At 37.5% G+C, this 288,358-nt stretch overlaps 2 protein-coding genes and 1 pseudogene across 5 annotated transcripts; 2 read left to right on the top strand and 1 right to left on the bottom strand.

Annotated features, from left to right (window-relative positions):
* The first annotated feature begins 11,075 nt into the window (after positions 1–11,075).
* On the top strand, positions 11,076–12,356 carry LOC122736876 (annotated as a pseudogene).
* An 82,142-nt stretch (positions 12,357–94,498) lies between these two features.
* FBXO15 (F-box protein 15) lies at positions 94,499–239,420 on the bottom strand. 4 transcript variants are annotated; one of them, XR_006353515.1, is made up of 11 exons: positions 182,094–182,743; positions 173,924–174,028; positions 164,044–164,148; positions 152,095–152,337; positions 143,036–143,245; positions 136,509–136,635; positions 133,079–133,161; positions 132,091–132,236; positions 119,668–119,753; positions 99,238–99,362; positions 95,456–95,593 (listed from the first exon to the last, which is right to left on the bottom strand). XR_006353515.1 is itself a non-coding variant. In XM_043969657.1 (10 exons), the coding sequence occupies exons 1-10, from the start codon at positions 239,394–239,396 to the stop codon at positions 95,324–95,326; spliced, it is 1,485 nt and encodes a 494-aa protein (XP_043825592.1). In that variant the 5' UTR covers positions 239,397–239,420; the 3' UTR covers positions 94,499–95,323. The 4 variants fall into 4 exon arrangements, 3 of the variants coding, with proteins under 3 accessions (XP_043825592.1, XP_043825578.1, XP_043825586.1); XM_043969657.1 differs by lacking the exons at positions 119,668–119,753; positions 182,094–182,743 and adding an exon at positions 239,326–239,420 and having other exon boundaries at positions 94,499–95,593; XM_043969643.1 differs by lacking the exon at positions 119,668–119,753 and having other exon boundaries at positions 94,499–95,593; positions 182,094–182,733.
* On the top strand, positions 184,328–191,152 carry TIMM21 (translocase of inner mitochondrial membrane 21). Its single transcript, XM_043969673.1, is given in 7 exon segments — positions 184,328–184,858; positions 187,874–187,893; positions 187,896–187,929; positions 188,040–188,137; positions 190,166–190,239; positions 190,323–190,428; positions 190,526–191,152. Coding segments are annotated over 7 exon segments (738 nt in total). The 5' UTR covers positions 184,328–184,548; the 3' UTR covers positions 190,622–191,152.
* Positions 239,421–288,358: the final 48,938 nt, after the last annotated feature.

The following is a 288,358-nucleotide window of genomic DNA, read 5'->3' as shown; positions in this document are numbered from 1 at the left end:
GAGACTCTGGGTCCCATTAAAGAGTAAGCTCCTTTAGGACTGGGACTGTGTTTTGTCTTTCTTTGGTTGCCCAGTGCTTAGTTAGCATAGTACCCACTCCATAGAAGGCACTCTTTAAATGATCGTTGACTGATTAACCACCTAATTTGGCTGTCTCTTGAAGCTTTGGTTTTACTATATAATCAATTCTTGATTATCTGTGCCCTTGGGAGAAATTAAAGATATAGGGTGTATAAAATAATGGATAATCTAAAACCATTTCTCCTTGGCTTGGAAATAAATTCTGTATGTGCATGCATGTGTACACACACACATATGTGTGTGTATGTTTAAAGTTGTCAGACCTGTCAGATCTAAATTTCACTTTGCTTAGGCTGATGTTAAAATTTGTTTGAATTCCCCAAACAACACATTAATTGGACATGGAAGAGCCCTAGAGAATGACTGGTGTCAGGAGAAAGCCAAACTGAGATTTTAAATCTCCCTAAAATAATCCACAAAGTGAATAATCCATACTTGTTATTGAGAGGTAAATGTATTTAAAAACTCATAAAATATTAAGCCAGTTTCCATTAACACAGTCATGTGTGCGAATGTGTACATATGTGTACCTACATATGTATGTATGAGTGTGCATTTATATATATATATATATATGTGTATGTGTTAAGCGCTGACTCTATCAAAGCACTCTGGAATAGGTAGTTGGATTACCCAAATAGTGCTCATTTATTTCTGCTAAAACAACTTGAAATTATGCAAAGTAGACTTACAAACATTTGTTATGAACCACATATTCATTTAAGGAATTATCCACATCTATGTGTGTATGTGTATAGTTGCTTTTCATGCTCCATTTTTTATTTTATTTTTTTTGGTGAGGCAATTGGGGTTAACTGACTTGCCCAAGGTCACACAACGATTAAGTGTTAAGTGTCTGAGGCCAGATTTGAACTCAAGTACTCCTGAATCCAGGGCCAGTGCTCTATCCACTGTGCCATCTAGCTGCCCCTTCATGCTCCATTTTTGAAGAGGACCAATGACATCACGAGGGTGATATCTTGACTTGTGAGTCAATTGGATTTAAGTGAGGCAGAGTTGCACAAAGTCATCAGCTTCACTCTCTTTTTCAGAGTCACTGAAGTCCAGTAACAAGACAAAAGTCAAGATGACACATGATAGTTCAAGATGCAGTGGATCACCTTGGCATCTTTAATGTCCGACCAACCTCTAAACTCTTCACAGTGCCTGTTTCATCTCCCTTCATGGTCATTGGAACAAACTGTTCTCATTTATCCATTCTGCCAGGGGAAGTCTTCACATGTTTGGGGTAGAAATCCCCCTACCTCACCAAGTAGTCTGAGGCCCATCAGTTACCCTAAACCTAGTTTAGCCCACCTGCTGGGACATTTTTAACCAGAGTGTGGCTGCTGAGCATTTCATAGCTTCTTGGAGCCACAGATGAGAGTATTTTCTATATATACATACATATGCACATATATACTTGGACTGAGTATATATGACATGGTTTAAGGAGAGCAGGGGGGATTTCATTCACATGGATAACTCGTTCTGCACAAACTCCTTCCAACAATTCAGATGAACAACTCCTCTGTGAGTTATAATCTCCCAAAGAATTGCCTGAGGGGTCTAAAAGTAAAATGATTTGCTCGTGGTTATTTCAAGGTTAGCCCTCTACCTACTACATACCACCTACATAATAGAGTAAAATATCATATATGTTCACATGTATGTATATGTGTTTTACATAATAATAATAGCAGCTAATATTCATATAATGCTTTATTGTTTAAAAATAATTTCCCATTCATCAACAAGTTAATCTCCATAACAGTCCCATGAGATAGTGAGGTCAGATGTTATTTCTGATTTTACGGACAAAAAAAGAAGTTAAATGACTTACTCAGGATCACATAGCTAGGAGATAGTGGAGCTAGGACCAGAACCCAGCTCTCCTAAGACAAAATGTACTCATTATATGACACAAACTGCCTCTCTGTAATATCGTGTATCAAATACATTCAAAGCTATTCGTCAATGTATTTTTAGCATCACAAACACACAAGCATAGTAATATGATTTTTTAATATGCCTACTGGCATATTAAATATGTGTCTTTCTAATTTCTAATATGTCTTTCTGTTTGTGGAAAATAATAATTCATGTGGTTTATGATCTAAATATCAACATTTCCACCCAGCTGAGTAATCATTTTTATACAACATTAGCTAGCTATCTTAGTCCAAAACCTCTTCCTTCAGAATAGAATTTTTTTTCTTTTTTACTGCTAGTTCTATATGTTCCCACCTGGCTCAAAAAAAAAGAGGAAAAAAAATAAAGGCTGCATGTGTTCATTTGTTCTAGGAAGTTCTGTGGAGGAGGCTAGTGGATCTGCAATCAGTATGTGGAATGATTTCAGAGGGGGTGTGTGAGGAGGAAGCTGAGAAAATAGATTAAAGTTTATGAAGGTATTTCTCCTTTTGCAGAGAAGGAGCACAGAGGCTTTTGAAAGCAGAGTAAGTGATGAATGAAGGAAAGGCAGGAAAATGAGAAGACCAACAGGAAAAAAGTGGAATTGCTCAGGCTTTCATCTATGGCACAGTCTGCAAATAGAAGAAGAAATGAATAGAAAGATGACTTTTTCCTATAATGGAATGCGTATAGCTCTATAAGCATATATAGGTACACACAGAGAGTGTTCCAAAAGTCTTAGTGCATTTTCAACTAATAAAACTTAAAACTCCACTAAGACTTTGGAGAGATTCTATAGAGGGAAAGATACATGCATATACATATTCTTCAATACTTCAAAAGGCTCTTGGTTTCAGGACTCCTTCCACCAACCTTGATCACAACCTCTCCATATTTATTTTTTCACCTTTCAGACCTGGGATTTCATCAGCACAGGGAACTTCTTGGTGTGAGAATTCCAATCACCAATTCCTTATGTACTTAGCTGCCTTGGGCACTGAGAAGTTATGAGTCTTGGCCGTGGTCACAGAGTATATGTCAGAGGCTGGACTTCAAACCAGCCTTTCTTCACTCCGAGGCCAATCATTCACCTGCCATGCCATACATACTGTCTCTCCTCCTTATTTTAAAAGACCATTTTCATGCGTTACTTGGCCCAAAAATATTCTATCACCTTATGAAAACCCTTCTAGTACTAAGCCTCTCTAAACTTTCCAAGTTCACCAGTATTCTATGTGGTTATTTTCCCCTTGACTGCCCATTTTCAGTCCTAAGCATTAGCAACCTTTCAAAATCAGGATGCCAGATTTTGAAATCCTATTCTGTTATGTAGGAAAATGGCAGCTCTTAAGAAAGGACCAGATAATGTGCCAGTATACCAGCTGGGGGGCAGGTACCTGGCACAGGTATGAATATGTAGGATCTGGAAAAGGAATGTGGCACCAGGTGGGGTGATGGTGGAGAGTGACACAAGAAAATCTTTGGAGGTATTTAGGTGGTTGTGGGAGTTATATTGCAGCAGTCCCACATGCCTTCTTTGGCCAATATGTTGTAGGTGGTCAACCCCTTCCGAGTTCTATCCCTTTTAGAAATACTAGGGTTTGTCACTGACTCCTGTGCTGCCTCTGATATTCCTGGGTCAGCATGAAAACCACACTAGTCTCCTTTGTTCTTACAGAGTATCTGGAATAACTTTCAATAAACTCAGCAGCAAAGTTTCACTTCCTAGGAAACCAAATCCTTGGTCTTTCTGCCAGATGAGTTGCTATAACCACACCCTTCCATCTTTAATTTTCAGTTTCAAGACTATGAAACCTCATTTTCTTTTCTTAACCACAAGTTTGTGTGTGTGTGTGTGTGTGTGTGTGTGTTGTTTAAAGATAGAGTTACCAGCATACTTATTCTATTTAGCTCTGAAATAATATGAAAGGTGAGGAGGAACCTGCTCTTTGGGTTCAAATAGGATTTGGTTCTAGTTTTTTATAGTATTGAGGGGCTTCATACAGTTGAATGTTTACCTACTGCTTTCTATGAAGATATCTACTTGCCCTTCCCTCTTATAGCAACATAAGACCAACTTCTACACAGGTTGACATTAGGGGCACCAGAATGGTATAAAAAAGACCATAGCAAACCTGACTCCACAGCTCATTAATCTTCAATGCTGTTCTCAACTCCTAGCAAAGTGACCTCCTTTGAAAATGGCATTGTTGTCCCTATAGTTAGAGTTGTGTCATTAATAAATAAATGCAGCTTGGAGGGCCATGGAGCATGGGTTTGCCTGAGGTACAGGCAGTCAGACAGGAAAAAAAATGAGGTTCCTTCTCCAAGGATTAATGGTCAAGGTTGGCCCAATGCATTGATTTTCAAAAGAATTTTCACTAGTGTGGTCAAGATGACCCTTGGATTCTATTTTCTTCTAGTCAAACATGTCTTCAGGGGCTGGCTGCTATGAAAGTGGGGGATGCTGAGGATTGTCCTTTAGTCCAGACAGAGACTATGTACCTCAGGACAAATTTAAATGGAACATAATATCTAAGATGAAATTAAGTGCTTCTTTCCCCCAGAGCAATAAAAAGAAGAGATATTTTCCTTTGATTATATAATTGTTTATCTAACTGCATGGGGCATAAATATGAGTTGTTGTTCTATGGCTGGGGAGAGAAATCCAATTTGATTTCTTTTTCTGCAGCATGTTCATTTTCACAGGAAGATTCAATTACTGCCTCACTTACAAGGCTATAAATGAGTTTGCTCGGCCAGTTACCGACACAAACTCACTCATCATTATTCAGATTAGTTTTCACTTTTCTAAACTGGTCTTCTGCCTACTGCTTTTGGAGCCTAGCCAGCCTTCAGGAACAGGATTAAATAATCCTTCTCTCACACAACTGCCTACATTTTGTTCTATTTTATTCCCTTCCAAATGTCACCCCGTCATCACATACACGTTTCCCTTGTGTGAGTGTTTGAAGTGCAAGCTGTAGTTATCTTGTGTCTGGGTCAAGGGAATGGAAGGATGAGAGGGTCCAGTAATGATGGGCGGACCTAGAACCTGGGAGCCAGCAGCCTTCCCCAGGCCAGCTTCATCTGTGCTTCAAGCTGTCGCCTAACACTCTTCATTTTCAGGAAATCAGGCCCCACTTTACTTACACACAGATGAATCAGTCACACACTGGTGGAAGCAGAGGCTGAGACAATCAATGGGGATAAAAACTGAAGACAGGAAGACAAAGGGGGGAAATTTGGAAGAGACAGTAGGCAATTAACACAGCTCAAAGAATTTGTGATGTCTGGGCCAGTTTTTTGGGTTCTTTTATTTTGTGTGGGTTTTTTAAAGGTAAAGCCCATTTGTACAAGTGGATGGCTTGGCTAAATTCTCCCCTCATGGAACTTGTCACAGAAAAACCAGTGGCAGTTTTAAATGTCTTGATAGGACTAGGTTAGAAGTGTTTGGAGCAGCTACATGCCTAGTGTTTCTATGACTAATCCTCTGAGGATTTCCAGGTGCTGTGTCTTCCAAACAATACAGACTCATTCATATGTAATGGTTCCAAGGTGAGACAGTGAGAGAATGGACTAGACGACCACTCACAGGCTTTTTTTAGCTATAGAATTCTGGTCCTCTCTCATCTCATTTTTTTTGTTGTTGTCCAGTAATATCCAATTCTTTGTGACCTCATTTGGGGTTTTCTTGGCAGTAGAGTGGTTTGCCATTTTCTTCTCCAGCTCATTTCATAGATGAGGAAACAGAAGCAAAAAGAGTTAAGTAACTTGTCCAAGGTCATACAGCTAGTAAGTGTCCAAGGGTGAATTTGAACTCAGGTCTTCCCGACTCAAGGCCCAGCACTCTATGCACTGCATCACCTAGCTGCCCTATCTTTATCTCATTATTCCCTTCTTGGCCTAGTTTTAAAGGCAGTGTGACATAATGTAATGAACACTGGTCTTGAAATCAGAGGATTCTGATGGATGGAAGGGATATCTTAGTCCTTTGCCAGTATTATGATGTCAGTCATGGCTTCATTTGCCATTTTACCTCCTAAAATGGCTAATGCCTAGAGGGTGCTGACACAGATGGAGCAAGCTAATTTCAGATGCAAGACTGAGCATGGAGTTTGGGAGGCGAAGGACATGGAGATGAAGAAAAATGGTGTTTAGGGAAACTGAGGAAGCCAGAATTACCTCCAGTAGTTTCCCCTCCCTCATCAGTGTATAAGAGCTCAAGGGGTTTGCCTCTTGCCTCAGAAGGCACCCAGAGTGAGACCAGGGACAATTCAAGCTAGAGCAGTCAAGAAATTGCTTAGCTCTTGGCTTGCCAAACCTTAGTGATGACAGATTCAGGGAACCTGGAGGTGGTGGCCTTGGTCTTCTAACATCCATGGAAATAACAATGACCTAGCAAAGGAGAAGGTCCAAGGGTAGCATTTGCACAAGGCCAGGCCAACTATGGCTCTGCTTCATGACTGAAGGAGAGGAATAGTACTTTTCATAGGATATTGAAAATTTAGATTTCTTATATTCCTTTCCTGAAGACAAAAGTAGGAGAAATTGGACTCTAACCTTAGAGGATTTGTGTATGTGTGTGTGTGCATGTGTGTGTGTGTGTGTGTGTGTGTGTGTGTGTGTGTGTGTGTGTGTTGGAAGATGAGAATAGAAAAATGAGCGGGATATTGTGCTTTGAATTATATGTGCTTATTTATTGTAAATTTTAATATGTTTTTATTTAATCTAATTCAAGTACTTGTTCAACTATGTTCCTGAATGGGTTTGAGGGTCAGAAATATTATTCTAGGCCTAGAAAAGAAGCAGAGTGGCCAGCAGGTAAGAGGAGAGAGGTATTAGTAATTCCTCATGATTAACATATACTCCTGGATAAAGAACCCAGATGTAGCTGCAAGTATTAGATGAGTGAAAGTCACTTGCCCAGGGTGACAGGATCCAGGTGATAACAGTTACAGGTAAAATAGGAATAATAATACTTATGTTACCTAGAGAAGGTACTTTGTGCATGGTGGACAAGAACTTCCTAATAACTCATATTTGTATAGTACTCTACAGTTTACAAAGCATTTTCCTCACAATCACCCTATTAAGTAGGTAAGAGATAGGGACTGGACCTAGGATTTCGTTATTATAAGGAAATCCTGGTTAAGGAAAACTTCCTGTAACAACATAGGTTGGCACCATCTTTGTAACTTAGACTGTTAAACTCTCTAAAATTGTAGTTCTTAACCTGGGATCTTTATCGTTGTGCTTTGTAAGTATCTTGACAACTAATTTCAATATTCCTGGTTTCCTTTGTAATTTTATGTATTTTATTTTAGACATTTTAAAACATTATTCTGAAAAGGATTCAGAGGCTCCACCAGACTGAGTCTGTGACTTAGAAAAGGTTAAGGACCACTGTCCTCTAGGGCACACAAAGGTTAAGTGATTTGCCCAGCATCACACAGCATGTGTCAGAGATAAGACTCAAAATCGGTTGTCTTCATTCTCTATTGCCTATATATACTGTCTTTCTCGGTTAGATAAGGAGGGAGGAGAAAGGGGAAAACAGACATGGAAATAAACTCCAAACAGGTATGGTTCATCCCTGACATTCTGCACAAAAGTGCAATGTCAAATGACTTTTTCTGTTTTCCTGCTTAACCTTTATTCTTCCTATCTGGTAAACACCCTCAAGTACTAAGGTGCTGCCCACTTGGAACACCTTATTTCGCAAATATGTGCTTGCCTCCAAACTAACAGTTTCTTTTATCCTAGACATCTACCTACTGCTTTCATAAGAAAACTAAAAAATATAAATATAAATAACTAGACCTCCCCCCACAACTGCTCAGCTCTCTTTTTCTTCACCACAACTTGCATTCCAATTGAGCTCAGTCTCCTGCAATATTTTTCTCATTCTATGTACCTGTTCACCTTAATAGAAGATTGTATTCCTATAGATCAGGAGTTCTTCATTTTTCTATGACTTGAACCCCTTTTTCAAGACTGGTGAAGTTTATGGACCCCTTCCCAGAAGAATGTTTTTAAATGCATAAGATAAAATAGGAGCACAAGGAAAACCAATTGTATTGAATTACAGTGATCAAGCTATTTTTTTAAAATCATGGACTCCTTGAAATCTATCTAGGGATCCGTTGTGGGTTCCATGGACTCTAGGTTAAGAACCCCTGCTATAAAAGGATATATTACCCTTTCCGCTCTCCAGTGAACATTTTTCTTTCTCCCCCTCCTCACAATTCAGAGGAAGGATTTGTTGACCTGTTCCTCACTCCTTGGTGCCACTTTCAGACTGATGATCTGGGTTCTCTTCATTTGAAATTATGAATGCTTGTACCTCTCCTTTCCAAATTCTCCCCATGTTTATCCAGGGCTTTCCAGAATCAGTTCTACCCTTCTCAGTGACATCAGCACTTGGCTTACATTCCTCTGCTCCACCTCACCCTCTGCTCTTATCCTTGGCAACTTCTGCATCCACATGGATGATGCATTTGACACATCAAAAAAATGCAAAGGAGGTGTTGCATAAGGCAGCAGGATAAGAGGTCTTCACCAAAAGGTTCTACTCTTGAAGGGGATGTTTTGCTATCCTCCTGCCTTGGCTTCCCAAGGGGCATGTAGCAAATCTGTCACTGCTTTGAAATAGAAACAGGATGAGCATTTCAATACTTGCCATTCACTGGTTTCAAACTGAACACTGCTTTTCATGTGGCTTAGAATAGTAGAATGAAAGTCAGAAGGGGACTTAGAGGTCATATGATCTAACTTGCTTATTTTTACAGTTGAGGAAACTGAGACCCATGGCTATTAAGCAGGGTCATCACAAATTACTCAGCACAACCCTTTCCCAGGTTAAATAGTACCTGTCCACTCTGAACAACAGCATCGTTAAAAGCTAGGTACCTATTATTCCCCCTTTACCCACGGGAAGACAAATTCCAGGTAAATGAGCTTGCCTGCCTCATTGAGTCATTTGAAAAAAAAATGGAAGTAGAAACAAAAAGTCTGATTCCAACTCCCAGTCAACAATCAATCTTCTAGCTGATCCATTCTATATACTTTTTATGTAATCTAAATATTTAAGGTGTTTTAAAGAAATATACTTTACCAACCAAGATAATTACCTTGCAGGAATAAGCAGTACATATGTGGAGCCTAAGCATTTAGAGTCCAAATGATTCAACGTCCATCTGTTTCACCCGCCATTTGCCTGATTTATTATAGAAGGATCAGTGAGTGTGGGTATAAGATCATGGACTTACACAGTGCAATTAGGTGTACATCTGTCTTGGGTGTGTGCCCAGAGGCTTTGTGATGGGCGATTTAAAAATCAATAATAACAGTAATAGACAAAATGCAAGGGAGCTTAATAATAATCCCTAGCAAAACATGTCCTAACTTTGTAGTCATACTACTAGTAGTGTGCCGGGTACTTTCCATTGTTTAAGGCCCAGTTTAAATACAGTCTCTTCCATATACCCTTCCCTTATGCCCTAGATAGGAATGAGCTTCCCTTCTTGGATCTCAAATAGCATTTTGTTCATTTGTCCAGAGACACTTTCTAATCTAACCTTTATGTTTTTTCCCAGCTTTTAGCATAATGTTTTGCATATTTGTGTATATGTGTGTGTGAGAGAGAGAAAGTAGTCAAGACCTGTGATTTCATCTGTATAATGAGTTCTCTCTGTGTAAGTTCTATCCATTGATAAAGAGTAGCAACTGGTCTATAACTTAGAACCATAGGGTTGTAGATTTACAGCTGGAAGAGACCTTGGATATCAACTTGTCCAACCCCCTCATTTTACTGATTAAGAAACCGAGGCCCAAACTGGTTAAGGGATGTGTCCCAGGTCACATCAACTTGGATATCCTGATAGGCTAAGTACCTCACCAATGGTGATGCTACTAGTGTATCTAAGAGGCAGGACATGAATGCACACTTTCCTAACTTCAAGGCTGGCACTCTGTTCACCACCCAATGCTGACTCTCAAATTACACATAAAAAATCTTTAATAAGCATATGTTGAATGAAATATCTTAAGCATTCAATATCAACTATTAGGTGGGTGAGAAGTAGTGCTAAAAATATATTGAATTGCTGATGAATATCTTTATTATTGTTCATGCTGATATTGTATCATAATGGCAAACCACCTGTTAACTCTTCCAATTCTTTCTTGAGATTTCCTTTCAACCTATATACCCTTTCCAGCTTTATTCCAGCTTTCCCTTAATGGGGTTGCTGCTAGAGTACTCACCCTTCACCCCAAGATTCTCATTTTAATTTCCATCAGCCTCAAACCTAACTGCTAAAAATATTTTGACTACTTGTAGTGGCCATTCTCAGTCCTTATGCACCTATAAACAGATGTATAATTTAAGTGCAACACTGGTACCCATGAAATGTAAAAAGACTCTAGAGGAAGACCTCTGGCATATTGAGTAAATCCTCTCCAGAGGCTCTATGGTCCAGTGTGGACAAAACTTGTACAACACAAAAGGACATCATTGTTTGCCATGATGGAGAGAATACCCACATAGATGAGATCATGGATGCTTTCAAAGACTAAAGAATAGATTTCACATAAATATCAATTTTTCATGTATCTGTTAGGATTTCCACTGTATAGTATGAAATACACTGAAAGTAACTATGTAGTTAACTCAACTAGAAGAGTTCAGAACAAAAAAGACACTATTTTCTTGGATTAGCCAATTTGACTATTTACCTTGAATTTAAGTAGTTGATTAGTTGATCTCCCTTTAACTTTTCAGTGTATATACACACATATATACACACATGCATACATATACATACATATGTGCATACAGTTGCAGAAATAAGCCCATTACGGCCTTCTTTCTTTTCAGGCTTGATCTAATATTTCATAATTTCAACAAAGAATTGTCTAATATGGGTCTTCCAGTGAGTTACCAGTCTGACTGTCCTAAGCCTGACTCCAAGTTCAGAGTCCTGAACCCAAGTGCCACTATGGCTACCTACAAGCTCATGCTGATCTGGCATGAATGTCTGGAACTGAAGGAACCACTTCAGTAGCTAGTATGTCTGAACATGAGCTCCTCTGGGCAGGAGGAGGCCAAGCATACAACCAAGTGCTGTGAGATGCTGGCTATGAATTTGATCACTGCTTCACCTCAGTCCAAAAGAGAGCAATTCATACTCTTTGGACAATTCTATATGCCACTGACCAGAGGTAGCTGCTTGTGGTGAGGGTTTGATACTTCAGTGAGAAGCACTATGGGGTTCTGACAAGCTCCAAGAAAGCTGAGATGACTGCTAAGCAAGATGAGGACTAGGTAAAGAGGCATCAGTGCTCCTACAATATCCCACCACCTCCAATGGAGTCCAACCATCCCTTCTATGGTGACATCAGTAAAGATCATTACTTCAGATTTTCCTAAGGACCAGATGCTCTCCTGTGAGAGCCTGAAAGACACCAATGCTCAGGTTCTACCCTTCTGGAATGAGTAAATAATTTCTCAGATCAAGGAAGGAAAATGTGTTGTGATTTCAGCCCATTACAATAACTTTAGTAATCCCAAAGACATCCAAACAAAGAGAAAAGTAACAGTTTGTACAAAAATATTTATAACAGCTTTTTATGGTGACTAAGAATTGGAAATCAAAGGGATGCCCACCAATTGGGAAATGGGTAAACAAACTGTGGTATATGATTGTAATGGAATATTATTTTGTTATAAAAAATTGCAAGTAGGATGATTTCAGAAAAGCCTGTGATTATATGAACTGATGCATAGTGAAGTGAGCAGAACCAGCAGAAGGTTGTACACAGTAACAGAAACGTTGTTTGATGAAGAACTGTGAATGACTTAACTATTCACAGAAACACAATGATCCAAGATAATCTCAAAGAACTAATGATGAAGCATGTTATTCTCCTCCAAAGAAAGAGCTAATATTGATTGAACACAGATTGAAGCATGCTGTTTTTCACTTTCCTTCTTTCTTTTTCTTTCGTTTGAGTCTTCTTATACAAAATGACTAATATGGAAATGTTTTCTATAATTACACATATATAACCTACATCTGATTGCTTATAACCTCAGGGAGGAGTATATGAGAGGGATGCAGGGAGGGATAGAATTTGGAACTCAAAACTTAAATAAAAATGTTTATCAAAATATCTTCAGGGCCCAACTGAAGAAATCAGCAAGGAGCTAAATCTGCCCACTGGTATTCCCATGTGTATGAATGGATATGTATATGGATATGAATATGAAACCCCTCAAGCCCATGTGATTTCTAGAGGATGACAAGACTGTGGGTAAAACCATGGAGACCATGGGAGCCTAAGGCAACGCAGAGAAGTGAAAGAAGGCTACTGGCACATACACGCAGAAACCAATTCCTACACTTTTCCCTGTCCCTATCCCATCTCTCCCCTGCTTGCTCCACACAACATGTAACTGTAGATGAGGGACTGATGATTCTTCTTCTTAACTCTTTCTTATTTCAGATCAATTCATTTCTCTCCTGTAGCACCCCCCCCACCCTTAAACTTCATAAGTCAAAGCATCCCCTGGGTGGTTTAGCTAGGAGTTGGGATAGGGATATGGCAGAAAGAGACCAACAGGGAAAGGTTAAAGAAGAAATTTCTACAGTTAGCCCTATGAGCCAGTCCTGCCAGTAAGACAGGTCTCCCATGGGGGCTATGGTCATTCCCAGTGGCAAAAGAAGCTGACTATAACTTCAGTGGTAATTTAAGCAATCATAAAAGTCTATTTTGATCATATTCCAACCCAAAGAAATGGATTCTGGGAGATTGGGATTATGCTCAAAAGTTTACTCATTGCATGTACATTTACAAAAGAACCTTCTCCTAGACTGGTTAATACTTATGACATTTGAAATTAAATTTGCCTCTATGATAGTCGTCAGAGTTCTCAAGTCACACCAGAAATATTTTCTCAATTTCTAAGGGGTTGAGAAATCTTGTATTTTTTGAGCCCCTGCTCTGTTTTGTGGCAGTGAAATGATTCTAAATCATGTCAAATGGGTCTTCTTGTATCCTATTTCCTTTCTATATCATGCCTCAGCTACCTGAACCTGCCACCTGGATTTGTTAGCAATTGTAGCATAATCATACTAACCGTTTTGTTGTGGTTTTGTTCACTATAATAAAGGAGTGATGTGCATTGTCTTCTGGCTTCAAATTCCTTGTTCTTCCACCTTTGAATTCCTTGTTCCTCCTTGCCCTGCTATTTCTGCCCTCCTGATCCCCAGTTCTGGCTTATTCCCTATCTTGTCTGCACCAATGCTATCTATGATTCAATGAGCACAACTGGAAGAAGTTACAAAGCTTGGCCTACTAGGTCCGCTGCAAATTCTTTCTCTAAATCCTTAAATGGGCCTTCATGGCTGTGACAATTCCTTTAGTTATCTCTGAATAACTTTTAATCATGTTCTCCATATCAACTATTCCAAATTTCATGCCCAACCTCCTGTCTCTCAGGTAGGAGATCTCACCTCCTTTCTCATTACCTTTCCTTCACATCTCAGCCTTTCTTTATGACTTTGTCTACCCTTCCCTTTTTCCTCCAGTCTCAGAGTAGGAAATGGCTGTTCTCTTTACCAAGACATACTCCCTCTACTCATACCTTTCATCTCATTCCCTCCTGTCTCCTCTGGGAGCCCCCTCCTTCAGTCATTCTGTATTTCTCATCCTCAAGTTCTTCTTCTTGCCTGGGTTTTTACATGTTGCATAGGCAGCATGCTCACCAACCACTCTCTTGTCCTAAAAAGGAAAAAAAAATTTCCATTGACCCCACCGTTAAGTCAATCTATTGTCTTTTTCTTCCCTTTCATTGCTAAATTTATAGAAAATGTGCCTTCAGGTGTCATCATCCATTCCTCATCCTTGAAATCTGATTTACAAAACCCCAAACAATATTGTAACTATTCTCTCCTACGTCACAGTAACATATTAATTACTTAATGGATTGCCCTTTTCTTAGTCCTTCATCTTTCTCCAGTCTGCTACTACTAGCCACCTTCTCCTTCTGGGAAGTATGCTTCTTCCTTGATTCTCTTATGATTCTTCTACTATTCCTTCTTGGTCTCCTTTGCTGGTTCATTGCCCTCCTCCTACTCCTTAAGTTTGCATGTCTTTCAAGGCCTTCTTATCTTCTCTCTCTAGTGTCTTTCTTGGTGATTTGATTTAATCACATGGCTTCAATTTTTATTATTCTGTAGAGAACAAATCTATATATCCATTTACAATTTCTTCCCTGGGTACCAGTCCTGTGTCTCTTGTTGTTCACTGGACATAAATACAAGGCCCACTCATATGTCAAACTCAATAAGTCCAAAACTGAACTCATCATCTTCCCCATAAACCATTCCTTTACTATATATTCTTTATTTCTATTGATTAGTACCATCATCCTTCTAGTCATTCATATTCAAAACCTTGGAATTCAATTCAATCCAATAAGTTTCTTTTTCTTCTCTTTCATCCATCACATTCCATCAATAGTCAATTTTAATGATCCTACATCCACAAAAGGTTTTTTTAAATTAGTAGCCAAGGTGTTGTACTGTACTTCTATTAGAATTTGTTTGTAGGGGGCAGCTAGGTGGCGCACCGGCCCTGGAGTCAGGAGTACCTGAGTTCAAATCCAGCCTCAGACACTTAACACACACTTACTAGCTGTGTGACCCTGGGCAAGTCACTTAACCCCAATTGCCTCACTAAAAAAAAAAAAAAAAAAGAATTTGTTTGTGATTTGAGGTTTACATAGCTCTTTACTTATACCACCTCATTTTAGCTTCATGACAACTTTGTACTATTTTTAATCCTCATTATATAAATGAGGAAACTGAGGCAGACAGAAGTTAAATAACTTGACCAGAGTCAGAAAACATACAAATGTATGGAGCTGGATTTGAAGTCAGGTTTTCCTGACTCTAAATTCAGCTCTCTCTCTCTCTCTCTCTCTCTCTCTCTCTCTCTCTCTCTCTCTCTATATATATATATATATATATATATATATATATATATATATATATATATATATATATATACACTACACACATATGTAGGTATATGTATACACATACGTGTGTGTACACATAGATATACATATGTACTCCTCTGCATGTATACCTATATATACAGATAGATAGATAGATAGATAGATAGATAGATAGATAGATAGATAGATAGATAGATAGATAGATAGAGATATATACTATGCCTCCTATCCACCTCTCCTATCTAGCCTCTGTGCTTTTACAGAGGTGTCCCTTGTCTGGAATGTACCTTCTTGTCCTCAGTCTGCAGATGTCCCTCTTTGAAATGGGATGATAATATTCACAATACATAAGTTATATGGATGTTGTAAGGAAATTACTTTGTAAACATCAAATCATTGTATAAATGTGATTTTTTAAAATATCTTTTATATCTTACTCCCATTAGAATATAAGGGCAGAGATTATGTCATTTTTTCATTTTAGTGTCTTTACCCAAGTAGTCACTTAATAGGTATTTAATAATACTTGCTAGTTAAATTTCAGTTTGTGGAATGGAAAGGTTCTTTTTGTAAAAAGCAGGGGGACTCATTTCTTATAGCAAATAGAGCACAAAGAGTAAGAGATATCAATACATTTATATCTATAGTAATCCCTCTCTTTGGACAGAGTTCTCATCTCAATCCTGACTCATTTTCATTGTCTAGCTTTGGTAGTAACATTATTAATTTAGGAGGATGAGGAGGGACTCTCTGACATGAGATAAATAGTTAGGCCTCTTAGGACTGGATTAAAAACCCATCTCCTAGTTCAACCAATTTTTGCAAGCTTTGCATTGTTCAACTTTCTCTTTTTTTCAATACCCCCCCCATTTAATCCTAATTTTGCCCCTGCTGTCTGATACTGTTGCCACTTTGTACTAAATGTTCAGGGTCTAGAAGTAAATTTGAAAGTACCTGAGAATGGCATTGTGAGACTTCATTGCAGGGGTTAAAGTTGTCATGTTTCTTAGTAGCATTGCTTTTACTTGTCTGATTTATATGTTCCAAGTGACATTTTGCTACTTTTATTGGTTTCCATTCTGGTTTATAGCCATGATAGACTCAAGCAATTCATCCAGAGGTGTGCTGGAGTCAGCCTGAACTAGCTCAAGAGCCAATTGTTAAATTTTCAGTTGTCATCATTTACTCCCTGGAAATCATCAGCAAATGCTATAAATCAGAGCTTGGTTTGTTTTATTGTTGATTTATAGACCTAAGAAAGTGATAAAGAAAATATTAACAATGAATATCAAACTTGAAAGATTGTAATAAGTATATTTTTACCCTTGGAAAGCCAGTTAAACATTTACCAGCATACCTCTGAATTCATCCCATCTCAATTCTGTTCATGTTGGGTCTACGTGGAACCTCTGAGAATTAGCCTTTCTCTTTGGTGTTTTCAGGGAAGTTACATCTTTAAAGATGATCCTCTAGTATCCTACTTTGATGTAAGAATGGAGGCTGATTTTTCTTAAATTAGCCATTGGATGCAACTCAGAGGTAATTCTGGGAAGTTTTAATCGTCATTCACCTTTCTTATCAGCAGTTGTCAAAGCAATGTGGATGACAGGATGCATTTGTTTCCTTTGCTTTGGGAAAATGGTTATACCTGATTAGGATTCAGTTCCATTTCAGCTGACCTTTTGGTTCATTATTTGGATTGAACTAATTTTTTGTGTTAGCTTTTGTGTTTGAAATGCTTGGAATCCCACCAACCAAGATACAAATTAAAGGCCTATTTCATATAGATTGATTCATGACCATATTCATCAGTTTCGGACCAGGGTAGCCAGAAAAATGAAAGCTGGTCCCCAGGTGGGCAATAAACAACACAATAAAATATCCTCTGAAGGAATGGTATCTTTTGCCATAAAAATTCATTTGAATTTACAGCAGCTGACATTATTCTTCCCAGCTGGTTCTACTAACTCACATTCTGCTTCTAACCAGGCAGTAAAAGAACTTGAGTCAGGTGGATAGTTCATTATATTATGTAAGTGTGAAGGCACTTTTCATGGATATAAAGAAGCTATAAAAAGGCATTAAAATTCAAAAGGCTTAGATAGTTTCTGTAGTTATTCAAATGCAATATGAGACAGATTGAAGTATATTACTTTTGAATCAAATATTTCTTCTTTTATTAATACTCTTTCTGGGTATCTCATTATTTAATACTTTATTTTTCATTTAGCAAAACACAGAAATGGTACAATGTTTAAGAAAACAAAGTAAAAAAGAACTCAAACTTTGACATTATATGCCTCTATTTGGGGCCTTTGTGTTGGTACCTAAAGAGTTTTCCCCATCCCCCTTCACATCTAGTTACTCTTCTGCATGGATGGATGCGTATATTGGCAGAAAATTGTTCCTTGCAGACAGTGTTAGAAGTATATAACCATGGAGGACTTAAATTGAGAAGTTGGGGGACAATGCTTCTAACATTGTTCCTTTCTAATGGTGGGTCTGGGAAGAAATAGTGAGGAAATATTCACTCAGCTGGAATAGAGATTGAGGAGTACATTACCTTTGATGTTAGTTCAACCAGCTGTTCTTCCTGTCCCTTTTTCTCTCCCTCTGTCTCTATCTGTCTGTCTGTCTGTCTGTCTGTCTCTCTCTGTCTCTATCTCTCTTTCTCTGTCTCTGTCCCTCTGGCTCTCTCCCCTCTGCCTTCCCCCACTAACCCACCCCATACCCTCTTTTTTTCTGTCCTGAATTTTCTTGGTATTAGGTTTCACAAAATTGTCAGCTCCTCCATGCCAGTGAACAAGGTTTCATGTGGAATCCAGGTCAGAAGACAAAATCCATTATCTTGACTGAAATGATTCCACTTTGGGGAAACAGAAGAGGCTTCACCTGAGATATTCTGGTATTGGCTATGAAACAAGTGGAGGTCCAGGGAGAATTTTATCAAGCAGAAATTGGCTGGATATTTAGGTCTTAGGTCTTTAGAATGAAAAGAAGTGGGAGTAGTCATGGTTGGTAATCAGGTCATCTGATTCTAGAACTGACTGGGCCAAAGGCAGTAACAAGGTTCAAATAAAGGACAGACCTCAAAACTAGGACCACAACCACATAAAAGAAGTGTGGAGTAGAAATGACATGTGGGGTTTAGGAATCTGGGGTTCAGTGCTTGGCAACCAATTGCATAGAAATCTAGACAAGAAGAATTCAAGTTTTTCACATCTGTCCCCTAGGGGTACATATTAGTTTTCATCTTGACCACATGTGGCTGGCTCCATTGAGTCCTGCTTTCTAGCTTCCCTTAAATTACCTTGAGCTGGAAAGCTCATCCTGCTGCTTTCTTATCATACTAGTTATCTCCCATGGCCAACCATGGATTCTTCCCTAGAGTAGACAGGTAAGGAGCAGCAATTTCTTTGGTAATACCCATAGACCCTCATTCAGTGCTGGGTTCATAGTTGGTAATCAATAATTAATCATAGAATTTCATAGACCTTAGAGAAGCAATCTAGTGATGATTCCCTTCATTTCATACATATGGAATCTGATGCTAAAGAAGCCAAGTAACTTGCCCAAGGTATCACAGTTTTGCAGCAGGAACAAAACTAACATTGAAGTCTCAACTTCTGGACTGGAGAACTTTGTTTTTAATAAAACAAAGTTTTATTATATCAAGCAATTTGGGGGGGAAAAGGATGGGCAAAGAACACTGGATTTGGAGTCAGAGGAGCTGCCCAGCTCCACCACTTACAACTTGGATAAACTTAACCAAAGCTTTTAATTTCTCTCGGTTTATGTTTCCCCATTTGAAAAATGAGGGAAGTTGGGACTGGATAATCTCAAAGGTCTTATTGATTGGAAGAATATATGAATTTCAAAATTTTTCAGTTTCATGTTTTATATTTGTATCCTTACTACAATGTCTGGCACATTGTAGGCATTTAAATGCTTGTTGAATAAATGAAAATATTGTAGGAATTTCCCTTCTTGTTTCATACAAAATACAATTCCCAAGTGGATTAAATCTGGCCATGTTTTCTTTTGTTTTGTTTTTCCCATAGTGTGATGAAACAGATAGAGTTCTGGGCTTGAATTTAAGAATACCTGATTTTAAATTCTGGCTTTGAGATTTACCACCTGTATGACCATGAATAAGTCACTTAATCTATCTGATACTCAGTTTCTTCACTTGTAAAATGTGGATAACAATACCTGAAGAACCTCTCTCAGAGTGCTATGTAAGGATAACATGAAACAATATATGTAAAGTCCTTAGTAATCCTTCAACATAAAATGAGATAATGTTTGTAAAGCACTTTGTAAACCTTAAATGCTAGGTATTTTCATTATATAAATATCAACAATATTGACATTAGGTAGAAGGAAGTTGCTATACAAAACATTTAGCAATCACATAAAGATGTGTGATGTTCTTGGCAATCCTTAAAACACTATATTGTTAACTGTTGTTATTAATAATAATAAAGATCACAAGCATGAGGAAAAATGCAATTTAATATTTAGAGCATTAAAATAGGACCTCACTTCATTTTTCCTTTCTAACAGGAGAGCCCAGGTTTTTTATACCTGTTCTAGTCCGTCTTTTTCAGTCATGTCCATCTTACACTTGACCCAAAAACAGTATTCCCATATTGGGAAAAGTTGTTTTTTTCAACTGAGCTCAGAGCTTTGGGAGCACACAGGACAATGAAGCAGAAAGGGAGCACCTGCTTAGCAAATCAGATTAGCCAAATTGACCTTAGATATAATAGGGGGACAGATGTTGCAGTCAGATTGTCCTTATATCCAACAAAACAGAGGTTTTCCAAGCCCATAAGTCCCTGCATCATGACCTTCTGCATGTTTTAATCCTCTCTGATGTTCATTGGCACTAAAGAATCTCTTTTCATTCATACTTTTCTACTTAGTATGTATAGAAGCTAACTCTGAGGATTTCAATGTGTTCAACACTTGTTATTGACTGATTATTCAATTAATTCTGATAGTGCAGGAAATGAGTGGAGATTGTTTTTCCTATTTTTCAAAATGCACAAACACATGTAGATGGGAGGTTATTGACTTAAGGGCAACACAAGGAACTTCTGGTGGAGCAGAGCCTAGCTTTGTTTCTTAAAACTGTATGCTGTTCATTTTATTATACAACCTTCATGGAGATTTTACAGGGATAAAGGAAATATTTTGTACATGATCCATCTTCATTGTGAAACCACTCTTTTTGTATTCTGCTATATGTATAGAAATGTTCTTTATTCAATGTTTTTTAATAATAAAAACTAAACAAGGGGTAGTTAGGTGGTGCAGTGGATAGAGCACCAGCCCTAGATTCAGGAGGACCTGAGTTCAAATCCGGCCTCAAACACTTGACACTTACTAGCTGTGTGACCCTGGGCAAGTCACTTAACCCCAATTGCCTCGCCAAAAAAACAAACAAGCTAACTAACTAAACAAACAAACAAAAAAATGTATGAGCTATGTCCCAAGACTGCTCCCTCTCCTCCATGACTCTAGGCTCAATAAGAATAGGTTCAACCCTGTGGGCTAATTCCAAGAGGGATTTTCTCTCTTTGTACCATTCCTTCTACCTGGAGTTACTCCAGAAAAAAAAAAAAAACACATGATATTCCCATGCTATAGTTAATATCTAGGGTTCCCCAAATGTGGGTACTGATGACCCAAGTTCCCATTCAGTATTCAAACTACCAAATACACATTGGGTACAGCCTTTATTTCACCCTATTGAAAATACATAAGATAAGGATTCCTATTCTAGATACAGAAGCACCAAAAGCACTCAAAGATCCTATCAGTTACACTATGAAGAGAAAGGAACTTGAGGTTGCCAATGCAGCAACACCCTGACATTCCAGAAAAATTCCTCTCACCTACAGCATCAAATACAGTCAATCTAAAATTCATACTCCTGCTCTGTTGTATGGACTCCTCCCATACTTTGTGAACCTCTGAAGGAGAAATCCAATTTCCATTGGACCTGCTCTATCTACTCATTAAGAATAGATCATTCCCAGTAAGACTACATCACTTTCTTCTGCCATGAAGCATCAGGAAATTCCCTTCTCTTTCTAGAAAGTCTAAACCCGAATTCTCAAATTTGGAATTATCTGTGAGAAAAGTCCCAAAACTAGTGCTTCCATGGAAATCTCCTGCTAGAAATCTCTTGCTAGAAAGACAAAGTCCTAGGATTATGCTGCCCAGGAAAGTCAAAATCTCACTTTCTCCATACAGGAATCGGGATTCAGCAACTATTTCCATTTATCTACCATGACCATGTACTTCTGCTATAATTTGCAATCAACTGCACCTGGGAATAAAGAGAGAGAGATTCACAAACCTGGTTTGGTATATCCCAAAAGAAGACTCAAGGGAAAAGGTGGAGCATCCTAAAAATTAAGAGAGTGAAAAAGGACCAAAATAGTTTATACCTCGTGTATGTGTGTGTGTGTGTGTGTGTGTGTGTGTGTGTGTATGTATTACAGAGGGAGGCATCAACTCCTGAGATCACCATAGTCGTCCTGTTGAGTATCAGCAAAATACCAGTGGATATGTCCATATTTCATGGGGAGATGCTCCTTAAATCTATACAAAGGCCCATCCCCTATAATCTTGTTAAGATCATCAGGAAGTTCATCAGTTCTCTTACAAATGCAAAACAAAATCCTCAAACAAAACTCCAAATGGACATTGGGAGCTTTTTCTAGCAGGGGAGGGTAGCTACTCTTATACTCTTGACCAAAAATGGTACTGCCTCTATCAGGGAAGGTCGTCCTCTTGGACTGAGAGCGCAGCTTTGGGAGGGATGCACATGGAGCAGTGAGGGAGGAAGGGGACACCTGCCTAGCCAGCCAGATCAGCCGAATCAACCCTGGTGATCAATGGGGTGACAGATGTCACAACCAGATCACCCTCACATCCTCAAACAAAACTCTAAATGAAAGTGGATTATATTCCAACTTATGAAGTAATTTAAAAGATCTAAGTCTTAATTAATTAATTAATAAGCATGATTTATTTTGTTGTTAATAGTTTCTCATACAGGAAAAGAGGTCAGTATGATCCCTCTTGCATTTTCAAGGTGCTTCCATAAAAAGTACAGAGGGATGACAGCAAACTACCAGTTTCAAATAAAAAATATTTTATTGCTCTCATTATCCTCCTATAATTTCCTTTAAGAGAAGGACAGACATTTTCTTTGTGCACATTACTTAATAAGTTAGATTAATCAGTGCCTTAGATCATCAAAAACCAGAGTATTTAGCTGGGAGAAACTAGTTTTATATGAGCTGACATTCAAAACATAATACACTACCACTCATCTGTAATAAATGGCTCTCTCAGGAAAAAGCTATATTTTCCAATGTTTTAAAATGTCTTGCTCTTGACTTTTGAAAGAAATAATTGTGACAAACAGTAGATAGCTAGAGGTTTTTAGCTTCTATTGCTATCTTTCTATATAATCACAGACATATTACATTTCCAGTATGCTTGAATTCAATTAAACAAGTCTTTTGAGTATCTCCCAAAGTCTCATGAATGTGATCCTGTGCTTAGTACAATAGAAGCCAGTAAGGATACAAAGATTAGAACCCTGAAAGTTTGGGGCAACAATATAAAACGCCAATCTTCTTTCCCTCAATGCAGTTGGGTTCCTGGTGAGGGACAAGAGGGGGAGAAATCTCCTTTTCCTTACCACCCATTGCATTCTGGGAGAATGGGAACAAGGTGAAAAGTGGCCCCATAAAGCAAGTCATTCGGTTTACTTACAGGCTCCCAGAAAGGGCAATTTATTCCAATAGAGTCCAGCCTCCTGAGGGAAGGCCCTGTCCCTTAAACTTAATCCCCTCTCTGGTACCTAGATGTGTCTCCAAATTAATTTTGGGATGATCCCAATCACTGACACCTAACCAACAACTATCTTTTGTGCTCTTAATAGTGTTCCCCACTGTGAATAGAAAGTAAAAAAAGACAAAAATTAAAAACATTTTTTAAAAATTATTTTGTTCATATTCTTTCACTTTACAGAGGAGGTAAAGAGAGGCCTATAGAGGCTAAGCAACTTTCTCCTGGTCCACAGTAGTAAGTATTAGAGTAGGATTCAAATCCTGGCCCTCTAATTACAAATTCAGTGTTCTTTCTCACTGGAACCAGTATGTTCTTTGGAAAAGAGTGTGGATGAGATTGGTTGGACTATAGGGTTGGAGTTACAGGTAGTGGTAGTTCAAGGACACTGGAAGAATAGGTTGGGATCAGGTTTGCAAAGAGACTCGAGTGTGAAGCTGAGGAATTCTAGACTTAATTTGATAGACAACAGGAATCCTGCAGAAGACATAACAGAAAATTACATGAACTTGTCCTGGACCATGCATTCTAGAGGTAGAAGAGACCTTAGGACATCACCTAGTTAAAACCTCTTATTTTACAGATAAGGAAACTGAAGCCGAATAAAGTTAAGCTTCATTATTTTCTTTTATTCTCATAGGATCTATAGGTCCCGTTTTGTTCATGGCTAACCAGAAAATGTGGTTTTATGAGGTTTTTACAAGACTAACAAAATTAGATAAACCATTTTGATAGACTGATCATTTTTTTTTAAGAGAAAAGGAAAATCAAATTACCAAATAAAAAAAAAAAGAGGCAAATTCACAATGAATGGAAAGGAAGTAAAAAAGAATTATTAGAAGCTACTATGCACAATTGTAAACCAGAAGAATTAGAATTCAAATGAAGTGGCTATCTGCAAAAAAGCATAAAAAGAGCCAAATTAACAAAAACAAGGAATAGATACATTAAAACAACCCAATCTCTATGGCAAGAACTGAAGCCCTAATTCTGACCAGTCATCCAGCAAATGCCTCAAGGGGAAATGAGTCACTTTAATAGTACAAATTTCTCATATTATTGGAAATGCAACTTTCGAAACTGTTATTGCACTGCTGTTGAGTCATTAAAAAGATCAGCAATCAACAAATATTCATGAGCACCAGCTATGTTCAAGGTACTATGATGGGTGCAACAAAGATAGTACCATTTTCTTTGTATGAAAAGGAAGTAATATTGTTACAGAATCACAGAAGCCAAGACCTGGAAGGAACCACATAGGCCACCTAACCCAATCTTGACCTGAACCCAAATTCTCTCAAATGAATCCCCATCAAGTGGTCATTCAGGTTCTGCTTGAAAAATTTAGTAAGAGGGAACTCACCACCTCCTTAGGTGACACATTCCATTTTTGGATATCTCTGGCTTTTAATGCTTTTTTTTATCTCTACATCAAATTTAAATCTTCTTTTCTGCAACTGTCATCCATTTATTTCTGTCCTTCCTCCAAAGCAAAGTCTAATCCTTCTTTCATGTGGCAATCCTTCAAATATTTGAAGACAACTATTAAATCTCATCCAAGACTAAGATTCTCTAGGCTAACCATCCTCAGTTTTCTTATCTAATCTCCACATTGCATAATCCTGAAGCCTTGTACTATCCATGTCATTCAAGGAATGTCTCAATTACTTTAAAGGAAAAATTAGCCTAATTTGTATGTGAGATAATAATTTCTTAGGAGGACCCAGAGATCAATTTCTCAGTGCTTTCTCTTCCCCCTCCCCCCCCCCCCCAAAAAATCCAGTTCTCCTTGAGAAACTTTTATCAAATATCATCTGGACAAACCCATGGGAACAAAAGAAATTGGAGATAGATTCTTTTGTTTAGATAAGTGAAGGATTGCTGGGATTAAACCACACCTAGATAATGGACTTTGCCTAAGAAATTTCAGTGAGGGTTTGTTTTTCATTCTTTTCCCTGATGGCATCTCTAAAATCTTACCGTTAAATGTAGACTACCTTCAAATCATGTCAACCAATGGAATTGAATGATGCTAACCAATTAGCTTTGATCAATGTATAATGACCTGCTTCTATCAAAAGAGAATAAAAACCATTGGAATAGGCCTCAAAGCTCTCTCTCTTCGTATAGCATGGGTCTTCCCAGGGGCTGATAGGTCTTCTGGGTCTTCTGAGTTCTCTTGTGTCTCCTTGAGAAGAGCACATGCTGTCTCTCTCTCTCTTTTAGGACAGCATGGATCTGGTGGAGGTCTTGGGGGTCTTGTATGTCTTTTAGATCTTTTGAACTCTCCTGGGTCTCCTTCAGACCATGTGCTGTCCCTCTAGGAGACAGCATGGGTCTTTGGGGGCTTTTCTCCTGCTCTAGCTAACTGGCATGCTGAAGTTCTCTTCCCTGCTTTCTCTACCACATGTCATGCGACCATGAGAAGTTAGGGAGACATGTGGTCAATCCTTTACTCATATAATATTAATAAATTAATAACAAATGCTTACCCAAAACTGGTATCAATAGCAATACCAATAGAAAATAGAAATTAATATTTTAAAAAAAAACACATGTATGATAATTAGGATATTGCCCCTACCACAGGGTATTTATATTAATTTGTTTTACATTTTATATAAAATTTGGTGCATCAGGGTTGTAATCTCATAGTCTTGGTTGTAAAGAATTAATTGTTATTTGAGGTTTTTATGTCTCCACGTGCACTGGCCTGGGCTCTGCAAACCGCAGTGGTGCTCCACCCCACTGGTTGTATGCTGTTGCCATGGCGCTGGCACCTCACAAACATCACCACTCACCAAGGCTACAATGAGCCTGGCAAAATTATAATGATTGGAAACCTAGTGAGGGCAGTCATGTGACTGTCAGAGCGGCCATCCAATTGCTGGGGCGGAGGTGTGGGGTTTTTCTGGGATTGGAGAGGAGAATTGGGCAATATCAGCTGGATGCTGGAACGACAAGAGGTCTGCTGCATATTCTCAGCTGATTCCTGGGTGGGTGGTATCTTTTGAGGTTGTATAATTTCCCTTCCCCATTTTATTTCCTTTCCCTTGATCCTACTGATCTTGTTTGTGTGTTGTTTGGTTGTTTTTAAGTTCATTCTGGTTAAAATAAATCCTGTTTCTGTTTTGAGGAGGCTGCCGGTCTCCTTCCTTGCCCCAATATTGCAGCAAGCCTCTTAGCTAACAGCCCCAATTAAAAATTGTCCCACACATGGTCTTGAAGTAGACTTTTGCTGATGTGACTGCAGGCTGAGTTGGCTGAGAAGGGAAGTCAATGCAATTGAGCTTGATGATCTAGGATACTTAGGAGTTTGAAGTGTCCATCAACAAAAAAATAACAAAACCATCAGGAAAAATGGAAGGGTGATAGAGCAGAAAGGAAGCCTTTAAACTAGGTCCTGAAGTAATAGAGGAAGGTAGAAAGTATCCTAGAGATTAATAGATGACCACAACACTGATTAGGATAAACCTTCGTATATAGTCAGAAAATATCTAGGGTACTTTATTGAAGAGGATTTAATTATGGTGGCAGAGCAATCATCCTGAAAATGGTAAGGAAAGCAAGGATTATGTTAGGATCTTCCTCTAGGGCCTTGGAGCTAAGGGCATTAGAGAAGGAGAATCCAGCATTGCAATAGTGGTTAAGAGATGTGGCAACTATTGGAAGTAAATCTAGATTTCAGTTGGTGTAAGAAGTGAAAGATTTTTAGAAAAAGGGGTTTGTTAAAGACAGGATACGATGGATATGGCAAGACAGAAGAAAAAAAAGGATTGATCTTGACATCATTTCAGGTCCATGATCTACTATATGGCAGTAGTAACACTTACATTTATCACACTTTTAAATTTGCAATATATTTTCCTCCAATCAACCTCTGGAGGTAGATAGTGTATTATTATTCCTATCTCATAGGCCAAGAGAAGCTAGCTTGCATCTAAGCAGAGATTTAAACTATGTCATAGAAACAAAGGCTTTTGAGCTGAATCTTAGGGACTATCTACTATAAGCCTTTTATTTTATAAATGAGCATCCTGAAACTTAGCTAGGTTAAATGATTTGCCCATAGTCAGACAGCTAGTGAGTGTGTTCAAGCACTGATTCAAACTCTGGTTTCCTGACTTGTGCCCCTTGTGAAAAGAGAAGTGGAATAAGAGCAACAGGGTCTGAATCCTAACTCTGTTGCTTACTATACATGGGGCACAACTCTGGGTTATAGTTTCTTTATTTTTTTTTAATAGATTAAATTTAATTTTATTCAACAAACATTCTTTAAGAACTGGCTATGTCTATGGAGCTGTCCTAAGTCCTGAAGGTAATTTTATTCAACAAACATTCTTTAAGTACTGGCTATGTCTAAGGATCTGTCCTAGGTTCTGAAGATACAAAGACAGAAATGAGCGGCAGTCCCTTAAAGGAGCTTACATTCTACTAGACATAGAGAGATGATGAAGAAGAAAATCTACTGGAGAATATGGGATGGAAATGGATCACATATAGATAGAGTTTGACCTTGGCAAGAGGAAGGGGCTGCCTAGCACTATTGAAGGTTCTCATAAAATGAAAATTTAGTATAACATAGGATCCCTCAGTGTGAAAAGCTATACTAGGATTCTTTGGTCCAAAGAATGCTCATCTGTTTACTTTTACCAGACTGAGGCAGACATGAGTTAACTTAAAGCAAAAAGGCACTTAACTAAACCAAAGGGAAAAATAAATAGCAAAGAAAACATTATCTGCCTCTCTCTCTCCCCCTTCCCATTTTCATTTCAAGATTGCCAGCAGTAAAAACATCTTCTGAGACAATGCAAACACCTGGAATGCATTTCTTCCTCTGAATCTGCTGCTTTTTTCATTCAATGCTGAGCTGCTACTACAATCTACTGCTGGACTACTTACTCTATCTGTGGAGTTGAGTTCCTAACATTTGCTTCTTCTTCCACAAATGTATGTTCCTAGGATTCTTTCCTACTGAGTTCCTGAGTTGCATGCTTCTCTAAAAAATTGTTTCGTTTTCCCCCAAAAGGACAGGTTTATTGTCCTTCTGGGAAACAGACCATGCCTTCTACTATTTTTTAGCTATTTTTTTATTAGCTCCACAAAGGTGACCAAATTCTTCTCATCTCTCATCATGCTACTTTCCTCATGTTATTAAAGTAAGAGGGAGTATTATATGTGACAAATATTCTGTGTGTATCCTTGAGATTAACTTAAATGAATTTAGAGAAGAATTTAGTATGCCTTCTGAAAAGAATTTAGTATGCCTGTTTGACCTATAGCTATGGTCCCTAACTAAGAAATCTGGTATCCTGGTATAAACACTAGAAACACAAAATTAAACTTGTCCAATGTCGTTTGAGTAAAACTATAAACATTGAATGACTAGGTATAAATGTAGCAAATTTAAATCATTCATTCATCCATAAGCATTTGTTAAATACCTACTATGTGCTAAGATATGGAGGATACAAAGACAAAAAAATCAAACATTCCTTGACCCCACAAACATCTTACTTTTTCTTAGGGGGCAGTAAGATCATGTATATAGATTAATACATAAAATATCTAGGAAACCAACATAAAGAAATAAAAAAGTGTGGTACATTAACAAAACAGAGACCTGAGGAAAGGTTTTATGTGGGAGGTAGTGCTTCATCTAGTCCTTGGATAGAAGCAGGGATTCCAAGAAATGGACATGAGGACAGAGGATATTTCAGGCATGGGTGTAGCCTGTTGAAAGACCTGGAAATAGGAGATGACATTTTAGGTATGGACAATAGCAAATAGACCAGTTTGGCTACAAGTTGGACTGTATGGGATCTATGGGAGGATGTGAAATCAGTCTAGTAAAATACTATGGAGAAAGATTATAAAGGGCTCTAAATGCCAAATGAGGGGGGAAATCTGTATTTTATCCTAACAGTAATAGACAGGCATTGGAGATTCATGAAGCAGAGTGACACTGCTATTAGAAATAAAAATTGGGCAGCTGTGCAGAATATGGATTAGAGAAGGTAGAGACTGAAATGAATTAATGAAAAAGCATTTATTAAGAATTTACTATGTATGATCTTGGGCATCTAGGTGGTACAGTAGAAAAAGTGTTGGTGTTAGAGTAAGGCTGCCCTTCCTGAGTTCAAATCTGGCATTAGATATTTTCTAGCTTTGTGACCCTGGGCAAGTCACTTAACCTTGTTTGCCTGTTTCCTGATCTGTAAAATGAGCTGAAGAAGAAAATGGAAAACTATTCTAGTATCTTTTGCCAAGAAAACTCCAAATGGAGTCACAAAGAGTTGAACGTGACTGAAACAACTGAACAACAAATGTACCTTAAGTGCCTGGGATGCAAATATAAAATCAAAGACCACTTCTCTACCTAGTTTCCTTTAAAGGGAGAGATAGGAGAAATATGGCAAGAATTAGCAACTGACTAGATATACAAGGTGAAAAAAAGAAATGGTATGGCTCTAGCCTGACCTGGCCTGAAATAGGGAGGTAATGGGGAGTTAGCATAAACTCCAGGGAGTTTCCATAAAGAAAAAGTGAAAGGCTGAGTTGACCATACAGTTTCAAAAATGTAGAGTGCCAGAAAGTCTCTTTGTAGCCTGTCAGGCTGTCTTTCTTGTTGAGGGCTAGCTACACCTCCTTCCAGAGCCCATCGTCTGTTCTTTGGCTGACCAAAGAAAGCATTCAAGAGTGAAATGAATTCCTCCTTATCTCCCTACAGGGACTGAGCTCTGTGCTGTGAAAGGGAGGACAATAATTGATCTTTCACACGTTTAAATGAATAAATTAGACCCTGGGTGCTCGTCAACAATTTAATGACATAATTGACAATAAATAGCTACTTTTGAGAAGACTTCTCCCACACAGACTTCACCAGCAAGACTAGACATCTTAGAGGGTGTATTATGCTCCCTGACCCTGTGAGGGCCACCAAAGTAGACCAAGGTCCCAGAGGTAAAGAGGTCATCATTCTTTGATCACAGTAAAGAGAAACCATGTTTTAGCAATTTCCATATCAGCCTCCAATGACCTCAGAGACTACAATGTGGCATTATGAAATCCCTGGTGCCTCCTCAGAGCTTTACAAAAAATCAATTGTACACAGAGAATTTTTGCTGTTGAATGAACTTTAAAACATAAAAGTCAAATAGTGCCAAGACAAATGAAATCATACTTTATCAATGTTGCTATTTCATGCTAATAAAATGTCCATAACTTTAAAAAAACAGTATCCCTTCACCTAGCCCCTTACTCTTTAAGTTCTCTTCTCCATTTAGGAGACTCAAGATCAATTCCCATTTAGATAATTTCTTTTAGGGGCAGCTAGGTGGCACAGTGGATATAGCATCGGCCCTGGATTCAAGAGCACCTGAGTTCAAATCGGGCATCAGACACTTGATACTTACTAGCTATGTGACCCTGGGCAAGTCACTTAATCCTCACTGCCATGAAAAAAAAGAATTATTCTTTGATGTATGAAGATGTAGAAATATCTTCTAAAATTAATATAAAAAAGATTCTTCTTGCAAAGATGATATGAATTAGGTTGGACTCATTAGTGCATATGCAGTTAAATGTGCCTTTCTTTATATCGTCAGGGTTTAGCACAGTGCTTGGCACTAGTAAGTACTTAATAAATGCTTGTTGACTTGCCCAACTAAATGAAAATCTTTTATGTAATGTTGGGTTGATTTGCTTCCTTCTGCAGGTTTTCACTACTTTGATTAAAATACCTTAAGCTTTTTTTTCCTGTCTCAAGAATAATTACCTCTTCCTGGTAACTGTCTAAAGGGCTTAAATCATAATTTATCAAATGGCTCTAGTCTCCATTTCCAATATGATCTAATCTCTTTCTAACTTAAGCACAACTCCCAAAAGACTATTGAAACACATATAGATTAAAGTACAAATTCTCAAGAGGAATTACAAAGTGAAAGGTACAGGGTTCATACCTGCCATGAGTTAAGTCCCATCTGCTTGTGTTAGTCTGAACTTTTCAATTCCCTATCACACTAACACTGCACTTTCTAGAGCACCAGACCTATACACACTGTGCCTTGCACTATTCTGATTAGTAAGTATATGAATCTATGGACCAATATATCTAGTTAACCCCAGCCATGCTTTGAATTGCAATCCAAATGTCCCCATGCTGCTATATATATATATCCTGCCCCTGTTTCCCAATTCTCTTTTTTTACCTCTTCTTTTGGTAACCATAATTAAATCAATGTTGCCATTGCTACTAGAAAGGGTGTGTCAACCAATCAAGCAAGCAAACATTTGTAAAATACCTGTTATGTGCTGAGTCCCTTTCTTTTTTGTTTGTTGGTTTGGTTGGTGGGGTTTTTGCCAGGGCAATGAGGGGTTATGTTACTTGCCCAGGGTCACTCAGCTAGTAAGTGTCAAGTGTCTGAGGCCAGATTTGAACTTAGGTCCTCCTGAATCCAGGGCTGGGTGCTTTAATCCACTGCACCACCTAGCTTCCCCCTGAAGTCCCTATTCTTTTTTTTTTTTTTTTAGTGAGGCAATTGGGGTTAAGTGACTTGCCCAGGGTCACACAGCTAGTAAGTGTTAAGTGGCTGAGGCCAGATTTGAACTCAGGTACTCCTGACTCCAAAGCCAGTGCTCTATCCACTGCACCACCTAGCTGCCCCATGAGTCCCTATTCTTAAGGAGCTTCATGCTATGAGGAAAAACAGCATGTACAGAAATAAATAAAAATCCATGTAATGGAGCTAAATCTATGGTAATTAGTGATGGAACTAATAGTTGAGGGAGATCAGGAAAAGTATTATGTAGAAGTTAGTACTTGAGCTGTGTGTTGAAGGAAGTTAAGGATTCTGTAATGTGAAGGTATATTCTAGTCATGGAGGATAGACAATTCAAAGGCACAAAAATGGGAGATAGAGGGCAGTAAGAAGAAGCTCTTCAGGGCAGCTAGGTTTTGTTTTTGTTTTTCCTAAGATCAAACTTAAATCTGCTTCTTTCTCTCTGAAACTGTCATCCCCTACTCTGAGTTCTTCCCTCTGGGAGAAGCAGAACAAGTCTATGCCTAAGAAAAAAGCAAAGTACATTTTTAAAAATAAGTAAATTGAAACACTTAAAATGGTTAGGATAATTATTGCAAGTAGACTTAGTGCACCTTTGTGTTTGAGAACAAAACAAAATTCATTTCAAAAAATGAAAGTCAGAGTCCTTTAATCTGTTCTCACCGCTAGGGAGTCTGGGAGATATCTGAAAGCCTCTTTGCAGTTTAGGCAGTAAAGGAAGTCACGTTGATCGGTTTTACACTGTTAAATACTCTAGCCCAAAGAGATTATTTTGAAAGAGAAGGAAAACATTGTTTCTTAGAAATCGCTCCATTACCTTATATTCTCAGACGATGGAAGCTTAAAGGTAAAGTAATATTGATTGCATATAATCCAATCTGTGTCCAATTTATATTATGGTGCTTTATGATTATAGAATATATTTCCAATATATTAGAAGAAGAAAAAGAAGCAAAAATAGGTCTCGTAAAACAAGCAGAGGATTTGAATAACATTATGGACTTCCCTTTGTTGTTGTTATGCATGTGTTTTGCTGGAGATTTGTGTACAAGCTTCAATAAATCTGAATTTGAAGTTCAGGCTCTTATCCAGGAAACATATTACAAAGGCTCTGGAGAAAACCAAGTTGATAATTTAATGAAAAATCTTGGGAAGATTCAATGAAAAGGGCTGCCAGAGTTTTGCCTCAAATCTTGTGAGCTCATTTTAGCTTCAGGTATTTAAAAGTTGACATTGCTTTGACTCAAAGGTTTCCTAGCATTTGGGAGGGGTAGTCCAGTTAATCGCAATGTAACTGCAAGTTGAAATGTTTCATTTAAATTTTCTTTGGGGGGAAGGAAAAAAAACCCTGCAATAGTGAGCAGGAATTGGCAGGCATTCTATTCATGTTATCTGCCTTTGATGTTCAAATTAGTCATTAAAAGTATTTCCAGATCAAAGGCAAAGAGTGACAATTGATCTACCTGGAAATATGGAAGAGATGCTTATTAAACTACTCTTACTCCTCTAAAAAATCAAAATATGTGAATATCTTTCTGTTTATCATAACCAAACATCACGTACATACATATAAAATACTACACATAAACATGAACATTGTATATATAATAATAGATAACATTTATATAGTGCTTACTATGTGCCTGGCTCGATGCTAAGTGCTTTACAATTATCATTTCACTTAATCTTCACAATAGCCCTGCAAAGTAAATGCTATTATTATCCCCATTTTACAGATAAGGAAACCAAGGCAAGCACACAGCTAGTGAGTGTGCAAGTCTGGATTTGAGCTCATATGTTCTTGACTCCAGGCCCAGGACTCTATGTACTGCCCCACCTAACTGTCCCAATTAGGTATACCTAGTTGACTTCTGCTGTTAAAGGCTGACTGATGCTTTATTTTATGATAATGGGTGACTCTGGGTTCTTGTAGGCTATATGTGGGTTAAAGGAGTCTTTGTCTCAGGATACTAACACAAAGGGGAAGCATACTTCTTCCCGCATCTCACCTTGAATTCTAGCCTACAACTACCGCAAGGCACAATTGCCTATGGTCTACAGTCCTTAATGTCTCCTACAATGCCCAGGGTCAACTTTCCCTTCCACACTCTAATATACAGGGTAGTATAAGTGTCAGACTCTCTGGGGAAGGGCCACCTCTCTCTCAGAATGACTACACCTATAGTCAGACTTTTCCCTTGTCTTTCCTTGTCTTTTCCCTCCCAAGAATTCTTAGTAACAATAGATCCTACCAGTCTGAGAAGGATTCAAGTATGGGCTCTGTGCCAGACTGTCATCCAGAGGCTAGCCCACATCTATAACTAGTTGTAAGGGGGAAGATCTGTTCTGCCATAATTATGCCAATTGAGGGGTAGCATACCAAGGGGAAATCTTCACATGCTTGGGGTAGACAATCCCCTAACTCAGCAATGAGTTTGTGGACTGTCAGTTTCCCTCAATCTGGTTTAGTCCATCTGCCAAGGTGTTTTACTGGGATGTGGTTCCTGCAGGTACTATGGTTTCTTGGGGCCTCACATGAGAGTTGGGTGAAGGTAGACACCAAAGGTAAGATAAGCAGCCCTGAAAGAGCCTTGACAACCCTCACACCAGAGGTATGATTCTCTTATTAAAGAAGTCATTTATGTGGCATTTAGGACATGCTTTATTATATGTGTATGATAAATGACAGTGTACATATGTGATACATACACAGTTTGTATAATTTATAATATAATGTTCTAACTCATTGGATTGTCTAATCCAATGCCAAGTGTTTCAAACCTTTGCCAAGGTTTACACCAAATATATTTGATATGAAATATGAAAAGGAAAATTGTCTACAAATCCATTTCAGGTTTTCTATCCAACCTGATTAGAACTTTGTGTTAATTCTCTTGACAACAAAAATACATCATTATATCAAGTATGAAAGAATAAAGAAGCAGGATGTTATTTGTTGTTGACTAATAGGATAACTGTTCCTTTTACTCAGGAAATAATATTGAAAACAACAATATGAGAAATCTAACATGTGCATTGAATTTATTTTAACCTTAATATAGGACTTGAATTGAATGGACAATTCAATGAATAAACCAATACCAAATATTTATTAAGTGTCTATTAAGTGTCAGGCACTGTTACTGTGTTGGGTATTGGAGATAAAAGTATGAAGATTTAATCAATCCCAATTCACAGTCAGCCTACTTGTTCTAATGAAGGAGCCAAGTACAGATAAAATATGGAAGACTTAAATACGAAATTAACAAGCACAATTATATACAAAGAAGTTAAATACAGGGTAATTTTGGAGGGAGTGACTAGCAGTTGGTGGTAACATCAGAAAAGTTTTCATGCAGAAGATGGTACATAAGCTGCATCTTAAAGGAAGAGAGTGATTTTGTGAGAAATAGGTAAAAAGGGAGTACATCGGGGCAGCTAGGTGGCTCAGTGGATGAATCACCAGCCCTGGATTCAGGAGGACTTGAGTTCAAATCCTACCTCAGACACTTGACAATTACTAGCTGTGTGACCTTGGGCAAGTCACTTAACCCTCATTGACCTGCCAAAAAAAGAAGGAATACATCCCAGGTAGGTGGAATGGTCAGTTCAAAGGCATGGATACTGGACATTGAGTATGCTGTGAAAGAAGAAGAGAGAAGACCAGCTTGGCTAAATAGCAGATTGCAGGAGGGGGAGTAATATTCAATCAGAATGGAAATATAGGTTAGAACAGATTACACAAATTTTTAGAAATTAAACAAATATTGCTCTATGGTAAAAGACAGTTCTAAATCACTTATATTTACTTATTTGTTTTTTTCTTAGTTCTCTCCCACATTTATTATTTTGTTTTTGGCCAGTGAGTGTGGTAAGCAGGATAATGAAAGAGACCAGGTCCAGATACACAAAGTAAATAAAAAATTGAAGCAATTATGCCCAAAGATTAACATGATAATAATTTAAATTTACTTAGTCAAATAGCCTTGATTAAGCACCTACTTTATGCCAGACATTGTGCTAGGCAATGATGATGCCAAGAAAAGTGAAAAGACAGTCTCTGTTCTCCAGGAGCTCAGTCTAAGTTATAGTTTATAAAGCATCTTGCTCCCAACCACACAGAGTTGTGAGTGGCATGTTTATTAGTCTCATTGTACAGATGAGGACATTGAGGCTTGCCCAAGACCACATAGCTAATAAGTGCTTTCCTCTCTGCCACAAAGATTTCTTGTATATCATAATTCTTCCTTTTGTCTCACTTGTCTAGATATTTCAGGGCAGAAGTGTTGGATGGGTCTGAGTTATTTGGATAGTAACCTCAATTTACTACCTTACTTTACTAGAATAGCTCTAGTCAGAAAGGCAACAAGATTTAAGGCTCCAGGCAATAAGCTCGGGAACAGGATGTCAATTCCAATCTCACTATCTTGGTGGGAAGCCTTGAGATCCTTAACCTTTAGTTCATGCCTTTCACCTGTAAAATAAAGTCACTGCTAGAAAGATGTCAACTTTTGGCCAAAAATGAAGAGATGTGTAAATTTTATATTCATAATGATGGGGACTATTAGATATAGACACTACTGTCAGTAACCACAATCTTTAAATCTGAGTTCTTTTCCAGAATTGTGTCTGCTTATTAGTGCCAAATGTTCACTTCTGTAGAGGTGAAAAATGAAATGGGACCAAATGACACAATGATTTTGTAGTGTGAAATAATGAGAGATGAAAGTGGGATACAACAGCAATCTGCTCTGGTAAACTTGGTGGCATATAAATCCATGAGACACTACTTTGTGGTAACAACCACAGGCAAAAAACAAGTTTGATTTAGTCATTAAATGTATTCTTTACCCTATCTCACTCTCTGAAATATATTTGCTAAATATGATATCTAGGTTTATAATGGATTTTTAATAAAACCAACTTAGTGGGTACTAGGCTTTTCTGAAAAGTAGCATGGTACCGTGAAAAAAAAAGTCACTGAATCTAAAGTCAGAGGATTTACATTCAAACCCTGCCTCTGAAAGTATCTGTGTAATGTTGGGAAAGTCATGTAACATCCCTGAGCCTCAGCTTCCTTATCTGTAAAATGAAAGGATTAGACTGAGTGGTCTCTGAAGTTCTTTCCAGCTCCAGATTTTTGATCCTAAGATTCTTGTTTATGCGCCTGTCTTGTACATACCTACATGTCCACATGTCATATCCCCCTTTTAGAGTATATGCTCTGTGAGGTCAAGGGCTGCTTTGTTTTATTCTTTGTATCTAAGCATTTAGCACAAAGTTTGGCACATAGTGAGCACTTAATATTGTAAATGCTTATTGATTAATTGATTGTGTTCTGGAGTTTTACTTTTACTGGGTGTTTCTAGTTTATGGAATATGCTTAGTACATGGATAGCAAGAATTCAGCAATATAACACTTGCAGCATGTCTGGGCTGTGGCCTTTGATAGGGCCATCCCTAGAATATAACATGAAAAATCCCTTACATGGGGTACGTTGATACCTACTCACTCTCTGGCTTGCTTACTCCAACTTGCCCTTACTGGGGAAGATATAGATTCCCACAAATATATCTTGGGATACCGAGGTAACCTATTCATCACTCTGAGGCAGCTAGATGGCATAATGGTTAGAGCAATGGGCTGTAAATGAGAATGACTTATTTTACTGAGTTCAAATCTAGCCTCAAACACTAACTGTGTGACCTTTGTCGAGCCACTTAACCCTGTTGGCTTCAGTTCCCTCATCTGTAACATGAACTGAAGAAGGAAATGTCAAACCACACCAGTATCTTTGTCAAGAAAACCCCAAATGGGGTCACAAAGAGTCTGAAATGATTGTAAATGACTGAACAACAAACTCTTCATGGGGGCAGTGTTAACTTAGAGAACCGTAAAGTTCAACAGACTGGCTTTCTCCACACAGTCCAGCCCTACCAATTATTCACTTACCTGGGCTCTAGATCTCCCTATCAGAACAACACTCAGTGACACAGATCTGATTTCCTCTTTAAACCCTGCAAAACATACCCAGCAGATCACCAGGATATAACAAATCAGCTGTAAAACCCACACTGCTTTACCTTCTAAAACCTAAAGTGGCAGCAAAGAGTAATAGGCTCCTATGAGAAGCTTCACCTTGCCAACTGTCAAGTGGGTTGAAGAAGAAAATAATTGATGATGATGATTTAATGATGGTGGTGGTGGTGGCAGTGGTGGCATCGGTGGTGGCTAGCATTTACGTAATGTCTACTATGTTCCAAGTGTGGGGACCAATTTTTAATTGGGGAGTGCTAGCTAAGCGGCTCGCCACAATATTGGGGCAAGGAAGGAGACCAGCAGCCTCCCTCAAAACAGAACGAGATTTATTTTAACAAGAACGAACTTTAAAAAAAAAAACACAAACAGGATCAGTAGGATCAAGGGAAAGGAAATAAAATGGGGAAAGAGAAATTATAATACCTAAAAAAAATACCACCGCCCAGGAATCAGCTGAAAATATGCAGCAGAACACCTGTCGCTTTCCAGCTTCCACCTAGAATGCCCCAATTCTCCTCCCCCAAACCTAGAAACACCCCACACAGCCCCAGCCAATGGGATGGCCACTCTGACAGTCACATGACTGCCCTCAATAGGCTTCCAATCATTATAATTTTGCAAGGCCCATGTAGGCTTCAGCGAGGCGCCAGAGCCCTGGCAAAGGCTACAACCATTGGGTGGAGTACCATGCGGTTTGCGGAGCCCCAGGCTAGTGCGTGCCGAGGCATTAAAAACCTCAAATAACAATTAATTCTTTACACAGGCACTATTCTAAGCACTTTACAAATATTATCTTAATTGATCCTCAAAACAACTCTTTGAGGTAGGTGCTATTATTATCCCCATCTTACAGTTGAGGAACTTGAGTCAGAGGTTAAGTCACTTGCACAGAGTCACACAGCTGGTAAGATTCTAAGACAAGATCGAATTCAGGTCTTCCTGTTTCCAGGCCAAGTGTACCACCTAACTGCCATAAATAATATGTGCTTATTGAAGAGCAATAGCTGTTCATGTCCAATGTAATAAACTTTCTCTTCTATCAATCAGAAATCACTGATTTTAAGCTTTCTGTCAAGTGACTGCTTCTACTTGCTGCAGATTTCACCAAGCACCTTTTCAGACCTCTGCCATGTATTACTCTATTAAGTCCTTATGCTAGGTTTCTCTCTCTTATGTTCCTTTCTCCTCAATGGCTTTCATGATATGTTCCAGACTCTTTGTGATTCACTTTTCATTTAAAAGGTAATTTCCAAATTTCCCCTGTGAAATGGGTAATCCTTTCTTAATCATACTCAGTCTCTAAATTTTATATGATGTCTTCTACTTTTAGTTTTACCCATTTTAGTTATAAAACAGTTATAAACAAATAAATAGATGGACCATATTGCCCTTCAGGATCTAAGTCCTCAACATCGTCCAATCTCATTCCTGTTTTTCTCTGAATTCATGTTTCCATTTTTTAATAAATTAAAGTTCTTTCTCTGCCTCTATAAAAAAATCCAGATGTTCAGATACATTATTCTATACTTTTCACAAGGTAATTTTAACCTTTATGTTTTTGCCACAGTTATTTTGTGGTCAACTGTCATGCTATAAATTGCAACATGCTTATATTCATTGAGATTCCCCAATGTGACATTTCCTATGCCAATGAAATCTCAGGTCTAGGTTCCCCTCTCCCCATCTAAATTCTCTTGAAACATATTTTATATTAACATACACTTGGTACTTGACACAGAGTAGCTGAAACAAGTAATTATAGGTATCAAGAGATGTACATTATAAGTCTGGCACTTGAGTAAACATTAAAAGAGATTCTTGCTCAGTATTTACTGAAAGAGCTGAATATCCCAAATGTAATAGACAGCCTCAGGGGTTGGGGGGGGGTGGGTGTTGCTCTTCCCTGGGAGTCATCTGGATACCACTGTTTAGGGTACACAGCAAAGGAGAATTGTTTTCACTTGCTTTCAGGGAGTGTATTCAATTGAAAGTTTATGTAGCTTCAGAAAGGCATATAATAAACCATACAGTGCTTCCTAGGAACGCTGAAGAATTAATGGACTATTTCAACTGTCAAAGTCAATAGACTAATTATTTAGTCTGGTCTAAAACTCTCTGAAAAGCTAGAAAATCGAAAAAACTGTACTATAAAATAAATATCTGCCAAGAACTGTAATTGTGTCTTGGACCAGTAATTCCTCTGCAGGTTTTTAAATAATTTGAGGCTTCTAAATGCCAGAAAAAAACTTTAAGTAAATGTTATTGATTTAGTTAGTTGTCAGTCATAATGATTGGCTCACCAATTTGTCTGATTCATTGTTGCTAAAAATTATATGTAGTCTACTTTAACATTTAACATTATTTCACAATGTAAGATACTTTCCACTGATGTCTAATTCATGTTTATAATTATGGATTCCTTTTAAGCAATGTGAATATTTTGTACTATTTTAGCTCTGCTTTATAGTCATATTTTTCTAAAGCAATACCATGAAAAAACTGAGCATACATTTATATCTGTGCTACTCATTTTTCTGAGAAATGTTATTGAATTTTTTGTATTTATTTGTAATATTTTTGTTATAGGTGGGAAGATATTTTGGAATAATAAATGAGAATGTTTCTGAAGAAAATTCTATTTAAGAGGGCTTGAGCTATAATACTTAATTATTAGGTGAACAAAATGTTGATTCTTCTCTACTGTCTGTTTCACTTTTCCTAATGTCTCTACCTGTCATCAAGTGCTTTCATGTTATCTTTATGTTTACTGGCTACTACTGACTGACTTTTTCAGACTCCTTTCCCACCTCACCCCAGATTAATGATTACTCTATCTGGGGGATAAGAAGTTCAACTTATAAACTCTATCCATTATTTAGTTAAATTACAATTTATCTAAATGCTTTTTACGTACTAGGTGCTGTGCTGGACACAGAGATACCAAAGATGATTATAATATGGTCTTAATAAGCTTATTAATCTACTGAGGAAATGAAAGAATACTACTACTACTACTACTACAACTACTACTACTACTACTACTACTACTCACCACCACCACCACCACTACTGCTGGTTGTTGGATTAGTTGTGTCCTTCATTCTCCAAGAGGCCCAAAATGACATCACTACGTTAATATCAAGTTATAGTGCGTCCAACTGTGACAAATCAAACCAAAATGAGCTCAAAATGCTCTACCATGGGTCAGGCACAAATAATCCTTGTAAACATTTAGGTTGGATTCTCTAAATCTGTGCATATCATGTTTCTTTGAGCTACTTTCAATTCTTCTTTACTCATAGAGCACAGAACCTTCTCTGATGAGAGCACATCATGCTGGTGGTCCTTTGCCAGTATCTCCCATCTCACACAATTCCAAAGTTTCTTAATAGAAACCTTGAGAGTGGGCCCAGTGTATCACTTCTCACAACCAAGTGAGCACTTGACTTGTGTGAGTTCTCCACAAAACAGTATTTCAGGTAAACCTATGTTTGGCATTCAAACAACATGGCCAGCCCATTGGAGTTGTACTGTCTGCAGTAGAGTTTGAATGCTTCGAAGTTTAGTTTGGGAGAGGACCTCAGTGTCTGGTACCTTATCCTGCCATGTGATCTTCAGAATCTTCCTAAGACAATTCAAATGCAAGTAATTCCATTTCCTGGCATGTCACTGGTAGACTGCCCAGGTTTCACAGGCATACAACAATAAAGTCAACACAACAGTTCTGTAGATTTTCAGTTTGCTAATCAGTCTTTAATACACTTTCCTTTGGAGCCTCCTAAATACAGAGCTAGTTCTGGTAATGTGTGAGTCAACCTCATTGTCAATGTGTGCATCCTTAGAAAGTACACTGCCAAGGTAAATTAATTTATCCACAGTATTCAAAACTTCTCCATCTGCTATAATTGATGTTTCCATGTATGGATGGTGTGGTGCTGGCTGATGGAGCACCTGTGTTTTCTTGGTGCTAATTGGTTAGGACATAATTAGCACAAGTAGCAGAGAATCAATCCATACTTTGTTGCATCTCAACTTCATAGGCTGCATTGAGTGCACAATCATCTGATATTTGTGTGTGAGATATGTATATACATATATATGTGAGATATTCACCAACACTCCCTCCACTTTAGTCTTGGCTTGTAACCTTTCCAAGTTGAAGATTTTACAGTCAGTGCAGCAGCTGACCTTGATGCCATGTTCATTATTGAAGGCGTTTGACAACATGACTGAAACATCATACTAAAAAACAAGCACATGGTCTTTTTTTACTCCACTGGTGACTGAAAAAACATGAGAGCATTGTCCATTATCCAGAACCATTATGGCAAGCATGCCATCATGAAATTGACATACAATACTGATGAACTTCTTTGGACAACCAAATTTTGACATACCATAAGCCTTCATGACTGACAGTATTAAAGGCCTTGGTCAGGTCTACAAACATTGTGTACAGAATCTCTTTTCTGCTCCTGGGATTTCTCCTGGAGTTATCAGGCAGCAAACACCATATTGACCATTACTCAGCCCTTTCTGAAGCCACACTGACCACTGACTCTCAGGTAGATGACCATCTTCCAAGTGAAAAATCTGCCTATTGAGGAGGACTCTAGTAAAAAAAAAAAAAACAAACCCTTACCAAGCAATGACTAAGAGAGGAACACCCCCCCCAACCATGATTGTCATAGGACAATCTATTTCCTTTACCTTTATAGAGATGGGCAATAGAGGTGTTCTTGAACTTAATCTTGCTATATAGCCCAGAAAATTTCAATCAGCTTTTGTTTGAGCAATGGACCGCCCACCTTGTAAATCTGAGCTGGAATAGAATCAGCAGCAGGTGCTTTGCCTCAGGAGAGGAGCCTAATGGCATTCAAAACCTCTCTGTCTGTTGGAAATTTGTCTAGAGAGGTATTGACTTCAACCTGAGGTAAACAGTCAATGGCTTTAGCATTGATTGAGGATAGTCTGTTGAGAACACTATGGAAGATGTAGACTAAATCATTATTAATGCTCATGTAATTAATCAGTATTATCAAATTTAAAATAAAGACACAACCATTTAAATAAAATATAGAAGACTAATGGAGCTCACAGCTAAGGTCACCTCACAATGTGGAAGAAATGAGCTGCTGACTAATATCATGGGGTAATGTCTTGACTCATTTGTGAATTGTATTTAAGTGAAGTAGAGCTGCACAAAATCATCGGCTTCACAGTCTCTTCCAGAGTCCCACAAGTCCAATGGCAATACAAAAGTCAAGAAGACTGGTGATGTCCCAGGATATATTGGATGACCTCAGAGTCATTGATGTCTGATAAAAGTCTGAATGTTCCACAGCATCTGCTTCAGCCACCTTCATCCAGTTGTAACAAATAATTCTCATCCACCCATTCCACTAAAAGAAGTTCTCACATGCTTGGAATAGATGTCCCCTTAATTCAATGAAAGGTTTGTAGTAGTTGAGTAGTTATTCTTACCTTTTGTTGTTTATTATCATAATTTCATTTACCTTGAGCAATAATCCTATCCATTCTTTGAGCATCACTCTCCTCAAGTTTTTATCATCCTTTGTTGATTCTAAGATTATTGTTATAGGATTATATCTTGCCTCTATCTTCTCTGCCTATCTTTCAAAGATTCTAATTTGGTTGGCAAGTTTCAATTTCCTGTGCCTTCACAATAGTATCTTCTGACAGTTGTATTTTTCCTCCCAATACAAAAAAAAATGTTGCTGTACTTTTATGTTTTTTCTTAGTTTTTGGTTAATAATTTTTTATATTTTTAGTTCCAAATTCTCTCCATTCCCTACCCATTGAGAAGGCAAGAAATACAATATTGATTGTACAAATGAAGTCATGGAAAACATTTCCACTTTAGCCATGTTACCCAAAAAAGAAGAAAAAAAACAAGAGAAATAAAGAATTTTTTTAAAAATGCTCCAGTCTGCACTTAGAATTCATCAATTCTGTCTTTGGAGGTGAATAACTTTTGTTATCAAGAGTCGATTGGAATTGTCATGGATCACTGTATTGATCAGAGTACCAAATTATCTTTGATTATCATTATAATATTGGTATTAATGTGTACAGTACTCTCTTAATTCTGCTCACTTTACTTTGTATCACCTCATATAAGTCATTCCAGATTTTTCTGAAGCCATCTTCTTGTAGCACAATAGTTTTCCATTACAATCATATGTCACAACTTGTTCAGTCATTCCTCAATTAATTGGTATCACTTCCATTTCCAATTCTTTGCCACCACAAAAAGGAGCTGCTATAAATATTTTTGTAATATGGCCTCATAGTAAAAATAGTTTTTCTTTGCATCTTCATATTTTCACTCATGAGAACTTCTTATCCTTGGGCTAATTTTCCTTGTGTAGCTTGTCAATGAAATCTTACTTATACCTTTTATGAACCCTTTGAAGTCTGTTCTACAAAATCTCTGGTGCCTGTCAAATTCCCCCAGATTTGTTTTTCTTCTTCTCTACACCAAGTTTGGTGATGGAGTAGTCACCGTTACCATCTTGATCTTCTTCTCTGGATAATAAAATAATTTTTTTCCTCCTATTATTTGGTATATTTTCCTCTTTGAAATATTTTGCAAAATGACTTCTCCATTTTCTAAAGAACATGATGTCTTCATTGTATACTCTGTACTTTGCTTTAGGCCAACTTCACTTCCAACTTCATTTTTCTTATCCCCCCATTTCAACTCCCGCCTAGATAGCACACCATGTACTAGTTGTACCTCTGTTATATGATGTGTGAGGGCCAAAATTTGATATACAGAGCGTTACTTGGGTGACTTGCCTTAATATTGTGGTCCTGGAAATATGAGGGACCTTTTAGGTTTAACCCTCCCCTCTGAACTGCCCTTTTTAGATATTTCTCCCAGGTCAATAAGAAAGGAGCCTCTAAGCTTTAGTTCACAAAAGGATCAGATTTTTATTACTTGGGAATTAATTAAACAACAAAGGTGAAACTAATAAAAATCAAAGATAAGGAAATAGGAAAATAGAAATACAGAGAAATGCTCTTAACTCTAAACTTAGCCTATTAGGGTTTTCTGTAATTAAACTCACCAAACACCTGAACAGCCCGCCAGTCTAAGGTTGCTCATCTAAGGTTGCTCCTGCACCACCCAGACCACAGTCGCCACACTGTAACAGAGCATGAACATGCACCGCCAGCTCAAGGGCCCAGAAGGAAAAGGCCGAATTCCAGAAAATGCCTAGAGTTCCGGAAATAGCCTGCCTCCCTTCAGTGAACATTCAATCTCTCCTCCCCCAAAAGGGGAGGTCCTACAAAAGCTGCCTTTCTGAACTCAGTAGCATATATAACCTCAGGGTGGGCCAGGTGTGGCCCCTCCCAAATGAGTTAGCTAAAAATGGGAATATTAATCTTTACCACAAATAATTTTTACCACAGATGCAAGACAGTAATTTGCACCATCCTCCATATCTGACAAATATGTTTGTGCTCTAAAATGTTGTTATTCTTAGCTCTCCTTACCATGCTGCAGAGTTTGGCAAGAAAATGAAAAGTTTTCTGACAAAGATACTTTCTGGGCTCTTTTGGCTTCCTTGTTGTAGTGACTGTTTTACATTGGGTAAACTTTTGTAGAAAAAGGTGATATTGTCACTGTCTTTATTCCATTTCCTTTTTTTTTTTTTTTTTGTCATTGATGGTTCATTTAAACTAATCAGCTCAAGTCTGGTTCTTTTGTCTTCCCTCTATTTTATCTTTTAATTTGATGTCCATCTTTGAACTTGGATCCAAGAAAGTCAGTATTCTGTACACAAAGATAGCTTATTTTGATACAGTTCCCACATCAGCAACAAGTCATTCATTGCCTGTTAAGATATATTCAATTTCATTTGGATGGGGCGGGGGCAATATTCTTCAGTGCTAACCATGGGAATCTGCTCTCAGAGGAAGTATCTATCATATATTAGTATGAAATTGTTGTAGTGCATAACCTTACAAGCCTTTAGCCTCTTCCATATCTCAATTCTAATCAGTCTTTTCAAACATACTTTTCTCTATCTTTAACTGAGTCTACCTTAAGGTGAACCTTCAATATTCTCATCACTGAATGAGTTTCGAAGTAAATAATGACTTGATTTGAAGGTTCTTACCAATTTTTTCTGTAGAGTTTTCCATTTTTCATTCTCTGTGGTTGATGTTGGTGCACATTTAACTTTATTTAAATATTTTTGCTTATGTTCATTTGGAATATACCACAGAACAAGATTACCTAGTGTCCCATGAAGTGATGTTTCTTATTGTCCTTTTTTGGCCATTCCATCTCCTTTGTTTGATTCTTCAAGGAGAGCCTGTAAGTAAGTCATCCAACCATTTATCCACAGATTCCTCTTTTATCCTGCCTTCTGTTATCATTTTAATATCAGTATTGATGTGATACATTTCTTCCAACAATATGTCAATTCAATTGCTGTCAGAGGACCAACCAACTTAAATGTGAAGTCCATCACTAGTAGAATGGACACTGAGTGGTGACTTCTTTAGTTGTGGTAAGCCAGCAAACAAAAACAAATTAAAACTTTGGTCTTGTTGGGGCCCCCATCTTTTGAAAGATGTTGAGGGATTGGTTCTCAAGATAGCCAAAAAGAGAGGGGAGAAGAAAATGCTACATGACGGGAAAAAAATGAACATTACTATTAAAAAGGCAATTGTACATAAGGGGTGATACCACAAGCAAACAGGGAGAGCATAGAATAGTTTGCTTGTCAGATCTATGATTAAGGGAAGAATTTATGACTAAACAAGAAATGGAGTGCATTACAAGATATAAAACAGATTATTTTGATTATGTAAAATTAAAAATATGTTGCATAAACAGAACCAATGCAACCAAAATTAGAAGAAAAGCAGAAAATAAGGGGGGGGGAGTAATTTACAACAAGTATCTCTGATAATGGCTTCATTTCTCAAATATATAGAGAACTGAGTAAAATTTATAAAAATGCAAGTCATTCCCCAATTGACAAATGGTCAAAGAATATGAAAAGGCAGTTTTCAGATGAAGAAACCAAAGCTACCTCTAGTGATATGGGAAAAAATGCTCTATTGATTAGAGAAGTTAAAATTAAAAGAATGACCTCACGCTCATCAGGTTGGCTAACATGACCAAAAAAAAGGATATATTTAATGATAAATGTTGGAGAGAATGTGGAAAAACTGGCACACTAATGTATTGTTGAAGGAGTTGTGAACTGATCCAACCATTATGGAAAGCAATTTGGAACTATGTCCAAAGGGTTATAAAACTGTGCATACCCTTTTATCCAACTATACCACTGCTAGGTCTGTATTCCAAAGATATTCTTAATAAACATTTTTATTTAAAGTTTTGAGCTCCAAGTTCTATCCCTACTTCTCTCCCCTACTCCCACCCTGAGGTGGTAAGTAATCAGATATAGGATATACAAGTGCAAGTATATAAAACAGTACCATATTAGTCATTTTTATAAGACTCAAATAAAAGGAAAAAATGAAAGAAAGTGAAAAATGGCATGCTCAGTCTGTGTAAAATCAATATGAGTTCTTTCTTTGGAAGTGGATGGTATGCTTCATCATTAGCCCTTTGGGATTGTCTTGGATCATTGTATTGCTGAGAATAGTTAAGTTATTCACAGATCTTCATGAAACAATATTGCTGTCACTGTGCACAACGTTCTCCTGGTTTTGCTCACTTCAATATACATTAGTTCATACAAGTCTTTCCAGGACTTTCTAAAATCATCCTGCTTGCCAATTCTTATGGCACAATAATAGCCCATCACAACCATATACCAAAGCTTGTTTAGCCATTCCCCAATTGATGGGCATTCCTTTGATTTCCAATTCTTAGACACCACAGAAAAAAAAAGCTGCTCTAAATATTTTCATACAAATAGGCCTTTTTCTTTTTGGGGGGATGTCTTTGGGCTAGCAGTATGCAGTTTTATAGCCCTTTAGGCATAGTTCCAAACTGCTCTCCAGAATGATTGGATCGGTTCAAAACTCCACCAACAATGGTTTGGCATCCCAATTTTCCCACACCCCCTCCAACTTCAAACATTTTTCTTTTTTTTGTTGGTGGGGTTTTGGGGGGGCCGGGGTTTGCCAGTCTGATAGGTGTGAGATGGTTCCTCAGAGTTGTTTTAATTTGCATTTTCTCTAATAAATGGTGATTTAGAACATTTTTTCAGATGACTAAAGACAGCTTTTATTGTCTGAAAACTGCTGGTTTATATCCTTTGATCATTTATTAGTTGAGGAATGAATTGCATTCTTATAAATTTGACTCAGTTATCTATATATTTGAGAAATGAGACCTTTATCAGAGATACTTGTTGCAAAAATTCTTTCCCAGTTTGCTGTTTTCCTTATAATTTTGACTGTATTGGGTTTATTTGTGGAAAAGCTTTTAAATTTTATATAATCAAAATTATATATTTTATATTTTATAATGTATCTTCTTTGGTCCTAAATTGCTCCCCTATCCATAAATCTGAGAAATAAATTATTCTATGCTCTCTTAATTTTGCTTTTGGTATCACCCTTTATGTGTAAATCATATTCCCATTTTGACCTTATTTTAGTATACAGTGTGACATGATAGTCTATACCTAGTTTTGGCCATACTGTTTTCCAGTTTTCCCAGATAAAAATAATGAGTTTTTGTTCCAAAAATTTGGATCTTTGGGTTTATCATATAGTCATTTGTTACAGTATAATTCATATGTATTCTATTCCACTGATCCACCACTCTGTTTCTTAGCCAGTACTAGATTGTTTTGATAATTACCACTTTATAACACAGTTTGAGATCTCCTACTGCTAGGCTACCTTCTTTCACATTTTTTCCATTGATTCCCTTGATATCCTTGAGCTTTTGTTCTTCTGGATGAATTTTGTTATTATTTTTTCTAACTCTATAAAATATTTTTAGTGAGGTAATTGGGGTTAAGTAACTTGCCCAGGGTCACACAGCTAGTTAAGTGTTAAGTGTCTGAGACCAGATTTGAACTCAGGTACTCCTGACTCCAGGGCCGGTGCTCTATCCACTGTACCACCTAGCTGCCCCTTCTATAAGATATTTTTAATAGTTTGATTGGTATGGCACTACATAAATAGATTAATTTAGGTAGTATTATAATTTTTATTATATTGGCTTGGCCTACCCATGAGCAATTAATATTTTTCCATTTGTTTAGATCTGACTTTATTTATATGAAAAGTGTTTTGTAGTTGTGCCCATATAGTTCCTGGGTTTGTTCTGGCAGGTAGACTCCCAAGTATTTTATATTGTCTACAGTTATTTTAAATGGGATTTCTCTTGTATCTGTTGCTGCTGGACTTTGTTGGCAATATATAGAAATGCTGATGATTTTTTTTTTTTTAGTGAGGCAGTTGGGGTTAAGTGACTTGCCCAAGGTCATACAGCTAGTAAGTGTTAAGTGTTTGAGGCCGGATTTGAACTCAGGTACTCCTGACTCCAGGGCCAGTGCTCTATCCACTGCGCCATCTAGCTGCCCCCAATGCTGATGATTTACATGAGTTTATTTTGTATCTTGCAATTTTGCTAAAATTGTTGATAATTTCAAGTAGATTTTTAGATGATTTTCTATTTTCGAAGTATAACATCATCTGCAAAAAAGTGATAGTTTTGTTTCCTCATTACCTATTCTAATTCCTTTAATTTCTTTTTCTTTTATTATTGCTATAGATAACATTTATAGTACAATATTAAATAATAGAGGTGATAATGGACATCCTTGCTTCACCCCTGATTTTATTGGGAAGGGTTATAGTTTATTTCCATTACAGATAATGATTTCTGATGGTTTTAGACAAATATTACTTATCATTTTAAAGTAAGCTCCACTTATTCCTATACTCTCTAGTGTTTGTTTGTTTTTTGCAGGGCAGTGGGGGATAAGTGACTTGCCCAGGGTCACACAGCTAGTGTCAAGTGTCTGAGGCTGGATTTGAACTCAGGTACTCCTGAATCTAGGGCCAGTGCTTTATCCACCGCGCCACCTAGCTGCCCCTCTAGTGCTTTTAATAGGAATGGGTTCTGTGTTTTGTCAAAGAGAGATTTTTTTAAGGGAAAAGAACCTATTTGTACAAAAATATTTATAGCAGATCTTTTTGGGGTAGCTAAGAATCAGGAATTGAGGGGGTGTCCATCAATTGCAGAATAGCTAAATATGATTGTAATGGAATATTATTGCACTATAAGCAATGACAAGCAGGATGATTTTAGAAAAATCTGGAAAGACTTATATAAATTGTCACAAAGTGAAGTAAGCAGACAGTAAACCATTGTACACAGTAACAGCAATATTGTAAGATGAAGAACTGTGAATGACTTAGCTATCCTCAGGAATACAATGATCCAAGAAAATGCAATCTACCTCCAGAGAAAGAATCAATGTTGTCTGAGTACAAACTGAAGTATTCTATTTTTCACTTTCTTTTTTTTTGTTGTTATTGTTTGAGGGTTTTTGCACAAAATGGCTAATATGGAAATGTTTTACATGATTGCACATGTATAATCCATATCAGATTGCTTACCATCTCAGGGAGGGGGGAGGGCAGGAAAAGAAAGGTAGAATTTGGAACTCAAAACATTTTTAAATGAATGTTACAAATTGTTTTTACATGTAATTGGGGGAAAATGAAATATTTTAAAATAAAGATAAATTTAATAAGAAAAAAGAAAAGGCAATAGTGAAGACAGTGGCTGCCAGACTATATACCTATTTTCTCTTCTCCACCAAGTTCTTGAAAGTAATTTTCAAATGTAGCAAGAGCTTCCTCGATGGAGACATGAGATGAAAAAGGCTCAGTAAGGTTCACACACCTTAGAAGGGTCAGAAGTGGGATTTAAATCCAAACCTTCTTGACTATAATTCCATTATTCTATTCACAATACTTTGACCAGAAAAGCAGGTGGACAGATCATGTAGTGAGAAGGATAACAGATGAACAGTCGGTGTGTTTGCATTGATAACCATGTAACATCAAGAGATCTTTAAAAAAGTGTCAAGGATGTTGGTTGGGCCCTCTTTGAAAGATTTATGAGAGGACCTGAACAAGAGTCATATTGGTTAAGAAGGTATAAATGTTACTTGCTGTCTTGGGGAGGGGGGGAGGGAGGAGAGGGAGGGAGAAAAATTTGAAACAAGAAATCTTATAAAAACAAATATTGAAATCTATCTCTACATGTAACTGAAAAATAATACAATATTTATATGGAAAAAAGAAGGTATGAATGGTTGTGATCTGTACCAATGGAGGAAGTAATCTTATTGATAAGACCATAGACCCACAGAAGAACAAAAGTTACATATGTTTTTTACCTTTAATTGCACATCCTAGGGCTTAGCCCAATGCAATATACATACTAGGAACTTAGTAAATGTTTGGGGTTTTTTTAATGTCATTGCTAACATTTCCAGTTTTTGTTTTCTAGATGTAAATGAATAAATTTTTATGTGGTTAATACATTATTTCTCTTTGTCCACATCATTATTACCTTTCCTCAGACTCTGTTTTGCTTAAATATTCAATGCTACATTTTCATCTGTAAAGAGAGCTACAAGGCCTTTAAGAGATAGGCAGGCTAAAAACATTAAATATATAAATATGTATAATCAACTTAAATTGTAGGATTCAAAGGATTGAGAACCATCAGCTTGGATCTCTCACTCTGAGGGAGGTTTTAAAAATACTATTTTGGGGGGCAGCTAGATGGTACAGTGAATAAAGCAGCGGCCCTGGATTCAGGAAGATCTGAGTTCAAATCCAACCTCAGACACTTGACATTCAGTAGCTGTGTGACCCTGAGCAAGTCATTTAACCCCCATTGCCCTGCCAAAAAAAAAATGATAATAATAATTTAAAATACTATTTTAAAAAGTAATTCTCAAGGGGCAGCTAGGTGGCACAGTGAATAGAGCACCGGCCCTGGAGTCAGGAGTACCTGAGTTCAAATCGGCCTCAGACACTTAACACTTACTAGCTGTGTGACCCTGGGCAAGTCACTTAACCCCAATTGCCTCACTAAAAAAAAAAAAAAAAGTAATTCTCAAAATTAGATAATATATAAATGGGCTCTATTGATGATTTGTATAAAAGTGTATAATTTGGGAATGAATTTGCCAATCATCAAACCGCTTAATCCATCAAAATTTTGGAAACCTGAACCTAAACTTTGTTTCTAAAAGTAAACACATCAGAAGCCTAGGGTGACTGTGCCCTTAATTTTTTTCCTACTCATTAAAGGCATTAACAACAAAAACAAGCATTTATTTAGCTCCTAACATGTGCCACACACTGTGCTAAGCACTTTACAAATATTATTTCATTTGGTCCTCACAACAACCCTGGGAAGGAGGTGCTATTATTATCCCTATTTTAGGGTTGAGGGAAACTGAAGCAAACAGAGGTTAAGTGACTTACCAGAGATGACACAGCTAGTAAATATCCGAGGTTAAATTTGAACTCAGGTCTTTCTGACTCAGTATTCTATCTACTGAACCACCTAGCTTCCTAGGAAAGAAAAAATTAATTTGAAAAAACCTTAAACTTCAGAACTGGTTGCCTTAAATTACTTCAAAATACTGTCATGTATAGTTTCTCCCTATATCTAATATTTGCCCATTTAGAGATAAGGAGAAATAACCTGAATCTCATTCATTGAAGGATTCTTCAGCTTTAACTATATAGTTTAGAAAGTTCCTAAGTTCCTAATAACCCCTGGTTAAAAATAAGGGCTATGATAATAGGAGAGAAAAACACATGCTTAGGAAAAATAGTTACAGGAGCCATAAGCCAATATTTTAAAATGCAATTTCCTAGACCTAGCTGAATAACAGATAACCCACATTAGTTTAACTTGGGCAAACATGACTACATTTGTTTTTGTTTTCAGTTACTTGATTGTGATAGTGTCTGTAGGCATCCCTCATGTTATTTAGGTTACAGTGATCATGCATCACCCTTGAAAATCAGGTACCAAATTACTGCATGGGGGCTGACAAAATTAGGCAACTTAAAACACTCACATTCTTTACCTAAACACCTATTTAGATACCAGATACCCTGTTGGCCTCAGAAGAACAGATTAGTGTAGTTTTCTATAAATAAGAGCTCATTTATAGGCAGCAGGAATTAATGCTACTGAGACTTTTCAAAGGAAATTGGAGCAAAGGGGATATTGAACTTGTCCTATTATGCATATAGTTGGAAAGGAAACAATAAAAATGTTTTTCCTACTTATGCTAGCCGTGTTATATGAGTACCATTTAAAGTCCATTATTCGCTCCATGTTACCTCATTTTAAATTTGAGTTTACAACTAGGTTAATTTGAAACTAACCCCATAAAGGCTTTCAGTTGTCTACATTATAGTCATTTAATAAAAAGTGTCTCTTCTTTCATGTCTCCTTTTGCTCATTTCCATTTGTGGCCACTCTAGATCTTCCCCATAGAAATGGAAAGAATTGTATATGTTATTGTTGAGTCATTTCAGTTGTTTCCAGCTCCCTGTGACCCCATTTGGGGTTTTCTTGGCAAAGGTAGTGAAGTGATTTGCCATTTCCTTCTCTAGCTCATTTTTACAGATGAGGAAACTGAGGCAAACAGGGTTAAGTGACTTGCCCAGAGTCACACAGCTAGTGTCTAAGCCAGATTTGAACTCAGGAAAATGAGTCTTCTTGACTCTAGGCCCAGAGTTCTATGCACGATGGTGCCACCTAGCTGCCTAGAATAAATCTAGACCCTCGTATTCATGATAGCCTTTCAAATATTTGAAGATACTTATTCTTAAGTGTTGTCTTCTCCAGGCTGGACATCCCCAGTGACTATTTAATGACTTTGTCTTGAGACTCCCCTCACCATTCTGGTAATGCTCCTCTGAGCACATGTTAGCTTGTCAATGCCCTTCCTAATATGGAGTGAAAACACAGACTTGAACAGAGACTTAAACACTATATTTCAGATGTGGTCTGTTGAGGGCAGAGAAAGAAGGCATTGGCACTTTCCTCATTCCAGATACCATGGTGTTGTGTGTGTTTTTTTAATGCAGGCTAGAAAAGCATTATCTTTTTTGATACTGTAAGTTGGAGATTTGAAATTGAAGTAAAAAAAAAAATTCACAACGTTAAGAATTATCCCAAAATGGAATGAGCTTCTTGGGCGATGGCGATAAGATAGCAATTTTCCCCTCATTCTAGGTCTTTAAGAAGAAACAGATGATTGCTTGATGGGTAGAGGAATTCTTGGTTAGATATGGATTGGATTATATGGCTTCTCAGCTTCCTTCCAATGCTAAGATTCCATGATTCTCTGACATATAATTAGAATGTAGTTTACTAATAACCCAAGATACTTTTTCTGAGGAGTTGTTGTTTAGCAATAACTCCCATCTCCTGGACTTGGGAAACTGAATTTTTGAACCCAAGAATAGAATTTATATTTGATTTTATTAAATTTCATATCAGATTCAGTTCAAATCTCCCTGAATCCTGACTGGGTTATTAAATGTAATTTTTTAAAAATTGACGATTGTGGAAAGCCTCCCTTCTCTGTGTCCTTCCAAGTTTTAATAAAAGTGTTGAACAGCACAGGGTCAGGGCCAGGGCCAGAGAGACAGCCTGGTATGGTATTTCAATGTCATGTCAGATAGGATGTATGATTAGAGAAAAGACCCAACCCCTTGGAATATCAGATTCCTCATCTATAAATTGGAGATGGTAATTGTGTCTTGATTCCCTCCTTTGCATGGTCATTGTCATGAAAGATTTTTTCTTAAGATGTTGAAAAATACAAATAAATTATACTAAGGGCATTTAGGCACCTGGTCTTTTACACTTAGTTCCAAATTCCTATTAATCATTTCCATCCTATTCTTTCTAGTCCAAGAATCATTATCTTTGGCATGGTTTTTAAGCCCCTTCTGTCATGGGGCGCAGAGCACCCCAGAATTTCTCTGGGGCACACCGAGGAATCTTCTCCTTGAGAAACTAAACCAGAGGACAGATAACGCCTAGAGGAACCAAATCGGACTGAGCTAGCTTGGGATTCCTACCCTTCCTTCCGGTCTCTCTTACCCTGGGAAGATAAATTTGGGTGTGGCTGCGTCCTTTGTGTCCTGAAGAGGGATCCGTAGCCACCCCTCACCCAATTCCTCTAGTCACTACCAGTGGGGGATGGTCCACCTTCATTAAAGGAACTTTCCACAGGCAGATGGTCCACCCCCATCAGGCCTCTATAAAAGTACCTTCCAGTCTCCTGTTCGAGGAGATTTGGTACCTCTGAGTCATGTGCTTTATGCCAAATCTCCCCATGAAAAGTCTAAGGATTTCTTTCATGGTTTCCCTCCCCCCACCCTTCCCTTCCCTTGCTCCTAAATAAACTATCACCTTATTCTAAGTTTTGTGTGTAAGAGGGTGTAATTCTTTAAAGAGGAATTCCCAAGAACCCCAACTCCCACCAACCCGTACCCATTTCCCCACTATATCACTTCTATCTCACTTGCTGTTTGAAATGTATCTTGTTCTGCTACCCCTAACCACCATCACCCTTCTTAGCTGGTATAGTAAGGTTACAAGTTGCTAGTAAAAGGTAACAATAGTAGGAAGTAAGATGGCAAAGGGGAACCTAGAAGTCACTTACAGACTGTCCCATAAATTAAGGGAGCATAGCAGTTACTTACAAGCTATCTCATAAATTAGAGGAATATAGGGGCCGCTAGAAACTGTTTCAAATTAACTAAGGCCACATCCCAAGACTATGTGCTAAATCAGGGGAAGAACCCCTGGGTCCTTTTAGCTGCTTGGTACATAAGCCTGAGATAAGCTGCAGATATGTACAGTAAGACCAGCAGAACATCAGGAAGCATTATGCTAATGAACTAACCCTAAGGTAAAGCTGATAACTTTGCTGTGTTAATGAACTAATCCTAAAGTGGCATGAATAAGAGGTACTCTGTCCCCCACACCAACACCTTGTAAAATGAGACCCCAATGTCCTGCTCCCTTAGCATTGATTATTTGCTATGGGCCCATGCGGCCTGAGTGCTCCCAACTCTGATCCAAGGTCATGTAAGTGACTCTTTATGCTCTTTCCCCCTACCATTCTCTTCCCACACTGCCTGCCTTTCTCTACCACCTCATCTCCTATCCCCAAACCCTCTGCCTCTATAGTACCCATGCTGCCTGCCCTCTCTACCCCCGTGCCAGTTCCTTTTGTACTCTGTGCCTTATTAAAGTGTTAATGAAACATTACTCCCTGATTGCTATCATCAGGGTCATTCCCAGTGAGTGTCAAAAAAAACAGGTGTGCCTGCCCCCCCCCCCCACTCAACCCAGAGGAACCTCCCTCCACCCCTTGTGGTCTCATTCCCTTACTCATAAACCAGGAATGAGACTATGAGCTATTCACAGCCACCTTCATCCCTGAACAAGCTGGGCACAATGAATTCAAGGGTGGAAAGCTATTGTGAATAGCTGAGATTTTTTTCCCCCTTTATCCAGGTCACAATAAATCAATTAATAATTCCATAAATTAATCGGCAATTCAATTGGCCTCCTTAGGCTTTGTTCTAACTTACCAATGTCCTTCCTGAAATATAATTCTTAGCATTGACCAAAATACTCCAAATTCAGTCTAGACTAGGCAGACTATGGTGACCCCATTCTCTCTCTCTCTCTCTCTCTCTCTCTCTCTCTCTCTCTCTCTCTCTCTCTCTCTCTCTCTCTCCACTGTTAATTCACCCTAAGAAAATGTTAACTTTTTTGGCTGCCATATCAAACTGGTAATATCTTGAGCTTGCAGTGCACTAAAAAACTCTAATCTTCTTTATGCAAACCATTTCTGGGCATATCAATTTGATATTATACAATTTGGGGGGGGAGCCTAAGATAAAAAGGAAAGTTCGTCCATTGGCGATTGGGGACACTCAACAGCAAAATTATGTTAATGATATATAGAATATTTTAATGAGGGGGAAAAAACATCTAAAGAGACTGGTAACTGCTTTTTTTTTTAAAAAAAAAGGAGCCTTGGAAAGTAACTTTGTGCTCTTTCACTTGCGGTTTAAATCCCATGGATACCATTCTTATAGGTCTGTGCCACTCTTTGGTATTCATTCTAAAGTTACATAGCCATATACTTTTCCTTTGCTTTTTTTTTTTCTGTATGTCCATTTTAAATCTAAGCAACTTAACAGGATGGCTCATTTAAAAAAAAAAAAAAAGCAGTTATCAGTCAGGCCTTTCGATACCATGATCCCAATACCATTGTCTCCCTTCCCCCTCTTTTCATCTTTCTTTCAGGCTTTGTCTTTTCCTTTCAGAATTTAAGTTCCTTGTGGGCAAGAATTTATTTTCCTACTTGTATTTGTTTTCCCAGTAGTTAGCATCATATTTGGCACATATTATGCATTTAATAACTATTTGTTGACTAATTGAATAGTGGCTACCCACTACCTCTCAGTACTCCTTGACATGGCAGCCAAATTCAGAAAGGGTACATATTAATATTATGACCAGAAATATATAGCTGGCTTACATAAAATAATAGTTTCCTTATAGAACCAAAGTGTATGTTCCTAGTAAATGGACAAGAAAATAGCATAGGGAGCCATCAAATAGTTATCAGTATTCCACATGTTAATGTGGAATAATAATAATGATTCAGATGTGATTTCATTGGTAAAGGAAATTCTCTCTACAAATAAAAGTGGCCACCTTCTCTATAACTTAGAGTCTTTGCTGCCTGGGTCACACAGTTAGTTAGACAACAAGTATTTATTAATCAGCTATATGTCTAGCACTGTGTTAAGTGCTAGGGATACAAAAAACAAAACCAGTCCCTGCCCTCAAGGAACTCATAGTCTAATAAGACACAAAACCAGTATGTGTCAAAGATGAGACATGAATCCAATTCTTTCTGGCTCTGAGGCTGCCTCTCAATCCCCATTGCTATCCAGCCTCACATCATTTTCATCAACAATAAGAATAGCTAATATTTATATAGTACTTCAAAGTTAGCAAAGTACTTTATGGGCACTGTTTCAAGTGGGAAGGTCACTGGATTTGGAGTTGGAAAACCTGAGTTTAAATCCTAAATCTGCCACTTGCTAACTGTGTGATACTGAGCAAATCACTTAACCTCTTTAGGTCTCAGTTTCCTTATCTATAAAATGAGGACGTTGAATTAGATATCCTCTGAGGTGCCTTTCAGTGTAAAACTGATGATTCCAATAAAGTAACATTCATCCAGATGACTGAAACTTTTCAGTCTTTTACATTGTTTAAATTTCTTTTCTTTTTTTTTAATTAATCCCCATATAATCATTCTTTCCTATCCAAGATAAAAAGTAAGAGTGTTAGACAGTGCTGGGTAGGTATTGACTACTTTTGCTATTAAAAGCAAGCTTTATACTCTTCTAGCTCATAAAAAAACACTCTGAAATAATGGATGGAATAAATGGGTGAGATGAGGTCTCTGAACACAAGGGTAAACACTCTTAAAGTAATACCAATTCTCTGCATTCCTCCGCAGAGATGATTTTGAAGGCTTGAATTAGTGACTATTACGCAAACTCTCTTCACCCTTAAACTTTCAGGAAATTAGGTGACTGGTGATTTTCAGAAAGAAAAATAACATGAAATATAAATAGGATGAGAAGAAATGTACTTCATTTTTTCAAGCAGGTCAGAAGCAAAAGTGTCTGTCACATTTAGAGATTATAAATGGCTCTTTTGGGGCATAAGCAAATGGAAGTGTCAATATTGAAAAAGGGGCATGTCAATTTGCTTAATGTAGGAGACAGATTGTCTCTAGCAAAATTATGAGGAGGCAAAGTTTGTCTTTGTCCTCATATTCCTCATTCTATGCCCCCAATGCCATGCTATATAGCTTACACTGGAAACTGCCTTAACCTTCTTATTTTCGAATGGTCAGTGATCCACTCTGCTTCCCCCTGCTGTTAAATACCTAGTTTCAGGAAAAACTTGTGAGTGTATCTGTCATTTATATATCACCATGGGAATTTAATTCAATGTGTTACCTCTCATGGAAGTATTATAGATTGAAAAGTCTTTTGTTCACCCTAAAAGGAGTTTCAGTCATCAGTCAGCAGGTCAGGAGGATGTTTGGGAAGCTGAGAACCATTCCTAGTGCCCTTGAAATAATGCTACATTGGCAAGGGCCTACTCTCCCCACAGATTAGGCCTACCTTGGTTAAAAAAAAAGTGGCTTGTCACTTCTGAAAGTGCTACAGCATTCTGTTCTCCTTTAAACCTTCGATCAATCTGGCAAACACTGGCCTTTAGGGAGGTGGCATAATGAAGCTGGTGATATCCTATTTCTTATGATTTTGACAATCACATTTTATCTTTTATTCTTGTTCCATTGATGGCAGCAACATGTACTCCCCAATCAATGTTCTTGGATTTCCTAGGGGCTTCTGTCTTGCTAACACATGCATCAAAGGACAAAGAGACAAATAGCAGCAATAGTGCCTTGGGGACTCTGTCATTTCTTTGGACACTGAAAGGCGACAGCTGCCCTCCAGAAAACCAATACCACCTTGGGAAGACAATGCAACAGTAGAACTTGAAGGCTCACCCTGGCTTAGTTTAGAATAGGGCAGTAATTCTTTAAGACTACATAGTGACTTTTGGATAGACTTGGATAGATTTAAATCCATTGGGTCATTTGTCCAGATTTAGTTGATTTCAAGTATTTCATATCCCAGCCAATATATTTGGTGTCACACTTACACATGACCTTACATATACATAGAAATACATATACATATACAAACATATATACACGTACACGTACAGATACACATGCATGTTTGGTGTTCTAATATATGTATATAAATACATAATGTAAATATATGTATATATACCCACACATATAGATATCTACATATATAGCAATAGTGTGTTTATGGTTAGCAGGCAGGGCTATCAATCATCCTTATTTACCCCCTATGTTTTTATGGATGAAGCTATTCCACCACCACCCCACCTTGGGTATGCTTTCTTTCCAGGCACTTCCTATGTCTCTCCTCTCTAGAAGTGGCTTTCCTTTGAAATCTAGGAAAATTGGTAGATCCTTCTCTGTACACTTCCCCCCTACCCCACATCAGTGCCAGCCCAACCCAGCCTGTTAGCTACTACTGATGACTTTTTTTTCTCAGAGAAATTCTGGTAGAAGTAATTTCTCTCTCCTGAGAAGTCTTTTTAATGAATTTAGAACTCTTTTCTATAGCTCCAAGTCCCCAACCAGAGATTCAGCTCTAGCAAAATAATCACGGTTTAAAATCTTTCTCCTCTATAGGGTATTCTATAATTGTCCCTTTCTGCTGCATTTTAGCAGTAACAATGCACTCATTGAATGTCTGAGTGTTCATGCTGTTCTTCCTTCCTTTTTTGAAGAGGACCAGTGATTCATAAGTGAATTCTATTTAAGTGAGGCAGAGTTGCACAAAGTTGTCAGCCTCACTCTCTCTTCCCTAGTCATCCAAGTCCAATGGCAAGACAAAACTCAAGAGAACTGAAGATGGCTCAGGATGCAGAAGATGACCTTGGCATCTTTAATGTCTGACCAAGCTTTAAGTGTTCCACAGTAGCTGTTCCAGATACCTTCGTGGCCATTGGAGCATTCACTTGCTTGGGGTAGACACCCCCCTAACTTTCCAACTGGTTTGAGGCCCATCAGTTAGTCTCAACCTTGTCAAGCCAATCTTCCTAACTAGTTTTACCAGATTGTGGCTACTGTACATGTTGCTGTTGTTGTTGTTGTTGTTGTTGTTGTTTGTCTTTCGTTCTCAAAGAGAATTGTTGCATAGGGAGGTGATGTCATGAATTTCAGTGAATTGGATTTAAGTGAGGCAGGGCTATACAAAGTCACCAGTCTCAATAAAACAGTGCATACCCTTTTGACCCAGCAATAACACTACTAGGTTTATATGCCAAAGAGATCATAAAGAATGGAAAAGGACCCACATGTACAAAAATATTTATAGCTGTTCTTTTCGTAGTAGCAAAAAAAATGGAAATTTAGGGGATGCCCAATTGGGGAATGGCTGAAAAAGCTGTGGTATATGAATGTAATGGAATACTATTGTACTATAAGAAATGATAAGCAGATGGATTTCAGAAAAACCTGGAAAGATTAACATGAATTGATGCTGAGTGAAATGAGCAGAACCAAGAAACCATTGTACACAGTATCAACCACAACATTGTGTGATGATCAGCTGTGATAGACTTAACTCTTCTCAGCAATACAATGATCCAAGATAATGCCAAAAGACTTATGGTGGAAAATGTTCTCCACATTCAGAAAAATAACTATAGAGTCTGAATGCAGATTGAAGCATACTATTTTCACTTTTGTTGCTTCTTTTTTGTTATTGTTCTTGTTTACTCTTTCTTGTGATTTTTTCCTTTTGTTTTGATTTTTCTTTTATAACATGACTAACGTGGAAATATGTCTAACATGATTATAATGCATAACCTATATCAAATTGCTTGCTGGCTTCAGGAGGGGGAAGGGAAGGGAGGATGGGAGTAAAATTTGGAACTCAAAAAAAATATCTTTACATGTAATTGAGAAAAAAACTAAAAATGAAAAAAAATTTTTTTTAAAAGTCACCAACCTCACTCTTTCCTCCAGTGAGTGAGGAGTCCAGTGACAAGATATAAATCTAGACAACTGGAAATGGCCCCAGATGTTTGAGGCAATCAGGATAAAGTGACTTGCACAGTTAATAAGTGTCAAGTGTCTGAGGCTGGATTTGAACTCACATTGTCAACTCCAAGGCCAGTGCTCTATTCACTGCACCACCTAGCTGCCCCACTGCACATGCTATAGCTTCTTGGAGCCACAGGTGAGAAGTGCTAGGTGGACACCAAAGGTGAATTACCAGCCCTGAAAAGGGCTCAGCAAAACATCACACTAGAGGTGCTAGTCCTACTTGAACACCCTATAAAACCTGTGAATGTTAATAGTGGTTTTTTCCAATGACCATCTTGAGAGTCAAAGTAAATGTTTAAATAAAATGTCAACTTTTAAGTCACAGGGTAAGCTTTCTGTGCCTAGGAAAGCATTAGGTACCTCCCCACTCTGAAGAGGGGGAGGGGGGAATTGGGCAAAGAAAATGAGGGATCCCTGGCTATAGTATCATAAGCACTGTGTTCCAGAAATTTAACCTCTGCTCCATGTCTCTTGCATAACTCAGTAACATGATTTCTGTCCTGTAGTCCGGTGCTAACACAACCTTTCTTTCTTCTCTTCTCCATAATCCCTTAGGATTTGAGGGACTAATCAAAGTCAAGCCCTGCCAGTCCCAATGTCAGAGCAAAAATCTCTAAACATCAAAAAGGAGAGGGAAACTAGAGAATCTGTCTTACTAGTAAGCATTTATCTCCAGTGTCTTGATCTCCTTGGCAATGCTTAGCAAGTCATAGCCAATACAGTGGTACATATGTATATATGTGTGTACTCATAGATATAAATATACGTATGTAAACAATATACCTGCAGATAGATATATAGCAGGTGTTATCAACCCATGATACAGTTACTCATCTGAAAGCATTGTGGTGTTTAAAAAGTTCAAGAGACATAATTTTGGGGTTATTTAATCATTTTATTAACAAGGCCAGCATACTTATTAATAAAAGGATGGTAATTTGCCCATCTCTCTTAGAACAAAGACACTTCATGGTGGTGGGCTCACAGTTTATATGCCCTTGGAAGAGCAGGTGTTCCCGAGGGTGGCAATCAACTCTGATTGGTTAATGATCAGTGAGAAAATAAATATTACAATGAGAGAGTAGGCTATATTACAATGACATGAGTCACCCAAATCTTGGTCAAAGAGACATTAATTTCCACATCACCTGTCTGACAGAAGAGAGAACCAACATTTTCTTTTTTTTCTTTTTGTTTCATTTCCTTTTTCAGTAATTTATTTTCCCCAATTAGATGTAAAATAATTTTAACATAAATTTTTTTTTCTTGGTGAGGCAATTGGGATTAAGTGACTTGCCCAGGGTCACACAGCTAGTAATTGTTAAGTGTCTGAGACCAGATTTGAACTCAGGTCCTCCTGAATCCAGGGCTGGTGTTCTATCCACTACACCACCTAGCTGCCCCAACATACATTTTTAAATTTTTTAATTCCAAATTATGTCCCTTCCTCCCTCCCCCCAACTTTGATAAGGCAAACAATTTTATATAGGCTATATATGTGTAATTGTGCAAAATATTTCCATATTAGTTATATGAAAAATAGACAAAAAACTCAAGAAAAATAAATAAAGTTAAAAAAATATGCTTCAATCTGTACCCAGACACCATCAGTTCCTTCTCTGGGGAGGGATAGCATTTTTATAATGTCCTTCAGAGCTGTGTTGGATTATGTATTGCTGAGAATATCTAAGCCATTCACAGCTGATCATCTTATAATATTGCTGTTATTTTATACACATTACATTTCTATCAGCTCACGTAAGTCTTTCCAGGTTTTTCTGAGAGCATTCTCCTCATCATTTCTTATAGCACCATAGTATTCCATCAGCTATTCCCCAATTGATGGGCATCCCCTCAATTTCCAATTGTTCCCACCAGAAAAGAGCTGCTATAAATATTTTTGTACATATAAGTCTTTTTCCTTTTTGTTTTTTATCTCTTTTTGGATACAGACAGTAGTGGTATTGGTGGATCAAAAGATATGCATGGTTTAAAGCCCTTTGGGCATAGTTCCAAAGTAATGTATAGAATGTTCAAATTGGTTCACGACTACACCAACAATGCATTAATGTCTCATTTTTCCTCATGCCTTCCAATATTTGTCATTTTCCTCTTCTCTTCTATTAGCCAATCTAATAGGTATGAGGTAGTACCCTAGAATTGTTTTGATTTGCATTTCTCCAGTTAATAGTGAGTTAGAGCATTGTTTTCATATGGCTATAGATAGCGTTGTTTATGTTATTTGAAAACTATTCTGTTAAGGGCTAAAATTCTAGCTAGTCTATCTAAAATATCTAACTAGTGGTCGCCAATAAATTATAAGGAGAATAAGAATTTGGTAAAGAGAGAAGGAAAGTCCTAGATTCCTATCTATTAAAGGGAGAGCACATTTCTAGCTCCGCTCTCCACCAGAGTCCAAAGGAAAGCGAGTGAGACTGAGCGCCAGTCTCTTCCTTCCTCCTCCCACTAGCCCGCGTCACTTCCTGACGCCAAAGAAAAGACTCCTGGTCTTGCCCTCAAAGACCTTCGCTTCATGGGCGGAACTCTTCTACAGTAAGTCTCCAGCAGGTGGCGTCATTCCAATCGTTACAGTTCATATCATTTGATCATTTATCTATTGGGGAATGGGTATTATTTTTATAAAATTGACTTGGTTCCCTCTATGTTTGAGCAATGAGGCTTTTATCAGAGAAACTCACTTCAAAATTTTTTTCACAGTTACTATTGATACATGTATTTCCTTCCATTCTATTCCCTCCCCACCCTCCACCACTGTTTAGAGAATCAACATTTTCCAACACCTGCCTGAGCAAACACAATGAGCAGGAATGTACCTGTTAGCCCCAAACCTAGAATTTATTTTACTGTCTTTGATTAGATTTTGGACATCCTTGCTGGGTGAGTCTTTTAGAAAGCTTTCCCACACTGGTTGACTTCTGAATGAGGAAGAAGAAAAGGACAAAACCTTTGGTCTCAATACAATTATTAGTTATTAATACAAGAGAGAAATAATCATTTCTCATAGCATATACTATTTTCCATATCTGTAGTCCTCAACTACTGAGAAGAACAAGGTGTATTTCTTTATCAATGTTCCAGCACTGAGGTTTTGTTTTTTACCTTTTTTTTTTCTTTGCTGCCTTTTTGGACTACTTCCATATTGAGGGTGCGGTCCATTAAAAATCCTTCATCTTGTAATTGTGGAGTTAATTTTCAAGCCCAAATGTAAACCCTTAAGGATTGCAAAACAGCAATAAATTCAGACTGTTGGGATTCATTCAACAAGCCTTTATTGTGCACATAACTTTATTGAGTTATGTGCAAAGCAATCTGTTACACAGAAAATGGGTGTTTCTCTGTTGGGGCTCAGATGGGGATGTCCCAGAGCCAACTTAGACTGCTCTTGAGACTCAGTGTGGGCATTTATACATTGGAAATCAGCAAACAGTACAAATCAGGGCTTGTATGATTTGGTTGATGTCCAGACTTCAGAAAGTGATGGGGAAGACATTAAAAAGGCAGATAAAAGTTAGAAATGCGTCATGAAAACATTTTTTTATTGTTAAACATTTATGAACACATCCCTAGGCTCAGGCCCTCAGTTTTAAACCCTTTAGCAAAAGATAATTGTAATTCATTTTTGAAGAAAAAGGAGATAAATATTTGAGAAAACTGGAAAAATTAAAAAGCTCTTTCTAAATTAATGGTAGCAGAATTATTATTTCTATCACAATGTCAACTCGGCCATTGGCCTTAAAGTCCTTTATAGAAATCTGTATGTTTCATTATTCCCTCATCATTTTCCTAGCTTTGTTCCCTTAGTAATAATTGAGACACACACAACAAAAGTAGGGAAATGTGTAATATAAACTCAATCACAATGGAACTCAAAGACTTATGTAAAGAGAAATACTATGTCATTATGATACATTATTGTGAATTTTCAGGACTATGCTTCATGTTCATCATTCAATTTGATTCAACAATCATTTCATAGGAAGGATTTTAGAGGCCATGGAGTCTTACCTCTTCATTTTACAGATAAGGACACTGAGGCACAGAGTGACTAAGTTACTTACCCAGAATCACACAGCATGTGCCAGACAGGCTTTGAACATAAATCTTTCTGACTCTAAATCCAGTGTCTTATCTAATACACTATTATGTCTCTCATTTAATAAGCACCTTGTTAAAAAGCATCTTCTATTCTTATGCATTTCTTTTGTTATACAGCTAAGCTCCTTGAGGGCAGGAACTTTCATTTTTGTCTTTTTAACCCTAGTATCTAGCACACTGACTAGGATATAGATGGTGCTTAATAATTGCTTGTTGAATTGTATTGAGTTTTAAACATAAGACAAAGTTTATTTTATGTAAAGTAGAAATAACATGTGCACAGATAAGAAAATACTACATACACACATACATATATGCATGTATATGTGTGTATATATATGTGTGTGCGTGTGTGTGTGTGTGTGTGTGTGTGTGTGTGTATGTGTGTGTGTGTGTCTATAACAGTGACTACCCTGCAGTAACTACCCTGGACCCACTCAGTTCACAGTGCCTGTGTTCTTCACCCTCTGGATGCAGTTGAGAGAGACAGAGAGAGACAGAGAGAGACAAAGATAGGGAGAGACATAAACACAGAGAGAGACAGAGACAGACAGACAGACAGAGAATACAGGCAAGATGGCATAGGAAAATGAAAAACTGCCCCTGTCACCCAGTTTTCAAGAAGCAGTCTGTCCTCATTATGTAAGCCAATCAAAGAAGGTTACTCCCGCCCATGTGGCAGAAAAACCCAGTATGTGTGTTAGGAAATTTGGGAATATATGCTAGTCAAGCCTCCTGGCATATACAAAGCAAATACAAAGTAATTAGGAAGGGGCGGGATGGGGTGGTGAGGTAGAGCTGAAGAATAGTAACAACTTGGGGAATGAGGAAAAGCCACAAGTGAAAAGTAGCACTTGAACTGAGTCTAGAAGGGAGCTTGAGCTTCTAAGAGGTGGAAATGGGGAGAGAGAACATTCCAGATGTGAGAGAAAGCCTATGCAAAGGCAGAGAAGTGAGAGATGTTCTGTACAGGGAACAGAAAGTGGGCCATTACAGAAAAAGGGAAGAAAATGGAGTCCTGCTTTTGAGAGCAGTTTTATCCATCATCTCTTTGTGATTCACTGGCATTGGCTCTTTATGGTTCTTACTAAAGTAAATGGATTGTAGGGAGTTTCCTTTTATCCCAAGAATTGAATAAATAGCAAGAAAACAACTAGATGTGTGCCTCATCTTTATTGACATGGTATTCTTTTCAGTCTGTAAAATATAATCATTGCAACTCTGAGTTACCACCTAACACCTATCAGATCGGCTAATGTGACCAAAAAAAAAAAGGAAAATGATAAATGTTGGAGAAGCTGTGAGAAAATTGGAACATTAATGCATCATTGGTGGAATGCTGAATTGATTCAACCATTCTGGAGAGCAATTTGGAACTATGCACAAAGGGCTATAAAACTGTGCATACCTTTGACCCAGCAATACCACTACTAGGTCTGTATCCCAAAGAGATCATGGTAAAGGGAAAAGGACACATGTACAAAAATATTAGGGCAGCTAGGTGGCACAGTGGATAATCCGACCTCAGATACTTGACACTTACTTAGCTGTGTGACCCTGGGGGCAAGTCACTTAACCCTACTGTGGGAAGGCTCTGCCATGAAGAGAAGGCACCTGAGGGCAAGCCATGCAGCTTTTCTTTGACTTCAGGAAGTGACGTTTGCTTGTGGGAGGAAGAAGCATCGAGACTGGCTCTCTCGCTCTCTCTCTCTTTCATCAGGACTCTAGTGGAGAGTGGAGCTAGAAATGCCCTCTCCCTTTAATAGATAGATGAATTTAGGCCTCTCTCTCTCTCTTTATCAAATTCTTATTCTCCTTAATAAATGCTTAAAAGTCTAAACTCTTGCTGAAGCTTATAATTTATTGGTGACCACTCATTAGATATTTTAGACAGACTAGCTAGAATTTTAGCCCCTTACAATATATATCAGCTCTTTTTGTGGTGGCAAAGAATTGGATATTAAGGGGATGCCCATCAATTGTGGAATAACTTAATAAGTTGTGGTTTGAATGTAATGGAATACTATTGTACTCTAAGAAATGAGGAGCCAGCAGATTTCAGAAAAACCTGGAAAGACTTACATGAATTGATGCTGAGTGGAATGAGCAGAACCAAGAGAACATTGTACGCAGTATCAACAACATTGTGTGATGATGAACTGTGATAGACTTAAGTCTTCTCAGCAATAATACAATGATCCAATACAATGCCAAAAAAACTTATGGTAGAAAATGCTCTCCACAATCAGAAGAAGAAGAAAAAAAAAAACTATGGAGTCTAAATGCAGACCAAAGCACAGTATTTTTGCTTTATTTGTTGGTGGGGGGGGTTGTTTTTTATTTCTTGTAAATTTCCCCTTTTGTTCTTATTCTTCTTTCACAAAATGACTAATGTGGAAATACATTTAATATGATTGTAATATATTATGTATATCAAATTGCTTGCTGTCTTAAGGAGAAGGAAGGAAAGGAAGGGAGGGAAAAAATTTGGAACTCAAAATCTTACAAAAATAAATGTGGAAAACTAAAAAAATACTATTGCTTACAAAAAATTTAAAAAAAATCATTGTTGCTTTGGCTGACACAAATAATAACACCATTTTAGATAAATGCCCTTGAAAAGCTTAAGAAAAGTGACCCATTCTTAGGAAAAGGAGAGAGAGATAGAGAAACAGACAGAGAGAGAGAGAAAAAAAAAACTCTGAGAACCATTCAGATATCAGTAAGCCATTTATCCACCTGATCTCTTTGGAGATCAGTCCTTTAAACCCAGAAAAAGCTGTATTTTTCCCTTCCTAGTCACTGGAGAAGGGACCAGTGTTTAAGCTAAGGGTCTTAGAGACATGTTTCCACAAAATACAAAAATAACTAAGTCTCAACAGTACTCAAAAACTCAAAAGAATCTGTGATCTCAGTGATTCAGAGTTTTCATCAATGTAGAGTAAAATCTACCCATGTTTTTCCAACTTGTGGAACTCTCATCTATATCCTTCCAAAAATTCCCCACAGAGGATCTATCAAACATGTTAGAGACCTTACTGCCCTTTCCCAACAGCATGAAGTTACCAGTGACGCCTCTTGGCCATGTTCTTGTCATCCTTTGTGTTCAACATGTTCTCAACAAGTTCATCTTTTTCTTTCATACTATTCTTGGTTGACTTCCTTTAATCCTGTTCTTCAAAGATCTTCATTGTTTATATTTTGTAGTTTGCTTGTACTTACCACACCTTCTTTCTGATGCTCATCTTTAAGTCTTTGGAGTTTCACCCCTCATTGCCATACGACACCAATAAAAATATTTATAGTCAAAAGATGGGTCTTTGCCCTTATTGGAAGCTTGGAGTCACTATAAGTTCTTTGGATTTTCCAAAAAAGTGATGCATTCCACTCTCCTCCTCCTTTAGAATTCTGGGCCTTACATTATTCTGTTGTTACATCTTCAAAGGAATCTTGACTGATTTTGATATGTATAGGATATAAAATATAAGATATTTTGGTATAAAATATAGGAGACTATATTTTCTACCAACTTGAATACTTTTTTCATAAGCAAAGACAATAAGCATTATAGGATCTGATGTTCTTTCCTTCTCTATCAATTATGAGATGATAAAGAACTATTCCCTTACTGAATGTCATTTGCAAAAACCAGCATGATCCTTAAAATATATACTCAACAAGGATGCCAACAATTTATATATAGATAACCCCCAAAGATTTTTGTATAAGTGGGAGAGTAGCATATAGGTCATTAATTATTGATATTTTCTCAGTCATTTTTGTAGGGATGCGAGGAGAGAGAAGGGAGAAGAATCTGTAAGACTTCAGATTTTCTTCCACTCTTTAGACACCCTGTAAATCAGTCCCTCAATCCCCTCACAATTCTATAATCTCTGGGACATCCATATATTACATCCAATTTGTTTGATTTTCCTGTCTTTGTTCCTAGTGCCATTTCTATGTCCTTTGTAGACATCTCAGGCACTGAGATGGACTTTATGTGATGGTTCTATTTATCCATGATGGAAAAAATAGTTTGTTGTTATAAGTTTTTCAAATATTTTCCATTTTTCTTCTGTTTGTGATCCTTGTTCTGTTTTCGTCCTTGAAGGCCCTTGGAATGACTTTGCCTAACTAGATATCTTGCCAAACTTTCTTTAAACTGGTTTTATTTTCTACCATTTTGCTTTGATTTATGAGACAACACTGCTCATAATCATTCATCATCCTTCTTCCTAAGCTTTTATAGATAAATTAATAATCTAACCCAGTATTGCCTTTGCCAATCATCTCTCCCCATTTGGCAAGTAAGTCAAATATTTGTAGACTAATTCATTTTCTGGGTTCTTTTGCTCTCCTAGTTGTAGTGATTAATTTAATTGACTTAACTTCTGGATGAAATTATTTATAGTTGGTGTTGATGTCATTTCTATTTATTTTCAATTTTTTATCTTCAATAACATTAAAATAATTCAGGATAAGTTTTATTTTTCATGTTTGTCTTTTTCTCATTATTATTCTTTCTTCTTGTTTATTACAAATTATTATCTGGGCTCTAATTATCCTGACTTTTATGATCAGCTGACTTAGAAACAGTTCCAAGTACATAATAAGTCTTTTACTGGGTGATAAAAATTTAGTTATTTTAATTCTTTGTGATATTATTTGGTGCTTTCCATGTCCAGTGCCTACTAATTCTTTTTTTTTCTTTTTTTAAAAAGTGAGTCAATGGGGCAGCTAGGTGGCACAGTGGGTAAAGCACCAGCCCTGGATTCAGGAGGACCTGAGTTCAAATCTGGCCTCAGATACTTGACACTTACTAGCTGTGTGACCCTGGGCAAGTCACTTAACCCCCATTGCCCTGCAAAAAAAACAACAACAACAAAAAAGTGAGTCAAAACATAGAGACATGAGACTTCCCAATAATTATGTTTTTAGTATCTCTCATTTATTTTTCCAGAATTGTGCTTTCCCATATTTTTCTACCTTCTTTCTTCCCACTTTTTTTGAAAGTCAGCAAGTATAAAATATGATAATACAGACAACTTTTTGGATTTTAAAATCTAAGATAGCATGAAATTGACATTTTGATGGGCATGTTGATATACAACATGGGATGGTCATTTGGGATGTGATATGGCTAGCTTGAATACATCTTGTGGAGCTATAGTTTGTGGATTCCAAGTTATGTCTTAATGGTAAAGGATTTCCAGATGCTGTTTCTACCTTAAAGAATTCATCAGATTCTTGTTTTCCTCTTTAAAGAAACATATTTTTTGTTTTAAGAGGTAAATTATTCTTAGACTCTCAGTTTTCCATCATACTTAGGTTATGTCTAAGATTATGTTATTGCTCTTTGTTCTGGTAAAGATTTTCCTTTGTTCTCACTTGCCACATCTCTCTAGACTGGGATGAGAAAGAAAAGAGAAAAACCAAGAAGTAACTAAGAATGGAGACAATAAAGTTTTAATTAATGGCATTGTCTTGAAAGGAAAATCAGCTGATAGACTAAAGGAGGAGCAGCCTGCAAATTTTTCGCCTACTTTTACAAAAATGTTGACACGTTCCTCACAACTCTATCCTTTACCTGGATTTAGGACCCAGGAAAATTGTGGTGGAGACTAATGTTTTTTTTTTTGCCAGTTTATAAATAGAATAGTTGACGTTGTTTAAATGAGTTCAGCAAAGGGAAGATGGCAGAAGGAAATGAAAACTTGTCATTTGTGACTGAGATGAACTGCCCATGCCAAGACTGGTTTTAAAGTATTAACAAAATCTGAAGTTAAAGGAATGAATTGCTAACTGCGGAATTATAGCCATCAGCCAGGAGGTGGCAAGTGGGTGGGAAGGGTTGGAATGACTGGCATACTTTGAGGGCAGCAGGGACTTCTCAGCATCACTAAAATCATACCATTTAGGAGTTAACTACTCTGTGTTCTGCTGAGGCCACTTAATGGTATCCAAATGATATTTGGATGAATGATTAAGTGTGTTTATCCTCTTGGAAATCCAACAGTGGTAGTCAGACCAGTAGGCTGTAAGTAGGAGACAGGTAAATTAGACCACAGAAGGTCTGGTGAGGTCTGGAGGAAAAGGTAGTCCTCAAGAGTCAGGTCAGCAGCAATTAAGCCAGTTTGGGCCATAGTACATAAAAACAGTAAGACCAGAACATGTTATGGTGCACAGATGAGGAACAAATGAAGTAGGATCCCAGGATCAGTGGAATCTAGAAGCAAACAGAGGAATGAGGAGCTTTCAGGGAATTGAAATGGGATGAAAAGAATAATTGACTGGCCAGTGGGATATAGAAGACCAGGCAAATGTATCAGGTAAGAAGGAGTCAGAAATTCATATAAGGCAACTAGGCAAGGCATCTGGGAAATAAATAGATGGCCCCCTTAGCAAGAAAGGAGCTCATTACTGAGCCAATCATTTGCCTCATTCCAACAAATTTTGTACACAGATTAAGGCAGCAATGAATTCCTAAATTTAGCTAGCCTGAGATTCATAGGTAGAGACAAAGGAGAACACTTGGTTACAGTGGTGAGCATAAGAATGAAGAACTAGGCAGTCCCTGACTGGTAGCATGATTGAAAAAAAAAAACCAAATCATTAAGATATATTGGTTCTTCTTGGAGGACAAACACATAGATTGTATCTGAATGGGAGCGGCATTTTGTTTTAAATGAGTTCATTTGGATTTGTTTCTTAATACTGACAGTGGATGGCCTTGGCTAAGCAATTTGACCAAAAGTGATGTAGCAATGGTGGCAGCGACAGAAACCCAAGTAGATTGCAGCTACTGACAGCAGCAGCAACAGTATGATGAAAAAGCAGTAGGTAATGGTTACACAGGTGGACTAAGGTAGCAAAAGGCAAAATTGTTTGTTGATTTCTAATGTGATGTTTAAAATCTAAATCGTGGTCGCCTTAAATTAGAAGCTTTAGCACCAGTCCTTGGTCATTAAACATTTATTAAAGCATACAGATATTCCCATGGAGTTCAGAGAGTTAAGAAAAAAGAAGTCCTACCTAGAGTTCCAGCCTGGTCTGGTTCTTCCTCAAGTCATCTGTCACAAGCCTGCTTCAATCACGAACTCTCTCCAGCAAACTGATTGTGGAAGCTTTTTATAGGTCTGGAACAGAGGTGGTCCTTACACCCTGCTTCAAGCTGATTGGTTGGTGTCATCCAAATCCATTGGTTCTGAAGTTGTTCTCAAGGTGTGATTACAATCCAGTTAACTTGAAGTAGGCTAATCAGCAGTTAATCACTCTCACTTGATTCAATCAGTCTAGATTAATCTCCAGATGGGTCTTTTAGTATCTGCTAAATCTCATTATTTCATCACACTAATAAAGACCAGATTTGCCTGTTTTCCCTTATTGGAAGGAGGTTAGGAATAGATGGGTCATAGAGAAAGTGTTATCAGTCAGAATTAATGGATGACAAGTGTGAAAATAAAGCCTTATGTTTTTCAAGTAGACAATGCTATTGACAGAAGGTGGGTCAGTGATGTGCCTTAGCAAACTAGTAAATGTTTGAGCAAACAGATAAATTGTTGTTCAGTCATTTCAGTCATGTCTGACCCAATCTGGATCAATCTCCTTGGCAAGGATCCTGGAGTGATTTGCCATTTCCTTCTCCAGCTCATTTTACAGATGAAGAAAGTAAGGCAAACAGAGTTAAGTGACTTTCCAGGATGTTACAGCTAGTGTCTGTGGTCACATTTGAATTCAGGTTTTCCTGTTTCCAGACAGGGCTCCCCATCCACTGCAATCACCTAGCTGCCAAACAGATAAGGGCTTCCCTCTATTCCTCAACTGTGGGATTCAGTTTCCTCATTAATAAAATGGGAAGGTTGGGTCAAATAATGTCTAAGGTCCCTCCCAGCCCTAAAGCTTGATATGTTATGGTTTATATTGAGCACACATTGTTTGAATACAAACCTTGCTTCTTCAGGCTTCAGCTCAAGTGGAAGAATATTTCCTTTGCTTATAATATTAATTTCTTCAACAAGCTCTCCCAGAGCCAAATAAAATCCCATCATAAGGATTCTATGTGACACACATTTCCACACCTCTGGATTTAGCCCATAGTAACAGTGCTGGTTATTGAGCTGGTTAATGATCTTGTCAACAAATGTTTTCTTTTACCCATGACCTACAGAGGTACAGATCATGACAGAACCATGGGAAAGAATAGCAAAGAGTCATCAAAAATCTCGAATGAATCCTACAGGCAATCTAGGCTAATATCCTTATCTTATAGTTGAATAAGTGAGGCCCATATAGATTAAGTAATGTGCCTAAGGTCACACTAAATAGCAGAGCCAGGATCTGAACTCAGGTCCTCTGACTCAAAATCCTGTGCTCTTTCTCCTGCAGCATGCATTGCCTCCTAGCTAAACTTGGAAGCAGAAAACATGGGTACCTCTAATCCCTCTAAGTAGTGAAGAAATATTTTGACTGACTGGAGGACTAATCTTGCGACTTTTGACTATTCAGCTATTTGACTGCTATTAACTTAGTATAGGCCGTTTAAAAATTCCACCACACTGCTCCATTCCCAAAATTGATAAGCAAAAGATTAAGAAACCTCTTAACTAAATAATCAAATCAGAGTTTATTTATGAGATACTATTTAAAATTATGAATACAGGAAAATAAAATGTACAACCTGACTGCATTGCGGCGCGTCTCTTTCCACTGAGTCTCTTTCCCACCTGCTGCGCCTGGAACTTCTAACCTTGTCCGCCCAGTCTCTCTATCTTGTCCTTCCCCCCTCTGAGTCTTGTCCACCGGCCTCCTCCTCTTGTCGGTCCTAGTCCTTTAGGCTTCTCCTGCATCCTTGTAGCCCCCCCCAATCTAACTCTCAGGTCTATATATATCTTTTCTTCTCCCCACTCAAATCTCAGGGCTTCCTGTACCCACACACCAAGCTAATCCACCAGTCAGGGCTGTGGCTGTGGCTGAGGCTGGGGGGATGCTCAAGCATCCCGTGCCTCAGCACAGTCTACACCAGAGCCCCGGCCTGAACGAGCCTGGGATCTCTCGGATAGCTCTGCTCAGGTTGGAGGGAGCTGGGCGCTTTTTTTCCCCCAGCTGTCTGACCTGGCATCTTGTACAGCCCACGGGGCTTTTTGGCAAAGCTGAAGCAGAGGGGGAGGGGCACCAGCACCTCACTACACAGAAGAGACCCTGAGGGCCTAAGGCTTTCTAATCTCAGCCTAAAGGTAGGGTCTCCAAATCAAAATCAATTTCCACAGTAGGATGGAAGCCTTTGAATGGCAGGGCTGTTTTCTTGTTTTTATATGAAAACAGTACGGTATCTGAAACAAAATAGGTGCTTAATAAATGCTTCGTGAATTGAATTAAGTCCTGGCTCTGTCTCTTAATAGTTATACATCTGAGGCAGCTAGGTGGCACAGTGGATAGAGCACTGACCCTGGAATCAGGAGTACCTGAGTTCAAATCTGGCCTCAGACACTTAACACTTACTAGCTGTGTGACCCTGGGCAAGTCACTTAACCCCAATTGCCTCACTAAAAAAAAAAAATAGTTATGCATCTGTGGTAAGGTGGCTGTGTCTCTCTATGATGAGTTTTCTCCTTGGTAAAATGAGTGAGTTCACTATATAGAATACCAGGTCAGGAGCTAGAAGGGATCTCAAAAGTCAGCAAGTCTGACACCATTATTTTATATGTGAGGAAACCATGTCCCAGGAATATTAAATAATTTGTCTAAGGTCATACACACACACACACACACACACACACACACACCGTAAGCATCTGAGACAGGATTATGAACCTGGATCCTTTTATTCCAGAACCATTTCTCTTTCTATTGAACCACAGTACTGACCATGGACAAACACCTACTAAGTATCAGAAGAGGGATATGGAGGCAGCTAGGTGGCGCAGTGGATAGAGCACCTGCCCTGGATTCAGGAGGACCTGAGTTCAAATTCAGCTTTAGACACTTAACACTTACTAGCTGTGTGACCCTGGGCAAATCACTTAACCCCAATTGCCTCACCAGAAAAAAAAAAAAAAGAAGAAGAAGAAGAAGAGGGATATGAACTCCAATATTCTTGGCTATGCCACGCTGTCTTTCCAATGCCACCTAGAGAGCTATTTAGACTCATGTCCTGACTAAGTGAGTTCTATGGTCTCTTCCATCTATATCTATGATTCTATAGACCCAAATATAAAGCCTAGCTCTGCCACTTTGCACTTGTGTTACTTGTTGTGAGGAGGTTAAGCTAGATTAGTGCTAAGAGGTCTTCTGACTCTAAAATCCTATGACTCTGTGATCCGATGTCATCATTGAAACTTGTCAGATGGCAGATTTTTCCCTTGTGGAGGGCTTCAAGAAAAGACTAGATGAGCACTTGTTAGGAATATTGTAGAGTGGATTCTTTTCTGGGTATGAGTCAGGCTAAGTGGCCAATGAAGCCCTTCTCTGAAAACCTGTGATTCTCTGAACTTCTGAGTTATACCCTCTGCTAATCTCATCAGCTTTTGCAGTTAAGATGCCTATAGAGAGTGCTTAGTAATGTTGAGTATTGCTTAGGTGAAACTCATACATCCCTCAAATGTCTTGTAGCTCTTATCAGTAAAGCCCTCCACCACTTTCTCAGGAATCAGAGTTAAAGTCTCTTCTTTTATCCTTAGTCCCTTTCTGACTTGAGGAAAGTTATCTGTAAAATGAGGGATTTAGAATGGATGAACACTAAGGTCTATAGCAGCTCTAACTCTACTAACAAAAGATCCTGTAAGCTATGATCCCCTGATATTATTTTAAAAGATTCATTTATGTGTACCATTCCCCCAATGAACACAGATTTTAACTTCTTCATCCCTTAGTAGATATAGTGGAAATAGAACTATCCACAATAGATATCAACATCCATGAAATCCATTTGCAGACTCACTCAACAAAGTTAACCTCTAAGTGTTAAATTAAAATATTTCCATGCAGGGTACATGAGTTTCTGAGGGTTAAAAAAATCATCATCTGGTGACCCATTTTAAAGGGATCAGACTTTCTGAACTGAACTATGATAGTTCTGAAAGGAAAGATTTGTATAATGTATTGTCCATACTTAAAACTCTACTAACTTGGTAGAATTTCTCAGAGCTTGTACTCTGGGGCAGGGTCTTCCTCCATGCTATGATGAATTAAGACCTTGGAAAAACACTAACTAGATCATCCTGTTCATTTCTTGAGCTGTGAGATCTTCTATTAATTTTTTTCTTCATCCTTGTGATTGGTAACCTAGCATTAACTTACATACTTTCATCTCTCTGACTTTTTTGGCTCCTAAAACAATTCCATAATATGTTCTATTATCTGTACTTTCTCTTTTGACAGCATCTTAATCTGTCTTTTCTTTTAAACCTAACACCACTGTTCTCTTCTCCCATACTCTGACAACCCTAGTTAATGCCTTTATTCTTGTTTAGCCTTCTCTTATCACCATGATCATATGTATGTGTATACATATATGTTTATATACACATATATGGATATATGGATTTCTCTCATTTTCTCCTTGATTTTTTTCTATTTCTAGCAAAATTTGCTAGTTTGTTCTAATTTCACCCTGTATTTTCCCCCTATTTATGGGCTCCATTAACTGTTTTTGCACTTGGGAATATTTTGTTTTGTTTTTTAAAATTCTTTGGTTTTGCTCTTTCCCTTGAGAGATTTCCTTATGTATAAGAACAGATGGAAGGGCAGGTGGAGAAGGAGTAGGAAGAGAAGACAGGACCCTTTTTCAATCAATAAACATGTATTAAGTGTCTGCTATGTGCCAGACACTATGTTAAGGTGAAAGACTGTCTCTGCACTCATGAAGATAATAATCTAATGGGGAAAAAAACATAGCAACAATAATGTCCAAAACATCTCTCTGTAGTAGAAACTGAAGATAATTGAAGGAGTACAATTTTGTGTATGACTGTAACAAAATGCTGAAATAAGGAAAATAACCCAAGCCAGCCTGCAAGGTTGGAAAACAGAAAAAGTTATTGTTGCTGAGAAATTGCAGGCTTTCATGACAGGATGTTCTCAAAAACAGAGTCTTTAGGATAAGAAAAAGAACTTGTATTGATATTATGTCAACTGGGGAACAATGTTTGATGAAAAAGAAGAAACCAAAATTATTTGATCAAGAATATAAAAATTGGAGCAATTTAGGGAATTTTTATATTCTCTTCTAGAAGACTACCTGAATGCATGTATTCGGGTTACATATATGCATTCAGACATGCTTGTATGACAATCAGTATGACAATCAATAAACTTCTCATTGACTTGAGATAGTTTCTGTCTCCTACTTTTTACTACCCAACATAATCAATAGATGTAAGGCCAGAGTTACAATTCAGCTTTCTTAAGATCATTGATTTAGAACTAAGGCTTGTTCCTAGGACATCTGCCCTCCATAGGTGGGATCTTGGAGCTCCACCCCAAGAAGTCAAGTACCCAATTCATCTGCAAGTTCATGGTCATGGTGGGGTTTGGGCTGGAGCAGGAGAGAGGGCAACATCCAGGGAAAAAGCCACCTCCCCCTGCCCTGTTCCGGATCCATGAGGCAGGGGAAGGCCACCACTCCCAGATGTCAGGCTTCCTAGGGTACATCCACAGGTAGCTGGGCTTTGGGCTTGCTGTAAGGGAAAACAACCTAACCATGGGAGCTTTCCCCAAGTGTGAACTCTCCCATAGTGAAAGCTCTCAAGTGTGTTGCTCTTAGCTGAAGTCTTGAATTAGAGTCTGGGTCTGGTGTAGAGAATTTCTCCTGTTAGAGAATAGCTTGGAATCAAAGGCACCAGAAGAAGGGCCCTTCTGGGAGGGCACAACCCTTGTACTCTCTTTTGTCTCTGAGGAACTACATGCCTTTGAAATAAGCCTGGATTTCTGTGGTTTCTGAAAGGATAAATCCGGTTCCCCAAAGAAGGAGCTCAAGGGTCCCTGAAAAGCAGTGGGGGAGGGTGACAGCGGTCAATGCCCAAGGATATTAACATATTAATGCCCAGAGCCTATGGCCTAGGTAATGAAATGGGTAATGTCAGGGAGATACCTAGGGTAATGTCAGGGCATTGCCTGGGACAATCTTAGGGCAACACCTGGGGCATTGCCAGGGCATCAGCAGGGTATTGTGCAGGGACTTTTATGGGGTGATGCCTAGGCAATGCCTGAGACGATGTGGGTGCCTGGTGCCTGTGGCGAGAGCACAGCACAGGACACAGAAAAAGGCCACACCTGTTCTCTTGTATAGTCTGAGCCCATCTTACTGGGTAGAGGCTAAAAGAGCTGTCCTGTTCATTCAGACTGGTGTGTGCCAGGTGTGGAGGGAGGGGGAAGGCAGTTTCTGGGTTGGTGTGGAAGGGGTCAGGACTCCTTTTCAGTCAGTCAGCATTTATTAAATGCCATCTAGGTGCTAGGCACAGTGCTGAGAGATGGAAATACAAAGAAAAACAAAAGATGCTTCCTGCTCTCAAGATCACAGTTTAAGGGGAGAAAGAAAGACATACAAATGATAAAGTATAAACAAACTCTCTCTACAGGGTGACTTGGAGAAAATCAGCCAAGTAAAGGACACGTAAAATTCTGCTACTTAAGCTCCCTGTTCCCAGCAGTCAACACTCCTGATGCCCTTCTTCGAACTATTCCACAGGATTAGCTAACAATGATTCTACACTTTGGCTCATCTGGTAGCAATTGGCTTGGGAATCACGCAGTCATCCATTCCTTTTACAAGCCTAGACAGCACCAATGTCCCACAGTATTGAGAACTACACTGGAAGAAATCTGTTTCAAATCACCTGAACTATGCCATGGTCATAAATAAAAGACACAAAATTCAGGTATTACATCCAGAAGTCACAGACTGGACAAAAACAAAAGACAAAATTGCCACCTCTTCTGCCACTGACTGTCAGAGTGATTCCACATCCCAAAATGAAGCTGGCAGAGATTACCCACAATTTAATACCAATCCAATCTTTAAAGTGATATTATATCTAATGCATTAAATATTTAAAAGGCTAGTGTATCAACAGTAAACTCATCAAGAAAATCTATCTTCTGGTGAGTAGTTTTCTTTGAAAATTTATAGTGTATCAGCATTGCTCTTCATGTCATTTCATAATTATTTACCTAAACATGTATAAATATTATTTGTGGAACAAGAAACTATGGATTTATGCTGGTAAATACCCTTTTAAAAGATTTTTTAGATTATTTTGTAATTTTGTTGTTCAGTCATCTCGGTAGTGTCTGATTCTTTGTGAATCAATTTGGGGGTTTTTTTGGCAAAGAAACTAAAGTATTTTGCCATTGCCTTCTCCAGGTTATTTTAATTTTATTATTTTTAATAATAATAAACATTTTTATTTAAAGTTTTGAATTTCAAATTTTATCCCTCTTTCCCTCCTGAGGCAGTAAGCAATCAGATATGTTATACATGTGCAATTATGTAAAATAGTTCTGTTCCGATTGGAATGATGTCACCTGCTGGAGACTTACTGTAGAAAAGCTCTGCCGTGAAAGGAAGGTCTTTATTTATTTATTTTTTTTATAACAAACATTTATTTTATTTTCCATTTACATGTAAGGGTAGTTTTCAACATTCATTTTCATAAGATTTAGAGTTCCAAATTTTTCTCCCTCCCTCCCTCCTTTTCCTCCCCCCTCCACAAGATCACAATCAGGTTATATATGTATGATCCACAAGTGTTCTTTTTATCAGTTCTTTCTATAGGGGCGCACAGTAAGCTTCCTCATTAGTTCCTGGGGATTGTCTTGGATCATTGCATTGCTGAGAGTAGTTAAGTCATTCACAATTACTCATTGAACAATACTGCTGTCACTACACACAATATCCTCCCAGCTCTGCTCACTTCACTATGCATTGATGTTCATTCAAGGTTTTTTGGGCATCATCCTGTTTGTCATTTCCTGTAGCACGAGTCCATTCCACTACAATCATATAACACAGCTTTTTCCATCATTCCTCAATTGATGGACATTCCCTTGATTCTCAATTCTTAGCCTCCACCAAGAGTTGCTATAAATATTTTTTGTACAATTTTCCCCTTTTTCTCTTTTTCATGATTACTATTGTTAACTGTTTCCCTTCCATCCTATTCCCTTCCCCATGATATTTATTCTATTATCCATCTTCTTTCATCCTATCACTCTTCAAAAGGGATTTGCTTCTGTCTGTCCCCTCCCCCACTTTGCCCTTCCTTCTTTTGCCCCTCTCTCTTTATGCCTTTCCCCTCCTATTTTCCTGTACAGTTATAGAGATGACTCCACTCAATTGAGTGTGTACATTTTTCCCTCCTTGAGTCAATTCTAATGAGATTGAGGTCTTTGAGCCAATTTTGATGAGTGTTAGGCTCATTTACTGCCCAGATTAAATAGATTACTCCACCCAGTTGGGTGTGTCTATTAGTCCCTCCTTGAGGCAACTCTGATGAGTTTAAGATCTTTGAGCCTTTTCTGATGAGTGTAAAATTCATTTACTGCCCTGCTCCTCTGCCATCTCTTCCCCTACTCCATATGCCTTTTCCTGTTACTTTCATGTAGGATTTCGCTTCTGCCCTTCCCCCTCCCCCAATGAATTCCCTTCACCCCTCAATTTAACCCCAAAGATGTTATCATCTAGCTAAGTGACACAGTGGACAAATCATCACCCCTGGACCCAGGGGGATCCCAGCCAAAACCTGGCCTCAGACAAGACAGTTGCCCACTGTGTACAACCCCAGGTATGTCCCCCAGCTGAAAGGAAGGTCTTTGAGGGCAAGGCCATGCGGCTTTTCTTTGGCATCAGGAAGTGACGTTTGCTGGTGGGAGGAGGAAGGGGGAGTGGGCACTCTGTCTCGCTCTCTTTTCCTGGGGACGCTGGTGGAGAAGGGAGCTAGAAATGCGCTCTCCCTTTAATAGATAGGAATCTAGGCCTTTTCTTCTCTCTTTACCAAATTCTTATTCTCCTTAATAAATGCTTAAAAGTCTAATTCTTGCTAAAGCTTATAATTTATTGGCGACCACTCATTAGATATTTTAGACAGTTTACAGGGCGTTTCCTTGATGAAACAGTTCTATATTAGTCATTTTGTACAAGAATAATTGAATAAAAGAAAAAAATGAAAAAAAAGTGAAAAATAGCATACTTCAGTCTATGTTCAATCAATATCAGTTCTTTCTTTTGAGGTGGGTAGTTTTATCATTAGTCCTTTGGGATTGTTTTAGACCCTTGTATTGCTGAGAATAGTTACGTTAATCACAGTTCCTCCAAACAATATTGCTGCCACTGTGCACAACGTTTTCTTGGTTCTGCTTACTTCAATATACATGAGTTCATACAAGTCTTTCCAGGCCTTTCTGAAATCATCCTGCTTGTCATTTTTATAGCACAATAGTATTCCATCACCATCATTTATCACAATTTCTTTAGCCATTACCCAATTGATGGGCATTCCTTTAATTTCCAATTCTTAGCCACCACAAAAAGAGCTGCTACAAATATTTTTGTACAAATAGGTCTTTTTCTCTTTTTGGGGATGTCTTTGGAATACAAACCTAGCAGTGGTATTGCTGGATCAAAGGGTATGCACAGTTTTATAATACCTTGGGCATAGTTCCAAATTGCTCTCCAGAATAGTTGGATTTCAAGTCATTTTAGAGAGGAAACCAAGGCAAAGAGGGTTAAGTGACTTGCCCAGAGTCACACAGCTACTAATTGTCTAAGGGCAGATTTGAACAGGGGTCTTCCTGACTCCAGGCCTGGAACTCTATCTACTGCACTACTTAGTTGCCCTTAGTGTGTAATACAGTATCTTTAAACTCAGAAATTTAATTCAATAGAAGATTATTTTTATTTCCTGAGTTTCATGAGTTTAAGAATTTGTCATTTCTGCTCCTACATTTATTCATTCAACAAGCATTTTTCAAATGGCTATTCTTTTCAAAAATTGGTGTTGGGCAGAGGGTGATGAGGGAAAGTACTAGTGGTATTTTACAATAAAAATAGCTAGGTGGTTTAAGTTTATAATTTATAGATGTCCCCTTTGGTCCTGGAATCTGGAAGACTAATCTGGCCTCAGACACTTACTATCTCTGTGATCCTGAACAAGTCATTTAATCTGTCTACCTTAGTTTACTCTACTGAAAAATGGGGATAATAGTAGCACCTACTTCATTAGGTTATTGTAAGGATCAGATGATATAATATTCACAAGGCACTTAGCACAGTGCCTGGAACTGTATATGTACAATGTTCTATTACCCACCTTCACCTTTGCCAGTTGCATAATTAAAGGTTTGCAACTGGTAGCTTTCTTGAGTTAATACTGATCAAATCTCACATCTTCATTTTCTTGTCATTATCTTCAAGACATACCACCCAGGGTGAATCCTGGTACTTCTCAAACAAAAAAGCTTCTTCTGTGATTCAGATATCTGAAAGTAATTCCTGCATGGTTTGCTGGATTTTTTTTAATCTTCATCTGTCAAAAAGGCAAATATTTTTTTAAATTACAGAATTTTTCAATATTAGAATCCAGAGGTAAGCATAAAGGCACAAAAATCAAAACATTTCATATCTATGTTCAGCTTTAAATACGAGGATTACTGCTATAAAGAGTAAAATTAATCTTAGATCCTTTAACTTTTTGAAGAAGCTATGTTTAATGCCTAGAAAATACCAAAATTAAGTTGATGATTAAGTCTTAGACCTTCATAAATTATTGTTGATTGCTGATTAAAGAGCAATATCATGCTTCTAACCACCCAGACTTACAGTCTCTGAATCATTCCCCACTCTTCCATCCCCCTCATTTCTTGTTGATTCTATTTCTACTGTCACATTTGTCCTCTTCTTTCTACACACATATCTAGTATTCAGGCTTAGGCCCTCAACACTTCTCATCTGGACTTTTGGGACAGCCTTCTTATGGTCTTACTGCTTCAGAACCCAACTCTTTTCAATTTATCATCCACAGGACTGATACATTTATATTTCTAAAGCTCATATCTGACCATGTTACCCACTCAGGAAAAAATCAGTGGCTTCCTGTTGCCTCTAGGAAAAAAATGTAAACTTCTCTATTTGGCTTTTAAAAGCTTTCACAATGTGGTTCCAATCTACCTTTTGTATTACTTTCCCTCATACCCTCTACATTTTTTGCAAAGCTGCACTACATACTCTTCCTAGTACATGGCATTCCATTTCTTACATCCATATCTTTACATAGGCTGTCTCTTGTGAATCTTTAGAATACTCTTCTTCCTCATCTCTGCCTCCTGGAATCCCTGGCTCCCTTCTAGGGTCAACCTATCCTACCAAAAAAACCTTTTCCTGATCCCTCCAGTTGTAAGTAGTCCTTTGTTCCTGTGAAAAAATAGTCATAGAATGATTTTATATTAAGTTTGTATACTTAAATACTCAAATAGATCTATGGTCTTCATTGATTCAGGAATTCCCTTCAACAATGTAACCTACCTATCCTGTGTGACACTTGTCTGTGTTCTCCCAATTTCTCCACAAATGCTCCTCCCAGCAACAAAAAGTGAAGAAAATAGTACAAATTACTAGAGCTGAAGGTCCAGAAAATGAAGACCGATTATGTTGCCCTCCCCCTCTCCTCCTTGGTAGTACTAGTGATTTATGATCGATGTCAGGTTTTGGGGGTTTTTTTACATCTATTGCAAAAATCAGTGGCTTGTAAAATAAATAATAATTTACAAAATTATCAGTCATCAACCAATATAGATTCTAATCAGTGAAAGAACTATCAAGAACAGAATTCCTTCAATATATCTATATTATCAGATGCTCAGATATATATACACATTTATTTCATATTCAGTGCATACACAGTTCTGAATAATGGCTTGTGAACCTGTGCTATGAAAGCATTTCTGAATATTTCCAACTCACTAAAACATGTGCTTCTGCCCTTCACAGTGTAGCAGAGCAGTTTCATCCTCTTTTAAAGTTACAAGTTTCCAGAAATGATAGGTTGGGGTTTTTTGTTGTCGTTGTTTTTTGGTGAGGCAATTGGGATTAAGTGACTTGCCCAGCTAGTAAGTGTCAAGTGTCTGAGGCCAGATTTGAACTCAGGTCCTCCTGAATCCAGAGCTATCCACTTCTCCACCTAGCTGCCCCAATTGATAGTTTGTTGTTTTTTTGAAACTGTACTCTTTTAATGAATAAAATTGGCAATTTAAGGATTTGAGGTACAATGGCATTCTTTAATTATAAAAGGTTAAATGGACTATACATATATTTTATGAATGTATACAATTAAAAAATTTCTAAAAGTTTTTTCCTATTTCCAAATAAACAAGTTTGTGTCAAAATCACAGAAATTTTAAAATTTGACATCCTAATGAAAAACTAAATGCAATTGTATTTTGTGAGTTGTTCATTTTTATTATGTTGCATTATAAGAGTATTGTAGTATATCAAAATTTGCAAAAGGTTACATTTTACAAGTATTTATTGTGATTTAAATTATAATAATGTAATAAATGATCTCAATTCTTTTAGATTTATGTATTGAAAATAGACATTTCATATTCCTAGTCCATGTTCCGTTTGTATAGCAGGCAGGGCATAGTTGTTTGGTTGTTTTTGTTTGTTTGTTTTTGACCATCAATACGAATTGTATATAATTATTTTTAATTCTCTGATTTTAATTCCTAGTTGTCTTCTCCCTTCTACTCCTCTCTAATGTTCTCCTTCACTTTTGTTCCCTTTTTCCCCTCCCTAATTTTTAGCCTTTGCTGAGGATTCTGAAAAAAAAAATTCACTGGAACCCAAACTTTGCCTGGGCAGCTCTTCTGGGTACACCTCAATATATTGGAGACCTTCCTTATTTTCAAGGAGGTACCAATGGGACACTCCATCTGTCTACCTATTAATACTTTACTCTTTCCATGTGAAGAGCCTATTTTTTCTCCATCATACAATTCCTTAATAACATCATTTGTTCCTGTTCTTCAGTGATCTAGTTACGTGTATGTTGTAGCCTGATCATACCCACCATTATTCTCTATCAGATACTCAGATTTAATGCTTCAGACCAAAGTGTTTCACATCTCACTGCCATATAACGGTGCTTTCATGAGAAGTTTGTGGTCTGTAAAAAAAAAATCTTTGCAGTTTTTCCAAAGCAATCCAGCCCATTCTCGTTCTATTCATCTTTAGGCCTAACTTATCAAAGGTGAAATTGATAGGCCTTGACGAAAGAATGTATATGGGGAGTAAGAAAGAATGAAAAATTGAGGATGACATCTAGGCTGCTAGACTGGGTGACTGGAAGGACTGTGGTACCCCCAACAGTAAAAGGGAAGTTAGTAAAAGGATAGTGTCTGGGGGAATGATAATGAATAAACTTTTGGACATGTTGAATTAAAGAAGCTTATTTGGAACTATGCCCAAGGGGCTATAGAACTGTGCATACCCTTTGATCCAGCAATACCACTGCTAGGTTTCTATCCCAAAGACATCCCAAAAAAGAGAAGACCCATTTCTAGCAGCTCTTTTTGTGGTGGATAAGAAATGGAAATCAAAGGAATGCCCATCAATTGGGGAATGGTTAAATACATTGTGATATATAATGATAATGGAATATTATTGTGCTATAAAAAATGACAAGCAGGATGATTTCAGAAAGGCCTGGAAAGACTTGTATGAACTCATGTACAATGAACAGAGCAGAACCAAGAGAACATTGTGCACAAAGACAGCAATATTGTTTGATGAAGAACTGTGAAACTACCTCAACAATACAATGATCCAAGATAATTCCAAAGGGCTAACAGTGAAATATTCTATCTACCTCCAAAGAAAGAACTGATATTGACTGAACACAGACTGAAGTATGCTATTTTTCACTTTCATTTGTTTTCTTTTATTCAAGTCTTCTTATACAAAATAATATGGTAATGTTTTACATAATCATACATGTATAACCTATATCTGATTGGTTACCATCTCAGGGAAGGGTGAGGGGAGAGACAGAAAGTGGGATTAAAAGTTGGAACACAAAATGAAAAAAAGTTTATTACTTTAAAAATAAATAAATATTTTTCAAAAAATAATTAAATATGCTTATGGGACACCCAGTTAAAGATATCTAATAGGTAGCTGGAGATGCAAGACTATGAGACAGGAGGGAAGTTAGGATTAGAATAATTAGATATGAGTATCATGAGCACAGAGATGATAATCGAATTGATAGGAGCTGATGAGTTCACTAAGTGAAACAGTATAGAAGGAAAAGAGAAATGAGTCCAGGACTGAGCCCTGTGGGAGAAACATGTTTGGCAAACATGAACTAGATGAAGATCCAGCAAAGGAGAGTGAGAAGGAATGGTCAGAAGACAGGTAGGAGGAGAAACAGAAGAGATAAATGTCACACAAAAAATAAAGAGAAGAATATATCAAGGGGAAGAGGATGATTGAAAGTGTCAAAGGTTAGAGCACAGACCCTGGAGTCAGTAGTACCTGAGTTCAAATCCAGCCTCAGACACTTAACACTTACTAGCTGAGTGACCCTGGGCAAGTCACTTAACCCCAATTGCCCCACCCCCCCAAAAACGTGTCAAAGGCTACAGAAAGGTCAAGGAGGATAAAGATTGGGGGGAGAAAGTGTTAGATTTGGTACTTAAGAAATCATTAGTAACTTTGGAGACAGCGGTTTCAGTTAAATGATGAGTTTGGAAGCCAGATTTCAGAGAGTTAAGAGAGTAAGAGGAAAGGGAGTAGAAGCACCTAGATTAACAAAGTTTAAAGCCGAACATTGAATTGATAAGTAAAACTAAAAGCTGTATTTTGGAGGAAAATTATAAAAATAGACCACTAAATAAATCTGATTTTTTTAAAAAAGGGATGAAAGCCAAATTGTCAGTATAAAAATGAAAAAGAAATAACAACAGTTGAAGAAATTTTAAAAATTATTAGAAATTACTTTTTCCATCATATATACTAACAAAACAAAGAATTTAAATGAAATATATGAATATTAGTAAAATATAAAATATCCAAAATAACAAAAAATGAAAATTTAAATGACTTCAGAAATGAGAAATTGAATAATCTATAAATCAGGAGTTCTCAATTAAGATCCATTAGACCCTAAAGGGGTCTGTGGATAGATTTCAGGGGATCAGTGAACTTGGGTGGAAAACAAATTATATCTTTATTTTCACTAAGCTCTAATTGAAATTTAGAATTTTCTTAAATTAGTTTTTAAAATTATTCTGAAAAAGGGTCCATGGGGTACATCTTGTTATAAATTAGCTCCTAAAGAAAAAAGGAGCAAATAAATTTAAAAGGAAATGCTATCAAGACTATTAAAAAATGAATTCCAATATTATTAAACTGTATAAAAATAGGAAAATAATGCATCCTACACCAAATTTCTTCCATGACACAAATATCATAGTCATGAAACTATGACCTTGATACCTAAACTAGGGAGAACAAATCAAAGAAAGAAAACTATAATCATTGATTTATTATCTAAATGAATGCAAAAATGTTAAATAAAATATTAGCAAAGAAGTTTTAGCAACATGTTAAAAAAAACTGATATTATGACCAGGTAGGACTTTTTCCAGGAATGCAAGGTTGCTTCAATATTAGGAAAACTATAAATATATATGGTCATAAAAATAACAAAAACCTTCAAAATAACATTATTATATAAATAAATGCAAAAAGATATTTTGAAAAATGTAACACTAATTGCTGTTTAAAAAAAACACTAAAAATCAGAAGAATAAATGCATCATTGCTTAATATGGCAGACCGAGAAACTCCAAAACTATCTGAAACCAAGAGCCAGTATTGGCTCAGTTCAGAGTGCAATGCTGACAAGTAGGATGGCCTTGAAAGAAACCTGTTAAATTCATTATATGCATATACATATATATGTGTATGTATATGTGTGTGCATGTATGTATATTTTAAAGTAAGATGTACATAATAGAGATTCATGATTTCACATACAATCTTCATTTTTTCTTTTTTTAAATGGAAATGTTTCCCTTAAATTAAGGATAAAAAATAAATCTCTTTTTTTGTTCATCTTTTCCATTTTTCTTCCTTTTCTAGTATTTCCACTTTCATACTTGAATTCTCTGGGGGTGACTTTGCCTAGTTGGATACCTTGATGCACTTTATTTAATCTGGTTTTATCCTCCACTGCTTCTCTCTGCTTTATGGGATAATACTGCTCACAATTGTCTATCAGTCTTCTTCATGAAAATTTACAAACAAATTTCTATCCCAGTCTTGCTTTTGGTACCCATCTCTTTACATTTGGCAAGTAAGTTAGATATTTTCCAAGGCATTTTCTGGGCTCTTTTAGTTTTCTTCTATGGCAATTAATTTACATTGGTTAAACTATTGGATGAAATTATTATGGTCAGTGTTTATTTGATTACTGGTGTCCATCTTTGTAAATAAATATATTATTATATTCCCCTGGCAGCCTTGAGGGCATAGATTATTTTGATTTTGTCTTTGTATCTCCAGTAGCTAGCAGAGTGCCTTGTACATAGTATATATATATATATATACATATACATACATATACATATATATAAATGACTAATAAATGTTTATTGAAGTGAATTGAACTTATAAATGCTGTTCTAAGAGGTACAGGGGCAGACAGACTTGTATATTAAAAACAATAAATTAAGTAAGGCCAATTAATGAAAGGAAGCAATACAACATTAGGAGATCTCATTTCTAATTGGAGGAAAGATTAGGAACTCACCAAATTGGAAGGGGAAGACCAAACAGGTGCAGTTCTCCAAATTCAGAAAAAGAGGTGTCCTACTGCCCCCAAGTTCGATGAACAATCAAAGGAACATGGAAACCATAACTGATTGATCAGTAGAGGGCCAGTTCTCAGATTAAACACGTGCACTGATCAAGATGTACAATTATGAGATGTCTTTGTATCTGACTGAGTTTCTGATCAGCATAACCTAAGTCTTTGGTTAAGGGTCTCTATAAATAGCACGTAGAGATTATCCAGTTTCCAAGCCATGCAGGGGTAGGTTCAAATGGGCAATAATGTTTTCTCCCAGTTCCCACAATTGAATAAAGTTTTCTCACAAGACAGAAGTTGGACTAGAAATAACTGACAGGAAAGGGAACTGATCTAGCTCCAGGGCGGTCACAAGATGATCAGTGTGCTTCCCTCAATTCCCACAATTAATTCCTTGCTGTCCTAATCCCCTCAACTCCCTCAGTGCTAAGTATTGGGGCCAAAGACAGTCCCTGTCCTCAAAGAGCTTACAATCAAATGTGAGAGATAACACAAGTGACCAGATCTAGCTTTCCCATCACTATAAGCATCTTACAGGCTCTGGCTGCCAGGTATGGGCTTTGGACTAACCACCTCTTTTTCAAAGGCAGACCTCTCCCACCCCACACGTCACAAATATTCTCTAAGGAGAGGCAAAAAAAGAGAGAAAACAAACAAAACAGTAAACCTTTGTTTATTCTAAAGCTGCTGCCCTATGTTGCCCTAGTATTCTGACCTCCTGGATGTTTCCTGGTTCAGTTCCTGTTTTGATATGTGATCTTAATTTAGGATTCTCTGGAGTATATCTACTCACCCACTGCTTCTGACCTTGGCTGTTATCTGCTTTAATCTCATTGTTTTGCTGGTATTCCAATTAAAGGTCTCGATCATGCATGTCTCATGAGTTTCTATTCCACATTTGTTTTTTTTAGCGTTTATCCCAGACCATTGATAGTGAAAAATTAATACATATTGTCAGAATATCAACCTTTTTTAAAAATTAAAATTGTCTAGTAAAATGTGAACACATCACACTAAATCCCAAGCACAATGAAATATTTCCACCTCAGAAAAAAATCCAGATAAGCTCATGACTAATAAGTTCCTTTTTCTAAGAATTCCCACAGATTTGGATGTAAAAAGATCACCAAAATAAGGAGATAATAAAATCCTCGAGCCTACATTTCCTTTTTATTCCATATAGTCATCCACAAATGAAGAAATAACTTTGCATAAACTAAATACCTTTTATCCTACAACTTAAAAGTTCATCAGCTATTAAAGGGACATAGATTTATACCTTGAAGGAACATCAGCAGTCATCTTGGAAAATGAATGAGGTAGGGGCAGCTAGGTGGCGCAATGGATAGAGCACCAGCCCTGGAGTCAGGAGTACCTGAATTCAAATCCAGCCTCAGACACTTAACACTTACTAGCTGTGTGACCCTGGGCAAGTCACTTAACCCCAATTGCCTCACTTGAAAAAAAAAAAAAAGAAAAAGAAAACGAATGAGGTCATCCTCTTTGCCTGTACCAACCCCCTCAACTTAAGTGCCAGATCTCCCAGCACCTTTCCTGAACGTCACAATTGTTATTTCCGAATCACTGCAAATACTTTGCATCCAGTCTGTATTTATCTGTGAATATGTGCTATCCCCTTAGTAGAATGTAAATCCTTTGAGGGTAGGAAGACCTCATTTTTGTATTTAGCTTTCCAGCATTATTTATAAGTGCTTGTTGATTGAATGATTTAGTCCAATATAGTCCTTTTTTCCAGGTCTAGACCCATGATTTTTCTATCAATGTGAATTGGCAACTATTTTACAACAATTATTCTTACAGAATTATTAGAGAAACTGAGAGTACTTACTCAGATTTACACACCCAGCGTGTGTCAGAGGTGTGTTCTTAATGACACAGTATAACTTACTTTATTCACTATGTTATGATGCATCACAGTCCATTTTACAAATAAGGAAAATGATGCTCACTTGCTCAAGGACACATAAGTAGTTAAGATTTGCAGTTTTACTGGCAAGTACTCGTTTTAAATTATTGTTTTCATGTTGCCATGATCCTTAAATAAATTAATTTCACATGGGAAGCTTATTTCTGTCCATAATGAGAAAATGGCAGTTCCACAGAAGCCTGCTGGTATTTGTGGGGCCATATGGAAAACTGGAGTTTCCTATTTAAGAGAGAGAATTTCAGTCCCAGGCTGGCTCTTTCTACCCCTATTTCTTTCACCCTAGAGACCAGTTTGATGTAAGAACCAGTTAAGGCAGATCATGCCAAGAGCATTTGAAGGTGAAACTGTTAGGACAATAAATAGATTAAGGGAATGGGGAGTGGAGAATCTATCTAAATTTGTGTGTGTAGACATGTATCTAGTCTATCTATAACTTGTGGAAGATTTTAAGTTTTATTTCTCAGTGGTCCATGTATATCCAGACCACTGACTTATCATTTTTATTTTAAAGAACGTTTTTTCCAATTACATGTAAGGACAATTCTTAACATTCAATTTTTAAAATGCTTTAGTTCCAAATTTTCTCCCTTCCTTCCCCTCCCCTAAAAAGGTAAGAATTTTAAATTAGGCTATATATGTGCAATCATGTAAAACATATTTGCATATTATTCATGTTGTGAAAGAAGAAATGGATCAAATGGGAAAAAACACACAAAAAATAAAATAAAATAAAAATAGTGCATCAATTCTTTCTCTGTATGTGGATAGCATTTTCCATCATGAATCCTTTGTAATTGCCTGGGATCACTGTATTGCTGAGAAGAGCTAAGTTATTCATAGTTATCAACACACAATGTTGCTGTTACTGTGTACAACAGTCTCCTGGTTTTGCTCACCTCATTTTACATAAGTTCATGTAAGTCCAGATTTTTCTGACATCAACCTGTTCATCATTTCTTAGAGCATAATAGCATTACATTACATTCATATTCCACAACTTGTTCAGCCATTCCCCAATTGATGGGCATCCCCTCAATTTCTGATTCTCAACTACCCCCAAAAGGGTGTGAGATTTAAAATAGCATCAGTTTTGTCTGTGCCACTAGGGTAATAAATATAAATAATAAAGAGTAATAATGAGTATAAATAATAATATATATAAATATTTTGTACAAATAGGTTATACTCACTTTTTAAAAAAATTCTTTGGGATACAGACCTAGTACTGGTATCGTTGGATCAAAATGTATGCAGTTTTACAACCTTTGGGGGCATAACAACTTTATAACTGCATAATATTATGTAACTAATTTCTCTACCAGTGACAAGTCACCACATTTGAAGTGGATATAACAGTTGTTTAAAAAGACAGAAAATGCATCTATATCACAGAGTAGGGAACATCTGCCAAATGTGAGAAAATTTGTAGTCTGTACATACTAGTTTTCAAGAAATCTAAAAAAGTTAAAGATACAAAGAGACTGTTGGAAAAATCATGTTATATTAATAACAACAAAAAAGATAAGAATGAATGAATGATAAAAGAAGACAGTCCCTGCTCCCAAAGAGCTCACATTCTGACTAGGGAAACAGATAATTCATAAAGGTTCCAGCGACAAGTCAGATGGAATGATCCTATGGTCTTTAGAGTGTGGCAGCAAACAAGAGATAATGCATATTCTTTGTCATGTTTAATATAATTTGTCATTTTATATCACTTGCATAATAAATAAGGCTTCCAATAAAGGCACAGTGATATAAAGAGTCTCGGACTAGAAGACAGAATCCCTGAATTCTTTTTTCCTGCTCTGATCTGTTTCCCATTTGTGAAATGGGAATGGCTATGGCAATTACATCTATTCCTGATATTAAACCATCAGATGGCACCAAGGCCCTTGGTGGTGAGAACTTTATTTTTCTTGATCTTTAGTGAGTCAGAGGCTCCAGGACCTGCAGAAGAAAATCCAAGGTTGAATCTTATGGAAGATAGCTTTGGAGGCTGGGCTAGAAGCTGGGCTGAGTGTCTGAGGAGGTGCAACCCCCTTCTACCCAGTGATTAATTCCCTCAATAATGGTTGTGAAGCCCAGGCTAGAAAGCAGGGTGGTTTTTGTTCATCCTTCGTTTTCAAAGAACAATGACATCATGGTTAATGTCTTGACTCATACATGAACTGTATATTTAAGTGAGGCAGAGTTGCACAATGTCATCAGTGTCACTCTTCCCAAGTCATCAAAGTTCAGTGTCAGGACAAAAGTCAAGGCTACAGGCAGTGGCCTGGGATGCAGTAGATGACCTAGCTGTCTTCGATGTCTGACCAAGCTCTACATGCTCCACAGAATTGGCTTCAACCACCACACACACACACACACACACACACACACACACACACACACACACACACACACCATACAGAGGTTTGTATATAAATATACCTATGTATATATACATCTGAAGTCTCTTCTTACATGTATATATGTCTCTTCCCTGTACATATATACACACATATAATACACAAGCACTGGAAGTAAGGAAGTTCTCATTTAAACCAATGGAACTAAGAGGTAAGAGGATAAACTGGGACATGGGGGTAGAAATTAGAGCAGAGAATGGAAGATACAGGAGAGTGGGCTGAAAAGTTGCTTTCCCAGGGCTGTGGTAGTTAGAAACAGAAAACTATTCCTAATCGGATGGATAGAGAATTTACTTTATTAGCCAAGAGCACAGTACTTGAGGCGGTTCATTTATATCTCAGGGTTAAATCCCACACTGTTGTCCACCTCAGCATCCATACTGCTTAGTAAGAAAGTCATCCCACACATCCATTTTGTTCATGAGCCAAATATAATTATATATAGAAGCCTTGAAAGATGTTATTTCAGTGATGTTCACATTACCTCAAACTGCAGTATCCCAAATCCTATTTGATGACTAATATTTTAGTGATGAATCTATCTTTACACTTATGTAGATTGATTTTTAGAAAACAGATATAAAGTCTCTCACCAGGACCATGGTTAAAGACGTTTCATATTAGTGAGACCAGTCAGAGTTTGTGTTCCACAGGCAGAGTTTGAAGAGAACCCAAGATAACCAACACATGATTCTATGTTCAGATCATTTGCCTACCATACTGAATAAAATAACTCCAGTTACAAGATTTATGTCATAAATGCAGTATTTGTTTCAACCAAGTTGTTCAGAGAATCTAATATAAAAGTGGTAGGTATAATTAAGTCCCAGTGGAAGAAACAGCATGACACCAAAAAATTACTTGAGTACTTTTTTTGAATAAGTAAAAATAAGACAAGGTGAATAAATTGTTCATATTAGCTAAATGCAAAAAAATTAGAATTAACTTGAAAACATGAAATGTCACCATATATATGCCACCTTACTTTCATTTATTCAATTTTTGAGGTCTAAAGCACCTTTTAATTCACTCACAAAGAGGTATTTTATGTTGAATTTTTTACAAAGGCAATCTTTTTTGACCACATTAATCTTTTTTCAAACTAGTTTAAGTCTCAATTTCTTAAGGCCACTTGTACAATGACTTGTTCTTTTAAATAATAATAAATCTTTCCAATGATTTAAGAGACCTCTCTTCCCATGAGTTAGGACATTTATCTACTTTATTACATTTACTGATATGACTTGCTGAATACCACAAATAAAGCACCTTCTAGTCCTAATGGGCTTAGTGAAGTTGATATTTAAATATTATCCTGATGTTCTGAATTCCTACCAGTTTATAAAATACATTTATAGCACTAGTGATTACATGCTACTGGATAAACTATGCTTACTTATATAGCATTATATCATCATTCCAGATGATAACAAATAGAAATATGTATCTTTCCTTTATCACAATCTTTACAGGAAGATTTTATTGTGATAATTTTCATATATTTTAATATCTCATAAATCATCCAAAGAAACAACACAAAAATAACCATACTTCATATTTTTTCCACATGAAAGGCACTAGACATGCTGTTGCAATCATGGGACAAGGTTTATTTTAACTTACAATACCAACAACAACAAAAAACTAATCAGAAACAAAATAATTTCCTGCCAGGCTGATGGTCAGTAGTTTGTTCCAAACCAGCTGTTTACTTTTTCTATTCTTAGGTAAAGAGCCAGGCTAACAACATAATACTCTTCTGTCTCTTCCATCCATACAAGCTCCAAGTTCACTTTTCCTACTGAGTCTATGTAGGTTACATAAAAGTGACGTCCTCTGTAATTAAAAAAGTCAGAAGGTCTGGTAGCAGGTCTCATGCAAACTGGGGTACTGAAACACCAAAATGGTTTCTCTGTTTCATCCAAAAGGGTTACATCCATCAAATAACAGTTCTACAAAATAAAGACAAAGAAAGTTGTAACACATTTAGTACTTAATATATAGTATTAGCCCAGACTTGTGAAACTTACTGAGAAAATTCTGCATTAGAAGCTTCCAAATCAAAATCTAGGGCAGTCATTTTCAAGGTAACCCAAACTTTCAAAAACATTTTGCTTTAAACTTTGCAATACTGGAAATTTGCATATGTTTAATTCCTTAGTAAGAATGAGAGACATCTATGGGAGACAGTCAATTTGGTTTCTAATATCAGCTCTGCCACTGTGTAACCCTAGACATGTCAGTTTCCCTCTCAAGAACTCAGTTTCCTCTTATAGCTATAAAAAGAAAGGGTTGAATTAGATTCTTTCAAAGGTCCCTTTAATCCCTAAAATTCTGATCTTTTTTGTATTCTAGCTCCAAAATTATTTGATCCAATGCCTCAATATATTATCAGATTTAATGAAAATAAAAGATTATGCTGGAAGGATTTAGAGCTTTGTAGAGACAACCTCTACAGAGGGAAACAGACATGGAATCTGGACCCACTCATCATGAATGTCCAAGAGAAATAATTCTTTCAAGCACGCTTTGGAAAGTGTGTACTGTTGTGTCTAACAGATCAGGAATGGAAGAAGCAATCTTATTTTTACTACATCTTTGAGAAAGTAAGGAGATCTCAGAGGAAGTAGGGAGGGAAATCCTCTGGTCATTTTAAGGCATTTTAAAATTATATGTTCCTCCCCCACCCCACAAATCTCTCCTTAAAATGAATAGGGGCAAGATAACAAACTTAGTTTAACAGTATACAAATGTCCTCTGGCATGCTCCAGCACTAAATTTTATTTTCTCAATCTAATTTTCAGTAATTCTTACTCTTCCTATTTTGCCCCCATTCCTCTCATCCTCATGTACAAACAACTGAACCACAGAAGTGAAAAACACAGACTTTGCACATTAATTTCCAGTGGAAAGGGAACCATGATGGTAGGATCGAATATATTTTGTTATGATGAGTGAGTGGTCAATTTTAGAGGCATATCAGTATAATCATTACCAATAACTATGAAATCTCATTCTACAAATGAGTGCCTACCATGTGCAAAGGCACCATGGTAAAGATACATTTTAACAGTACCAAATAAGGCCTAGGTTTTTTCAATACTGGCCTGAAATCAATCTTCCTTAGCTATGAGCCTTTAACATTAATGCAGCTAAGTACCAGTCAAAACTAAATGTGCAAACAGTTTTAAAATCAATTTTCTGCAGAAACAGTCCCACTTTCCATGTGGTATATCAGATATCTTTGGGCAAGCTATGGCACTTAGATGTGGAGAGTCAAATTCTCCAAACAGGAATTCCATTTTTACAGATATCATTTACTACATATACATGGTCAATATAGCATCACCTCACTAATTAGCTGGAGTACCAGTGCTTAAGTTAAATAGAACTATAAAAAAGGGCCTTAAGCAAGACAAATCTTATATTATCCCCCAATCCACATATTTCTAGATTTTTAAAACCAAAAATAAACTTAATTTAACTATATATTTTCAATAACTACAGCCGATACCAAGTCCCATATATCTGTTTGGAAACATTAATATTCCTATTTGTGTATGGAACATGTTTCTCCATATACAGTAGAAACAAAAAAAGGTACAAATACAGGAATGGTATCGCCCAAATTGACTGTATTCAAGGGACCAATGAATGGAACAAGAGAATAGATAAAGTATCAGATTCTAAATTGGATTGAAGGCTATGGCTGACTTACCTTTTACAGTAACTAGCTGGCCCTTCATTTTCTGAAATAACATAACAATGTGCTCAGCACTTAGTAGGTGCTTAGTGAATGTTTGCTGAATTGACTTAAATATAGTAACTGAAATAGCTATAGATATAGATATATATAGTCTGTTATTTGAATCAGAAGCATTTCTAAAGTATGCTTCAAAATTGCCTCATCCTATATATACATACACACACACACATATATGTATATGTGTGTGTGTGTGTGTGTGTGTGTGTATATATCAGATACTAGTAATGGTCCAACAGATATAATGTGCCATGTAAAATGTTAATCTCATATTCTGTTGGGAAAAGAGTTTTCAAGTTTTAATCCCAGTGCAGTAAAAAGGACACTGGATTGCAGTCAGGGACAGGTATAGATTCCAGTTCTGTCACATACTGACTTAGTTTTAAAATGTGCTATTACATATATTTATTGTATTTTTATTTTGTTAACAATTTACCAATTCCATTGGTTCAGGCTGTATCCAGGAGCATTTTAGGCTGCATACAGCTGTGGGCCACATATATGACACCTCTGCTCCAAAGGACAGAGATAAGAAAATGGATGAGTGTTGCAAAGAAGCAGTTTTGGGATGAATAGATTTAAAATGTTCTAATAATTAGATCTATCAAAAGTAGAATAAATTGCCTTTGGAAATAACAAACTCTTCCTCACTGGAGGACTTAAAGCGGAGGATACATGACCACTTATTGGGGATGCTGTGGAGGAGGTTCTTGGTCAAGTATGTTTGGAATCACTGGCCCCTGAGGTCCTTTCCAACTCAGATTATATGAGTAGAAGAATCCTTCCCTATCCATAATAGAGACAATGAGGGAAGGAAGAGAAGCCCAGAAAAATAAACCTCACTGACAGCTAATAAAGTCTCCACTTTTTGCTTTCACCTTTTCCTTCTTTCTCTCTAAGGTTCAGCACACAAAGCCTTTTTTCACTGAGCTGGCCTAAGGAAAGGAATCATCAATGGACCCAAATTCCCAAAATGTATTTGTATCCTAAAAAATAAGTCTATTAAGAGTAGCTCTAATAGCTCTTTTCTTTTTTTCTTCTTTTTTGCAAGCAATGAGGGTTAAGCAACTTGCCCAGGGTCACATAGCTAATAAGTATCAAGTGTCTGAGGCTGGATTTGAACTCAGATCCTCCTGAATCCAAGGCCGGTGCTTTATCCACTGCACCAGCTAGCTGCCCCTCTAATAGCTCTTTAAATCAGTTTTCCCTATGGAAGATAAAGTTCTGATCTGAGGGGTCTCTGGTGCTCTTTTACTTTCTTTTCCAGGCTGCTTCCCTTCCCAAACTAGGAAAGCATGGAGTCAAAACATAATATGCAATCACTATTGCTCAGTAGCCTAATGCTACATACAAGCTCTTCCTTATCTTTCGAAGCAAATTTTGTATACCTCAGAATTCAGTTACAGAGTTAAAGATGGGGTTGAGAATACTGACAGGCACAAGGAATAACAACAAAAGGGAACTCTAGAACTACACTGAGGGGAGTGGTATTTTTAAATCTTCCTAGCCTTCTCAAAAAGTGAGAGGCTTCAGTGGACAGAGCAATGGATCTGTAGTCAGAAGACTTGAGTTCAAATCCCAGCCCTGCTACCTGAGGGTATCTGTGTAACCCTTAGGCAAGTTTCTTTACCTCTCTGGGTCTTAGATTAGTCATCTGTAAAATGATGACCTCTAAGGTCCCTCTGGCTCTAAATGTACTATTCATAGGGCTTTTTAATACTTGGGGAGAAGGGAGAATAGAAAAGTAGAGACTTGGCAAATATGCACATTTTTCTTAAATAATGACCCAATTACCTTAAAGAGACTGAAGAAGGTTAAAAAACAATTAATTACCTGTATACAACCAGCAAAAACATCTGTTTTCCAACAGAGGCCAACTTTTCCAATGAGAGGTAAATGCTGTGCATTGTTTTTAAAACTTATAACAATGAGCTTCATGTATCCATTTTTAATGAAATCTGGAAAGATTTTTAAAATAATTACTGAATATTAATATAGTACATCAAGAAATAGTCATTACTTAGCTTTCAAATTCTCTTTGCCTAGTTCTTTTTTCTTATATGTTATTTTTATATCAGAAGTATCATATATGATTAGGTCTAAATTATCTAAGCTAGGAACAACATTAGTATAGCTATGACAAAATGGGGAAAAATTGCCAGAAGCTTCATCTGAGTCAACTGAAGGAAGGAGTGTGATGGTAAATGTTTAACAACCAGGTCTCCAGGAAAAAATTAAATTGGTACATGACACAATGAAGTTTAATCTGTATTATTAACATTTTCTTCACCACTTTTTTAAGTTTAGACAATCAACAAAACAATAAATCAAGCTCTGATCTGTAGCAATTGCCCTTTTCCAAAGTGTAAATACATGCTCACACTTAAAATATAATAATCAACTACCTCGAACTAGTATGCGCTGGCATATCACTGCCTCTGGGAGCGAGTGAGAGTTCAGACACCTGGAAAAGTTGTTTCTAGGAAGAGTCAAGTGAATACCACTAATCTTATTCATCACTAGTCAGCAACTAAAGGACTGCTAAGAGAACAGGGCAATCTTCTGATTGACAAGAGTGGAAAAACATGGAAACAGCTCCATATCTATAAAAACAAGGGAAGAAAGTAACAACAGATTAAGTCACCTTGGGACTGAAGGAGCTGCTAAGAAAGTTTAGAGGAAAGAGATCCCAGAGATCTTGGAGAAAAAGAAACCCAGGAGGGGTTTTATGGGGCAACAGTAAGAGAAAATGGCCAGTAGGTAAATAAGATGACTAAAATAAGGCATCATCAGAACAAGGTAGTTAGAAAAGGAAATAAGTCCAGAGAACACAAGAAAGTTATGAAGATATAACCTAGTTAGAAGTGATCTTGTAAAATTAATATAAGAGTAGCCTTACACTAGACTGGTAGATCAGACATTTCAAAGAAAAGAAGTATATAAGAATTTCAATAGTACTTCCTATTTTTGGTTCCCAGAAATGATCTTTTCCTCCCCTGTACTTACATAATAGTTAAGCTCTCTAATGTGATGAACACCACAGACTAATTTATATACATATGTAAGTTTTGATCTGTGATTTGAGTATGAGATACCACCTTCAACAGTGAAGGGGAGAGGAAAGGGAAAAAAGGGCTTATTAAGCAAGCACCTACTAAGTGCCAAGCACTATGTTAAGCATTTTACAAATATGTAATCCTCACAACAACCTTAGAAATCAGTGCTACTCTCTCCATTTCACACGTGAGGAAACTGAGGCAGACAGATGTTAAGTGATTTGCCCAGGGTCACACAGGTTGTCTGAGGCTATATCTGAACTCAGGCCTTCCTGACTCCAAACCTAGTGCTCTATTCACTGTGCCACCTTGCTGCCTTGCTGCCTCAAGGTGAAGAGCACAATCCATAACCAGCCTTCTCACCCAGTGCGATTTTGTCCAAATCTTGCCTCTAAGTCTTCCAAAAAAGATATACTCAAGGATCTGAAAAGCTACCTTTAGGTCAGGTGTTCTTAATTTTGGGGTCCATGAATTTATGTGTTTTTTAAACTATTTTGTTAACTGCATTTTGACATATTTGGTTTCTCTTATAGTCTACAAATTTTATTTTATGTTCTTAAAAACATCTGGAGAAGGGAGCCACAGGGTCACCAGACTCCCAAAAGGGGCCACGACAAAAAAAAAGAAAAAAAAAAAAGGTTGAGAGCCCTTAACCTAGTCCACCTCATCTAAATTCTAGGTGTTTTAACATTTTGTGAGTATTGGTATAGCAGTCTAGCTTTTTATCTCTTCTCTTTTTTCTCATTACATAACTGGTCAATCTTATTTATTTTGACTGGTTTGGCATATTTTCTTTATAATTTTTAATATGGTGCTCTTTATTCAAGTCACTGTTTGGAATTTAAACTACTTACTTGTACATCTCTCCACTGGCCTTTTGTCACCTGAAATACTGATACTTTGGAGATTATGGTGTTCATGTTCTGTGATTTACTACCATGTGACATCATCATGAGAACAGTGATGTAAAAAGATAGGTTTGTTTGTTGGAGACAGCTTCATATTGTTGAAAGTACTACATAATGTCCTAAATTCAATCCACCCCAATCCTTCTGTTCATTTTTGTTCAATTCAGGGTCTGGTTTATTATCCATAGGAAATGCTTGTCCAAGATGCATAAACTCAATGATATACCCACCCAAATACATTACATAATCTGAATAACAGGGATTCTTCTTGTGCTTCCTGTTTCATTTATGATAGATTGGCACATTTCTTTTAGGGTCTTCTTTGCTGTGACTCTCACTGATGAGGCCTTGTTGTCTTGGGACTTGATAGAATCAGCACAATGTGATCTATAAACAGGAACATCCAAACTATTTCATAGACAATAAGTAATCTCTCTTCTTGGACTCCATGCAGGACATTCTCCATGATAGTAGTGAACACTTTTGGCAAGCACATTTCTCCATTATATTCCTTGTGGGATACTAATCATCAGAAGGTCACTGAAAAAAAGTTTTCTGTGGCTGCATCAATCAAAGGATCTTACATCTTTTTTTTTTTTTTTTTTGCAGGGCAATGGGGGTGAAGTGACTTGCCCAGGGTCACACAGCTAGTAAGTGTCAAGTGTCTGAGGCCGGATTTGAACTCAGGTACTCCTGAATCCAGGGCCAGCGTTTTAACCACTGCGCCATCTAGCTGCCCGCACATCTTTATATATTAATAAAAGATCTTATTGGAATAAGAACCTTTTAGGGTAAATTTTTTTCTACCAAGTAATATGCTATTCTGTAATCAATCAATACAATCTACAATCTCAAAATCTGTTTTGTGGCTGTAATGATGTGGTCTATTATGGAAAATCATCTGGGAACCCTACCTTTTTCCTTCTCCTATTTCCCATCAGAAATATCAAAAAATTAAAGCTTCTACACAAAGGAGAAAGGAGAAATATGGGTCAAAAGATTTTGATGTCCTCTTTTTTTTGGTAAAAAATCATCCCTGATTTTTAAAAACAATTGTTCAGTATCTTCCTCTCCACCAGCTACATTACCACGATTAGTAACTGCACTGATCAGAATTTTTAATTCTTTCAATGGTGTTTTCCCTTCAATTCAATTTCCCTTCAATCATGTAAATTATTCTCCTTGTTCTATTTATTTTCTTCTACATTGATTCATATAGGTCTCCCCACATTTATCTGAATTCTTCATTCTATGGAATAACAACATTCCATTATATTCACATAGCATAATTTATTCAGCCTTTTCCAAAATGAAAGGTATACACTTTCTTACCAGGTCTTTTCTATTACAAAAAGTGTTGTTATCAATGTTTTACACATATGTGGGACCTTTTCGTCTTGTATCTTATAACTATTTTATTTTATGACTAGGTGTGGTATTGCTGAGTCAAAGCTTATACTTGGTTAAGTGACATTTCCATTATAATTCCAAATTGTCCAAAATGGCTCAAAGTTCTACCAATGTGCCTGTCTTCCCATTACCCTTTCAACATTTATCATTTTTTGCTCATTTGATGGATGTGAAGAAAACCTCCAAAAATATTTTAATGTGCATTTTTCTCATTATTAGTTTAGAACATTCTTTTTTGATTAATTACAAAACAGCATAGACTATTATAGATATTTTATTTTTTCAATGACTAAACTTTATTTCTGGCATTGGCACAGTGCTTTTAATTTTTTCTTTTATAATTTATTATTTATTTTTAACATTCTTTTTTGGGGGGCTGAGGCAATTGGGGTTAAGTGACTTGCCCAGGGTCACACAGATAGTAATTGTTAAGTGTCTGAGGACAGATTTGAACTCAGGTCCTCCTGAATCCAGGGCCAGTGCTCTATCCACATCATCAGCTAGCTGCCCCTATTTTTAACATTCTTTAAAAAAATGTTTTTCAGTTAATCTGGCTGTGTTTGTTGATAATAACTTGCATTTAACTCTCCTGATAACTATTTTTATCTTTTGACAGCTTGTGCATTGGGGGAATTGCTCCTGTCCTACATATGTATCAATTCCTAATAGATATTAGATAACAAACATTTCTCCACAATATTTATTGGAAAGATTTTTACCCCATTGAACTGCTTTTCTTTTAATTCCAACTGCATGGATTTCCTTCAGACACATTTAAATTTTACATAATTGGAATCATCCATTTGAATTTCTGTAATTACCTCTTATTTGTTCAAGAATTCTTCCACAGGGCAGCTAGGTGGCACAGTGGATAGAGCACCGGCCCTGGATTCAGGAGTACCTGAGTTCAAATCCGGTCTCAGACACTTAACACTTACTAGCTGTGTGACCCTGGGCAAGTCACTTAACCCCAATTGCCTCACTAAAACAAAAACAAAACAAAACCAAAAAAAAGAATTCTTCCACAGACAGAGCTGTGCAGTATACTTCCTTCAATTCTCATCTAATTTCTTCTTAATGTATATTTTAATATCTAGGTAACAGATCCATTTGGAGTTTTCTACAGAATATGGTATCAGATATTGATCTAAGCCTTATTGCTATCAAACTGCTTTACAATTTTACAAGTAGTTTTTGTCATTATTCTACTAATTGGTATACTTGAATTTATGAAAAACTTGTCAACTATGTTTGATTACTTTTTGTCCTAGCTTCTATTAAGAGACTTTTATGTTTTTAAAACATGTTTGATCATTTCTGCTTTTATGGTACTTTAAGTCTGGTAATACTAAGCCTCTTCGTTCCTACCCTTTTTCCTATTATTTTACCCAGAGATTCTTGACCTTTTCTTCATCCAGATAAATGTTATTTTCTCTAGTGCCATAAAGTAATTCCATGCTCGTTTGATTGGAATGACATTAAATTTGTAAATTAAAATAGCATTGTCATTTTATTATATTACTGGGTGTTGGCCAAACAAGAGCATTACATTTCTCTCTATTTCTTTTCCTTTAATCCATGAGTGCTTTGTTACCATACTCATATAAATTCTGAATATGGCACATTGACTTCCAGATATTGTTTGTTATATTGTTATTTTGAATGGGATTTCTTTTCTAAAATAATTTTCTCTTCCCTCATGGTTTTGGCAGTAATATACAACAAAAAGGTTAATGATTTTATGGGTTTTACTGATTTCACTGATTTACAAGAATTCCCTATATAAATCATCATATCAACTGCAAGTGGAGATAATTTTGCCTTTCCTTTGCTCATGCTTATTTCTTTTTCCTTTCTATATCAAATAATAGTAGTGGCAAGACATTTCTGCTTTAACATTAGAATTTCTGTAAAATTTACTTCCACTTTTTATATAAACTATCAGATGGTGTGTATTACATCCAAAAGAAGTATTTCACTTTCTTCAATAAGGAATTGCTATAGAAATACCAGATGTTTTATTTTTCATTTAACTATTGTCCTCCTTCAGGTTTCATCTATAAACAGTTATGGAGCATATGGGGGTATTTAGGAAGACTAGTACCCTCTGGTGTGAGGGCTTGCCAGGCCCTTTTCAGGGACACTTTTGGTGTCCACCCGGCATTCAACTCTCACCTGTGTGCAGCAGCCACATCCCAGTAAACCATCTTAGCAGACAGGCTAAACCAGGTTGAGGGTACCCAACAGGCCCCAAAACTGTCAGTGAGTTGGGGGGGTGGGTTGTCTACCCTAAGCATATGAAGACTTCCTCCAAGGAATGGGCAGATGAAAAAAAATTGTTCAAACAGCCATGGAGGCAGTTGAAGCAGGTGCTGTGAAGCACTTAGAGCTTGATCAGACAGTGAAGACACCAACGTCATCCATTACATCCTCAGCCATCACAAGTTGTCTTGACTTTTGTCCTGCCACTGGACTTCAATGACTCTGGGAGAGTAAAGCTGATGCCTTTGTGCAAATCTGTCACTTAAATCTAATTCACTCATAAGTCAAGACATTACCCTTGATGTTACTGGTCCTCTTCAAAAATAAAGGACAAAAGACAACATAAATACTTCTGGAATGATTTGATCAATGTAAATGCCATTAGAATTTCAGTTTCTTGAAGTTAGGGACTGTTTTTTTTTTTCCTTCTTTCTTTCTATCCCTACTTCTTTTTACAGTGTTTAGTGCCTAAACACTGCCAGTTGTTATTCAAGCTCATTTTTCCCTCCATAGCTTTTCGCCCTTTCATGAAGTGATACTGCTTGTAATATCCTGCCACAATCCTCCAAACAAATCTGTATTCTAAATTGCTGATGCCCTTGACTGCATCAGATCTCTGCTTGGCAAAAAGATCAAGGGCTTGCTGGACAAATGGCTTTCTGGGTGTGTAGGGGACTCCTAACCATACTAGCTGCTTTATTTGGGTTAAATTTTTCTAATATTTGGTGACAGGGCCAATGTCTACCTTTATCAATTGCCAATTTTTTGAATGCACAGTTTACCTGGGTCTGCTTAGAGCTGTCAGAACTACATACAGTGCCTTATCTCTTCTAAAAGACAAAAAATTCCTTGTCAGCATAGTGGTCATCTTTATATACCTCACAATTAGATTGTGAACTCCTGAAAGCAAGGACAGTCTTTTTTCCTCTCTTTGTAAAGCCCAGTGCTTATCACAGTGCCTCACACAGAGTAGGTACTTAATGTTTACTGTCTGACAGTGCCTGCCATCTTGTCTTGCATATAATCATAATTCAACAAATATGTTATAAATGAATAAATGAAAAGTAGCACTGTAGTCATAGGTGAGAGTAGCACATTTTATTAGAGTATGCGCCCAGGAAATTTTTAAAAAGTGAATATCCAACCATAAAAATAATTTTTTATTTAAAAAAACTAATACATTTTAAAATGTGAAATAAACTTTTTATTAAAATTATTCAAAAACTCTGCATAGAGCACCTTTTAATTAAACACTTATCCTTACCATAAGATATAGTGCCACCTCTTCAGCTTTATTTTCTGAATAAAAAACCATATTTACAACTGTGTCATTGCCTAGCCTCATAATTTGCAGTGAAGTTTAAGGATTGATAACCGTAGGCATATCCTTTTAAAACTGTAATTTTTTTGTGTGTTCCTAGTCTGTACCATCCAGAACTCCAGAGCTGAGCAACAGAAAACAAAGTAGCTAAGTGAGTAAAAGAGAAGACATTTTTTTTCCTGACCTGGCTGTAGTTGGCTGAACACTCTGAGCAGCAGTATAGGGTATTCCTGAAGGAAATAAAAGGAAGGCAGACAACCCATCTGAATCTAACAGGAACCAGGCTCCAGTAAGCTGAAGTACCATAACAGCAGATAAGGCACCACTTCAGAGATAATTTGAAAATGGGTCTTTGAGGAAGCCTGGACTGTAAGGTCACCAAGGCATTAAATGGCACCTTCACCTGCCTTCTTCACCAGAGCTTCAGAACAATGGCAGAGGAGAAGCAAGTGGAAAGCAAAGGAAGGAAGCAAGAGTGTGAAGTACAGCAAATGGGAGTTTTCATAAACTAGAAAAGCACTCCCTTATGTCTCCAACTGACTCCAGATTCAGGCAGCCCTACCTTGTAGGCACAACTTAAAGCTTAGGGCAGACACATGGTCCCTGAAGACAAAGAAACCTACCTGACAGAAGCTACATGATGTATCTACTAGGCAAAATATGCCAACAAGTGATAGAGGAGAAAAGTGGGATATATTAAATTTCCTCTGGACCCTGACTTTGTTGACATGTAGCCTAGCTTCTTTAAGGCAGAAGACATGTGAACAGATGAACAGAGAGAGAAGCTACAGAGCACAAAAATGATGATGTATATATAGATGTATAGCTAGTCAAAGCCCTACTGTGGTGATCACATACGCTATTCCACAAAGGACAGGGAGTCAGTAGCTGGAATCTACTGCTTCCCTGTTTGCCTCCCTTATGACACAATGACCTGCTTTAAGGGAGATAGTAGCTTTAAAGACAGATATTTCTGTGCACTGCTGGAAGACATTAATAGTATAGACCACATAAAGTGAGTCAAGCTGTAATTATCTGAAAGTCTTCATTCTAGTCCAAAGACACAGGCTGTGCACACTCCCTTTGCTGCTGCTGAGTAATTAGCAAGAACTATGCAGCTTACCTCTCCTTTCCCCAGGCATAAGAAAGGATGCCAGATAAACCCTGACCCTTGCCAAACAACAGCTACACTGTTGTCTCAGCAGGCCAAATGGGAGCAAAGAGGAAACCTGTAAAGCAGTGATGCCTCCTGAAGAGAAATAACAATGACATTCTGAATGAACCAGATGTGACTCTGCCCTGCTCTATTACTGCACAACCATGCACAAAATCAAGAGACTCTTGACTAAGTGGGACTAGGGCAGGGATGTGTAATGGCAGTCAGACTGCTGCCAAATGAGGAAACAGTCACTCATTTTTGCATGTTGCTTATACTTACCAGATTGCAGAAAATGGCCATGATTAAACACCAACAGTTTCTGAATGGTAATTTTCTGAGTTAATAGATATTAATTCCCTTTAGTAATCACAGAATGTCTTTATTTTGATATTAACAGAGAATCACACAGCCAGAACAATGTTTTCTCTTAGAGGTCAGGACTTCTTTCAACATTACTCTGTAATAGCTTGCAATAGGAATGGTAGTTTAAATTTTTTTTCTATTTCCAAGCTATATAGTGTATTCATTACATGTACACATACATGAAGGCCAGAAGGAAAGTTAAAGAAAATAATAATTATATATGTGTGTGTGTGTATGTATGCATGTATATGTGTGTATAGATATATGTGTGTGTGTGTGTGTGTGTGTGTGTGTGTGTGTGTATATATATATATATGTAAATCTCGATGTGAAATGTTTAACTAAAAGGAAGGAAGGAAACAAGCATTTATTAAGCAAGTACTAAGTGCTAAGAGGCAGCTAGGTGGCACTGGCCCTGAAGTTGGGAGTACCTGAGTTCAAATCTCACCTGAGACACTTATTGCTGTGTGGCCCTGAGCAAGTCACTTAACCCCAATTGCCTTAAACATCCGGGGTCATTTCCAGTCGTCCTGAGAAAGTGAAGTTGGTAATCTTGCTCAGCCCTCCCTCACTTAAATCGATTTCAGTGCAAGTCTTGACATCACCGATGTTATGGTCCTCTTAGGAAGAAGGACAAACAACAACAATTAAGTGCTAAGTACTTCAACAAATATTATTCCATTTAACCCTCACAACAAACCTGGGAAACAAGTGCTATTTATTATCTCTATTTTACACTGGAGAAAATTGAGGAAGACAGCAATTAGGTGATTTGCCCAGGGTCACATAGCTAGTGTCTGAGGCCACATTTCAACTCTGGCCTTCCTGACTCCAAGCTCAGGTTTGGTATCCAAAATTCAGAAACAATTAACTACTTACTGTACCACCTAGATGCCTCTAGTGGTGAATCACATTTCTTATATTTAATTTTTGCTTATTTCATGTTGTTTTTAATGTTCTAATAGTTTTGTTTTACATATACTGTTTTTATAGTTGACTTCATAGTACTTATACTACTGAATTTCCTACCTACATTTTGAAGTATTTAAAGAAATGAAAGTGAGCTATTAGGTATGCAGTAATGCTCACATCAAGAAATCTTTAGAATTAATGAAATTAGAAAACCTGTCAAAATTAAATAAAAACCTGAGAAAAAACATCACCGCACATTTCAATGGTACTTTATGCTTTAAAAAAAAAATCTTACAAACTACTCTCTGAGATAAACAATATCATTAACCCCATTTTGTAATTTGGTAAACTGAGTATTCAATAGGTTAAATGATTTGCCAAGGGCTACAATACTAGTAAATGTGAGCCAGAACTCCAATTAAGGTCTCCTGACCCCAAAGCTTAATTTCTTTCCACTAGACCAGACTGCTTCTTTCTGCAGTGGCCCTAATGACTCTGCTTCTTTTACATTTCTCTTACTTAGTTTTCCTGTAATTGTTTCCTTCCTACCTCCTAACTATGAGTGATCCCCAAAGCTATGCTGTCTTCATATTTTCTTCCTAATCATGTATTCCACCGATGAATTCATTCACACACCTGATTTCAACTGTTCCTTCTATACTGACATCCAACACAGTTCTCTGTACAGAGTAAGCATTTTTAAAGTGTTTTAATTTAATGGGCTAACAAAAAATCCCCCATGCCCAGCTCTAATAGCCTCCCCAACATCACAGCAATACATTTAACTGCCTATGGGATATGTCCTGCTTGGTTCTGCCTCATAAAAACCACCTAAAACTGAACTTGTTATTCCCACTAAACATGCTCCCCCTCTTTTCTGTCAGTGGTTATCACCATTTTAATAGTCTACCAACCTACAAAACTTGAATCATTTTGATTCTTCTTCACTCCTTACAACGAATCTGTCCTGGCAGTTATGCTGTCATAATATTCAGAACTTTCATTGCTTGGTTGGCAACCTTTTATGATGAGCCTCTCCAAAATTACCTACGTTGCTCCTTGGCCCACACATATAGCTTTTTCTTGCTTTCTGTTGGCACAGCTTTCCAAAAAAAAATAATAAAAGGGTCATTTTCCATACTGCAATGAGGCATCAAGATAATTCCTATGCCACTTTTTCATTGTGTAATTTCCCCATTTTAAAATCTACAATAACTTCCAATAGCCTACTACTTCAACTGCAACCTCTCCTGCAAAGTTTTCAAAGCCCTTCATAATCAGATGCCATGCTACCTGAAGAACATTACTCCCCATAGAATGTTAAGAGCTGGGAGGAACTTTAGAAGCCAACCTTCTCATTTTATAGATAAATACATTTAAGTCCAGAAAGGGGAGGTGACTTGTACATGATTAAATAACTACTAAGTAACAACATTGGTACTGCTGAACCTGAGTCTTCTGACTCCCAGTCCATTGCTTGTTCTAATAGAATAGCCTGAGCTTTATTTCTCTTTTCTCCTCTGCTTACTGACTTAAACTCAATTTTATTTATACATACTATTGCCCTAATTTGGTCATTGATATTTCCTTCTCTGATCACAGGTTCCTGTCTTTTTATTCCTCCCTCAATTTCATACCCCTTCCTCACTATAAACTTGAGCCCCTCCATCTTTTCCTATTCTCCCAACCCATCACCCCTGCTCTGGCCTAGCATTTGTTCCTTCACAGCAGAAATTCTTAACCCTTCTGGTGCCATGATCCCCTGGACAATCTGGTGAACTAAGAACTCCTTAGTATAATGTTTTTAAATGCATAAAATAAAATATAGAGGGTTACAAAGGAAATCAATTATGTTGTAATAATGCTGAAATATTTTAAACTATCCACTATCCCTTCAAGTTACTGATATCCTTCCTGTTTCAGAGCTAAACTTCTAAAATAAAGAATCATCTACAGGTTCTGTCTTGATTTACATATCTCCCATTCACTCTCCAACCTCTTATAATCCATCTTCGAACCCTACCACTGATCTGAAATTGCTCAATCCAATGTTAATAATTATTTCAAATGAAAAATCCTCTCCCCTTCTTGTCCTCTATGTAACTTTGTACACTGTTAACCATCTCTCTTCTTTGAGTTAGTTTCTCTGCTTGCTTCAGTAACACTACTCTCTCCTAGGTTATTGCCCACCTGCCTGATTATTCTTTTACTGGATAATCATTCAGCTCCTGTTCTCTTAGATCAGGGCTTCTTAAACTTTTTCCACTCACAACCCCTTCTCTCCTGAGAAATTTTTATGTGACCCTGGTTATATAGGTATATAAAATAGATATATATAACCTTTTACTGTTGCCAAATTTTTCATGACCCCTACATTCAGTTATGTGACCCCACAGGGGGTCAAAACCCACAGTTTAAGAAGCTTTGTCTTAAATGACTGTTCCTCAAAGGCTCTTTCCTGGAACCTCTTCTCTTCTTAGTTTATGCATTCTCCCATGGATCTACTCCTATGGATTCAAGTGTCACTTCTGAGAAAGAGACTTCTAAATCTCGACATCTAATCCTAATCTCTGTCCTGAAGTCCAGGCCCCACATCAGCTGTTTACTGGGCATGTCTATCCAGATATCCCAAATGTGATCTAACAAAAAATATCCAAAATTAATATTCTCTGGTCCAACTACCCCTCACCTGCCTTTCCTCCAAACTTCATTATTTGTGTCAAAGCCACCAGAATTCTCAGAGCAACCCATGTTCATAACCTTGCAGTCACCGAGCAAAAGGATAGAGAAATCAATCGTTTGCCACATCTTGATGATTCTGCTTCTACAAATCACCCAAATCTGCCCCCTCTTTTTACACTCAAAGAGTTCAGGTCATTTATTTGAATTACTGTGATAGCCAATTAATAGGTCTTCCTGCTTCTAGTTTCCCTTTTCTGCAACACTTCTTCCACACAGATTTATAATACTCCTCCTAAGGCAACCATCTAATCATGTCACTTCCCTGCTCAAAAGTTAAGTGGCTCCCTAATACCTCTATAGGACAGTGGTTTATAACCTTTTTTATGTGATGAACCCCTCTGGTAGTGCAGCAAAGCCTATGGAAATCTTCTGAGAGTAATGTATTTAAATGAATAATACACTGGATCATAAAGGAAATCAATTACACTGAAATAGTTATCAATTTTTTTTGAAACTTCATAGATGTCCAGTTAAAAAGCCTTGTACTAAGATAAGATACAAACTCTTTATCTGACATTTGAAACCTCAATAAGGTAGCTACTTTTCCAGCCTCATTTGATAACTATTCTCCTCTTTGAATTCTGTTTCAAAGAAACCAAAACATAGAAATTGCTGTTGCCTATACTGATGCCTCAATATCCTTCCTTTCTGAAATCTCATAGGCTATCCCTATGCCTGGGAAGCACTCCCTCTTCATCAAGATTCTTTTCTTCCTTTTGGGCTCACTTCAGACGCTACTTTCTCAGTGAAGCCTTCTCTGATACTCCAAATTGTTAGTGCATGCATAAAAACATAAAACTCCCTTCCATCTCTCTCTTAGCCATTCCCCCTTCCTCAAATTATCTTCTATTTATCAATATACACATAAAAAATCCTACATTCCAAATGTGGAGGTATTCCTGGGTTCTTAATGACTATACTAACATTGTACAAACTGTGGCAGATTCTACAATGCCAGAGAGGCCAATCAGCCAGTTAATAAACTTTTAGTAAGCATCTACAGTGCCAAGCACTGTGCTAAGTGCTACAGATACATGCCCTCAAAAAGATCACAATCTAAGGTGGGGTTACAAGAAGCAAATAAATATGTACAAACAAGCTATATTACAGGATAAATAGGAAGTAAATAAAAGAAAAAAAGAACTAGAATTGAGATGGGTAGGGAAGGGCTTCCTGTAGAAAATGGAATTTCAGTTGGAACTTAAAGGAAACCAGTATGTGGAGATGAGGAGGAAGAATTTTCCAGGTACGAGAGACAGCCAAAGACAATGCCCAGAACCAAGAGATGGAGTGTCTTGTTTGAGAAACAGCAAGGAGGCCAATTCACTAGATTGAAGAGTATCTGGCAGAGAGTAAGACATAAGAACACTGGAGGGGAGGACCTAGGTGGTGAAGAGTTTTGAACATTAAACAGGATTTTGTATTTGATTCTGGAGGTGACAGGGAGCCACTAATCAATAAGACCTGCATTTTAGGAAAAGGCTTCAAATTCCCTCCCCGACACAGACACTATGCACTTTCTGAGGGCCTGTGTAGCTAAATACAGGGAAACCACGAAGGAGTTAGGCAATAAATTCTCTAGTCATAACAACCATGAAAAAGAATAAAATATTTAACAGCCTACAGGCCTATAGAGTTGTCTTCTACTTCAGTAACAAGAGTAAAGAAGTGGAAAGTAGGGTAGAGGGTATTAAGAAACAAAGATTTTTAGACCACCACCCTTAACAACTATAAATAATAATTGCAGCTTATTGCTAACACCTATTGCAGGCTATAAGGAAGTCAAGAAATTGTATGAAGGATTCATGAAGATCATCAAAAGTAATTAAGAATATCATCTGATACTCAGTGATTTCAAGTCAAGAACAAGCATAAGAAAAGATAATTATTTGTTTACATTGGAAAACACAGTCCAGAGAATGAAACAAAAAATAGTCAAAGGCTTGCAAATGATATAAAATCTTCAATTACTACCTTTGTTGGGTATATGATTCAGTTCCTCTGTATCTGGCCAACAAATCTGTGACTCATCCTATAGTATACATATAGATAGGCTTTCTAATTAAGTATTTGCAAATGAAAGTACTATTATCCTTTTCTTTGTGAATGTAAAGTGAACACTCCTTGCTTCCAGAAAATATATAAGATCCTTGTCTCTCCTCACTCAGGAGATCCACAAATGTGAGTGAAATGCTATGGTTAACTGCCATCTAAAAAAGACACCCAATCTATATGTGTATTTTCCAAACCAAGATGGACTCTCTGGATGTGTTTTCTACATAGAAAATATGATGAACCCTTAGCCTAACCCACAAAGCAAGGTACATTTAATGTGTAAGAGCCCTTTTTGAGGGTAGAACTAGGGACTAGTTTAAGACCCTACCTATAGAATTAGTCTTGTTGGCTAGGTGCTGTAAACCTAAGTGCAACCCCCATTTGGAGGCTGCAAGGAAGAAAACAATACTTTAAACTACTTAGTCTGATAGCCCCCACAACCTTGGTTTTATATAAAATAAACAAAGGACCCTACAAGGCCATGCCTGGGTTGAGCTCTCCCCAAAACACAATCATGAATTGGGCTGCCTTGAGGCCCTCAAGAAAAAACACTTCAAGTGTAAATAATGAGTATGCATCAAAAGTAGAACTTAAAAAATTACAAAAATATAGAAACGTGGCTTGTGTATAAGGTGCTGCTACTCTACAAGCCACATATGGAAGCTGAGGCTTACATTAGTTTGCCAATGATTGTCATGAAACATTCTGGTTAGAATATGTCCCTCATCTGAACACTCACCATCCACATTCCTTACACTGAATATTTACCTAAGCTCTGCTACTATCTCTCCAGATTTCTCACACAGGTATCTCCCCCACCCCGACAACCTCATCATTCTGCACCCCACCACCAGCACCACTTTCTGGCTCCCTTTTATGTGCTGTATTCCCCCATTAGATTATATGTTCCTGGAGGGCAAGGACTATCTATCATTTTGCTTGTATTTTTATTCCCAGCATTATTTAGGACAATGCTTGGCACACGGTAATTGCTTAATAAATGCTTGTTGAATTGAAAAACACTACATCCCTTCAGTTATATCATTGCCTAAAAGGTGCAAAAAATATGTCACCTGTATTTACTCTTCATTGATAATAAAAAAGTATTTGCCTTGATACAGCAAAATGCCATTTTAAAAGATATCTGCCGACAAGATGTCTCCTATTTATATGTATATATTAAATGTGTATATGTTGTATATGCATGTATTAAAAAATATGTACACTTAAAATATGTACATATTTAAAACATAAATGCATAAAATATGTATATATTAAAAACATATATAATTCACAGAAAGATGCAACAGAGATCTGTTGTTCAGTCATTTTTCTGTTATGTCCAACTCTTTGTGACCCCATTTGGGATTTTGGGGGGCAAAGATACTGTGGTGGTTTACCATTTCCTTCTCCAGCTCATTTTACAGATGAGGAAACTAAAGTCAACAGGATTAAGTGACTTGCCCTGGATCATACAACTAGTAAGTGTCTGAGGCCAAATTTGAATTCAGGAAGATAAGTCTTCCTAACTCCAAGTCCGAGCTCTAGCCACTGTACCACCTAGCATCTCTACAACAGAGATTAATCCTCCTCAATGGCAATTATTTTTAAATACCAAACAATAAAACAGGCAGGCATATGCTCTTGAAAAATGTCTGCCACGGTCATGTAGGATTTTCCAGCAAAGAATTCAAAATTTAGAGGGATCCCCTATAGATGACATGGTCCTCTAGAATGGAAGTGTCAAATTCTCAAGTGCTAGCTCAACCAGATAAATATACAATTTGGAAATGTTTAACAAAATAAATAGAAATATAATACAAAACAGATAATGTTCATTTGTGGATTTCTAGGTCAATATGAAGACAAGAATCTTTTTTTATTTGAGTCTGACACCAATAGTTATTACAGATGACAATGTGCTGATTGTATTAAGCCCTGGAACACTGTAAAGATTCCAAAAAGGGATGTATAATCACTCAAGAGAACAGCATAACTATCCACAAAATTTAAAAGCATAGCAAATGAATAATACCTGTTGCCCATACTACTATATGCAGTTGGATGGACAGCTCATATTTCCAGTCCATTGGCATAAATTTTTGGACAGGCCCCACAGAGGGACAATGAATTGGAAACACAATCAAAACAAAACAAAAATATTCCTCGAAAGAGAAAAAACTAAATGCATTTAGAAAACTGAAACTGCCCCATGTTTTTGATGACCCCCAAATCTCCCCCTAAAACAAAGAACTGTACACCAAAATCTTCATAAAGAGAATATCACTGAGGCCAGTTAAATAAGATGAGCAAGAAGAGCAGATGGAAACCTTGTGTACTTTACTAATAGCTATGCAAATGTCAAAAAGACTGAGAGGAGACCCCTGAATATACTGGGTTCATGCTGTGTGGAGGATATACAGGAGCACATGGAAAAGAAAAATCACAAAAAAATAAAGTATGGATGGGATATAATTTGAACTACTCCTAACACTATCCAAATAGGAAAGTATATGCTAGATCCCACTCCTTTCTTCCTCCAATAAAAAGTAATCTCATTAACGGGTTGTTTTATTTTTGTCTTTGTATTCCCCAGTTCCTCAAAAATTACTCTGTACATAACAGGCATTTAATAAACGTTCATTTAATTGAATTACAAAATAATCCTACTATCAAATGAGAGCACAATGCTCTTGTCTGGAGCATAATATGTTATATTAAAGGAGAAAATAAAATCACTCCCTATTCTTAGAATCAAAAGTAGAAAAGGGAAATAATTTCTTTTACTTTAAAGACTTCTCGACTCACTAGTCAAAAATTTTAAAAGCATGGAAATCTCTTTAAAAGAAGATATCTCATCAGAAAGAACACTGGACTGGGAAGCCAGGAGATCTGAGTCTTGGGATTTGTGCTCTTAAAGAAAATAACAACTTCCCTGAGCCATACTTTCAATCCATGAATTAACGGAGTTAGAGTAGATGATTTCGAGTCTCTTCAAAGTTCCAAATTCTTTGTATTCCCCCACCAAATTGGCACAACGCTTTGCACAAAATAGTCAATAAGTATGTGTTCAACAAAAAAAAAAATAGGAAGTTATTCTGGTAAAATATTATGTGCAACAGATAGCATGAGATATTAAGAGTTGTAAATTAGACACAAAAAAAATGTTTCAACTAAAATCGAAAATCCAAAATGAAAAAGTGGGCAACAGTAACAGCATTATCTATGTTTTCATGTGAAATTCTTTATCTCTTCCCATTCTGCAAGGGCTAATAAAATGGTCTCCCACATATTTGTTATTGTTTTTGTTCCACCATGTTCTACTCTTTGTGACTCCATAGACCATAACACACCAATAATGTCCATGGGGTTTTCTTGGCAAAGGTGCTGGAGGTTTGCCATTTCCTTCTCCAGTGGATTAAGGCAATCAGTGGTCAAGTGACTTGCCCAGTGTCACACAGTTAGTAAGTGTCTGAGGAGGATTTCAACTCATTTCTTCCTAACTCCAGGCCTATTGGTCTATACACTGAGGTACCTAGCTACCTCCTAGGCAAACAAAGGGTTAAGTGATTTGCCTAGGGTCACAAAGCTAGTAAAATGAGACCAGATTTGAACTCAGGTCTTCCTGACTCCAGGCCCCGCACTCAATCCACTGAGCCACCTAGCTACCTCCCCTCATAAATACTATGGTGCAAAACCTTTTCTGAACTGGTTCTAAATTTAGGAATGATTATCATGAAATGTGTACAATCCTTCATACTTTTATAGTAGTTGAAGCAGGTTTTGTACAAACTGTTTCTATTTCACTTTAAAATTACTACTTGTATATCATCTTTCCATTTTTTTACTAACCTGTGCTTCTTTATCAAGAGAAACTATAGGTTGTAATACAAGAAGGCAAATTTATTTCATGAGTTTTATTGAAATCTGATGGAATGAAACCTTTGAGTGGGCATACGTTATTTAAAAGAAATACAGCAGTTTGAAGACTGGTGGATGGAGAGTACTATATATTAAGGAGGTATACTCATGTGAGGAAATCAAGGCATAAGAAGGGGAAAGTTTGAGGGAGAGTAGGTCAAAGTCAGAGGAAAGAAAAAAAGAAGTGATTTGTCACTGTAGTAATCTACAGGACAACAGGACAAAAAGAGTACATAAATAAGAAGTTTGAGAAACAGATCACCACAAGCCTAGCAAAGTAGCATGATATAGCAGTGACTGGGAATTTCAATTATCCATACATTTGATGAAATTCTCTTTCTCTGTACCAAAGGTAAAGGAGCTAATAACTTCTCAGCTTTCCTTAGTAGTAATTTCATCCTTCAAAAGGTGGAAGAGCCGACAAGAAGAAATTCTACTCTGGAACTGGTACTCAATATCAGGGAGGAGCTGATTGGTGGGATGGAAATGAGGGGAACTGCAGAAGGAAGTGATCATCAGTTCGTAGTGTTTGTGACAGGAGAGGAAATCTGAGTGGTCTGACATACCCTCTAGATGTGGGAAAGCAGATTTCAAAGCATTCAGAAGAAAGCTAAGTAGGATACCATGGAGCAATATACTTTGAGTGGTCAGCCCAGGAGGGGATGAGAAAGGTTCAAGCACAGAAACAATTCCATTAAGGAGAAAAATTGGAAAACTTGAATTTGCCTGAAGAGAATAAACACAGATGCACTGGAAATTCACCAACCAATTTATATTTTAAAAAAGAAATGTAGAGAAGATGGAAGCAGGAATATAAGAGTGTGGCATGTTCCTGTAAAAACTATCTGGAATGCTAAAGTTCAGGATGTCAATGGAAAACTATCATGCTGAAGTATTAAGAACGCACTGGCAGGGGCAGCTAGGTGGTGCAATGAATAGAGCACTGGCGGCCCAGAAGGACCTGAGTTCAAATCCGACCTCAGACACTTGACACTTACTAGCTGTGTGACCCTGGGCCCCTGGGCAAGTCTCTTAACTCCAATTGCCTCACCAAAAAAAAAAAAACCACACTGGCTACTAACAGGACAAATAAGTAACTGAACAATTATGGCTGCTCTAATACTTATTTTTTTTAATTTCCCTTTTTATTATGTTAATACATATTTATGGAACAAAACAAGCATTTCCATAACACAGTACAATAAAAAATAATTGTGCATGAAACTAACTGCAAATCTGCCATATTCCTTTCAAATATATAACAAAATTAGCATGTCAATTTTTCTACCCTTCCCCTGGCTACCACTAGACACAAATACACAAACACAAACACACACACACACACACACACACACACACACATATAAAATTATTCTATACATACTTCTATTTATCAGTTCTTTCTCTGGATGCGGATCACATCTTTCTTCATACATCCTTTATAGTTAATTTGGGTATTTATAATGGTCAAAATAATTTATTCACTCAAAGTCATTCTTAAAACAATATTTCTGTTACTGGATACAATGTTTTTTTGGTTCTGCTCATTTTGCTCTTCATTATTTCACCCAAATCTTTTCATGTTTTTCAAAGATCACTAAGCTCATCATTTCTTATAGCACAGTAGTATTCCATCACAATCATATACGACAACTTGTTCTGCAATTCCCCAACAGATTGGCATCCCTGCAATTCCTAGATCTTTGCCACCACAAATACAGATGCTATAAACATTTTAAAATATATAAGTTCTCTCTTTCTCTAATCATCTTTGGAAATACACCAAGTAACAGTCTACTACTTAACTAATATGGGTCAGTGGTCAAGAGAAGGAACAGACAATACAAAGACTAAGACATTTGTGCAAGTATAAATACCTGAGTTGTGAAGAAGAATCTGGTATAATTCAAAGTGACAAATATGAAGGCATCACTTATGAGGGATTGAACAAACAATTTTATGAATATACCACACAAATTAAAGTTGTAGAGGAACAAACTTAGAAATAAAATAGAAAGTACTATAAATACCTTAAAAGTAGAATGAGGGAACATTTGTTATGAAAGCCTCCGGTAAGACTAAGACTTGTCCTATAAAACCTGGTTTAAGATGCCAAGGCATCAAGCCCTGGTCTTTAGAAAACTGAAAGAATACCTTAGGGTCTTTAGGGCCTGAAACAAGTAGGATTCCACAATGCTCTTCAATATTTCCATGACCAGTTAAAAATGGTTCAAAGGAGCCTGACAAAGATAAAGCAGACTTTGAAAAAAAAGTTAGGGTAAAATATATATATATACGTACACACATATGTATTTATACATACATATTTATGTGTGTGTTATATAATACTTTACAATTAGTTCATGAGGGAATTTCAAGCTAAGTACAAACACAAGAAATAACTTTTTCACTACAAAGAAAAAGAAAAAAGAAGAATGAAGTGTAGGAAAAGAGAATGACACTTAGATGCATACTACCTCTGATAAACCTAATGCTAAAAAATATTTGACAGCATAATTAATCTATTTTATATTAAAGTTCTGAAAAATGAGATCTCTTCCTTTCTCTTGAGATCTTGCTTCTCTAAAAATCCACAGACGAGATATGAGACCAAAATGATCATGGAAATCTAACTAAATGGTTATGCAGAATCAGAAAAGGAGACTGACTAAGCTAGGAATATCCACTAAAACAAAACCTCAGATTTTCTCTTGACCTTAATACAAAAAAAAGACCAGAAGCAAGAATATGATAGACACATCACTCATGCACAACAACATCCTCTTACATCAACAATGATATTCACTAGCCATGATCTGAACAATACTATTTCCTAAACAAGAGGTCTACTTAGCAGTTCTGAGAGAAAATGCTAAGTAGTCAGCTATACTGACTCCCACATAGGAAGGATTAAAAACACAATTTAGATGGCCAAAGATCTTTGCAAATGAATTTGTTCTTAGCTCTTTGTTGTCGTTCATTAGTTGTTTTTTTAAAGGGGGGGGGGAGGCTCTGAAAAACTAGATTCAGTAATCACAAACTTTCCTAAAAAAACCTGAGACCACCCTACAAAAAAAGCCTAAATGTAATGAACTATGAATGCAAAAAGAAAAACAATTTCTTACTTCAAAAAAAAATCTGTTAAAAATCAAAGAAGTTGGGGCAGCTAGGTGGCACAGTGGATAGAGCACCAGCCCTGGAGTCAGGAGTACCTGAGTTCAAATCCAGCCTCAGACACTTAACATTTACTAGCTCTGTGACCCTGGGCAAGTCACTTAACCCCATTCGCCTCACTTTAAAAAAAATCAAAGAAGTTACATTAAATTTAAGAAGGAAAAATACTTTTAAGCAGAAATGAAAAAAAGGTAAATTAAATCTTGGTAAGTATAAAACTCAATGACATATTTTCTCAATGCAGGGAATGTGTCTGTAGATTGGAATTAAAGATGACAAAGGAGGAAACCCAAGCTGTTTTTCTGAACCTGTTACTAATGGAATAGAATGTACTGTATGATTTTAATAGATAGAGGCTATTAGAAACAAATTATGCCATAACAGGAGAGTACGCATGTCAAATTATGCTTAGAGCCTACTAAATAAATACTAGGTGCTAAAAAACAAATATTAGGGCAGTTAGATGGTGCAGTGAATAGTGCCAGACCTGGAATCAGGAAGATCAATCTTAGTGAGTTCAAATTCGGCCTCAGACACTTACTAAGCTTTGTGATCCTGAGCAAGTCATTTAACCTATTTGCCTCATTGTCCTCATCTGTAAAAATGAGCTGGAGAAGGAAATGGCAAATCACTCCAGTATCTTTGCCAAGAATAACCAAAATGGGGTCATGAAGAGTTAGACACAACTGAATAACAACAAAAAATAAATAAGTACAAGATTTCTAAGTTTAAAAATGGTACAGTATCACAATGAATAGCAACCTTAGCCAAGCTCATATTTCTTGCTACTTATCTAAAAAAATAGCTTGTGGATATGGTGGTCTCCCTCTATGCCTAACTAAGTTTACTATAAGGGCACAAAAAGCTATTTGACATTATCTCAATTGTTTTCCTAAGGTGGGACCCTTGGTGATAGGCTTTGTAGGAAGGAGTATATGAGTTGTAGGGTCAGAGAAGAGGACGAAGAAAGATTAATTGTAGACCAGTATATTTTCACCAAAAGCATAATATTGAACCACTGCCAGTACTCATTTGAACATTACTAGATAACTGCTGAGGATAAAAAAAACTAGGTGATGTCTATTGATAATGCAGTTCTCACTTTGGGAAAGTCACTTCACTTGAGCTTCAGTTTCTTCACCTGTAAAAGGAGGGTAGGCTAAATTCTCTCCTCTGACACTATTACGACAGAGTCTCATCACTTCATACATGTACTACAGCAACAGCTTACTAAGTGGTATCCCTTCCATGAATCTCTCGCCCATCCTTCATTCAGCTGCCAAAGTGATTTTCCTAAAGGGGAGGTCGGACTACAATCACTCAAAAAATTCCTGTGACTCACTTCATATCACCTCCAGGATCGAATATTAAAATTTTTGTTTGGTGTTCAAAGCCCTTCATAAACTGTTCTACCCCACCTCTATTTCCAGTCTTCTTAAACCTTACAATCCCCACACATACATACTCTGTGATCTAGTAACCGAAGCCTTCTTACTTCCTGAAAGAAGATAAATCAAGTTCCCTACTCTGGACATTTTCACTGACTGTCCCTCATGTCTGTAACCATCACCCTCCTCATGTCCCCTGGCTTCCCTGATTTCCTTTAAATCCCAGCTAAACTCCCACCTTCTGCAGAAAATATTTTCTGTTCCCCTTTAATTCTACCATCTTCCCTCTGTTGATTATGTCCAATTTATTTTGTATATAGCTTGTATGTACATAACTGTTTGCATGTTGTCTCCCCCATTAGGACTGAGCTCCTTGCAGACACTGCCTTTTGCCTTTGCATCCTCCGTGCTCAGCACCATACCTGACACATAGCAAGCACTTAATGTTTATTGACTGACTATATATAAACGTGTATATATGTATGTATATACATATAAGTATATTGTAGATATGTCAGAGCTAGAAAGAACCTTAAATATCATCTAGTACAATCCACTTATTATTAACACTGGGGTGAAGAAGGGTTAAGCCACCTGCCCAAGGTCAGACAGTTAATAAAGAAGAAAACCAGAATCTGAACCCCAAACCTCTGATTACAAATCCATCTATCTTTTTTTCACTAGGTATCCAATAAAAATGAAAGATTTTCAGGAAACCATGAGAAATTATCACATCTCTTCTCAAATGTAGAAGGAAATAGCTAAAATATGACCCATGTGTTCAAGGACAACTGGCTGATAAAATCAATAGCTATGAGAGAATAACAAGATGCTGATGCTGTGTCAAAAACAGAATTACAATCCATCATCTGGAAGTAGTTATGTTGAATCAGACTTGGACTACTCTAAGTTGAAAGAGATCAATGTCTCTCACCATTCATAAAGTATATTTTCACCTAGCCTAAAGATTTTGTATCAATAGTGAAATGGCTCTTATCCATTGGGCTTATAATTTTCTTTTAAATTTACATTAGCAATAACTAGATGATAAATTCAGAGATACCTCTACTCCAAAAGTTCACATGGACTATTTGTGTCCCACATGTGGCAGAGTCTTCCGAGCTCATATTAGTCTGATCAGCCACAGTCCAATACACTTTACCTTGACCCTCAACAATGTGATGTCATTTTGGTCCTCTTTGAGAATTAAGGACAACAATCAACCAAGTCATAACTAATATTCAGGTCCATTTTTTACAAAATATCCTCTCAGGAGCAGCTAGGTGGCACAGTGGATAAAGTGCCGGCCCTGGATTCAGGAGGATCTGAGTTCAAATCTGGACTCAGACACTTGACACTTACTAGCTGTGTGACCCTGGGCAAGTCACTTAACCCTTACTGCCCTGCAAAAAAAAAAAAAACAAAAAAAAATATCCTCCTTTCATCAAAAGAAGCCATAAGCAATTAACTACCAAATATCCACAATGAATTTAGCCTCATTTAAGACTTCCAAGTGGGAGGAGGGAGAGTTTCATTTTCCATAAAATAAATAAAAAACAGAAATTGTTAAAAAAAATGATAATAAACAGCAGAGAGAAACAGAAGGTAGATTAGAATGAAGCTTATTAGGTAAAATTCCCTAACTAAACACAAACCAACTCTCCCTAAAAACATATCAATTATTAATGGAATAAAAAGCATGTTAGGATATGGCATTTACTAAGCAAGCACTATGCTAAATAATTCAGAAAGATATGTTCTGTTTCCCAAGGGCCATATATAACCCTGGTACTGACTAACAGAGTAACATACAAATGAATAATAAAATATTAAACACAGAAACAGGTATGAATAAATATTTACCTTGTCAATTTTGAGTTCATTTGAACAGAAGAAGAAACATGGACTCTATAAGCTAAGACTATCAATTTTTACCCTAAAAAATTTCCTCTCCCTGTCTCCTACCCCCTCAAAAAATATAAAGGGAAATGTTCTCCTCAAGGTCATTCTCAGTATCTTTATTGAAAAACAAAATGCTAGAAAGGAACTGTAAAATTAACAATCCAGATTCTATTTATTTTCTTAAAAACATGTTCTTCTCTTATTCAATTCCATCTGAGCCTAGCCATTTTAGACAATGTGAAGTCTTCCCAATGTCCTAGCATTTCATAAAAAGAGAAAATGGAGGATCATATGTTAACAAATTTAGAACTAGAAAGGACTTAAGACCTAACCTAACTCAGCCCTCTCATTTAACCAATGAGAAACTGAAGGCCCAGAGAGAGCGACTTTCCGAAAGTCACATGAGGAAAGCCAAAGTAGAATTTGAACCTATATCCTCTTGCTCCAAATATATTATGCTTTCCATTGTACCATGCTATGCTGCTTCTAGCCAATAAAAACAATAATAATAACTAACATCTAATAGCACTTTATGGTTTGAGAAGAACTTTACAAATATTACTTCATTCTATCCTCACAACTGCCCTGGGAAATGTGTTATTATTATTATCCCCATTTTAAAGGTTAATTGACTTGCACAAGGTCACACACCTATAAAAGGTGTCAGACTGTGTACATCTGAACTCTGGTTTTCTGAACTCCGGATCCAACACTCTATTCTGAGTCACTTAGCTGCCGTCTTAAAACCTGACAAAAGTCAACCTTCCCATCCTTCATCACTATATTATTTTTCCTTCCTCAGAACCTTCCAAGGATTCATGTTGAGAACAAAATGCTCCTATATTCTATATTATCTTTTTTTTTCTGTCTACTGTCCCATTGATTCTCTTCATTCTATGCAGGGATTATATTCCATATCTTCTACTTCCCAGAATTTACTTTCCTTCTCTATCACTGGCACATATTAGTATGCGACTTTAACCTCTCTGTTTCAGTTTCCTCTGCTGAGCAGTTAGGTGGCACACTGGGTTTGGAAGAAGGAAGACTCATCTTCATGAGTTCAAATATGGCCTCAGATACTTTATAGCAAACCACTCCTGTATCTTTGCCAAGAAAACCTGAAATAAGTTCATGAAGCATTGGACATGACCGAAAAAAGAATTGATGAACAACAACAGGATAGAAATAATACTTGCACTACTTCATTAAAGTGTGAAGAAAATACTTGGCAAAACTTTAAAAAAAAAACCTGTAGAAATCTGATTTATTTTTGTTTATTATTCTTTACAAACATTTGTTCCCAAGGAGAAAAAAAAGATAGAACATAAAAGGCCACTATCAAAAATCATTTATTTAGGCAAGATTCTATTTTAGCTAATAGAGGAACTGAGAACAGCAGCATAAATTCTAAGGAATAATGCTATGACAAAGCACTGGGGTAGGGAGTGGGGGGAGCACATTATGCAGAGTGCTGAACTCATCAAATGAAATGACACAGCAGGGAAGTTACTAATACTAAATATACATAGAACCACATGAGAATTACTCAAAAACTGTAGAAGGACACTACTCCTGTTTTTAAAGTCTGATGGCAATAGTGCCCTCTGCTGAATTCTCACAAGAGCCAAACTGTATTATAAAGAAATGTATTTTGAACTCAGGTAGTAAATTAGGCTGAAATCTGCAGTTTCTTTTTAATTTTTGTCAGTGCCTTTTTTTAAATGCTTCTGATTGGGTAAAAAGCCACCTTGTTTCATTTAATTATCCTTCTAGTCTTCTCTCAATCTTCCTAACAATATCTCATTGGCTTTCTGACCAGTCTTTATTAAACATTCATTTACCTATAAATGGAACTGCAAATTAAGGAGACATGATGGCTCTTTAATCTTGAGAAGTTTGAAATCTGAAAGACATACACATATACATAGAAGAGAACACGTCTTCCCAGTCAGGAAACAATGGAAATTGATACAGTAAAAGGCCAAATGCCAAACCAGCATATAGCTTAGTTAGAGGGTTATATACCACCAAGTTACTATGCAACTCTCAGGCAAATTATTAATTTCAATTTAATTGTTACTTGACAATCATATCTGTGCAAAACAGTGTGACAAATGCGTGAATAGGAGGATAAAAATAGTCCTTGTCCTCAAGAAGCTAACATTCTACTAGAGATACAACATGTACAGAGACAAGTAAATATGATGTAATTTGAGAAGGGGAAGAACATTAACAACTAGATAGACATGTATGAGAATGAGAAAAGAACACCAGACAGCCAGAAAAGAAGACATGAGCAACAGTTTAAAAAGGTCAAGAAGTACAATGACTAAGAAAAGGCCAATGAATTGAACAGTTAAGGCATCAACAATAACTGGTGGGCGTGGGGGAGCCTGTTTGAGGGGAGGAAGGGTGCACTGTGATGTAGTAGTGGGAGTAGCAGACTAAATTAGGAAGACTTAAGTGTCAATCCTGCCTTCCACACTGTTACTGTATAACGATGGGTAAGTCACTTCCCATCTCTGGATCTGAATTACACCTGCAAAATGAAAGGGGCTGAACTTAATGATCTCTGAGTTGCCTTCTAGCTCTAAACTTATGATCCTATGATTGAGAAGTAAGCAAATATCAACAAGAAACTTTTTTTTTTTTTTAGTGAGGCAATTGGGGTTAAGTGACTTGCCCAGGGTCACACAGCTAGTAAGTGTTAAGTGTCTGAGGCCGGCTTTGAACTCAGGTACTCCTGACTCCAGGGCCAGTGCTCTATCCACTGCGCCACCTAGCTGCCCCTAACAAGAAACTTTTTATAGAAGTTTGGCAAGAAATAAAAAGGAGGCAAAACTAAATTAAGTCCATTTACTGAAGCAAATGGAATGAAGAATCCTTGAATTTAAAAATGAGGAAAAGAAATTATCAGTTTCTCATCCATTTTAATTCCTTCATTTAATTAAAAGATCCTACAAACAAGTAATCATCAATCAATCAAGTATTTATTGAATGTCTAAGTGTCAGATATTGTGGGTTATGAACTCCTCCTAGAAGGCAGGGAATGATTTTAAAGTCTTTGTTTCCCCAGTGCTTAGGATAGTACCTAACACATAGCAGGCACTTAATCAATGTTCACTGACTGGCTGCTGCTGGGGATATAAAAACAATAAATGCTCTATCTGAAAGGGACTTATATTCTAATGAGGAAGCACATATTAAAATCTATACAGAATCAATTAAAAGCTAATAAATACAAATATATATGAAATTTTAGGAAGGAGGGCATTAGTAGTTAGAGGAATCAAGAAAGATTTCATGCAGCATATGGTGCTTACACAGCAAATGAAAAGGAGAGGGCGACTTTATGAGCCAAGGGAAAGAGACAATACATTCTAGGCATATGGGAAGACCAATGCAAAGGCACAGAGAAAGGAAATGGATTTACAGAGTGCAGGAAGGGGAGTGATGACCTAATGAGACTTGAAAGATAGGTTGGGGTCAGGTTGTAATGGCTTTAAAAGCTAAAGAGAGGATTTTGTACTTCATTCTAGAAGCATTAAAAAAGCAAAGAAGTTGAATGAGTAGGAGAGTTACACAGTCATATCTGCATTTAAAGAAAATTACTTTAGCAGCAGTGTATAGAATGAACTGGAGTGGGGAGAAACTTAAGGCAGGTAGTCCAATTAGAGATAAACAAAGCTTGAACAAAAGGGATGATATTAAAGACATTGTAAAGGCAAAAGTAGAAAGATATGGCAATTGATTTGGGTTCAGGGACAGTAAGAGGCCCAGGATAATGCCAACATTACAAACAATGAGCCAACAAAAGAGACTAAAAAGGAGTGGTCAGGAAGGTAGGAAGAGAACCAAGAGAGAACAATGTCACAAAAACTCAGAGGACAGAATATACAATACAATTTGGTTAGTAGTGTCTAATGGAAGAAGATGGGGAGAAAAGAATAAAGTCTGAGAAAAGATTAACAGTTTTGGGAAATAAGAGAGTACTGGTAACTTTAGAGAAGACAGTTTTTTAGCTGAGAGATGAGATTAGAAGTCAGATAGCTAAATGTTGAAGAATGGAAGCAAAAGAAGTTGAGACAGTGAGTACAGTTGTTGCTGGTTTTTTTCAATTAGCTTAGCTATGGAAGTGAGAAGAGACATAGGATGATATGTGGAGGGGATGGAGGGGTCTAATGAAGCTTGTTTTATTTTAAAGTTGCGGAAGACTTCGACATGTTTGAATACAACAGGAAAGAACTAGTAGATAGGGAAAGGCTGAAGATTCAAGGAAAAGGAGGAATGAGGATGCACTCTACTGGAAAAAAATGGTAGGAAAGAATCAAATGCACATATAGAAGGACTGGCCTTGTCAAAGAAAAAGGTCATCTCTTTTCAAAGACTAAGGAAATCAATAAAGAGTGCAAGATATCCAAGGGTTCTGAGTTGAAGAGAATGGGATAAGATAAAGTTTGTAACGAATGGCCTTAATTTTTTCAGAAAATAGATAAGACCCTAAAAAGAGGGGGAGCAGGGATTGAGTAGGAAAGATAAGTTTTGGAATAACTTCTATGAGAACTGAAACAGGGAATCAGTTATGGTGGAACCAAAGGAATACCTTGATGCAGCAAGAGTCCAGTTGAGGTTGCATTATGTGAATTTCTAAAATACCCAATCAGCAAGGTTAAGAGACTTCTGTCAACTGCATTCAGTGGCTGGGGAGAGGAGGCAGGAGTACTGCAGAATTAAGATTTGGTATGAGAAAAGCAGCAAAAGGACAATGGGGCAAAGACTTTAAAATCTTCTGTCTGAATTATAAAGAGGAAAAGGAAGTATATACATAAGACTTATGTATGTAAAGGAGTTTTATTTAAGTTATATTCTTTCAGGCAGCTAAGTAGCACAGTGGATGAATGCTGGGCATGGAGTCAGAAAGACCTTAGTTCAAGTCCAGCCTGAGACCAGTCTCACACTAGCTATGTGACCCTGGGTAAGTCACTTAACCTCAGTTTTCTCAACTATCAAATAGGGATAATAATAGCACTTACCTCCCAGGGTTGTTGTGAAGATCAAATATTTTATTTGTAAAGTGCTTATCACAGTGTCTGGTACAAAGTAGGAGCTTAATAAATGCTTGTTTCCTTCCTTCTTTCTTTTCTTCCTTTATGTAGACGATAGAGGAATATTGTGTCCAGATTGGAGCAATGATATACCAGCTCCAAAGATACTCCCAGTTTTCTCTTTTGCATAAGAAAAGTCCCTCCTCTGATATGTGTTAGAGATGCTCCCTCCTTTTGGATATTTGGTACAGGTGCTGAGGGGGGTATGACAGAAGGTCAATTAAGGAAGAATAAAAAAGATTACTGTGTAGCAGCGAAGGCCTAGTTACAATTATCTAGCATAAATCTGTAAGGACAGTTAGCATGGCTGCATGATTTCCTACGGCAACATAGAAGAGATAGGGTAGAATGCTGAAAAAAATAATCTAACTCTATAGTTAGAGGAAACTCCTCTCATAATTCTTAGGTTTATCTGACTTTTGGAAAGTCACTTAGCTTCCCTGGATGTCTTAATATGAGGTTGAACTCTGATTTTCTTCATCTGTAAAATAAGGAAATTGGACTACAATACACTGTATAATTCTAGATTTATAATCCTATGAGTATAAGCAGAATTGGATAGTGGGAATAAAGAAATACTGAGGGTTCAAAAGGCATGAGCAGCAGAAAGACAAGGATGCAAGGGAATCAAAAGCTGATGTTAATGTATAACTGAATTGGTTAACTACAGGGTAAAAGATTATAAAGGTAGGGCCCTACAGGGGTGATGGACAGAGGAAAAGATGGAGGACTTTGAGATTGTAGCAAGGAGAAAGAATAGGTTTAGGAAGTATAAGAAAGAGAAAAGATGAAAAGACAGGATATTATGATCAGAAAGATCATGGAGAACAAGGGAAATGCTGTAGGACTACAGAAGGGCAAGTGCACTAATTTTTAAAATTGGAAATAAATCATTTTTTCCAGAGGGCAGAAGCAGGCCAAATGGGTAGGAGTTACAAATATGGAAATTTTGGTATGATTTCAAGAAAAATTTCCTAACAATTAGGTTGTCCAAAAGTAGATGGACTACCTTAAGGGGGAGTAGGTTCTCTTTCACTATGTGTTCAAGCAGAAAATGAATGGCCACTTATAAGGTATGCTAAAGCTAAGGGATTCTATGGGTTGGAATAGATGGCTACTTAAGTCCCTCCCAACTCTGAAATTCTGTGATTATATGAGTAGAGTCTGCAAAGTACAGGCCAGTAAGCTTTATCTGTATTCCTAGCAAAACTCTATAACATGTTATTAAAAAGGAGCAAGCAATATTCAGCAAAGGCCAACATGACCACCAAGAACAGGTCATATCATAACAATCTAACATCTTTTGATGTTATATAGATTTGGAACTGGCAAAATGGCTAGACTGCAAGAATAGATATTATTCACTCTATGTTAACTAGGAAAAAAGTGTTTAGTAGAGCACCCCCAAGGATCTTTTCTACTTAATATTTTTATCAATGACTGCATAAAGATATAAGTGGAATGCTTATCAAATAGCTAACACAATAAATGACAGGAAGTATCCAAAAAATCTTGAGGGTCTCTTAGAATACTGTGAGAATTGTAGTAAGAGGAAATTAATTATGAAAGAATGTCTTATACTCACGTTCAAAAATCAACTTTTCAAATATAAAGTGGATTGTCATATGGCTAGATAGGAGTGCATCTAAAAAAAAGATCTCTGAACTTAGAGAATGCTAACTTTATAAATTAAACATGTGATGATCTAAGACTGAATGAAGAAAAGTATAGTATCCAGAAGTAAGGAAGTTGATTCAATATAGTGATCATTTTTTAGACTACATATAGAGTTAACATATTCAATTTTAAGTACCATATTTTAGCAAAGATATAAATAAGCTTGCAAATACCCAGAGGACAACCAGGACAGTAAAAGGTACTGAGAGCATGCCATTTGATAACTCAGATAAACAAACTGGAGATATTTAGTCTGGAGAAGTAGCTTCAAGTGGCTTCCCTACTGATCGTATATGCAAAGTGCTTCAAAGGAAGATAAACTGCTACAGCGTAATGTAAATGTGAGTTATTATTCAGTCCTTCACCACTGCTCCTGTGAATTACTGCCCTTCTCCCTTCTACTTAAGCATATCTCCCACCTCCTAAAATGTCTTCCTTCCATCCCTAGCTACTCCATCCATCATCTCCTCGTGCTCCCTTCCCACACTTCTACCCCTTCCTCTTTCTTCCCTTTCTTAACACCACCAGTGTTATTTTCTCCTTCCAACTTAATCACTAAAAGTTCCCCAGCTTTTTCCCTAACGCTCTGCTCTTTATTTCAAGTTTCTTTCCCTTTCGTTTTATATGGCTAGACCCAAACTTAGCTGTTAGCTTTGGTTCGGTTCAAATGTAATGAATAAGAAGAAGCAGCAATAGTCTCTTTTTATTCCTACTGCACATAAGTCTTGCCCTCTTCCCCCATCAGTATGCCATATACATATCCACCAACCATTTCCGGGACGATAAATGTTTGCACAACCCAGCTCTAGGACCTATCACATTGTCAGGAAGCAGTTTGGCACTAAATATTGAGTATACTCATCCCAGACCTGGTAGACTGCAGGAGGATACAGGCCAAAAAGGAAGAAGCACAGCCATCAGATGATGCTTCTTGCCACTGTCCCTCTTACCAGAATCTCCTTCTACCACTCCCTTACCAAAAAGGAAATCAAGAGATAAAGGGAAGAAAAGGATTTAAACATAGTACAAGAACCAGTGGAAAAATGATTAAATGGGTGCCATGTTGGGAACAGTTATGGTATCAGAAAGAGGCAAAGAGAAATGAAGAAACAACCAGTACATATCCTGGGGATATAAGATACATAGGGTAAAACTAGGAATGTACATAGAAAAGGTATCACAAAAGGGAAAAGGGGTTCCATGTTAAGAACAGTAGATAGCTGTTTGACAAGACCTAAAAATTGTTAGTTATACCTTTGTTCACCAGACCCTCCTACTTCAAAAATGTGAAATTAAAATTAAAATTCAATTTAAAATTCAATCAACTTCACCTTTCCTGCTGAAGAGATTACGAAAGGTACCACAAAGGTAGGAACTTCCACCACTGTGCATGTCAACATGGAGCTGATAACCATGTAGTCCATATTGTTGGTCAATGTCATCCAGAAAAGGAATGTGAGGCGGCAGCATATAAGGGCTTTAAAAAAAAAAATACACACAAACATTTAACTCAACAAACAATATCAACGGCCAAACACAAAGGTCACTTTGGGCCCTTAAGATTTAGGATTCTATCATTTCATTTTTTTAAAAACACACACATACCCCATCACCAGCACTGCTACTATAAAAAGACAACAGGCTTCCCCAATAATTCTCAACAGTATATAATTACATGAGGTTTAAACTGACATAGCCTTTGCTAACTCCTATAAAACGTTCATTTCTCCGAACCAATGGAAGATACCAGTTCTGTCGGCAACTAGAAGACATAAAATATGCATGGGTAAACCCCACCCCAGGGTGAATACATTTGAACCATGGCATTTAGAAATATAGTCCCAGGATTCTTGATTGTCCAAAGACAACTACAACCTTTTTTAGCTTTCTGATCAGTAATAAAAGAATACAGCCCGGCAGAAAATTGTGCCAAAGGTAGCTCTATATCTTAAAACTATGTAAAAAGACTGCAACTCAGAAAAATTAAGTCCTATTCAATACAGGGGATAAATCGCAAATCTTTCCAGAGAAAGAAAGCAAGAATTCTCTCAGTAAGGAGAAATAAAAAAACAACTTCATGCTATACTGTAAGTTGTTTACCCTTTAATCATCCATAACCATGACACATATTTTTAGTCCCAAACAAATAAAGGAAATGTGCTCATCTATAATCCAGTAATTTCAACAGCAACATGCCATTGAGCTGTGCCAACTGTTTGAAGGTCACTGTAATGATCCTTTACCATAAGGTGATTTGAAACCTTGATTCTCTTTCACATTTACTCTACAAAACATGAAAAACAAGAATTCAGTACGTACACAGTAGCTGAGCCTAAAGTGCTTCTCTCCACCAGTAGATGAAAATGAAGATTCGCCATAACAAAAGCCATTTCCTTCTCTTTCTGGAAAGTTAATTACAAAGAATACATTTTTCACCCAGACTACTTTAATTTTTTATGAGGTCTTCTTAAAGAAAATGGAATATAAATCTTGCCAATAAATGCTGTTTTTTACTATTACAAGATTGGTACAATGCTAGCGTACCGTTAGTGCTAATACAGAATTACTATTTAATAAGATTCATACATTATACTAACAGAGCCACAATTCACACAAACACTGCATAAAGGCAACCCATAGCATCCTGGCACTTATGAAGGAATAAGATACTAGGTATGTGTATGTGTGTATATATATATATATATATATATATATATATATATATACACACACACACACGCACATGATAACACTAAAAATATTTATGGCCTTTAAAAAAAGTTTAGTTAGCATTCTTTACAAAGAGAAAAGAGCATGAATGGTTAATTTCCCTAGTAATCATTAACAGTGCAACTTGATGATTAAAAAGTTTAACACTCTTCCTGAGCACTTTCATCCACTCTAGTGGTTTCAATTATCACCTCCATGTAGCTGATTCCCCAACCTATGTAACCAACCCATACCTCATCCCTGAGTTCTCTTACTACATTCCTAACTGATAATGGATCTCTCTGCTTGAATATCAAACCAGAGCTTCAAAATACAGTGTGTTTTCTCTCAAAAAAACTTTCTCCTCCCAACATCCTGTTCCTGTTAGTGACAGCATTAACATCCAGGCCACCCAGGCTCAAAAACCTTGAAGATGTCTTTACTCTTCCCCCCTCTTCCTCAATAAATAATCAGTTACTAATTACTGTCAACTCTACTTCCATAATATCTCTTGCATCCATCCATCCCTATCCACTCATACTGCAAACATCCTAATAGATTCAGTCTCATTACATCTTGCTTGAGAATAGTTTTAAAGCCTAGTCTTCCTGCCTCACATCCCTTATGCTTTCCAATATATCCTAAACATTGCTGCCAAAATAATCTATATTACTGCTCAAAAATGAAATTCAAGTTTTTCGGAAGTCTAGCTCCAATCTACATCCACAGCTTTACTTTACACTATCCTTTCCTGTGCCCTCTGAATTTCAGCCAAACTGGACTACTAATGACTTCCCAGTCTCATCTTGTCTTTTCCCCACTTCTGCATACTTGTACAGAACCCATGACTTATAGGTAATCTCTCCATTTCTCTCAATTCATTGAGATCCTTCTCTTCCTTCAAAGTTCAATTTTGGGGGCAGCTAGGTAGCACAGTGGATAAAGCACCGGCCCTGGATTCAGGAGGACCTGAGTTCAAATCCGACCTCAGACAGTTGACACTTACTAGCTGTGTGGCCCTAGGCAAGTCACTTAACCCTCACTGCCCCCCCCCAAATGATGTTCAATTGTACTGCCATTCCTTCAATTAAGCATTTCCCAATTCTTCCAGCTCAAAGTGATCTCTCCTCCAATTTCTCAAAGCACTTATACAGAACTGTCCTTTGCTCTTATCACATCCTATTTCATAATATATTTATTTGTATACATGTTTTGTCTCTACCTCCTTACCCCAGCATCAGTCTGTAAATCTCTTGAAAACCAGGACTATGCTGTATCCCCAGGACCTAGTACCTTACATTTGGTAGCCACTTAATAAATGTCTGGACACTTGAACTAAGTTTCCTACAAGTCATCTCTACAGAATAACCCAAAGAAGACTAAGCAAGAGACAAAGGGAAAAAGACAGGGAACAAGTCACTTAAATCCACAGAATAAGGGAAAATATAAAGACAAAATAGGTACAGGAGGGGAACAGTAATAAAAACTTCAAGCGACATGATTTTCCACCTACACTCCTCCACCATCCCTATTACACACTATTCCCAAAGTAAAAATGGTGGCATAGAATTCTAAACCATTGTGGGATAAAGCTTTATCAACCAATTAATTAGACTTGCAAAGGTTTGACCAACGTATGAAAATATAAAGCTATACTTCAAGTTGTGGTTTCGTTTACCCAGAAAATCTAACTCTTTAAGGAGAGCCAAAAATCAACTAGCTCCACTGAAAAAAATGACCTAATGGAAGGAAGACAAATGGTTAAATTATCTTCTAAAATGGAAAATTATGTTCAATGTCCTCTCTGGTCAATCAACAACATTCAATGCGAGCTTACTATGTAAAAAGCACAACAATAGGATCTATGGGTGAATAAGCAAAGGAAGAGTATAAAAGAAGCAAAAGACATGGTTCTGAGCCTCATAAAACTTGAAATCTAGATGAAAGATAAAACACACATGAACAACAACAACAACAACAACAAAAAAACAGAAGAGCACATGAACTAAGCAACATATCAACAGATGCAATATAGAGTAATACAGAGTGAATAGGTGATGATGTAACTAACTGGAGAAGTTAATAGGTAAGAAGTGGCAATCATGCAAATTTCCTAACAGAAATGAGTTCTGATCAAGTTTTTAAGGAAAGGGTAGAGGGTGTGGGGGAAAGAGTACATTTAAGGCAATGATAAGGACGTGGTATAGGAGAAATGGAAAAATATTAACTTGAATGGAGTAGAAATCTACATAGAGTAGTCTATATATAACAAAATCAGTTAGTAAGATAATGAACAAAAGGAGTATAGACAGTAGTAAACCTTAAATGCCAAGGTAAAGAGTATGGATTTGATATGAGAAAATCAATGTGAAATCCTAATCAGGATATGGGGAATCAGGTAAGTGACATGATAACAACAGTGTTTCAGTAAAATTCTTATCAGTTGTATGCAAAATGGGTTAGAGCAGGGAATGATGAGAGGCAGAGAAACCAACCAGGGAGATGGTATATTTATCCATCTATGAAAGATGATGGATACTAGTGACTTTTGATGGAAAGTAATGGCTGTAGAACTGAAAAGGAAGGAGAAAATCCAAAAGACACTGTAAAGAAGGAATCAACAGAGCTTAGTGATACACTGAGTGTAAGGGACAAAACAAAGTGAAGTGACAAAAATGTTTTGAATCTAAAGAGTCAAGGGAAATAGTGGTGTTAAATCTGTTGGGGAAGAAGATAAAACATTTCCAAAATGTTAAATTCAGGTGTCAGTATTTTTTGATGTTCTGGTGACTAGAAATATAACACTGAAGAAGTCAGAGGTTCACAACTAGAAATGTGGAATTGCTAATCATTCACATGTGGTTCACTGTTAAATAAAACTTTGAGAATACAGGAAAACTCATTACAGCAGTGAGGATACATTATAATAATATAAGCCTCATAAAGTCTAATAGTGCCCTGCTGTAAGTAGCAAATGCATACCAATGTTTTCACAAGAGGTAAAGGGAACTCCACTACACAAAAAGGACTCCAATCTTACCTTCCATAGACCAACTAGAAGCCCTGGGTTTAGGCAGAAGGTCCGAATAAGTCTGTCAGAGCCAATCGAGGTGGATTTAGTTAGGTTAGTCAGATTGTACTCAGCAACTAGGGAACGCCTTCGAGGTCTTTGAACATCAAATGCCAAACCAAGGAAAGACAGAAGTGAGTTTTAGTATTATCAGAGTTGTTAATTATCACATCTAAGAATGCCATTAAGAAGATATTAAATAGCTACTTTTACAATAGGTGACAACATCGAGGGAAAAAATCTAACTTTTGTACAAAAATAGGAAAATATCAGCCCATCAATTTCATTTCACTTCTCATTCAAATTTTCTTCCCCTCCTACTCTCTCTGCAATTCAATGTCCAAGTCAAAAGATAATAAAGGAGACAAAATCATCTTCTCTCTTTCCTTTAATACCTAGTATACAGTGCTTTAGTCAGAAATAACACTCCATAAATGAAGCTGACCAAGTAGAGGAAAAATAATAAATCTAAGTTGATTTAAAAGGTATGTGCAAAAACTGAAATAAAGCTCACATTTACAGAATACCTTAAGATTAACAAAAGTTTTTTTTCTTGAATACCCCTGTCCAAAGATTATCCTCATTTTACAGATGAGGAAAATGAAATGCAGTAATGTCAAATGACTTGTCCAGGATAACACTTATGTGTAAGAGCCAGAATTTCAAACCATGTTTATCTTGTCCATCATTCTTTGCACTATACCATTTTGCTCTTCAATAAAACAAACTGGTTATCTGAGAGATCAGACTACTGTTGGACTGAAAAAAACTTATAAATTCAATACTAGTACAGAATGTACAAATGTTGACTTGGTAATACTCAAAATAAATGACCAAAAAAACTGTTTTTAACATTTTCATACAATCATACATTGCAGAGATTTTCTTTTGAATGACTGGGAGTAAATGTCACAATATAAAAGTTGAAATTTTGAAAAAAATAAGTCAAATAACATATTAGGCAGACTTTAAAATCAACTTTGACAATAAAATATATTGCAAACAGTATAATGATCACCTAGGACTCTCCTTATCCTTAGCAACCAATAGAAACTTTTCAAAAACATTTCTTCTAAATGTTGGTTTGGACATTAGTTCAGGAGCCAGTTCTAAAGACCTTATTAATATACTATTATATAGGTAACACCTATGTGGAATATCTATAGGAAAAGGGTGACTCAAAGTTCTCCACTAATGAATCAGGACATTTTGGTACATTGTGTAACACAGTAGAAAGATCACTGGATTTAGAATTAAGTGACCTGGACTGTTATTCTGGCTCTGACATTTAATATCTTTATGACTACTGGCAAGTAGTTTAGCCTCTCTAAGGCTTGGTTTATTCATCCATAAAATTAAGAAAATATACTATCTACCTCACAGAGTTGTTGTCAAGAAAATATTATATCAACATCAAAGTGCTTCACAAATGTGAGATACAATTACACCTATGTGCTAAGCTTGTTTCCTCATATGCAGAATGATAAAGACTGTATGGCTTCTTATTGTCCCTTTCTAGATTTAAACCTATGATCCTACTATTATGCACACTAAACACATATCCTTTTAATGTGCTTTCCCAAATCTGATGCTACTTCTCTCTCTCCCTAGGTCATAAAATTCTCCCCACAAATTATCATTATCAACTATCATTATTATTAATATCTCACGTGTATGGTTTTTTTATCCCTTCATAGAACTGGCTTGCTCCCATTTCTATGCATTTGTTCATATAGTTCCCTATACCTCAAATGTCCCCAACACTTATTCAATTCTTACCCCTCCTTTAAAGTGTAATTCAAATGCTGCCTCCTCTAGAAGGACTTACTTTATCCTCTTCCTCAGAGTCATACATATTATTTCATACTGTACTTATGTATTAGTCATGTTTTTCTAGCAAACAATAAGTCTTATAAGGATAAGGATATTGCTTTATCTAAAATATGCTCAACCAAATCCTAGGACAGAACACAGCAGGTGCATAATAAATGTTCATTTCATTTTATTATGTTCCATTGTTATAGACTACCTGACTTCTTCTTAATTTTTGAAAATGACAGGATAACCAAGAAAGGGCAAAGAGTGAAGCTAGTCTAATGTCACCCACACATACACAAAACAAACATTTCTACAACTGTTACTGTGTCAAGAGCATATATGGTGTAATTATGGAGAGGCAAGGAAGACAGTTGTTAGGGTACAACATGCAGGGGAAGAAAAATAACTTTTTAATAATGTCTATAGCACATGGGTATTTGTTTTATCTTAAACTGCATGTTTCAATGAAGGCTAAAGCCCTCTAGGTAGAGGGAAACACAAAGGAAATAATTTTCAAACCTTTCCTAGAACTCTGATTATGAACACATAAACAAACACACACACACACACACACACACACCCCTGACCTGGTAGATGACCAGATGAATATGGATAATAATTCTTAGCGTGGTACAAAATTTATATGCCCTGGACCGGAAGCCATTGGGGAATTCAAGAGAATAAACCTTTGCCTCTTTTTTTTTTTTTTTTAATTTTTTGCAGGGCAATGAGGGTTAAGTAACTTGCCCAGGGTCATATAGCTAGTAAGTGTCAAGAGGTCAGATTTGAACTCAGGTCCTCCTGAATCCAGGGCCAGTGCTTTATCCACTGCACCATCTAGCTGCCCCAAAACCTTTGCCTCTTAAAGAAACACTATTTAATTTGCCCTGCATTCACAACCAACAATGGGCATATTTAACTAAGCATTGCCCATAAATTTGGGGCAATACAATGCAAAGCACTTAAGCTTCATACATTAGCAATTTAGGAAAATTCATTGGTCCAAGGAGAACTTCAAATAATGCCAAAAAGGAGTTTTAGTTTGCCTATCCTCAAGATTATAAGGTAAGAAAAGGGAGGTCACAATGATGTCTCCTTTCCAGTCATGCTAATCTATAACAGTATTCCTACTCCTTCCTAATGAAAGTATTTATATATATGCAATTGTGTAATTTAAAATTCTAAATGTGGGTCCTAATCTGTTCCCCCAGTTTTGGGGAAAACTGACTAAAATCACTGATAAAACGAGTTTAGGTTTTTAAGGTTTTACTGAAAGACAGTAAAAGAAGAGAAAGATTGAGAACAGAATTACTACAACCTGGCAATCCTATCTTTCTTCAACTCCTCTGTCTTGTCCTCTGCCCTACCACACTGAAATCAAGAACCCAAAGAGACAGCTCTCTGTGCAGGCTCTCCTTCCTCCTTCCTGTCCCCTCCCAGAAATGGGAGGTTCTTCAAGCTGGTTGGTTGACTGGGCCGGAAGTTCAAAGTTTTTTTTAGATTCTGAGAACCATGCTTTCTTAAGTACTCTCAAGTACCAGCCAGATGTGCTTAGAATCTAGTCAACTACTAATCCAGTCAAATCAGCCAGTAACCCACTCAGGTGGGCTCCAGAGTGTCTGCCAAATCTCATCCATCACATTCCATTATCTTGACACAATAAAAATGTCTACTGAAACAAATTCATGAAATGTTTTATTGTATGTTTACCACAATTTATCAAGTACTAGCTAAAGCCCATTGAGATTCAATGCGAATAGAATTGAGCCAATGAGTTTCCTCAATAATTTTTAACATTTTTCATTTTCTAATATCTATCATGGCAGATATTATGACAATTTTTAGCTATGCAATGGAATTCACTTAGCTTTTCAGTTCAATGCAAAACAATGTCTGCTTAAGTTAGATTTTCATTCATTCATTTTTAATTAATGTCTGTACTTTTGACCTAAAGCTTGCAAGCAATATGCTACATGTTCTCAAGTAATACAGAATTTGTTTAATCTAAGAAAATCATCCAGAAGGCACTCTCCAAAAATGGCTACATACATTATAAAACTACAAGCTTCACTTAGAGGCTCATTGTATTAGGCATGATACTAAAAGGAGTCACATAAATTGCCCACTCAAACAAAACCACCAAAAAATATACTTCAAGTCTTCATTTAAAAAAAAAAAGTTTTCCGTCTAATTCAGGTTGGGACATATAGAAAACAAGAACAATTTGCCCAAAAGTACTCAGAACCAGAACAAATTCTCAAATAATTAAGAACAAGAACTAGTACCACCACTTATTAAGTACCTATTATATGCCAAATGCCATGGTTAGGCTACATAACAGTATAAAATAAAAAGTCCCATTTAGGTTTGTATTTACAAAAACTTAATTCCATGCTTTAGTAGTCACAATATAAAAGCCCATAAAGTAACAATATTTCCCAACTAAAGCATAATGATTTGATGTTCTCTATTTTCCCCAAAAAAAGAATGTCATGCAATTAAAAATAAATTATGATAACAAAACTTGGAAGAGGAAACAAGTTTTGAAAGCTGCTGAAAAGCCTAAGAAAACTGATAGTGAATACGAAGACTTGTTAAAGTTTAAAATAATTCACTACTATATAATCAAATTCAGAGTTGGAAAGCATCTTAGAAAATATAATACTTCAATTAAATAATTAATTTTGAGAGGAACATATACATTTAATCCTTTGGATTTTGATTCAAGTAGAACTGAGTTCAGACTTCATGACCCCTGGGTAAGTCTTTTTTTTTTGGGGGGGGGTGAGGCAATTGGGGTTAAGTGACTTGCCCAGGGTCACACAGCTAGTAAGTGTTAAGTGTCTGAGGCTGGATTTGAACTCAAGTACTCCTGACTCCAGGGCCAGTGCTCTAGCCACTGCGCCACCTACCTGCCCCTGGGTAAGTCTTTTAACCTCTCAGATTTAGTTTCTTCAGCTGTAATATGAAGATGTCACCTATCACACAGGATTATTATAATCATCAAATGAGGTAACCTGTGTAAAGTGCTTGGCAAAACATTAAATACTATTTAAGCTTTAGCCGTCATTATTATCACTTTTAAAGAATCAGAATAATGAAGTAGATACTGAGATGGCCTCAGAATCAGTTAGACATAGACTCCAATCCCACCTTTGATTATGTGTACATAGATGTATGACTCTAGACTACTCACTTAACTTTTCAATGCCAAAGGCAACTTTATAAAACTACAAGTTGTAAAGAAGGTGCAAATCTATATTGGTAGAGGCAATTCTCTCATCCCTGAATTCTCTACAGCTATGAGATCCAAGTTCCAATCCCTGTATCATTATTAGATAAGTAGTCATGTTATATGGATCAAGAGATGAAGCAGCTATCTACATACTTTAAGTTCCACTTTTATAAGAGCCAAAATAACAAAGAAAGAAAAAACCCAAGCTGATAGAATTTATTCAACCTATCTTGCTTTGTTTAAATTGTCAATGAAGTCAATGCACCACACGATCTACTAAAATATAACAACTACTTCTAATGATGAAACTGAATCATTAAGTTTAAGGCATGTTTGTTAACCTTTAAGGATGTATGGTCTAAAATTCTAGCTGTGATGTCTAAAATCTAATGAGTGGTCGCCTTAAATTAAAAACATATAGCACCAATCTTTGGGCATTAAGTATTCATTAAAGTTTATTAGGGGTTAGTAAAAAGAAACATGTGGATAAAGTATGAGATTTGTCTATTCTGCCTGTCCCTTCCACCAAGCCCCCGTCCGGAACCAAAGAGGTCTCACTCCTCTGCGACTTCTCCCAGAAGCCTCCTGTGAAACAGGAAACAGGAAACAGGACTGTCCACACACACAGCTCCAAGCTAATTGGCTGGTAGCTCTGATTGACACGACTAACAGGCAGCAGACACAACTTCCTGATGCCGATCTGACCTTCAAAACCCCAGAAAAGTCACTTCTGGATGCTAAGTCACATGCATTCTTTTCATGGCAGAGCTTCCCTGTGGTATCTTTCTCAACTGGTTGATAGAGCTCTAATTCTCACAAGGAAACAAGAAAACAAGCACTTATCAAGCATCTACTATGTACCAGGCCCTGTGTTAAGTACTTTATAACTATTATCTCATTTGATCCTCAAAAAAAACTCTAGGAGATAAGTGCTATTATTATCTTCATTTCACAACTGAGAAAACTGAGACAGCAAGGATTTGATTCATTTGCCCAAGGTCACACAGTCATTAAGTATCTTAAGCCCAAATTTGAATTCAGGTCTTCCTGACTTAAGGTCCAGAACTCTTTTCCACTGTTCCACCTAGCTGCTTCTTACACCAGAACAGAATGTAGTAGAGATTCCCATACAAAATACGGAACAAAAAAGTTTAAAGATTAATATTCAACTGTCAAAAAAAATTCCATTACTAAGAATATACCAGCCTAATGTTTTAGACAACTGAGGTGTTAGCATATATAAATATAGAATGACACCTTTTATTTCTATTCTAGCAGTGATCCAGCAGTAAGGCAATAGAGAGTGAATTTCTAGATGCAATCTTTAATTACAATCCAGAGTTGTAATTAAAAAAATTCAAAAATTAAAAAAAAATTCAATGTCAACCAACTTTCAATAACAACTTTTTCTAATCTAACAATAATAAATGTGGAAGAAACTCACCCATTTTTGGTGGGGACCTTATAGCGGTCCAAAAAAACTGGTGTCACTCCACACAAATCTAGTGTTGCCAGCTTGTCAATACGTGGCCAATTATTTCCATGCCAAAGAACTGTAACAGATGTGTCATTCACAGAAAACTCAGCCTGCTCCATGATGTACTCTTTCCCATTTTTCTCCTTCAACACAATCACCCAACTCAATCCAGATACTCTATTTAGGGAGACAATCAAGTTAAAGAGTTTGGATTTCTTTTTGAGAAGATACAAATGTACTGTGGAATTCAAATAGCTAAATATTAAAGGAGCTAATTCAATTCTACACACATGGGTCAGGTTTTTTTCTGTTATTTTATTTTCTCTCAATGACATGTAAAAAAAAATTTTAACATTCATTTTTTTAAAGTTGACTTCCAAATTTCTCCCTTGCACTCTCGAGACAGAATGCAATTTAATATACATTATGCATGTGCAATAATGCAAACTATCTCTCTATAAGTCACAAAGAAAGAGAGAGAGGAAGGAAGGTTGGTTAAAAGTATGCTTCAATCTTGCATCCAGACTTCATCAGTTCCTTCTCTGGAGGTGGATAGCATTTTTCAACATGAGTCCTTTGGAACAGTCTTGGGTCACCATATCGCTGAGAATAGCTAAGTCATTCACAGTTGATCATTGTACAATATTGGTGTTACTGTGTACATTTTCCTAGTTCTCTTCACTTTGTTATGCATCAGTTCATGTAGGTCTTCCCAGAAAGTCTGAAACCAGACTGCTCATTTCTTACAGCATAATAGTATTCCATAACAATCATACATCACAACTTGTTCAGCCATTACCCAATTGATGGGCATCCCCTCAATTTCCAGTTCTTTACCACCCCAGAAATAGTTTTTATAAATTTTTTGTACATATACATACTTTTCCTTTTTCTTTGATCTCTTTGAAGTATGGACTAGTAGTAGAATTGCTGTTTCAAAGGGTATGCACCATTGTATAACCCTTTGGGCATAGTTTTAAATTGCTCTCTATAATGGCTGTATCAGTTCACAACTCCACCAACAGTGCATTAGTGTCCCAATTTTTCAACATCCGTCATTTTCCTTTTCTGTCACATTAGCCAATCTGATAGGTGTGAGGTGGTACCTCAAAAATTTTTAATTAGCATTTCTCTAATTCACAGTGCCACCGTATTTTTTCATATGACAATATCTTTGATTTCTTCTTCTGAAGTGTTTGTTAATATCTTTGACCATTTATCAATTGGAGAATTACTTGTATTCTTATAGACCAGTTCTCTCTATTTGAGAAATGAGTCTTTATGGGAGAAACTTACTGTAAAATATTTGTCCAGTTACCTGCTTTCCTCCTAATCTTAGCAGCATTGGTTTTTTCTGTCCAAAAACTCTTAAAATTTAATGTAATCAAAATGATTCATTTTATATCACGTAATGCTCTGTATCTCATTTGGTCATAAATTCTTTCCTTATCCATACATCTAAAAATTAAACTATTTGTAATGATTGGAATGATGCCACCTACTGGAGACTTGCTGTGGGAAAGCTCCACCATGAGGAAATGCCTCGGAGACATTGTGGCTTTTCCTTGGCGTCAGGAAATGACGTTTGCTCATGGGTGCTGTCTATCAAGGCTACCAGCCAATCAACTTGAGGAGCCTCCTATTTTCTGCGAGGAGACAGGAAGGAGGAGAGGGAGCCTGCACAGAGAGCTCTGGGGCTTTTTGGGTTCCTGACTGGATGGTGGTGGCGACAGAGGACTTCACAGGAAATTTGAGGAAAGATAGGAATGCCAGGCTGTTGGAATTCTGTTCTCAATCTTTTTCTTTCTATTTTCCAATAAACCCTTAAAAACCTAAACTCGTTTTATCAGTGATTTTAGTCAGTTTCCCCCAAAACTGGGGGAACAGATTAGAATACACATTTAGAATCTTAAATTACACACAAATGAGGAGCTAAGGCAAACAGGGTTAAGTAACTTGCCCAGGGTCACACAGCTAGTAAGTGTCTGAGGCCAAATTAACTCAGAAAGAAGAGTATTCTGACTACAGGCCCAGTGCTCTATGCATTGCCCCACCTACCTGCCCTTGGTCTATAGCTGGTTTCTGCTGAGCTGTTTTCCAGTTTTTGCCAAAGTTAAAAAACCTGGAACTTTGGGTTCTCTAAACATACCATCATCTCAATTGCAAAGAGTGATAGTTTTGTTTCCTCACTGTTTTCCTAATATTGAACCAGCCCTACATTCCTAGCATAAATCTTACCTGGTCATAATATATCATTTTTTGATATATTGTTGTAATCTCCTTGCTAGTATTTTATTTAAAATTTTTTGCATCAATAGTCATTATGGAAATTGATCTATAGAATTCTTTCTCTGTTTTTACTCTTCCTGATGTAGGTATCAGCATCTTATTTGCATCATAAAAGAAATTTGGTAAGACTCCCTTTGCCTATTTTCCCAAATACTTCATACAGTATTGTAATTGTTCTTTAAACAGTTGACAGAAATCACCTGTGAATCCATCTGGTTTGATGGCTTATTCAATTTCTTTTTCTAAGATAGGGGTATTTAAATATTCCACTTCTGTTAATCTGGAAAATTTATATTTTTGTGAACATTCGTCCATTTCACTTAGATTGTTAGATTTCTTGGCATATAACTTGGAAAAATAGCTTCTAATAATTAGTTTAATTTCCTCTTCATTGGTAGTGAATTCATTTTTTCATTTTTGATACTGGTAATTTGGTTTTCTTCTTTTTTAAAAAACTGGGGTTTCCCCCCATAAAACCACATCCTAGTTTTATTATTTCAATGGTTTCCTTCCTTATGGTTTTTTTTTTCCCCAAACTAGCATTGGAGAAGGCCAACATTTAACATAGATATATTTATATAGAGATAGATAGATAGATATAGATGAATAAACAAGTAAATAGGTGAATGAATGAGTAAATAAATAAGCAAATAAGCAGACAAATAAGGTGTGTGTGTGTGTGTGTGTGTGTGTGTCTGTGAGAGAGAGAGAGAGAGAAACTATACAATACCTAGTTCCATATATCAATTCTTTCTTAGTAGGTAGATAGAATCTTCCTTCATAGGTCCTTTTTAGTTGATTTGAATATTCATATAACTCAGAAAAGCTCAGTCATGCACATATATTCCTTAAACAATATTGCTGTTATTGTAGTGAACATTCTGCTCATTTCACTATTCATTATTTCATGGAAGTCTTTCCATGTTTTCTTAAAATCAAACTGCTCATAATTTCTTACAGCACAGTAGTATTCCATCATAATCACATACCACAATTTATTTACCTATCCCCTAACTGAAGGGCATCCCCTCAATTTCTAGTTCTTGACCACCAAAAAGAAAGCTGTTATAAATATTTTAGAACATAAAGGGTTTTTTTTTCCCTTATCACCATCACCTTGGGAAATAGACCTAATAGTGGTATTTCTAGGCTCAAGAATATACAGTTTTATAACTCTTTGGGTATAATTCCAGATTGCTCTCTAAAATGGTTAGATTAATTCACAGTTCCACCAACAGTGTATTAGTGTCCCAACTGTTCCATGTCCCCTCCAACATTTGTCATTTTCCTCTTCTCTCATTCTGGCCAATCTGATAGGTGTGAGACAGTATCTCAAAGTTGTTTTAGTCTGCAGTTCTCTAATTAATAATGATTTAGAGCATTTTTAATATGAATACATTTAACTTTGATTTCTTCCTCCAAAAACTGCCTATTCATATCCTGTGACCGTTTATTAATTGGGCTATAACTCTATTCTTATAAATCTGACAAAGTTTTCTATATATTTTAGATATGAGGCCCTTATCCAAGAAACTGTCTATAAGAAAAATTTCCCCAATTTTCTCCTCTCCTTCTAATCTTGATTTTATTTGTACAAAAACTTTTTAATTCAATGTAATCAAAATTATCTATTTTACAGCCCACAATGCTATCTCTTGTTTATCAATAATTCTTCTATCCATAAATCTGATCAGTAATATGTTCCATGCTGTTCTAACTTACTTAGGATATCTCCCTTTATGTCAAGGTCACATGTCCATTTTGACCTTACCTTGCTAAATGATATAAGATACTAGTGTCTACCTCATTTCTGCCAGACTGCTTTCCAGTTTTCTTAACAATGTTTATCAAACAGTGAATTCTTATCCCAAAAGCTTAAATCTTTACATTTATTAAACATATGATTACTATAATCATTTATTACTAGATACTGTATAGCTACTCCATTCCTCTGATATTTTTAGCCAGTCCCAGATAGTTTTGATAAGATCTGGCAAAGCTAGAATTCCTTCCTTTATCTTTTTTCTGACAATCCCTTTGATATTCTTGATCTTTTGTTCTTCCAAATGAACTTTATTATTATTTAGCTCAATAAAATAAATTTTGGTAATGTAACTGAGATAGCACAAAATAAGTAGATTAATTTAGGTAAATTTTCATATTTATTATATTGGCTCAGCCCACCTATGAACAATTAATATTTCTTCAATTCTTTAAATCTAACTTTATTTGTATAAAAAGTGTTTTATAATTAAATTCATATAGTTCCTGGGTTTGTCTTGGCAGGTATACTCCCAAGTATCTTACACTGTCCATGGTTATTTTAAATAAACTCTCTCTTCTTGCAGGATTTCTTTTCATCAGGAATGCTTGAAAGTTCTCTATTGCATTAAATATACATTTTTCCTTTAGGTTTATACTCGGTTTTGTTGGGTAGGTGATTCTTGATTATGATCCTAACTCCTTTGCCTTACAGACTATCACATTCGAAGCCATCTGCTCCTTTAATGTAGAAGCTGCTAGATCTTGTGTTATCCTGACTGTGGCTCCACTATAGTGGAATTGCTTCCTTCTGGCAGCTTAGAATTTTTTCTCCTTGAGCTGGGAGCTCTGGAATTCGCCTATAATATTCTTGAGAGTTTTCATTTTGGGGTCCCAATCAATAGATTCTTTCAATTCTGGTTCTAGGATATCACATCAGTTTTCCTTGATAATTTCTTGAAATACGCTGTGTAGGGGGCAGCTAGGTGGCACAGTGGATAAAGCACCTGCCCTGGATTCAGGAGGACCTGAGTTCAAATCCGGCCTCATACACTTAACACTTACTAGCTGTGTGACCTTGGGCAAGTCACTTAACCCTCACTGCCCCCACACACCAAAAAAAAAAAAGAAAAAAAGAAAAGAAAGAAAAAGAGAGAAAGAAAGAGAGAAGGAAGGAAGGAAGGAAGGAAGGAAGGAAGGAAGGAAGGAAGGAAGGAAGGAAGGAAGGAAGGAAGGAAGGAAGGAAGGAAGGAAGGAAGGAAGGAAGGAAGGAAGGAAGAAAGGAAGAAAGGAAGAAAGGAAGAAAGAAAGGAAGAAAGAAAGAAAGAAAGAAAGAAAGAAAGAAAGAAAGAAAGAAAGAAAGAAAGAAAGAAAGAAAGAAAGAAAGAAAGAAAGAAAGAAAGAAAGAAGAGAAATATGCTGTGTAGACCCTATTTTAAATCATGGCTTTCAGATAGTCCAATAATTCTTAAATTCTCTTTCCTTGATCTCTTTTCCAGGTTACTTCTTTTGCCAATGAGGTACTTCAAATATTCTTCTATTTTTTCCATTCTTTTGATTTTGTTTTATTGTTTCTTGATGTCCATGTAGTCATTAACTTCCACTTACCTAACTTGTAATTTTTTTTTGCATTTAAGAATATTTTATTTTTTCCAATTACATGTAAGGATAGTTTGAAACATTTATTTTTGTAAGATTTTGAGTTCCAATTTTTTCTCCTTCCTTCCTTTCCCTCCCCCTTCCTTTCCAAGACTAAAGAAACTTTCTATGGGCCTCAACTTTCTCTGTCTGCTCATCTTGCCTGTCTTTTACTTGAGTTTTAACTCCTTCTTAAAGAGCAGCACTATTTCCAGGCTGCACTGTCCCAAGATTCAGGGGGTCCCAGGTGCTATGATTTAAGGAGGGGCAGGTTCTTCACTCACCTGGCCTATAGATAACCCCAGGTCAACTTACTAATTAACCAGGCAGCAAAACTTTATGTGCTGGGGTTGTTATCTCCTAAGAGCCTGCACCCCTCCCCCACCTGGGACACTGCCACTCAAGCCTACTTCCTGGTTCTCAGCAGGGGTGAAACACCCAAATTCTGCCTCAGTGCCAGCAGAAACTCCTGTAATCTCCCCCTGGCCAACCACTCAGCCTTCTGATCAGACCGTGAGCTTATTTCCAGAAGACGCTGGCACTGCAGCTGATTCAGCGGCTCCAGGGGTCTCTTTCCCCCCTTTCCAAGACAACAAGCAATCTGAGATAGGTTATATATGTGCAACCGTGTTAAACAAATTGCCACATTCGTCATGTTGTGAAAGAATCATGAGAAAGAAAATGAAAAAAAAAAAAACCCAAAACAACAGCAACAACTGAAAATAGTAGTATGCTTTGTTCTGCATTCAAACTCCATAGTTTTTTCTCAGGATGTGAATACCATTTTTCATCATGAGTTTTTAGAATTTTCTTGGATCACTGTATTGCTGAGAGGAGCTAAATCTATCATAGTTGATCATCACACAATGTTGCTCTGTGTACGAATTTCTCGTGGTTCTAGTCACTTCACTCAGGATCAGTTCATGTTATATCTTTGCAGATTTTTCTTAAATCTGCCTGCTCATCATTTCTAATAGCACAATAATATTCCATTACATTGATATACCATATACTTGTTTAGCCATTCCAATTGATGGGCATCCCCATAATTTCCAATTCTTTGCCACCACAAAAAGAGCTTCTATAAATATTTTTGTACATGTGGGTCTTTTCCCTTTTTCTATGATCTCTTTGGGCTAAAGACCTAGAAGCCCACTTGTAATTTTTAACAGAATAATTTTCTTCAGTGAGCTTTTGAAACTCTTTTCCATTTGGCCAATTCTACTTTTTAAGGAGTTCTCTTCCACGGATTTTTGTGCCTCTTTTACCATTTGGTCAATTCTGTTTTTTAAGGTATAATTCAGTATTTTTTCTGTGCCTTTTACCAAACTGTTTATTCTTTTCAGAATTTTCTTGCATCACTCATTTCTTTTCCCAACTTTTCCTTTACCTCTCTTATTTGATTTTTAAAATTCCTTTTGTGTTCTTCCAGAAATTCTTGTTGGGCTTGTGTCCAGTTAACATTTTTCTTTAAGGATTTGCTTATATCTGTTTTATGTCTTGTCTTCTGGATTTTGTGTCTTGTTCCTTCCAGTCCCCAAAGAAACTTTTTTACGGTCAGGTTCTTTTTTGTTGCTGTTTGGTCATTTTTCTAGCCTATTTTTTGACTGTTAATGTTGGGTCTCTACTCTTTGGGGTGGAAGGATCACTGTCCCAATCTTCTGGTTTTTCAGGATGCTGTTTTCAGAGGTAATTCGAGGGGGGAAGGGGCGGCAACATTTTCAGTATATTCAAGATAGCACAATCTTAGCCTACGCTCTGGTCTTTACCCAGGAAGGGACCTTGTTTCCCTATAGCCACAAGTGCTAGCACTCCTGCTGGAAGGATCTTGTTTCCAACAAGCTAAGTTCCTAAGACTTGTCTAGTTAAAAATGTGTATTCATCAATTAGTTTCTTCTATGATTTAACATATTTCCTGGAGGTGAGTAATATGACTGCTTTAGTTCTCTGTATATTTCTATATCATGTTTATTATTAACCCATAAAAGGTTCATCTAGAGAATTTTCTCATCATCTCATTAATTTCTAGAATAGTTACACCTTTGTTTCAGATCTTTGGTAATCCATACTTCCCCCTATTAAATATGAACATGCCTCCTAGTACCTTTTTAATCAGACAAAAGACTCCTAAGTGTCAACTTTAAGATGAATTAGTTACTTTAGAGATGCCCTTTGGTTTGTCCTAGGAGATGTGGTTTAAACAATTTTAACCTTTTTGTGTCATGGAGCCCCTTTTGGCAGTCTGGTAATGCCTTTGTTTCTAAATACATAAAATAAAATACATAGGATTACTAAGGAAACCAATTATAATGAAATACAGCTATCGAAATACTAAAAACTCTAAGTTCACAGACACCCTCCTCCCCTACCACTGTATCTATCCACAGAACCCTCTGAGGCCTGTGAAACCCAGATTAAAAACCCCTGGTACAAAGTTGGATAGACTCAAGGACTATGGAATTACAGGATTACTCGACAGGGAGAAGAGTGCTGATTACCTTTGTGCTACTTACTATGAGTGTTCTATGTGCAAGGTAGAAGTAATATCTGAACTCCTGCCCCCTTGTAAGTTAGGCAAGTATTTCTTTTAAAGGTACTGAGACCATCCTCAAGATGTGGTTTCCTGCAGGGACTATGGGCTCAAGCTACTTCCTCATCACTCTGGCATAAAAAGCCAAGTTTAAGGCACTCTTCCTGATGCCTGGTTGATGGACCATAATGGGCAACTTGAGCAAGGGAGCTAACTAAATCTCCTTTTAATTTCTGACTGACCCAAAAATGTCTCATTTGTTCAAATGTCCAATCTAAACTACCAAAGGTCTAGCCTGAGTCAGGCCCAACACAGAACACTGTAGTTTTCTTATATGCTCATGGGAACTTGAGTCCTGTACAACTTCTGCATTTTCTGTGGAATGAAATAAAGGATGTCCTCTTTGTTATATGCATTTGTTACTTTCAATATTGGTATGGGATCTAATAACTCATCCACATCTGCAGAAACCTATAAATGAACTTTATATAAACTATGTTTGAAGATTTCTCAGAATAAACCCTAGGGTGGGTTAAAAGAACACAGAAACAAGACATTAAAATTTTGGAGTGACCCCCAAGATCATATTCAGTTCACATGACATCAGAGCTTTTAGCATCCTGGGCAATGGATTATATCTTAAAGACTAGTACTTTACTAATAGCTCTATAAAATATTTAATTAGCCTATGTTAAACACTCTTTGCACTTACATAAGATTTCATCAATCTCAAATCAACCATTAAACATTCACACTTACACTATGGGAGAGAAGAACTATGATCCTCACTCTGTAATTTGTTGCTTACCTCAGGGCTTCTTTGGTCTTCACTGGCAGACCTGTGTATGGATTTACAGGCTTGAGAAGCTGAGTTACAGCTGTTTTTCCAGCTGCTATTTGTTTCACAATATATTTTTTCTTCCAGTACCCAGTTTCTTTGTCATGAAGTGATGTATGGCTCAAAGATACAGCTGTCTTTTCTACTGCATTCATTTCCCAGTTTGATCTCTTAGGTGAAAAAGAAGCGGAGTAGATTCTGAACCAAATAAAACTGGGGAAAATTAAAGAAAATAAATGTTAAGTTCCCTTTTCCTATTAGTAGTGGTAATCAAGCAAGGAGGCCCTGTCTTACCAAAAATTATCTTTTAGAGCCAAGAACAAACCCACAGTAAGAGTCTATGATATTCATCAGGTCATAATTTTAGAGCTAAAAAGGCCTTTGGATATCTTCTGGTCCAACCCCCTCATTCTGTAGTTAAGAAAACTAAGACCTTGAGAAGTAATTTGCTCAAGGTCATACAAGCATAACAGTAGAAAAGCCAGGATTTTAACTCAGTTGCTCTTACTCCAAGTTCAACATTCTTTCTACTAAATCACAATTAAATCCTCCAATGAATGAGTAAGCATTCATTAAAGCAGCTACAAACACAAAATTTTAAAAGTCCCTTTCCTCAAGGAACTTGCTTTTAACAGGAAAGACATGCTCATGTACAGATATACAAAACACACATACAAATGAAATACAAGATAATATTAGTACTTGGGGGTATCATAAAAGGTCTCCTATGGGAGATGGTACATCATGTACAAGAAACCACCATAGGACAGCATGACTGGACTGTGGAGAATGTAGAGGAGAGTAATATCTAAGTAAACTGGAAAAGTAGAAAGAAGCAAAGTTGTGAAGTTATTTTAAATGTCAAACACAGAAATTTATATTTGAACCTAGAGAAAATATAGAACCACTGGCGCTTAGTGAGTAGGGTAGTGACAGGCTCAGACCTGTACCTTAGCAAAACTGCTTCAAGCAATTGTGTGGAGGAAGGACTGGAAGAGGGAAGAGATTTAAAGAAGACCAAACTGGAAGCTATTACAATTGTCCCAGGAGAGGTGAAAGGCAGTCCTGAATAGGAGTTAAAGCACTGGATTCAAAGTCAGAACAAACTAGGTTTAAATTGTACCTCTGACACTAACTTCTCTGAACTTCAAACAACTTCTTAAAACTTATCATCTAACTTAGCAATAAATTGCAATCTATACAGGTGGAAGGAGTTCCCACACTGATGAAATCAGAAATCACAACCTGATTAAAGACAGAAAAAAAAATGTTAAAAGAAATTGAAACTCTGCATTTAAAAAGGAATAATGTCAATATGTAGACAATGACAAATTCACAGAACCTCACTTTTCTTAGTACCAATGTTAGTTATGGTCTTAGCAATGGATTTTTCTATAATGTATTAGGATATAAATTATCACAATATTGAAGAAAAAGAACTGTTGGTTTGTACTGAAGATACAAAGGAAAAAAGCAGCAGGGAACTCAGTAACAAAAACAAAATCTTCATAGAATAGGAAGGAGTGCAGTTCCTGCTTTATTCTTCAACTTTGGAAAAACTTTATGTGTTTTTATTGAAAAGGGAAAATAATTTAGATTATAACTACTTTTTAAATGAAGCACGGTCTTTAAATATTGGAGGTGTTCAATAAATGTTTAATTCGGTTGAATCATAAACTGCTTTTTTTTTCTGGTATGGAAACTCTCTCTCTAGCATTTCAAGCAACTCATCTGTCTGTACCTTAGTTTTCAAAAATTTCCTGCAGTACTGAGAGTCTAAATGATTCTTCCATGGTCCCATAAAATATATTTCAGAAGCAAGACTTGAACCCAGACTGCAAAACTCATCCTCTATCCACTAAATCATACTGTCTCTCTACTCCATTAAAATGAATTCTTAAAGATTAATCGTCTCCCACCTGGCTGAACTCTTGTGGACTTCCACAAGGCCCCCAAGAATGTCATCATCCTAAAAGATCATAGCTACTCTGAAACTCATACCTCCACAGCACCCGCTGCCCTCTGACTGGAGAGGTTAGAAGGTGGCCAGTTGAGAGCTCCTCCAAGATTCTCCAATTAAGGAGGACACCCAAAGCAACCATCTCACCATTTTCCCCCCAGTTGCACTCCTCTGGACTTTCCTCATGCCCCTGAGCCAAATATTCTCCTCCCCCAAAACCTGAATTTTCAACTTCCTTTTATGTATTTTCTTCATCCATTAGACCATGAGCACCTTGAGGACAGGGACTGTCTTTTGGCTTTCTATGGATTCTCAGTGATTAGCTAAATGGCCCAATGGATAGAGCACTGGCCCTGAAGTTGGGAGGATCTGAGTTAAATCTGACCTCTGGGTCAGTCACTTAACCCCAATTTGCCTTAAACATCCGAGGTCATCTCCAGTCATCCTAACATAAATCTTGCCACTGGACCCAGATGGCTCTGGAGGAGAGTGAGGCTGGTGATCTTGCATAGCCCTCCCTCACTTAAATCCAATTCACTGCAAGGCACGACATCATCCTGATGTCATGGTCCTCTTTAAGAAGGAAGGACAAACAACAGCTCATCAGCACAGTGCCTGGCACACAGGAAGCACTTAGTAATATTTACTGATTTGCTATTTATGCAGGACACTACAGTATTAGATCATTGTAATATCCACAGACTAAACAAGTAAATGGATAGGTTCTCATGCTCCTGACCAGCCCTCACAGATCTAGGAATAAACCATACAGTGGGAATAGAACCTACATGTTACTATAGAGATTAATAACAAGGAGTTTAGTAGATTACTTGCTCAAATCCTCAGAAAGAGAATAAATAAGTCTATATAGGTTTCAGAGTGACTAAATGTTAGAATTTGGCTTCTCCTGGTCCTATGACCTTGAGATCTACAAAAGAGTTCAAAAAAAAAGGAAAAATTACATTCCATGAGTTCAAGGAGCCTTTTTTATTTTTTCTACAGTTTCTTTTCTAAAGATGAGTGCCACATAAATCTAGTTAGTGATCCGGAATCATCTAAAGTCACAAAAACACAACATGCTTGATTTTTTCCCATAATAAAATGTGACATCTTTTATATCCAATCTTTAATCTACTTCTTAAAGTAAAAATGAAAAGACCTCCTTAAAGTTCAACACTATTCATTGGCATTTGTAGAATAGTTCAGAAGTATTTAAAAGTAAATATGTAATTACCACATGAATAAAATGTAAGCTTAAAGTACTAGAAATTAAAATAAATTCAACAAACCTATCAATTATGCACTATGTACCAAGCACTTTGCTAGAGGCTAAGGATATAAAGACAAAAATTAAAGCAGTCAAGGAACAATGATTTCCCTGAAGGAACAATCATTTTGTGACTAAACCAAATTTTGCATAATACAGTTGTTCTTGGGGGAGGGGGTTCACCTTTAATCTCTATTTCTTCCACCAAAAGTAGACTCGCATGTATACTTTCTGGGCTCCAGAAAACTAAGCTAGCAGAGCATAAAAGTATCTACAACATTTTGAATGTGGTTGTTGCTTAGTCATTTTTCCTGTTTAGTCCTGTTCAACTCTTCATAACCCCATTTGGGGTATTCTTGGCAAAGATAGTGGTTTGCCATCTCCTCCACCTCATTTTACAGATGAGGAAACTGAGGCAAACAAGGTTAAGTGACTTGCCCAAGGTCACATGGCCAGTGTCTAAGGCCAAATTTGAAGTCAGGAAAAGCAGTCTCCTGAATCCAGTTCAGCACTCTACTGCACCACCTAGCTTCCCCCTTAAGTATTGTACCACCAACAAATTATATTTGCTGTTTAAGGACCAACCTACCTTAATACAGAAAGGCTCATGATATATAAAGTCAGTACTCAATACAAGATAAATTTTTGGCCACATAAACAAAATTAAAATGTACAACAATCCTAAGTCATCTGTAGCAATCTTCTGCTCTGTCAGTGGAAAAAAAGGGAACAAAATGCTGAATTATACATATCCTCAGAAAGTCTAAAAATATTCATTTAACTATTTTTGTTCAATAACCAATAACTTAACTCTCGACTTGAGGAAACAAGCCAAATACATATTAGCATTCTATACATGAAAACAGATGATATAAAGAAAGAGGCTGCAAATAAAAGAATGGACCATGAAGATAACTTTGATCAACAACCCACCAAGTATCAAGGTCAGGAGAAAAATAAGGCCAAAAAAGTGTTCATCATCATTATGGGAGATGTCCTGTGTAAAATCTAAAAATAAGAAGGATTTCCTATCACTGTCTTCCAAATGTTCCTATTAGGATAATGGATTAATAATACCAAACCCCAGAATATTAAAAGGCCTTCACAATGAAATCTATAGTTATCCAAAAGGAAATGGCTCAACTATCCATACTAGAAAAATAAAGTAGTTGAATGAATGGAAAAGTATTAAGTAATTACTGTATGCCAAGCCAGATGACTTACTATGTGCTAAAAATAGACAAACAGAAAAATTGAGACAGTCCTTGCTTTCAAGGAACTCACATTCTATTTGAGGGAAACAAAATACATAAGAGGGTTCAGCTGCAAAGCAGCTGATGGCTCTTTGGGTTCAATAGCAGGGAAAACTCCAATGCCCAAGGCTTCTCATAACATATAAGCAGGACAGACAGTAAGTCTGAGTAGTCCTCTGTCTTACCATAAGGACTGGAGATGATGAATCCCTGCTCAATGAAGTAGTATGATAAGCCATTCTGGACACAGAAAGAGAACTGGAGTGGCCTAAGTCCATGAATAGAGGAAAATGGTTCCAAAGATCAGAATACAGCAGGCACTACAGGATCCCTCCTCCTTGGAAGTAAAGATGAAGGGTGAACATCAAGTAAAAGTTAAAAGAAAAGGGAAATTGGTAGGAAAGTTGAAAAAAAGGGAAGGAAGAGAAATGCATTGTCCAAATTAAAGCACACAATTAGATAGAGATTCCTCTGCATTATACTGTATGCATACATATGCATGTGCATAGACACAAACACACACTATTATTTGTGGCAATATGATATATTAGTGAAATACAATACTCAAATATGCAAAAAACTATGTAAAATATTAAGCACTGAAGACTCATTTCTAAATTGATAAAAAGTATATTTAAAAGCTAGTAGAATTTTAATAGGAAACACTAATACCTGAAAGGAAGTAATCAGGGGAAACGTAGAAGGAAAACAATACTTGAAGTCCATTAATATATTATAAAGCATTTACCAAAACATTTGATATTGGTTTAAAATCAGAAAAGTAGTTCAATATAACAGTTGTGGTAAGTAAAAATGAAAAAGTAATGACTTCAATAGTCACGTGTTTGTTTAAACACAAGATATTCAGAAAAATTCCCATGTGATAAAAACTGCTGAAAAAATTCTCAGTTCATATATTCCTGAAGCCTATATAACGTTGCTGGTGTGCAAAATGATCACAGCTGTCTGGTAACTTGAGCATTCCAAGGAATATTATTGGACAGTTGTGCTCATTTCACACACCAACAAGGCTATGCTTAAGATTCGGCTGGCCAGGTTTCAGCAATATGTGAAACAAGAATTACCAGAAGAGCAGGCTGGTTTTGAAAGAAGCAGAGGAACTAGAGACCAAATTGCCAACATTCACTGGATTATGGAGAAAAGCAAGAGAGTTCAAGAAAAACATCTACCTTTGCCTAATTGACTATACACTAAAGCCTTTGACTATATGGATCACAACAAAATATGGCAAGTTCTCAAAGAGATGGGAGTATCAGATCATCTTAGTTGTCCCCTGAGGAACCATACAGCAGGCCAAGAAGTAACACTTAGAACTGAACATGGAACAACTGATTGTTTTAAGACTGGAAAAGGAGTATGACAAGGCTGCATATTACCACCTGTTTAACTTACATGCACAGTACATCATGCAAAATGCCAACCTAGACGAATCAAAAATCAGAATTAAGGTTGCCAGGAGAAATATCAGCAATCTCAGGTTCACATTACAGAATGGTTGCCCCAGTGATCCCACTGTTAGGTATATATCCCAGGGAGGTCAAAAGCAAAAAGTTTCCACATACAAACTTTCAAAGTAGCACTTTTTTGTGGTGGCAAAGAAAAAGAAACATAATGCAAACACTGACAGGAGAATGCTAAATAAATTGTGGTCAATTAATATAATGAAATATTGTGCCATAAACATTAATGCTTATGAAAAATTCAGAAAAGCACAGAAAAGCTTACATGATATAAGAACAAGAAAAACAGTATACACAATAGTTACAATGATGTTATTTTTAAAAGAACCTGAATATTGTCTAACTATGATAACCAGTCTTGGCCCTGAAGAAGAGTTGAGAAAATGTATCTCCTTCACTGTGTATGTGGCAGACTATGGATGTGCAATATTACATATACTATCAGACACAGTCAATGTGCTAATTAGTTTTGCTGAACTGATTTTCCCCTTCTTTATTTTTTAATGTTTGTTAAAAGGTTAGCTTATTGAGTAGACAAGAAGGAAGGATATATTTAAAAATGAATGTGATATAAAAACAAAAAGGCATCAAGAACGTTTTCTTTGAAAATTTTTAAATGAAAAATTCAATGATCTCAAAACAATCAGAATTTTAGGCAAAGGAAATGGAAAAACATACAGTGGTTGCCATAAGCTATAAAACACTAGCAATGATGACTTGCCCATGAGAAGTTGGTATAAACAAAATCATCAAGGCAAGGCATGACCAGAAAAAGAGGCAGGCAGGCAGGCAGAAGAAACACAGAAAGACAGAAAGACAGACAGACAGAAACAAAGAAACAAAGAAAGAAACAAAGAGGTGACCAAAAGAAAAATAATGAAAGTGCTAGAATGGCAACCACTAAATATTAAAAGAACCATCTGAAGGTCTCAAGCAGTTGGAGAGATTTTCTATACAAAATCTGCAAAAAGGACATGGACCATTATGCCACATTCAAGAAACCATGGAGGACTATAGATCTGTCTCCAAAGAAGTTGCCCAATGAAATCACAAATCTATCAATGCACTGAAGAAACTCCACTAACGAGAAAAGAAAAAAAGCTTCAAAGTAAAAAGAGATATTTGATCAAAAATATAACATCCTTGGAAGACTAAGATGTTGTGATATTTTCTTCTCTAAAAGCTCTAAAAACAGATTCTCTTTCTCCCTGTCCCAAGTGGAGCCGACAACTATTGTCTTTTCTTAAATGTTTATTTTACAATTAAAAAGGCACAAGATTAATTTATTTTTTTTTTGTATTGGGACTCCAGCCCCAAAAGGCACTAACCTAGAAACTAATCTTTTAAAAAGATTAGACAGAACTTAGACTTCTCCAAATAATTTGTTTCTAGATATTTCAAAACTGTTTATCACACCAGTCATTTTGCTCCAAGCTATATGTCCACAATTACTCACTTTATTTTAATTTTTAATTTAAACATTCATGACTTGCATTTCTAAATTATTAGATTCAGGGGAAAAATCATAACTAAAGGGTAACAATACATACTTCAAGAAATCTAACACCATTGCATCAGAATTCCTTATCTGTGCACTTTTTATTTCTTTCTTTCTATAAAACCTTGATCTTGCTTTCTTCAAATCTATTCACTCACCATTTGACCCTATTTAGAACGTTGCTTTGCTTTAGCAAGATCATTCCTGAATCCCAACTTGCTGACATAACTACTGCTGATTCTAGTTTTAATAAAAAAACCTTTAAAATGAAGATGAAAAGAGAATCAGAGCATAAACCTTAGTATATCACAAAATTTAGCATCAATATTGTGCAAATAGACCTAAAACACAAAATCAAAATTTATTTTCATCACATAAAATCTAAAATATTAATAGGAATAAGGGATAGAGACTAGACCTATAATTTCACTGATATAAGAAATCCCAGATGAGAGCATTCACTCAAACAACTCAGGTCAACAACTTCTCTGTGTAACTGAGAAGTTAACTGAAGTCATTTAAGCCCAATGGCAAGAAAGACTTAAATCCATATCTTCTTGACTCTAAAGTCAGCTCTCAATTCAGCATTCTAGAGTGCCTCTTATGAAATAACCAATCTATAGTATACACTGTAATTCCAGAATCCATGAAAAGAATTCAGGGTGAGTTTGGAGAAGCAAAATATGTGGGTATGTGTGTGTACACACATATATATTATTATACACACTCTCAATCTGATTATCAAGGCACAGTGAAATTGCAATTAATAATACCAACTTACATTGCATAATACCTTAAAGTTTACTATGCTGTGAGGTGGTGATTATAGGTAGTATCATCCTCATTTTCCAGATAAGGAAACAGGCTCAGAGAAATTAAATGACCTGTCTTTTGTCAATCTGGTTTAGTAAGCAAGCATAAGAGCCAGGAGTCAAACCCAAGCCTCATGGTTCCAAGTCCAATGTTTCTTTATACTATATGATGCTATTATTCAATACTTAGCAAATCAGTTAATCTAATTTCCTACTCAGCAGTTAAACAGCATAAATTTAAGATAAATCATGATAAATTAATCTTTCTGTCAGCATTATAATGTAAGCAAGTTATCACCTGACAAATTCTCCATAAGTTCAGGACCATTATGGTGAGCCTCTAAAAGTGGCAGGCTAAAGCAAGAGTAAACCAAAACAGGTTGGGGCAAATAAAAGCAAGTAAAACTTTCTGTGTAAGTGGATGGATGTGTCATTGGCTACTGTACTTCCAGTCTGGATGAAATAGGAAGATGCAGTTAAAATAAAATAAAAATAAGATAAATTTCATCTATTTCACAGAATTGTGGAAGACTGAGGGAGATCTATACTGATCTAAAGGTCAAACTCATGTTACTTTTTAAAAACCAAATTCCTAATATTAAGTGTTCTTTTAATGATTTAACTTTTTATCATGGACTCTTGCCATTGGCTAGAACCTTGTATACCTTATTTCTAACTATGGAGAGAAAAAAAATGTTAAAGATTCAAGTTATTCAAGATTTTGCTGTACTAAGGCATATTCCACAGAATTTCACAAAAGGTATTATGGATTTTTTTATATGTCTGCGTTTAAAATTTATACCTCACCCACAGGGAAGCATTTCTATAGAGCATATATAAATAGCTTTGTTTTGGAAAAACTGGTTTAACATATCAATACAATATTTTACTAAAGTCCTTTTGAAGGAGTAAATTCTAGGGGGCTAAAGTTATAGAAAGCCAACTCAGAAGATGCCAGAATTATAAAATCTTAATTCTGGAAAGGACCTCAGAGGCCAGCTGGTGCAACCTTTACTTGAACAAGAAGCCCCTTCATGTTATCTGCAATACATAGCTCTCTAGACTTGTCCACTATAATAGGGAAACCAACAACTATACTTCCAAAGGCATCCCATTTTACTTTGGGACAGTTCCAACTGTTAGAAAGTCCTTTCTTCAATGAAATTTAAATCTACCTCTCTCATTTTGGTCCATTGCTATTGTTTTTTTTCTTCTGGGACCAAACAGGATGACAAGACAATCACCATCTTTTGGTGGGTGAGGTGGGGGAAACTTTGCCAAGGGAGTGAGGCTATCTTACTTTGTCTCCTGTCTTTCACTCTGCAACTATTATCTATCTCATTGTGTGCCATGTACCAATAATATAGCATTTCCCACCTTGGGGCTGAAATTACTGAACAAGTTGGGAAGGAGGAGGGAAGAGAGGCTTGATAGGGTCAATCATTCTCCAGGCTTGCCCAGACCCAATCGAAACAAGACTGGGAAGCAAACCAGGTATGCTTTGCTTTCAAAGGCACCAGGATGATTGGACCGGAGGGCTAGACTGCACTGTCATCCTGAGTAGCAGCCACAAGTCATCCATCAGCCCAGGAAGATATACTGAGCACCATGAGCATTTATGTTGACCTGTTAGTTTTCAAGTGGACACATCCTGAACATTTTTTTGCTCCCCCATAATCAAACTCTTTGGACTAAATTCTCTATTTCAACTCCTTGGGACTTTAGTTGCTCTCTAAACATTTGACCTACAGTGAGGGGTAGGAGCTGGGGTGCAACTGACAAAACTTGACCCCTCCACCCTTTGCAGTGAACTGCTGATTCAGCTTATCAACTAAATTCCTACAATGAAATATTACTAATCATCTTCTTACTTAACTATACTTAAAAAAAAAAGCTGCACTTGGTTTTAAAGCAAGATATGAATGCAAACAATTGAAATCATTCCAAGAGCTACATGTGGCATTAGCCATTTATTTTTAGGCTTTTACACCTGTTTTCCTTAATTTTCATAGAAATGACAAATGTATTTGTAAGGGAGGGGGAATAAGATTCCCTATGTCCTCAACTTATACAATCACGACTTAAGTGGTTACCTGTAAATTTTAATATATAACTAAGATTATTAAAACCCTATTATTCTTTGACAAGGCATGAAACTCTCTGATTGGGACAAGAAAGGAAACTGTATAAATAAGGTAGATACCTTTCTTGGGACTTTAAATAGCTCAGTGCAATATCAATAGTTTAACACTTCTTGAGGTGGAGCCAGAAGAAGAAATCATCAAGCCAGAGAAGGAACTAGTAATTCCCTTCAAACTAGCATAAGGGAAAGGGAGAGGAATGTATTCCTTTCCCCTTCCCCCAAATGACCATGTTGGAGAAATCTGGGAGCAGAGAAAGTACACTGAGGACAGATGTGGAGAAACAGTCACCACCCAAAGGAGGAGTCAGCTTCAAGGACTATAACCCTAGAGGCAGGGAGAAGTACCATGTATGGATTGAAGAAAGTAGATCTTAGGAGTCTAACTACACATGTGCCACACTAGTGGTAAACTCTAAATTTGAGTCAACTCACTTGTCGAGTCCATGGATGTATTTGTGGATTTGTGGAAGTATGGACCTTTAACTTTTCTTTTTCCTTTTTGCAGGGCAATGAGGGTTAAGTGACTTGCCCAGGGTCACACAGCTAGTAAGTGTCAAGTATATGAGGCCGGATTTGAACTCAGGTCCTCCTGAATCCAGGGCTGGTACTTTATCCATTGTGCCACCTAGATGCCCTCTGTACCTTAAACTTTTAAGGGAAAGGTTCTAACTATACCACCTTAAAATAATATGCTTAATAAATGTTGCTGCTAAGAAAGCTAATTAAGTTGTCTGACTTGTTAACTGGAAGGGTTCTGGCAAGTGCTTGTGAACCAAGGTCACAGGAATAGTACCTTCAGGACCAGTAGTAAAAGTTACCCTTTGGGGAATCAACCTTCAAATACAAATGGGGGAGTTGTCTCCCAGGAGTGTTAAATATAATTCTCACTTTCGAGTTAGAGGAATGAAGTTTAAATCCCAGCTGTGCTGCTTATTACCTGCATGGCCTTGTATAAGTTATTTAACTTCTCTAGACTTCAGTTTCCTCATCTGTAAAATGAGGGGCAAGATCATCTTCTTAAAATGAAAAATAAAAAGACAATAGATCTTCTCACTTTAACTCTCTGCACTCCAATTTGTCCCTTACACTAGGGGATCTTAGGCTATGCATATGAAAATGGGTATGATATTCTTTACTTTTACTTTCTTGCAATTATGACTTTGCTCAGGATTGCTCAGGTATATGGAATATCTTTTCTAAGTTTATTTGACCCTAAGTTTATCCATTCTTTGAAGTCAAATTCAACTCCCTAGATGAAGCTTTGCTTGATGCTTCTATAAGGAACAACAGCCCTCCCATCGCCTTGGATGTTACAGATATTTCTGTTTCATGTCTCAAAAGCACTTACTTAGTATCATGTATTATGGATACCTGTGTTCTATCTCCTAATTAGACTGATCATGATTCTAAAGTTTATGTACCCCGAAGACCTAGCACAACTTCCTTTATACCATATCTGATTAGTAAAAGATTATAACACTGAATCGTAATGCTTTTCTTCTTACTTGTCATTGGCCAAAGAATAGAAGCGCTTGTTCACACAGCCAATACACAAAAGGGTAACAGCATCCAAGTAAGAAAATATCTTCAGGAGGATCTCAGATGGCATACTGAGGAAAAGGAGAGAGGAAAACAATTTAAGTTTTTAATCTGAAAATTAGTTTTCTCAGCTAAAGAAACTAAGAACAGTAATAGTTCTCACCAACTATAAATGAATGCAAAATTTAAGGAGAGAGGGAAGGAGCAAACATTTACCAAGAGTCTACTATGTGCCAGGCATTAGGCTGAAGACTTTACAAATATTATCTCATTTGATCCTCACAAGAGCCTTGAGAGGTACATGTTGTTATTGCCCCTATTGTATAGTTGATCAAACAGACAGACAGCAGATAAGTAATTTGCCCAGGGTCACACAGCTAGTAATGGGCATGTAGGTAGTGCAGTGGATAGAGAACCAGCCCTGGAGTCAGGAGGACCTAAGTTGAAATTTGGTCTCAGACACTTACTAGCTGTGTACCATGGGCAAGTCACTTGTACCAACTAGCTGTCTTTAAGGTTATTTATATCATTACCCTTTCTTGTTTTCTTTATTGGAAAAAATATTTCCTCATGAACTTGTCAATAATCCAATAAAGTGACCCAAAAGCTTACAAGAAAAACTTATTTCTCACAAACGAAACTCCAACTTTTATTTCCAGGCCTTCACATAAACGCTCCCTATGTGCTTCTTCCTTACTTATTCCTCTATAGACAAATACATAGGATTTCCTACTCAATTGTATATTCATACTCAATTGCAAAACAATTTAGGTTTTGGATTTTGTTTTCCATCTGTGGGTGGTTCAACTCATTTGAATGGTTCTAAATATTACTGAAGAGGTCCGTTGTATTATGTTGCTTGATACATTTTGGTGGCATTATTTTCAATTAACTGATACATTCTACTCATTGAAATACCATATAAATTCATCCTCAATGCTTTTACAATTGTGTCACCTATAGCATAAATTTCTTCTATAAAGCTGGTCTGGTCCAACAGCTCTTACCAACTTTATCTTCTTAAATGACATTTCCACTTCTCAAATAGCACATTAGGTATCAAATTCTCCTGTGGTAATTCCATTGCTCTGTAAATGACTGTAGAAATGCTGATAAATCTGTTCCATTTTCCATCTGTTTGTTCTCTCCCTCCAAGTTTAATCTGAAAATGTTCTTCAGATAGTCTGGCTTAGTTGGCTCTAACACCAAACTTCCTGCAAATTTATTTCCCCTCCACTGATTTTCATTATTTTGTGAGATGATATTACCCATAATCTTACACTATTCTACATAATATTTTATAAATGACTTCATCCTATAACTTGTTTTGCCTTTGGCTAACATGTCTCTGCTTGGAAAAATCAAGTATTTGATGGCTGTAGCCATTTGTGGGTTCTTTCAGGATTCTAAAGGAACTTACTACCTTCAAGTTTTTTTTTATAACAAGAATGTTTAACCAAAAAAAAAATGTTTATTATTGTAACTCAATTTCTCCAGTAGTATACCATCTCATTTATTGACTTATAGCAAAAGAAGCAATAGTTAATTAAATGTTTATAATGAATTTTATAATGGATTCTGCTTAGTGCTCTCCTCTTCCCCCTTGTCTGCCATTCTAAAGGCAGAAAAGGCCTGAACAGGACTGATGAACACTTGTTCCTTCATTTCCCAACTTGCTACAGGCAACTTCATTACCCAGTGGGTCTATTAATGATAAGTATCTCCATACTTATAGAGGTACTGGACTCTAAGCCTTTCCATTTTAATATAATCTGTAAGTCCTTAAATTTCACTAGCATAGCCTCCAATATTTCAGGATCACCTCCACACCACAAAGAAGCACAAAGAAGGCGTCTTTAAGAAATACTTAATATGTTTAGTTTTCTTTTTAAATCAATGTGATCCAAAGAAGCTTGGAAGTTAATCTGAAACAAACAAACAAAAAAAAACACTTCAAAAAGGAAGCAAATAGAATTACCATCATTAAATTATTTTAACTAAAATTCAGTAAAAAAACCTTATCACATTTCTTAATGTTGTGGAAATACAGTGGGACCCCAAGAAACCTAAAGATCCCAACCCCCAAGGCCAAGGGAAAAACAGCTCTCCCACCTCAGGCATGAGGTGTGGCAGGACATGACCCCAGTATGCTAATAAGCAATATGAAGGTCTTCAAGATGATATACAAGATATGCATGGCTGCTACATACCTTACTGATACCCCATTATTCCAAAATCCCCTCCCTAGTGTTGTATTTCCCTCCCAATTCTTTGCAATTCCCCTCCCTACCTTTTCTTTTGTAAAGATGCAAAAGACCATGTCTTCCCTTACTCCAGTGGGACAGTCACCATGGTGATCTGTTCCTAGCCATATTAGTCTCCGAATTTTTTTTTCCAAGATTCATGATGAGCCTCCAATTCTTTGGGTGAGCTACCCCCCCAATCCTAGTTTCATGCCCCCCCCCAAACACTAAGACTAAGACACAGATCATTAGCTTTACAAAAAGGGTCTAATATATTTATTTTTTTCTGGGTAATTTAATCATTTTATTAAAAAGATCAGCAGGTTTATTAATAAAAGGATGGTCATGACAAAAATAGGGGCTGAGATTATTTTCCAGCTATAGATAGATTAAACGGGGGCGTGCTCAGCTGCGAGTAAAGTCCAACCCCATAATCATGCCACCAGAGACCCCAGGCAAGCCACACCAGAGGAACTTAACCCCCAGGCCTCCAAATCAGCTGCAGCACCAGCGTCTTCTGGAACTGAGCTTGCAGTCAGTTGAGAGGGCTAAACATCTGGCCGGGGTGAAGTGCAGGGGCATCAGCGGGACCTAGGGAGGAATTCGGCTGTCCCACGCCAGCAGAGAACCAGGAAGAAATCCTGAGCGGCTGGAGGCCCAGGTGGGTATGGGGCACAGGCTCGTTGAAGCTAAAAACCACCATAATGCTCTGCTGCTGGTTAACTAGCAAGTTGGCTTGAGATTATCTTCATACAAGAGAACAGGCCTGGAGAAAGAAAAACCTTCCCTCCCTCAAACCAAAACCCTGGGACCCTCTGAAGCTGGGGACAGTAAGTATAGCCTAGAAGCAGGGACCCCCATTGGGGAGTTAAAAGTCAAGTAAAAAATGAGCAAGCAAAGAAAATTTAGAACTATAGAAAGTTTATTCAGTGACAAGGAAGATCAAGGTACAGCCTCAGAAAAAGATAACAACCTCAGGGCCCCTACATTCAAAGCTTCCAAGAAAAATATGAACTGGTTTCAGGCCATGGAAGCTCTCAAGAGGGACTTTGAAGAGAAACTAGGAGAAATAGAAGGAAGATTTAGAGAGAGGGAGGAAAGATTAGAAAGAGAAATGAAAGCAATGCAGCAGAGTCATGAGAAAAAAGTCAACAGTTTGAAAAGTCAAATGGAAAAGGAGATAAAAAAGCTGTCTGATGAAAATAATTGCCTACGAATTAGGATTGAACAAATGGAAGTTAGTGACTTTATGAGAAACCAAGACATGGTAAATAAAGCAAATCCAATTAAATGAAAAAAATAGAGGGCGATGTGAAATATCTCCTTGGAAAAACAGCTGACCTGGACAATAAATCCAGGAGAGATAATTTGAAAATCATTGGACTACCTGAAAACCAGGAATAAAATAAGAGCCTAGATACCATCCTCCAAGAGACTGTGAGGGAAAATTGCCCTGATATTCTAGAAGCAGAAGCCAAAATAGAAATTGAAAGAATCCACTGATCACCTCATGAAAGAGATCCCAAAAGTAAAACCTCCAGGAATATTACAACCAAATTCCAGAGCTCCCAGGTCAAGGAGAAAATATTGCAAGCAGCTAGAAAAAAGGAATTCAAATACTGTGGAGCTCCAATAAGGATAAAGCACAATCTAGCATCATCTACATTAAAGGACTGGAGGGCATGGAATATGATATTCCAGAGGGCCCAGGAACTGGGACTACAGCCAAGAATCATGTACCCAGCAAAACTGATTATAATCTTTCAGAGGAAAAAATGGGACTTCAATAAAAAAGAGAACTTTCAGGCATTTGTGATGAAAAGACCTGAACTAAATAGAAAATTTGACTTTCAAATACAAGACCCTAGAGAATCATTAAAAGGTAAACAGGAAAAAGAAATCACGAGGGACATTAAAAGGTTAAACTGTTTACATTCATACATGAGAAAACAATACTTCCAACTCATAAGAACTTTTTCAGCAAGGAATACACAGAGAACACAGGTCTGAACTGAATATGAAGGGAGGGTGTTTGTAAAGCATTTATTTTTGTGTATCCTTGTTCTTTGTAGAGCAAACAGGGTGAGATATCTTACATCTGGGGCAGGATTGGGGCTCTGGGCCTCCTGGGCCCAGGGCTGGTGCTTTGTCCACTGTGACACCTAGCTAACCCATGATGACATCTTTAAAATACAGTTGAGGGGTAGAAGGAATAGACTGGGGGAGGGGAAGGGGAGAGGTGGACTGGGGAGAGGTAGCTCACATGAAGGAAACAAGAAAAAAGCTTATGGAGGGGAGGGGAAGAAGGGGAAGGAATAGGGCAGTGAGTGAACCTTACTATCATCAGAATTGGCTCAAAGAGAAAATAACAAACAAACTCAAGCGGGTATAGTGATATATTTTTGCCCTCAGGAAAAGTGGGAGGGGAAGGAAATAAGGAGGGGGTGGGAGAAGAGGGGAAGGAGGGAAGGGAAGTTTACGGGAGGGAGCTGCAAAAAGCAAAACACTTTTCAGGAAGGTGAAGATGTTCTGCATAACAGCACATGTATGACATATATTGAACTGCTTGATTTCATAGGGAGAGTTGAGGAGGGAGGGAAGAAGAAAAATTTAGAAAACAGAATTAGGTCAAAGACCTTAACCTCATCAGAGTGGGCTCAAGGAGGGAATAACATACACACCCAAATGGGAGGAGTAATTCATTTAACCCTACAGGAAAGTAGGAGGGGAAGAGGACAAGGAGGGAAGAGTGAATGAAGGGTGGGTAGAATGGGAGAGGGGGCTGTCAGTAGCAAAACACTTTTGAGGAGGAATAGGGCAAAATAAAATAGAAAATAGAGTAAATATCATTGGAAGGGAATAGGATGGAAGGAAACAGTTATGATGATTGACTACAATGTCAAAACGCATGGTACCCACTCTACTGGGCTATTGTGAAGAAAATTCTGTGTCAAGTTTAAGGTACTATATAAAAGTTATGATGAACAAGATGCTATCAGAAAAACCTAGAAAGACTCACATGAACTGAGACAGAGAGAAATGAACTGTATACAAAATAACAACATTAGTGTAAGATGATCTTCTGGGAAGCACATGGTTATTTACAGCAAGGCAATGATCCAATATAACTCTGAAGAACTTATGAAAATTGCAATCCATCTACAGAGAAAGAACTGATGGTAGCTGAAAACAGACGGAAACACATTTTTTTTGACAATTACTTAATCTGAAGTTTTGTTTTTATCTGTTTTCTCTCACAACCTAGCTAATATAAAGTTGTTTTCCATGACTACCCATGTATAATTTATATTTAATTGCTTGAGTTCTTGGGGTGGGGGTGGGAAGGGAGGGAGGAAGAGAAGTTGGAATACAAAGTTTAAAAAAAATGATGTCAAAATTTGCTTTTACATGTAATTTGGAAAATAAAATTCTAAATAACTAATAATAAAATTAAATTAAAGGATGGTCATTTGGACATCTCTCTTAGACCAAAGATTCCTCATGGTGATGAGCTCACAGTTTATATGCCCTTTGAAGAATAGGCGTTCCTAAGGGTGGCAATCAACTATGATTGCTTAACTATTAATAAGAGAATGAATATTACTGGAGGGTGAGCTATATTACAATGAGGGTCTTAGGGTATATGACTTGGTTCACCCAAATCCTGGTCAAAGAGATTTTACAATTTCTATATCACCTGTCTGACAAAAGGGAGAATCAATGCTTCCCAGATCTGTCTGAGCAAGCACAATGAGCAGGAATGCACCAATTAGCCCAACCTTAAAATTTCTTTTACTGTCTTGATTAGATCTTAGCCATCCTGGCTGGGTCTTTTAGAAAGATTTCCCACACTGGCTGACTTCTGGATGAGGAAGTAGAAAATGAGGAAAAACCTTGGTCCTAATACAATAATAAGTTATTAAATACAAGAGAGAAATAATAATTTCTTACATTTCCCCTATTTGATTCTATTAAGAGACAAAGTCTCCTCAATGAATCACTAACTTATATTACAAACACTTTATCAATGCTTCTTAACTAAGGAGCTCATAAGGGGAAACAATGTGAGGGGTAAGGGGAAAGATATATTGGTGCTTTGACAAAAATCAAAGGGGACCATTCCCTTTGCTAGGTAGACCTGGTGAATAAAACATGCAAAGGGAAAAAGTAAACAGTACAATAAAAGTCTCAGTCCCTCTAGTTCTTTGTGTCACGGGGTGCAGAGCACCCAGAAGTTCTCTGGGGCACATCAAGGAAGTTTCTCCTTGAGAAACTAAACCAGAGGACAGATAACGCCTAGAGAGATAAGCTGAACCAAATCAGACTGAGCTAGCTTTGGATTCCTACCCTTCATTATGGTCTCCCTTACCCCGGGGAGATAAATTTGGGTGTGGCTGCAGCCTTTGTGTTCTGAAGAGGGATCCATAGCCACCCCTCACCCAATTCCTCTAGTCACTACCAGTGGGGGATGGTCCTCCACTCCTCACCCAACTCCCCCAGCTACCACCAGTGGGGGATGGTCCTCTCTCACTAAAGGAACTTTTCACGGTCCACCCCCATCAGTCCTCTATAAAAGTACCTTCCAGTCTCCTGTTCGAGGAGATTTGGTACCTCGGAGCCATGTGCTTCATGCCAATCTCCCCATGAAAGTCCAAGGATTTCTTTCATGGTTTCCCTCCCCCCCACCCTTCCCTTCCCTTGCTTCTAAATAAACTATCACCTTATTCTAACTAAGTTTTGTGAGCAAGAGGGTGTAATTCTTTAAAGAGGAATTCCCAAGAACCCCAACTCCCACCAACCCGTACCCCATTTCCCCCCAATTACATTTGGAAATATCTGATGCAGCTCTCTGCCTTGTGTATGGTCTCAGAGCAGTTCTTCTCTGGTTCAGAGCACTGATAGAGATGTTCTTCTCTGCTAAAAATTTCTTACAAAATTGGTCTTAATATGACTTTAAATTTACTTTGCCAAAAACTAAGTCAAATAACGAAAGTTAGTTCAAATCTTATGCCTCTATCATTAGAAAATAAAATTTGGAAACTTTTAGACCACGGAATTTACATTTTTAGATTGGCCAATTGTCATGTTGATATATAGAGGAAACTCAGATACAAACAAAAAATGAGAATGCAATTTTTATACTTGACATTGTTTATTTCCCCATTAAGGGGATGAGATTCTGCTAAAGAATTAAAAACAGAGGGGCAGCTAGGTGGCACAGTGGATAGAGCACCGGCCCTGGATTCAGAAGGACCTGAGTTCAAATGTGGCCTCAGACACTTGACACTTACTAGCTGAGTGACCCTGGGCAAGTCACTTAACCCTCATTGCCTGATCCAAAAAAAAAAAAAAGAATTAATAACAGAACACTTTTTATAAGATGGATGCTAATAAAAATGATTCAATTAAAAGTTGTTAGATAAACTTCATTTGGTTTTTTTTGGTTGGTTGGTTGATTGGTTTTGGAGGGGGGGTTGCAGGGCAATGAGGGTTAAGTGACTTGCCCAAGGTCACACAGCTAGTAAATATCAAGTGCCTGAGGCTGGATTTGAACTCAGGTCCTCCTGAATCCAGGGCTCAAGCTTTATCCACTTCACCACCTAGCTGCCCCATAAACTTCATCTGTAACAAAAGGTTCTGGGATGGAATGTATAAATACAATGAAAAGTCAATTTCAAAGCAGCACATATCAAATAAGTTATTTATAATAAAATATTTTCAACTTCTAGCCATGTTCAACCCCTACTAAGCCATTCTTCTCTTGAGATAACTGTAACTGTGTGCTGCTACTCTTTTCATTAACACAAAAATGAGCAGTTATGATATTAACCTGACTAAATAACAGAATTATATTCTAGTTTCACAAATCTTTGTATCATTTCCTAATTATCCCCATACCATTAGGAAAAATTAAAGGATCTTAACTTACATAGGAATATATAACTAGTAACAGGTGTCAAGGCTAAATAGCTGTTTGGAATCTAGAAAGAACTAAATTTCTAAGCCAAATAGCTCAAATCTCATACCTCCATCTCACTACAGTAATTCAGATGTTGCTCAGTACCTAAAAGATAAAGGTATAATATGGTGTTCATACTAATCACTCTAATGTATTTATAAGGGTAAAAACTAACCACAAATTTAAAGGTGAGCAGCTTAGACCCAAAAAGACTAGAACAAAGAGATTCAGTTAGCACAGAAGTCAATAACGCAAACCAGAAAGTGCCCACTGCTTTGTTATATTTTCCCTACTTGTCAAAACAGGCAGGGTTGTGGAAGCAGAGAAGGAATCAAGCATGAAATGCCATAACGGACAATAATTCTACCAATTCCATGTCATTTCCAAATAAAGCTAAAAAAAGAAAGCCTTCACAAGACATTATTAAGTCTCCAAAAAGGCTGCTTCTAACTACCTTCCATTAAGCTTCTGTAAAGTTTATTTGTTGAGGCAGCAAGGTGGTACAGTCCATAGAGTGCTGGGCCTAGAGTCAGAAAGTCCTGAGTTTAAATCTAGTTTCAGACACTTGCTATGTGACCCTGAGCAAGTCACTGAACCTCTGCTTTCCTCAATTGTCTCAACTGTAAAGTGAGGATAATATCAAAAGCTACTTCCTAGGGTTGCTGTGAGATCAAATGAGATAATATTTGTAAAGTGCTTAACACAGTGCCTAACACATAGTAGGTATTTAATAAATGCTTATTTCCTTGCCTTGCCTTTCAATCAATACTTTACAACAATGTATTATACTCATTATAATTATTTCACACAGTAGCACTGAAGAGAAATGGAAGGAAAAGGTCATTGCATTTACAAAATAAATTTAAAGAATACAGTAAGCAAAAACTATTCTTCGCCAATAAAGTAAACCTTAAAATTTCTTATTTTTAAATAAGTTATAGAAAAAACTGAATATAGAAATGCCCTCCCCTTCCTCCTCTAACATATATTATTGTAAAGCTATTCAAAAACCTATCACAAAAAAATTATTTCTCCTTAATTTCTCCAATATTTAAGTATACCAGATTATAGTGTTTAAGTACAAGATTGAGGTCCCTAGCTTTTCTTCTCTGGTATCCAATTATTTTTCAAATTCATATTAGAAAATTGTATACTGCTTCCTGATATGTCAGAGAGTATTTCATATGATCACAAAAAGGGAATCTCCTATAAAAGGGTAAACCTGCTGTTGAAGTACAAGTTGTAAAAGTAAAATGATCTTCCAAACTATCTAACATCAGACAATTCTGGAGAATACTCTGCTTTCAAAGCAAAAAATCTGCTCTCTCCCCTTTCCAGTGGTTCCTACTCAGAGGAGAGAATAAATGTTAAAATCAGTTCAACAACACGGAAATTAAATTTCCTTGCTACTTTAAAGGGTTTAGTTTCAGAAAACTAGTCTAAATGATAATGATGACAGGCTGATGACTCACATCAACCCCTCTGTACTGTATATTCATCCCACACCCCTCCCTTCTATTTTTAAAGAGCTCAAAACCAAAATAGCAATTTGATACATACAGTACATATCTCCCCCCAGCCCAACATCTCCTTCCCTCCTAAAAGGAATGACAATCAAAATGACAGAATACTTCTGTTACTTACCCTTCTATGTGCATAGAAAGTTTTGAGGATGACTTTGCACAATGTCTTTCACACATGGTAGACTGCTCTGAAGGCTTAGGATTAAGCATGACATCTGATCCCTTACTGAAAATAATCAGGAAGAAATTAAAGTTATACAATTACCAAATGGAGACTGTAAATGCATACAAAAAAAGAAGAAAAAGCAACATATGAAGTTTAGTAAAAAATATTTCAACAGGAGTAAGAATCTATGGCCCCAAAATTTATTATTGGGGTGACAATGGGACAAGTTAAATCACCTTTCTGAACCCATATCCTCATCTATAAAAGAAAGGAAGTCATACCTGAAATTTCTGCCTCCAGATTGACAGAAACCTCAAACAGGATAGTGTGCTATACATGAAGATCTTAGTAATTATAACTTTTTTTTTTTTTTGCAGGGCAATGATAATTAAGTGACTTGCCCAGGGTCACACAGCTAATAAGTGTCAAGTGTCTGAGGCTGGATTTGAACTCAGGTCCTCCTGAATCCAGGGCTGGTGCTTTATCCACTGTGCCACCTAGCTGCCCCCAAAGATCTTAGTAATTATAAAGTACTATGTAAACATAAACTCATATAATATTAACTTGAAGGACTCAAACTGTGAATGTCACTCACATGATAAGTATATTTTGGCTAAAAAGCCTAAGAAATCTTGTCTTGCAAAATGAGTAAAAAATAGACTTAAGTTTATTCTCACATTTCAATTCTCATTCTGAGAGATTAACAACTGCTTATTCAGGGCTCTTAATACAACAAAAGAGTGATTTTTCTGTTTATAAAATACCAGGGGCAGGGGGGGACACTTTCACACTTATTAATTTTTTTTAAATTGCCAGAGGATAACTAACAAACCTAGCAGTTTGTTATCATCAAGCAAAGTATGTTGGATTTGGAGTAAGACTGACTTAATGACATAACATAACAAGGCATAATATAACAGTTAGGATATAAAATCCTTGAGGGGAGGGAATTATTTTTTTTCTCTTTCTATTCCCAGTCTCTAGCATAGTCTCTGGCATATAGTCAGTCTTTTAAAAATACTTGCTGAATGGCTAATATAAAATATGTTTTACATGATTTCACAGGTATAATTAATATAACACTTTCTCAAGGAGTGGAGGAATACTGGGAATACTTAAATAAGTTGAGTCAAGAGAGATCTGGCCTATCTGTGACATTATAGACAAGTGAATCACTTTCTCATCTGTAAAATGCAAGTGATTATATAGGATGACTTTGCTATATAGAGTTATGAGGTTATTATTGTTTGTAAACCTTCAAGAGCTACAGATAATTGTTAGTTATAAAAATAAAGCATCAAATTGGAAAGATGTCAAATGTTTTTATTCACAGTTGTCTGCTAATCTCTGATGGACACTGACTAGTTCCAAGCCTTAGTATAATAATTATGTGATAGAAGAACAACTAATTATTTTTAAACTGACCAATTTTTACCTGAATGTAATAGAAAAATAAAACAGCAGGCTTCTTTTTTCCCAACTTTTTCACTTTTAGGGAATATCTCAGAAAAATACAAATCCGGGGGGCAGCTAGATGGCACAGTGGTTAAGCACCGGCCCTGGATTCAGGAGTACCTGAGTTCAAATCCAGCCTCAGACACTTGACACTTACTAGCTGTGTGACCCTGGGCAAGTCACTTAAGCCCCATTGCCTGCAAAAAAAAAAAAAAAAAAAAGAAAGAAAGAAATACAAATCCAGACTTCTAAATCATATACAGTTTCACCGCATGGCGCCTGGAATTCACTAGAGTATATCTCCTTATAAATATGTATTTTTACATAATTGCTGTTTCTCTTTTATAAAAGAAACAGTGTACTTACAATAAATAAAGAATAAAGGCCTTAACCAATCATGAGTATAACCAAAATGGAACCAAAATAAATGAGGTCATCTATGTATAATAGCATTCTCAACCACTAGTAAACTACAAAAAAAGTTGGAAAAGTTTAATGACAACTAAATATTCCTACTCCTTTTCTAATAACATTTCGAATTTAATGACATTTCATACATAAAGTTCCTTTGCAGTTTTTACAAAGCACATTCCTCACAATAACCCTGTTAGGAAAGTATTACATGTATCCTTAGTCCCAATTCAAAATTATAAAATGGAGATTTGCTTAAGGTCATCTGAAAAGTAGCAGAACTGGAACTCAAACAACTCCTCTACAAATCCAATGATCTTTTTACACAAAGCCGAATTTTAGAAAATGTACAGATCATCTTGTCTAGCCCCTTCATTTAAAAAAAAAAAAAAAGACTACAAAAAACAAATTTGCCAAGGATAAGTTAACTAGCAACAAAGCAGTACTAAATCAGTGTCTCTTGATTCCCAGATTCTTCCCAGCATATCAGGTTTTCTTAACTGTTGAGCACCATTAAAAACACCTATCTCTGACTGCACAAAATGTATTAACTCTCTATTTCATGGGCTAGCCAATTAACACAGTAGGTTTTTTATCTTTTCTAAATGTATGCGTCCATATAGGTTGACTCCTGAACACTATCAATAGCATATTTTCTATCCAAAATGAAAATTTTAGTTGAAGGAAAAAAATAAGTTACTTTTTTTTTGATGTGACACCCTTTAGAATCTGTCACTTGTGAGCAAGCAAAATAAAGAAGGGGAAAAAATTGGTTTGGGGTCCTAGTTTTTAAAATATCACTATACCAAAATGAACTATACCAAGTAAGAAAAAAAATTTTGATAGAAATTTTTCTATTATATTTCTGGTATTTTGAAATTTATGGATTCCCATAAGCCCACCCCTTCTTTAAAAAGAGAATCATGCATAGGGCAGCTAGGTGGCGCAGTAGATAGAGCACCAGACCTGGATTCAGGAGGACCTGAGTTCAAATCCAGACTCAGACACATGACACTTACTAGCTGTGTGACCCTGGGCAAGTCACTTAACCTTCATTGCTCTGCCCCCCCCCAAAAAAAAAAGGAGAATCATGCATTCCCTACTAATATCTAATCTTCCTGTCACTTCTTAAGATGTTAAAAATAACCAACTGCTTGGACAATAATGAATCAACAAAATGATTCTTTGTAACTGTCTTTCCTTTACCAAAGTGAACACACAAATCAGAGATTATACTCAGGCTTCCTAGGCCAAACATAATGAATGGTACCCTAATCAAATCATGTCACTAAGTTCATTCAATTTAAAAAGTACTGAAATGTTCAAGATATGAAAGTCTGTTTTCCCCTATAAAGAAGCCACAAAAAAGTCTAATTTCAATAACAGTGGCAAACTGATTTAAAATCCACATTTCCTATTTGAGTTCCAGGCATTTTTCTTCTAAACAAGTTATTAGTGACCTTCTCAATATGCTATTTGTCAAAGAATTTGTGGTATTCATAATTCCTTAAGCTAGCTGATAATTGTCCTAAGAACTCAGAATAAGTTTCCTATCTGGGAACTAGAAAATATGGGAAGTAATGCAGCAATATCCCTTTACCCTGTAAAAATCCATTGACCCAGAGAGAAAAGCAAGCCATTAGGATTCCAGTAAAAGAAGACAGACATTCTAAGAAGAGTACTCTAATTGTAGTTTTACTTTAAAAAGCATTTAGATTAGGGCAGCTAGGTGGTGCAGTAGATAGAGCACCAGCCCTGGATTCAGGAGACCCTGAGTTCAAATCTAACCTCATACACTTAACACTTACCAGCTGTGTGACCATGGGCAAGTCACTTAATCCCAATTGCCTCGCCCCCCCAAAAAACCGAACAAAAACAAAAAAAGCATTTAGATTTAAAGCCCACTTCTGAAAAGTGGGAGCTACCTCTTTTAGTCTGAGCAAAGTCTTCACTTAGGTCACCTAGAACAGTTGCAAAAACTTACTTTGATTACACCTGACCCTGTCTTCTTTCTTTTCTAACTCTCTCAAATATGTATCCCCAGGGGAAGATAGGAAGCTTCAAAAATAAATAAGACCAAAGAAAAGGAACAGTGGGGGCAAAAACAAAAGTCCCAAGGGCAAAGAGATACATACTTCTATACCAGATCGTGTAGAACTGGCATACCAGAATAATCATAATTATCACCATAATAAAATTTATATAGTGCCTACCATGTGCAAAGCAGAGTGCTAAGCTCTTTGCAGACATTAAGTCGTTGTATCCTTGAAAAAAATCTAGGAGGTACATGCTATTATTATCCCCATTCCATTTTACAGTTGTAGAAACTGAGGCAAACTGACATTAAGTGACTTGCCCAAGGCCACACATCTAGTGTCAGAGGTAGGATTTCAACTCAGGTCTTCCTGACTCCAAGCCTAGTACTCTATCAACTGCACCACCTAGCTGCCTCTAATGAGAGATATTCTGTACCAAAAGGGTAAGTTGAGGTTATGTAACAGTTCCCCAAAGTATCTGGAATTTGTGATAGATAACCCTACTTGCTCAGACTGAAATGCTACCAGTGCTAACAGTGTGATGTCATGAAATCAGCACTGTATATCTGAAACCAGAGTAATCCCAAATCTATACTCTTATCTATCAACTCTGTGATTTAAGAGCAAATCACTCGACCTCTCAGTTTCAAAAATGATAACAATGGGGAAAAAGAACATTTGTACTAGTTATCTTATTGTAAAAATCAAGTGAAAATTTGTGTAAATCAATCAAGCAGCTATTAAGCACCTTGTATGTTTCCAAGCATAGTTCTAGGTTTTAGGCATAAAAAGGCAAAAATGAAATAGTCTGTGCCCTCAAGTACTTAGAAAGGACTAGGAGGGACCACATGTGAACATAAACATGTACAAAATAACATAAGGCAATTTCAGGAGGAGGCACTAACAGTGAGAGAAATGAACAAAGTAGTAGAATCTAATAGATGGTGGAGTGTTAACAATTTTACATGGCAAGTAATAGTAGCTATTGATATTGTCCATGCCATCATTTATCTACACTGTTCAGGGTTAACTTTGTTAAATCCAATGACTTTCTCTCCATCCTTATCCTTCTTGACTTCTCTGCAGCATCTGACACTGGACTACCCCTAGAAACTCTTCTCTGCTTTCTTCTTTTTCTCTTCCTATCTCACTGTTCCTTTTGAGTTTTCTTTGCTGAATCACAACCCATTTCCCTGCCCCTTCTCATGAGTATACCCAGGGCTCCTCTCTTTGCACACTTCTACAGTGATCTCATCACAACTCTCTTCTCTGTCTTGAGCTCCATCATGCAATCATTAATTGCCTCTTAAGACATCTAGATATGACCACCTGGTTATCCCAAGAAACAAAAGTCTCTGCACTCAAGGAACATGCATTCTAGTGGGAGTTGAGGGGCCATGTATATGGAGTATTACAAAGTTATTTCTGGGGAGATGAGGATGGCAACTGGGGTTGGGGGAGGATTAAGACAGGCTATCTTTTAAGAGGTGACTCTCGAACTGACCTTTGAAGGATCCCAAGGACTCTACGAGACAGAAATGGTAAGGTAGGGCAGTGCATAGGGACAGCATTTACAAAGGAACAGAAGCAGGTACATGCTATCATATCATATTTTTGAATAACAAACAGGCTAGTCTGACTAGAATGCAGACTTCAGGAAGAAGAGTAATTTGCTATAAACATGGAAAAGTAGGCTGGAACCAGACTGTGAAGGGCTTTAAAAACTAAACAGCAGAGGAACTAAATGATCCCTCTTCTTCATTCTCCATATTACAACCTATAGGAGGTGGTAATCTATCTGCTGCCTCTATGGCTTTGCAAACACTGTTCCATATGCCTAGAATGCTCTCTCTTCCCTCACCTCCATATTTTGTAATCTCTACCTTCCTTAAAGGCTAAACTCAGCTGTCACCTCCTAGACAAGGTTTTCCCTAGTGGCACAGGTTGTTGGTGTTCTCTTCCTCTTCTCCCAAGGAAATTATTCTGTACATATTTTGTTTCGCCTCCAGTAGAACATAAACGTCTTAAGAGCAGAGAATGTTAGGTTTCTGTCTTTGTTTCATCCATAGATTTTTTTCGGTCTTCATATTCTTCCATTGCCAAACCTGGATAGCACAGGGAAGATGCTTAATGCTTGCTGAACTGAATTAATGTCATTTATTAAATAAGTCTTCTTACACTCTGCTTATTAGGAATCATACAGGTGAATTTCAGACCATCCCTTCCCACAGGTTGTGGGGTTTTTTATTATTATTTATTTATTGATTGATTGATTGATGAGGCAATTGGGGTTAAGTGACTAGCCTAGGGTCACATAGCTAGTGTCTGAGGCCGGATTCAAACTCAGGTCCTCCTGAATCCAGGACCGGTGTTCTATCCACTGAGCCACCTAGCTGCCCCTCCTTCCCACAGGTTTTAATAACACTAGTCAAAAGAAGACAGGCAGAAGTCCCACGTTCTTCCTCAGCCTAGACCCCTTTAATATTTGGTATAGAAGAAAGAACAAATGGCACAGAACTTATTTCAGAGAAAGGACTTTGGGCAATAGTTTCCTTTTAGACAGTCACCAGTATAAGCTTCCTGGAGTTTGACTTATGCTAAACAACACAGGTTTGCCTCACTGACAGATTTCTGGTAGCCAGGGTCTCTCTTCCTCCAAGTCCAGTCATGTGGAGATGGTGAAATTCCTTGGGCCTTACTGGAGCTTTCCATTAAATAAAAAGTATGATATTTCTTCAAGTTTCCTCCAGATTTCTCCAAGAGTTCAGCAAGTGATATTTGAAAGTGCTGGAAGAATAAAAAGACACTAGCCAGAGGGCCTTAACCTGGGGCCCATAAACTTGTTTTTGTTGATGATGTTTTTGGGTAACTATTACAATATAATTGTTTTCCTTTGTAAACCTAGGTATTTTATTTTTATGAATAAAAAAGCATAAGGCTATAAAACTGTATGTACTCTTTTACCCAACAATACCACTACTAGGTCTAGATCCCAAAAGGATCAAAGAAAAAGGGGAAGGACCAATATGTAGAAAAATATTTATAGTAGCTCTTTTATGGTGGCAAGTAATTAGAAATTGTGAAGATGCCCATCAACTGCAGAATGGTTGAACAAATTGTGGTATGATTGTAATGGAAGACTATTATGCTGTAAGAAATGACTAGCACAATGGTTTCAGAAAAATCTGGGAACATTCATATGATTTGATGCAAAATGAAACGAGCAGAACCAAGATAACACTGCATACAGCAACAGCAATATTGTAATGATGATCAACTATGAAAGACTTGGTTATTTTCATCAAAAATACAATGATCCGAGATGATTCCAAAGGATTCATGATTTAAAAAAAAAAAACTATCCACTTAACTGAGTACAGACTGTAAGCATACTTTTCTTCACTGTATTTTCCCTTTTTTTTTTTTTTGGCAACATTGGGTAATATGAAAAATGTTTTGCATGACTCCACATGTATAACTGATATATTGCTTGCCTTCTCAATGGATAAGGGCTGAAGAGAATTTTAGAACTCAAAATTTGAAAAAATAAGATATAAACATAATTAATGTATTAAATAAGTAAATAGCTAAGTAAATAAATGTAAAAACAACATGAGAAGGGGCCCATCGATTTCAACAGACTTCCAAAGGAGTCTATGACACCAAAACATAAAAATTTTTAAAAAGGTTAAGAACTTCTGCTAGGTAGCTGGCACAAAGGAAACAACAGACAAGCCCCAAAAGGGAAGAGTGCTATTCACTCTGCTAATCTCTCCGGGCCTCAGCATCCTCATCTATAAAACTGTGCAGGATGAGCACCTGCAATGCCTCCCAGCTCCAGATCTAAGAAGACCGTAATGCCCATGCATTCTTCCCCACACCTCCTACCCCAGTCCCGCCACACCCCTCCGCTAAACCCGGAGGCTACGAGATGGAGGTGAAAGACCCCGGCCCCTAGTCCCGCTCACGCGCCAGCATGGGGTGTGCTTCTCCACTCCACCCCCACCCCACCCCACCCCCGCCCCGGATCATTTGGTCCCCGTGGCCTAAAGGCCAACTCCGACTGGAAGAAGCCCATCTACCTCCCCTCCCCCCCTCCCCTCCCCTCCCCTCCGCTGCTCTTCGGCTCCCCTCCCCCTCTCCTTTCCCCCAGTTTCCCTCTTCCCTTCCTTCTCCCTTCCTTTCTTCCCCTTCCTCCTCCTCCTTCTCCCGAGCTAGGTTACCTGGGCCTCCGGAAGAAATAGGGCCCTGGAGCCCTGTTGATGGGCGCGGGAGGGGAGGCCCAGGCGGCGTCGACGGGCGGGAGGCGCAGCTGCCACGGCATCTCCTCGGCAGCCCTCACCAGCCCCTTGCAGTGCTGCCGGAGGATCCAGCCCCGTCCAGTCGCCATGGAGACGCTAGAACGCTGGCCCGGGCAGGACGGAGCCCGAGGGCCGTCCAGAGCACTGATGGAGGGGAGGGGCTCGTCGTCTTCCCCCTTATGAGGAGGGGGAGGAGGAGGCCGCTGCCGTAACGACCGTCTGCGACTCCGCATTCACGGCCCCCGCCCGCCGCCGCTTGCCGAAGTACTCCGGGCCTCCGCGGAAATTTCTTCCTCAGGCACCCGGCCCCATCACCGCCTGCGGCCGAGCTGTTTTCCTCCGCCCGCCGGCCGCTGGCGCGCAGGTCGCTCTTGGGTACTAAGCAGCTGAGCTGGCGATGGAAGGGTGGGGTGTGGGATGGCATAAAGTTGCTGCCCGTAAGGGACCTAGGACAAATTTACGGAAAACTGACAATGGCCTTGGAGCAATTGATGGAGAGCTTAGTGGGAGGAGAGGGAAGGAGAGAGTCCAAACCTTTCTCATTACAAACAGTCCCTAATAAAAATAAATAAATAAAATAAAATAACAAGACCGTACAAGTGATGAACGAAACTCCAAGTTGGGGTTTTGTTTTGTTTTGTTTTTTTAAGATTTGACGAAATTGATAAACCATTAGCCAATCTGATGAGGGGGGCGGAGGGATCATCAAACAGGCAAATAAAAGATGAATAAAGTGAATACACATCAGAAAGGAAATTTTTAGATTATCAAAAACCACACAAATATACGGTCTACAAAATGGAGAATTCAAGGGAAATTAATTGCTAAATGTCTACAAAAACATAAAACACACCAAAACGTTCCAGAACGATGACATGCCTCTGTGCAGGCAGGCTAGGATTCCTCTTTACATTGTGTAAGGCCCTGGAGATCAGAAACTTTCCTTCTTGTTTTGGGTGGTCTGGGCTTCAAAGTGCTGATTAATTTATTCAAGCATCTTTTGTAATCTCTCATTCCTTCCCCTCTACCCGATAGCCATTCCTTTCTGGAAGTTCACTTTATCTCTCTACTAAAACAGTGCATCTCCCTTATGATGAAGAGTGTGAAACTTTTTTATGTAAATCCATATGTAAGCAAACAATAGCTTCTGCAAACTGAAGAAACACATTTGTTTTTTCAAGTGTTTATTTAATAAAGCACTAATGAAGGGTAAGGATTCTTAACTTTTTGTAATGTATTTTGTAAACAAATGCAACTACAATCACTTGAGGGAGTTTTGAATTTCATATATGATAAAGACATATACATACACATGCATACTAAAGCATGATGAGACTCAGGCCTGTGCCTCAATTTCTTCATCAGTAAAACGAGGCTTGGGCTAAATGGTTTCCACTGTTTCTTCGACCCTTTAACATTCTATGATTATAAGTTATTGCCAATAATGCTGACTTATTAAAGCTGGAATCGTTGGATTAGTGCTTATATAAATGTTGTGAGGTCTTTTGGAGTAAAACTGATATGTCGATACAGAGTATTAACAGAAAGATTTACTGCTAATTGATCTGTGAAGTTCCGTTATCTTGGTTTTACGATAAAAGTACGAGAACGCAAAGACGTAAGTAATTTACCCATAATTACAAAAAGAAAGAAAAAAAAATCAATGAACAAGCAGGAATTAGAATTAAGCCAATTTCAATTTACACAGTCCCTTTTAATTTAGGGTACTGGGAGATTTGCCGTTTATAGTTATTAGATTTAACTCGGGATTTTACAAGAGGTTAAAGTACATAATTAAACTGCAAAGATGGGGGAGAAAGAAAACTTTAAACTTGCCACAATTTTTTTAAAAGCATAGTGCATTCTATACTTCAACTACGTGCAGCCTGTGCTACTTGCAAACAAGAGCCTGAGCGGTGGCGAGAGAGGGTTAATTTAAGCTCCACACACATTGCATTGTGGAATTGTAGTCCAGTTTTCCTTTCCTATGGTAGCATGTCTATTATAACGACGTATGCAAACTACTTTTCCCAGGGATCCCTCGATATTTTCCAGGAAACTTTGGAAATACAATGGCGGGGGGGGGGTGAGTGGTTATGAATGTCAGTGTGCCGTGAGTAAAGTTGTCGTTTCCTATAAACTACGAGGGTGGGCCATAAAGAAAAGCAAGTGGAAGTGTAATTTTTCTACTGATATCTTCATTTTAATGAGAAATCGCTACAGCTCACATTTCTACATGAACCCTGGGCTCCTGTTTGTGGTTCTCAGGTCACCCATTGCAAAAGCGGGGTAGGTGTCTGGGCGGGCGTGCAGACTCTAAACTTGTGCAAAGTGTGGATGGTGGCAGGTTTTGGCCGGGGAACCTTTTTCTCCGAACATGATTTCTGCGTCTTTGCTTCGAGCTATTCAATGCACAGAGAAGCTGCACTGCTGCCCTGGGAAGCGACTGCTTTTACTCCAGCTGGTCCCCTTTAACAAAGCCGATATTAAAACGTGGCCATGTTTGAGGTGGGGGTTGCTGGGGCAAAGAGAAGTAGTATTGCAACCCAGACGCATCCTTAGGGTCACTCAGAAAGCCATCTGGACTCAGGGATACAAGCCCCTGAGAGCCGAAGAGGACAGCAGCAAACAAGTGTCTGTGCAGAAAAGTCGCAGAGGAGAACCTGCTCTTTCAATTTCACAGAGAGGTAATAATCAGTGAGTTGCTTGTGCCCTTTAAATTAGATGTAATGTTTAAGTAAGAAAAGAACAATTCACACAAAGATAGAATTTGAATACAACCAGAGCCATAGAAGAGGGACTTGGCGCTTCCTCGGCAAATTCGAACACTGCACACGTTTATAGTAATCAAAATCCTACTAAATTGCGACTTACTACTTTTGTTATTTTGGACAAGTCACTTCAACTCTGTAGGCCTCAGTCTACTTCTCTGTAAAATGAGGGGATTGGACTAAAGGGAATTTTAAACTTTATTATGTGTTATGAATTCTTTTGGCTGTCTAGGGAAACCTATGGACCCATTCTCGGGATTATGTTTTTAAATGCATCAAATAAGGTACATAGAATTACAAAGGAAACCATCGTATTGAAGTAAAGACTTTTCCATCCAAGTGCTGGGACCCCCGGAAATCTCTCCACAGACTGGACCAGAAAATTCCTAAGGGCCTTTTCATGTCTAAATATATTTAATCCTAATCTGCTCCGTTACAGCTAGAAAAGTAATGGGGGGAGAACCTAGTTACCACTTATAGTTTTAGTATTCATTGGGGGGTGAGGGGAAATGACTAAAACCCATTGAAAAAGAAGAAAAGAAAAATATTCCCATATATTTTCATGTGATTATTTTAGTCATACTAAAAAGTATTTAACAACCCCTTCTTAGAGCCCAACATTGGACTCGGTTCTGTCATGTACAAAAGCAGTCTTTCCCTGTTTATAAAGTGCTCCCTGTCTATTTGGGAAGCAGGTTACACATCGTGAAATAATTAGTGAGAACTAGTTAATAAGATATTAAATAATGTGCAGCCACGGCAGTTTGGAAATAAGACTATAATAAGTAAACGGTAGAGATTACTATGGGATAGTCTCATTAAGTAAGAGTTTATAAAGGAAGTTGAACTTGAACTAGGTCTTGAAGGCTAAGTACAATATGACTAAGACCTAGCACAAGGCTTTGCAAGTATTAAATAAAATGAGTGGGTTGCCCTATGTTAGGGAGACAATCTAATGCAGTGGTAAGAGCTCTGGTTTTAAAGTTGGAAGGCCTAGGTTTGAGTTTAGGTCCTGCCACAGCTCTAAATCTGTATTATGAAGTAGTATTCATTGAAAAATAAGGGAAAAGGCATTATCTAAACCAGGAGAATCAGCATCCTAGTTTACCCAAAAGAAAACAAATGATTTGCAGATACATCATTTGAATAATGTAGCATACACATCATTTGCCCCCTACATTATTCTTACTTTGTGAAAAATCCATATATTGAAAATGGACAAAGCTCACTGAAGCTTTCTCCACTTCTAAAACTTTGTTGAGAGATGATTGGGTGACAACCTTGGTGTGGTGAGTTATATCTTGTTTGGAACAGTGAACAGTACATCTAAACTGTGGTTTAGATGGATAAGTGACCTTTAACAAAGTTGGTATTTGTAGCATCTCATCTCGTTTAAGAACCTGCATTCCAAACTATGAGTCTAGTCACTTTTTTAAGAAGGAACTAATCATGGGGCAGCTAGGTGGCGCAGTGGATAGAGCACCGGCCTTGAAGTCAGGTGTACCTGAGTTCAAATGAGGCCTCAGACACTTAACACTTACTAGCTGTGTGACCCTGGGCAAGTCACTTAACCCCAGTTGCCTCACTAAAAAAAAAAAGGAACTAATCATGTATAAATTTGCTTATGGATATGATACCAGAATGTAAGTTAGTTGTCAATATCAAATGTTCCTCACAGTTAAATTATAATTTCCTATACCTTTGCTTCTAGAAGTGGCCTAGCCAAATTCAAGACATATTTAATCCATTGTGAAACTTTCATAAATTTTCACAAAATTTCACAAAATAATCCTGTTTGTAGGAAATATAATGAGTATTTTTATCTATGTTGAGAAAGCCACATGGAAAGTACAGAGCATTCTTCACATCTGTTCAGTTAACATATCAGTTTGACTTTCCAATTTCCATTCTTCCTTCCTGAAATGTGTCTCTGCACTAGCCAATGGGGATGGCATTACTGGAAAATGATGACAAACTAAGTTGTTCAAGCCAAAACTTTATTTCAGTCTTTAACAAACAAATTACCAAAGGCATTGTTTTTTCTAGTCTCCTTTGCCATAATTCGTGTAGTATTGTGTTCTTATAATAGTGCACAGTGCTTTGGAATTCACAAAACTCTGGGCAGAATATTGGAACAGTTATGAGAACTGCAGAAAGAATTGTCTTTGTACATAGAAAATGTGTGGAGATTTGGTATTTGCTTGGCAATGTGGTGTCTTAACAATTTTAAATAAGGCACTTTGGAGACTGACTTACTATTTTAAAACCATCAACTAGAAGAATGTTACCTAGTGCTGGTTTCCACAGATGTAACCCCAGATCCTTGGACCCCCTTGAAGAAGCAGAGCCTGCAGATTTTTACCATAATAACTATCTTTATTTTTACCTACCTCCAAATGAAATTTAGCATTTCCCTCCATTATCAAAAAACATTCTTCTGAAAAGGGGTCCACATGCTTCACTAGAGTACCATAGGATTCCATGACACATAAAAATATTAAGAATCCCTGGCCTTTAAACTGTAGTCTTTAAAACTATAGTTCTTAAAAAACTTGTTGGGATAACACCATTTAAAAAACCCTGACCCCATGTTTTTGACTCACAGTACTTGTTCATTTGTTTTCAGTCATTTCCAACTCTTCATGACCCTATTTGGAGTTTTCTTGGCAAAGATACCATAATGGTTTGCCATTTCCTTCTCATTTTACAGATGAGGAAACTGAAACAAACAGGGTTAAGTGATTTGCCCAGGATTACACAGCTAGTAAGTGTCTGAGGCCAGATTTGAACTCAGGAATATGAGTCTTCCTGACTCCAGGCCTGGCACTCTATCCAATGTGCCACCTCATTATCTTTCTACTGGCAGTACCAAAGTTTTATTATTGATATGTATATAGTACATATATAACTTCTGTTGTTTTCCCTCTACAGTGAAAGAAGCTGGGAAGAGATTTTTACCTATTTAATAATAGTGCTTATTGGAATCGGTTGTCACAGGTTGAAAAAAATAGCAAGTATAATTTCCTAAATTTTTCCATTTACATGTTGCTTCAATTAGATCTTATTTTGTTTTCATCTCGTTATCATATGATTGCAGGTGGTTTATTCTATGTGATTTTCAAAGAACTTTTCTCCTCATCCAGTCCTAATAAGATTTTTGGAAAAGCCTTAGAAAAATGCAGATCTCATCCAGAGGTTAGTTTTTAAAATTGTTACCACATATGAACTAGAAAATAAAATTGAGACAAGAAAGGCTGGTGGGAAGCATGTTACACAGGATTGTAGTACTGACTTAAATTCAATGCTGGTGTCCTTGGGCAACTTAACCTTTTATTTCCTTTTTGTTTTGGTTTGGTTTTTGTTTTATTGTGTGTTTTGTTTTGTTTTGTTTTTGCAGAGCAGTGAGGGTTAAGTGACTTGCCCAGGGTCACACAGCTAGTAAGTGTCAAGTATCTGAGGCCGAATTTGAACTCAGGTCCTCCTGAATCCAGGAGTGTGTCACCTAGCTGCCCTCTAACCTCTTATTTCTAAATGGGATTATAATACTGCATAACCAAGGCGGAAATGCAATTCTGTATTGGAAGCAGAGTGGTATAATGAAAAGAGTTCAGGGTTTAGAGTTAGAAAAGAGGAGGTTGGCATAGAAGGCCACTAAGATCCCTTTCATATCTATATCTGTGATCCTATGTAGGAAGCATTTTGAGCCCTTCCAAGTGAAACTCAAACAGAAATTCATGCTAGTGTCATAATTATTAGTAGTATAAAATGCACTATTACATGGTTAAAATATGCCAAAGTATTCAACTTAGATGCATTAACTTTTCCAGGGCTCATTTTAATGCCCAGAAATATTATTTTACTTGATATACTAGTGACAGAAAAATATTAATTCATCCTTCACTTACAGTGCTAGATTTACTTCCAGAAAACAGCTCAGTACTGGGAAGCCTTTCACAATGATGAAGGTTTGAACAAGTAACTTGAAAAGGGTATTGGCATCATTAATGGCCCATTAGATATCGTCATACGTGACCAAAGATTAACATCAAGAAGTCATATCTCCCACCTCCTACCCTCCCAATCTAAGCCCACTATATGATGGGAATTACTGCCTTCTCCAAGGTTTTCCCTTTTCATTGATATTTTAGGTCTTAGATACCAGCATATTATTAGGAGGGTTCTCTGTGTATAGAAAATCAAGTATAAATAATAGTAGTAATCAGTATGGATAATAGCATAACTGGAAAGATTACATTATAGGACTCATCCACTTTAAAGGATGTCCACTGTTGTTGAAAAAAAGAAGAAATCATAAAATGAAGCTGACTGATATCACAGTCAGAATTTGTATAATCTAAAAGACTGTAAGAGTAACTTGAGGTTTAACCAAGCAAAACAGTTAATATAAAAAATTAATTATTGCCATGTATTGAATCTGTTGCTCTTTGAAGTTAATTATATGAATAAGCATTTTCACCTGTTCCAACTTCACAGCTCTGGGATATACTTGTTATAACATTAGTCCTTTTTTATTTATTCCAGAAACCAAAGAAACTTAGTACTCCCCTCAACAAAGAGACAGACATTAGAGGAAGTGAGAGAAGTAATATAGCTAAGAGAAGAATATTTTATTTGTTTGGATGAAACAATTTATTTGCCTTTGCAAGGGTTTCTAAGGGGACATAATTTAAAACTCTGTTTAAAAACTGCATAGCTGCTTCACTATGAATTTCCCATTAGAAGTAATTTATTAAAATATCTAGAGCTAGTCTGTTCTAAATATGCCAATATTAATTGATTTCTACCTTGCTCTAGCATTTGCTTTTTAAAGTATTTCATTTTAATAGCATCTTATATTAAACTGTTCTTTAAATCACATTAAAAACTTTGAACATTTGATTTTTACATTATGAGCTGCTGTTAGTATCTGAATACCTGAACATTTTGTTTTCAGAGACTTTATGTTTGGTAGGGGTTGGTAAAAACAAGCTTTCACTTCAACTTTGATTGAGCCTTTATAATGAAACTATATAAAATTCTTACCCATTTTAAATCAGTGCATGGGAATCATTAAAGAACTAAAAATCACCCCAAAAACAACTCTTCCCATTTAAGACTGGAGTTATGACAGATAAATCTCAAGCTTCCTGAAAGGAGTATTTTACATGAGAAGCATCTTAAAAGCCATTTACATTTAAGCTACTTTTTTTTTTTCTCCCATAGGTAATCAGCGTTTTTGGTGACAACATTAAAGGTTATGGGGAATCAACAAGGCGAGGTAGAAGACAGCATGTCAGGTATAATGACTTTGCTTGTAATGAAGTTAAGTAATTATGAAAATTAAAAACATTCAAACATGATTTGCTTATCTTCTTGGCAGTCATATTGAATATGTAAAAGATGGGCAAAAGTACATGCGTCTGAAATTCTACATTGAAGGCTCAGTGCCAGGGAAGCAAGGAACTGTGCATCTTGAAACAAAAGAGGTATGAAAATAATGATGGATGACGTGATAACTGAATTCTTAGAAATTGACATTTCTGGAAAGAATAACACCTTGAAGTATGTTTTTCCTACTTTCAGAACCCAGAAAGTGGCATATATGAATTTCGCTACATATTTGTGGACGTTGATGTCTTTCCTAGAAGAATCATTATTATTGAAGATAATCGACGTTGAGATAATTAACTAAAAGAATTAAGCAACTTTGATATGTTCTACTGTGTCACATAGTGCATTATCACAACTGTTCTTATTTTCACAGTTCTCTTTGTGAGCCTATTTTGAATAGGACATAAAAAAGGATGTTTAATAATGAGGGGATTTATGTTGCATTAGAATGATATAAAGATGAGCAATTGGGGAAAAAACATGAAATAAAGTACATATGTATTTTATCCAAGTGAACTATTATTCTAGGACAGGTTTTTTTGCTTCATCTAGAACAATGCCATCTTTCAAAATAGGAATTTTCTTTTATTAAAATTTTATGCTGCAGAAATATGGAAGATGAATTGTAAGACTCCATGCTTTTCCTTCTGTTATGCAACCTTATAAAAAATCTTTGAAATAAAATTAAACTTGGAAAAAAAGATGTCAAAAGTAAATTATCTTGCTGTATAATTTTAAATCTGAATTCAATGTGAATGTGAGGAAGTTAGGAATTAAAGCACACCAACCAATGATGAAATAAAGCTGTTCAAAATTAAAGACTGGATGATATGCCCAATTAATCATAACATTTGGGTATTCTTCATATATGCCATATTCTGTAATATGCTTTTTTACTTTATGTAGCCAAAAGGAGACCTTGGAAAAAAAATAGTGTAAATAACAGTTCCTTTGACTATAAGTAATCTGTTGTATTTGGGGTTTTGTTTTGGTTTTTGGTGAGGAATGGGAAGCACTGAGTGTCACCAAAGAGAGATAATGTCTGCCAAGTCTGCTTCTAAAGTCTTGGGTACAGAGTGTGAGGGCCAAAATTGGATATATGGAAGGTTATTTGGGTGATGCCTCAATATTGGGGTCCTGGAAATATGAGGGACTCTTTTAGGTTTAATCTTCCCTTTGAACTTTCCTTTTTATATATTCCTCCTAGGCCAATAAGAAAAGGAGCCTCTGAGCTTTAGTTCATAAAGAATCAGGTTTTATTACTTGGGAATTAATTAAACCACAAAGGTGAAATCAATTAAGGAAATAAGGAAGTAGAAATACAGATAGTCTTAACTCTTAGCTTATACAATCCCAGAGTGTTCCCAATTAAACTAATTCAAAGGAATTTAGGGTTTTCCTTATTAAACTTACCAACCCTGGTCAGTCTACCGTTACTCGTCAGAAATGCAGTCGCCCTAAACGGAACAAAACACGTGCCACTGCCAGGTCCGGGACACTACCAGACTGCCTCCCCACACCAAAAGAGCAAGAGCTTTTTTTTAACGCCCCTGCCCACTGGAAGTTGCCTCCCTTCTGGTGGCATTCAATTTTTTCCTCGCCCAAAAGGAGAGGTCTGGCGTTCAGTTTTTCCTCCCCCAAAAGGGGAGGTCCTTCTCAGTAGCATATGTAATCTCAGTGTGGGCCAGGTGTGGCCCCTCCTAAATGATTCAGCTAAAACTTTTGATATTAATCTTTACCAAAAATAATTTTTACCACAAGAGCAAAGTGTGAGGTCCAAGTGCTGGCTTTCTCGTAACTAAGACATTGATATATCCTTGGTAAAAGAAGGAAATGCTTATCTCAAAACACTTAAAATAAAACATTTGCTTGAGTTTTAACTGTAAGAGAGGCTGTTGAATACTGGGGAGAAAAGCGCCAGATTCAGAGTCAGGAGAGTCCTGGGTTTGAATATCTTTGTGACCATACATGACTCAACCTCTCTTAGACTTTCCCCATCTATTAAATGGAAATAATATTTATATTATTTACTACTTATGGTTATTGTGAGAATCAAAGAAGGTATATAAGAACATTTTGTAAATCTCTAAATGCTATAGAAAATTTAAACATTAAAGTATTAAACTTACTAATGATTGTGAGACCACCTTTTATTAGAGATGTGGAATATCAAAGAATTTTTAGAATAGTAATACCCAGCATTTATATAGTACTTTAAGGTCTTCAAAGTACTTCAAATGTCATCTCTCATTTCCTCCATTTCATTGATGAGAAACAGGTTAAGGAAGTGGACTTAAATGCCATAGATGGAGGGTGATAATCAAAGTTTGAAAACATATAGGTAAATTTGTGTTGACATTTAAGCATCATTTGCCTCCAAATGAAGCATATGCAGTCTTTCATATAGCTGTTTGCCCTTTGAATTACTTTTGAGTCTGAGAGGGTCCCCTAACAGTGCCTATGAAGATTTCAACACACTCTTGAAATCTTTTTGCTATTGGCCAGTAAGGTGAGATCAATAAAGACTTAGTCTCCAAATAAACTACATGACTTATTGCTTTGAGAGAGGAAGGCAATTTACAAATCTTATTGAACTATAAAGCACATGTACTGGTTTAGGGGGAAAATACTAACTTGATTCAAATATAAATAATATGGAAAATAGCTTCTATAAATTCTATAAACCATAAAAGTGCAACCTAAATATCATGCCACTCACACATTCAAGTAAAAAGATGAAATTAATGAAGACAACCAAGATAATAAAGGGATGAAATAACAATTGGGATTCTTAGCCTAGAAACTAAACTGAGGACATCACTGTTGCCTGTCATCCAGTTGTCTTCACTGTCATGAAAGAGGAAATCGACTTGTTCTGTTTGGCCGCAGGGGCAGACCTAGGATCAATGGGTAGAAATTTCAGGAAAGCAAATTTGGGCTCTTGTTTTGATATTAAAAAAAGGTTCCCAACAGTTACATCTATGGAAAAAGTAGAATGTTCTGTCTCAAGAGGTAGCAGGTTCCAACTTTAAGTACAGCAAGAGTGTAGAAATTCTTATTAAAGTAGAGGTTTAAAAGGCTTTTAAAGTCCCAGCCCTGACACTATAAAGAAAATTCCTATTAAGGTACAGATTGGTCCCTTTCAACTGAGATTCTGTGAATTAGATTATTAGTTATTACTCCCTTGGCCCTCTTGGGTTGAAATAATATAAGGCCATATGGCCCAATAGCTCTCCCAAATCCTGAAAAAACAGAAAGGGAGAGCTGAGTAAGTAAACCCAGGAAGAAAATCAGAGATATACAGCAAGCCATTTTTTTTTACTTCCCCCTCCCCATACACAAAACAACAACAACAACAACAACAAAGCCCTAGAGCACATAACCACCAGGGCCATAAAAACAACAACAAAAACCCAAATACAACTAGTGGAAAAGAGCAGAAGCTGCTATTTGCAATAAGAGGAAAAGTTGGGGCAGCTAGGTGGCACAGTGGATAAAACACTGGCCCTGGATTCAGGAGGACCTGAGTTCAAATCCAGCCTCAGACACTTGACACTAGCTGTGTGACCCTGGGCAAGTCACTTAACCCTCATTGCCTGGCCAAAAAAAAAAAAAAAAGGAAAAGCTGAGGAGCACAGACACCTGATGGCCTTTAAGGTCACTTCCAGGTCTAAATCTAGGATACTGTTAATACCAGACAGCTAAGTGACACAAGGGATAGAGCACTGGACCTTGAGTCAGATGCCTAAGTAAACTAGAATACAATAAGGTATCAGTGGTTGCCAGCATTATTATTGATACTGGAGAAAGCCAACTCCTGACACTACAGCATCTACCACCCTTCCTAGAAAGTGATACTTCCAGGGCAGCTAGGTGGCACAGTAGATAGAGCAACACGGCCCTGGAGGTCAGGAGTACCTGAGTTCAAATCCAGCCTCAGACCCTTAACACTTACTGGCTTTGTGACCCTGGGCAAGTCACTTAACCCCAATTGCCTCACACAGAAAGAAAGAAAGAAAGAAAGAAAGAAAGAAAGAAAGAAAGAAAGAAAGAAAGAAAGAAAGAAAGAAAGAAAGAAAGAAAGAAAGAAAGAAAGAAAGAAAGAAAGAGATACTTCCCCCACCTCCACTAATCCATATATGCACAGATGCCAGAAATAATGAAAATTAAATTTTTCTCAAACTATAGGATTGTCATCAGGGCTAGGAGGAGATGCTATTGTCAGTGTCAGTGGTATGATCTGAGGTTGTAAACAAGAAGTACCTTATTTTGCAGCTCTAGCTGATTTGCAACATGTCCAACAAGGGCAGTATTTTCTTCAGTCTTTTCACATAACTCTCCAGGTTATGGTCCCTTTAAATTCCAGCCACACATAGCCAGTGTACCCAGGTTGCCACTTTAAAAAAAAAAAAGGCAGCCACAGAATTACAGGATTTTGGAGCTCTTAGGGTTCTCAGCATTCATTTACCTAGACCAGCTCCAGATCTAAAATGGGATCTCTCTCATTTTAAAGGTTTTCCTGGCATCAAGTCTCCATTTGCCTCTTTGTAACTTTTAATCATTCCTCCTGGTACTCTCCTGTGGAGCCAAACAGAGCAGTACCCCCCTATTTGAAGCAACATGTCATGAACACTTGTCCTGCTCCGTCCCCAATGATCTGACTCAGCTTTACCAGCAGGTCTGGCCTGGGTTCTGGACACCAGCCCTGACCGGGGCTATCCCAGACTCTGCCCTTTATATCCACCCAATAGCTATGAAGCACTGGCCCTAAAGTCAAAAACATGTGAGTTCAAATCCTGACTCAAACATCATCTGTGTGACCCACTAAAAGGCATTTAACCAACTAAATCAAATTTATAAGAATCCAAGTCATTCCCCAATTGAGAAATGGTCAAAGGATATGAACAGGCAGTTTTCTGATGAAGAAACCAAAGCTATCTATTCCCATATGAAAAAATGCTCTAAATCTCTAATGATTAGAGAGATGCAAATTAAAACAACTCTGAGGTACCACCTGACACTATCAGATTGGCTAAAATGACAAAAAAGGAAGATAATAAATGTTGGAGCTGTGGGAAAATTGGAACACTAATGCATTGTTGGTGGAGCTGCAAGCTGATCCAACCATTCTGGAGAGCAATTTGGAATTATGCCCAAAGGGCGATAAAGCTGTGCATACCCTTTGACCCAGCAATTCCACTTTTAGGTCTTTTTCCCAAAGAAATCATGGAAAGGGGAAAGGGACCCACATGTACAAAAATATTTATAGCTGCTCTTTATGTGTGGTAGCAAGGATTGGAAGTTGAGGGGGTGCCCATCAATTGGGGAATGGCTGGACAAGTCGTGCATTATGAATACAATGGAATACTATTGTGCTGTAAGAAATGATGAGCAGGAAGAGTTCAGAGAAACCTGGAGGGTCTTACGTGAGCTGATGATGAGTGAGATGAGCAGAACCAGAAGAACATTGTACACAGTATCATCAACATTGAGTGTTGACCTACTGTGATGGACTATATTCTTCTCACCAATGCAATGGCACAGAAGAGTTCCAGGGAACTCGTGATAGAAGAGGATCTCCAAATCCAAGAAAAAAAAAAAAAAAGAACTGTGGAGTATAGATGCTGATTGAACCATACTATTTCTTTTGTTTTGGGTGCTGTTGTTTTTTTTTCTATTTTGAGGTTTTGCATTACTGCTCTGATTTTTTTCTCTTATAACAGGATTAATGCAGAAATAGGATTAATGTTTTATGGTGTATATATGTGTTGTGTATATATATATGTATATGTAATGAGATATATAGATATAACCTATATCAGATTAACTGCTGTCTAGGGGAGGGGGGAGGGAGGGGAGGGAGGGAGAAGAAAATCTGAAATTGTAAAGCTTGAATAAACATAATTGAGAACTATCTTTACATGTAACGGAAAAAATAAAATACCTTATATGTTAAAAAAAAAAAGGCATTTAACCACAAATACCCTTATTGTCTTTATCTATAAAGTGGAGACAGCAGTTTCAGTAGCACTTTCCACACCAGGATATTGCAGGGACCAAATGAGAATAATACATGAAAAGTATTATACAGAATTTAAAGTGCTACATAAATGTCACTTGTTATTAGTAGCCCTAGTAACATGTTTCAATCTAGTTTGAGCCAAGACCTCTTAAGTGGAGACCATGAGTATTAGGATGGCCTGACTTTGCCTCTGTACGTGACTTGCTAGCCATTCCCTGAACTCCTTCCTTGACCTGAGCAGGCCAGCCTTTATCCAGACAATTGGTTCCAGCTTTTCCACACAGCTGCTCTCCATCTGTTCCTGGCTCAGTGGCTACTTGCAGCACCTGGATAGGATGTTGACTTTTTGTGTCCAAAGCGTAAGTACCTGGGACTCAGAGGTATATGCTGAATGGCTTTGTCTAGTGCCAAGAGGGAAAATGCATACTGGCAAACCGTGGCTTAGGAATGTGGCTCTCCAAGCCTCTGTACCCCACTCTTCATCCTCCAGCAAACCCTGGAATTTGACTCAATACCTATTTCTGGTTTCTGCCTGCTATTACCTTTTCTGTAAGCCAGTCAATCAACATGCATTTATTAAGCATTTAGTGGGAAATCGACAAACCTTTGTTGTCACTTTGCTACACACTGGGGATTAGTGGTTGGAGAGATCAAATTAAGGTCTCATGGAGAAAGTGGAACTTAAGCAGAGTTGTGAAGGAAGCCAATATTGGCAAAGGCCAGGACAGAGTGCATTCCAAGCATGAGGTAGATAGGTGATGCAAAAAACACAAAGAAGGAAGAAGGAATGTCTTGTGTGAGGTACAAGAGGCCAGTTTGGGCATAGCGAAGAATGCACTCAGAAATAACAAACAACAAGGTTGGAAAGGCAAGTTGGAAAGAGATTGTGAGGGTTTTAAATGCTAAACAGAAGACTTTGTATTTTTATCCTAGAGGTAAAAGGGAGCCACTGGAGCCTAATGAGTAGAGGGGTGGTGAGAGCAGATATACTTTAAGAACACCATTTTGGCTGCTGTGTGGAGGAAGGAGTGGAGTGAGAAGAGACTTGAGCAGGAAGACCAATTGGAAGGCTATTGCAATAGTCCAGGTGAGAGATGATGATGACCTGAACTAGGGTGGTGGCCATTTGAGTGAAAAGAGAGGAATAAGTGAGAGATGATATGGAAAAGACCTGGCAACTCGTTGGATATCAGGGGTGATAAAATGTAAATAATTAACTGTGATTTAGAAGTCTCAGCAAGCTGGGCCAGCCTCCGGGCTGGCACAGTGCTCCACCTACCTTGCACTGATGCCTACATGGGCCTGGCCAAATTAAAAATTGATGGGAAGCCAGGTGAGGGCAGTCAGATGAATTCGGAATGCAGAAGCTGGGAGGCTGGTCATTCTACAACAGTCTGTTAATTCTGTCAATCAGGGCTGCCAACCAATTAGCTTCAGGCTATGTGTATGACCACCTGGTTCCTGTGAAAGAGGGTGTTGCTGGTAAGGAGAAGGGAGGAGATTCGCCATTCTGGCTTTGGAACTGGAAAGAGATGGGACATAGCCATATATTCCTCAGGCGGTGGTATGATTCAGGTCATGTTATTTTCCTTCCCCCATTCCTTTTTTTTCCTTTCCCTTAATTCTACTAATCTTACTTGTGTTTTTAAGTTCATTCTTGTTAATAAACCCTGTTCTGTTTTTGAAAGAGGCTGTTAATCTCCTTCCTTGCCTCAATATTGCAGTGAGCCGCCTAACACTCCCCAATTAAAATTTGGCCCCTAAAAAAGAGTGAGAGCCAAGGAAGACTCCTGGGCTGCAAACTTGTGTGATGGAAAAGTAATGGAGGGGCAGCTAGGTGGCACAGTGGATAAAGCATCGGCCTTGGATTCAGGAGTGCCTGAGTTCAAATCCAGCCTCAGATACTTGACACTTACTAGCTGTGTGACCCTGGGCAAGTCACTTAACCCCCATTGCCCTGCAAAAAAAAAAAGAAAGAAAGAAAGAAAGAAAGAAAAGTAATGGTGCCCTTGACAGGAAGAGGGAAGTTTAGAATAAACATAAAATATTGAGATGATTTTGAGGTACCTCTGGAACACCACCCAACTTTCTTCAAAGATGGGGCCACCAGCTTCCCCTCCCCCTGCTCCTGCCTTAGTTCCTAAATTCAATATAAACTCCTTCTTTACTCCTTTACTTGCTGGGGGGCAGGGGGTAGGTAAGTGACTCAGTGGATAGAGTGTGAATCCGGGAGTCAAGAAGATTCATCTTCCTGAGTTCAAATCTGGCTTCAGACACTTAGCAGCTGTGTGACCCTGGGCAAATCACTTAACCCCGTTTGCCTCAATTCCTCACCTATAAAATGAGCTGAAGAAGGAAATGGCAAACCACTCCAGTATCTTTACCAAGAAAACCCCAAATGAGGTCACAAAGAGACACAACTGAAAGGACTGAACAACAAAAATTATTGAGGAGAAAGCAGGGGTGAACCTTAATATATATCCCATCTAATAGGAGTTGATTTCCAGAAAAAAACATGAGACATTGTATGAGACATTACAAGGAAGTAGTTAATTCCAAAGGAACAATGTTATAAATGAGCTAACAAGGATTAGCACGTTTCATGATTTTTTAAGGGGGTTTGGTTCTAAGGCTTTAACAATATTGTTGCAAAATTATATTGCTCAGGTTTATGTGTGTCTGTAATCATTTTGAGAAAACATTATAGGAATTCATAATAACAAGCAAAGGGAAAAGTACAAAATTACAGAAATTATAATAGCTAACTCTTGTATTCCAAACATATGTTGAAGAAACTCAGAATTAGTCTTGCTTAATTTCCTCTTTTCTTATTGATTGAGCTATCTTTTAGATCTTATACCCAGAGTAAGCACTCCCCCAAACTTCTATAGAAGTCCCTATTTTCCCCCTCTTTTTTTTAATCTCTCAAAGATGATCCCTGCTAGAATACCCTTTATCCTTGGAGAAAGAAATAAAATTCAAACAATATCCTTGCCTTCCTCCCCACTATTTCTGCCTGTGCTTCACAAGCTGAGTGAAAGTGTAACCTGTGGCTCAAAAAAATAGCTCTGGACTAAAAAGCCGGGTTCAGTATTGAACAACAATAACCATGGCTAATTTTCCCCCAAACCAGACAGAAATCTACCTAGGAACAACTGAATTTGACTTGACACCAGCTAGCTTTATCTAGTCTTAGCTGCATTCCGTTTTCCTACAAACAATGAGGTTACAAAGTGTGAAAAAGTACAAGTAAGAAGTATGCAAAGAACAAAGAAGCAAACACTTATAGCCCACCTTACATAAAATGCCATTTTCCCCTCTCTCCCAGGGGTTCAGTTACCACATGAAAACTCATGGTACCCACTAATAAAGTCCCTGTTTCATGCAATGTTATAATAGATAGCAATAAATAACATTTATACCAAAGTTTTCAAAATGCTTTACACATATTATTACCTCCTTTGAACCTCATAACAACCCCATGGGGTGGATACTGTGAATATTATTATCCCTATTTCACAAGTGGGGAAACTCAAACTCAGGTTATGTGAGCTGTTTTTGGTCAGTGCTGGGGCAACTTACCTTCCTGAGTTTAAATTTGGCCTAAGACACTTACAAGCTGTGTGACCCTAGGCAAGTCACTTAACCCTGCTTGCCTCAGTTTTCTCATATGTAAAATGAGATGGATAAGGAAATGGCAAATTACTCCAGTATTTTTGCCAAGAAAACACCAAATTAAGTCATGGATAATTGGACACAACTTAAAAACACACACACACCTACTTTTGGTCAGAGCTACTAAGTATCAGCTGCAAGATTTGAAGCCAATTCTCTCTGACTGCGTGCCATATGCTATACCACTCTGCTTGCAGGAAAAGTTTCCTAACGTGCAGAGTTAAACAAAAGTGAAATGAACTGCTTCAGGAAATAATAGAACCCTCTTCACTGAAAATCTTTAAGTCAAGTCTGGACAAGCACTTGATGGAGATGTTGTGAAGAAGATTCCTATTCAAGGACAGGCTGGGCTTCTGTAATCAATTTTAGACCTTGTGATTCTACACAAATACTTCTCTCGTAACATCTTTGGCTACTGTGCAAGCCCCTCTACTGTAGCTAGTTGGGTCAGCCTCTGTGTATCAGGTTAAGTAGGCTGTGGCTACCCAGTTGTTGTCAGACAACACAAGTGACTAGGAAATAGTTGTGGCATCCTCTTCCTCTGATATTGCCACTTGCTCACCCAAAGAGCCAATGTCCTCTTGTGAATTCAGGCTTTATGAGTTCCTTTCTCTCTACTGAATTAGGATCATTTGATAGCCTATTTCTTAGATGAGCTGCTCTCTGCTGCCATCTGCTGGTATATCTCAGAAATGTGACTGCTACTTCTGGAATCTCAACTCTTACTTACGCCCAGGGCTATTTCATCTCCTTGCTTTGTCTAGACTTCAGTTGCCAGCCCCTAGCCATGCCATGGAAAAAGCTCTTAAGCATTTGAGGCTGTCTTTTGAACTGAAACTCTGCTACTACCCAGATGTTTCTCAGTCTAACTTATTTATGTGTAGAAAATACCCTTTTTATTTTTATCATATCTTCAGTTGACAGCTGGGTCACTGAAAAATCATCCTGAGAGTCACATTCAGCAAAACTCAGAAGACTGTTTAGCGCAGTGGTGAAGGCATTCTTTAACGCATATTATAAGCTGCATTAATACAAGTCTCCTTAGGAGAATGACTGAAAAGGGCTGAGTAGAGCTGGTAGAGCTGGTGCTCTTCACTCAGCTTTCCCCATATCTACCCTGAGAAACCAAATTGCTACCTTATGAAACTGTGACTTTTGTTCTACTTATTACCTTACTAGGCTACAATCTTTATTTCCCAATGTACATACTCTACTCTTTGTTGTTGTTCAGGGTTGTGTCTAATTCTATGTGACTCCCATTAGGTTTTTTTTGGAAAAGATACTGGAGTGGTTTGCCATTTCCTTTTCCAGCTCATTTTACAGATAAGGAAGCTGAGCCAAACAGGGTTAAGTGACTTGCCCAGGGTCACACAGCCTATAAGTATCTGAGGCCAGATTTGAACTCAAGAAAAGATGAGTCTGTGTGACTCCATGCCAGATACTCTAGCCACTTCACCTCTTAGCTGCCCCACTTTAGATAGATTGTTCTCTTTTACTGTTCTTTGAACATCTCATGACACATGTTGTAATAGAAATTGTATTGGACTGAATTATATTCCTTAGAAGCATTAAATTACTTTGAACAAGTTATCGAAGTTCTCTTTCTGCCATATTTTATTCAAAAATCAAGGGTCGGTCTTTAAAGAGTCATTAGATTCCTTTCAGCTCTAAAATTCTATGAATCTTATTCTTGCCTTGAAAATCAAGACCTGTGTTCTTTCTCCCACTTAGAATACTCTCCTCTTTCATTTCTGCCTATTCAAATCACAGCTCAATTCAAGTCCTAAAGTCCTAGCTCAATTCAATTTCAATTCAATAAGCATTTATTGTCTGTTAGGTAAAAAGCTGAGCTTCTGTTTAAGCATTCTAGCTCTAACCCTTTTTTGAACTTCTACTGCACTTAAAATCTATGCCCCCAAATTTAAATCAAGGGGGGAGAGGATTTAAAGCTGGAGGAACCCAGGAGATTATCTAGTCCAGCCCCTCGAATTAATTGATGAGGAAGCTGAAACATCAAGCCTGTAGGTGACAATATTTCATGGCTTCATTATAGAAAGGCAGCTGATGTCATAGAGAGCTCAGGAGATAACTTCAAACCCTATTTCTGTTTCCTAGCTGTGTGATCATAGGCAAGGCACTTAAGTTCTCTGAGCCTCAGTTTTTTCAACAGTCAAATAAAGCTTAGCTTCTTAAATTGTGGGTTTCAACCCATATGGGGGTCACATAACTGAATGTAGGGGTCACGAAAAACTTAGCAACAATAAAAGGTTGTATATGCCTATTTTATATACCTATATACCCAGGGTCGAGTAAAATTTCTCAGGTGAAAAGGGATCGCAAATGGGAAATAGTTTAAGAAGCCCTGATATAAAGGACTCACATTACCTACATCACAGGGTTGTTATAAGGTTGAATGATATAGTATTAAACTAAAAATTTGGTCAGCCTACTGTGACTCATTGTAAGTCCTTTGAGTGAATCAGAAAGAAAACAACACCAAGGATAGAAAATGACAGACTGAGCTTGTCCCTGGTATCTAAAGGTCCTGCTAACATTTTTAAAGTAATAAACATTTTTATTTATAGTTTTGGATTCCAGTTTTTATCCCTCTTTCCCTCCTTCCCCTGTCCCCTCCCTGAGACAGCAAGCAATCAGATATAGGATATACATGTGCAATTATGTAAAGCATTACCATATTAGTCATTTTATATAAGAAAACTTTAATAAAAGGAAAAAATGAAAGTGAAAAATAGCATGCTTCAGGCTTTGTTCAATCAATATCAGTTCTTTCTTTGGAAGTGGATAGTATGTCTCATCAATAGTCCTTTGAGATTGTCTTGAATCATTGTATTGTTTAAAATAGTCTTTCACAGTTCTTCATCAAACAATATTCATGTCTCTTGGGTTCTGCTCTCTTCACTATACATCAGTTCATACAAACAAGTCTTTCCAGGCCTTTCTGAAATCATCCTGCTAATCATTTCTTATAACCACAATAATATTCCATCACTATCATATACCACAGATTGTTTGGCCATTCCCCAATTGATTGGACATTCCTTTTGATTTCCAATTCATCCTGCTGACATTTAACAATCAGTTTAATGAGTTCTGGAAACAGACTAGAAGAGGAGCTCATCTCCTGGAAGGATAAGTAGAAGATGCTCATAACTGAAGAGAGGAAAGCTATAAGAAGTGTTGTAGAGATTCAAGAGTAGAAACCCGGGAAGAAGCAACCACTTCAAAAAAAAGGTTCTGAAAGTAAAGCTTCATGGGCCAACTGGCAATAATAAGTTGGGTTGGAATAGAAATGTTTACTGAATCCAACCAACTGGACAACAAACACCACAGTGATAATCTTGTACAGTTATCCCTTTCAAGCCTCAGGAGTTAGGGGCATGGCACCCCCGCATACTGGAAAATCTGCATAAAACTTTTTAGCCCTCCCTTCACACCAGAAAAGAAGTCTGAATTATTATGGTATTGAAAGATAAGATATGTTGATATTATATGATTCTATACATTTATTTTATGCATTTCTGAGTTTCTAGCTTTTTCTGTGCCATCTGCTGGTCTTCAAATAGTGTCTGTGGGTTTTTGCAAAACTCCAAAAAAAAATTCCCATTTAATTTCTTTGCCTGACTCACAATATATGGAAACTTCATGGAAAAGTCATGATATGGAATGGGATAACTATTTCCTTTCATTCCTTGAGATCCTTCATTGAAGCCTAGAAACTTATCCTCTGGAAATATATTAGTCTGTTTTATTTTTCTTTGTTTTAATGTTTACTTATGTTTTTATAAAGTGGCAAACCACTGGCCACTAAAAGTTGAATTATTTTTACTTGGAATATATTTCTGAAGCTCAATGAGACCTAGATCCCTCCAGATCACAAAGCTTCCCTGACCACTCTTTCCAGCACTGATTGCACTTTAACCATACCCCCAACTCACTGATTGTGATGGGGTAATTGGGATATTCCTTGTTTCCACTGCCAAGTCCAGACTCTCCTTCAAGCAGGAGTTATTTGATACTTGCTTGGGTGCTCCTGGCTTCCAGCTTTGAGAGAAAGATGGAAGAGCTGGAGCTTCAAAGCCAATGGGCTTTGGGACAGGAGTTACGCAAATATAAAATCATCTCTGTGTTTTTTCGGGTCCTTCACAACTTGTCCTTTCCTAAATTTCCAGCCTGCTTACACCTTACTGCTTTCCATGTATTCTATGATCCAGTAGCACTAGCCTCTTTACTATTTGTCACACAAGAAATTTCCATCTCCAGACTGGACATTTTCATTGTCTATCCTCTATGCCTAGAATTCTCTCCTTCCCTCACCTCTAACTCTTGGCTTCTTTGGCTTCCTTCAAGTCTTAGCTTAAGAACCACATTTTACTAGAAGCCTTTCTGGTCTTCCTTAATCTTTATGCCTTTACTCTGATATGTATCTATCATTTATTACTTATATATTATGTTTCTACATAGTTGTTTGCATGTTGTCTCCCTCACTGAGCTGTGAGTTCCTTGAAAACAAAGACTTTTTTAAAAATTATTTATTTTTATCCCAGCATTGAAAATAGTGCCTAGAGGGGCAGCTAGGTGGTGCAGTGGATAGAGCACCGGCCCTGGAGTCAGGAGTACCTGAGTTCAAATCCGGCCTCAGACACTTAACACTTACTAGCCTGTGTGACCCTGGGCAAGTCACTTAACCCCAATTGCCTCACTAAAAAAAAAAGTGCCTAGCATAAATTATATGTTTAATAAATTATTATTATACCTTGATTTGAGAGAGAAAACTGAAAGAGAAACATCCCCAGGAAAGAGACAGAGAAAGACCTAACATCTAGATGTTTTTGCCAGAAGTTCAGTCCCTGGCTAGAGACTCAGAGCTACAAGATTATAAAGAAAATTATAATTCCTTTGATACTGTTCCCCAGAATGAAGGAGAAGCATTTAAACTAGGAAACCTATTTGTGCAACAAGTCAGTAGTATGTGGACATACAAACAGGAGTGCTTGAAACAACTTTGATTACCACCCCATTCTACCCCACCACTTCTACATCTTATAAAGACTTTACAAACTTTAAAGTGTCTCATAAATAATAGCCTCCTAAATGAGATCAACAATCATTCAAAATGTTCACCTGACATCCAATAAGTTAAAAACCAGGTAGATGAACAAATCCTTATTTCAATGACCATCCACAATTCCAGAGGACTGGAGATAAAGTGTATTATCTACCTCTAGAAAGAGAAGTTATGGATTCAGCATGCAAAATAAGACTTTTTTTGGACAGGGACCATATGGGAATTCATTTTGCTTGACTGTGAATATTTCTTACAAGGTTTTGTTTTGTGGAGGACAGAGATAGAAGGACGAAATAGAATTTTTAATTGAAAAAAAGTATAAATAAAATCTTGAATTAGGGAAATACCTATGAGCCAAACTATGATATGCACTGGGATACACAGGTAGAAAGAGTTGATCAATCAGAACACATACCTTGGACAGACTCTGCAATCTGTCAATGAGCTAAGTCTAGAGTTGAAAAAGAGGAAATAGAAGCAGCCTATACTGTTTTGGGGAAATTGAGTAGCATTTTCAATAACCCTTTGTTTGTCCTGCAACACTAATCTATCATTTGAATTTTAGCACTTTTCCTGTGATGTTGTATGGCTTCCAATCATAGAACACCATAACTCCAAAGAAACAAAATTTCAGGTGACCTAAAGGGGAATGGAATAACATATGGTATATGTGAATAGACTGCAAAATAATATCAATAACAATACATTCACAGAGATATATCAAAGATAGCATTTAACAACTATAAGACTGGAAAAGGAAGTTGAATAGTCTCATAGCAAAAGTGAAGGAAGTAAATAGATAACCCATATGCTCCATTGGTACCCAAAGAATGTTGATTAGCCCAAAGGAAAGCCCCCATCTCATTAGGTAGAACCCCCATGGAAGATTATGGGAAGCTGTGGACAAAGTATCACAGAATAAGGCATGGGTAAGTTGCTGTTCATAGTATTTATTAAAGTAGTGCCCACATCTGTGAAGTCACAAAATCCCTTAAAGTATTGAAGAAGTCTTATGTTCCCAATTTGATTGTCATTTTCTACTTGTAAGGAATCATGTGTTCTATTTTTTTGTGTGCTCCATATTTTTAAGCACAGTGCTAGGCACATATCAAGTCTTAAGTACTTGTATTCTTGCATTAAAATGATATAAGGCAGACCTATTAAAGCCTGCCTCTTGTGTTTTGTTTTGTTTTGTTTTGTTTTCACAAATACCCCGGTACCATAGCGACGGGTACCACAGAATCAGTCACTTTATCCTCTTACGGGTAAAGGATAGCTTTCTTTAGTAAATGTTCAATTACTCTGCCTAGTCTATTGTAGTCTTAAATGTCAGGAACAGTGAAGCATCTTGCTCTACAGGATGTCCCCCCAAATAAACTGAGTTTATAGCTATTGCAGAGCCTTATGAGAAAACAACGTGTGACCTTTACAAGCATCATTTTCTTCAGAGCATACAGATAGGAGAGTAGGTGTTACAAGACTCCACTCAGATGATAGAGGTGAAGGCAATATTATACATACATACATAAACACACACACACAAAAGTACATATTTAAAAGCCCACATTACAGGTTATACATTAAGTCTAGCATATATATTTTTCATAGAATAGATATGAAGCTGCTGCTTCTGAATTTTTTTTATTTTCTATGAAAGTTGAATATTCATTATCTTCTTAGCTAAGCATTCTTTTTACAGTATAGGATCTCTGCTCCATTCTATATCATTTTACACAAACCTTCTACAAAGTCTTATGAATTTCCACATGAAAAGCCAGGCCACAGGGCTTATTTTTCTACTCAATTATAATTGATATAGCATTTAGAAAATGCATAATGGCCCAGGAAATTCTGCCCAGAGACTCATTCAGGAAGACTTACAGAAACGGAGGAAAGAGTGAGAGGTTAGTCTAGAAGAATAGCAGACCAAGGAAGTAACACATCCCTTCTCTTCCTCTTCCAGATTTGCCACTTGTAGAATTAAGTGCCCTCCCTTAATCACTTAAGAAAGGTTTATAACAAATTGTGTCAAACACATAAATAAAAACAAAATGTCATATATGTTCCTCAGCTTTGAAACACTGCATCAGCTGAATCCCTGGCAACGGCATTATTTCAAGCTGGAAAATACACATCAAGGTAACATAAAGTGATACATTCAAAGGTTGCTATACTATTATTGATAGTTACAATACTGAAACATTGAGCTGCCTAGAACAATAAAACATCAAACCAGAGACAATATTTAATCTCTATTTGAGAATAGTACCCTGGTTGATACCAGGCTCTCCAGTCTTTTCCATCACCCTTTACAGTTACCTTCTCAACCTGGAAATGTCCTGTGGTCAGCCCTCTCCTCCCAGTGGTGAGCTTCTTCCTGGGACATACTTCCAGGGGAGTACCTGGGCCAATCAGAACTCCACTCCTTGCTCTCCTGACTTTTCCAGCTCAGCCCATATATGATTACAAACTCTCCTTTCCCCTCCAACTCCTTTCCTTCTCCCCTTTCTGTTCCTTTTATGACTTACCTCCCTCTATTAAAATATAAGCTCCTTGAAAGTAGAAATTGTCTTCCTTTTTGCTTGTATTTGTGTTTCCAGCACTTAACAACAGTACATAGAAAGTGCTAAATAGTGTTAACTTAATCTCTCTATCTAATATTTCTCGTTTCCTTCTGAATTTCATCTAAAAGCCTCCCCCAAATCCTCTAAAAACACTTGCAAGATAATAAGAAACACAACTGACAAATGAGAGGTAGTGGGATGTAATTAGATAAGAGAACTAGCCCTAGAGCTGAGTTCAAACCTTGTGTTGGATATCCTGACTGCGCGAACCTCTCAGTGTCTCTAGGAACCTCCCAAAGATTATAAATTCTAGACTCATTGACAACCTGAATTGGTAGAAGACTTTCATCACCAAGAGTTACCTACACAGATTAAATTTGGACCATAAAACTGTAAAAGCAAAACAAAACAAAGCAGATAAATGCAACAGGATAAGAGAATCTAATCTTTATTCTTTTATAATAAAAAAGATTACTGAAATGACTTTAGGCAAACACAAGAAAATAAAAGGTGACTGAAGTGGGTTTTTTTACAACTTCAATACCTCTGTGATGTTAATGTAGATACTACTTCTAATGGTATGGAGCTCAACTAATGCCTTCTTATCCTATAAATCTTTCAGAGAAGATCTACTCAAGGTGATAGTGACCTCCCTCTAGATCTCCTATCATCTCATAGGTACCTGTACAGCAGTTAGGCAATCAAAATGTTCTTAGGATGATTGGATTATAGATTATATGACCTGCAAAGTACCTTAGAAGTCACCTTTGCTCAAGACAAGACCAACTCATCTCTGTTCAATAAATCAATCAGTAAGCACTTCTTCGTCGACAATGCGTCAAGCACTGTGCCTTCTCCAGTGCTATAGTACTTCTCCAATTCCATAGATCAGTAAGGTGGAAAGAGTGATGCATTTCCAGTCAAAGGACCTTGTTCTGAGTTCCAGCTCTACTATTTACTACCCATGTGGTCCTAGGGAAGTCAATTTATCTCACTGGGATTGTTTCCTTTTCTGAAAATGATACTATTAGACCAGACTTCTAAGGCCCTGTCTAGCTCTAAATGCATGATTCCAAGTCAACAGCTCAACAACCATATATCTACCAGCTCTTTCAGTAGCCTAGGGTCACCCGAACTCATCAAGGGTAACTAAGTGTTGTTTTGGTATCTACTCCCATTTTTAGTCTGGTCTTTCTAGATCATCAGAAGAAAAATAAAATTTGAGTAGCTCTACCTTCTCCTAATTATGCATTGTCTCATTCACCCTAAGCAAAAGTTTATTCCTTCTTTTGATGTTCCTCCTTTCTCCAATATAGATTTTTAGAAAACATCTTTTTTTGTTAGTCTTACCTTTCTCTATGGACTCAACTCATATTGAGCTTTAGCACTTCTGACCCTTCTTACAAGACAACTGGCATACTTTGGTGTAGCTTTCTTATCTGGGCCTTGCTTCTATCTTCTGCACGTGTCTTTTTAAAATCTAAGTTGGGGAGGGAGGGAGAAAAATTTTAAACTAGAAATCTTACAAAACAAATGTTTAAAACCATCTCTACATGTAACTATAAAATAATAAAATACTGTATAAAATCTAAGTTGGTTAGTTCCTTGTTCATAAACTATTTGTCTTTAGGCAATTCCCATTTTTTCTCCTCATCAAGATTAGGGTTTTTTGTATCATTAGAATGTTATTCTTGAGAACTTTCTATCCTTGATGAGATGAGAGGCAGTTAGGTAGTACAAAAGATGGACAGATGGACCTAGAGTCAGGAAAACGTGAGTTCAAAATATGGCCTTAGATACTTATTAACTGCATGGCCAGGCAAATCATTTAATCTATCTGCCTCAGTTTTCTCAATTATAAAATTGGGCTAACAATAGCACATACCTCTCAGGATTGTTGTGAGGATAAAATTTATAAAGCCCTTTGTAAATCTCAAAGCACTATATAAATGCTAACTGTGAAATTTATTATTTTCAGTATAGAATTTTAGGCCATAGGATCCTACCTAATCTTCCTATGAAAACTTTGAAATCTTCCAAAATCTAGAATGTATGACAAAGTAGGATGAATGTCCTCCTCTATCACAAATTCCAAAATAGAGTGGTCACTTCTATTCCAATATTCTTATCATTTCCATCCTATCAAATAGTTTTTCCTTATCAGTGGGAATCAGATCTAGTATAGAATCTCCCTGTGTTGGTTCTTCCATCTTTAGAACGATGAAATTATCACTAATTACCAAAAAAAAATTACTTGTTTTTTGCTTTTAACAGAGAAATTTTCTGCAAATGTCCAGATAACTTACATTCTTCATCACCACTGTGCCTTCTACTACTAGTGACTTTCCTAAATTCTTTATCTATTTGTTCTTTCTGCCTAGGTAGTCTACACTGTATTCTGATAACAATATTACTTCTGTTTCTCCTCCATTGATATTCATCCAAATGGTCACAACTATACTTCCTGACTATGGTTCCTGAATTCTTTCACAAGGAAGTCTTAATACAAAACCACTCCAATTACTCTTTTATCTATATTGTTTCCCTATTATATCTGTCCACAGAGGTATTCCAACCATGAGTCTCATATCACTAAGTCTTGGTGATATATCTGACATTATTTCCTTCTTTGTGCTGGGATCTCTAGTTCACCTTGCTTGCTCTCCCTATATTTTGGACATTTGCATTTGTACATCTGGGACCATATGCTTTATTCTTTGATTCTTTCTTGGATTTTGTTTCTTACGAACTTTGAAAGTTTCTAATGCTAGTCTTCCTATATTTTAGCTAATCTTTATGAAATCTAGCTGTATGTATATATATATATATATATATATATATATATATATATATATATATATGTATTACACACACAATTTTTCACTGTACCTTCTTTTAAATTTAAGTCCATTTGATTAGAGTTGGGAGAATCTAGGTAAATAGCTACCTATGTATCTAGATATAAGTATAATAATGTCAATGACAATCATTCCTTTAGCCCCACAAGCACAAAACCTGCAGTTCACATCCACCAAGTACCTCTCTGTTGCCTTTTGTGTGACTTTTATTTTTCATTCTTTGCAGACATAGGTATTCTATGTCTCACTGCCATAGAGAAATGCCAGTAAAATATTGAAGTTAAAAAAACAAGCTTTTGTTTTCAAAGAAAGCTTAGGGTCGGTAAAGGAGCTCTGTCTTTTACTGAAGGAAATCTAACTTGCTCTTCTCCTTCTGTTCAAGTCTAAGGCCAAATCATTGTCCCTCTGTATTGTCTATCCCAGATAGACAAACTGTTGAAGAAGCTCTCTAATGTGTCTACCCAAATGCATGATCATATCTGTATAACAGAGACTCTGCATCTACTTGATCTTTCTTATGTAGATGAATAGGGCAAACTCTTTTAAATGATTATAAATTTCCTCTAGTAGGCTCTGCAATGTTCTGAGGAATGCTAAGCTACCCTAGTATAATAGAGTTCAATGAAATTGCTTTCCTCCCAGTTGAGATCACTTGCATTAAAAAATAAGAGTTTTGATTAGGGGTGTTTAGAGGAAAGTAATTTGAGCATATGGACTACTCCATAAGGGTAAGACAGACCCAGGCAGGTTGCCACAATGAGAGTCTTAGGTACTATAAAAGTATAAGAGAACTTGGAAGAGGGTAGTAGGCAGAGAGAGGCATGTGCTCAAAGGAAGGTGGGAGGGTGCCAAAGACAAACTTTACCCATTTCTAAAATTTGCATCAGGGTCAACCACTGCTCCCAGAAACCAAAACAACAATATTAGCTATAGTCTTAAACTGTTTTAAGGATTACAAAGTATATTAAATGAATTATCTCACTTGATTGATCAACCAAAAACTATTTATTAAGTGCCAGGGATTTATGGGGTATTTAAGGAGGACTAGCACCTCTGGTATGAAGGCTTGCCAAGCCCTTTATGGGAAATGAGTAGTTCTCTCTTGTATTTAACAACTAATTATTGTATTAGAATGAAGGTTTTTCCTCTTTTCTACTTCTTTATCCAGAAACCAATCAGTGTAGGAAATCTTAGGCAGAGATTTATGCAGACCAAGATCAGTAACAGAAATTCTAAGTTTGGACTAATAGGTACATTCCTGCTCATTGTGTTTGCTCAGACATGTCTGGGAAGTGTTGATTCTCCCTTTTGTCAGACAGGTGATATGGAAATTGATATCTCTGACCAAGATTTGGGTGATCCAAGTCATATACCACAAGACCCTCATTGTAATATAGCCCAGACTTTCATTGTAATATTCATTTTTCTCATTAATTATTAATTAATTAGAATTGATTGCCACTCATTAGGAACACCTACTCTTTGAAGGACATGTAAACTGTGAGCCCACCACCATTAGGGGTCTTTGGTCTAAGAGAACTGGTCAAATGACCATCCTTTTATTAATAAACAGGCTGGCCTTACTATTAAAAATTATTAAATTACCAAGAAACAATGTCTCTTGGTACTTTTTAATTGTAACACCTTTTCAGGGCTTCTCATCCACCTTTGGCCCCCTGTCACCCAACTCTCACCTGTGGCTCCAAGAAGCTGTAGCACACACATTGGCCACACCCTGGTAAACCATCTCAGTAGACTGTCTAAACCAAGTTGAAGGTAAACCAACAGGCTTCAAACCTATCAATGAATTATGAGGATGTAGATCCCAAGCATGTGAAGACTTCTCCCAGTGGAATGGGAAGATAAGAACAATTTGTTCCAACAGCAGTGAAGGAGGTTGAAACAGGTGCTGTGGAGTACTTGGAGCTTGGTAAGACATTAAAGACACAAAGACACACTGAATCCCAGGCCATCACCAATTGTTTTGACTTTTGTCTTGCCATTGGAATTCAATGACTGAAAGAAAGAGTGAGGCTGACAACTTTGTGCTACTCTGACTCACTTAAATCCAATTCATACACTAGTGAAGACATTGCTTGTGATGTCATTGGTCTTCTTCCAAAACAAAGGACAAACAACACTTAAATACCTGCCAAGTAACAGGAACTTACAACAACCCTGGGAAAAAATGATGCAAGTATTATTATTCCATGTTGAAATAAACATTCAGAAAGATTACAGGACTTGTCTGAGGTTATACAACTGAGTGGTAAAACCAGTACCTGAACCCATCTTTCCAACTCTAGATTCAGTCTTATTTTCATAAAAAGGAAATTCTCTTTCTCTTCCCCTTTCTCCTCAGAGAGGGAAACACATGATTCCCTATGTTTCTAGTTCTCAGAACTCAGATTGCTAACATTAATACTACAGTTCAGCTATGTTCTTAGCTAAATGATGACCTAAATAAGTATCTATGGGCTGTCCTGGGAACCTTGAAAAAGATAATTTTTTTAGCATGAATAATTACAGTCCAAATTCTAAAAGAATTTTAGGAACACAATATATTTGTCACTCCCTCATTGACTATATTCCCTGATTCAGTTAAGGGGTCACAAAAACAGAAAGAAAAAAAATCTGGCTAGCTATATATGCTTTCTCTCAGACTGTCTGCCCCCTGGTGTTGACCATCCTTCTTATAACAAACTTCCTATACTTAGCTAGCCTAGTCCTAGGATAGCCAATATATAATTGGTCACTAGACCAGCAGACCAGTAATAAAAGTCTTTTCAGGTTGGTACCTCCTCCTGTCACTTGGGCTCCATTTGGTATAAACTTTGAGAACCTCCATACCACAAAGGAGACACCACAGGAAAACCTTAGTGGATATACAAGTATACTCTTTTTTAAGTCTCCTCTCTTGAAACAACAAATCAAGTCAATGGCATCTGTCTTCCTTGACATACTGTAGCAAGTAGCTATTTGCAAGGTTATAATAGTATATGTGGGGTTTGTAAATAGAATGCAAGAATTGGGTTCTCAGGATGATAACACCTATAGAGTCTAATGGATATGAACTGTTAAGAGCTGGGCATGAGTGACTTTCATCTGAAAATAACCAGAGGAATCAGAGCAACCAAATCAGTCCTTTTGGCTATGTTTATGGTAAAATAAAAAATATTAACATTAATCCATGTTAATAATGCAAATTAAGTGCCTCAAAACTCTGGCTAAGTGTTCAACCTGACCCAAGTCGGAGTTGACCTGGGTCTTATTTAATTGCTTTTCATAATCACAAGCAACTTTTTTGTGGCTGTTTCTGTACATTCAACCCCTCTACAGAAGTGTGAATAGCCCTTTTAGAAGACAAAGTACTGAGTTCTGGGAATGTTTTTGTAATAACTAAATGGGGAAAAGCAAGAGAAAAGGAGCTCCCCAGTGCATAAGGTGAAAGGGAAATATATTTGGAGGATTTTTTTTGTTTTGTTTTGTCTTGTTGTTTTTTTTTCGTGATAGGGAAATATAGCCAGAAGATCTATTCCACTTAGGACATTTCTGTAATAGAATTACTTCAGTTCCAATGCATCTTCTCTTAATTCATTTGCTTAGGTCCCCCTGTGATTCTTCCCTGGTCTCTCAACTTTATGGTGTAGTGGGAAGGCAACAGGACTGGTTTTCAAGACATCCAGAATCTGACCTCATGTCTGTCACAAGCTCTTAGCATAGTTATCAGAGGAATAGCAGATGGAATCAGAACTTCATTCATAGGACTGTGTTCACAGACATTGCTGAAACTTGTGAGGAACAGCATTACCAAAGATATTTAAGGAGATTTAAATAAGCTGGACTAATTGTGCCTTTTGGTAGACTGCATTGTTCCTAGATTAAGAATAATACTCAGGGGGCAGCTAGGTGGTGCAGTGGATAGAACACTGGCCCTGGATTCAGAAAGACCTGAATTCAAATTCAGCCTCAGACACTTGACACTTACTAGCTGTGTGACCTTGGGCAAGTCATTTAACCCTCACTGTCCCCCCCCCAAAAAAAAAAAAGAATAATACTCAAGTGTGCCTCTGGAACATGGGAGAGGTGCCTCTCAATTGTAAGGATATCCAGGGGAGAAGCTTTCCTAAAGCAGTTGTGTCTTTACATCTCTTTCTCAGAACACTGACCAGCAAGCAAAGGGACTAAAGGAGAGTGTTTGTATCCGTATTTCCCTTTCCCAGTGTCCGGTGTCTTATGGTGGTGTTTGGTATTGTCATCAGTAAAGAAGAGTCTGTAATGAGAAGTCCTTTCAGCAACAGTTTTGATATATCTCTGATGTGTCAGTCTTTATGAAAGGCCATTTATCCTAAGAGTGACCTTTGAGAAATAGTCACAATAATTGTGTGACTTTTCTTGTTTTGGAACCTCTTTTCTCTATAGAATGAAGGTGTCAGAATAGATTGTTTCCAAATTCTCTTCTAGTTCCAAAGTTCTATAATTCTATTTTGGAGTCAGATTCAGAAACTAGCCTACTCATGGGGTGATCATTAACTGGAGAATTGATTTATATTAACTAAACTTTAAAAAATTGATTTGTATAACAGAATGCCAAGTTATCAATTTATAATGGGGAATATACCTTTCTGGTGGCTAAAACACTTGTGCCACTTCTTGGAGCACTCCCTTGATAATGACAACAAAAGTAATTATAATGACACTGGCAAAGTATTTTAAGTTGACAAAGAATTTAATATACATTATATCATGTGAGCCCCTTACCCTTATCAGGGTATTTAGGAAACATTAAAAAGAAAGTTGTTTGGTAAACATGGAATCTCACAAAGAATGGATATGAATTAATTTATGAATGAGAAAGCCTTTTTAAGTGTTTAGTATATGCCAGGTACTAGGCTAAAAGGTAGGCATATAAGCAAGCGAGACATTCTATGTTCTCATGGAGTTTACATTCTGAGGAAAGACAGCATATGAAGAAGAGCTAGAAAGGAGTGGTGAGAATTGGTATCTATGTGTCAACACAGTTTGGAAATGGCTAGGAAGTGATAGAGACCTAGTTCAGTACAAGACATATGAAAGCTCACCTATCAGAGCTCAGCATTTCAGAATATATAACTCCTATGCCTGCCTATGCATCCAGCTCCAGGAAGGAGTATGGCCACAGAGCACAAATAAATGCACAGTGATGGAGGAAGTAGGGGAGGTGATTTGATAGGACTGGCTTTGATTGTGAAGAAGAGAGAAAACAACACTTCTAGTGATGCCTGACACTCTCCCTCGCTGGATACCTGAGAAGAACTGTAATATCTAGACAATTTATGCCAAATTTGGAAGGAACAGAGACACAATTAAAGGTATGTTCCTGAGAGATCAGGAACAGAACTGTAATCACCTGGAAGCAAAGCTGATGTCATATATGCCTAGCACTATTCTGCTTTCAGGATAGACTGCAAAGGGTTTCAAATCAAAAGACTGGATATTGATCTACTATGGAGATTTTGCCATGAGGGAAAAGCAGTGACTAGCCAGCTTTTTACTAAGAGTGGGTACAGGAACCCAAACTACTGTGTTTGGGCCTAAATTGCTACAGGGTTGGTTCAGTGCCAGCCACTAAGGAAATATGCAGACTAGAAAATGTGAACATTCATTACGTTGGTGTTAGTTGATGTTTTTCATTTCTAAAAGTCTGGCTGATATCGGAGGATGCCTGTATAAACACTTAAAGAGGGACACACTGCCTATAGAGGCAACAAAGGGAGGAGTCTAGCATATGATAGAATGGGGGATGGTGGAGTGGTGAAGTGGGTAGGCAAAGACACAAACTTTTTAGATAATCTATAGCAACCATAGACTAATAAGAGAAAATTGATACCACCCCACAAATAGGTGAAGCAGAGCAATGAGAGAGATATAAAGGCCCTCTCAAGTTGATGATGTTCATGAGAGGTAGAGTGAGTATTTGATTGTTACCACATCCCCCTGGTCTTCATGACAAACAGATTCAGACTCTGGTCTACAGTGCCTTCTACAACATCACCCATAATTTATTGCAATCTTGGTAGTTTTTTCTTTCCTTAAACATTAAACATAGCCTCAGGAATCATATATCCAAGCAGGGACTGAACAAATTTTCATGGGGTGGCTGTTGTGTCAAACTCTTCATGACGCCATGAACCATACTGTCCATGGGGTTTTCTTGGCAAAGATACTGGAGTTTTTTGCTAGGTCCTTCTCCAGTTGATTAAGGCAAACGGAGATTAAGTTACTTGCTCAGGGTCACACAACTAGTAAATGTCTGAGGCTGGATTTGAATTCAGGTCTTCCCAATTCCAGGCCCAGTGCTCTATCCATTGAGCCACCTAGTTGCAAATGTAAGCCTGTAGAACCTTCAGAGTAATGTATAAAACTTTTTCATTTGTTGATACCTACACAAAAAGATCTTTGTGAAGTCCAGTAGCAAATCCATTTTGACATGGGCATCTGATTTTCATGTACTCTATAGTGCAGATAGCATAAAAATTTCATGTTCTATCTAATTTCCCATAATAACATCTAATCTGCAAATATCTACTAAATTCCTACTGTGTGCAAAACATATTACTAGACCCTATAATTATAATGCAAGGAAAGTTTATGATTGACAGCTTGTGAGAATTGAACTGGACCTTCTAGTTAAACACTAGATAAGTAAATGACATTGAACTAAATAAAATGCCACAATTTATTCCTGAGTTTATAAACATGTCTTTAACATTCATGAAACAGATCATATGAATTTATTCAGCCATATTTATTATGGGTCCTTGTCTGAGATGGAGCATTCTGTGGGTTTTGCCTTTACATACAATGAGATGTTTACTCACCATCACTATGTCACTCATTTTCTGTTGTTTCTGCCAGTAGTGGTGATGTTTTGCACTGAGCCAGTCACACTCTCCTTATGCCTGGTAGCACATTATTTTGAGGAGGCATGCTAGGGTAAGGAGTGCTGTTTGTCTGTGACCACAGATTTCAGTGAAACTAAATGACTCAGAAAAGAATTTTAGCTATGAACTGACCTCATCAGTACCATGTTCAAAGTGCCTGAGCTAATTAGCCACCAACTAATATATTTATTAATTTATAGAACTGACTAGTCAATAATATTAGGGCCCAGAATAAGAAGAACTAAATAATCAATGGTAGGGGCAGGAGGGCAAAAGAGGAAGAATTTTTATGTAGATCTCATTTATCTATTTAGTGTCTATATTATTTCTCCCAAATTTAGACTATTTAGACTAGAGTTCAAGAAGCTATGCCATTGTACAGCCTTTATATAGCACTGACATGTTGATAACATTTATATATGATATGAGGAAGTGCCTTCTCATAGTCATATTAATCCTTATAATGCAACAACAATGTAATTCATGAAGAAATTGTAAAGCTTGATAAAATTGTGTTGAATTAGAGACCATTCTGTAAATTAAGCCAAAGGTGTCCCCAGGATTTCTGTGCTTGTATGATTCTCCTCCCTGCTGTCAGGAGCAATCTAGGACAAGTGAGGTGGGGGCCTGGGCAATAGATGGTAATGATGCATTGTCTTTGTGAAGTCCTAATCATTTTCTGAGGCTATTTTTAGAATGGCAAATCATCCATGCTTTCAAGTATTTGGTGTGAAAGGCTTTTCATCTGCCCATTATCTTAAGTATTTGCTTCACACTGAGATTCTTTTTGCAGGGCTCTATAACCTTGCTAAAAATCTTGACAATGAATTTGGGTATTATACCATTGCTTGTTTCAATTAGCATTTTACTGAGCTAAGGCCATAGACCAGAAGTTGGTCTCCTTCAACGAAGCTTTCCACTATGAGATCACTGTTTGTCTCTACATCTTTTTCCATCTTCTGAAACTCTAAACCGTAAATCAACAGGAAAATATGACTCATCCAAATATCAACAGATAGCATTATAAGATGTCCCAAGGAGATCACATGTTGATTTGTATGAATTTCCAAAGTCTTCTCAAAGATAAAGAACAAAGCTATGCAGCTGCAGCAACCATTTTGAGAGTTGATTTTTCAACAACTATTTCTAAAAGTAGCTGATGTCCCCAGTATTTCTTCAGCTACATATTCAAACTGCCAAAATCCTAATGAATTAGGCTATGTGTCTTCCTTGGCTTTTGAAAGTAAATACATTAGATTCATGCCATAGTATACTGGTACTGGTCCACCTTGGTTCTCTTGTTCAGTATCCAGTACTGAATACACATCCTGATCTTCTAATTCTTCTTCCTTATCAACTGGTCATAGAATGACACCATTGGCTAACAGTTTTTGAGATGGCTTCCAAAGCCTTTTATTTCAGAAAGGGGAGTCTTCTGATACCACTCTGGAAATGGTCATGAATCAATAAAGTGGGTTCTGTGTGGTGCTCCATTGGGCATACCCTTTAACCCACTGATGCAATGAGATCCCACCAGTACTCATGCTGACTTCTTCATACAATCCTTCCACTATTTGAAGATTAATGTCCTTAGACTCTTTTCTGAAGACGAAGAGGCAGTATATCTGAGATGCCTCTCGATCAACCATTTGCTTCTATTTTCCAGGCACAGAAAGCATGGATTATCGAGAATATTAAACCCCAAATTTCTACCAGTACTTTGAAGAGACAATGCTGGCATAACAATGTTTATCATGTCTGAAAATTCCCATACTCATTGTATCTACCTCTCTGCGGACACCCACAACTTCCTTAGAGAATTTAAGAATTACACTGATATAGTTCAAAAATGTGCCTCTGAACTTCTCTTTCCCTAACACACTCAGATTAGAGAACCCAGCAGACAGTTACCCCTGGATCATGGTATTCTGTGGTTCCACATTCATAAAACATACGTCATGAATGCCCACCAGTGTGTTAACCTCCAATAGCCATCCAGAGGACACAATTAACCCAAAACAAAAGTATTTCTTGAAATTTTGTTGTTATTCAGTCATGTCTGGCTCTTAATGACCCCATTTGGGGTTTTCTTGGCAAAGATACTGGAGTAGTTTGCCATTTTCTTCTCCAGATCATTTTACAGATTAGGAACTGAAGCAGAGTTAAGTGACTTGCCCAGGGTCACACATCCTGTATGTCTGATGTTGGATTTGAACTCAAGAAGATGAGTCTTTCCAGGTCTAGCACTCTATCTACTATGCCACCTAGCTTCCCTATTTATTGAAATATAATAGTAATAATAATAATAGCTATTTATATAGTGCTTATAATGTTCCAGGAACTGTGCTAAGTACTTCACAATTATTGTCTAACTTGATCATCCCAACAGCTTTGTGCTATTATTATTCCCATTTTACAGATAAGGAAACTAAGGCAGAGGTTAAGAGCCTTGCCCAGGGTCACATAGCCAGTGCCTGAAGCCAGATTTAAACTCAGGTCTTCCTGACTCTAGGTCCAGTGCTCTACCCATTGTGTCACCTAACTGCCTAGTAAGAACTGTATTAACACCTCTACCATTGGCCAAACATAACTCTCCCACATACAAGCATAACGTCAATGAGAAGAGCAGACACATTTAGCACTCATAAGCAGGGAGGTATATACATAGATAGCACATGTGGTTAAGGCAGTTTATACTTCCAGTGCTACTGAACTCCAAGTGTTTCACAAAATATCCTTGTACTATTTCTTTTGGGCTGTGGCATCTCTGTTGGCTGAGTCACTCCTGTGGGTTCCTTGAGCTTGTGCCTGCAGAATGTGAGCTGCTTCAGGGCTTGGCTATGCTCAAGCCATTTTTAGGTTAAAATTCTAGCCTAGGTGGGGGCAGCTAGGTGGCACAGTGGATAAAGCACCAGCCCTGGATTCAGGAAGACTTGAGTTCAAATCAGGCCTCAGACACTTGACACTGACTAGTTGTGTGACCCTGGGCAAGTCACTTAACCCTCACTGCCCTACAGAAAAAAAAATTCTAGCCTAGGGTAATAATGATAATAAAAATGATGATGATGATGATGATAACATTTATATTATGCTATCAGGTTTGTAAAATGCTCTGGATATATTATTTTTGTTGACCTTCACAACAATCCTCTAAACTTGGTGATATTTTTATTCCCATGAGGAAAGCGGGGCTTAGAAAGCATAAGTGACTTGTTCAGGGTCACACAGATATAGTAAGTGGCCAGGGAGGACTTCTATACTCCAAGTACAGAACGCTAATTATTATACCACCAAATAGTGCCCTCATAGGGTATTGCTACAAGCTTTCAGAAAGAACTGAGATCAGTAGGAGTCTGAGTTCTGGGACCTTCTGTCACCTGAGAAGGATCACAGGTAGTTGGATGGACTCTTCTTTCTTTTAGCTGATTGGACTCAATTTAGTAGTTTAATTCTTCTCTCTACCAGATAGTAGCTTATGCTATGGGATGTCATTGACATTTGGGGATGAAGAGAAAGAATATCACACACACACACACACACACACACACACACCGGCCACACACCTGGTGCATTCTCCAATTGGTACAAAGGAAAAGGTCAAGACTCAAAATACTTCTCAGCTCTTTTCTCAGAGAGATTCTCTCAGACCTTGGGCCACCATGATCAAAGTCAATCCTTAGACAATCCCTTCCATACAATGGGCAACATTTGTACTGTTATCAGGCTGTTTATATCTTATCAGTCCATTTACCTTACTATTTTGCATACTGTTATTTGTCCCTCATTTTCAAAGAAGATCAATGGTAATGCAGGTGATGTCTTGATTCATGTGTGAATTGGATTTAAGTGAGGCAGAACTGCACAAAATCATCACTCTCACTCTCTTTTTCAGAGTCATCAAAATCCAGTGGCAAGGCAAAAGTCAAGATGACTGGTGATGGCCTGGGATGCAGTTGATGGCCTTGGTGTCGTCAATGTCTGGACCACGTTCTTAGGGTTCTATATTGCCTACTTCAGCCACCTTCATGGCTGTTGGAAAAAATTGTTCTCATCTACCCATTTTGCCATGAGAAATCTTCATATACCTGGGGTAGACACCTCCCTGACTCACCCATGGGCTTGTAGCTTAGTTTATCTGCCAAGACATTTTACCAGGATGTGGCTGCTGCCCATGCAGCAAGAATGTTATGCATTCTTGGATCCAGTGGTAAGAATTAAGTGCCGGGTAGACAACAAAGGTGATGAGAAGCCCTGACAAGAACTCAGCAAGCCCTCAAACCAAGAGGTACTAGTCCTCCTTGAATGCTCATACACCCCAATCTGCACACTTTTATCAGGACGTTTAGGAAAACTCCTTAATTTAAACAGAGATTGAGCTGCCTCCTTTGTACCTCCTTTATAGAAAGTTTTAACCCAGAGGCCAATCCCAGGTATTACCCACCATAACTTTTAACTCATTGCGGTTAGGGTGGGGAGTTGGAGGATGGTATAAATATGGTATCCCTGCCCTGAAAAGTTGTAAAATGAATCAACAGCTCTCTTCTATAGCTCTAAGCCCTTGTGAGAAAATAATGGGATTTGGCAGATATTCAAAGGCCCACCTGGAGATTAATCTAAACTGATTGAATTAAGTGAGAGTGATTAACTTTGGGGGCGGCTAGGTGGCGCAGTGGATAAAGCACCAGCCCTGGATTCAGGAGTACCTGAGTTCAAATCCGGCCTCAGACACTTGACACTTACTAGCTGTGTGACCCTGGGAAAGTCACTTGACCCCCATTGCCCCACCAAAAACAAAAAAACAAAAACAAAAGGAGAGAGATTGACTTTGCTGATTAGCCTACTTCAAGTTAATTAGATTGTAACCACACCTGGCCTGCCCTTAAGAAGGTATTGTTCTCAGAAGCTAAGGACTTTGAACTCAACTTGAGACCACTTTCAAGTCCAGTGAACCAATGGAATTGCATGACACCTACCAATCAGCTTGAAGCAGTATGTAAGGACCACCTCTGCTCCAGACCTATAAAAAGCTTCTACATTCAGTTTGAGGGAGTTCATGATTGAAGCAGGCTCATGGAGGAGGACTTGAGGAAGAACCAGACCAGGCTAGAACTCTAGGCTAGATAGGCCTTTGCTTAACTTTCTGAACTCCACATGTTTTCCTTTTTACTAATACCTAGTATGCTTAAATAAATGCTTAATGCCCAAAGACTGGTGCTAAAGCTTCTAATTTAAGGCGACCACACATTAGATTTTTTAGACATATCACAGTTAGATTTTAAACATCACACCCCCTTGCTCTGGCAAAATAACAAAATTTCTCTCTTTCTCTGTGTGTCTCGCTGTCTCTGTCTCTATCTCTTTGACTCTACCTTTCTATTTTCTCTGTCTGTCTGTCTGCCTCTGATTCTGTCACTCTCATCCCTCATCTAGATGATCACATCTTGAAGGTTCCATCATTCTTCTCCTCCATACCAGCAATTTTGAGGGGATCCAAGTCATAATCAAAGGTTATGATTTGTATGGGTCTTTCAGTTTTATAAAAGCAATGGGTGAGAAAGACACACAAGACCCCCTTACCAGGTATTGCTACCAGGATATCTATCTCTCTGTGACCTTTTTTCCTTTCTCATTCTCCCCCCACCCCCCTCCAAAAAATCCTTGCTGGCCTGTGTCTTACTTCGCTTCCAAGAATCTGGCTACTGCTATGGCAGAGAGCAAAGGATCAATTATCATGAGAGGACAGCCACTTGAAAATATGATCTTTTCTTAAAGATGTCCACAATCAGGCTTTGTAGACGCTGCCACCAGGAGGCTTCATCTTGGTTCCACCTGCCTGATGCCAATCCCCGCCACCTCTACCTCTGCTGTCGCCCCCAGCCTAGGCATCAGTGGCCACGGCCAATCCCAGCGACATCACCCTCAATAATGAGCCCCTGGGCCAGGTTACTTTCGAGCTCTTTGCAGACAAGGTTCCAAAGACAGAAGAAAACTTCTGTGCTCTGAGCACTTGAGAGAAGGGATTTGGTTACAAGGGATCCTGCTTTCACAGAATCATTCCTGGGGTCATGTGCCAGGGTGGTGACTTCATATGCCATAATGGCATTGGTGACAAGTCCATCTATGGGGAGAAATTTGCTGATGAGAACTTCATCCTGAAGCACACTGGTCCTGGCATCTTATCCATGGCAAATGCTGGACCCAACACAAATGGCTCCCAGCTTTTCATCTGTACTGCTAAGACTGACTGGTTGGATGACTGACTGTGGACAACTCTCGTAAGTTTTTTTGTTTTGTTTTTTGTCTTAACCATCAAACCATTCCCTCTGTAGCTGGAGAGAGCACCCCTGAACCCTATCTACTCTTATACCTTGTAATCCTTGTGCTCTCATTTGCTGCAATTCTCTTTGGATTTCATTTCCTTTTTCCTTCCACAAGTTGGCTAAACAGAGTCAAGTTTATGATTATGAAATAAAAACTAAACTACATCTGTAGTCTCTCCTTTTTCTGATGGGGGGGGACAGATAAGTTGAAGGTGAGCAACAGGATCATCTTAAGCTTTATTAATAAATGTTTGCCAACTTAAAAAAAAGATGTCCACAATCAGTGGCAAAGAACTGGAAACTGAGGGGATGCCCATAAATTGGGGAATGGCTGAACAAGTTATGGTATATCAGGGGCAGCTAGGTGGAGCAGTGGATAAAGCACCAGCCTTGGATTCAGGAGGACCTGAGTTCAAATCCAGCCTCAGACACTTGACATGTATTAGCTGTGTGACCCTGGGCAAGTCACTTAACCTTCATTGTCCCACCCAAAAAATAAATAAATAAACAAGTTATGGTATATGATTGTAATGGAATACTATTGCGATATAAGAAATGACAAGCAGTACGATTTCAGAAAAACCTGGAAAGACTTACACGAGCTAATGCAGAGTGATATAAGCAAAACCAAGAGAACATTGTACAAAGTAACAGCAATATTATATCAGGAACAACTGTGAATGACATAGCTATGACCCAAGACAATCTCAAAAGATTTATGATGAAAAATGCTATCTACCTCCAGAGAAAGAACTGATGGGGTCTGGGTGCAGACTGAAGCATACAATTTTTCACTTCCTTTCTCTCTCTCTCTCTCTCTCTCTCTCTCTCTCTCTCTCTCTCTCTCTCTCTCTCTCTCTCTCAGTTCTAGTTTTCTTTCACAAAATGACTAACATGAAAATATGTTTTACATAATTGCACATGTATAACCTATGTCAGAGTGCTTAATGTCATAGGGAGCAGGGAGAAAACAGAGAGAGGGAGAGAATTTTGTTTTTACATGAAATTGGAGAGAAAAATATTATTAAGAAGATACCCAAAATCTTTGCTCATGTATGGTGGAAAGACCTAGAAGCTTAATGTACCAGGTTCAATTTTAAGAGAGTGAAAGCTCAAAGAAATAATACATCAAGAGGTAATTACCTATACTACAAAGGGATCTTTCTTTACAAAAGGTTTTCTCAACAGGGTAGTTTTAAATACCGAGTTCCTCAGTGTTAGTACATTGTTTATAGATCAATACACACTTGACAGGGTCCTGAGCAGAAACACTTAAACCTACAATGTTACTAGTTACTGACAATTGAAGATCAATAAAAAATGAAGACAAAGCATCCCTGACATTTCGAAGGTGTTGTGTGTTTTTTAAAACACTGAATCAGATTGTATTTGTGGGTTAATTCTAATGGGTCTCCTATGATTAGTTCAGTCCCCTATTGACGAGGGATTGAGAACTATAGTTCTGAGTGAATGTTGATCTACAGGGGACCTCCACCCTGAGATCACCTTTCTGAAGGCTCACATGTGAAAGGAGGTGCCCCAAATGCTAAACTAATTTTCATCCATGGGAAAACTGAGACACAGACAGGTTACTTCCCCACCGTGGGATAGAATAACAAGTCATAAAGTTGTGAATAGAATAGTGACTTCCAAAACAGGAGCAGCTGCCCCTTGGGCATTGTGGCATGAGTGGGGGGGGGGCGCGGGGGGAGGGGAAGGGGTAAATGGTTTCTCAAATCATTTTAAACTCCTGCTTTATTTAACTCTGCCAGGAATTCTGAACTTATTTACATTCTTAATTTTCTTTTGAGGCTTTGCTTACAGATGTTTTCAAATCATTCTCTTTTTCTGTGTTTGTGTCTTGAGCTTCCCTGTCACCATAATAACTCTTTATGGTGGGATTTTTTTTGGTTAGCTGAATTGTGCTTCTATCCTCTTACCTCCTCCTCCTTTCACAGCACATGCTTGTAAGCTTGCAGTGATTCCAAAGTGATATGATCATTAACAAAATCTGCTTGCTGTCCTCCTGGTTGGAATTCAGAAAGTTCCTGACTGAGGTTTGGTCTGTCATCTTGTCCCTGGTTGGGATTTTCAGTAGACTGCTGCTGGACTCAGTCACTATTATTCTAGTAGGAGGCTCTATAGATTCAGAGCAACAAAATGTAGGCTCCCTTCTAGTCTGAGATTTCTGTCTTGATTATTCCACTGCAGGCTTGCACTGTGGGTTGTAGGCTAGAAATGAGTGTCTGCTCCTGGGATTAGTGTTTCATAGCTACTGTTTGCATCCCAAACTTGTTCTTTCCTCAATATGCATTTAGGACACCACTAGAGACAGCTAGCAATCACCCCTCTGGGACTGTTCCTGTGCAACCTGGGTCTGTGACTCAGAACTGGGTAATGAGAGGCATAGCTGCCAGATAACACCCATTCCTGCACTAGTTAAGGGATCCCCTGGGATCTCTTCTTGTCCTGGTACCCCGTCTCAACTCTCTTTCAGTCCTTAAGTTCTGTAATACTCTTCCCAGCAGGCTGCTGCCCAGATCTTGTCCTCCTTTTCACTTTCACGTTGACAACTGTGCACATTTGAGGACCCTATCATCAACCACAGCCTCAAGGTTAAATATCAACTCACCTCTCCTATGCTGCCATACTCTGAGACCCTTACAGATCTCAGGCACATGAAACAGATGTTGCTGACAGATTACTTCAATCTGGTATGTCCTTCACAATCTCTAATGCCATCCACCAGTCAGGAAGGACAGAGTGATGGAGGTGAATGTCCTCATCTCGGGGTCTTCCTACAGCAACCTCTCCCTTGATTTTCAGAAAGGATCCAAGGTAGAGAGGTTTGTAGAAGTATAGTTTATAGTACAACTCCCTCGCATTGCCATCTGACACAGTGGAAGTTAAGATTCAGGTTAAAAAAATGTTTTAGTTTTAAGAATTTTATTTGCTATGTACAGTATTTATAGTACTGTAGATTTTGTGTGTTATGAAAAGTGAATATTGTTTGAAATCACAGGTTTGTTTGTTTGTTTTTTTGAAATTGAGATATTAGCACAAGGGGCAGCTAGGTGGCGCAGTGGATAGACACCGGCCCTGGAGTCAGGAGTACCTGAGTTCAAATCCAGCCTCAGACACTTAACACTTACTAGCTGTGTGACCTTGGGCAAGTCACTTAACCCCAAATGCCTCACTTTAAAAAAAAAGGAGAGATCAAGAGAGATTAGCACAAAGGTCACAAAATTCTAGGGAATTACTGGCAAGAAAAAAATGTTTTGCACGTTACCAATTTTAATTTGTGTACTGCATTTTATGGGTTACTTCATGGTTACTGTGTTAGGAAAAGTGCATTTTATCAGAAATAATGTTTTGTTATAAAGAATTGTATGCAGAGAAGTGTGTTTTCAGTAAAACATTACAGTTTTGGGTGGTCATGGGATCATAACCCCTTATTTCCCATAGGGTAAAATGTAAACACTCACATTTTTTACTTTCCTGTTTTCCTAGGAATGTTATCCCAGAGAAAGTTGAGAATTTATTATATTTCTCCCATAACACCTTAATTTTATTTTGTATACATTCTTTGTGTCTGTGTGTTTGTGTACATATACATGCTGTCTTCACAATAAAATATAAGATCTTTAAGGACAGGTACTATTCTTTTTTTGTGTGTGTCCCCAGTGCCTGACACATAGCAGCTATTTAATAAATGTTTATTGGTTATTTGATGATTTTTTTGCATGTCTTTATCCCTAATTAATAAGTATGTGTTGAACTGAATTGAAATAGTTTGTACTTTTTATGTAAGTTATCAATTTGATGAACTTTTTTGGATGGAACTATCAATGGTATTTTCCTATAGATCAGGGGTCCTTAACCCTGGGTTATGAATTTCTTTTTGTTTAACTTTGTTATAGTATTTTGATAATTTCAAAATTTCAGTATATTTGCTTTCCTTTGTAGTCCTATGTACATTACTTTGGGTATTTAAAGACATTTTCAGATAAGATCAAGGTTTCACCAGATTGCCAAAGGGGTCCATGACACAAAAAAGGAGTTCAGTTGAGAACTCCTGATACAAAGGATATAGGCATCTCCTTGGCACCTTCTGGGTTTCACACATTGTGTTGTCTCTGAGATAAACTGGTTGCCTTCCACTATTGAGGGACTGGGGTGGGGGGAGCTGTCCCCTTGTATCAACCTGTTCTGGGTTCTTCAGACTTTTTTCCTTTTTCTACTTTTATTCCAGAGAGCTCTTGAGAGCCTAGTATATGACTGTCCCTTCACAATTCTCTCCTTACCCCATGAGCAATTAATAGCTGCATTTCATCAGAAACATACTTATGCAGTGGCCCAAGAAGGGAGTTCCTGGAAGATACTGATTCCGAATCCTAGCTTCTTAGTTAGAAGAGGGGTAATTGCCTTCCTAGGAAGTAGTAACCATTGAGATTACCTTGTAAGTAACACAAAACTAGAGAGTTTCTTCACCTGACTTTCTACAGAGAGTAGAATTTCCTGGGGATCTCTACTCAGTGAAAGAAGATCACACCTGCAACCTCTTATGTTTTCCTCCCCATTCCAACCCCCACCCCCACATCCCAATCCATTGTCTTATAATTTGAGAGCAGTTCCTGTTATTTCTTCTTACATTATTTCAAAGTGAAGAATTCAGTTACTTTAAGCTAGCTTTCCTTAGACCTACTAACTTATTTAGCATACTTATGCTCAGTGAATCATCTAAAAAGAAACTTCAAAGTCCCCATAACATCCAGAGGAACTTGTGTGCAAAGGCTTCTGAAATTTATTTCATCCATCCTTCAGAAAAAGAGTCAGACTGTTTCTCTTGCTGTTCACATCTTTGCCACTTTGCTGCACCAGTGACACATGTCACTGACACGTACTAAATTTCTCATACTGTCATGTACTAAATTTCCATGATGGAACAGTCACAACTTCTCAAGTCTAGCTAATCAAAAGGCTTTCCTTCTATGCTCTAATTTGTTTTACACACACATACACATGGTGGTTGTAAATATGAATATATATATATATGTATTGTAAAGACAAAAAGAAAAAGGAAAAAAATTATTTCAGGGGAAAATGAGAAAACCTAAGAGGTAAATTCACAGTTTTAGGAATGACAAAATGAACAAACCCAAATGGATTAAACCAGGTACTACTTTTGCCTAGGTAAAATTTACTACACTGTTACTTCAGAAAATAAAATGTTTTATGTGGTTTGAGCAAATGAATACATTAGAAAAAAGCATATGTTGTTATAACACTGCTTAATGTGTTTTTTAGCTACAATGATTTTTAAGCACAATGAAATTTTTTAATGTCTATCTATAAAACAAGATGTTTTCTAATTCACTTGGCTCATGGTATCTACCAAAATGATTAAGTTATTTCCTAGCCTTTATCACTGACAAACAGGTAATTCTGCTTCCCCTGTGCCTTTTTATTAGACAATAGAGCTGGACAGAAGCCTGTATTTACTACTGAATTTTAAAATTCAGTGCTTAAGTTTTAAATGCTGGGGGAAATGTAATTCATCTGCAAAATGTCAATGATAGGATAATATAATATATTTTACTGGGATGGTGTCTATGATACCTCCATTAACTGCTGAAGAGATTAAGAGTAATAAGGCTATCATGAAAACACAAAGAATTAAACCACAGGTCTGCTGGAAAGCACAATAGACTTCCAAAGGGAAGCACTTGCTATGTATCAAAAATCCGTGGGTATGGACTCATAAGACAGCTGGCCTGAGTTCTAATTCTACAATAACTCTATTAGTAAGTATCCATAGAACACTACACCCTTCCTTCTCTGGGCCTCCTTTTCCTCATCTAGAATATGGGGGGATTGGACAAGATCTCTGAAATCCCCTCCACTGTTAGTTAACATTCTATGACAATGTTGTTGTTGTTGTTGTCATGATCCTTCGGTCATGTCTGACTCTTGATGACCTCCCCCTTGAACCATAATAGCAGGCCAGTATTATCCCTGGTGTTTTCTTAGCAAAGATACTGGAGTTTGTCATTTCTTCCTTCAGTGGACTAAGGCAAACAGGGACTAAATGACTTACCCAAAGCCACACAGCTAGTGAATATCTGAGGCTAGATTTGAACTCAGGTCTTCCTAATTCCAGGTCCAGCATTCTATCTATTGAATCACTTAGTTAACATTTATAGTACTGTTAGGTTTGTAAAATGCTTTACAAATATTATCTCATTTTAACTTCACAAGTCATTCCCCAATTGATAAATGTTCCAAAGATATGAACAGGTAGTTTTCAGATGAAAAAAATCAAAGCTATCTATAGTCATGTGGGGAAAAATGCTCTAAATTACTATTGATTAGAAAGATGCAAATAAAAACAACTCTTAGGTACTACCTCATACCTATTAGATTGGCTAATATGACAGAAAAGGGAAATGATAAATGTTGGAAAGGATGTGGGAAAATTAAAACACTAATGCACTGTTGGTAGAGTTGTGAACTGACCCAACCATTCTGGAAAGTAATTTGAAACTATGCTCAAAGGACAATTAAATTAGGTCTGTATCTCAAAGAGATCATAAGAAAGGGAAAAGGCCCTACATGTACAAAAATATTTAAAACAGATCTTTTTGTGGTGGCAAAGAATTGGGAATTGAGGGGATGCCCATCAGTTGGGGAATGGCTGAATAAGTTGTGATATTTGAATGTAATGAATACTATTGCATTATGCGAAATGATGAGCAGTATGATTTCAGAATAATCTGGAAAGACTTACATGAACTGATACAAAGTGAAGTGAGCAGAACCAGGAAAACGTTGTACACAGTAACAGCAATGTTGTATAATGATCAACTATGACTGACTTAGCTCTGCTCAGCAATACAATAATCTAAGACAATTACAAAAGATTCATGATGGAAAATACTATCTATCTCCAGAGAAAGAACTGATGGAGTCTAAATGCAGATTGAAGCATACTATTTTTTTCATGGTTTCCCACCCCCCTTTGGTCTGTTTCTTCTTTCACAACATAACTAATATGGAAATATGTTTTACATGATTGCACATAGATAACCTATACTAAATTGCTTACCGTCTTAGGGAGGGGGGAAGGGAGAGAGTACAGAGAAAATCTGGAACTTAAAATTTTATAAAAAATGAATGCTGGGGCAGCTAGGTGGTGCAGTGGATAAAGCACTGGCTCTGGATTCAGGAGGACCTGAGTTCAAATCCAGCCTCAGACACTTGACACTTACTAGCTGTGTGACCCTAGGCAAGTCACTTAACCCTCTTTGCCCTACCAAAAAAAAATGAATGATAAAAAATTGTCTTTACATGTAATTGGAAAGAAATAAAATAGTATTTTAAAAGAATGCTGGGGCAGCTAGGTGGCGCAGTGGATAGAGCACCGGCCCTGGAGTCAGGAGTACCTGAGTTCAAATCCGGCCTCAGACACTTAACACTTAACCAACTGTGTGACCCTGGGCAAGTCACTTAACCCCAATTGCCTCACTAAAAAAAAAAAAGAAAGAAAAAAGAAAAAATGAAAAGAATGCTTATGTTCAATTATCCAAAAAGCCCACAAATGATCAAAAGTAAACAAACTCATGTATCTGAGCAAAAGAGCAAAAAGAAATTAGAGTTATACAGATTAAAATATACCAAAGAATACACAGTTGTGCTTTAGATCTTTACTAGGAGTAAGATGAGATCTCTGCTCAAACTAAGGGAAAGAACCCAATTTCACCCAAGAGAAAGTCCTATCTCTGAAGTCTCTAGGGAGGCAACATTTAAATCAAGGTTATGTTACATAGCTATCTTCCCCTATATGTCTGCAGCTTTCAAAATCTTTCTTTCTCTCCTGAAGAATGTCTGAACCACATGTGTCTCTCTTCCCAAAAAAATGGTGGCATCTACCCAAACATCAATACAGGGATAAAGCATTACCTCAGCATTTTCTTCATTAATCAAGAGTCCCATTTCTTTCTGAATATGCAACAACACAAAAAACATCCCAGGTTTGGTTGGAAGCTATGATTACAGTTAAAGTGCAGTAATCATAAAAGCTTTTGGACCTGAAATTGAGAGATACTAGAAATATATAGGTATAAAGAAAGGCTCTTCAAAATCATCATTAGTTAAACAAGGTTACCAGACAACAAAATAAAGATATTTTTCTAGCTACCCACCTCTTTTTTCATCTTCTCCATTGAAATGGCATCCTGACTTTTAGGGAATTCTAAGCCTCCATAATGTTATGTTAATTAACACTCTAGAAATATCAATAAAACTAATGATCACTTACTGAGGATGCTATATACATGGTTTATTGAACAAGCTGTCAATTATTACTTTACAACCCCTTCTAACTTAAGCATTCTCAGATGTAATGAAAACATTAAGTTTATATATGGATAAATATTTGCCCTTAGTTTTATATAGATATGTATAGCTGGGACTACACAACTCCAAATAATTGATAACTGTGGTCAATTCAGTTGTTTGACCTATAATACTAAGGATCTTTTCCATCTTTATGATTCTAGGAGTCTATGAAAAGATGTGTTTTATGTAAAACCCTTAGTTGTATATAAATATGTATACCTGTACCTGTAAAACTCCAAAAAAAATATTTTATATAGATGTAGATAGATAATGGAAATATAAATAGACAGTGATACAGAGATAGATATGTCTTCATAACTAATAGTTGGTCAATTTGGTAAAATATGAATAAAAATGGGGGCAGCTAGATGGCGCAGTGGATAGAGCACTGGCCCTGGAGTCAGGAGTACCTGAGTTCAAATCCGGCCTCAGACACTTAAGATTTACTAGCTGTGTGACCCTGGGCAAGTCACTTAACCTCAATTGCCTCACTAAAAAAAAATATGAATAAAAATAACTTTTAAAAGCTAAATTAACTACTAGTTTGACTTAATTGACTATGTATTTGCTGAAGTAACATGTCAATCCCCAGAGACGAAAGTATAGATACCCAAAGTTGTCTATTCTTTGGTTGGTGCCAGAATTTCAACTAGGCAACTAAAAGATAATCATATTACAATTCCACCTCCCAAGTCACTATTAATAAATGTATCATTATATTTGTTATAATACCTTGTTCTTTTCATTATTTCATCCCAAAGTACTTTTAAAATATTACTTCATAAATAATGATTTGACTGTCTTGCATGGAGGATCAAAAATGGGACATGCCTCAGATTATGCTAAAGAGATGCATGGTTCATTTCAAAGTGTTACTGAAAAATTAGAAGTGCTAATATTTGTTACCTTATTATTAAAAGGACTCCCAAACCAAAGTGTGGGTTCTTTTTTCTAATTAAATAATTTAAAAATATCTGATAATGAAAGTGTTTATCTGCTCATTCTCTCATTTCTGTATTTTTTTAATAAGCAAAGTATATCTCTGATTTCTGTCAGTCAATAATCATTTCTCAAGCACCTACTGTGTGCCAAGCAGTGCATTAATTCACTAGGGATACAAAGAAAGGTGAAAAACAGTCCCTACCTTTGAAGACCTCATAATCTGATGGGGGTAGACATACAAATAACTCTGCACAGACAAGCTATATAGGATAAATAGGAAATAATACCAGAGGGAAGGCACTAGCATTAAGGGGAATTGAGAAGGTAGGATTTTAACTGTGACTTGAAGGAGATCAAGGAAGCCCAGAGGCAGAGAGGAGGAGGAAAAACCTCCCACATGTGGAATGAGTCTGTGAAAATGCCAAGAATTGGGAGATAAAGTATCTTCTTCAAGGAAGAGCAAAGAGTCCACTTATGCAAGATTCTCCACAGAGTAGCAGGTACCACATAGAACAAAATTAATAAAACGAATCACAAGATAATTCCCAAGAAGAGTTAGTAATAAAAAAACATGGCCTCAAGTGTCCATATCCACACAGGTACAAAATCTGGGTAATGAGGTAAACTAGGGACCCCAATATAAAGAGGGAAATTCAACCTTATAGGTATAACTGGACAAGTGGAACTTATAACTGAAATTTGTCTATGGAAGGGTATACTCTTTTTCAAAAGGAACATAAGAGTTTAAAAAGGTAACCAAATAGCATTGTATATTAAAAAGATATGGGGGGGCAGCAAGGTGGCGCAGTGGATAGAGCACTGGCCCTGGAGTCAGGAGTACCTGAGTTCAAATCCAGCCTCAGACACTTAACACTTACTAGCTGTGTGACCCTGGGCAAGTCACTTAACCCCAATTGCCTCACTAAAAACAAAAAAAAACAAAAACAAACAAACAAAAAAAAGATATGGGGACAGCTAGATGGCACAGTGGATAAAGCACCTGAGTTCAAATCTGGCCTCAGACACTTGACACTTACTAGCTGTGTCAGCCTGGAGAAATCACTTAACCATCATTGCCCCCCAAAAAACAAAACAAAAAAAATAAAGATATATTCTTGTAAGGAAAGTGGAGTAGGAGGCAAGAACATGTGGTTGAAGATCCATGGAGAGAGAGACAAAGGTGATATTATAAGGGAGTATAACTCCTTTATAAAAGGCAATACATCATTGGCAACCTAGACAGGATAGATCAATCAATAAGCATATTATCATATTTACTACATGTAGGCACTGTGCTATGTTCTGGTAATACAAATACAAGTAGAATGAAAGATTGTCCCTAACCTCAAGGAAAGACAATACATGAAAGGAAACCAAAAGGAGTGAAGCAATGGGGGGATGAGGGTTCCCAGTTCAAGGGCATGGTAGACAGTTCAGAAAGTCAGGGAAGCAGGCTGGATAGGAATGAAGACATGGTTGGCCTGAACATCCTCCTTAAAATGGAAGGTCTGGGAGGAACCAGCCTATCAGAGGGAGAGGCCTTAGGGAAAGAGTGTATTTCCAGTACATAAAGGGATGGGGCCAGCAATAGAGTGACCTTCCAGCGTATAGGCGTTTCTAGGACACAGTAGGAGAATCAGGTGTGCATCCTGGAGAGGAAATGAACGTGGAGTTAAGGAAGCAGATAAGAAACCTAGCAACGAGAACAAGAAAAATAGCTGACAGTTATATGGTAGAGTTCTTTAAGGGTTGTGAAGTGCTTTAGATGTAGGTTTGCATTTGGTTTTCACAACAGCCCTGTAAGGTAGGTACTATTGTTTTTTCCATTTTATAGATAAGGAACCTGGGGCCAGCAGTGGTTGTGATCCACTCACCCAAGGTCATGTGGCTAGGAACCATCTGAGGCAGGATTCAAAATCAGATCTTCCTGACTCTAAGTTCAGCACCTTGTACACTAGGTAGCCTAGCTACCTAACAAGGAGGCATAATACAGGAGTGATAAAAGACTTTATCTGGACATAGGCTGGAGGTCTTTCTCTACCAAAAACAGAGTAGTGTTAATGAGAATTTCATTCTTTAAAAAAGAAATAAGGGGCAGCTAGGTGGTGCAGTGGATAAAGCATCAGCCCTGAATTCAGGAGGACCCAAGTTTAAATCTGACCTCAGACACCTGACACTGACTAGCTGTGTGGCCCTGGGCAAGTCACTTAACCCTCATTACCCCACCAAAAAAAAAAAAGGAGAAAATGGATACCAAAATAGAAATGATGGGAACAATGGGGACTAGGATGGGAGCAGGTTTGAAGTGACTATTCCATTCTAGAATTTGTGATAGAAGAGAAGAAATCCAGCCATAGTTTGATTCTACCAGAGCCATATCTAGAAATATTTGTACCTGGGACAAAGTAAGGAGGGGAGAGAAAGCAAATGCAGTGCAGGGAGAGTAATAGTAGTGCTATGGTTACATCAGGAAGCAGGTAGGCCTCTTCTCAAGGGAGCCTGCAGGGGCTTAAGAGATAAAATGAGCCATGGGAGACATGTGCCACAGTGATGGTCGGTAGTGACTACCTGGGCATAATCGTACCCTTCAACAATAAGAGGCAAGGCAAGGTCCCAAGATGGTGCCATAAGCAGGGTGTAAGATCATCTCTCCTAAAGCTTGGTGGTCTAGGGGATGGATGTGGAATCAGAAAGACCTAAGTTCCAATCTTGCCAGATACTTACTGGCTGTGTGACCCTAGGTAAGTCACTTAACTTCTCTCAATCTCCATTGGGACATCTGTGAAATAGGATAATAATAGCACCTACTTATAGGGTTATTGTGAAGACTAAAGGGAACAAAATATGGAAAGCACTTTGCAAACCTTAAAGTACTATATAAATTCTAGCTATTAATTTTATTATTGTCCCTTGATGTAAGAGTCCTGAGGCAAAGTCCTGTTCCTCTGGGATCTGATCTCTGGATTTGGGGAGAGTAGATTTCAAAGAGTTCAGAGAAATAATAAGGAGGATATAGACCAAAATTCTATAAGGGAAATAAGTCCAAGAGGGAGAGATTTATAGATTTGGTTCCATATTGATCAAATTACTTTATGGGACTTTATAGGATTAGAGATAGATGGAAAATTGCTAAACAGCTTTATACCTTTCTCCTCTGATATTTCTAATATTTCCTTGAAACTGTTCTGAGTCTCAGGGTAATTGGTGTGGCCTGATATAGTGAAGAAATTATTGGAAATTGAAAGAGGAGCCAGTACTTTTCCCCAGCCTCAAAAAAGACTGAATAAGAGATCTTGGCCCGGGCAGCTAGTTGGCGAAGTGGTTAAAGCACTGGCCCCGGATTCAGGAGTACCTGAGTTCAAATCCGGCCTCAGACACTTGACATTTACTAGCTGTGTGACCCTGGGCAAGTCACTTAACCCCCATTGTCTGCAAAAAAACCAAAAACCAAAAAAAAAAAAAGAGAGAGAGAGAGATGTTAGCCAGATGGAAGCACCCTTACACTTTGAAGCAGGAATAAACAAATGGAATTCAGTCACCCTAAATTACCTAAAAGTAAGGGATTATTGGTTGGCATAGATGAGTAGTAGAGAGGTCTTCAGAAGCCTAACAAACTAAGAGATCTTTTGCTCACTGAACAGAGCAAAGCAATTATATTTGTTTTACTGGGTCCTGAAGGGCAAAATTAGAAGCAATCAATAGGTGGAATTTGTAGAGAGGATGATTGAGTCTTAATGTAAAGGAAAACGTCCTAATAATTAAAACTCTCCAAACACAGAATGAATGACTCAGAAAACAGTGGGTCACCGGAGGTCTTTAATCAGATGTTCAATGACTATGTGTCAGGGATATTTTAGAGAGGATTCCCATTCATGTACAGGTTGGATTTGGCCTCCAATTTAGATTCTGTGATTCCATGAAGTTACTTAATCTTTCTGGGCTCATTTCCTCAACTATAAAATTGTTATAAAATAGGTGACCTTTGAGGTTTTCTAAATCTTAAATGCAATTCCAAATCCTGTGATGTCTTTATGAATGTGTGATAATATACAATGGCCAGATGGGAGCATGGTAAGAGAAACATCATTTAACTACATTCAGAGACTCCAGGCAGATCTGTCTGCATCATCTGGACATCCAATTATTCGAAGGTGACTGAAGAAGCAAATTACTGAGTTCTTGGTTTGCTGAGCTGCAAGAAACACAGGACAGCAAAATTATGGACACAGACAGACCTCTCAGACTCAGATTCATTGCACCTTTAATAAAATAGGATAAAACCTAGAAGGTAAATCACACTTTTCTGAAGGTCTGAAACCACTCCAGAATCAGGATTAGTAGGAACATAAACTTATATCTGGCTATGTCAATAATGCAACAAGAAAATGGAATTTTGAGCCACAGACTTGATGGGTTTATTCATCTCATAAAGGCATGTTAAAGACACAGAGCTAGAGCTAGAAGAAATATTAGAGCCAGCCTACCTAATCCTACCCCTTAATTTTGTGAATGAAGAAAATGAAACAAAAAAGGGTTAAGTAACTTGTTCAAGGTAGCTAGATGACTCAGTGGATAGCACACTGAGCCTGGAGTCAGGAAGACCTAAGTTAAAATCTGGCTTCAGACTCTTACTAGCTGTGTGACCCTGAGCAAGTCATTTAACCTCTGCTGCCTCAGTTGCCCCAACTATAAAATGGGAATAATAATCACATCTTCATCCCAGAGTTACTGTGGAAGTCAAATGATATAATATTTATAAAGTGCTTAGCATTGTTCCTGGCACATCATCATCATCATCATCACCATAATACATATGTGTCATGATACAATAATATATCATGCATATATTAGAGTGAATCAGACATACATACAAACATACATACATACATACACACACATAAGTATTCACTCTGGCAAAATAGCTGCTGGCACAAAGTAGATGCATCAATTTGATCAGAAGCTAGAAATTATATAATTATATTACATATAGCACAATTAATTCATTTAGTACAATAGAACAGTATAAACACTTATTTAAGACCGAATCTACCACAATAGCTCAGTTAGAATTCTTAGATCCCTGAAATTTGTATTTGTCTAAGCAATTTACAATTTCCAAACCACTGTCGGCACTTGCAGTGCACCAATGAGCTGCTGGAAAGCATTATTATGCTTTGTTTAAAGAGGAAGACATTAAAGCCCAAAGAGAGGAGCTAGGACTAGAACAAAGGTCTCCTGGTTACTTGTTTGGCATCCCCTCATTCACCACACTGTCTCTCAGTGATTCCTGTAATTACAAAATTTCATATAGTCTGGGTGAGCCTCTTTCAGTATTGCCCAGTATTTCCCAAGTCCAGATGTACTGTCCAAATTTCCCCCATCAAAGTTTTTTTTTTTTAAAGGTTTGAATTCTGCCTCAGACACTTAATAGATGTGTGGACAATTCATGTAACTTCTTAGCCTCAGTTTGCTCATCTGTAAAATTACAAGGTTGGGCTTGATGACCTGTAAGATCCCTTCTGTCTCTAAAATCTACATAGATAAGGAGGCAGTGGTATATAGTGGAAAGAACACAGAATTTGAACTCTGAAGAACTGAGATTAGCTCATGGTTCTGCTACTACATGCATGACCTTGACAAACAATCTGGGACTCAATTGCCTTCCCTGTAAATTGAAGGCACTAAGATGCCTCAATCCTATGACCCTTAAAACCCAGTCATAATAACAGATCACACATGTATATATAGTTCTTTAAGGTTTGTGAAATTCTTATTTAAGTTATCTCATTTGAAATGGACAATAACTATTTTAAGTAGGTGCTATTATTTACTTCCATTTTACAAAAGAGGAAAGGAAAGTTGAAGGAAGTTAAGTGACTTGCCCAGCCTCTTATGAGGAGAAACTGTCTAAGGTAGAATTTGAGACCAGAAATGTCTCCAGTTCTAACACTTTATTCACTATCCCATGTTACCTCTTACTAGTAAAGAGATGAATTTTCCCAAATGTTGTCAATATACTTGTTCACACTGAAAGCCCAGGAGCAGCTTCTCTGCTACTGAGGCAACTTCTGGGGGTGGGGAAGGAGGGTCAGGCCCCTTTATTGCCATGCTTCTGAAGCCAATCAGATCCTTTGCTTGCACCATGCTAATGACAGAGAGGAGCACGTGACTTCTGGCTATAGAATTAGCTCTTAATGAGTATTACCTGAATTTACTTGGATTGTCCATTCTGCCTGACCGCCTCTTCTTTAGCCTAGAGAACTGAAGGCTGGCCATGGATTCCTGAAGGGAACAGCCGGTGAGCAGGGGGTTGCTAATTTTATTTAGAAATAATTAAGAAATAAATATATTGTGAATATATTATAATTATATTAAGAAATAAATTCTATTAAGAAATTAGAAATAATTAAGAAATAAATTATACTAAACTAAATGCTACAATGACTATTATCTATTCATATTTAGTTTATGCGATATGAAATGGGTATAAAATAAAATATAGTATTTAGAGTGCTTTTAAATAATAACATAATTGAATCTTAATAGGCTCATTACTTTCTACATCAAAGATTTACAAGGATGTTGTTCATTTTCATTTCTATAAAATGCATTTGTCAACATTATATATTTTCATTAACACCCATTTATTGGTGATTTTTATTTTTGTTTATCTAATCCAGAAGTCTTAATGTGATTACTAAAGGATATGCAGAATTTCCTAAGTAATGTATGAGATTAGGCAGAGAGGCATGTCACATATCTGGAGTTCTGAATTTGGCATCAGGAAGATTCAGGTTCCAAGCCTGCCATAGATACTTACTAGCTGTGGGAAAGGCATTTAATTTCTCTAAGTCTCAGTTTCTTCATCTGTAAATAATAGTTAATATCTCACAAAAATGAGAAAATCTATGTGAAGCACTTTGCAAATCTTATAGCACCAAGTAAATGTCAGCTACTATTATTCTATCAGTAGAATAACCTGTGGCCCAGCAGGGTACAGTTAGCACCCTGTACACCTTAGGCTTTCTGGGAACCTCAAAATTCAGTTCATGTCTAGGTCTCAGTTCCTCCTGAAAGTTCTCAAGTTAATGTAACATGTGCATATTGTTCATATACATTATGTATGTCCATATGGGTCTGTCTAGATGTGTCTCACAAGGAGTCAGTCTCCTGTCCTCAACCCACCCTTCTCTGAGGAAGACTGACTATTTTGAGGAGGGCATCAGAGGCTAGCCACTCTGCTCTCCTCAGAGAAAGGGTACTAGACTAGAATTATCTCTAAATTATCTCCTCTAAATATTATTAGTGGGAAATAATTTAAAGATTAAAGGTAAGCCACTGATTGTTATCTCTTGATAGGGAAAGAAGTGTACCCCAAGCTATATATCTCTGGCTTGACTCCCTTTCCAACAAATGCCAGTTCCACAAAGACCAAATGTAACACATAGCAAATAAACTTATTTGTCAAGTGGATAGCAAACAGAAACCTGAGAATACATAAAGATGAGAATATACCAGACAATACTTAGAGTGAACAAACTCTCCCATCAGAAGAGAGATAGCGGGGCAGCTAGGTGGCATAGTGGATAGAGCACCAGCCCTGGATTCAGGAGGACCTGAGTTCAAATCTGGCCTCAGACACTTTACACACTTACTAGCTGTGGGACCCTGGGCAAGTCACTTAACCCCAATTTCCTCACCAAAAAAAAAAAAAAAAAAAAGAAGAAGAGAGATAGCTCTGCTTATCCAAGAGAAAGTCTCAGACCTCACACAAGGGGAAATTCCCTGAAGTTTCTAGCATAATAACCTGGGAAAGGGTTGTGATTAAGGTGCCGGTTCCTTTACATGTTGACTTCTTCCCAGTCTCTTTCTCCCTTCAGGGACCTCTCCCTAAAGAAAATCTGGAAGCATGTGTCATCCCTCTCAAAAATGGAAGCCAGAAAATCAGAATATCTCTTCTCCCAAGCATTAAATAATCAGTCTCCACCAATGAAGAGTCTTATGCAAATGGATTTGAGCCATAGGCTATATTAACAATATACAACAGATACAAGAGAGCCTTTATTTCACCCCACAAAATAATGTCCAAAACAAAAAATGATTCACAGAAACCCATACAGTCAAGACAGCACCCTTTTACCAACAAGAAATCCTATCTTTTTCCTAGGCTCTAGCACCATCTTGTAATTGAAACTTGCTGGGAAAAGAAACACACTGGAATTGCCAAAGAGCCTACACTTTCCCACTGGGTGTACACTATCCAAATAATTCACCGGAGTTGGAGCGTAAATTCCAGGTTTGTTCATCTACATTATAACTCTGATGTTTGTTGCTTCTCCCATTCTATAGCCAAACTTCTTCCTCTTATCTCCAGAAGGCTGAGACTAAAAACTTTTACCATTTTACCACTGCCCCTAGGCATCAAAATCTTTTAAGCCTCTTGGGTCCTTTCTCTAGGGCTGCCATCTCTGTCCCAAAACAATCTAACACTTTCCATGTCATCAAGGATATTAAGAGGCACTTGAGGAGGGATAAGCAAACTCTCTCTATCCAGGTAGGCATGTCCATTCTTTAGAGCAGAAGTGTCAAATATACAGTCCATAAACCACGAGGCCCACAATACTCCTAAGTGCAATCTAAATCAGGTTAAAATGTAGTCCCCATTGAATTTTAATGTTTTTGTATAAATAAAAAAGCAAATAAACATGTGTGGTTTTCTAAGTGTGATAAATTAATGGAATTTCAGCAGATTCCCAGGGGCCCCACCTAATTGATTTTGTATTATTTGAATTGGGTGAGAATGAGAAACTAACTTAAGGATGATTGGATGGAGGCCACACATGGCGGCCCTGAGTGACATGTTAGTGTTAGCAAGAGACCACTCTGAACCAACCAGCTTGAAGGACCTCCCCTTTGGGGGAGGGAAAGATGAACTGGAAAGTGGACACTCGCTCATAGGAAAACTTTTTTTTTTTTGGTGAGGAGGAAGCAGTGTAGCAGCAGATGGAGAATGGGGGGTGGCGGGGGGGGCTCTTATTTGTTCGGACACAGACACCAGCTTGGTGGTGAGAAATTTCACGTGGGCTGCTAGGAAACGAAATTGCTTTCTTTCTCTCTGGCTATACTGAATTATATCTGAGCTAGAATTTCCATGCTATAAGGAATCTGTTCTCAATCTCTCTCTCTTCACAAACTTATAATATATATTTTAATAAATCTTTAAAAGCCTAAACTCTTGCTGAATTTATCAGTGATTTTAGCCAGCTTCCCCTCAAGATTGGGGGGGGGGGCAGATTAGAACCCACAATTTAGATTTTAAACAACACACAAGTCAATATGTAGCCTTCCGAGATCTGTATGTATGATTTAGTGGCCTCCATTTTTATTTGAGTTTGATACCACTGTTCTGGGCAGCTAAGTGGTACAGTGGATAGAGTGCTGGACCTGAAGTCAGGAAAATATCTCCCTGAGTTCAAATGTGGCCTCAGACACTTATCAGCCATGTAATCCTGGGCATGTCACAACCCTGTTTGCCTCAGTTCCTCATAGGTAAAATGAGCTGGAGAAGAAAATGGCAAACCACTTTAGTATCTTTGCCAAAAAAAAAACCCAAATGGGGTCACAGCCAGACACAACTGAAACAACTGAACAACTGTTGTTCTAGAAGCTAATGTCTGTGGACAGTTCTTTCTCCAAACAGGAATGTTGATCTATCAGCAATTTGTAAACTCAGATCCCATTGTGTGTCTCTACTTGCTACATACAATCCCTGATCCAAACAAATCATCCCAGATGCCAGGAGTCTATCACCTTGATGAGATTTAAATAAGCCAAATCGTATTTCACACAAGGGTATCACCCCTAATCAAGGTGATTTGATCAAATTTACAAAGGAGAATGTTGCAGCTCTCAGGAAGACATAATCAAAGTCTCAAAGGCCTTATCCTTTGACTCTTTGGGCACCCTCTAGACTAGAAAATGGCATTTTAATTTTCGCCTTGTAAGTGTGTTACTAAAGAATAAGAAAGGGGAAACCTTAGACTGGGAGCCACAGTTGGCCTTCAGTTTGATTTCACAGAGCTCTTGAGGTAATATTGTCCTGATTTCCAAATGGAATTCTCTGGCTATCCCATTCAAGTAGACCTTATCAAGATTTAACATTGGACTATTTTCATTTTTTATTGTTGTTTTTTTGTTATTTCTTCTATCTTGTGGTTTTTTCCTTTTGTTCTGATTCTTCTCTCACAACATGACTAATGCCAAAATATGTTTAATGCTATAGTAACGTATAACCTATATCAGATTGCTTGCTGGCTTTGGGAGGGGGGAGGGAAAGGAGGGAGGTAAAAAAAAATTGGAATTCAAAATATTACAAAAATGAATGTTGAAAACTATCTTTACATGTAATTGGGGGGAAATACTATTAAAAAAAGATTTAACATTGGTCAGAAGATAACACACTGAAGGCCACATTCCATGTAAAAGACGGTGTGACCTCCGACCAATACTTTGAATCTCTTTTCCTCTGCCTTTCTCTTCCATTTTGTCCTGTCTCTCTCTTTATGCAGCTGTATTTCTTTCCCTAATGATCTATCTCCCATTTCTTCTCTTTATTATCCCTCTAGATTACTTTTTTCTTTTCATCTTTACTCTTTTAACTGACCATAGTATAAAACCGATTCACAAATAGCAAATGCTCTCCACATCCAGAAAAAGAGCCATGGAGTCTAAATGCAGATCGAATCATACTATTTTCACTTTTGTTGTTGTTTTATTTATTTATTTCTTGTGGTTGTTCCCTTTTGTTCTGATTCTTCTTTTACAACCTGACTAATGTGGAAATAAGTTTAACATTATTGTACTGTATAACCTCTATCAGATTGCTTGCTGTCTTGGGGAGGGGTAAGGGGAGGGAGAAAAATTTGGAAATCAAAATCTTACAAAAATGAGTGTTGAAAACTATATTTACATGTAATTGGAAAAAATAAAATACTATTAAAAGAAGAATATACTACACTAAATAAAGTTGTATTGTATTGATACCTTTTTGTTTTAATATCACCTTAATTTCTAATATCCCTTCTTCCTCTCCTAACAAAGTATCCCTTATCACAAAGAAAAAAAAGAGAAAAAAGGCAGCTCAATAAAAGCACCCCCAAAATCATTCAAATTTTCTACCCTATGTAATATTCAATACCCATAATCTCTCATCTTTGCACAAAAAAGATATATTGTCTCAACTCTGCTCTCTGAATTATATTTTTGAATGATTTTGACACCGTCCTTATTGAATCAAGTTTTATTTGTTTCTTTTACTTTGAAAAACAAATGAGATGAATGTTTTATATTTCCCTAAGGAGGGAAAAATACTCAATTAAGTTATTTTCTGCATAGGGAGCTTAACTATTTTTTTTTGGTTTTATAGTAATTGTTTTTCCTGTGGGTCAATGTCCCTTGACAGAAATAAAAATATCTCTACCCTTGCTTTAGAAAGAAAAAAATAAATAAACAGCCCTCTTAGACTTCCATAGTTTGTTTGGGGGTGAGGGGATATAATAGTTATGACAGTTGTTGGTCTTAACATCTACAGTATAGGAAATAAATGAGTAAAAAAAAAATAGGTTAACAAAAGCTTAGTTAATGAAATCAAGTCAAAAATAACCCATGAATATTTTAAGTGATGGTTAGGAAGAAAATCAGAAGACAATTTCTTAAAGCCCTGGTTGTTACTACCTCCCCAAAACATTCAGGAATGCTCTAAAAAAGAGAAAAGGAACTGTAGGAAATAGAATCTAGGCATTCCTGTGAATGGTGAAGTGCAGAATTATTCTTGAGGTTTTGGAATTGAAAATATGAATGAGAAAGAGACTAAAAGATGAAAGGAAATTCCAGAGAGCCTACAAAAGGAATAGCAAACTTGTGAAAGAGGAGATAGAAATGAGGGGGGGGGGAGCAAGGTTGTTGCTCATCCTTAAAACACCCTTAAAGTTCACTTTATTCAAAGAGATTGGCATCAGGCAGGGGTAGTGCCTTTCTACCCGATGTTGTGTTCAATGACACAAATGGCCACTATAAGGAAAGTGTGACAATATCGAAGATAACATAAGTCTTCTTGTGTAATTTTAATTCCTCTTCATCAATTTTTGCACCCAATCAGGGCACTCAACATGCAAATTCATCTATGATTGCATGTAATTCCTGTACAAGAGTTTCTAGACTAGATAGAAAGTGTAGAACTAAGTTTGAGTTCCTGCCCTCCATATGACCCTGTACAAGTAACTCTGAACTTCAACCAGCCTTAGTTCCTCATCTGTAAAATGGAGATCACAGTATATATACTAACTACCTCATAGAGCGGTAGATAACAGAAGTGTAGTAGCAGTGAGGCAACAAATATTTGTTGAGCACTGAGGAATCACCACTGGATCCATAGGAGCTGAGCTACTGCACTACTTCTTGTTCTGCATGCAGCTGTGCAGTGTGAACCAGGTTTACTCTGGGGGAACTTGACCTCTAGTAATACTCAATGGGGTTGTAAGTGCCCCAATTTAGCCACCCAGGAATAATCTTAATTATAGTAAATTAGATTATGGGTCACAAGTCCAGGGGCTCCTCAAAAGAGGGAAAGCAAAAAAAAAGGTATAATATGAGTTGGGTATGGGATAAGTAATTTTTTCTTCTACATATAAGAAAGGCTAAAATAGTATAGCTTAATAGAGTAGGGTTCAGTAGCCTATCAGGTCTCAGTAACAATTGATGTCTGCTAGTACAATCTACTAGGAGGATGATACTTAAATTTGATCCTAACATGAAGCACTTTGTGGGATTGATGATTAAGCATTTGCATTTGCTCGGCAACATCTCCATAGAAGTTCCTATCCTTTGGCAAGGCAGGCCTGGGGATTAGATTCCTTCTATTCTCATTTGTCAATGATCTTTCCAATCCAAAAGTTTCCCTTGCCATGAGCTCTAACTCATTTGGACCAAGGTCCCCAGACTTCTCATGTCTTGATTTTTTGGGGGTGGGAGGAGAATACTCATTCAAGTGAGATCAGGAAAATACAAACACAAAAGAGGCAAAGGCAATTGGAGACCCTATTAAACCCCCAACCCCTCACCTCTAAAATACTGGGGTGGTAAATAGCCACTCCTTCCCCACACCTCACTGTGGTCCTGTGATGCCACTTAGAAAGTCATAGCTGAGAAGGCAGGTGGAAAGGAAAAGAGAAGTAGAGATGGGCTGGTAACCCAGTTTGGAAAGCCACTGCGTGATTCAGCATCTCTTCTGGCTCAGCAGCCAATCAAAGGGAAAATTCTTTAATCTTAATTCGTAATCAATTCATCAATAAACATTTATTAAGTACCTACCATATACTAGGCACTGTGCTAAACACTGGGGATACAAAAAGAGGCAAAAGAAATTTTCTGCTCTCAAAGAGGTTATAATCTAATGGGGAAGACAACATGCAAACAAACATATACAGGATAAATAGGTAATCATTGACAAGAATTAAGAGCAGTTGGGGAAGGCTTCCAGTAGAAGGCAGAATTTTAGTTAGGACTTAAAGGAAGCTGAGAAGGTCAGTAGTTGGGAGTGGAGCGGGGAGAGTTTTCCAGGCATGGGGAACAGCCAGAGAAAATGCAAGAAACCAAAAGATAGAAGTCTAGTTCATAAAACAGCCAGGAGGCCAGTCTCACTGCATGGAAAAGTATAGGTCAGGGAGTAAGGTATAAGAAGACTAGAGAGGTTGTGGGGAAAGGGAGAGCCTAGGTTATAAAGGATTTTGAATGCCAAATGAACATTCTATATTTGATCCTGCAGGTGATAAGGGACCACTGAAGTTTTGGGTTTTTTTTTGGGGGGGGGGTTGTTTGTTTGTTTTCAGGGCAATGAGGGTCAAGTGACTTGCCCAGGGTCACACAGCTAGTAAGTGTCAAGTGTCTGAGGCTGGATTTGAACTCAGATCCTCCTGAATCCAGGGCCAGTGCTTTATCCACTGTACCGCCCAGGTGGCCCTGGGGACCATTGAAGTTTAATGACAAGTTATAACTGAGACAACTGATAACCAAAGCAAGCCAAGTTGTCAGTGTGCTCGGTAAGGGTAGACTCCCTTCACAGAAGTGTGGTTTTCTGCTTCCTCTTCCCTCATGGAAAGAGCTTTTTTAAAAAAAAAAAATGTAATATGCCCAAAATGGCAGCTTCCCATGTTTTCAAAGTGAAAGTAGCTAACTCAAGCTTTGCCCACTTATAGTTCTTATCAGGGCTTCTTTTCAGTTCATATCTTCAAGTCCTACTCAGCACTTCAGGTCTACTGTACACCCCTGGCCTTCTGATTGGTGAACCTTCCCCAGAGCTAGCCTGTCTCAGATCCACCATGGCTGCTCCTCCCTGGCCATCTTCATGCTAGGCTCTCATGCTTTGGCCTCCACCTTGATCTAGCACTGTAGCTCTATCCTCTAGCCCCGGGGCTTCTGGTGGTAAGCATTCACCACAAGACCAATCCAGGCCCAACACATCACTATTCCCTGGCCATCTTTATGACATGCTCTATGTATATATTACCCAAATCTACTAACCATCCCTGCAATTTTCCTGACATTTTATCCTTTCTGGGCTACCACTTCTCAATATTTCTTTTCTTCCCTTATTAAACTCCTTGAAAATAGGAACTATCTTGCTTTTTTGTCTTTGTATGCCTGGTGCTTAGCACAGGGCCTGGAGCTTAATACTAAGAACTTAATACACATGCTTTTTCATTCATTCATTCATACATTCATAAGAAGGAATATGACCCCAAATATTATTCTTCCATTAATATACTATACTTTCAACGAAATATTTGGCTCCAACCCGTTGCTGGTTTATATTGACCAGTCCAAAATGGATTAAAACCTCAATAGTTTAAATATGTTCTGTCCAAGTTTGTCCCCCTTCCATTTCTTTATTTCTTTCTTTTTTTTTCGGGGCAATTGGGATTAAGTGACTTGCCCAGGGTCACACAGCTAGTAAGTGTTAAGTGTCTGAGGCCGGATTTGAACTCAGGTACTCCTGAATCCAGGGCCAGTGCTCTATCCACTGCACCATCTAGCTGCCCCCCCCTTCCATTTCTAATCCCACCACTAACATTCAAGCAAGCAACACCATCACATGAATCTTGAGAAATAGCATTTACAAAGATGATCTTGTTTAAAGTGGTCACATTTTTCCCTGCAAGAGGTTGGAGGGGAGGAAGAAGCAAAATGGCCAGCTTCTGCTCTCTCCAGCTTTCTATTAGGGAATGGCTAAAACAAGGAAGTAAACAAGGCAGAAAATAGAATGGATCTCAGCCCGAAGGAAAGCATCAAGTTCTCAAGGCAGTCTCACCAAATAACCCTTTGCAGCATACCATACAGTTGCTGGCAGACTCTGCAGTATTTGTCCAAGGCAAACTGAGGCTTGCCTATATCAATGAGAAATGGCAAACCAGCTAGGCCCCAGTGCAATTTGTTATGGCAAACTTCAGCATACAGACTGGCTGGAAAATTGGTCTCTGGCATTCTCCACTGGTCCATCAAGGTCAAAACCTTTTGTTCTCTTCAGATCTCTCTAGTTCATCATGGCTTCTACCTCTCCTACCCATAAATCCCTCCCACTGTAGGGTCAAAGGTACACAAAGTAGTTTGCCCTCAGGACAAGTCCAAAATCCCTCTGAGTTTAGTTAATTCTGGGAAGAAGACTGTCCAGCCCCCAGACAACTCCCTATCTCCCTCTGATACATTTCTAAGCCTTCTGGCTGAGTTTCAAAAAGGTAGATTATATGTATAATATGAAGGGGTTGGACTAGATGGTTTCTGAGGTCCTTCGGAGCTCTAAATCTTGTGATCTTCCCCAGGTGTCAGTTTCCTTATTGTTAAAATGAAGGAGATACCCTAGATGACCTCTAATGTTTCTTTCTAGCTCTAATATTCAATGTATTATTCAGTATTTAAAGATCTTTGAGGAGAAAAGATAACAATACATCATAAGACAGATTTTAAAGAAGCACCTTCAGTAAGATTTGTATCAACAATATGTCTTCTTCAAAAGCAAATTTAGCTTTAGTGTTGCTACCCCCCCCCCCAAAGCTATAATTCCCTACTTGCCTGATAAGGATGGAATTTATTGTAAGGTCTATGATGTATCATTTCTATTGGTCTAGTAATATCCCCTGCCTGAAAGTTTCATCCATTCTTTCAGTAGTTCTGGAGGAAAAAAATCAGTAGAATGACAATTACTTTGGTTTGAAAGCAACTTGCCAGTAAGAAATAGAGAGAATCTCAAGGTGCTTCCTTCCCTTTAAAGCCAAGTTCACTGAATGTATGTTCTATCCCTACTGTCTCCATTTCCTAACCATCCATTTCCTTCTTAGCCAGCTCCACTATAGCAATGTACCCTAACCCTCTACTAAAACTGCTCTCAAAGTTTGTCAATAGCTTTCCTTCCTTTTTGAAAAGTCCTGGAAAATATATTTTCTCAATTCTCATCCTTTTCAGTGTTCATATGGCATTTTGAGTCCCAACTCTGACCCTTGCCATTGGGTGAATTTGGGCAAAGAATTTAGGCCTCTCTGAGTCTCAGTTTGGGGCAGCTGGGTGGCACAGTGGGTAGAGGGCTGGGCTTGGAATCAGGAAGACCCAAGTTCAAATATGACCTCAGACATTAACTGGCTGTATGACTTGGGCAAGTCACTTAACCCTGTTTGCTTCAGTTTCTTCAACTGTAAAATGAGCTGGAAAAGGAAATGGCAAACCGTTCTAGTATTCTTGCCAAGAAAAACAAAGAGTAGAACATGACTGAAATGAGTGAACAGCAACAGAGCCTCAGTTTCTTCATCTATGAAGTGAGGTTTGGCTACATGGTTTCCAAAATACTTGAAAGCTCTAAGGATTACTCTTGCAAACAACACTGACTTCTACTTGTCATATGGCTTCCTTGCCCACTTGTAATCAGTCCCATGGAGATTAGTCTTTGGTACTGTCATTCTTATGTACCATTTTTGTTTCTCTGCTTAGACTGTCAGTTCATGGTGGGCAGAGATCATTGGTTTTCTACAATATTCTCCCCACAATGACCAATACTTCACTGGATATCTAATAGGTGCTCAATACAAATTTTCGTGTACTTCTCTATATATAACAATTGGTTGATCAAAAGAGACCACAATGCTTTGGGTCAAGATGCACAACCAGTAGAAGGAAATATTCTGTGCTCCTGAGACAGCCAGCACAACAGTACCACCTTAACATAATTCAGAATTTGCAGTTTTCTTCCCTTTTGTAGCTCTGTAGAACGATGCACTGGATGCATCTATTTCCGTGGGTTTTCTGGCAATTTAATAAAGCCAACATAGAGAAGGCAACTCAGCAAGGGAAGAACATTTAACCAGCAAAAGCTTAAATGATTTGAATGTACCAGGTAAAGGCTAAGGAAGTTGCCCCTCAATTGAAACAGTGTTGTGTAGACTGTACCTGGAGGGAAGCAATGCACAAAAGACAAACACAGTGTTTTCAAGAAGTAAATTTCTTCCAGCTGTTTCTCTGACAATGCTTGGGGCTATTGGAGATAATTTGGAGTTAAGTATTGAAGTGTAAGAGGCAGCATCAATATGTAGCCAATGCTAAGCTAAAAATGTGCTAAAAAATAGCCTAAGTTCTATTAGGGCTTTGTCCCCCCACCCCAAGACTTATTTAATAGATAATATAAAAGCACACACTGTGCTGTAGAATATGACTGATTTGAACCCCAGTAGAAGACCTGATCAGGAATAACCAAATGTGCTCATGATAAATGATTTCCAAGGTGACTTTCTTCTTCTTGTTCAGTCATGTTCAACTCTTCCTGACCCCATTTGAGCTTTTGTTGGCAAAGATACTGGAGTAATTTGCTATTTCCTTCTCCAGTTCATTTTTACAGATGAGAAACAGGGTAAAGGGACTTGCCCAGAGTCACATAGCTAGTAAGTGTCTATGGCCAGATTTGAACTCAGAAATACAATCGAGGTTCTTTATCAAGCTATTGCCTTTTACAAATGTTACTTAGGACATTCATTTAGTTAAGAGTATATTGATTCCAACGACAATGTTCTCATTCGTGCCTCTAAATTACAAATTCCCTTTATGTTGCAATCCTTACCCCACATCACCCTCTCATACTTCTTATGTGGCAACTAAAAGATACAAGAAAACAATTGTCATTTTAGATGAGTGGTATGAGCAAATGTGTCCAACTGCCTCTGCTCGGAGGTGCTGCTGATAGGTGGCGCTAAGACACAGATCACAGCCCAAGACATTTCCCACTTTAACCAAGTTTCTACACATCCAGTAGGGCTAAAGATTCCAGCCCTAACTCATTGACTCCCTTTCTTTCCCTTATATATATTCACTCATCTCACCATACAGTCTATCTGCACAGAATCCCCAAGGCTCTCTCTACACACACACACACACACACACACACACACACACACACACACACACACACACACACACACCCCAAAACGCTGTTTCTCTGTCTCTCTGTGTGTTTATCTTTGTTTTCTCTCTCGTTTTTTCTAACTCTATTTCTCTATTTCTTTGTCTCTCTCCCCACTGTCTCTGCAAGTTCCAGCAGCAGTTGCCTCTACTTTCTATGCTATGGATGATTTTTTTAGAGGCAAATCTCAGAACTGATTTTTTTGACTACCTCTAATATACTCAGATATTTGAAGGGAGAGAGGGCAGAGACTGGACCTGTGATTTCAGAGCTATAGGGAATTCTCCCTAAGGAACCCCACTCCCTCTTCTGATACAGATAGGAATCTGCTCTGTCACACCTACAGTTTGTAACTTGCCTGGAGTCACAAAGCCAGAATATCAGACCTGGTACCTGAATCCAGGTCTTTCCTGATTTCCTGGACTGACTCTCAATAGAACACAACACTGCCTTTCTTTTGGAAATTATGGTCTGGGGAGAGGTAGTTCACATGAAGGAAACAAGAAAAAAGCTTATGGAGGAAATTATGACATTGAAAAGTGCTATTCAGAGAAACAAAGAACATTTTATCAATACAAATTTGATCACTTAGGGGGGGAAAAAGAGGCCCTGGGGTGGCCAATGTGCTTATGGGACTGTGTATAACTAAATACTCACTTCCAGCCAAAATTCAATGACAACTGAAAGAATTTGAAAACTGGGTCTTTAGAGGTCAACCAATCAGAGTTCCTCATTTTGCAGCAAAGGAACTGGACACTGTAAAAAGCTAAGTGGTTTGCCCAATATCAGATGACACAGATCTTTAGAATTTGCCTTTGATCTCTACAGATTTCACCTTTTGAGTCTCTGCTACTCACACCACTTATGGAAAAAGTCTAGTCTCATTCTACCCAATCTGTAAAATTGGCAACTATTGTTCCAATACTTTTTTGGGAACCTTTAATAACTTAGCTCCAGTGAGTGCTGAGCTTTTCAATGATCTATTTCCCACAGCAATAAAAAGTTGTACCTGACTGGGTAAAGTATGATCTTGGTTCTTGTTTCTCTAAAGTATGTTTACAATCTGGCTGTCAGTACCCCATTTAAGTGGAGGAAGCAAAATGACATTCTGAAAGGTACTGTAGGAGCCACAGGTATTTCTGTCTCATTTGGCCCTATTATTTTCGTACACACCAACCACAAAAAAGGGGGGGGGGGCGCAGCTAGGTGGTGCAGTGGATAAAGCACTGGCCCTGGATTCAGGAGGACCTGGGTTTAAATCCATCCTCAGACACTTGACACTTACTAGCTGTGTGACCCTGAGTAAGTCACTTAACTCTCATTGCCCTGCCAAAAAGAAAAAAGAAAAAGGAAAAAAAACCTTCTGCAAAAAAACCCAAACAAACAACAAAAAGAAAACCATACACACCAACTACACAAAGTTCTGAGCATAGGTGTACACATGATTTTATTCCCCCACCCCCATCCCAAACCAAAATTATGCCTTCTGAAGAGGAAAATCCTTACTCCCAGATCCTAGGGCTATCCTGGCCCTAGATTAATCAAGTACTAAGACATGAAAGGGGTACCTCCATATCAACCATAATGTAGCTCTTCATCTAAGCAGGATTGCAGAAAGAGCATGGGAATTGTTAGATAAACTTTAATTCCCATCTAAGAAAAAGAAAAAATATGATTTAATTTTCTAAGAAATTATAATGATGCTAGGAAGATAAAGATATTTTCAAAATATGGTGACTGAAGTTACTTATGTAAGGGGATTTAAAGAAATGGAAGGAAACAAGAATTTATTAAGCACCTAGTAGGTGCCAGGCCTTGTGCTAAATACTTTACGACATTATTTTGTATGATCCTTACAGCTACCCTGAAAGGTAGGTATTATAATTATCTTCATTTTACAGATAGGGAAATTGTTGAAGACAGAGTTTAAACAACTTGCCCAGGATCACACAACAAGTAAGAGTTAGAGACTGGATTTGAACTCAGGCCTTCTGACTTCAAGCCTAATACTCTATCTCTTAAACTACCTAGTTACCTCTAGCTGAATGGTACCACCACAAAAAGAGCTGCTATAAATAGTTTTGTACATGTAGGACTTTTTCTTCTTTCTTTAATCATTTTGGGGTATAGATTAAGCAGTGCACTACGTCCAAAGATATGTACAGTTTAGTTACCTTCAGTTATACTTCCAAATTCCATTCCATAATAATTAAACCAGTTTGCAACTCTACCAACAGTGCATTAACATACCCTTCCCCCCCACAACCCCTCCAATATTTGTAATTTTCCTTTTTAGTCTGCTTTGTAAAATCTTTTGGGGGCAGGGCAATGGGGGTTAAGTGACTTGCTCAGGGTCACACATCTAGTAAGTGCCAAGTGTCTGAAGTCAGATTTGAACTCAGGTCCTCCTGAATCCAGGACCAGTGCTTTATTCACTCTGCCACCTAGCCGCCCCTGCTCTGTAAATCTTATATGTGTGAGGTGGTACCTCAGAGTTGTTCTAACTTCTCTAATTATAAGTGATTTGAAGCATTTTTTCATATGATTATAGTAGCTTAGGTTTCTTCCTATGCATATCCTCAAATCATTATTGACTGGAGGATGGCATTCTCTTACAGAGAAACTTGCTGCAATGATCCCCCATCCCCAGTTAACTGTTCCTTTTGTATCTTGGCTATTTTGCATTGGTTTGTATAAAACTTTAAAAAATTTTTATGTAATCGAAATCGTCCATTTTATCTTCTGTGATCCTTCTGGTCCTTTGCTTGTTTCCATTGTCTACATATGTGAAAAGTAGTTTCTTCCTCATTCCTCTAATTTGTTTATGATATGACCTTTTGGAGGGAGCAAGGAGGCACAGTAAAGAAAGCACTAGGCTTGACGTTAGGAAGAGCTGAATTCAAATCTAACTAGATACTTAGAAGCTGTGGTAATCTGGGCAAGTGATAGCCTCTGTTTCAGTTTTCTCGGTTGTAAGGGGTGATAATAATAGCACCTACCTCCTAGGGTTATTGTGATAAACAAATAAGATAATATTTATAAAATGCTTAGTACAGTGCCTGGGGCATAGTAGGTGCTTAATAAATGCTTATTGCTTTCCCTTTTACATCTAAGTCACATATCTTTGCAAAACTTATCTTGGTGTAAGGAATTTGTGAGGCTTTGGTCTAAACTTAATTTCTTCCACTTGCTATCTAATTTCCCCAGAAATTTGGTTTTTTTTAATCAAATAATGAGTCCTTACTCCAGTACTTGGGATCTTTGGGTCTGTCAAACACTAGGCAACTAGATTCTTTTGCTTCTGTGTGTTCCACTAATCAATCTATTTTTAAACTACAACCAAATTGTTTTGGGAATTCCTGCTTTACAATATGTTTTGAGATCTGGCATAACTGGGTCCCCTTCTTTCCTGCATTTTTCATTATTTCCCTTGAGATTCTTGCTCTTTTGTGCCTCCAGATAAATTTTGTTATTATTTTTTCTAGTTCTAAAAAGTAATCCTCTGATAATTTAAACAGTATTAACATTGATTAAATAAACTAATTTTGATAGCTTTGTCATTTTTCTTATACTGTCTTGGCCTATCCATGAGCAATTAATATTACCTGTAGTTATATTTTAGTCTACAGAATCTAGATCTAAAATGAAGAGCCAACATTATATGTAATGGAGATAAACTAGGGTTCCTTTCCAATAAGAATGGAGGTGAAAAGTAGAGATGTATTATTGGTGCTACTGCTATTTGACATAATGCTAGAAATTCTAGCAATAGCAATAAGAAAAGAAAAACAAATTGAGAGAATAAGCTAGGTAAAAAAGAAATAAAACTATTGGCTTTTGCAGATGTTATAAGAAGTCTATAGAGTCAACTTAAAAATTAATTGAAACAATTAATAACAAGATATAAAAAAAATCCACATAAATGATCAGCATTTATATATAATACCAATAAAACACAGCAGGAAGAGACAGAAAAAGAAATTCCATTTAAAATAAAAATACAGAAAGCATAAAATATTTGGCATCTACCTACACACAAGGTAACTATATGACTAAACTACAAAACATGGTTTATAGAAATAAAGACACACCGATGTAAATGAATCTTTTCTCCACCTGCCTTTTATAGCTGCTCTTTCCCTCTATTTCCCTCCACCACTGGCCATTTGTCTTGATTTTTGAAAGGTTTCAAGATTACCAAAAAATGCAAATACTAAGCTGTTAAAGATTTTGATCATTGGAAGCTGTAGATAATTGAAGTATTTAAGGTAATGCATCATTTAGTATTGCTGAACGAACATCATAATTTACAGAAGAGGATATGTAGATTTATTGCCTACCTCACTTTGGCAGTGGTTTTTAAGGAGATATCTGTCAAGTGCTTTATAATCATTTACTAGAAAAGTGCTCCAGATATGTAATTATGAAATATAATTAATGTTTCTACAGTTGTTTTCATGAGTCAGTGTGGTGAAAAAAAATCATCAACCAATGGTTAACCTTGTGCAGATGAGCTTTTCTGTCCTTTGCTAATCTTGTCCTCAAACAGCAGATTGACAAGAGATTGGTGAATATTATCTATCCCTAGGACAATAACTGGGGACAGTTAGATGGCAAAGTAGATAGAGGGTCAAGTTTAGAGTCAGGAAGGCTCTTCTTCCTGAGTTTAAATATGGCTTCAGAATAGCTGTGTGACACTGAGAAAATCAGTTAATCCTGTTTCTCTCGGTTTCCTCATCTTTAAAATGATCTGGAGAAGGAAATGGTAAACCTCTCCAGTATCTTTGCCAAAAAAAACCCAAATGGGGTCACAAAGCGTCAGACAGGACTGAAAATGACTGAACAACAAAGGATAATAACTGCAGCATTCTCAACTTCATAACCAAAGATTAATAGCTGGAAGGGACCTTAGAAACATCTAATCCATCACTCCTGCTCATTTTACAGATGAAGAAACTGAGGCCTAAATTGTATAAGTGACTTGCCCGAGGTCACACAGGTAGTAATAGACAAAGAATTTGAACATAGGCCCTCCATCACTGGAGTCAGGGGTCTTTCCACTCTACTGTGCTGACTTCATATCTTAGTGCTATCACCTTAAAGAACCCTGATCCAGGGTTCTTTAGGGAACACTCTATAGATCCCATATCACAATGAGACAAAATAGCAAAATTATTACATGTCAATATGTCTGTTCAGGACAGGGACTACAGATGGACCACTGATTCAGGCCAGAACTGAAAAGAAAGAAGAGGTTGGGTTATCTCATTTTGAAAATTGTGTAGCTATTTCAATAATGCCAAATTGCTAACTGACACACAGGCACACAAAAATCCTTTTTTTAATACCAATAGAAATTCTCCCAGCAAAGCTATACTGAAATATCCTGATCTCATAAGAATCACAACTGTAGGCAACACCCACCTCTAAAGAGCAACAGGGAGAGGTGTGGTGGGTGTGGGTTGATAGTAATATATAAAGGGAAAATCTGTATGTTAAAAAGTAGCATTAGGGGCAGCTAGGTGGTGCAGTGGATAAAGCACCAGCCCTAGATTCAGGAGCACCTGAGTTCAAAATCGTGCCTCAGACACTTGACACTTACTAGCTATATGACCCTGGGCAAGTCACTTAACCCACATTGCCCCCCCCCCAAAAAAGTAGCATAAAAAGCAACATCTAGTTCAAGTTCCCCATTTCCCATTCTTCTTTCAGGATGTCATTAAATTCTTAGCTTTGTGATTTTAATCCAGCTTCTCTCTCTGCTACTTCCCCTTATGCTCTGTCCTGCTCCTCCCCACCCTGCCCCCATATGGCTGGTTTCCACTGCAAGCCACAGTTAACCCTCTGACTTCAGTCAGGTCACCATATCTAGGGTTTGTTGACATATGCAAGTAGAGGCAGTCCCACCTATTTCTCTGAAAAAAACTGACATATCCTTTTTAGTCCATATATTTTCCGCCCAAGAAATCACATTTTCATGACTTTAGGCAGGGTCTATTTGGCAGGTACACTTGATCTAAATGTCAGTCTCTTTACAGTTTAGTCAGTGTGAACCAGTGCTGTGGGACCTGATCTCCTTTGGGTGAGCATAATGCAGAATTTGCAAAATTGAAGACAAACCACTGGATCTGGGGAGATCTGTAACCAACCAGTCAACAAGCAGCTAGGGCTGCAAAGACAGGTAAAAATCTCTTCCCTGCCCTGGAGGAGCTCGCATTTGAATGTGGGAGACAACATGCAAATAACTACATCCATCCAAGTATATGCAATGTAAATAAATGGAAGGTAGTCTCAGAAGAGGGGGTGGACTGGGAAAGGCCTCCTGCAGAAGGTGGCTTTTGAGCTGAGTCTTGAAGGAAGCTGGGAGGTAGAGATGAGGTGAGAAAGAAAGAATTGCAGGCTTGAGAGGCAACCATGGAAAATGCAAAGACACAGGAGACTTGAGTATCAGACACAAGGGAAGGAAAGTACATTAGTGTGATGAGATTGGGAGTGGGGTAAAGGAAGGAAGAGAATAAGCATTTATAGAGTGCCTACTATGTGCCAGGTACTGTGCTAAACACTTTACAAATTTTATCTCATTTGATCCTCATAACAATCCTGAGATGAGGTGCTATATTACCCTCCTCCACTTTGTGGTAAGGAAACTGAGGCAAAGAGAGGCTAAGTGATTTGCCCAGAGTCCAATAGCTAGTAAGTTTCAGAAGCTGGAGTTGGACTAAGTTCTTCCAGGACCAGTGCTCTATCCACAGTGCCACCTGACTGCCCCAAAGAGAGTAGTAAAGCCTAAGAAGATGGAGAGGTAGGAAGCCCATGAAAGATGAAATACCATGTTGGCCATATCATCATATTGTTTTAAAGGCATAAAAAACTGTATCATAATTTAAATGAAATCTGTGAGATACTGCCACCCCCGCCCGCCACCCCCAACCCATAAGCCAGGAAATAAAGACAGGCTTTTCTTATATGTGTGTCTTTTCCTTGTCAGTGGCATTTTAAGTGAGGTCTATAACTGTATGGAAATCATGAAACTTTCCCCCTTCTGTAAGATTCTTCAATAAAGTCAATACAAGATTATAAAACTCTTACCAGTGTGCTTAGTCCCCCAAACACTCATCTATCCCTGTAATAGGGGTTCACTATATATAGGTCCATTCCTCACCCCTATAACACAAAATCATCTGAGTTTCTTATGTTGCATAATCAATTTCACAAATATAAATTGAACGAGTCAAGGTAGGCAATGGTTCTAGAAAAGATGTAGAGATTTTACTGGACAGCAAATTTAAAACTGGTCACCAATATGACATGAAAGACAAAAAAATTAAATTAAATTAAATTAAATTAGTCTCATGTCTTCAGCATTGAGAGAGGTATCGTGTCCAGAACATAGGAAGTGAGAGTATCTGAAGTCAGAAGTGTGCCTTAGACCTGAGGAAAGAAGCTAGAAATGCCTGGACTCTTGTCTACCTCAAAATTCCTGTTGAATTCCTATCTATTATATGACTAGTCCAGAAGTTCTGTAATTTTCTAATCCTGTGTGCTAGAGGACTGGCCAATGAGTCTGGTCCTTTGAGTCTACATAGTATGTTATGCTGATGGAATCTCTATGTAGACTTGGGCATCTACAGACATTCTTGGTCCTCTAACCACATTATGAAGAAGAGGCTGTTTGATTGGCTCTTAAGCTGAAACTGGGGTCCATTCAAATGGCCCCAGTTAGCCAGTGCCTGGCACCTCCCTGGTCTTCTTCATACCTTACTAAATTCTTGTGAGACAATGCATATCTTTATTCTTTGACTCTGCATTTATTCTTTCCTGCTTTGGGTAGATATTGAGGATGGCTCTGACCTTGTGAGCTCTGAAAGATGAGTAGACCAGAGTCTGACATGTAGAGGCCATGAGAGTTTGCTGGAAGCCAGATAGTCATAAACAAAGCCCTGAACAACCCATCCAAACTAGTACAGTAATAGTAGAGATGCAGACTCATTTATCCACTGACCATGCCATATCTGGAAGTGAAACATGGTGGGTCAAACATTATGAAGAGACTGCTTGAAGATTATGCCCACAGGGACTGAAATTAGTATATAGCATAGTGTCCCCGGCCACATGGAGGGGAGGTGTAGTTGTGCTTCTATTCTGGTTATATTTTCGAAATAAATAATCGTTTTCTAAAGCTATCTGATGTTAAATGGAACTGAGACACTAATCACTGGCAGCTAACAGTAGTGGGAACATATTAAATGGGAACTTGGATGATAGCAATAAAGAAAGAGACACTAACGCATCAAGGGTACCCCTAGCACCCTAAGGGGGAGATGAAGCCAACCTATCTCTAAGAATAAATTAAAGAATGAACAAATGAATGAATGAAAAACTTTCATTAAGAGTTTATAGGGGGGGCAGCTAGATGGCGCAGTGGATAGAGTATCCACCCTGGATTCAGGAGGACCTGAGTTCAAATCCAGCCTCAGACACTTAACACTTACTAACTGTGTGACCCTGGGCAAGTCACTTAACCCCAATTGCCTCACACACACAAAAAAAGAACTTACTATGTGCCTAGTACTTGCTAAGCAGTGAGGATACAGAAAAGTAAAACAGTCCCTGTCTTCCCAGAGCTCACATTCTAAATGGGGAGACAAACACAGAGAGAAGGTTTTAGCTGCAAGTTAGAGAAAAAGGTCCTATGGTCCTTAAGGTACAGCAGCAAAACAGAGAGTAATGCTGCTTCTTTAATATCATTGCATTGATAGAATCATATCCATTTCTGATGTCAAACCATTTGACAATGCCAAGGATTTTGATAGCAAGAACTTTCTTTTCTGGGTCTTCAGTAGATGTGACTGGAGTCCTTATAGAAGCAATTGCCAGGCGGTATCTCCACAATGGTTGTCTCCCAGGACAATGGCTGTAGGCACTGGGCTCTTGGGTTCAGGGTCCTGGGTTATCTCCAATAGTGTTGAGGGGAAATGGTGATCAAGGCAGTGGTGCTGGTTTGACTTGACAGATGGGTACTGCCTCCTTTTTCTTCCTCAGGGTCCCTTGTTTCTTCAGCCAGCCTGGCTTGCCCACCCTGTGAGTGGCAGGTGGTGGGGAAGACTAGCTTCCTTTCTAGAGGTCTTGTTTTGTCAGATAGCCATTAGAACTGGGCTTGAGGGGGTGGGGCGGAGCTGGCACTCCCAGGCCGCTTGTGGTACTCACCTGTTGGTAGTAGTTTGGCCTGCAGCTGTTGCAGGTAGTGGTGAGGAAGGTGGCATATTCTGCACAAAGAAATCTCCCTTCAATTTTGGCTTATTCTGGGAGAATAAAGCCTGGAAAATACATAGGAACTAACGGGGTTTCTTCTTCATTCCCTTTTATCTCATTTCTTTCTGATTATTTGCCTAGTCATCATCTGAAACAACAGGCCTAAATATTGCCATGAAGGATTTCTTGTATCACTACAACATTCTAATATAATTTCTCTTTTCTTTTCTCTTCTCTTCTTTTCTTTTTCTTTCTTTTTTTTTTTGCATGAGAAAAAAAAATGTCCCCTATATGGGCACAGAAATCTCAGCCTCCTTGAATGTCATTTGTAAATGTGTTTTGACCTCATGCAAATCAAATTTCTCTAGGGGGTAATTAGGAACAGCTGGCACACTACTTTTTGTCCTTTGCCCATAGAACAAAAGGAAGTAGAAGTGGCCTGTTCCTCTTTGGAGGGCTGCCAGGGGCCTGGCATCACAGCAATTCTCACATGCTTTCTGGAGGTTACTGAACTTGCTCATATAATAATAGTAGTAGTAGTAATAGTGGCTATAATTTAAATATCACTTTAAGCTTTGCAAAGCACTTTACAAATATTATCTCATTTGATCCTCACAGTGACCCTAAGAGGTAGGCACTGTTATTCCCATTTTACAATTGAGCAAACTGAGACAGAAGTTAAGTGACTTGTCCAGGGTCACACAAAGATTAAGTGTCAGAGGCTGAATCTGAACTTGGGTCTTTCTGACTACAGATCCATGGCTCTATATACTGGGCCACCTAGCTACCTCCAGGTGCTACAATTTCATCCAGAATGATAATAATATTGCACATTTGAATAGCACCTTAAAGTTTACAAAGTACTTGTATCATAACCCTATCTGAAACCCAAAGATCCAAGCTTTTGGAACAAAAACTCATTATTTAACAAAAACTCCTGGGAAAACTAGAAAACAGTATGGCAGAAACTAGGTATAGACTAATATCTCACACTGTATACTAAAATAAGTTCAAAATGGGTACATGATTTACACTTAAAAGATGATACCATAAGCAAATTAAGAGAGCATGGAATCATTTATCTGTCAGATTTATGTGCAGAGGAAAAATTTAGGACCAACGAAGATATAGTGAGTAAAACAAAATGTAAAATAGATAATTTTGATTATATAAAATTGAAAAGGCTTTACACAAACAAAACTAATGTAAGCGAGATTGCAAGGGAAGCAGAAAACTGGGAAAGAATTTTTGAAACAAATATATCTGATAAAGGTCTCTATTCTCAATTATATAGAGAACTGAGTCAAATTTATACAAGTCATTCCCCAGTTGATAAATGGTCAAAGGATATAAATGGGCAATTTTCAGACAAAGAAATTAAAGCTATCTAGAATCATATGAAAAATACTCTAGATCACTATTGATCAGAGAAATGCAAATTAAAACAACTCTGAGGTATCACCTCACACTTATTAGAGTGGCAAATATAGCAAAAACTGAAAATTTTGGATGTTGGAGGGGATATGGGAAAGCTGGGACACTAATCCACTGTTGGTGGAGTTGTGAAAAGATCCAACCATTCTAGAGAGCAACTTTGAACTATGGCCAAAGGGCTATAGAACTATATACACCCTTTGATCCAGCAATACCTCTGCTATGTTTATATCCCAAAGACATCCCCAAAAAGAGAAAAAAGAACTATTTGTACAAAAATATTTATAACAGCTTTTTTTGTAGTGGCCAAGAACTGGAAATCAAAGGAATGCCCATTAATTGGGGAATGGCTAAACAAGTGGTATATGATGGTGATGGAATATTATTGTGCTACAAGAAATGACAAGCAGGATAATTTCAGAAAGGCCTGGAAAGACTTGTATGAACTGATGCATATATAGTGAAGTGAGCAGAACCAAGAGAAATGTTGTGCACAGAGACAGCAATATTGTTTGAAGAACTGTAAATGACAACTATTCTCAGCAATACAATGATCCAAGATAATCCCAAAGGAATAATGATGAAGCATACTATCCACCTCCAGAGAAAGAGCTGATATTGACTGAACACAGACTGAAACATGATATTTTTCACTTTCTTTCACTTTTTTCTTTTATTCAAGGTTTTTTTTTACAAAATGACTAATATGATAATGTTTTACATAATCACACATGTATAACCCATATTTTATTACTTACCACCTCAGAGAGGGGAGAGGGGAAGGAAGGAAGGAGGGATAAAATTTGGAACTCAAAACTATAAATGCAGATGTTTATTATTTAAAAAAAATAATAACCCTATCAGGCAGAAGGTTTGAGTATCATCAATCCCACTTTACAGATGAGTAAACTGAAGCTCAGAGACATTAACAGATTTGCCCAGGGTCATATCACATGTCCAATAAGTGGTAATGGTAGGACTTGAAACCATACCTCCTTCCTTTAACTCTACCACACTACATGAAAAGATGAAATTACACTAAATAGCAATTATTCTGATATATTTGGTGTGGCTAATTCAGAGGCTGTCTCCAACACATTTCGCTTAAATTGCTTGGGAAAAATAGGTAAGTTATTCCAAAAAATATGAGGTAAATTATTACTGATTATGTACAGGCAATCAGATCTTTGAAACCTTAGGGCTGAATTGATTTCAATTTTTCCCTCATCTTCCCCCAAAGTAAATGTTTCACTGGTCTAAGCATCCCAGAAACAAAATATTATCAAACGTTGGCATGGGTTCTTTACATTTTTAAAAGGAAGATCCTGAAAAGTATAAAATATTTAGAGACTGATATGTGTTGTCTCACTTGAGAAAATTTTTTGTCTGTACACAAATGGGAACAGATGGTGGAAAGTAATAAAAAGACTGAAGAAAGAGAAGGTAGAAATTGGGACACAATGCCCATCGGAGTGCAACAAATCACAGTGGGAAGCAAATGTCTTTATTTTCTCCCATTAAAGAATCTGAACTAATATTGCAGTTGTTAGTCCATTAAGCTTTGTCCTTTTGTCCTCTCAAACCTAATATGTAATCGTTTGGCTTTTTAAAAAATCAAACTGCTTTCAGCAAGTGAGGCTATTTAAACTCTGTATAGTATCACATAACACTGCTAACAAGTAGATGTGTTATTTGCTCTAACTTTAATCATTCCTTTACCTCAGCAGGAAAGCTGACTTTGCTGAATAGGAGAATAACTTAAAGCTGGCAGAGAACTTGGAAGTCATTTCCTCCCACAATTTACTGATCAGGAAACTGAGGTCAAGAAGAGAACTTGGAAGTCATTTCCTCCCACAATTTACTGATCAGGAAACTGAGGTCAAGAAGACTAAAAAGACTTGCCTAGGATCATCTTTATATTAAGTGGTAGGCCCAAGATTCTGTCTTCTGACTCCAAGTCTAGTATTCCTTTCCTACCCAACCAAGTCCAATAACCTCCAGAAAGCAGGTGAGAACATGTTCATGATGTCAGTCCCCTAGTAAGATTCAGATGAGAAGCAGATCACTCTCATTTCTTTTACCATCACCTCCTACCTAGCAGTCTGGTGGCATCTGCTGCCAACCTCCACACTCTTTGCAGTTTCTCCAAAGCTGCAGTCTCAATGTCCAGTTGACACAATAATTATATTTAATTATATTTCAGTCTTCACTGAAAAATGATGACTACATTTTATTGGTAAATAATAATTTTTTAAGATATCCACAAACTTGCCTTGATTCATTCCTTTGGGGTCCTGTCCAGGCTTGGCTTGATATTAGGGAAAATGTCCTAAAAACTAGAGCTATCCAAAAGTGAAATGGATTGCCTCAGGAAAGAGTAGATTCCCTTTCATTTGCAGTTTTCAAATAGAGGAGTACATATTATTTATGTAATTGTGAGGGTTCCTTTTCAGATGTAAGTTTGACTGAATCAGTGGTATCTAAACTTTTTTTTTGACTGTTTACCCTTATGAGGAAAAAAACCACTCTTCCAAATATATATGTGTGTAAAACATAGGTGGTGTCATGTACAAAAATATTTATAGCTGCTCTTTACGTGGTAGCAAGGAATTGGAAGTTGAGGGGGTGCCCATCAATTGGGGAATGGCTGGACAAGTTGTGGTATATGAATACAATGGAATACTATTGTGCTGTAAGAAATAATGAGCAGGAAGAGTTCAGAGAAACCTGGAGGGTCTTACGTGAGCTGATGATGAGTGAGATGAGCAGAACCAGAAGAACATTGTACACAGTATCATCAACATTGAGTGTTGACCTACTGTGATGGACTATATTCTTCTCACCAATGCAATGGTACAGAAGAGTTCCAGGGAACTCATGATAGAAGAGGATCTCCAAATCCAAGAAAAAAAAAAGAAAGAAAGAACTGTGGAGTATAGATGCTGATTGAACCATATTATTTCTTTTGTTTTGGGTGCTGTTGTTTTTTTTTTCTATTTTGAGGTTTTGCACCACTGCTCCGATTCTTTCTCTTGTAACAGGATTAATGCAGAAATAGGATTAATGTTATTATGTGTATATATATGTGTGTGTGTATATATATATATATGTATATGTATATGTATAGAGATATATAGATATAACCTATATCAGATTACCTGCTGTCTAGGGGAGGGGGGAGGGAGGGGAGGGAGGGAGAAAAATCTGAAATTGTAAAGTATGTTTAAACAAAAGTTGAGAACTATCTTTACATATAACGGAAAAAATAAAATATCTCATAAAAACAAAAACAAAAACAAAACAAAAACAAAAACAAAAACAAAAACATAGGTGGTGTATATATGAGAGTGTTTAGATGCATAAACACAACCTATAAGTGGTATGAATAGATATCTGAGATATAGCCCCCCTTTGTAGAAAGTAGGAAGAAGGTTGTTTCTATACAACCACTAGACTATGTGGGGAAGAGGGGCTAACAGAATCAAGACTATCTCTCCTATCTGTAAGAGCCATACTGATATAGAATTCTATCTATTGGCCATCCCTCAAATATTACTAGTCTAGGGGTAAGACTTGGGGTTCAGAATGAAAAGCTACTTCCCTGATCTCTCTCAAGGCAGGAGGGCAGCCTAACTCTCCTGAATTAGGTTCCTTCAGAACTTACTTTGGTTACACAAAAGACCATCATGAATAGTGACAAAGAGTAAACCCACTTATCCAGCAAAATGGCAAAAAGAAATTGAAGAAACTCTAAAGATCAGAATATAACAAAAACTATAGAAGAATAAATGTGGGCAGCTAGGTGGTGCAGTGGATAAAGCACCAGCCCTGGATTCAGGAGGACATGAGTTCAAATCCAGACTCAGACACTTGACCCTTACCAGCTGTGTGACCTTGGGCAAATCACTTAACCCTCATTGCCCCACCAAAAAAAAAAAAGAAGAAGAAGAAATATGCTCTTTAGCTGAGAGTAAGATAAGATCTCAGTTCAACCAAGAAGAAAACAAATAATGTGTGCTCTTTAGGAAAACAGGTACTAAAAGCCCAAGATCATGATTCTTCTGGCTTCCCTTCATGTTTGAAGCTACAGGGCTCTAGTCTGCTATCCTAAAGTCTATATCTTGATTTAATACTTTGTAATACAGTGATTGTATTACAGGTATGGTTCTCTCTTCAGTTTATCCTGATCCTTGATTTTAATAGCTGTCAGAGCTGAAAAAGATACCTCATGAATCTCCAAATGGAAGAAGTTGGCTGCCCTTACTAAATCATGGTACTCAGTCCCATACACAAAAAAACTATTTTGTTAAAATTTGGTTAGTAAATTTTCATCTTCTTGATATCAGGGAACAGGGGAAAAGGTCTCTGGGGATCAAGGTTCAGTTGTAGAGGATGACTGACTGTATCAGGCAGGAAGAAGGAGGCAGAAACAGAAAGATAGTAAGAGAGAAGGGGTCAGGACGAGGTAGGGAACGATTAACAGCTCATCTGCCTCCCTGAGGAGGAACTCCCACCGCAATTGTTCAGCACAACCTGTACTGGACTCAAGCAGTGGAAGGGAGAAGCAAGCAGTGGCTGCCAGCAAGCTGAGCAGCCGTGCTATTCTCTGTTCTACTCTTTTCTTCAGCACCCTGAGGAAACATTTGCTTACCTCCTAGGATAAGTACACTACACTTTGGAGACCACTGGACTAAATGACCACAAAGTCTCTTTTTATTCTAAAATTCTGAGAACAAACAAAATTTTTCTCTAGGTCCAGTCTCTAGGTCTGTCTCTTCACAGCCTTCTTCCCATTAGTGATGACTGATAATAGCATATAGTGTTAACCTTTCCCAGGTGGGGTTTGCATTTTAAGGAAGATTCAATTTTTCACACTAAATGGATGAAGCTAGGACAATAGTATTTCAGGCATCAGCCAGCAAGTAAAAGAGAATTTTAGTGGGTTCAAGGTCTGCCCAGAGTCCCTGAAACTATGCCATGAAGTAGTTAGTTTTTCTGCTTATTAGGCAGGTCCAAGTTGTTACCACTAAATGGGTTCTTGAAAACATTCCTCTTTCAAAGAATTACACGCCCACACAATCCAATCAAAATTTAAGTCAAAGTTTTTATTATTTGGCACCCAGAGGCATGGCCAGGAGAAGAAGCCTAGACTTCAACTCCCAGGGAGGTACAGGCTTATGGCATGCTCCTTAATCAGGCAGTCATAGAGGTATGGCTGGGAGAAGAGGTCTAACAGCAGCTTCCCAAACAAAGGAGAAGATGACAATTTTATAGAGGCGAGAAGGGGGTGGGGGGAGAGACCTAAGACTGGGAAGTTACAACAGCCTGGAAAATGATGATGTTCGCTATTTGGATGCATGACTAATAAAAATTCCACATTTCTACCTTGAGATTATTGTCATTACCTGGTCCTAATCACATAGCAAACACGACTGGCTCCCGGCTAAGCTTATGCTGTAAATTTAAGGAGTGGTTACTTTATTATTTGTTTGACCAACCACTACCTGGTTAATCAAGTACTTTGCTTCTCCAAGGAAAGAGTCATCTCTAACTGATCCCAACAAGCTGATCAACCGCATTTCTCCATGGTCATAGTGCCCCCTCAAGGCCAGAACATCCCTAACTGGACCCAGGCCTACCAGGCTGCTACTACAAAGTCCTGGCGTCCCTTTAACAATTGTTCACATTTAAGTACATTAAGGTTTCCAAAGCATTTTCTTTGCAATACTCCTAGGAGATACTACCTCCATTTTATAATGAGAAAATTACCATTTAAAGAGGCCTTAGAGGCTTACTAGATGCCAGGAACTTTACTAAGTGCTGGGGATGCAAAGAAAGGCAAAACCATGATCTCTGCCCTCGTAAAGTTCATGTTCTAATGGGGAAGATAATACATAAATAATAAAGTACATGCAAGTCTATGTTGTGGTGGTGGTTGTTTCTCCTTCATTCTGGAAGAGGACCATGACATCAGGGTGATGTCATGACTTGCACTGAATTGAATTTAAGTGAGGCAAAAGTCACTGTGCAAAGTCACCAACCTCACTCTCTCCCCAGGAGCCATCTGGGTCCAGTGGCAAGATGTAATATCAGGACTACAGGAGATGGCCCCATGCAGTGGAAGACTTTGGCTTTTTATGTTAAGGCCTTTCACAGGTCTCAGTTTGCCCAAGGCAATGCCCACTCAGTGATTAAAACTAGGTAAGAAATGAGACACAGAAAGGCCTCTGTTACCTAGTCAAGAAGCAGATAAATAAATAGATGGGATGGCAGTGGGACAGGGAAGACCCTCAGGGTTTCTGGCCAAAATAGAATGAATTGCTATTTAAGCCTGCTCTGAGTCATCCAGAGGCCAAACAGTGGCCAAATGAGGCTTCAATTGTCCGACATTATGTTTCATATAAAATATATACTGAGTAGATGGAAGGTAATGGCTAAGGGGGAGACTAGCAGCTAGGGCCATGGGAACATGGCTCCTGTAGAAGATGAAGTTTGAGCTGAGTCTTGAAGGAATCCAGGGAAATGAAGAGATGGAGGTAATGATGAAGAGCATTCTAAGCAGGGAGAACCACTAGAGTAAAGGCCCATAGAGTCAATCATACCAAGAACAGCAAGTACAGCAGGATAGCTGGATGGTATAGTTAGTGGAAAGGAATAAAGAAAATCAGAAAGATGGGAAGTGGCAGATTGTAAAGACATTTAAATGGAATCAGAGGAGTTTAAACTTGACCCTTTGGGACACAGGGAGCCACTAGAGTTTATGGACTCATTTTGTGACATGCTCTGAATTATACTTAGAAAGATTACTTTGGCAGTTTAGTGGAGGAAGGATTCGAGCAGAGGGAGATCTGAGGCAAGGAGACCGAGTAGAAGGCTATTGCCTAAAAGTGTAACCAAGATGGCAGAGTAGTAGGAAGAAGTACAAAGGGGTGCGGCGACACCCCCCCCCAACTTCTCCAGACAGATCTAGAAAATGCACCAGAACAAATCCTGATTATGAAATCCAAGGAAAAAAAGCATTCATTTTTCCAGTCCAAGTTGACATAAAGAGACAGAGAAAGGTCTGTGGACACTAGGTACAGTGTCTGGCCATAATTGTAGGCAAAGGCTATGAACCAGGAAAGAAAAGGTCCCAGATCCAGCACAGAGAAGGCTACACTTCTATAAGGTGCAGGAATAGGTGCCAACTGGCAGCTCTATTGTTCAGTATCCAGTTCCAAGTCATGCATAAATCAGGAGCAAACTAAGGAGGGGGCCTAGCCTTAAAGATGGTGTTCAGAGCAAGTTGTCATGGGATGTGTATGACAGAAAGGAGAAAATTCAGAAGCAAGCAGTAATTATGTGGCTCTGACGCCAGGAGAAGAGTGATCATAATACCAGCTTCTAGCTTGGTCTGAAACCTTCAGAGGAAGAACCAGGGTAGGAATCTAGACCAAAGAGAAGCCTACAATGCTATAGCTCTGAACTAGTAGCTTTCCATCTGGCTAATAGTGGCTAAGGTCCAGAAGTAGTCTACTTCCATTCCAAATGGGGCAGTCCAACAAGTGTTATTGCTCTGAGCCAAACCCAGGACAGGAACTTACAGAGCCAGAAAGAAAAAAATCAGGTACCAAAGAGTCACAATCAGGATCACACACAATTTAGCAGTCACCACTATACAGATGCAGAGCTCAGACCAGGAGGACTTTGCATCAGATCACTTCATGAACACTGAAAGCTTTGAGGACCCCAGCCTGAGCTGTCCCTGAGATCCTGAAATAAGAGCTACAGGGGTCTAGTCTAACAACACTCAGTGCCTCTAATAAAGGGAGAACAGGACCAGTCCAGACCTTCCCTCCACAAGTATCCAGAGTCTAGCCCTAACATAAATACCTAAGACAGGAAGCAAGATGAAAAAATGAGCAAACAAAAAAGAATTCGACCATAAAAGAATTATTGTGGTGATTGTCCCTCAAGACAGAAACTCAGAAAAAAAAAATGACTCCAAAACATCTACAAGCAAAAGAAAAAAAAACAAAGCTTGAAGAAATTCATAAACTCACTATAATTGGGCCTAAATCCATGTGTAGTTTGTGGAAGAGATGAAAGAAGAAATGTTGGGGTTTTTTTTAAGAGTTTAAAATTTTTATAAATTAAATGAGAATACCAGAAGAAAAAAAAAGGAAAATAAATGTCAGCTATAGAACAAAGAATTGGAAAGGGAATAAACAATTTGAAGCAAGAGGGACAAACCCTTGCCCAAGCAGCACAAACTCTGAAAATTAGAATGGACTAAATAAAAGCTGACTACATAAGACAACCAAAAAATATTAAAACAAAGGTAAAAATCATGAAGAAAATAGAAAAAAATAAAGTAACCACTATGTCACTAATAAAAACAATTAACCTATAAAACAGACCAAGGAAAAATAATTTAAGAATTAATGGACTATCTGAAAACCAGGACCAAAAAAGAGACCAGACATTGTCTTTCTGCTAGCTATAAAATTAAACTGTCCAGATCTCTTAGTACCAAAAAGCAAAGTGGAAATAGAAAGAATTCACTGGCCATCGCTTGGTAGAAACCCTATGATGAAATTACCAGGAATATTATAACCAAAACTCAGGGTTTCTGTATCAAAGAAAGCAGCCAGAAAAAAAAAAGAATTCAAGTACCAAGGAGTCATAATCAGGATCACACACAATTTAGCAGTCACCACTAAAAAGGAGCAGAGAGCTTGGAATAGAATATTTCAGAAGGAAAAGAATATAGGTTTAAAACTAAGAATTACTTACCCATCAAAACTGAGTATAGTCTTATAGGGATGAAAATAGATTTTTAAAGAAATAGGGGACTTCCAAGCATCCCTGATTGGAAAGAAGAAAAAAAAAAACAGAACTTCATAGCAACTTTGAAGCAAAAAACACGTGTCAAGAGACACATAAAAAGGAAGACATGAGTGAACAATCATAAAGGACTAAACAAGGATAAACTACTTATATTCTAATATGAGGAGATGATACATGTGTCCCCTCTGAATCCTATCATGATGAGGGGTAAAAGAGGGAGTTTAATTCATTAGGCAGAGGATCTAGAAATGTTTCTGTTTTGTCTTGATCATCTTAAGAATGGAAAGGAAAGGAAAGAGGAAAATGCTGCTGGGGTAGGGGGAGGAAGAGGAAAGTTAGGGGAAATTATCTCATATAATTAGGGTACAAAAATAGAAGCCTACACAAACGAGGAGGAAGGGGTTAGGGAAGTAGCTGACACTTGAACATTCATTTAAACTGGTAAAAGGAAGGGAAAATAAACACACAGTTAGGTATAGAAATTCATTTTACTAAACTGGAAAACAGAAGGGAAAAGGGACAAGGGAAAGGAGAGAATAACAGAAAGGACAGATTAAGGGAAGGATTAGTCCTAAGAGATTGAGGAATGGCTAAACAAGTTGTGGTATATGATTATGATGGAATACTACTGTGCTATAAAAATGATGAGCTCAATGATCTTAGAAAAACACGGCTAGACTTGCACTAAATAATGAAGAGCAAAATTAGCAGAACCAAGAGAACCTTGTATACAGTAAAAGCAATATTGTTTTAAGAACAACTTTGAGTGAATAAGTCATTCTTACTATTATAAATACCCAAATTAACTACAAAGGACATATGAAAGAAGACACTATCTGCATCCAGAGAAAGAATTGATAAATAGAAGTATGTATAAAATGACTTATATATGTGTATACACACACATAAATGTATATATATATACATACATACATATTTGTATCTAATAGGCATTTGTAGGGTGGGGGGAAGAAAAATTTATGTGATTTTAATATATATTTAAAGAGAATAGTAAGTTGTACAAAATAGATTTGCAGTTTCATGTGCAATCATCTCTTTATTACACTATAACAATCCTTGTTTTATTCTACAAAATAAAAATTAAATAAGTTAAAAAATAATAAGTTAATAAAAACAAAAATCTCCCCTCTAACTAGGGATGTTTAAGGATATTTACTTTATGTAGTAACAGGGGGCAGCTAGGTGGTGCAGTGGATAAAGCACTGGCCCTGGATTCAGGAAGACCTGAGTTCAAATCCGGCCTCAGTAACTTAACAGTTACTAGCTGTGTGACCCTAGGCAAGTCACTTAACCCACATTGCTCCGCAAAACAAACAAACAAAAAACCTTTATGTATTAACAAAGAATTGGAAAATGAAAGGGTACCCATCGATTGGGTAATGGCTGAACCAGTTATGATATATAAGTGTGATGGAATAATATTGGACTGTGAGAAATGATGAAGGGGATGATTTCATAGAAGAGAGGGAAGACTTGTAAAAACTGATACAGAGTGAGGAGAATTAGAAAAATAATGTACACAATAACAACAATATTGTAAAAACAAACAACTTTGAAAGACTTAGAAACTAAGCTTTTCATCAGTTAATAATCAATCACAATTCCAAAGGACTCATGATGAAACAATCTACCCACCTCCTGAAAGAGATTCTGAAGGATTCAGAATGAACAATGATAATTTTTAAGACTTTGTTTTGATTGACTATATGTATTTATAACAGGTTTTTTTCTTTCTTAATGGTAGAAGAAGGTAGGTTTTTGGTGATCGAAAAAAATAATATAAAAAAAGAAAGAAGGCAAGATATTTTGGAAGCTACAGACATGTAAAGGAAGCTGGCTTCTCAGTACACCCCCTGATTTCCAGCTTGACTCTCTGGAGGCTTTGGAGACTTTCCCTTGGGTGAGTTTGAGCCCCATTTTTTGGTAGAGCTGAGATTTCACATTGATCTCACCTAAAGAGCTCATTCACTTTTGTGTATTTTCTGTTGTACTTTAATTTGTATAAATTCTCTGATTTCTGTTTTGCTTAGATAAATTGGTAACTTTTAAAAAGAAAGGTTATTCCTATATCAGATTGCTTTCTGTCTTGGGGGTGGGAGGAGGGAAGGGAGCGTGGGAGAAAAATCTGGAACCAAAAATCTTATGAAAACAAATGTTGAAAACTATCTTTACATGTAACTGGAAAAAAATAAAATACTTTTATGATAAAAAAAATAAAAAGAAAGGTTATTATAATAATCTAAGGACTAGAATTAGGGTCATAGTTGTATGAAAAGAAATGACTGTATATGAGAGATGTGAAGGTAGAAATGATCATATTTGACAATAAATTGGATATGTGGGGTGAGTGTGAGTGAGGAGTGAAGGATAAGAGGAAAATCTCAAGTCTGGGTGAATTGGAATATGGTGGTACTCTAAACAGTAATAGGAAAATGGGAAGAGAAATGAATTTGGGAGGAATGCAAATGAGTTTTGTTTTTTACATGTTGAGTTTATGGTGACTACAGGATGCCTAATTCAAGATATCCAAAAGATTCTTATCAATGTAGGATTGTGGCTCAGTAGAAGCTACTTTATGCAATTATCTTCAAAGAGATGATGATTGAACTCACAGGAGCTAATAAGAACACCAAGAGAGATAGTATAGAGAAAAAAGAGAAGAGAGCCCTAGACAGAACTTTGGGGGAACAACCATTGTTAATGGGCACAACATGCATAATGAACCAGCAAAAGAGACTAAGAAGAAGTAGTCAGGTTAGAGTACATTCAGAAGAGATCAGTGTCATGAAAACCTAGAGAAGAGATGATATCCCAAAAAAGAGGGTAATCAACAATGTTAAATGTTGCAGAGAGGTCAAGAAAAATGAAAACTGATCAAAGGCCATCTAAGTGTCCCTCAGGGTTCTATCTGGGGCTCTCTTCTATTTTCCCCCTATACTACTTCCCTTTGTGATCTCATTAGTTCCCAGATTTAATTATCATCTCTATGCTGTAGTAGTGTCTATTTAGTAAAATACAGAGGCTCTCTATTATGTCCAGGAGCAAATACAAAATCTTTTGTTTGATATTAAAGCCCTTCATAACTCATCTCCACCCTCTCTACCTTTCCAGAATTCTTATACCTTACTCTCAGAATGTAGGGTGTAAGAGGGCTGCCAGGCCTTTTCAGGGCTGCTTTCCACCCTTGGTGTCCACCTGATTAACCCAATTCTCACCTATGGCTCCAAGAAGCAGTAGCATGTGCAGCAGCCACACCCAAATAAACCATTTTGCCAGCTGGCCTAAACCAGGTTGAGGATAACCAAGGGGTCTCAAACCCTTCAGTGAGTTGGGGGGGGGAGGTGTCTACCCCCAAGCATGCAAAGACTTCCTCCAGTACAGTGGGCAAATGAAAACAATTTGTTCCAAAGGCTATGAAGGTGGAGTGCTTAGAGCTTGGTTAGAAATCAAAGACACTGAGGACACCCACTGCATCCTGGGCCATCACAAGTTGTCTTGATAAAGTCTTGCCACTGGATTTTGATGACTCTGCAAGAGAGAGTGAGGCTGAAGACTTTGTGCAACTCTGCCTCACTTAAATCCAATTTACGTGTTGATCAAGACCTCACCCATACAATTTGACTTTTTTTACCTACCTCAAAGCAAGTGATGAAGCCAAAGGTGCAGATATACTGGAAGCTAAAGTCACAACTCTGCACACAGGTGGTCCAAGTCATAGGGTCACCTTCTCACTGGAAGCAGCAGTGGGATATGGCAGCCAGCGGAGTGTCTGTGCAGCCTTTTAAGGACTTTGATGCTACCTCCTGGTGTGAGATGTGCAAATTTAGAGACATCGCCACTCCAAATGTTCATATGGACTATTTGTGCCTGACCTGTGGTAGAACCTTCTGAGCTCATATTGGTCTGATAAGCCACAGTCAAATACACTGTAACCTTAACTCTAACATAGTATTGTCATTTTGGTCCTCTTAGAGAATGAAGGACGACAACCAACAGTACCTTACAACCTGCCAGGTATTCTTAGATCCAGTGACACTGGCCTCTTGCTGTTCCAGAAACAAGACACTCTATCTCTTACCTCCAGACATTTTCTCTGGCTGTCGCTCCTGCCTGGAATAATCTCCCTCATTGTCATTGCCTATTGGCTTCCCTGGCTTCCTTCTACTCCCAACTAAAATTTCATCTTCTACAGGAGCTTTTTTCTAGTCCTCTTAATTTTAGTGCCTTCTCACTGTTAATAATTTTCTATTTATCCTAAGCATAGAGCTTGTTTGTACATACTTGTTTGTTGTCTCTAATCGTGAGCTCCCTGAGGGCAGGAACTGCCTTTTGCCTCTTTTTTTAATACACAACATTTAGCACAGTGACAAGTACATCAGAGGCACTTTACAAATGCTTCTTCATTCATTGTCTGTCCTACCAGGATAAGATGATCCAGATATTATCACTTTAAATAATTTCCCAAAAATCACAGGTATCAGTGCCAATTCATAGGATCAAAGATCTGGTGCTGGAGGGCACCTCAGGATCTGCCTAGTCCAATCTCTCATTTTACAGATCAGAAAAGCGAGGCCCAGAGAAGCTAAGCAACTTATATCCAAGGTGACAGGTATGAAATGCCAGGGAGAGGATGAGTGCAGATCAGGTACTCTTTCCACTGTACCATGCTTCTAGTCCCTTTTCCTACGCCACACTGAACGCCCAGAGATGCCAACATTTACTGATTCTACCTATAAGAAGTTCTGTGTTTGACTGGAATTTATTAGAGGTAGACCAGTCTCTTTCCCATCATATTTCCTATGATGCTACTCCACTGAGTTTCACTGGCAATGTCTTGGGATATTGGAAATGGTAGTAGAACTAAAAAGTTCCTCATAGTTATGGCTTTTTCTTTTCAGTAAGAAAAGCTCTTGGTAGAGCTTATTGGACTTACCTCATTCATCCTCACTCCCTGTAAGAAATAAGCCAAATTCTGGTCCTTAGAGAAGCCAGTACTAAAAACAAACAAACAAACTGTAGTGGCAGTCTAGTAGGCCTGGGTCTAGTTAGGGATACTCTCACCCTAGGGAGAACACTCTGACCATGGAGAAATAATACAGTTGATCAGCTTGCTGTGATCAGTTAGAGATGACTCTTTCCTTGGAAAAGCAAAGTATTTAATTAACCAGAGAGTGGTTAGTCAAACAGATAACAAAGCAGACATGTCACAGACACCCAGAAAGGTGGACGCCTTGAAATTTATAGCATGAGCCTAACTGGGAGCCAGTTGTGTTTGCTAAATGATTAGGACCAGGTAGTGACAATAATCTCAAGTTAGGAATGTGGCATATTTACTATTTCATGTATCCCACTCCCCAATAGCTAGCATCCTCATTCCCCAAACAGCTGCAACTTTTCAGTCTTAAATCTCGCCCCCCCCCCAACCCCTTCTCTCCTCTGTAAAACTATCACCTTCTCCTTTGTTCAGGGAGTTGAAGTTTAGACTTCTTCTCCCAGCCATACCTCTGTGTGCCAAATAATAAAAACTCTTCTTAAATTTTGATTGTATAGTGTGTGTGAGTAATTCTTTGATAGAGGGATATTTTCAGATCCAGTTTCACAGTGTCATAAATAAAACATGCAGAGGCATAAGTGGCCATTTTGTACCTGGGACAAGTAGCACAAAATATGCTCAGGGTAAGTGGCCTGAAGCATACCTTCTAACACTGCTGTGGAAGCCCCACAAGCTGTAAAATAATTTAGGTGCAGTGTAGCTACTAGTGTGCCATCTTATAGCTTGCTAGGTGCTTGGTTTACTTGTATCTGTTTCTCTGTAAGTATTGCTAATGCCCTCCAAATCTGAACATTCTTGAGGCAAAGGCCCTATCACCCTGCCTTAGTTATGGCTCTGGAACCATGGGCTTCACTATGGATGATGGTATTTAACATAGTGATAAAGATAATTTGTCTCATGTTGGCACATACTTAATTTTCCAGTGTTTTATTCATTGCAGCTCCCCACAAGAACACAAATAAGCCTTTCTAAACTCTTAAACAAATCAGAATTTACAAGATCAATTAAGGAGTGATTATTTGCTTTGCAAAAATATTCTATACTTTACCAAAGCAGTCACTTCTGTTTTTCTTTAAATTGTGAATTTCCCTAGTACATTTAAAAAAGAATTCAAATCACAAATATTTGATTTAGGCATGTTATTTTCAGAGGATATTCATTGTAAAAAGGGGGGCTTTAACTTAAACCTTGTTTTACAGATACTCTTAACACATTACAGATCTCACCGACCCTGGATTCAGGAGGGCTTGAGTTCAAATCCGGCCTCAGACACTTGATACTTACTAGCTGTGTGACCCTGGGCAAGTCACTTAACTCTAATTGCCCCTCCCCCTCCCCCCCCAAAAGATGTTACAGATCTGTTCAGCAAAAAAAAGTTCTACCTTCTGGAGTCACAAATTATTATGAAATTATTATATATGTGCAAGCTTGAGGCATAAACTTCCCTATTGAGTTTGTGTCCCTAGAGAAAACTAACACTATTTACTCCCAAATTATTCAGATATTATATTCAGCCCATGCCATATGATTTTCCAACCTATGTAATTCCAGCTTGGAAGAAATATACACAGGTACACACACATCAAGAAGAGGACTGAGGGAACCTCTGAAAACAAAATGGAACTGGGGAAGGAAAGAAATAGAATTAATTGCCTGAGCAGCTGGTGCTCTAAGAAGGCTGGGCATAGGTATATGGCCAGAGGATCATAGGGAATGTGACCAGTCCTGGTGATTCTCCAATCTCACCATACTTCTTTGCTGAGTCCTCATTATATACCTAGAAATATGTGTGGATCAGTCCCAGTAGTAGCAGGGATACCAAAAGTGATGTTAAGAAAAACCTGTTTCTAGTCCAATTCTCTGTCCTATAGACATTTCAGTTAGCATAATTATAATTTCCCCCATATCCACATCATAGGGAACCCTGATTTGTACAAGTAAGATATGCCATAAAAAATAAAATTGGTAAAGCACCCATTTCCCAGGAAGGCTCTGACAAGTTAAATATTCAGTGCCATGATCTCTCAACTTTGCAATATATTAATTTTCATTGTTAGACTTACTCCAGGGTTTGCATCAGAGATTTAAACAAAGGGAAGCTTGCATTTTATTTGAGATTCATATATTTTTCACTGAGCCAAGAAAGGTCAAAAAATTTCAATTCAGTTGAAATTGATTCTGTAATGGATTATTTAAGCCATTTCCTCTGGCACATAATAACAAAAATAACTTGCTTGTTGTCATTGTTATCATATCATTACACTGCTCAGAAAGCTGCAGAGGTTCTGAATTGCCTCTCTTATGAAATCCAAATTCTTAATCACGTTTCAATCTCATACTTCACATTAGCTCTTCTTTCCTTATCTTATTACCTTCATTTTCTTTTTTTTTTGGGGGGGGGGGTTTTGGTGAGGCAATTGGGGTTAAGTGACTTGCCCAGGGTCACACAGCTAGTAAGTGTTAAGTGTCTCAGGCCGGATTTGAACTCAGGTCCTCCTGAATCCAGGGCCGATGCTCTATCCACTGTGCCAGCTAGCTGCCCCCACCTTCATTTTCTATCAAGCAAGCAAGTCAACTTGCCATTCCCCATACCTGAGTTGATCTCTACTTTTGTCACACCTTTACTTTTGAAGATTGTCTTCTTTCTTCCTTAACACCAACCTGTAGCTTTCTTAGACAGCTAAGTAATGCAATGAATAGAACTCTAGGCCTAAAATCAGTAAGACCTGAGTTAATAGTTGTGCAACCCCAGACATAATCACTTAATCTCTGTCAGTTTCCTTAACTGTAACATGTGGATTGTAATAATTTCTACCTCCCAGGGCTTTTATGAGTATCAAATTAGACAATATTTATTAAGTGCTCAGCCCATTGCCTGGCAGATAGCAAGTGCTTAATAAATTCCTTTGTTAGAATTTTCTAGTAAGTTGTTTGTATACATCCTTCTCTGGTAGATCATCTTTACAAACCCATCAGCATATATTGTATATCCATTAGATTGTAAATTAATTGAGGGAAGTGATTGTGGAGTTGTTCATTTTTTTATCTCCAGTACCTAACAAAGTAGCCCTGCACACAATAGGCACTTAATATTTGTTTGTATAAGTTTGAATAGACACACAATAAAGGTTAAAAAACAAGTTATCTGAGAGAGCTAGGCACAAGTTAAAGATTAAGACTAGACTCTACTTAATGTCAGGAAACAAAAATCAGCATATTGGTACCAAGAGTCAGAAGTCTTGAATAAATCACCTAATCTAAGCTATTTACTATTTGTAGGATCTTGGGTAAATTACTTAAACTCTATATGGATTGTCAGTTAATAAATATTTATTAAGCATCTACTTTGCGCCAGGCACTCTGCTAAGTGCTAGGAATACATAAAGAGACAAAAGACAATCTGGGAGACTAGAGTAAAATGATGAAGTTGCAATAGATGAGAGGAGCCATGGTGTAGTAGCTGGAAATCCACTCTCAGAATCTAGAAGAACTCAGTTCAAATCTACCTCTGATATATACTGGCTGTGTGACCCTAGGCAAGTCCCTTAACCTCTCTTGGCCCTAGTTCCTAATCTGTAAAATGAAGTGATTTTGCTAAATGGCCTACCATTACTTCTAGTTCTAAATCCCATGATCCTATATATTTGGGTTCTATCCCCAAGGATAATTATTTCTATTATTAAAACTTTCTGCTAAGATTGGGATTTAGAACATATACCACTGGGAGTGGAATAGAATATGAAATATTAAATTCAAAACCTGATAGAAACTCAAGTTTCATTTTATAAATTTGGTTTATTGAGGACTAGTTTTAGTCCCAGAAACTGAAACTAGTCAGTCAGTCAGCAAGCATTTATCAATAGCCTACTATGTGCCAGGCATTGTGCTAAGTACTGGGGATACAAAGAAAGACAAAAGACAAACTGCTCTCCAATAAGTTTACAATCTAATAAAGGACATAACATGCAAATAACCATGTCCAAACAAGATACATACAGGACCCAAGCACTATTTTCTTCATTCTGATATATTTTTTCCTATTATTATATCTAGCAAGATTCTAAGAAAATGCACATTTTTAAAGAAATTACAAAACATTTTCACATTTTGAAAATGAATCGGGAGCAGCTAGGTGGTGCAGTGGATAAAGCACCAGCCCTGGATTCAGGAGGACCTGAGTTCAAATCCAGCCTCAGACACTTGACACTTACTAGCTGTGTGACCCTGGGCAAGTCACTTAACCCTCACTGCCCCACCAAAAAAAAAAGAAAAGAAAAGAAAAGAAAGAAAGAAAATTAATAAGAAGGAAGTCAACCAGGAAAAATCTTTGTATCATACATCTCTTATAATTGTTTCATATCCAAGATATATATAGACAGATAGATAACTTTAAAAAAAAATATATGAACAGGGGGGTGGCTAGGTGGCGCAGTGGATAAAGCACTGGCCCTGGATTCAGGAGTTCCTGAGTTCAAATGCGGCCTTAGACACTTATCTTATACCCAAATGGTCAAAACATATGAACAAACTATTCTAAAAATAAATGAAAACTTAACAACCACATAAAATAATGTTCCTAATCACTAACAATAAAATAAATGCAAATCAAAATAACTCCAAGGTTTTGCCTCACACCTAAAAAATTGGCAAAGGTGATAAAAGATGGGGATAGTTACTGCTGAAGACAAAAGAGAAACACTAAAGCATTGTTGGTAGAGCTGTGAATTGGTAAAATCATTTGGAAAAAGCAATTGAGAATTATTCAAATAAAGTCACTAAAACATCTATATCATTTGATCTGGAGATTCCACTTCTAGGTATATACCCAAGGAGATCGCTGGCAAAAAGAAAGGCTTCATAAGAAAAGCAATGTTTCTAAAACCGTTTTGGGAGGCATCAAAGAAGCAGATAGGTATTATGGTAGACAGAGTGCTGAGCATGGAATCGGGAAGAACTGAATTCAAATTTGGTCTCAGACGATAATAAGCTGTGTGATCTAAGCAAATCACTTCTGTCTGTTTTAAGTTCCTCAACTGTAAAATTGAACTAATAATGGCACCAAACTTATAGGGTTGCTAGGAGAATCAAATGAGCTAAATTTAGCTAAATGAGCACAGTATTTGGCACAGAGTAGGTGCTTATTCTCTTCCCTTACTTGCCCCTCCCCCAAAAAAACTGGAAACAGTTTAATCTCTGCCCATAGAAAACTGGAGCCCTGATCACAATACTTTATTTAGATAGAAAAGATCTGGAACACATCATCCAATGAGCCCAAGGAAAACTGTAATTTCCATCTTTGGTTAGTGTAGGAAGAAGGCTGTGGAATGCTTTATCCTCCACTTTCAAACCGAAAGAGAGTTATTAGGCTAGAATATCTCTTCAATACACATCATATATTCTTAGTCAAGAATACAAACTCTTTTGGAGTTGAGCATAAAAGCCACTTTCCGTATTCACTCTAAAGGAAAGGGCAACCATTAACTTACTCTCTGCAGACTTAGCTCTTTCTCCCTACAAATGTGTGTTTCACAAAAGACAAACACATATGGTAAGCAAATCTATTAATCAAAGCAAGTAGAGAAATGGACACTGGAAGAGTTATACAGACTAGAATGGATAATAAAATACACAAATGTCAATGGGCTCATTGGCTTGGGATCAAGACAAAAACCTCAGTTCAACCCAGGAGAAAACAACCTCAACAAAGAAATACAGTCTTAGCAATCTCTACATGTACAGGTTCCAGGAATTAAAGATCATATTGAGAGGAAGATTTTGCCCACATGTCAATCACTCCAAGGACTCCTAGTAGCCAACACAAAGTCTTCAACCTGCATTTCTCACCCCATATCTCTTGAATTCTACTTCTCTCTCCAGTCTTTTCCCCTAAGTCTGCCATACAAAGAGTTGCAGGCTCAGAATTCTGTCAACCAATACCGAGTCACTACACATATGAAGAATCAGTCTCTCATTCAGGGAAGCGTCCAACTTGCTTGGAGTGGGGGTGTTCTATGTAGAAATAAGATTGTTTCTGAGAAGACCAAGGGACATCCAATATTTCTGTTTGGCTAGGAGATGTAAAAAGGAGTGTCACGAGAGCTGGAGTGGAGCCAGATTCCATTCAAGACTAAATGTGAGGCTGATTTTGTTCCTGTATACTGAAGAATGGCATTGAATGTTCATTCAGTTAACTTTTATTAATAGCGTTCTTTTACTTTTTTTTTCAAGATTTGAATGTGTTTGTGTGAAGCAAGTTTCTAACAAATAAAAAATGATTCAGCCTCCACTCTGAGTCACCCTAATGCTGCCTCTAAGCAAAATTGCATAAAAGGCTTGTTTATCCTGAAAATCTCCACCTTACTTTCTTCCCTTCCTCCATATGCTAAGTACACCTAATACTTTTACTGGGAGGTGATATAGAAGGTAGATGAGCACCTTTGATGTCCACCTTTCACCCAACTCTTCCCTGTGGCTCCAAGAATTTGTAGTATGTGCAGTGGCCAGACCCCAGTAAACCATCTCATCAGATGGGCCAAACCAGGTTGAGGGTAATGGACAGGCCTCACCGTCAGGGAAATGTCTACCTGAAGCATGTGAAGACTTCCCCAGGTGGAATTGTCAAATGAGAACAATTTGTTCCAATAGCCAAGAAGGCAGATGAAGCAGGCACTATGGAGCACCTAGAGCTTGCTCAGACATCCAAGAAGCCAAGGCCCTCCACTGCATCATAGGCTATCATTTTGTCCTACCGTTGGTTTTCAATGACCCTGAAGAAGAGGGTGAGGCTGATGACTGTGCAATCTGCCTCACTCAAATCCAATTCACAAATAAGTAAAGACAAGCCAAGATTTATGAATACAAACATAATACTTAATTTGGATTTCAACAGCTAAATGAGGTAAGAATATGCTGTTCTTTGACCTTTCAACAAAATAAACTATATTATGAGATGGTATCAAAAGAGAAAAAGGAAAGGCAGAAGTTGTTCATAAAATACAGATTGGTAGTATTGGATACAATATTATATATAATAAAATGAGAGATCCCTAAAGAATTGCAAAGCACTTAATTTTAAAAATTAAATTGCCTATTGTCTTATCAGAGACATAAAGGATTTATGAAAAGAGATTAAAGACACTGGAATTGCTTAATCTAAAGAATGAAAGGGTAAAGAAACACGATCATTATCTACTTACACATGAATTCTCAAATATTTACACAAGACAGTATTACAACCATTTGAAGATAAATTACATTATCATTATTCCAAGCTGACAGGCTACAATCCTCGACATTATTTCTAATTCCTGACTTTCCTTCAACTTCCTATATCTAAACTGTCACAAAATCTTCTTATTTCTTCCTTTGGTTTATTTCTTGGATTCACCTTTTACCTTCTATTCCCATTTCCAGGAGACTGATAGTTTAGTTCGATGAGTCAATGATGTGACAAAGGAGGTCAAAGGAAACTAATGCCATCTTAGGCTTAGTTTATTCAGTTAGGATCTACTATGTGTAAGGCACTGTGTTTGGTGCTGGATTAAAAGAAATATAGTGTCTTATCAGAAAATTCCTAACGGTGTTTTTTTTGGTAGAAAAGAACTAGAAACCAAGTAGATGCCCATGGATTGAAGAATGGCTAAACATATTGTGGTACATTAATGTAATAGAATATTACTCTTCCATAAGGGCTAAGGTATCTTGTTAGTTACTTTAAATAGGCATGGGTAATCAACTTAGCAGCTGCCACCCTTATATCCCTTACACATGAAATCCTACTCCTTATTTAAACCTGCACATACATACAATTGTATTATGGAAAAATAGTAAATAAAGCCCAAGAATTAAACAGAAAACTATATGTAAATATAAGCACAATTCCAAGGAGAGGAAAATTGAGCCTTCAGGACACCTTTAGTTGAAACCAAACACCGAATTGCAAGTTAATATTCAAAGAAAAGCCTTGAATGTAATCATAAAAATCATCATTATGATATCCATTCCTTTTACCATCACTACCAATCTCAATTTAAAACACAATCTGAATTTAAGAACACTGACAGGAATTAGATGACTTTCCATTATTTGCATCTCCTGTTCTCCTTAAGTTACAGTAAATCAAACACAGGGAAGCTCACATATAATCACAGAAAATATCACTCATATGTCACAACTCTAATGAAGACAATGTAATACTGGTTAACTGTCTCCAGCCCCATAGATTATCAGTAAGCTCTGGTATCTTTGAATTAAGGAACTGTTGCCTACTTTCTGTTTTGTATCTACTAGACATTCAAATTACCATTCTAACAGCTGCAATTGGGCTGCAGAGTGTCTATTTCAATTCAACCTCTTTGAGGAGAGTAGATTCAGTAATTTAAAGTGACATGTTTTTCTATCAGTTCTAGAAGGAGCAAAAAATTCAGAAGATATTATTTCCCAACCTACCTTATGGGGAAACCATCACTAGATTTAGAACAAGAAGGGACCTTAGAGATCATGTAGTTTAACCCCATTTTAACAGTTGTACAAACTTGAGACCCAGAGAGAAAAAATGATATTTGCCCAAGTAGTAATTAGCAGAACCAGAACTGAACCCAGATATTTTGATCCCAAATCACTGAATTCACTCTTTTTCCCCCCTACATGATCCTCACCTCACTTTGGTAACAGAAGAAAGCTGCCCTTCTTAGTTATAGTATATGAGAGAACAGCAGAAGCACAGTCCCAAAGTATCTATGGAAAAAGAATCTAGAGATAAAACTATTCTTGCGTCCCTGTGAACCACATGTAAACAGACCCACATAGACATGACCCATATGGGCAAAACATAACACATCACACCCACCCCTTACAAGTAAAATGTTTATATTACCTAATAAGTACTTTCCACTTTGGCCAGGTTTTTTGTCTCGTTGTACAAACAGTCGATGCATATCTCTTCCCCCTACCCAATACCCTCAGCTTTCATTTTTGTTGTTCCTCTCTCATTTTGAATGGATCATTCAGTAGGGAGATAGAAGAACCCTTAAAGAGCATATAGACCAATTCTTTCATTTTACAGCTGAGAAACTGAGGCCCAGAAAAGAAGTGACTTGTTCAAAGTCACAAAGGGTCTTACCCTCGGTTTTCTGATTCCCCATTCGATGTTCATGTCCCTCTTTCTTTGACTAAGTGACCAGCTTATCTAGATTCTAAGAATCCACATTAAAAGTAGTATTTTAGCCTTAACCCCTGGCCCCAAGAAAAAAGTCCAGGGCAGAGAAGGAGAAATATCTAATTCATTAATTGTTTCAACTTATACTTCTATTCCCAAAAATAATTATTTACTAAGGAAGAGGTTAGGCCTAAATCACATTGATACGTTTGGATGCATTTCATAAGTCTTTTATTTCAGACCTGCTAAGTTAAGCTTACCATTTTCTTGCTGATCAAAGAAGAAGGCCTTAATTAAACATAAAATTAACCTCAGAAATACATATGTCTCTAAGAAGGATATTAGCCATAATTCCTTTCAAGGTCCTCCCCCCTTCTTTAGTCATCTTTTTATTTTCCCACATCTTAATACATATTCATCAATACAGTAATTTATGTTTAAAATAACAGTCAACTTTTTTCTATAGTAACTAGAAAACATCAGTCTGAATTTTTAAAAATTTCTTCTTCTTGACATTAATTTATCATTATCCTATTTTCAGAGAATTTGAGTATTTTTGAGTTGTTCTTCAGGGTATTTGTGGAAAGGCTCTGATCTTTCATCAAACAACAATATTTATTGAGTACCTATTATGTGGAAAATATTTTTGTTGGGTTCCTTCCAATTCTGAGGTGCTATTATTCTATAAGATGCTAGAATGGGATAAGCAAAGCCCTTTATGTGTTATTTTCTCTGATCCTCAAAGCTCATTTTGCAGATAAGGAAACTGAGGCTAAAAGGGGTTTAATGACTGATTTACCAGGTAGGTAGATGTCTAAGGCAGCATTTAAAGGCTCTTCCTGACTCCAAGTCCAAAGCTCTAACCTCTATGCTACCTAAATGTCTAATGACAGTTCTACCCTCTGGGACCTTATAATCTAACTTGTGGTATCTAAGGAGAAACAAAAATATTCATATAAAAAAGCTAAACAGAAGAAGGCACTAAAATAAATAATGCAAACCTTAGGTATTATCTATAAGAAGTCAGTATAGGAAGAAGTCACAGGGGGTTAAGGTAGTAAGGAAGGGAATTAGCATTTATTTGGTATCTACCATGTGCCTGGCATTATGCTAAGCACTTTCTATGAATATTATCACTTTTGATCCTCATAACAAGCCTAAGAGACAGGTGCTAATATTATTTCTATTTTATATTTGAAAAAACTGATGCAAGCAAAGGTTAAGTGACTTGCCAAGGGTCATACAGCTAGCAAGCTGGCTGAGGCCAAACTTGAACTCTAGTCTTCCCAACTCTAGGCCCAGAGCAACATCCACTGAGTCTCTAGCAACCTCTGAGGAAGGAGTTAAAATCATGAAGATTAAGCAGGCAAGGACTGTTGGGGTTTTTTGTTTGTTTTTTTGCTTTTTTTGTTTCTCCAGTGCCTAGCACAGTGTTGGGCACAGAGTAAATACTCAATAAATGCTTTCTGCGTTGGATTGAACTTGATTGAGTTGATTTAAATTAAAGATAACCAAATTGAAAAGAAGACAGTAACTACAGATGGAGGAGTAAAGGAAGAGGGTGGCATAATAAGAGCTGCTATATGCCTGGTGGTTTGGTGATTCAATAAGTAGATTGACCTGGCTGGAGTGGAGATAGTAGAAAGGGTCAGAAATACATTAATGCCAAATTGTGGAAAGCCACAAATGCCAGGCTCATGAACTTGAACCTTTTCTGAAAGACAATGAGAAGCCATTGATGGTTTTGTAAACTGATGCAAGTAGCACCTTGGGAAGATCGATCCAGTTGTGGTACACAGAACTGATTAGAAGGAAGAGAAGACAGTGACGAGGATATTAGTTAAAGGGTTCTTACAAAAGGACTAGAGTGTTGTTCTAAGAGGCTGAAGTAGGGTAGTGGGAATGGAAGGGAAACAACCAACACAAGAGGCATTATAACAGGAAGATGGGGATAAATGATTGGGTGTGTCAGGCAAAATACAGGGAGGCATTAAGAATGACAATTTTCAAAGAAAATAAGGTCAGGTTAGAAGCTGGGTGGGTTAGAAGTTAGCCTCAATTTGGAACTAGGCCCAAAAGGATACAGAAGTGTGCATAGCCTTTGATCTAGCAATACCACTGATAGGTTTATATCCCAAAGACATCCCCAAAAAGAGAAAAAGGCCTATTTGTACAAAAATATTTATAACAGCTTTTTTTGTGGTGGCTAAGAATTAGAAATCAAAGGAATGACCATAAATCGGGGAATGGCTAAATAAGTTGTGGTATATGATGGTGATAGAATATTATTGTACTATAAGAAATGAGAAGCAGGATGATTTCAGAAAGGCCTGGAGCGACTTGTATGAACTGATGTAGTGAAGTGAGCAGAACCAAGAGAAAGTAATATTGTTTGATGAAGAACTGTGAATGACTTAACTATTCTCAGCAATACAATGATCCAAGACAATCCCAAAGGACTAATAATGAAGCATACTATCCACCTCCCAACAAATAACTGATATTAATTGAACACAGACTGAAGCATGCTATTTTTCACTTTCTTTCATTTTTTTCTTTTTTTAAGTATTCTTGTACAAAATGATTAATATGGTAATGTTTTACATAATTGCACATGTATAACTTACATCTGCTTGCTGCCTCAGGGAGGGAGGAGGGTAGGGAATAAAGGAGGGATAAAATTTGGAACTCAAAACTTTAAATAAAAATGTTTATTATTTTTTTTAAAAAAGAAGTCAGCATAAGCATTGTTTCATATCTTGGAATACACAATGAGTCTGAGAGCTGCAGCTTCACAATAAGCCGTGTCAGTGCTTCCCTCTTGTGAGAGTTCTGGGCATTTCCCACTCAAACAGGAGATAAGAAGTGATAGTTACATTCTTTCTGACAATGCAGGTTTTATTATATATATATATATATATATATATATATATATATATATATATATATATGTGTGTGTGTGTGTGTGTGTGTGTGTGTGTGTGTGTGTGTGTGTGTGTGTA

The sequence above is a fragment of the Dromiciops gliroides genome, chromosome 1 (assembly GCF_019393635.1).
Source record: "Dromiciops gliroides isolate mDroGli1 chromosome 1, mDroGli1.pri, whole genome shotgun sequence".
Lineage (NCBI taxonomy): Eukaryota > Metazoa > Chordata > Mammalia > Microbiotheria > Microbiotheriidae > Dromiciops > Dromiciops gliroides.
This window is presented reverse-complemented; position numbering and strand designations above follow the sequence as displayed.

Bases quoted from the DNA above. Each gene is read 5' to 3' on its own strand.
- FBXO15 (XM_043969643.1), bottom strand. From the start codon at position 182,404: ATGCGGAGTCGCAGACGGTCGTTACGGCAGCGGCCTCCTCCTCCCCCT. The intron at 136,636-143,035 runs GTGAGTTTCTTC...TGATGTTCAAAG, and splicing joins AAGGTCCCCACCAAAAATGG to ACCTCGAAGGCGTTCCCTAG. The intron at 95,594-99,237 runs GTAATTAATTGT...TTTATTTTGTAG, and splicing joins TTTTTGCTGGTTGTATACAG to AACTGTTATTTGATGGATGT.